This window comes from Enhydra lutris, unplaced genomic scaffold (genome assembly GCF_002288905.1).
Source record: "Enhydra lutris kenyoni isolate GAN:26980312 unplaced genomic scaffold, ASM228890v2 scaffoldscaffold12, whole genome shotgun sequence".
Taxonomy (NCBI): Eukaryota; Metazoa; Chordata; class Mammalia; order Carnivora; family Mustelidae; genus Enhydra; species Enhydra lutris.
This window is the reverse complement of record NW_019154096.1, coordinates 71,290,355-71,543,833: the sequence shown is the minus strand read 5'-3', so window position 1 is coordinate 71,543,833 and position 253,479 is coordinate 71,290,355. Positions and strand designations below refer to the sequence as shown.

Below are 253,479 nucleotides of genomic sequence, written 5' to 3'. Positions count from 1 at the left end.
TGACCTACCGTGTGTCAGGGACTGCTCTAGAGGAGGCAAGGAGAGATGAGTGAGACCATCGAGACACATGAGACTGCCCAGTACTCACCTCTCAACTTCACCCCTAGACGCGATCTACTTAACATCTCCACTTGGCTCTTCTTCCGAAGTGTTTCCTTCTTTTTCCCCCTTCTCAGTCCTGTCCCTACTAACTTCAAAATGTCCCCACCCTAGGGTAGCAGCCTAACTAGCTTCCCTGAATTCACGCTTCTCTCTCTCTCTGCCTCCCAGCCCCATCAGACCATGGACACAGCAACTGAGCGGGTCTTTGTATCACAGAAACCTGAGCATGTCCCTTCCCTACATTGAAACCTTAGAATAGTGTCCTGTTGCTTTTAGGAGAAAATCCCAAATCCCAGTATGGCTTTCATAATTTGGCTTCTGACTACCTCTCAGCTGGACTGCTTGCCCACTCTGCTGTGGCCACCCCAACTCTTCTGTTCCTCGAAAACCATATTCTCTTTGCCATCTGAGTATTTTCACATGTTTTTTCTTCATATACTCCCAAACACACAACACAGCAACTCTACAGTACTTACGTACATAATCTTTAGGTTTTAGCTTAAATGTTACTTCCTCAGACCGTCCATGTATTCATGCAAAAAAAAAAAATTCCCATCTTTCATGACCCTTATCACAATTTGTTTAGTGTCCGTGTCCCTCACCTGCGCCGGCCCTGTGGGGATACAAGCGATGTTTGTCTTATCCAGTGTTGTCCAGCTGGAGCCAAGCCTAACAGACAAAGCACTCTGGCTTGAAACACTCAGGCCCTTTCTACCTTGGGGATAAACTTTTTATGATGGTATTACTCGCTCCAAAGTTCACGGTAAATATATTTCCTCACCTTAATCTTCTTTTCTAGTGGGGACTGGGAACCCACTGCAATCCGAGGGTCCTGAGTGTTTTTGGCCCAGGCCAATCTGGAAGATTAAAGAGAGAAATTGCACTAGGATTTGGAGAAAAGTTTCAGGAAACATGGCCCTCATGTGAAATGAGGGAGGGAGTTGATTTGGGGACTCACTGTTCACCCGCTTGTCATATGCTTTTTAATAGCAAGAGGCATTTCTCTGTGCTGATGGGCAGGACTATGGTTAACTTGTAGCTTTCCTTGAAACAAGGAAGGACTGCTCTCTGATAAAAGTATGAACAAAGAATCATATTGAGTTTCAGGTTGAGACCTACAGAAATACTTTTGACACTGGAGAGGGGAGGCTGAGTTACTGATTCAAATTCCACAAACCACAGTTTGTATAATTGTTGGTAGAACAAAGAACCATACCTTTGATGAGAGAATAAGTTCTCAAAGCTGGTAAGTCCCTTTTAAGTTCAGTTATGCATAAAATTATAAATAGTATAAGCTATCATTAATTTCTAACAACAGCTAACTGTAACATTTCATAATTCTTGTCAAACATTTATATTTTAGATAGCCAATAAAACAATTTGATGGCAGGAAAGTTTTGATTTTTTTTTTTAATTTAATGCAGAAAAATACAGCAGAGAAATTTGCTGTCACATTTAGGTATCCCGGAGAACTCTTATTTCTCAACGGGTTTAGTTAGTAAATAGGTTCTGTGTTTAACAACCTAGGTTGTAAATATTCTGTTTCTCTTGACTTATTTTTTTTTAAAGATTTTATTTATTTGAGAGAGTGAGAGCACGAGAGCAGGGCGAGGGGCCAAGGGAGAAGCAGACTCCCTGCTGAGCAGGGAGCCTAATGCGGATTCGACCCTGGGACCCCGGGATCATAACCTGAGCCCACGGCAGCCATTTAACCGACTGGCCACCCAGGCGCCCCTCCCTGACTTCTCTCTGCAGCGAAAGAGGATTTTATATTATCCACTGGTTAAAAAACACAACTATAATGACCGTGTAAGTACAGCTAATTTCTTAAACAGATTCCTCCTCCTGCTTTCATGTTTTCTTTTCATTGAGGTTCTTGCATTATCTCCATGACAACGTTTACCGAGCTTACTATACGCTGGGAGACTTGCTGGGGCCTTAAGTGGGTCCCTTCACCGGGTCCCCGAGCCGTCAGCGGGGCACTCATCAGGCCTCCCTGCGAGGGCCGCGGAGGCCGGAGAGGCCCGGGACCGGCCGTTTCGGGGGCAGGAGTGCGCCTGCGCGACTCATCCCTGCGCTTCGCTCCTGCAGGGATAAACGAACTTTCTCCGGCCTTTAACCCAGGATGGAAGGAAATAATACCCACTGTTCTTCCGCACTCAGATCCAGCCATTCGGAGTCTGTCACCAGGGGGCCCCGTGAGGGTGGGGTCCGCGCTGCCAGTGGGTCACCGTCCCGGCCCGGCGTCCCCCGGCGCCCTCCCAGCTCGGCGCCCGAGGCCATCCCTCGAGGAGCCTCGTGCTGCGGCTCTTCCGCGTCCTTTTCTTCTGCCGGTGCCCTGTCGGTCGCCGGCTTGGAGGATGACACGCTTGCCTCCTCGCTCTCTGCGTCACGGCGTCGGCTTTCCCCGCGCGGGGCTCCGTCTCGTTCTCGCTCCTGCAAAGGCTCGGTTCTCCGACGGGCGCCTCCCGCGCTCTCCCGGGCTCCGGCTCTGCACCGCCGAGCCTTCCGCGGGCCTCGGCTTGATTTCTAGGGCAACCACAGACAGTCACAAGCTTTTGTGTGTGTCATCACCGTCCCAGATTGACACTACTGTGAGGTGGGAGTGAAGACATCGTGGGGCCGGCGCGGAACGCACCGGTGTGAGCCGCGCTGAGTGGCGGTGGACAGTAGGTCCCGGGGGCCGAGGGTCACAGCACAGCCCCTCTGGTGCAGCAGGAGAAAGCGTCTTCCGAGGCAGTGGGAGCGTCTTTGTCATTTTTGGATTTTTTTTTCGGGGGTAGATATATATTATGTATCTTCCGTAGAAATATAATCTACGGAGCCTGGGGGGAGGGGCGGGCCCTGCATGCACAGTCCCAGTGGCAGAGGGTGGGTGAGCGTGCCCGTGGCCTGGTCCCGTGTTCGCATCATCACTCAGCTGAGTGCTGCTGCTGTGGAGGTATTGAGCTCCGCCCCCTTCAGCCTACTTTCAGCCACGTGTTTAATTATGTCCTAACTGGTCATTACTCAAGGACGAGGAAGCAGACGGTACTCCAGTGTCAAAATACACATTAATGAAATGATTCTGCATATTCAAGACACTTGTCACCATATATTTGAGCTGTGGATGTCCAAATAAAGTCCTCATCGTTTCTCCTTTTTTTCTTTAAAAGATTTTATTTATTTGACAGAGAGAGAGGGAGCGAGAGAGGGAGCACAAGTGAACACAAGCAGGGGGAGTGGGTGAGGGAGAAGCAGGCTTCCCATTGTGCTGAAACCCCCATGCCGTGCTCCATCCCAGAGCCCTGGGATCAGGGCCCCAGCCGAAGGCAGACATCCAAGGACTGAGCCACCCCAGCACCCCAGTCCCATTTTTACTTCTTGAAATGTCTCTACTTCTTACAATGTGAAAGGAGAAAATACAGTGATTAATTAGAACCTGGCTTCATCCTTATTAAGAATAAAATCTATCCCTCCCCAAATATGCTGTATGCAGAGATGTGTTTGACACCACAGCCCTGAACTCATTTAGAAAAGAAGACATGAAACAGTTATGAAGTAAATATGGGTATTTTTATCAAAAATCAAAAGAATTTCAAATATTGTCATAACAGTGATTTCTGTTTTCATACCAAAACTTTGAATTACAACCTACATTTTAGTATTCACAAGATACCATTTAACATTGATAAAATGTCATGTTACTCAAATATCAAACTTACTTGCTATTAATTCAGCCAAAATTTGCATTTGCGTGTGACATGACAGCATCATACTACCCCAAGTTCCTAGTAGTCATGGACTATGAGGCAGGCACTGTGTAAAGTGCTAAAAGGAAGGGGTGACTGGGTGGCTCAGTCAGTTAAGTGTCTACCTTCAGCTCAGGTCGTGATCCTGGGGTCTTGTAATTGAGCCCTGCACTGGGCTCCCTGCTTAGTGTGAAGCCTGCTTCTCTTTCTTCTTCTGCTATTCCTCCTGCTTGTGTGCTCTCTCTCAAATAAATAAATAAAATCCTCTAAAAAAAAAATGCCAAAAGGTAATCTCTTATTTTACCCTCCTGAAAACTGAATTTAGCCTTTTTTTTTTTTTTTTTTTTTTTTTTTGCGAGAGAGTGAGCATGAGCAGGGTCTGGGTGTGGGGTGCAGAGGGAGAGAGAGAAATTTTAAGCAGACTTTACGCCCAGCATGGAGCCCAATACAGGGCTCAGTCTCACAACCCTGAGATCATGACCTGAGCCAAAATCAAGAGTCAGGCAGATGCTTAACCAACTAAGCCACTCAAGTGTCCCTAGCCTCCTTTTTGACAGAGAAAAATATGCAATTCCTAATATGAGCCTCTTTATAAGTAAGGAATCAGCTTAATTAAAATAAAAGAGACCATCATGTGGACCTAACAGTACTTTTTTCATTTAAGTATCATGCTTTGAATTGTTCCTTTTTCCTGATAAGAGAAACAAGGGATGAAGACTTTAAGTCAGGGAGATAAATAAGCTTTTTGATAGCAAATCAGGTTGAAACAAACTATTGGCAAGACTAGACTTTGCCCTAACATAAACAAAAGGTGGCCTGAGCTGTGTCTTTCTGTGAGAAATATAAAAAGAACACTTTGCTAACAAATATTTTATCATATACCTAAATTCTCATCGTTTGTCAAAAGTCATGAAATGTGTTTGAGTAACCATGAGAAATCATCACTGGGGAAGGACAGGATAGAGGTTCCTGAGCTGAAAGTGTCATTAACCACTTCTCATGACATGGAACTTGAAACAAACCAGAGTACCGTCACAGACTTACTGCTGGCTTTGGAAACCACACGCTGTCCGCTGGCCCCATTTTGCAGGAGTTTGAAAACAGACTTAAAAACTAAAAGTGCCTCTGATTGTATCTGAACATAAAACACTGACACTCCAACCATCCTATTCGGTAATGTTCTTATTCTTCTGCCCATTTTCCATGGGAGGAAACGTGGCTAAGAGAGTTACATGATTTGTTCAAGGCCACACAGTTGCCAAACTGAAACTTGAACACGGATGTCTAAAAGCCAAGCTTGTAATCTTACACATGCTATCCTATCTGACCTTGGGAAACGGGAGGGGTGGAAACACAGACCACTTTTGTGGAGCTCACAACGCAGTGAGGGAGGCAAGAAATTGACACAAGTGCACATATATGATGTAGCCATACAAAGGCGTTGCACAAGTATGGAGTGAAAACAAAGGGCAGGAGTCATCAGCATGAGGTGGGACTAAACATGGAGGACTTGCTGGGATCACATCCTGAGTAGAGTGGCAGAAACGTGGGAGATGCTCCTGAGACCAAAGAAGCAAGAGGTGACTCTGTCAGTGGTTGCCAGAGGAAGTTTCACAGGCAGGGTACCCCATGTGGGGAGCAAAGACTGGAGCCAGAATATGATGTAGAGGAATTATGATGACTTCCCCAAACAAACGGAGAACTATGAAATGTTAATACGAAAATGATTAAAAAGAACTGGCATGAGAGAAAAGATCCTGAAACCATAGAGCCTAGAAGCACAGATTAAGTGGAAAACTGGGTTCGTCCATTGGTGCTGTGAGAACCTGGTTCTAGACCAGCATTGTTCAATGAAAATAGAATGTAACTCAGATGTAATTTAACTTTTTCTGGGAGCTACGTTAAAAAAAAGTAAACAGAAACAGGTGAGATTAATTTTAGTGACATATTTTAACCCGTGATATATACAAAATATTGTCATCTCAACATGGAATCAATTTCAATTTTTTACATTGCTGTTCTGTTTTCATTAATAAATTTAATTTTTTAAAATAAATTTAATTTTTTAAGAGCACCTATAGATTTACAGGAATACTAATTAAAAAGTAATCTCTCTCCCTCTAAGTTCCTCCTATTATTTGTATCTTGTATTAGTATGGTATACTTGTTGGCACTGACAAATCAATATTGCCACATTATTAACTAAAGTCCATAGCTTACACTGCGTTTTACTCTTTGTCTGGTACATTCCATGGGTTTTAACAAATGTACAGTGACAGGTGTCCATCGTTACTACATCATACAGAATTGTATCACTGCCCTAAAAATCCCATGTTCCAACTCTTTGTCACTCCCCCACCCCACATCCTAAGCCCCAGCGACCACTGATCTTTTTACTGTCTCATAGTTTTGCCATTTCCAGAATGTCATATACTTGGCATCATACAGTGTGATTTTTTTCATGCTGAAAAGGCTTTTTCAGATTGGGTTGTTTCACTAAATAATATGCTTTTCATGTTTCTACTTGACTTCTCATGACTTCATACATAGTTCATTTCTTCTTATGGCTGAACAACGTTCCATCGTTGTTTTATCCATTCACCTAGTGAAGGACGTCTTGCTGGCTTCCAGTTTTGAAAATTATGAATAAAGCTACTATTAACATTTGTGTGCAGGTTTTTGTGTGGATATAAGCTTTTGATTATTGGGTTATATACTGAGGACTATTGGATCATATGGTTAAGAGTATGTCTACTATTATAAGGAACTGCCAAAGTATCTTGCAAAGTAGCTGTGCATTGTGCCTCCCCACCAGCAATGAATGAGAGTTCCTGTTGGTCTAGTAGTGTTGTCGGTGTTGTGAATTTTAGCCCCTGGAGGAGGTGTGAATGCTAGTTTGTTATTTTAATTTGCAATTTGCTAATAACATATGATGCTGAGCTTCTTATTATAACCTTATTTGCTAACTATTTGTCTTTGGTTGGTATTTGTTCATATCTTTTGCCCATTTTTAATTGGGTTATTTTCTTCCTGAGAATTTTAAGATTTTTTTTTTGTATGTGTATGTTTTAGATACCAGTCCTTTAGCAGGAATATGTTTTGCTAAGACTTTCTCCTGGTCTATGGCTTGTTTTTTCATTCTCTTGCAGTGTCTTTTGCCAAGCAGAAGTTTTTAATTTTAATAAAGTACAACTTAATTTTTTCTTTCATGGGCCATGTTTGAGCATTCTATCTAAAAAGTCATCGCTAAAACCAAAGTCACCTAGATTTTCTCCTATGTTATCTTCTAGGGGTTTGTTTTGTGCTTTACGTTTAGGCTTATGATCCGTTTTGAGTTAATTTTTATTAAAAGTATAAGGTCTGTGTCTAGATTTATTTGTTTGTTTTTTCCATGTGGATGCCCAGTTCCAACACCATTGTTGAAAAGATTATCCTTTCTTCATTGACTTGTCTTTGCTCCCTTGTCAAAGATCAGTTAGCTATATGTGTGTGGGTCTATTTCTGGCTTTCTGTCCTGTTCTGTTGATCCATTTGTCTGTTCTCTCGCCAATCCCACACTGTCTTTGATTACTGTAGCTTTGCAAAAGTCTTCAATTATGGTAGAGTCCGTCCTCTGGTCTTGTTTTCTCCTCTGACACTGTTTTGGTTATTCTGAGTCTTTTGCCTCTTCATATGAATTTTGGAGTCAGTTGGTCGATATGTACAAAATAACTTCCTGGGACTTTTATTGGGATTACATTGAATCTAAAGATCCAGTTGGGACAAAATGACATCTTAAAAGTATACATATTCCTATCAATGAACATGGGTCATCTCCATATATTTAGACCTTTGATTTGTTCCATCTGAGGTCTTTTGTTTTCCTTTTATAGATCTTATACATATTTTGTTAGATTTATACCTAAGTATTTCATTTTCTTTCTGGTGCTAATATGCCGCCTCCTGATGGTGCACGGGAGAAGAATGAGGCACGAACAAGTCAGCTGCAAGAGAAAGGGAGCAGGGGATGACAGTAGGAAAGACTCTCCCCAAACAACTCCTCAGTCTCATATTTATTAGAAAGTGCCTAACGACCAGCAAAGAAGCAGTTGTAGATTACACATTGATCATGAGTCTTGTAGATATGGAAGAAAAAAGGCAAAACATGTCTGGGTACGTAGTACATGATCTATATGAGCAAGCCCAAATGAAAGGATTGCCTAACTGCTGGTGCTCTCCGGGTAAGGAGAGATAATGGAAAAATGAAGCAGGTGGCCTTCCGCCCTGAGTGGGCCGAGCATTCCCAGCTGCTTGACTTCAAGGATGTGTATCGTCCTCTCCCCATACATGTTTTTCTTAAGGCTACATCTAAGCATGCTTGGTAACTAATATAATTTCTCATAGGTCATATTTTAAGCAGTACATTGTTCTGAGGGGTGGTTACACTAATATAAATGGTATTGTGTTTTTAATTTCAAATTTCGATTGTTCATTTCTGATATATAGGAAAGAGATTAGTTCTTGCTATATAAAGCTTGTATCCTGCAACTTTGCTATTATTTGTTATTAGTTCCAGATTTTATTTTTTAAAGATTTTATTTATTTATTTGACAGACAGAGATCACAAGTAGGCAGAGAGGCAGGCAGAGAGAGAGGAGAAAGCAGGCTCCCCGCCGAGCAGGGAGCCTGATGCGGGGCTCGATTCCAGGACCCTGGGATCATGACCCGAGCTGAAGGCAGAGGCTTTAACCCACTGAGCCACCCAGGCGCCCCAGTTCCAGATTTTTATTGTTGTTGATTCTTTGGAATTTTCCATTTGGACAATCATGTCATCTGTGGACAAAAATAGTTTTATTCTTTTCTTCCCAAACTATAAATCTTTTATTCCTTTTCTTGTTTATTGCATTAGATGGGACTTCCAGCATGATGTTGAATAGCTGTGGTGAGAGGGGGACATCCTTGCCTTGTTTGTGATCTAATTGAGAAAGCAACTAGTTTTTCATAATAGTGAGTTTTTTTGTAGATGTTCTTTACTCAGTCAAATTGAGGAAGTTCCTCTTTATTCCTAGTTTGCTGAGAGTGCGCCCCACTGAGAGCTTTTATCATGAGTAAGTGTTGGACTTTGTCAAACACTTTTTCTGTATCTACTGATATGATCATATGATTTTTCTTCTTTAGGGCATTGATGACATGGATTACATTGTTTTGAAAGGTATAATAGTATATAATTCCTTTTATATATAGTTGAGTTCCATTTATTAATACACTTTTTTAGGATTTTCACATCTATGTTTATTGGAGATACTGGTCTGTGGTTTTCTTGTAATGTCTTTGGTTTTGGTATTAGGTAATGTTGGCCTCATAGAATGGGTTAGAAAGGGGCACCTGGGTGGCTCAGTGGGTTAAGGCCTCTGCCTTCGGCTCAGGTCATGGTCTCAGGGTCCTGGGATCGAGCCCCTCATCGGGCTCTCTGCTCAGCAGGGAGCCTGCTTCCTCCTCTCTCTCTCTCTGCCTGCCTCTCTGACTACTTGTGATCTGTCAAATAAATAAATAAAATCTTTAAATAAAAAAAAATAAAAGAATGGATTAGAAAATTCCCTTTGCTTCTATTTTCTGGAAGAGACTACAGAGAGTTGGTATAATTTCTTCCTTAAATATTTGGTAGAATTCACCAATGAACCCATCTGGCCCCAGGGCTGTTTTCAAAGGTTATTGATTATTAATTCCATTTCTTTACATATAGGTGTAATCATGTTATATACTTCTTGTATGAGTTTTGGTAGATTGCATCTTTCAAAGAATGAATTCATTTTCTGTAGGTTATCATATGTATGGACATAGAGTTGCTCGTAATATTCATTTGTTATACTTTTAATGTCCATGGTCTTTCTTTCATTTCTGACTGTGGCAATTTGTCTTCTCATTTTGTTTTAATTTGCCTCACTGGAAATTTATCAATCTTATTGATCTTTTCAAAGAATTAACTTGGTTTTGTTGAATTTCTCTATTGATTTCTTGTATTGTTTCATTTAGTTTTAATTTTTGTTTTCTTTTTAAAAAATATTTTATTCATTTATCAGAGGCAGAGAGAGAGAGAGAGAGAGAGAGAGTAAGGCAGAGGCAGAGGGAGAAGCAGTCTTCCCACAGAACCGGGAGCCCGATGTGGGACTCGATCCCAGAACTCTGGGATCATGACCTGAGCTGAAGGCAGATGCTTAACTGACAGCCACTCAGGTGCCCCTTGCTTATTTTGGATTTGATTTGCTCTTCTTCTTCTAATATCCTGAGGTAGAAGCTTAGATTATTGATTTTAGATCTTTTTTCTAATATATGCTTTGAATGCTATAAATATCCTCTAAGCACTGCTTTTGCTGCAACTCACAAATTGGGTAAGTTGTACAGTTGACCGTTGAATGCTTATGCAGAAGTCCACTTATTTGTGGATTTTGAGAAATATGCACTGTAAATATATTTTCTCTTCCTTGTAACTTTCTTAATAACATCTTTCTCTAGATTACCATAAGAATATAGTATAAAATACTTATAACACAAAATATATATATTAAGACTGTGTTATTGATAAGGCTTCTTGTCAACAGTAGGGTATTAGTAATTGTTTTGGGGGAGTCAATATTTATATGTGGATTTTTGACTGTGTTGGGGGGGCTGGCACCCCAACCCCAGTATTGTTCAAGGGTCAGCTGTATTTTCCTTTAGTTCAAAATATTTCTGAACTGCTTTGATCAAAGCATTTAGAAGTGTGTTATTTAATCTCTAATTATTGGGGCGCCTGGGTGGCTCAGTGGGTTAAAGCCTCTGCCTTCAGCTCAGGTCGTGATCCCAGGGTCCTGGGATCGAGCCCCGCATCGGGCTCTCTGCTCAGTGGGGAGCCTGCTTCCTCCTCTCTCTCTCTCTCTGCCTGCCTCTCTGCCTACTTGTGATCTCTCTCTGTGTGTCAAATTAAAAAAAAAAAAATCTAATCTCTAATTATTTTGGATTTCTCCTACCACCTTTCTGTTGCTGATATCTAGTTTAATTCCATTTTGGTATGCATACTTTGCATGGTTTCTACTTAAAAAACTTGTTTTTTTATGGCACAGAAAGTGGTCTATTTTGGTAAATGTCCCATGTGAGCTTGAGAAGAGTGTGTATTCTGCCACTATTGGATTAAGTGTCCTAAAGATGTCAGTTAGAACCAGCTAATTGATGGTGTTGCTGGGTTCAATCACGTCCTTACAAATTTTCTGCCCGTTGGATCTGTCAACTACCAATATACGGGTATAGTAATCTCTAAATATCATAGTGGATTCATCTATTTCTCCTTGCAGTTCTCAGTTTTCACCTCACATATTTTGCCACTCTGTAGCTAGATGCATATACATTTAAAATTGTTGTTTTCTTGGAGAACTGACCACTTATTATCATGTAATGCCCCACTTTATTCACTTACCCATAAACTTATAAAATTGCCCTATGCAAATTGCCATGATTATTTTGAACCACCTGTTATCCATTAGAGCAATTACATTTTTAAAAATGAAAAATTTGATTTTATCTCCATTTATCCCTTCTCTAATAATGCTTTTCCTTTCTTTATGTGGATTAATTTCTGACCTATATTATTTTCCTTCTTTCTGAAGAATTTAACATTTCTTGCAAATCAGGTCTACTGGCAACAAATTCCCTCCATTTTTGTTTGCTGAGAAAGTCTTTACAGGAATACCTTGTTTCATTGTACTTCACCTCACTTTGCTTTGCAGATATTGTTTTTTATAAATTGAAAGTTTGTGGCAACCCTGCACTGAGCAAGTTTCTTGGCAATATTTTTCCAACAGTATTTGCTCACTTCATGTCTCTGTGTCACCTTTTGGTAATTCTTGTGATGTTTTAAATTTTTTTGTTATATTTGTTATAGTGATCTGTCATCAGTGATGATGATGGGCTGAGAGTTCAGATAGTGGTTAACATTTTTCAGTGACAAAGCATTTTAAATTAATGAATGTACTTTTTAAAAAGACATAATGCCATTTGCACATTTACTTTTATGCACATTGGAGAACCAAAAACCTCCAGTTGATTTGCTTTATCACAATATTTGCTTTACTGCAGTGGTCTGCAACTGAACCACAATATCTCCGAGGTATGGCTATACTTCTTTCATTTTTGCAGGATAATTTTGCTGGGTATGGAATTGTAGGTTAGTGGGATTCCCCCCCCCCCCAACACTTAAAATATTTCACTTCCTTCTCTTCTTGCTTGCATATTTTCCAAGGAAATGTCCAATGTAATTCTTATTCCTGCTCCTCTATTAGCAAGGGTTTTCTTTCCTCTGCTTTTTCAAGAGTTTTGCTTATCTTTGATTGTGAGCATTTTGAATATGATAATGCTTACATGTAGATTTTTCGCATTTATCCTGCCAGGTGGTTTACACTGCTATAATTTAAAAATTCAAATACATTTAAATAAAGTAAAATAAGAAGCTCAGTACCCCTGCTGCACTAGCCACATTTTAGGTGCTCAATACCCACAAGTGACTAGTGGCTACTGTTAAAAAATAAAACTGGCAGTTATTTTCCTAGCAAAAATGGGTTTATTTGAGGATAGCAGAGGACTACAATCTGGGATAAGCAAGTCACAGCAAAACCACAGCCTGGTCCAGAAAACAAAGGAGAGGAACACTCTTTTATAGAGTATAGGAGGAAGTTAGGAGGGTGGAAATAAAAAGTCCATTGTAATTTTGAAGTAGAGTGGCTTTTCATTGGTTGGGTTGTTGCCAGGGGAAGAGGAGGAACTTTCTTCGTCCTCCTGGATAGTAAAGTGTATCCACCCTGCAAGATGTTTCTTCCTGTTGGGTCTGCAATTAATGTTAAGTAGTAGGGCTTGAGAGCTGCCCCACCCCCATTCTAAATGAGGTTGTTGTTAATTTTTGCACTACTAATTTGGAGAGTGCATATTTACATGGTGGAGAGAGAAGTCCTCCAAGAGCCTCTTGGCAGTGAATGGCCCACAAGGAAAGCATCTTCTAGGACTCTACCATCACCAGCACCTGAGACCCCTGGTGTTCCTATCCACCTCCCTGTCTCTGTTCATGCCACACCTCCTTCCTAGATTTCATTTATTTTGATGACTGCATAGTATTCCATTGTATATATAGACCACATCTTCTTGATCCATTCAACTGTTGATGGATATCTAGGTTCTTTCCATAGTTTGGCTGTTGTGGATATTGCTCTATAAACATTCGGGTGCACATGCCCCTTCAGATCACTACATTTGTATCTTTAGGGTAAATACCCAGTAGTGTGATTGCTGGGTCATAGGGTAGCTCTTTTTTCAACTTTTTGAGGAACCTCCATACTGTTTTCCAGAGTGGCTGCACCAGCTTGCACTCCCACCAACAGTGTAGGAAGCTTCCCCTTTCTCCGCATCCTCACCAGCATCTGTCATTTCCTGACTTGTTAATTTTAGCCATTCTGACTAGTGTGAGGTGGGATCTCATTGTGGTTTTGATTTGTATTTCCCTGATGCCGAGTGATATAGAGCACTTTTTCATGTATCTGTTGGCCATCTGGATGTCTTCTCTGCAGAAATGTCTGTTCATGTCCTATGCCCATTTCTTGATTGGATTATTTGTTCATTGGGTGTTGAATCTGATAAGTTCTTTATAGATTTTGGATACTAGCCCTTTATCTGATATGTCATTTGCGAGTATCTTCTCCCATTCTGTTGGTTATCTTTTGGTTTTGTTGCTTGTTTCTTTTGCTGTGCAAAAGCTTTTGATCTTGATAAAGTCCCAATAGTTCATTTTTGCCCTTGCTTCCTTTGCCTTTGGTGATGTTTCTGGAAAGCAGAAACTGGAAGCAGTTGCTGTGGCTGAGGTTGAAGAGGTTGCTGCCTGTGTTCTCCTCAAGGATTTCGATGGATTCCTGTCTCACATTGAGGCCGTTCATCCATTTTGAGTCTATTTTCTTGTGTGGTGTAAGGAAATGGTCCAGTTTCATTCTTCTGCATGTGGCTGTCCAATTTTCCCAACACCATTTGTTGAAGAGACTGTCTTTTTTCCATTGGACATTCTTTCCTGCTTTGTCGAAGATTAGTTGACCGTAGAGTTGAGGGTCCATTTCTGGGCTCGCTGTTCTGTTCCATTGATCTATGTGTCTGTTTTTGTGCCAGGACCATACTGTCTTGATGATGACAGCTTTGTAATAGAGCTTGAAGTCTGGAATTGTGTATTGCCATCAGCTTTGACTATCTTTTTCGACATTCCTCTGGCTATTCAAGGTCTTTTCTTGTTCCACATAAATTATAGGATTATTTGTTCCATTTCTTTGAAAAAAATTGATGGTATTTTAATAGGGACTGTGTTAAATGTGTAAATTGCTTTAGGTAGCATAGATATTTTCACAATATTTGCTCTTTGAATCCAGGAGCATGGAACGTTTTTCCATTCTGTCTTCCTCAAATTCCTTCATGAGTACTTTATAGTTTCTGAGTACAGAGTCTTTGCCTCTTTGGTTAGGTTTATTCCTAGGTATCTTATGGTTTTGGGTGCACTTATAAGTGGGATTGACTCCTTAATTTTGGTTTCTTTTGTCTTGCTGTTGGGTATATAGAAATGCAACTGATTTCTGTGCATTGATTTTATAACCTGACACTTTACTGAATTCCTGTATGAGTTCCAGCAGTTTTGGAGTGGAGTTTTTTGGGTTTTCCAAATAAGGTATCATAACATCTGCAAAGAGTGAGAGTTTGACTTCTTCTTTGCTGATACTAACACCTTTAATTTCTTTTCGTTGTCTGATTGCTGAGGCTAGGACTTCTAGTACTATGTTGAATAGGAGCGGTGATAATGGACATCCCTGCTGTGTTCCTGATCTTAGCGGAGAAGCTCTGTTTTTCCCCATTGAGAATGATATTCGCTGTGGGTTTTTCATAGATGGCTTTGATGATATTGAGGTATGTACCCTCTATCCCTACACTTTGAATAGTTTTGATCAAGAAAGGATGCTTTGTCAAATGCTTTTTCAGCATCTATTGAGAGTATCATATGGTTCTTGTTCTTTCTATAAAAGAACATTCTAATAATGTCCTTTTCCCATGTCTGTCTGCAAAAGAGGGAACTAAAGCTTTGCTTTATTTTTCTCATTTAGGCCTGCAAGATGAAAACTTGTCTCTAACTTTCAGCAAAATAAAGACATCTAGAAACCACTGCCCTATAGTCCTTGTTGATCTCTTTTTCATAATTTTATTTTTATCACCTTTATTTTTCCACCTCTCTTGTGGAAGGTCATTGAAAAGACATGACCACCAGTTAACCCATGAATGAGCTGGACCCAGGTGATCAGAGGCTCCTTGCCTCCTCCTTTGTCCTTAGAATGTGGGTCCCACTTGCTTTTTGCTCTCCCAGAGGTTGCTGCAAGGATATTGCTTTGAGATAATGATGTGATGGTGAGAACACCTGCACAGGGCACATGACTGAACCCAGTTAAGGCCTCTCTCTATGCAAACTTTTAAAGATTTATTTGAGAGAGAGGGAGACAGAGATAGTGAGAGAGAACAGGAGCAGGAAGGAGTGGGAGAAGTAGGCTCCCCACTGATCAGGGAGCCTGATGCAGGGCTCCATCCCAGGACCCCAGCATCATGACCTGAGCCAAAAGCAGACACCCAAACAACTGAGCCACCCAGGAGTCCCTCTATACAAACTTTTAAGATTTAAGTGCTCAATAGCCATGGTTAGTGTGGTGGTGTGGGGATCCATTCATCTTGCTGCTGCCCAGTGCAAGCCTCATACGCAGGTTCCCTTTGCTTATTGACTTCCACCTGTGGCGGTACCTGGATGGCTCAGTTGGTTAAGCATCGTACTCTTGCCTTTGGCTCAGGTCCTGATTTTATGGCTTATAAGATGGAGCCCCACATTGGGCTCCACACTCAGTGGGAATCTGCTTGGATATTCTCTCCCTCTGCCCCTTCCCCTTTCCCACTTGTGTTCACAACATGCGCACTCTCTCTAAAATAAATAAATAAATCTTAAAAACAAACAAACAAAAAACCTGCCACCTGCCAACCTGGAGTGACCTGCCTCTATCTTTGGTCTCTTCCTGCCCTCCACACACAACTGTCTTACGTCTCTTACTAGCTGTGTGGTCTTGATCAGGTTATTTAGCCTCTCTAGTCTTCATTTCCTATGTTGTGAAGTTACTGTAAGGATTAAATGAGTTAACACGTATGCCTAGGGCATTGGCATTATAGCTCTCGATTGGCATTCCCTGGCAGAGGTTGGTCTAAGGCTTGGGATAAGGTTGGGACAACGGGACATAAATGAATCGGTAAAGGACTACACTAAGAAAAAGCAAAAAGTCTCCTGGCTTCCTACTTTCTGAGGATGGCATCTGCTGTCTTTGTTTCATTCCACAAGCCTTTACTTTCTTCCAGAACAAGAGTCTGCCTGGGAAAGGACCAGGAATACTCAAATCTGCCATACTGGACAAAATGAATGAAGTCTGTCTTAATGGGTACTGATATGTACCAAAACTTCAAGTTTCAGGAGGTACTGGAGAAACCTAGAGGGGCCCTGAGAGCCTCCTACATGCTACAGCTGTCCCTGAGGTTCTTCCCGTTGTGTGAGGCACAAGTGATCCTTAGTAATATAACAGGTCATGCGGCTACCAAGAAACCCCTTCAACTTAAGAATGCATATATCCAACATAGTGCACCTTGCGGTCAAGAATGATAAAACTGACCTCAAAGTTTACTTGTTTCTCCAAGGTTCATGATTTCACTTTTCAAAACACTACAAAAAGATAATCAGCTTGTTGACAAAAAATATAAAGACAACCTTAAATTATCTATGCACTAAGATTAAGGAATATTACCTTGTTGGCAGTACTCATTTTTATACTTTGCTCCAGACTATTACTTTCTTAAAAAAAAAAAAAAAATCTTTAAGGGGTGCCTGGGTGGCTCAGTGGGTTAAAGCCTCTGCCTCCAGCTCAGGTCATGATCCCAGGGTCCTGGGATGGAGCCCCACATCCAGCTCTCTTCTCAGCAGGGAGCCTGCTTCCTCCTCTCTCAGCCTACTTGTAATCTCTCTCTGTCAAATAAATACCTTTTTAAAATAGGGAAGTCCACAGGCTGAATTCAACCTACATGTTTTGTTTTGCTTGCATTAAAATTTAAAAAAAAAATAACATTTACAAATATTGGAACATTAAAGAATCGAGATCTTCTCTTTCAAAGCCGTAAGATGTGGCGGCAATAGGCTTATAGCGTCAGAAGGCGGCTACTGGCTCCAAAAGTTGTTTGCTTTAAAACCATCAAGTGTGGGCGCCTGGGTGGCTCAGTGGGTTGAGCCGCTGCCTTCGGCTCAGGTCATGATCCCAGGTCCTGGGTTCAAGCCCCGCATCGGGCTTTCTGCTCAGCAGGGAGCCTGCTTCCTTCTCTCTCTCTGCCTGCCTCTCTGCCTACTTGTGATTTCTCTCTGTCAAATAAATAAATAAAATCTTTAAAAAAAAAAAAAATAAAAAATAAAAAAATAAAAAAAAAAATAAAACCATCAAGTGTTCAATTCATCTACGCCGGCCACTCACAGAACACCTGCACATGTACCTGCACATGGCACGTAAGAGTGGACGTGCTGGTTTGGAAGAAATCCGAGCTGGCCCCCCACATGGTTGTCAGGGACCGCCCGAGATAGTAACTTTTATACTGAGCCCTGCGGGTAATGACTGACTCACAACCTCCGTGCCTCAGTTTCCTCATCTGTAAAACGGCGCTGACAATGAGTGATGCTTGGCGACTGCTTGACGAGGAATTATGCAAAGGGCTGGCCCTAATTCGGGGCCCGGGGGGCACGAATACCACCCTCGCTAAGGTCTCCGCAAGCCCCGGCACCCGCAGAGACTGGAGCCCCGAGGAGGCGGTAGAAGCTCGGGTCGGGGCGCTGGGACGCACCCCCCAGGCTTCAGTTCTCCTCCCCTCCCCGCCGCGGGCCCCCGCGCTCCGCCGAGGTCGGCCCCAGGGCGCGGAGAGGCGTGGCCGGCCCTGGCGGACCCTGGAGGCGGCCATGGCCTCGGTGGTGGAATACAAAGGGCTCAAGGCCAGCTACCACTGCGGCTACTGCGGCTCCGAGGAGGGCAAGGTGTCCTGCGGTGAGTGTCCCAAGGGGCAGGGCTGGCGCGGCCGCCGACGTCCGACTCTAGCACCGCCCGTCGCGCCCCGCGCAAGCCCCTCGCTTGGGAGCGCACAGGGCCGGCTCCCCAAACTCGCACTCCCCTCTCCCAGACGTTTCTTCTCAGACTATTTCCCTTCACAGTCCTCTCTCTTCACCCTCACCGAAGATGGCGGTCCCGGTTAGAGAAGGAACGGAAATAGCGGAAGGCTGCCCTCGGCCAAGATGGCGCGGGCGGCGTCAACGTGCGGGACTCCTGGCGAACCCGGCCTGCGGGCCCCCGAGCAGCTTCGCGCGCGCCTCGGGGACTCCCGGGCGGCGCGGAGCATTGTGGGGTGGCGGCGGCGGCAGCGGGGCTGGGCTGGGCTGGGTCGCGTCGCGTTTGGAGTGCTGGGGCCATGGCTTCCTGGGCCGCTTTTTCGCCCAGCATCGTGGAGTATTTCGAGGGCGAAGACTCCTACCGCTGCGGCTATTGCAAGAATGAGTCGGGCAGTCGCTCCAATGGTGAGAGTGCCGGCGGGCGGCTGAGGGCGTCGGGGCCTCGGGGGCTCCGCGGCCGGCGGGCGTCCTCGGGGGTCGGGGCGCCCTGACCCGGGCCGACCGGCTCGAGGGACGCGCGGATCCTCCGGCCGGATCCTGTCCTGGGCGGGTGTACGGAACGCGGCTCGCAGGTTTGGGCCGTGGCTGCCAATTAAAAATGAACTTCAGCTCTGATTCATCAGGGAAGCCTCGAGGTGCTTATCCTTCACGCAGGTGCTCGGACGGGCTAGATAATGATTGTCTCGCCGTGGCCCAAAGTGTGGAAACAGGTGTCCGTCATCAGTCCTTAGGAGACGGTTAAATGTGTGACAGCATGCCGTGCCAGGGAGCACGACAGTGCGGTCAGTTCCGCTGGGGCGGACCCCCAAGTGCTGATGCCGAAGTGGGATCTTCCCAGATTTTCATTGCAGAATGCGGCGTGTCGGGTGGGCTGTTTGTGCAGGAAGAGGTGTGTGTGCATACGTGGGCATGGGCATCGGGATAAAATGTCTGGAAGCGTGTGCAAGATGCTGGTGACCCACCAAGGCGCTGCTGGCGAGGGAGCGTTTGTACTGTTTGTACTAAGGTGTCTGAAAATTTTACCAGGTGCTCCTATGCCTTGTCATTCCTCCACCCACCTCCAGAACGACAACAAAGCCAGCTTACACGTTGTTTTGTTTTTCTCCCCCCCCCGCCCCCGCCCCCGTCACAGTTCAAGTGTCTTTCGGAAGACTTGTTGTTTGTAAACGAAACATTGTATTTATTTCCTGCCCTGTCACGTATTGGCAGATAAAAAAATTTTTGTTTTAAGGAATAGCCCATCATTGTGGAAAATGGGATAACCACGAAGATACAAATTTAGGTAGTTTCCATTTAAAAAAAAAATATATATATATATATATTTATATATATGATTTGGACGAGTATAGTATGTCCACTTACTCATTAACTGAAATTGTTAGATGTTTGTAGGTAAGAGGGACCAGAACTTAATATAATGCAGTTATTAGGAGTGATGGTTATGAAGATGAGCTAAGCAGAAAAATGTTTAGAGTGTGCGGTTAAAGGGAGAAAAACAGGATGCAAATGACGTGTGTGACATGATCACAGTTCTGGGAGGATAAAAACCCAGGAGAAACACACCAGCTGGTGGCAGTGGTTGCCTTAGGGTATTAGAGATTGCTCCCGTTTTCAGAATTTTAGTATTATGACTACAGTATGTGTGTGATAAGCACTTTGTATTAAAGGTGTCTAAAATGAATATTTTCTTAGATCCTTAATTATTTTGCCAGTAATTTTGTAAGAGGAAATTGGTTAATATAGATGTCCTTTGTTTAAAGTCCTGTGGAAGAAACCTTTCACCCTTTTCATCTAAAGAGAGAACTGTAAATTTCCATTATGTTTGTTTTAATTCTGATTATCTTTACTGTAGGGCACCCCACCTATTAGGTAGGTAGGTTTTATTATTCCTATTTTATAGATGATGAATTTGAGGCTCATAAAGTAACTCAGTGAGTGCCTGCCAAGCTCCTTTCTGTTTCTGAATATATTTTGTATTATCAAGCCTACCTTTATCTACATATCTCTGATGCAGTTTGCTGTTTACAAGAGAAAAATTTACTTTTCCTTTAACATCAATTCAAATATATCTTTTAATGTTTTCTCATTGTCTTCATTTTTTTAATGGTTGCATAATTATCCCGTCATATGGATAATATAGTCCCTGTAATCATTTTTCTGTTCCTGGGCATTTCAATTACTTTCAGTTTTTATATTTAAAAGGAATATTGCTCTATATTTTTGTTCTATTTTCAATATCCAAAGCTATGCTAAAAACATAAAAATGAGGAAAATTTATATGCTTAAGAAAACATTTCCTCTTCACTTCTTCTGAAGTGACCAGCTTACTAAATTATTGGGGATGTTATTATGGTTTAAAAGTGTGATATAATCTGATTGCAGTAAGGACCTTAAATATATGAAGTCATAGAGACTATTGGCTAATCCTGTATTAAATATAATCACTTTGATAAGTTTGATTTTTAAAATTAAGATAAATAGGGTGCCTGGGTGGCTCAGTGGGTTAAAGCCTCTGCCTTGTCTCAGGTCACGATCCCAGGGTTCTGGGATTGAGTCCCACGTTAGGCTCCCTGCTCGGGGAGGAAGGGGGAAGCCTGCCTCTCCTTCTCCCAACTCCCCCTGCTTGTGTTTCCTCTCTTGCTTTCTCTCTCTGTGTCAAATTAATGAATAAAATCTTTAAAAATAAATAAATAAATGAATAAAATTAAGATAAATATCTTTTCCATTTGTGTTGTATGTCAAACTTAAGTATGAAGTATGTGTAGACTTTCATTTCTCCAGTGTGAGCTAGATTTTTTCTTTTGCTTCAGTATTCACATTTTGAAATAAAGATTTTGAATTTAAAAAATTTTTAAAAAGTTGAACTTGCTGTAATTAACACGGCACATGGCACTTATTTTTTCAGGCATGTGGGCGCATTCCATGACCGTACAGGATTATCAGGATCTTATAGATCGAGGATGGCGAAGGTAAAGCTCTTTAATACAAAGATACTTCTCTTGTTACTCAGGTTCTTCTTGTAATTGCAAACTATTGTTTGCCTTTAAAATGTTTTCCTGTTTTTGGAAAGAGGTTTAAGAAATTTTTTGGTTATATTTCTTTGTGTAGTGATTCTTTTCTCTCTCCTTTTAAAGATGTTTATTAGGAGAATTTCAAATACACATAAATGTAGAGAGTACAGTATAGTGAACCTCATGTCCTATCCGCAGGCTTCACCAGTTGTTGACATTTTGCCAGTCTTGTTTCATCAATTGTCCTTGCTCCCTGTGTGGAGTGAATGTGAGTGCCATTCTCACCGCCTTCTCCAAGTACATGGGCTCAGTCCTAACCCCCAATTTGATAGTATTTGGAGGTGGGCCAAGTGATTAAGTCAGAGGGTGGAGTCCTTGCAAATGGGATTAGTGCCCTTGTAAAAGAGACCCAGAGGCTCCCTTGCCCCTTCTGCCATGTGAGCTTACAACAAAAATATGAACCAGGAAGCTTATCTTTACCAGACATAGAATATGATAGCACCTTGGTCTTGAACTTCCCAACCAAACTACAAGGAATACATTTATGTTGTTTATGAGCACTCAGCCTGTGGCATATTGTTACATCAGCTTGAACAGACTAAGATGTTCCTTCCTCCCCACAAAATAATTTAAAGCAATTTTGTGTATCCTATTAGTATACCTGTAATAAAGACATGTTCCTAAGAAAGGTTTCTTTTTTCCTTTTTAACGCATCTATGATGCCATTATCATACTTTACACAGTAATTCTTTGATGTCATCTGTTACTTGGTTTGAGTAGATTTTCCTTTGATTGCCTTTATGGTTGAGGATTGATGGTGGGTTGAGGGAAGGATTGCAGGTGCTGCTGAGAGGGTAATTGAGGTAAAGAAGTTTGGAGTCCATATATCAAGGTTTAGGAAAAGGCTGTACTCTGTCTTTGGTATGTCTATATTGCAAGATTATTTAGGTTATGAAGAGTAAATCTAAATGTTTTTATGTTGTTGGTTAGATTTTTACTCAAATTAATTTTGTGCTCCTATACTAGTCTTCTTTGGTACAAGTGAGAAATGTGTAAGACATTAACAAAACTACTTTTTAATTTTAGAAGTGGGAAATATGTGTACAAGCCTGTCATGAATCAAACATGTTGTCCTCAGTACACAATAAGGTAAGAAAGAGGATCTATATATAATTTTTTTTTTTTAAGATTTTATTTATTTATTTGACAGAGAGAGATCACAAGTAGGCAGAGAGGCAGGCGGCGGGGGTTGGGGTGGGGGAAGGAAGCAGTCTCCGTGCTGAGCAGAGAGCCCAATGCGTGACTCAATTCCAGGACCCTGGGATCATGACCTGAACTGAAGGCAGAGGCTTTAACGCACTGAGCCACGCAGGCGCCCCAGATCTGTATATAATTTGAAGAGTATGTATAATTCTTTAGTGACATCTTGCTTTTTTTACATGTTAATTTTCATTCCAGCTAGACTCTTTATAAAGAAAAACAAATGAGTTGTATCTTTTCTACATACTGATGCTACATTTTTACTTCATCAGTAGCTTTTAATAATACTGTTTAATAGTTTGGGTGTAAATAGGATATGAAAAAATATACTACTTAGCAATCTAGTCAATGATTTCAGACATATTGTGAGAATATTAGAAAATACTCAAATTACTTTTAGGTATCAGGTGTTTTATAGAACTTAGCTTGGGGCTTTCCACGTTCTGGTGTATGACTGAACACAGCCGTCACACTCCAAGAGTACTGTGGGATCTGCCGGAAGGGGAGGGGGAGGGGCCGATGTCGAATCTGCTGCACACATTTAGAGTCCAGGTTTCTTCATTGTAAAACTTAAACTAAAATGTCTATTTTCCTCCAAAGTGATGGCTTAACCCGCAAACCCCAGTCTGACATGGAAGGATTTTCCATTCTTCTCAAGTTACAAAGATCCTCCTCTTCTCCCTTGTGCTCCTTGCCTTCCTCTTCTTCTGGTACAAACTAGGGAAAGTATGTTGCATTGTTAAGCATTGTCTACAGTTTCAGTGTGAATAATCTCCAGATAAAAAAGCAAACACGGTTGTATCCATCATGTTTTGGCTGGTCCTCATACCTCTTTCCTTTAGTTGCTCTTAATTTGCTTTGGGATTAAAGATTTGACAATCTGATGAAAAGTTACAGACCCTCTCTGCAGCAAAACAAACAAAAGGGAGGAGGTGTATAGATAAAAATAGGTAATAACATCTTGCATACTAATTTTAGGATGATCTTGGGCTCCCAGTGGGCTCACAAAGTTCCACTAATTCCTGGTTAAGAATCCTTTCTTTTATTTAACTGGTCATAGGACTGGAGCAATAAAGAGAAAAGGTGGGTGTCTGGTTTACTGACATCATCTCACTTACTATCCCAGGACAGCTGTGGTGTCCTCTTGCAGGTTTTTTGTTTGTTTGTTTGTTTGTTTTTTAGATTTCATTTATTTATTTGACAGAGAGAGAGAGAGAGATCACAGGTAGGCAGAGAGAGATGGGGGAAGCAGGCTCCCCGCCAAGCAGAGAGCCAATGTGGGGCTCGATCCCAGGACCCTGAGATAATGACCTGAGCCAAAGGCAGAGGCTTAGCCCACTGAGCCGCCCAGGCACCCCAAATGTCCTCTTGCAGTTTTAATGTTTATGAAGCAGTGACATCGTCAAAGACAGAAGTCCTCTTCCTTCAAATAACAATTTGTTATTGGATTATGGCCAGGGTTCTGTTTAAATCAGTCTGGAGTTGATTTGCTAGGACCCTGAGAATCCTAATCAGAAAAGGTTAAAAAAAAAAAAAAAGTCCATTTCAGTGGGTTAAAGAAAAAGACCAAGATTCTATAATTTATTGGGTGTCTCTCAATGCAAAGCACTGCTCCAGGTATATTGTTTTTATGAAAAGGAATTCAATTAACATTGCAAAACAAAAATAATTATAAAACGTGATTTTTTTTTTTTTTTGCATGAAATCACAAACATTTTCTGAATTGCTATCCTTTACACAACTTCATTTTATGTGTTGATATTATGGAGTCATTTACTGTTCTGTTTTTTCTTTCTTTTTTTTTTTAACTTTGTTTACGACAGTAGATCTAATGAGGCCTAATGCGAAGGCAAGGCAATTCTAACCTACAGCGTAGCTTCTTGTTAGATGTCAGGGGCTGTGAGTGTAAGTGAGGATGAGCTTCCTTGGCTATGAATTTTTTTTTTTAATTTTTACATAGAATTATATATGCTGGTAATTTAAAAATCAAACAATTCCATAAACTTATTTTGCAAAATTGCAGTCCCCTGAACCTCCCTATTTCCTGTTTCCCAGTGTACTCTCAAATTTTTAACTGATTTTCTTTTTCTTCTTTCTACCTTTAAGTGATGTGCTTATATAATTACAGAAACCTTATCTCATTACCTTTGGGTTTTTCTCATATCTCTGGGTTTCTCTTTTTAAAAGGTAAGGATTCAACTCTATTTTTTCTCATTATCTCTGAATTTCTCTCTTTGGAAGATAAAGATTTAATTTTATTTCCTCCCTGTTGCCCCTGTCATATTCAAGCTCCTTTTTGTCCTCGTTGCTAACTTCCCAGCTCAGAAGATCATAATATTGAATGGTATAGTTGCTGTATTACGGCCTGTAAATGTGCCGTATGGTCGAACCATGCAGTGTACTATGATTACATTTTCTTTCCTTCACAAGTTTTTGCTTTCCATAGTCTTTTTTTGTTTGCATAGTCTTCTGTACCTACCCATCACCAGTCGATTTTAAAAACCTTCCCACAGTTGTGGTATGTTTAGATGCTTCCGGTCCTCTAGCACTTGTGTCCTCTTGATGATACCTCTGTGCTGTCTTCTGACCTGCTATGATCTGGACAGGTTGTCTTTCCAACTGATGCATCACTGTCACCCTGGGATCTCTTTTTACTGCCATCTTGGGGATTCTCTTTGGATCTCATGTTTTCTGTCTCCTCTGACCGCTTGGATTATTTCCTTGTTTTAGTGCCGCTCATCTTCCAATAGCTTTCTTGAGAAGTACCTTTTTTAGACTTTGTATGTTTGGAAAAAAATCTTTTTTAAGAGAGAAAGAGCTAGTGAGCGAGTGGGGGTGGAGGCAGAGGGAGAGGGAGAGAGAGAATCCCAAGTAGGCTCCATGCTCAGCACAGAGAGTCCGACTTAGGGCCCCATCTCATGACCCTGAGATCATAACCTGAACCCAGACCAAGAGTCAGATGCTCAACCAACTGAGCCACCCGGGTGCCCCTGTTTGAAATGTTTTAATTCACCACTCAGACTTCTAGTTTGGCCAGGCATAGAAGTGTAGATTGGAAATAATTTTGCTTTAGAATTTTGAAGGCTTTGCTTCTGATTCTTGTTCCTTTGTCCAAAATGTTCTTTCTTTTTGGAAGGTTTTTTTGTCCCTAGTGTTCTGATATTTCACATCTAATGATGTGTCTGTTTGCATCTATTGCATACAGACTTAAGGGGCCCTTCTTACTTACTTACCCTCATATCATATCCTTCACTTCACAGAAATTTTCTTTTACTATTTTGTTGAACTTCTTCCCACCCGCCCCCCACCGTTTTTTCTTCTCTTCTTTTATAATGTCTTCATTCAGATATTAAATTTTTATTTATTTACTTGTCAGAGAGAGCATACAAGTAGGGGGAGAAGCAGGCAGAGGGAGAAGCAGACTCCTTGCTGAGTGAGGAGCCCAATGCAGGACTCGATCCCAGGATCCTGGGATCCTGACCTGAGCGGAAGGCAGATGCTTAACCAATTGAGCCACCCAGGTGCCCGAGATATTGAACTTTTAGCGTGAGCCCCTAATTTTTTTTTTCTCTTCAGTTTTCCATCCCCTTTGTTGTATCTTTTGGAAAATTTCCTTGCTGTTTAATTGTTTATTTCCTCTATTATATTTTTACTTCTGAGAGATTTTTGGTTTTGGATTCTCTCTCTCTCTTTCTCTCTCTCTCTCTCTCTTTTTTTTTTTTTTTAATAACCTCCCATTGTTGTGTGGCTGTAATAGCTAAAGAGAAATAAGAGCTTGTTCTTCTTAGGATGTTTGTATTTTTAGGCTCTCTTCTCCCTGGGTGTCCTCCAAGTTACCTTCTCCAGTGTTGCTGTTACTTGTCTTTGGAGAGGTTCTTCTTGAGTGACGATTCTGACTTTCCAGGGGTGGGGATCCTTGGATCTCGAGGGATCTCGAGGTCTGGTCACATTCTGGAGAGAAAGTGCCCGCGTTTGTGGCTGAGTTGGGGAATGGGGTGGAGGTCTCAGCATTCAGTAGGCACACTTTCATTTAAGCTTCCTGTTGCTAGTACATTTCCATTGCTTTCCACTGTGCCTGCATCCTCATGTGGGAGGCCCTATATTTTCCTCAATGTGCCGCTTTCTCCTGGGTTGTGTGGGGAGACATCTGTGTGGAGTGGTGGAGGGCATCAGACATCTAACTGCTTCCAAAATAGACTTTCAAGAGATCTATTTTCAGACCCCCTTCATGCTTATCTCCTGGGGTATCAGGTGTCAGCCAGTCCCTAAAGTTTGTAAGGGTAAGGCGAGAAAATTAGTTACCATTCTGGCTTTTCTCACTGTTGGCTTAGGATTCAACCTTCTTTGGCCGCTAAGTCAGTTACCACTTGTGCATGCTCTGTGCAGCTGCCAGCATTTCTCCTCTTCTCTTTCTTTCAGTAATTTATGTCTTTTTCTTTTTTTCTAATTCCTTAAGGTAGTTTTAGTGAGATTTGGGGTGGAACTAGAGGCTGTGTCAAGCCCTGCCTTTACCCAGAAATCCCAGGCATGAGTTTTGCCTTACTGTCCAGAACTCATTTTATTTCTCCTAGTTTGAGTTCACTTTTTAAATATTTATTTTGCTTTCCTAGGTGCCGACCTTTACAGTTTCAGCCATCAAAATCTCACAAGAAGGTTTTGAAAAAAATGTTGAAATTTCTGGCTAAAGGGGAAATTTCCAAAGGAAATTGTGAGGGTAAGATGAGTTGGGGCTTTAAAACCTCTTTACCTGCAGTTGATGTAGATTTCCAAGGTGTTCCCTTTCTGTTATTTCTTAAGTAGGGGAATGGGTCCTTACTGCGGTCAGGTAGTGCTGTTCCTCTGATGGGGGGGATTGCTGTTAGTGTTGCTTTGCTGTCACTGTTACCACTGGCCCGAAAGTCAAGGACATGAGGAATGTCTGTCAGGGAAAGTTTAGCCTCGGAAGAAGGTGGAGGACAGTTTTGATGATACTGTGATGTCTTGGAGTTTATTGGAACTTTAGTTTTCACAGTACTACGACAACTCTTACCTTACTTGATCCTGATAGCACCTTGTGAAGTAAGTGGAAGGTGGTGTTACATCTGAGAAACAGGTGCTTGGGTGCACCTGACACAAGATTGCACAGTCACTTTGAATGATGCGTAAAGCTCAGGTTTTCTGTGTTGGAGGAAGCCCTTACTTCAGTAAATCATAGTATCTGAAATTTTCTTATTTGTGTGATGAATTTTGAATTGCGAGTTAATTTCCTTCAAGATAATTAGAAACATTTAGTGAACTTTCATTACAGATACTTTGCTTTTTCAGTTTTTTCAGTGTCTTGTCTTTTCCTTTTTAAAGTTTTCATGCAGGCAGTGCCTAATACATGAGTGTAATAATTGGGAATGCCGCCTATCCTTAGAGCTCTTTCTCACTTCTGCCATAGAAAATACCTAATCCTGGGAGCCTCCCATCCCAGTTTTAACTTGTTAATATGGCCCAAGCGTCTTTTCAGTGCCCACAGTGTGCCACTCTCTGTTTTAAGCACTGGTGATACAGTGGCCAGCAGGACAGGTAAGTTCTTTGTCCTCCTATACTGTCCTTAACAGACCAAGATTCAGGACAGTCTGGAGCAGACTTGGCAGAACTATGAGCAGTAAAGAGGTGGGAAGGCTCGGGTCTAGAGGTTCAGGGGCAAACGGGCATTGGAAACATCAGAATTTTGGTGCAACTCTGGTTAGTACTGACTGTACGTAATCGTGAAGACTAAATAAGTTTTGTTAGTCAAACATTTTTCTCAGTGGCTAGGAATCATGTTCTGAGTTTCAAAATTAATATTCAGATAAGCTTCGAGGTGCCTTCCATTTATAAATTGATGGTTGCTTGTCTTTACACATAGCTTGTACATTTGGATCTTTATTTGACTTGTTACAGGCTTCTAAATTATTTATGTCTGCAGCTTAATTCATAAGAGTGATGTAGAATGGAAGGGTAAACAGCCGTAACAGAAAGACACCACAATGCAGTGACTAAAAAATAATCGAAGTCTGTTTGTTTCCTCATATAACCGTCCAGCACGGGTGTTCCATGTTAGCCTGCAGTTCTGTCCCCTCCCTCCCCCCATCCGTTGTGGGACTCCCTTCAGTGTGTGATTTCCAAGGTCACTCTGGTTTTCACTAATCCAGCCAGTGGGTAGGATAAAGAGTGAAAGTTCAGGATTATAAAATTCCTTTAAAAGCAAGTGAGGCCAAATTGAGCATATCAGTTTGGTTATGTTCCATTGGTGGGAGCTTGGTCACAACTTGCAGAGGGACTGGAGTGCATACCCTTGTTTGGGTGCCACAGTCTTAACTACAGTTCTGTTACTTTGGAAGCCAAGAGAATGGGTTTTATGCACACACAGTAATTTCTTTCACATGGGAAAGAAGGGGTATTGTTTTTTTTCCTGTGTGTATCTTAACTGTGTCAGATTGCCTAGCTGATGGACTTTGGCTTCTGATTTGTAGATGAGCCCATGGAGCCCAGCATGGACGAGAGCGTTGCAGGTGACTTTGCATTAATAAATAAATTGGATATACAGTGTGACCATAAAACACTCAGTGATGACCTCAAAGAGACCTTTGAGAGTGGGGAGAAGAAGAAAGGAAAAAGCCCAAAGAAAGAAGAACCTAAGGAATTAATTCAATCACAACATATAGAGGAGAAGTTGGGCTCTGGTGAGCCATCCCATCCAGTTAAAGTACACATGGCTCCTAAGCCAGGTAAGGCAAGTTTGCTCTGTGGCCATTTTAAAATCCTAGTAAGTGATTTTCTTTGTGCTTGAGACTTTGTAGCTTTTGGGCTCTCCCATCAGCTATACACACGAATTATGTGAAATCTGCCAAATAGATCCGTATATTGTACAATTTAGTTTTACCTGGATTTAGATGGACAGATCATATCTTTAAAAAATGCTATGTTTAAAAAGCCTGCAATAATAGTTACATTATCCCCAAATACAGATATTTTAAAAGAGTTCCATTTCTTCTTACTACGTTAGGATCCTAGAGGTTTGAGAATCAGATTTTATCTGTGAAAAGATATGCTGCTAAACGTTTTTATTTTTGGTGTGAAGTGAGACAGTGTAAATTTTAGGTATTACGTTGAAAAGTACAGACATTAAAGTTCTTTAGTTTATCATTAGATTTCTTTATGAATCATGATGAATTTTAGTTTAAAAATTTCCAAATTTTGATATTTAACTTCACCTTTAATAAGGTCAACAATTTTTTTCTATATTTTCACTTGTAAAAGAATTAGGTTTTAAAAATATATCCAACATTGAGGCACCTGGGTGGCTCAGTTGTTTACGTGTCTGACTCTTGGTTTCGGTTCGGGTCATGATCTCTTAGTCCTGGGATCAAGCCCCATGTCTGGCTCTGGGTTCAGCGCAGAGTCTGTTGGAGAGTCTTTCTATCCCTCCGTCCCTTTCTCTCTCTCTCAAATAAATCTTTATAAAAATAATGTATCCAGCATTAAATGGGTTTGTTATATATATGTGTGCATGCATGTGTTTGTATGATTTTTATTTATTTATTTTTAAATGATTTTATTTATTTTTTTGGCAGAGAGATCACAAGTAGGCAGAGAGGCATGCAGAGAGAGAAGGGGAAGCAGGCTCCCCGCTGAGCAGAGAGCCCATTGCGGGTCTCGATCTCAGGACCCTGAGATCATGACCTGAGCTGAAGGCAGAGGCTTAACCCACTGAGTGACCCAGGTGCCCCTCATTTTTAAAAAAAATTATTTCACAAAATGTCAGTCTGGATGGTTATACTTCAGTTCCTGAGTTTTTTCTTATATTTATTTATATAAAATGACCCAAAGGAGACATTTTTATTACTATTTTAGTTTTCCTTATCTAAATCATGTTACTATACAGAAAAGTGTGTGTTTGCGTTTTTCATATATAGTTTTTCTTAATGTAGGCTTTCATGACGTTTAAAGGGATGCCAGCTGAGATTTCATCTTAATTAGTAAGAACAGTCCAATAAAATGTTCTGAATGATTTAGATAATTTCTTTCAACTCTTATTCTCTTGGGTGATAGGGTCAGTTCTTTTATTATTTTAATTGTTTATTTTAAAGACTACTTACAGTTTCTTAAATTTTAAAAACCTTCATTTTGGAAATGTAGACTATTTTTTTTTTTTTTTTAAGATTTTATTTATTTATTTGACAGACAGAGATCACAAGTGGGCAGAGAGGCAGGCATAGAGAGAGGAGGAAGCAGGTTCCCTTCCGAGCAGAGAGCCTGATGCGGGGCTCGATCCCAGGACACTGGGATCATGACCTGAGCCAAAGGCAGAGGCTTTAAGCCACTGAGCCACCCAGGCGCCCCCGTAGACTGAATATTATAATGAACTTCCACATACCCTGTTCTCGTGTGACACTGTTACTGACTCAGGATGGGCACTCTTGTGTCATCTGTACTCCCATCCAGTTGCCCTCTCCAGTACTGTATTGAAGCAAATTCCAGACATTATGTCATCCCATATGTCAGAATGCACCCCTAAAAGATAAGAACTTTTGGGGCACCCATGTAGCTCAGTCGGTTAAGCATCCCCCTCACGATTTCAGGTCAGGTCATAATCTCATGGGTTATGAGATCAAGCCTTGACTCCAGCTCCATGTGCCGTGGGGAGTCTGCTTGAGATTCTCTTCCTCTGCCCTTCTCCCCACTCACATCTGTGAGCGCTCTCTCTCTCTCTCTCAAATAAATACATCTTTAGGGGCGCCTGGGTGGCTCAGTGGGTTAAAGCCTCTGCCTTCAGCCCAGGTCATGATCCCAGGGTCCTGGGATCGAGCCCCGCATTGGGCTCTCTGCTCAGTGGGGAGCCTGCTTCCCCATCTCTCTCTCTGCCTCTCTGCCTACCTGTGATCTCTGTCAAATAAATAAATAAAAATCTTAAAAAAAAAAAGAAATCTTAAATACATCTTTTTAAAAAATAATTTTCAAATACACAAGTACCACCATTACACCTGAGTAAGATTCCTTACTGTTATTGAATAGTCCGTGTTCGAGTTCTTAATTTTTATGTATTTGTTTGCGTCAGGATCCAAACACAGCCACATACTGCAGTTGACTGACACAGTTAGAAAACCCCTGTAGATCTGTAGGTTCCTTCCATCACTCCCACTTTTTTATTTGCACTTTGTTTTTTGAAGAAACTAGGTTGGCTGTTCCGGGTTGTCTGATTACATCCACAGTACAGTTTAACATACTCCTTTACCTGCCTGTAAATTGATGGTTGGATCTAGAGAGTCAAGATTAAATCAGTTCAGAGTTAAGATTAAATTGTTTTTGTTGTTGTTGTTGTTTTTTCTTTGGTGTTTCAGTTTTGTTTTGCTTTTCAGGGAGAGAGAGAAGTCTTAATCAGATTCTAGTTCAAATTATTTATTTGAGGGGGGTAAGGTTACTTCATGGGTGGTGGGAGGTTCTTTCAGGAGACACATAATGTCTGGGTACCTCTCTTTGTTAATGCGAATAGCCATGGGTCAGTGCTCAATGCCTAAATCCATCGATCCATTAGATATTCTGTCTGTCATTCATTTTTCATTTACTGGCTAGATCCTTCCATAAACAGAACCTCTTCTCATCTCTTTCTCATGGAACTCAGAAAGGCAAGAGGAATGCTTGATTCTTGCATTTTATTGTCCATCCTACAAAATAACTCTTCTAACAAGGACTAGTTAATCAATCTTTTTTTTCTTTTCTTTCTTTCTTTGTTTATTTCTGGTATCATTGTGAACTCATGGATCTAAACACATTGGCTGTGTCTTAATTCTTTGCTCCTGTGGGAATTTCTCTAAGTTGTCTAATAGTTTTTCGGGGGATGAAATGGTAGTAGTCATGGCAGCTTCCTCTGACCTGAGGCTCCTGGATCATCTTGTACAGCCATTTCTCCAAGGAGTGTGTACCATATTGATACTTGCAGTTCAAATTCAGGACTATCATATTTTTACATGTTTGTTTGACATTTAGATCTTCTTTTCTTCCACACTGAGAAACCTGGTTCTCAAGGACACAGAGAATGGTAGAATTAGAATTAGAATATTGCAGTTACCTACATGCTTTACTCTATCGAACACAAACTTTTAGAATAACAATTCCAGCCTGATCTTCAGCATGTGATTATTAAAACAGTAAAAAAAAAGTTTGCCGTTATTTTCCCTTTATGATATTTCTCATTAAAAATGTGAGATGATTTTAAAATGTAGGAATCTCTGGATTTTCTCCTGAAGCATACATTTCCTTTTTATTTTAAAAATGTTAAAGGTATATTTCCTGAAATGTAATTAGAAATTATGCAGGTCTATTGAATTCTATTCAAAACTCTTGGGACTAATCTAGGATCCTTGAGTGGTGTGAGCCTCTGTGGTGTGGGGTTGGTATGGTGTATTGATTTTATATTGATCTGTTCCCATTTTGTTGAAGGATTTTACTGATCTGGGGAAATCTTTATTCCCTAAATAAGCTGAAATCCTAATTTGCTGTCTATTGCAGTTGGTAATGCGATAGTACATATGTGTAGAGTAAAGCAACCACAGTAAGTATTGTTTGCTTAGTCCAATGAATTAATTAGTGTGGAGCTGACATAGGTGGTATTTCTGGGAAAAAAACAAAACAAAACAAAACTGGAAACTTGTTTCTCACTTCATTCCAGTTTTATAATTTGTTCATAGTTTTGAAACTTTGGTAGGGAATGTAGTTTTAAATAACTTTTAGAAAATGCAGGGATTTTGTTTGTGTGTTTGTTGGTTTTTGCCTTATTACAATTTATGGGACACCTGTATAGGTAAAACATTGTAGGAATTGGTGGTGCATATGATAGCTAATAATAGATAATCTTAATTAAATAGTGGGGTTTTTAAAAAAGATTTTATTTATTTATTTGTGTGAGAGAGAGAGAGAGGGAGAAAGAGCATGCACAAGTGGGGAGGAAGGGCAGAGGGAGAAGCAGAGTCCCCGCTGAGTGGGGAGCCTGATGCGAGGCTCAGTCGCAGGATTCTGGGATCATGCCCAAGTCGAAGGCAGCCCTAACTGAGCCACCCAGATACCCAGTAGTAGGTATTGTTTTATGAGCTACATATGTGTTAACTGATTTAATCCTCACAGAATTCCATAGGTAGGACTGGTTATTATCTTACTAGTATAGATGAGGAAACTTGCCCAAGGTCATCTAGCCAGTGACAGAGATGACCTCAGGCAGCCCATGTCAGGGAGTGTGCTCTTAACCAAATGCTCTTGTGCCTCTCAGAACAAATTTGAGGAAGACAGATTCCTGGGCCAAAGAAAATTCATTCTCTAAGGCAATAGAGTAATGGTTAATCATAGAATCAGTCCTTTGTTGCCTGGTTATTAGACTTATTCAAAGTCTGTTTTTATATGTAAAGTTTGTTTTTAATTGGAAAACATGATAGTGAAGTAAAATGATTTTACTATTAGTGAAGTCACTATTTTCTCATCAAATTTGTTTTTTAAATAAGATTATTATGTATTTGAGAGAGCAAACGTGCGTGAGCGGGGAAAGGGACTGAAGGAGAGGGAGAATCCCAAGTCGACTCCATGCTGAGCATGAAGCCAGATCCGGGACTCCATATCATGACCCTGAGATCATGACCTGAGCCGAAATTAAGTTCCAGACGCTCAACCAACTGGGCCACCCAGGCAGCCAGTATCAGATTCGTTTCTTTTGACCAGCTCTTGGTCTCTGGAAGTCCCTTAACACCCTGGGTCTTGAATTTCTCTTCTATAAAATTGAACTTGCTAATCTTGTAGAACTTCATATTGCGAACTTTCATATGATTTGTAAATACTGTTTTAGGATCTTAAAATAGCATTTTTATTTTGTCAATGACCTTAAAAAAATTACAAAAGTATGTTCATTGTAGAGAATTTGGAGAAAAGAGGACACTGCAAGAAAAAAAACAAGAACAGTCCTTTCCCTGATTCTAAATCCATGTAAAATGACTGTTATGTTTCTTTCTAGGCTTTTTAAAAAGTATTTTTCATGTATCTGTTTATACATAAGTGGAATTGTTTTTTAACCTTGTGTAATGACAAATCCCTGAAAATTTCTAAGCATTTCTAATGACTGGTATTCTGTGTTTTAGCTGTTTTAAAAATTGTAGAATTATTCTGGTATTGGGCATTTAAATTATTTTGAAGTTTTCATTTGTGTTAGTTATTTGCCTCTACCTCTTAATGATCTTCTCAACATCAAGTCCTTGAAGACTCTGCTAGATGAAAGGGCACTTACTAAAATTTGTGGTTTATTTTATCTAAAATGTTTATATCTTAAAGGCCTTTTAATTTGGTATTTGCTCTTTTAATTCAAACAACACTCATTAGCTGGAGCTGAACAAATGAGACCCCATCCATTTGTTAGATGGAGAGACACAAGTACTTTCAAGTAATTTCAAGGATATTTTTTCATCAAAAAACCTGCCGGAGTGTTTTCTTACACCCAGGTCCTAAGCATGTATTTATGTCACCAGTGCTTTGAGAGGAATGTCCCTCAGGAATGGGCTGGAAATATCCATGTCCTAGAGTAGAAGATATTCGATTATGTTTTTTTCAACTTAAAAAGGCAGAAAAGTGGATGAATATTAAATTTTTTTTAATTTTATTTTCATGGAGGTGTGTGAAAAGTTTCTGTGACTATTTACTTTCTTTGACAGTTCCTACATCTAAGGTAGAATTTTAAGATCAACTTAAGGCTCTACATCAGAATCTTCTGAGATACCTACCTGCAAAGCTAACCTAACTGTTGGAACTCTTTAGATTTAATTCTGTAGAATCTTTGAGACTTTGGGTAAAAACAAAAAAATTCTAGAGTCAGATGTGATTGGTCTAATATTTTGCAATTGTTTTTAGGCAAAGGGGCAGATTTGAGTAAGCCTCCATGTCGGAAAGCAAAGGAAATCCGAAAAGAAAGGAAAAGGTTAAAACTCATGCAGCAGAACCCAGCTGGAGAACTTGAGGGTTTCCAGGCTCAAGGTGAACCACCATCTTTGTTCCCACCAAAGGCTAATAAATCCAACCAGCCCAAATCACTTGAAGATTTAATTTTTGAATCTTTACCAGAGAATGCATCACACAAGTTAGAGGTACTTTGAAGGGTGTTTTATTTTATATTTTTGTGGTTGTTGATACCTTGTTTATTTTCATTTGAGGTTATACTACTCAGTTGATATTTTACTATTTAAATAATGGGAAATTACAGTGAATTGGGATGAAGTAGCATTTGTATTTACTAAGTTAACTGCTATTTGAGAAAACACTTTTTTTTTTTAAGATTTAAAATAAATACTTTAGGCAGTTTGGCTACTAAAGTTGTGAAAATAATTCCAGTTTTAGCATGTTACTATGTAAGGGACTCTGGCTTATTGTATCCCTTAATTGATATCTAGTAGTTAAAGGGACAAAATATGCCATTTAAAATTTCATTTTTAGCAGTTTGGTTCGATCGTGAAGGAGAATAGATCACATCAGGGGATCACTGTTTTACCCATTCTAGTGGGTAAACAGATGTAGTACATGTGCCAGCCAGCAGTTAGGAATTGACTAAATAGTACTCGGTGGCACTACTTTAATCTTCTCTCAGTAATTCTCTCAAACCTCTGTAGGCGTAGTATGATTACTTCTAGAGTATTCCTACTATTTTTATTTACATTGCAGATTAAATCTACATTCTTCAGTATTTGGTATTTATACATTTTTCCCCAAAATATTAATTGTAATGATTTTATTATATTTTCATATCTCATTAATAACGGGGTCAGCCTTTGAATTTGTAGCTTAATACTATCTGAGAGCTTTGCTAAGGACCTGATATTGAAAATTAACTTTAACGGAATCTAAACCTTAGGATCATGTATATTATCAGACAGAAATCTTAACAACTTTGAGATTATAATCTCTTAGCTGCTCTGATTTTGGTATTGACTTTCTCCTTCTCAGATCGTAAAGAGAATTGGACGCGCTACTTAGAGTGTAGAACAGCAGCTCTACAATAGGCAGGTTTTACTTTTTTAATGTAATGATACCTTGGATGGGCAGAGGTTTTTTGTCCACCGGGTGTTTATATTACTTTTTGTTTGCAGAAGAATTACTTCTTACGGCACACGTGAAAATTTTCCAGTTAGCTCTTTTGTTATATTGCATTTGATTTCCTGTTTGACTATTCTGTTTTGCTAACGTATTTTAACTGGTTAGTAAATAATCACTATTAAAGTAAGTGTTCACCATTACTGTGCTGTTACTGTTGTAAACTCATCCTCATTTTGTGTGTGAGGAAACCAAGGCACAGAGAGGTAAATTTGTCTGCTTGACCAAGATGGTGACATGAAAATTTGAGTAAGAGAAATCTAACTTTAGGGTCTTAGTTCTTAACTACACCACGAAATAGGAATACTTTTTGAGAATTGTCTTTCACACTTACAAAAAAAATTTCAAGTTTAGAGTTAGCAGTGATGCATAAAGAATGTCTAAAAATATATATTCACATTTTTAGTTTTTCTGAATGATTTACTGAGTGGGGTTCCATAGTGTAATGGTTAGCACTCTGGACTCTGATTTACTGAAGGTGCGTTCCGTACAACTAGAATTCAAGAGTATTTATTTGTGTTTGTGTCTTGAGTGCCAGAAGTGTTCTGCCATTTTCCAGTAGAGTCAATCTTCCATAATTCGGTCGTAGATCTTAGTCTTCAGAACTGTACCCCTGAGACAAATAATACATTATATGTTAAAAAAGAAAAAAAAAATCTTAAAGAGTTTAGATAGGATCCTTTGCCTTTTTAATAAGTCTGGAAGTTGGAGAAATAACTTTTTAAAGAAAAATTTACTATCTTGTTCATTTGTAATGTTAAAATATTATATGTGCATGCTTTAATATTTGTATGGAAACTTTTGGTTCTTTTTGGGTGGGAGTAACTGTTAATGCGTATTCTGTGGAATAAATGATTAATGAACATTGTTTTTTAACTCCTTCTGAAGGTGAGGGTGGTGAGATCATCTCCACCAAGTTCTCAGTTCAAAGCCACATTTCAGGAGTCTTACCAGGTCTATAAACGTTACCAGATGGTTATTCACCAGGACCCACCTGATAAACCAACTGTGAGCCAGGTCAGCAGGCCAAGTGTAATTTTTCTGTGCAAATGGAACTTTCCCCTCCATTTGATACCATTGTATTATAACTTGATTTATTTGTGGTACATTTTATTTATATTCAATTTGCAGCATATCTGCAAAAGGATAGGAGTGTGGAGTAACGAACATTCTGAAAGTGCAGATTTTACCTAGGACATGTTAAGTGCCAGTCACACGTAATTGCAAAGTGGAAAGTAGCACATAAAATGAATTATCTTTAGCATTGCTATGTCTGGATGTATTTATCTGGAAATTAGTAATAAGTAGAGCTCTAAGATAAAATATTTATGAGAAAAAACAAAAAGTCTTTATATTTTTATGATAGGCATATTTGCACAACATGGTTAATAGGCCTTATCTCCTTTTAAAAGTCATGTGTAGACAGAGTTCATGACAGCTAAATTATACTTTGTTGATGTCATCCCCATACACAACTGAGTGGGACTAGAAAAGTAAGATAGTAGAATTTTTTTTTGAGATAATATTTTGATAGAAGTTCTCATATGCTTGTAATTTTATAAATCAGAATACGCAAGAAAATGTGGAAGGGGAAAAATGTTAATACACTTAATACTAGCAGAGGGACAAAAGTAGTGGCCACTACCATGAGCAACACTGTTGACTCTGCAGAGAATCACGATATGTGGAAAGAGTAAAAAACAAAAGAAAAATGAATTGTCCTGGCCCTTAGAAGTTAAAAATTTTCCTAAGTGTTAGGATAAAGTTGGCGCTTTAGGCTCTGGGCCAGTCAGCACATTCCGGGGTTAATTCATTTCATGAAAAACTCCATCGCTGAGCTTTGGAAGTGGATTTGCGGAGATCTTACTCTAGCCTCACCTTCAGAAGCACGTCAGTGGGTAGAGATGTTTCAATAGCATTTGCTTGTATTTTCCTTGCTCTGAAGGTGAGGTTAGTACCTGTCTCCTTTGAGGACCCAGAGTTCAAGTCGTCCTTCAGCCAGTCATTTTCTTTATATGTCAAGTATCAAATGGCCATACACCAGGATCCACCTGATGAATGTGGGAAGACGGAGGTACCTTTTGTGAAACGTTTTTTCCTATCTTGATGAGGTTGTCTATGAAGAAGCATAATACAGAAATTTCTTTTGCTATTTTCTTATTTGTTAAGTAGAGCTGATGATCCTTTTCGGTGTATGTTAACTAAACTTTTGTGAAAACAAGTCCTACATGTGAGCATTTAAGTCCCTCGGGAAAAAGGAGAGGTTGGTATTCAGGGCTCTTTCCAAGAACCTGGCGTAGCGTGTTTATGTGTTCGTCATCAGGCTGGTTCGCAAACCCCGCTGATGCTGCTTACGTGCCGGACCTGACCCTGCGCGCGAGGGGCAGAGTCTCTGCCTTCGGGGGGTTGATAAACACATGGGAAAGATGGACCAGTGAACAAACCTATCTTAACAAGAAGCCGGTGGGAAAGAATTAAATACGTTGAGATTATATAGACTATGACATAACAAGCATTTACTGAGGGCCTGTATTTTCCAGGCTGGAACGATGTAGATGGAGGAGAGATGGCAGAGTTGTCACGGGGGGATATATTAGAAGAAAGATGCCAACAGGTGCAGAAGAATTAAAGTTTGGATTTGTTTATCTGTTTTAATGACACAGACTGTGTTAGATTTAAAGAGATGATTAGTAAGACAGGAGTTAATGCTGGATGTTCCCAGAGAGAGGGCTGACTTTCAGGTCTCCCAGAACCTTACTGGAGGAAGTGTAGTCTGCAGACCAACAGCATCCACCTGGGGTGCAGAATCTGGGGCCTCACTTCAGCCCTGCTGAATCCAAATCTGCATTTTGAATTAGGTTTCTGGGCAATTTGAATGCCCATTCCGGTTTGGGATGTGGGAAGCGCTTCCGTAAGTTCCCCATTGAGACGTGCAGCTGTGGGAGACAGTGTTTACAAATAGTAAGGAGTCTGCCAGGTGCAAAAACTCCCTTTGATATTCTTACGGGTCTTACCCCTTCGGGACATTAGTACTTCCTGTATTACCTGGAGATTCTGGCCCTGCGCTGCCTGCTTACCAGGTATGAATGGTTGGGCCATGACACCAGGCAATGATCTGATGTGTGTACTGGGTATAGATTACTTTCTGGAACTTCGCCGTGGAGTCCGGTCCTGCACACTAGTCCTTTGCTAACGGCGTTCACGGCCTGACTGGGGCAACGGGGTAGGCAGTTCCAGTGCCATTAGGTTTAGCTATTGAATTAGGAAGTAGGGGACGCCAGCTTAGTATGGGCCTGGAGGTTACGGAGGTTTTCTGAAGGAACGTGTTCTTTAAAGTCTTTAAAGAGTAAGTAAATGTTTGTCAGGCCGAAAAGGAGAATGGGATCCTTGGCAACAGGGCTATATGTAAGAAGTATAAAATGCCACCTATGGAATATTCTTGCTGAAGAAATCGAACCTGAATTATAAGCTTCTAGACGGAATAATCAGTTCACAAAAAATACGAGAGATAAAGGATTATTTAAAATGATACCTGGGCACTTCTGTGAGACAAATACATAATAAACAGTGTTTTGTTTTATTGTTTTTTTGTTTTGTTTTGTTTTTAAGATTTTATTTATTTATTTGACAGAGATCACAAGTAGGCAGAGAGGCAGGCAGAGAGAGAGAGGGGGAAGCAGGGTCCCTGCTGAGCAGAGAGCCTGATGCGGGACTCCATCCCAGGACCCTGAGATCATGACCTGAGCCAAAGGCAGAGGCTTAACCCACTGAGCCACCCAGGCGCCCTGTTTTTTTTTTTTTTTTTTAAAGGGAAATCTCTAGATTAAAAGTTATAAACTTTAAAAAAATATATATAACTGCAGTACCATAATCATGCCCAGCAAGCTTAACAATAAATTATGCCATCTAATGCCCAGTACATACTCAATTTTCTTTAGTTATCTCAGTTTTTTTTTTTTTTTTTAGTGTCTTTTTATAGTTGGTTTTTTTGGATGGGGATTCATGTAAGATCTATACATCCCATTTGGTTGAACATCTTTAATTTAAAGTAAATTTCCCTCTTGTTTTTAATAGCATTTTTAAAAGAAACTAGGTCGTTTATCTTAGAATTAATTTTGCTTCTATTGATACTTTTTGAAAATGTAAGCACATACAGGCGGTATCTGTGTGTGTGCTTGTGTGTGATCTTTCTGAGTATATAGTGTGTGCGTGTAAGTGTATCTCTGTGTATGTGTGTTTTTACAACATACCAGTATGTATACATATACTGAGATACGTTTCCCCCTGTTTATTATATGGACGTAGTATACTTGGAGGTCACATAAAAACAATGTATAGGAAAAAAAAAGAACAATATATAGAGATCTTCATTTTCTAGCTGCTGAGTACTGGAATGGTTTCTTCATTCTGACTTTACTGGTGGCCATTTGGCAATTTCTAGTCTTTTACCCTTGCATAGTGTTGCAGTGAGTACCCTGATAACATGGAATTGTTTGTCTTTTTGTCACTGTGTCTTTGTTATAAGCTTCCGGATTGCTGGGTCATTTAGTCTCCAGAGGGATTCCTCTTCCCAGGGGTTGTACCCTTTTGTAGCCAGCAATCTATGTAAATGCCTGCCCGTTCTTCCATGGTCTTGGTCATTGAGATTTTGTAAGGATTAGAGTTTTTGCCGTATATATGCAAATGAAGTTTGTGTGATTTTAATTTCATTCCTTTTATCATAAATGAAATTGAGCATGTTTTCTTATGTTTAAAATCCATTTGAGTTTTATATTCTGTGAACCACATGGTCATTGTTTTGCTTGTTTTTCTAGGAGTACTTTTTTTCTTTCCATTTCTTAGAAACTTTATATATTAAAAACCTAAGCCCTTGGGGCAAAAGTTGCAGATACTCCTCTGTAGTTTGTCATTTATTTTTTTTTTTCTTTGCTTATGGTGTTTGCAATGCCAGAGTTGATTATTATGCCATCAAATAATCAAGGGGCCAGAATTTGTAGACCTTAAGGTCTTGGACTTTAACCTTAGTAGTAATAAAGAATGAAAGATTTTAGTTAGTGGAGCTAGAGAATTCCATTTCGTTGTTAAGAAATGTGTTAGGACTTGATAGGCAACAGAAACCAAAGTGGAATTGATTTTAAGAAAGGATTTACTTGCATACGTAACAAAGAAGTTTTGGCTTCGTTAGATCTCAGGAAAATACCACTAGCGTCTCTTGCTCGTGGTCTCCCAGCTTGCTTTCTTTGTGAGGTTTGGACTCTGAAGCAGGCTTGGGGCGGCAGAGACGAATACTGCCAGTTTAAGGTACGTTGTTCTCACAGCCAGTGATCTCTGCGAAAAATAATGTGCGCTTTTTTTTGGTAAGAAGTCCCGAGGAAGGTACTGATTGGCCCAGGCTGAGATACATTCTTATCCCTGGTGGATCCAGATGTGGATCCAGACTCTGATCATGTCTGGATCACATGTCCCACCTAGGCGCTTAGGTGGAGGAAGGTGCTTATTTGAAACACATGTTTTCAGAAGAGTAGAGGAGTGGTTCCCACAATAGTGTTAGCCAGGCGGAGGTGTCTGCGGGGGGTCTTGTTTCAGAGTGGTGAGACTTGAGGTAGAGCCAATGAGGCATGATGGACTTGAAGTCATACTGGTAGGAAGAGGATGGAGAGGGTACAACAAATACTTTTTAGGTAGAGTTGATGAGGATTTGGTATTTGACTTGAAGGATGTTTGGGAGTTGGAAATGGAGGAGAGGGACAAGTCCAGATTGATTTTTTTTTTTTTTTTTTTTTCTGGCTTGTATGACTGGGTAGATCATGATGACCTTATCTGAGATAAGAAATACAACAAGAAGAAGAATTTGTGTGTTTTGGGACAGAAAATGAGTTCTGTGTTGGCCAGTTGGAGTTTGAGAAGCCTGTGGAACAACTGACTGTGGGAAGATACCAGAAACGAGCCTCTGGAACTAGGCATCTGGAGAGGCTCCAGGGTGGTGGTTGGTATTTAGACAAGGTATGATAGAGACTCTCCTCCACCTGCTGCCGTGGGGTTTGAACTTACAACCCTGATATCAAGATCTCAACTGAGGTCAAGAGTTGGATGCTTAACCAGCTGAGCCACCCAGGTACCCTGATTGACACTATTTAAAAAAGGCTTTGTATTCTTCTGTCTGTGAGCTAGGTTATGTTTTCTCAATTTTATTATATATTATGGGACAACTCTAATGGCACCCCTGGGACCCCTTTATTCTCTAAGAGGAACCCCCAAAAGGAAATGGTACTCTTTTACTAAAAAGGAACCATTTGGTTCCTCATAGAGTTTTCAGAGACAGAGGAAATTATATTGTTTTTCTTATAAGCTGATTTGTCTGTCATCTCTCTGAATATAGTTTTTAAGAAATAAATGCAAAATAATATCGTGCAGGTCAAGACTCTGCACTGTGCTTTTTTTTTTAAATAGCTTTATTGAGATATAATTCACCCATTTAAAGTCTATGATTCAGTGGTTTTTAGTACGTTTACAGTTATGCAACCATCATCACTAACGCCAGAAGCTTTCATCATCCCCAAAAGAAACCCCATACCCATCAGTAGTCCCTCATTTTTTCCTGAATGCCCCAGCTCTAGGCAACGACTCTTCCATTCTGTCTCTGGATTTACCTAATCTGGATATTTCATGCAAGCGGAATCACACAGTATGTGTTCTCTTGTTCCCTGGCTTCTTTCACACAGCATAGGGTTTTCAAGGTTCATTGACATTTTAGCATATACCAGTAATTTTTTTATGAATGAATAAAAGTTCTTCATACCACATTTTGTTTCTCCATCAGTGGGGATTTGGGTGGCTTTCATTTTTTTCCTTTGAAAAATACTGTGTACATTTGTGTACAGGTGTTATGTGGACATACTCATTTCTCTTTGGAATATATCTAGGACTGGATTTGAGTTACCATCCGGTGTAATTTCCCTATTGTGTTATAGCTTTGTTCCCATCCACCCTCTTTAGGATGATGTTATCAGATATATTTCTTGTGTGTATGTCATTGTTCCAACAGCACAATTACGCTCTTTTATACGATTGGTTTTAAAATCAGTAAGGAAGAGAGGAGAGTATCCATTTATGTAAAGTGTGAGAGGTCTCTGCTGTCATTCGCTAGGTCTCAGCCTTGAGCACTGCAGCTACCTTGGGATGGTAGTGGCCTCCCCAGTGTTCTGCTTTCTCTTCCCCTGATCTGTTTGTTAGGGTGTTCGTCCCTTATGCTGTCAGACCCAGCTCTTAGGCTGCACCAATTGCTGGCCGGTTGCTCTGTGGTTTTCAACAGTGTCCTGGGGCATAAACTGCTTTTATAGTCTGGTTTAATTAAATCTGTGCCCCTTTGCAGGGACAGGTTTTGTTGTTGTTGTTGTTGTTGTTTTAAAATTTATTTATTTGACAGATAGAGATCACAAGTAGGCAGAGAGGCAGGCAGAGATAGAGAGAGGAGGAAGCAGACTCCCTGCTGAGCAGAGAGCCTGATGCGGGGCTCGATCCCAGGACCCTGAGATCATGACCTGAGCCGAAGGCAGAGGCTTTAACCCACTGAACCACCCAGGTGCCCCAACACGGACAGTTTTTGAGGCCATTCTTTGTAGTTTGTTCTGACCCCAAAAGGGCTCTTCCTAGCTGCCTCTTCTATTTCTGTCTGATATATTAGCTGGGTCTGTGCTTTAGCATGTCATCTCATGAAACTGCTGGTCTCCTCTTCTTTGCTTATCACCAAAATCTCAATTTTTAAGAACGCCCTTAGACTTGAACTTGCCCTTGTACTGTTCCAAATACAGTTACTTCCTTTGGGAATTGGTGAGCCATTCTCTATTTTTGTGGCCTGCCCTCTTGTGCCTCATTGTGCCAACACTCTGGAGTTAGGAGTGAACACGGTCATTTCTCTCTGAGTGATAGATACCCCTGCTTTAGAAGCAGGGAGGTGGTCAGGAGCACTACCTCAGGTTTTCTCTCGGTAACATAATTAAATTTGGGGCTAATTAATAGGGAATTCAAGCCTGTGAGCTGCCTTGGAGATGGTTCCATGTAAGGAGAGGGTCACTGCTGTAAACGAGGTCCTTCACCTAGTGTGTTTCATCCTAGAAATTCTTATTTCATTTGGCAAAACCCTTGCTTACAGGTAGAGAGTAGGCATACTCTATCTGCAAGGTTGGCTGCCTTGAGAAACTGATCTGAACATAGTATTTTGCTTCCCAGTCTTGAAGTGTGGTGTTTTGTTTTGAAGGAACCATTTCATTCATTACCGAGTGCAGAGGTAATTTCGCCTTGTATATCAGTACAGTTTTCTGCATGATTAAATGGCCAGTGTTCCTGTGCTCGGATTCAGGAAAAGAAGCCAAAAAAGTTCTCCTCTGAAAAGTTCAAGTGTTCTTCTGACTTGCTTTAAGGGCTCTGTGCAGCAGCTCACTCTGGTGTGGTTTTGTTAATGTAATGGGTGAAACTAATTCACTTGTGTTGAAGAAAATACATTTTTTGTTCTCACAGTTGTAAAGCATTTAAAGTAAATGCAAGTCAGCATAGTAACTTTGGAGACTTCAAGCAATCACGTCAGTGCATAAAATCCATTTTAACTCTATTGGTAACCATAAAATAATCATTTCAGCATCCCAAAAAGTAGATAATTTTTTTAAAGATTTGATGAGAAGATAAATAAATATAGATTGCTTTGATATATAAAATAGCAAGTCAGTTCTTTTTAGTAACATCCTTAGAGGAGTAGCACATAATCGTTAAGTAGTAAGATTGTAAGATAAATTACCTCTAGCATGTTTGCTTCCATTCCTGTTTTCAATCATTCAGATAGATACCAGATTTTCAGAAAATAATATAATATAAATAAAATCAGATGGGTGTAATTTGTGACCTATCTTTTGTATAATACAATATAAAACCAGCATATATGAATCTTCGTTTTTTAAAATACCATGAATTTTGTATATAAACGTGGGGTCTTAGCTGGAATTTTATTGATACTGTATACAGAAAACGCCATTATCTAATGTTTATTAAGTGCCATTGGTCCCTTAGAATAATTAAAAATGACCTCAACTTTTCTAAACTCACTGAAAAACAGACTGTACTCACAGCTATAATGGTCTCTTCATGTTTTTGAGGCACTGACAGAATTGTTTTTTATGGACTTTCAAACAAAAAGGAAATAGAATAGTATCCTGACCACCTATATACTCATCACCTAGATTCAATAATAGTTGCTTTTCCATGTTTGCCTCATCTTTTTTGTGGGTGAGTCATTTTAATTTACATTGTACACGTGACATTTTACTCCTAAGTTCTTTAGCATGCATCTCTGAAAAATAAGATGTATTTACTCAAAATGCAATGTCATTATCACATATAAGAAAATTAACAGTGATTTACAAATGTCATCTAATATCTAATTCTATATTTATTTACATTTTCCCATTTTTAAAAAGGAGTATACAATCTAGGTTTCTTGGTTTTTTTTTTTTTTTTTTTAAGAAAGAGAGCATGTGCTTATTTGAGTAGGGAGGAGGGGCGGAGGGAGAGGGAGAGAGGATCCCAAGCAGGCTTCATGCTCAGCACACAGCCCTGAGATCATGACCTGAGCTAAAATCGAGAGTTGGGTGCTTGACTGAGCCACCCAGGTGCCCCCAACCTTGGTTTTTATATTCTATTTCATTATTATATTTTTTATTCTAGAAAGGCTATCTTTTAAATGCTTTTTTGTGATATTACCATTTTTTGCCCAACTTTTTACTGTAAAACTTTGAAATTTACAAACAGAAAAGTTGAAAGATAACAGTGAACACCTACATACTGTTCACCAGGGCTCACTAGTTGTTAACAACTTTGTCAGATTTGCTTTATCTTTCTTCCTCTCTTTTTTTATCTGAACCGTTTGAGAGTAAGTTGTGGATATTACATTTCACCTGAAAATACTGAGCATGCGCCTCCTGAGAATAAGTATATCCTCCTACATAATCACAGTATTTATCATTCCTAAAAAATTAACAGAAATCTGTAACATCACAATCCATGTTCAGATACTCCCAGTTATACCAAAAATACTTTTCATTTTTGCTTGTTTTTTAAATACGGGATCTGTGCATTTCCTGAACTGTTGTATTTATCCTGTGTTTATAATATGGCTGTTGTTTCTTTAGTCTTTCTTATGACTGACATTTTTAGAGAGCTTAGGCTGATTGTCTGTAGGATGTCCTGTATTCAGTATTTGAGTGTTTTCTAGTGATTAGATTCAGTTTAAATGTTTTTAGGTGTGGGTGATGTGTACTTTAAAAAAACTTTCTATTGGAGTATAACGTTGATACAGAAAAATACATGTAAGTGTTCAGATGGGTGAATTTTTATGAATTGAACTCATTTGCATATCAGTTCTCAGATCAAGCAATTGACTACTCCCAGCCCCTTAGAAGTCCCCTTCCGTCCTTTTCCAGTCACTGGCAGTACCCTCTTGACTTGTAAGCCTGCAGATTAGTTTTGCCCCTATCGTGCTTTATGTAAATAGAGTCCTGCATGTGTCCTCCTTTGCTTTCAGTCTTTTGTTCAACATTATGTTAGTGTGATTCATCTGTGTTTGTGTCGTAGTGTGTCCAGTCTCATTGCCGTGTGGTGTACTACTTGTGAATGTACCGTAATTCACCACATCTGCTGTTGATGGGAATTGGAGTAGTTCCGACTTCGGGGCTACCGTGCGGAGTGCGGCGCCTGTCCGTCCTTGTACGCGTCTTCTAGTGAACGTGGGTGTTTCTGTGGGGCGTGTGCCTGCCGTGGAGCTGCTGTGTCACGGGACATGCTGGCATCCAGCTTCCAGAGAGCACCGGTTTGCTCTTGCCGTTGTGCCAGTGTTTTGGCTCCGCAGCGCTATCTCGGGCAGCACACGGCATCAGGTTTTCCCTTGTTCGTGATGCTAGGTCTGCTCACTTGATTGGATGGAAGCCACAGGATCCCTTTATTTATTTATTTTTAGGATTTATTTATTTGGGAGAGAGTGAGCGAGTGAGTGAGTGGGGTTAGGGGAGGAGCAGGGGACGCAGAAGAGAATCTCAGGCAGGCTCCCCACTGAGTGCGGAGCCCTGCATGGGGCTCAGTCTCCAGACCCTGAGAGCATGACCTGAGCCAAACGCAAGAGTCAGATGCTCAATTGACTGAGCCACCCAGGTGCCCCCAGATCTCTTCATTGTTGAGTGACATTTTCACCTTTCTAAGTAGATCCTTCTGTTGTAAAACACAAGGTACCATCAAGTAATCTGTGAGATGATGTTTTTGAGACATTTTGAATAACTCTTTCCCCACAGTGTATCGGCCAGTTTTTTTAATGTCCTTTGGTGATCCAGGCCCGAATCAGTTGTGGGAAGGTGGGAGAGGCGCAGATTGGTGATTTATCAAATTGAATTACATTCTCTTATGACCTCGTTTATTTTGATATTATTTTATTTATTTATTTGACAGAGTGAGATAGAGCACAAACTGGCGGGGGGTGGGGGGAGCAGCAGGGAAAGGGAGAAGCAGGCTCCCCACTGAGCCAGGGTCTTGACGTAGGGCTCAGTCTCGGGACCCTGGGATCATGACCTGAGCCGCAGGCAGACGCTTAACCCACTGAGCCACCCAGGCGTCCCTATGACCTCGTTTATGATCTGAAATTGCATATTTGCTGTAAAAAAGATCATTAGCTCTCCATTCACTCCCCCCACCATCTTTTTTCCTTTTGGTGTGTCTGTGGGCTTATGGATTTTAAAGAAACCTTTAAGTTATTATAATCCATTGCCATAATTTTTTAAATGCTTAAATTATCCCAAATTTGGCCACTAGGATTCCCCTTATGACCTTGTGCTATGACCCCCATTAGTCAAGAATTTCCTTTTTATCTGGTACGAGACAAGGACGTTCTAGACTCATGTTGTAGCTTTTCCTTCCATATTTGGAATCTGCCTTTTCTTCGAGGAGTTCCAGTTCCTTTTAGTGTAGAGTCATATTTTTATGCCTTAATTAGGGTGCTGGCTTTATTTCTTACTATGGCAGTACATGGCATTGGGTTTTGAAAGTCCAGGCCAGTTGTCTTATAGGATGTCCCAAATTCTGTGTTTGTCTGAATCTTTCCTCCTGGTCTAATTTAACTTATTTCTTTGTGGCTCCAATCTCCTACAGACTAAAAATTAAGTCTAAATCTTGATTAGATTCAGGTAAAATAATTTTGGCATGTTTAATTCATTAGGTAATTTTATGTACATCATATTATGTCAGAAGACAAGGAATGATGGGATGTCTCGGTACTGATGGTGCTAATTTTGAACAGCTCGTTAAGGTGGTGACCTCTAGATCTCTTCATTTTAAGGATAAGATGTCCCCTTTGTGATTAGCAAGTAATCTGTAGAGAGGTATTACAGCACAGGTGAATGCCCTTTCTTCAACAGCCTTTTAGGTAATGGTGTTAGTGTCTGTTGGTGATCTTTGGGTCCATCATTCCACTGTTGGTTTTTGAACAGATATTTGCTTAGCTTTCCCTTTTCTCTTGTAATACATGCAGTAATAGCCATTCTTGGTTAAAAAGGCTGGAGAAGATTTTCCTAACCAATCGAAGATAACCTGTAGTTTCTTCTAAGAAGGCGAGGTAAATGCTGAATTCTTTCACCTTAATTATAAATTTTGGAGAAAGGAGCTGGTGACAAATTAGTTTCCTTCCCTCTCTTTTTTTTTTACCCCATTACAAAACTTCTGGATATATACTTTTTTCAGTACTTTGTAGTCACAGTCATTATTCTTTTTGCTGCTCGAACCGTCCCAAGTTTGCTCCATGCACATTCCATCAAGACAACCCCTCTGTCCTCTGATCGGCTCCTTTAGTATTGAGAGCCTTCATGCTTTCTAGAACAGAACGATGCCCCAGCCTCATCTTACGCATTTCCCAGCGCAGTCTTGGAATCTGCCAGTCAGTTTTCCAAGAAGCCTATGTTCCTCGTAATGAAGATTGAATTTAGAGACCAAGAAGAATTAGGTAGTATGAATTTATGTTGATATTTCCAATTCAAATTTAACACATGGTATTATCTTTTCTGATTTTATGTTTGTTTCTCTTTTTTGTGTTTCTTGATTACATTAGCATATTTATGAACTTGGTTTGTATTATGATATACATAAAGTAGATTCAATATTGCAGTATCAATAACAGTACTAATGATAGCTGATAAATGCAGTTTATGATTCTTTTGTGATTCTTTTTTGTCCTTAGGACATAATCCCATTCAGATGTTCCATCAGAATACTGTGTTCAGAAGTTGCATGGAATAATTTTATTCTCTTATGTGGTTGTGATACTAGACTGACTTATGGTCATTTATTCAATTTGTTTTGAATTTGAGGTTTACTTCTTAATTTTAGTGTTTTAATAGGTGATGCATTTATGTGGTTCCAGAGTCACCCAAAAAGATCCAGTCAGAGATGTCTTCTTTCCACGTCTCTTCCAGCCTGTTCCCTGTCCTCCAGTAATAACCATTTTTTTTTAAAGATTTTATTTATTTATTTGACAGAGAGAGATCACAAGCAGGCAGAGAGGCAGGCAGAGAGAGAGGAGGAAGCAGGCTCCCCGCTGAGCAGAGAGCCCGATGCGGGGCTCGATCCCAGGACCCTGAGATCATGACCTGAGCCGAAGGCAGCGGCCTAACCCACTGAGCCACCCAGGCGCCCCAATAACCATTTTTTTTAAAAGATTTCATTTATTTATTTGACAGAGCGAGAGATCACAAGTAAGCAGAGAGGCAGGCAGAGAGAGAAGGGGAAGCAGGCTCCCTGCTGAGCAGAGAGCCCGATGCGGGGCTCGATCCCAGGACCCTGAGATCATGACCTGAGCTGAAGGCAGTGGCTTAACCCACTGAGCCACCCAGGTGCCCCCAGTAATAACCATTTTGATGAGTTTCTGGTTTATCCTTCTGGTGTTTTGTTTGGTTTTGCAAAAATAAACAAATACATATGAATAATCCTATTTTTCTCATTTTCACCAAGAAAAACTTCCTGTGTACACTTTTTGGCACCTTTCTTTTTTCCCTAAAAACATACCCAAGGTCACAGTCCTAGCATCTCAGAGAGAACCCTAATTCTTCGTTATTTCAGCTACATGCTGTTTTGTGAAAGGATGTGCTGTAGTTTACTGAAGTGGTCTCTTGCTAATGGACATTTAAGTTATTTCTTTTTTCTTTCTTTTCTTTCTTTCTTTCTTTCCTTCCTTCCTTCCTTCCTTCCTTCCTTCCTTTCTTCCTTTCTTTCTTTCTTTCTTCCTTTCTTCCTCTCTTCCTCTTTCTTTTCTTTTCTTTTCTTTTCTTTTCTTTTCTTTTCTTTTCTTTTCTTTTCTTTTCTTTTCTTTTCTTTTCTTTTCTTTTCTTTTCTTCGGGAGAGCGTTTGAGTGGGGAAAGGGGCAGAGAGAGAATCCCAAGCAGACTCCCCTGCTGAGTGCGGAGCCCAACATGGGGCTCAGTCCCAGGACCCAGGAGATCATGACTCGAGCCAAAATCACGAGTCAGACGCTCAACTGACTGAGCCACCAGGTGCCCCTAGGTTATTTCTAATTTTGTGCTGCTATAGGCAGTATAATTTTGTCATGTGTGTGTAGAGGTGTGCTTTTATGGTTGATTTCATAGAGTGCATCAATGGGCAGAAATTCATACAGTGTTGCTAGATTTTGCCAAATTCCCTTCCCAGATGTTGTCCCCTTCTGCACTACAGCTTACAGGAGGGCCTTACTCCACAGCATACCCTACAGAGTATGGTACCGGACTTTTGGTTTTTTGATGACAGGTGAGAAATATACCCCTGCTTAATTTTTAAATTATTGGGAAGATGTTAGAGGAAGTGTCTTATTTTACAATCATAGGCTGAAATGTTTAGAGAGAATTGTGTTTTGCATTTCTACTTTATACAGTTTTGGGGAACAGTTGCAGACGGATGCTCATGGCAACAGGAAAATGAACAGAAGAGAGCAGTCAAGTGGATATGACAGAAATGACATCACAGATTGTCATGAGTAACTAGGAAGGTTCTTAGGAGTGTAAACTGTGAGGTTTCAAGGTTATCTTTCTAACAAACAGCCTCTTGAATGACCCATAACTTTTTTCTCAGTAAGAATATGAATCTGCTCTGATAGATTTAGTGACTGAACCAAGGTTCTTACCTTAATAAAATATTTAAGCAGCAGGAAATAAGATCTGGTCTAACTGGTCTGTATGAAGTGTTCCATTTGCACTAAAGAAGTAGACTTATACTTGCCCTTTCCCCTTCCATTGTGGAATAAACGTGTGACTTGGTGTGTATATATATTTGTATGTATGTGTACGTAATCTCGTAGTCACATTGTTATAGAATTAAAAGAATTTTTACTTAAATTTTAAGAGAAATACATATTTCTACTTTTCCATTTACTTATTTATTTTTTTTTTAAAGATTTTATTTATTTATTTGACAGAGACAGAGATCACAAGGAGTCAGAGAAGCAGGCAGAGAGAGAGGGGGAAGCTGAGCAGAGAGCCCGATGTGGGGCTTGATCCCAGGACCCTGAGATCATGACCCGAGCTGAAGGCAGAGGCTTTAACCCACTGAGCCACCCAGGTGCCCCTCCATTTACTTATTGATTGATTGATTATGAGGTCGAGTCTTTTACCTGAGGCAGAGTTAGGGAGGATAGAAGGTAAGCCTGGCTTGTGTGATTTGCCTATAAGTCATTGTGTGGTCACATACTGAAGCACACCCAGTGTCAAGAAGGGGCCTTCTGGTGACATCATTACTGTGTAGCCCTCTTCATTGCCTGCTGTCCCTGGGGCTAGAGTAAGGGATTGGGGAGCTGCTGCCCATGGATATGATCTCTCTGACTTTATTTTCCTTCCATGGCATTGACTAGAACCCTTCTTAAACTGCTTGTTCCTGGCTTTGTCGTTGGTAGTTTAACACCTGCCTCCTTTTAATAAGTTCCTGTCAAAGATCACGAAAGTGTTTCCTTTTGTGAGCATGCCGTTCTCTATCTGATTTAACAAAGTTCTCAGGCTTCATGATCACCCCTGTTCTGTGTTTTCATTATTCCTTTTTTTTTTAAACGATGTATTTATTTTTAGAGAGAGAATGAGAGAGCGACAGTGCGTGTACAGAGAGAGGAACAAAGGGAGAGGAAGAGAGAGTCTTAAGCAGACGACACGTTGAGCATAAAGCCCAATGCAGGGCTTGAGCTCACGAGATCATGACCTCAGCCGAATCAGGAGTCAATGGCTTAGTCATCTGCACCACCAAGGCACCCCTTCGTTCTTCCCTCTATGTCAAACATTCACAAGTTAGTAACGAGAAAGTATAGTGGAAGATGAAAATAGTTTCTCACCTGCTCGGTGTCTTCGTCAGCACTAGAGACATTCTTTGCCTGAATTACGCAGCACATCGTCTTTGCTTTTGTTCAGATTGTTTAACACAGCACACTGTGTGGATGAAACAAGTGGAAATGTTACGTGAGGCCGTAAGTACCCAAGTGAATAACATCAGGGGAGTTTTTCTCTGTTTGATTGTAGGTAATCAGGACATTCACAGTATTACCATTTATTGTTTTTTAAGGAAATCTTTAAAAAAACTTTTAAAAAAGATGACTTTTTTTTTTTTTGGAGTTTTAGGTTAAGAGGCTTTATTATTTTTTTTTTTTGAAAGAAGCTCACATATTACTTGAAAGGCATAGCCCTAAGATTAATAAGTAAATCTGAATGATTTATTTTTAAAACACTTTAAAGTTGAAAATTTCAAGCATTCATAGGATAAAGACAGTATGGTGAACCCCTGTGTGCCCACCGCTGGGCTACAACGTTGTCCCCACAGCCTTGATCCCGCCCCTTACCACTTGTTGTTTGTTGGGTTTTCCAAAAACAGGCTTCAGAAATTATGCCCTTTTACCCACAAATACCTTTTTTTGTTTGCTGATTCCATCAGGGGGTCTTGTATTAATTTAAAACTTAGGGCTGAGGTTAGTTCAAACTACTGTGCTTTCCCGGAAAGCCGTTTTCTAAATTAGTTCAGAGAACTTCCTATGAAAGTCTCAAATATAAGGAGACCTCCTCTTCTGAAGAATACTTATTTTGGGGAAGGTTATCTTCATTCAGGCATATATGTTTCGACAGTGTGATAAAGAAAAGGGGAGATGGTTGTGATGGGTCCATGCTGACCCCATGGAGCAGTGAAAGGTTACAACACTGGATTGTTTTCTCACTGCCGCCACGAGGTGGCGGTCTAGGTCCACACCCTAGCTCCGCTCTGTTCCTGAGCCCGCTGCGCAAGTTGTGTGCTCGCTGCCTGGTGGTTCGGTTAAATGCTTAACTTTTGCCGTTTGTTGGAAGTAATTTGCATTGAGGCATTGAATATGGTCATTATAAATGAGTCTTTGCTTCTTAGAGAGTTAAATATTTCCTGGAACTTAACGCAATGAAGCCACTAACCCTTTTTTAAAAAAAATCTTATTTATTTGAGAGAGAGCGCCCGAGGAGGGGGAGTGGCGGAGGGAGGAGACGCAGACTCCCGACTGAGCTGGGAGCTTAATGTGGGACTTGATCCGGGGACCCTGGGATCATAATCTGAGCTGAAGGCTGACCCTTAGCTGACTGAACCACCCAGGTGTCCTTGACCGTTTTTCTCTTAATAGTTTTTCTCTATGTATATGAAAATAATGACTTATGTTTAGAAAAGTACTCACTGTATCAGACTGATACTTTTCTTCAATAATGTAGAGAAATCAGACACTCATGTATAGGCTTGTACTGTTTTATAAAGAACTGTTACATAATTTGAATGCAGAATTTGAATGATGGCAAGTTCTCAGCATTTTGAAATATTTGTTATTTATTTTTAAGGCCGGGGAGAACTTGAGTGAATAAAGGAGAAGGCTTAGATGGTTATTTGTACAATCAATTAAAAAAAGTCACTTTTTACGAACAGCCCCTAAATAAAGAGACTTGAGTATTGTAGTGTCTTAAGTTTAAGACATTTTTCACTAGTAGTAGTTAAATTACTAAAGCTTTTGAATCACTTACCTAAATATATTAGAACAGAGGCACGATTATATCCCCAGGATATTATTAATTTGGGGGGAGATGCAAAGGGGTGGAGTTAGAGCTATCACTAAGAATGTTTTCCCTTAAGGAGTGCCTGGGAGGCTCAGTCAATTAAGTGTCCGACTCTTGGTTTTGGCTCAGGTCCTGGTCTCAGGGTCCTAGAATTGAGCCCTGTATCAGGCTCTGTGCTCAGTGGGGGATCTGCTTGATACCCTCTCTCTCTCTCTCCCTCTCCCTTTGCCCCTCTCCCCTGCACTCTGTCTCTCTTGGCTTTCTCTCCCTAAAATAAATGATCTTAAATAAAAACATTTCTTCCTTAAATTTTATTTTGTCAATAATATCTACAACTTTTCTCAGATTATAAAATCATAGTATTATACAACATTAGAAATGAAAGGACCTTAGTGATTGTGTAAATTCTCTTATTTAGAGAATTAAAGTAGGTTGTCTAAGATAGCATAGCGGTTAGTGGCAGAGCAGTGTCTGCAAGTTTCCGTGTTTTTTATGCTAGACCATGGTGCTCATTTATGAAAAAGTGAAAATGGGCCTAAGTATTCAATTATTAGAGAATAACTGACATCAGTGAATGAAACGTTCAGCATAAGCAGATTTTCCAATAATTAGAACATTTTTGTTGCTAAGCTTTTATGTGCTCTAATCAGTTAAAATGATCTCCTTTCCCAAATGTGTGGTGTTCTTACCGGCCTTCTCACACAGGATACTGGGCAGGACTTGCCTGTTGTTAGTGGTTCTTATAGTCCCTCCGAAACGTTCTGTGCTTGCCGTATTTGCTGTGACATGCCCTCAATGACTCCTTTTTTCTCTCAAGTGTTCTCTGTTTTAATCTTTCTTCCTTTTTTTTTTTTTTTTTTTTTTGCTGTCAGTAGTTAACTGTATTAGTTTGTCTAGTTTGATCATTCTTTTTCTTTCGAATTTGTGGTTTCTTGATTTTTTAAAAATTTTTAAAATTAAAAAAAAATTTTTTTTCTTGATGTTTTGTTAAAATGTTTATTGAGCACTTCTGTGTGCCACATGCTCTTCCAGAAGCACTTGGTACAGTTAGCAAATGAGTGAGTTAGTCACAGGAAGATCCCTTGCTTTTGTGGGGCCCACATCCAGAGGTGGGAGTAGGTGGTCGGAGACAGTCCTTTAAACTATAAGCGTAATAAATTGGTAAATTATATAGTAGGTTAGCAGGGGATAAATATTAAGGAAAAGTAGAGCAGGTATAAGGGAGGAATGGAAATATTAATTATTGGCTTGGAAACTAGATCGCTAAGTTTATTGTTAGTGAAGTAGTAGTCAGGAGGAAAATGGGAAAAGGAACTTAGAATTCTGAGAGTTGGGGACGTAAACATTCTGTTTTGCATCCTCATTTTGACCTTATTGTTCTCTTCTGGGGTTTTGTCTTTAGTTTAAGTATCTGATATTTCGGAGCAGTTTGATAACTAACTGCTAGTTATGTAAGTGTAACAGGAACTCTCACAGTTACATATACATGCTTACATTGTTTTCTGAAACCTGAGGGTTAGGGCAGTGACATGGAATGCTAGGCTGTCAAGGGGAGTGTTTGGCATGAATGGATGTTGTTGTTGTTGTTGTTTTTTAACAGTTGCTTATTTGAGAGAGAGAGAGAGAGAGAGAGGATGTGTGTACGTGGGCAGAGGGGCAGAGGGAGAGATTCTTCGAGCAAACTCCTTGCTGAGCTGGGAGCCCCCAGCAGGGCTCGATCCCATGACTCCTGAGATCACCATCTGAACTGAAACCAGGAGTCGGAGGCCTAACAAGCTGAGCCACCCAGGCGCCCTGGATGTGGACTCTTGGTTAACCTGACTCTGCATTCCTGCTTTATTCGCCCTTGACCTCAGTATTCTCTGAGGATTCCTGACGGTTTATGGTCACCTGCATTCTAGCAACCAAAGTTTAGTCAATGATTATTTAACCAAGCACCTTTACCTTTATTTAATCCTCATGGCAAACCCCACTGTACTATTTTTGTCTACTGTTTGTTTTCTGTACTGCTACACTTATATAACTAGCAGTCACTTGTCAAGCTACTCCAGAATTTCAGACATTAAAACCCCAGAAGAGAGCAATAAAGAAAAAAAAGAAAAAAAAAAAAGCTTGCCCACTTACTACCTGTATCTGTGTGGCTTTGAGCAAGTTTCTGATTCCTCTGCTTTATTCTTTTCAAGTTCGTCATTTGTAAACACGGGGGAGTAGTACAGTGGGGTTTGCCATGAGGATAGTCATTGACTAAACTTTGGTCGTTGGGATGCAGTGATCGTAAACCATTAGGAACCGTCAGTGAATGCTGAGGTCAAGGGCAAGTAAGGGATACTTCTGGCCCATCCTACCAGCATTTGCAAATGAAATTTTCTTTTTCTTTTTTGTTTTGTTTTTCCATTGTAATTCCAATATTTGTTTGAATTAAAAGATCACACATTTGAAATTTTTTTTTTTTTAAAGATTTTATTTATTTATTTGACAGAGAGCGATCACAAGCAGGCAGAGAGGCAGGTAGAGAGAGAGGAGGAAGCAGGCTCCCTGCTGAGCAGAGAGCCCGATGCGGGGCTCGATCCTAGGACCCTGAGATCATGACTTGAGCCGAAGGCAGCGGCTTAACCCACTGAGCCACCCAGGCGCCCCAAAAGATCACACATTTGAAATTTTAATACTAAATTTGAATTAGTTCTTTCAAAGGAAAAAAGTTCAAAGCCAGTTTGGTTCATTGATATGTAATTTGAGTCTTTAACAATCTCATAATACCACATAAAACTTATAAAAGGGATTAGTTGGTGGAGATTTGTACATGTATTTCTTACCTGCTTTGCTTATAGTGGGAAAGGAACTGAATGCTTCTGCCATTTTTTTTTTCTTCTTTTACTCTTGTGATAGAGATTCTTGCTTATTCTTTAGGGTATATCTCTACTTTTGAAAAAATTAGCTCATTAGCCTACCATAATCTATGGCATACTTCATGCTGTTTTACCTACCTATAAAAATATGGTTCCAGAATCAGAAGAAATACATGATGCCCAGCAGAGTGTCTGGAACGGAGTAGTTGCCCAGTGACTGCGCACTGCGTGAACGAGCAGCCGGGTTGCCTGTTCTTGAGAAACAGCTGGAAAGAGAGCTCACTTGTGGCCAACGAAAACTACTCAGAAAATAATGTTCGTGAAACTCGGCTCCTGAAGCGAAAGGAGAATTCAAATGATGTCAAAAGCTCCTGACAATTGTCCTTCTCTAATAAGTAAAAGCTGTTTTGAATTTACTGAAGGAGAGTGTTGAGAAATTTACCTACAATGAGTTAAGCACATTTTAGTGAGTGCAAAGCTCAGGTGATAGGAATAATCTTGTCGTGAGCACCATTCGTCTTCAGCTCTTGTGTGCTAGGTCTGCTTTTGCCATTAAATCTGCGGAGCCTCAAGTTTTATGACCTCCTGGTAGTGACTTGACAAGTGAACAGTACTGCCTATTGATAACTAGTCTAAACCAGGAAAGTTTGTTTTTGCTCTGGTAATTCATTCGCTATGCCAAATAATTTTAGGTAACTACTTGCATGATTAAAAAGTAGTTGATTTTATTCTAGTTAGTAGTTAGTTGTAAAGGTTAAAAAAATATACATGCCTGATTATTTATCCAGAGCATAATTCTGCCTTTAAGGGAAATGGGGGATATATTTGTGTGGGTCTGTAAATACTGATGTGTGTGTTACATGTTTTTCTGTGACAGTCATTCTAGAAATAGTGCAAAATTTTATATTTAGAATGGTTCCATGTTCCTTTCTTCTGAGCCATGGAAGAGGGTGATTTTTCTATTCAACTAATCATATAAACATTGAATTCTTAGCATGTTTCAGTCACTGTGGTAGGTCCTAAGGATACTTACATGAGTACAACATGGTCCTTTGCTCATTTTATTTAACAAATAAAATGGATTTTATAATACTTTAATAGGAGTGCCTGGGTGGCTCAGATGATGAAGTGTCTGCCTTGGGCTTAGATCATGATCCCAGCACCCTGGGATTGAGCCCCACATCGGGCTCCCTGCTCAGCAGGGAGTCTGCTTCTCTCTCTTTGTCTGCCTCTCCCCTTGTTCGTGCTTTCCCTCTCTCTGTATCTCTCTGTCTCAAATTAATAAATAAAATTCTTTAAAAAATTGCTTAAAAAATACTTTAATAAACATCCTGACATAGGTTTGCATTAATGTTAAAAATGTTAAAATACCAATATTAAAAATTATTGGAAATAATTTTTATATTAATAGTACCTGAGCCTGGGTGGCTAAGTCAGTTGAGCATCCCGGTCTTGATTTCAACCCCAGGTCATGGGATCGATCCCCATTTTGGGCTCCTCACTCAGCAGGGTGTCTGCTTCTCTCCCTTTCCCTCTGTCCCTCCCCCAACTCTCTCGCCCCCTGCCCCCTCTCAAATAAATAAAAATTTAAAAAAATTACTGGGTATATATGTACCTGGTATGATGTGGAGATATGTGATCTTGCTTGGAATCAGTTGATTTGATAAGTGTATAAGAAGTACCTATAGCCATTATTAATATTTGTTAATAAAATCAACTAATAGTTTTTAATAATGATTAAATTACTGATAATATATTTGTTTCTTAGTATTTTGACCAGAGGGCTTTTACAATTTTATCTCAGTTGTGGTTTCCTGCTAATTTTTATTTCTAGGCTTTGTATTTTCTACTTATCCTTAATTCAGGTCATTCAGATTTTGAAAGACAACCAGTTTTTCAAGGTCAGTTTGAATCCTTTTGCCCGACTTAGTGTCATTTAATGATACCTGGTTTTGTCCTCAGTCTCTTGAGTAGCTGTTCCTCAGAAGTACTTACTGGAAGTTTCTTTGCAGGAAATTAAAGGTGTTTCTGGACTCCTGGGAAGATCAAATGAGCAGGGCACAGGTGGTTTCTTCAGTGATAGCAGTTCTTGGTTACTGGTGACTGCTTCTCTCTGGTTATGGCATTTTACCTTGACCTGGTGTGACCCAGTTCTACAAAGTAGCCAGGGGCCATGAAGAGACATAGGGAAAAAGGGAAGACTATGAATATTCATGTATTCATTCACGATTAATTCAAGTCATGCATGAATTCATGTAGGCACCTAAGCAGCAAATATTGAGTTCCTGCTGTGCGCCAGGCATTATTTTAGACTCCAGGGGTGCAACACAGTGAACAAGACAGAAAATTTCTTACCCTCAGATTACATACTGGTGAGGAAGATAAAAAGTATGTGCAGTATTGTTATCAGAGTAATAGGTGCGAACAGTTGATGAAGAAAAGGGGAGGGTTAGAGAGTGGTGGTGGTGATGGTTAAGGAAGGACGTCGGGAAGAGGCCCTGAGGGGAGGGGCCCCTTGGCAGACCCCTGGATGAAGAGCACAGGCCTGTGTGTGTTGTCGGAAGGTACGTTTCAGGGCCACGGGAGAGGCCTGAGCGGCTCACGTAAGGACTGGCACTGGCGAGGCCGGGAAACGGGACACAGGATGTCTTCCTCATTTATGTTGCTTGTGAACATATTTTTAAAACCCTGCCTTTTTGCCATTTGTTAGCTGAATTTGTCATTATCATAAACATGATGCGTTCTGCTATAGACTTATTGGCTGCTTTGTTTCCTTGTTACGTGAGCATCTGTTTATCACCGTATCTTAGTTTTGTTTTATAACATGGAGATTTGGTATCTCTGGGTGTTACTGCTTTTGTGTGAGTTTGATTAATGGTGGTGATGAATCCTTGGTTTAATGGAAGAGGAGCAAGAACCTAGAAAGGCTTTTAGTTTTGCTGCTAACAGACTACTGGGTGTAACACGTGTGGGCCTCAGTTTATCCGGATGCAAGCTAGAGGAGCGGGGCTAGATTATTACCAAATTCCTTTTAACCGTAAAATTCTATGGCTTAAATAATTTTTAGGAAAAATCCACAGGAGGAGCTCACTCGTAGTTTTTTCTTTTTATTTTCTTTTTTGAATTTAATTTTTATATTTATATACAGCAAAGCTCACAAATTTTAAGTGTGCAACTTATTGAAATGTTACATTTGTATATGCCCCTTAATCACCACTCAGATTAAAAAAGAACATTTTCAGCATTCCAGAAGGTTCCTTTTGTAGTCAGTACGCTCTCACCCAGAGGCAGCTCCTCTTCGGACCCTAAGATGTTCTTGAGCTTCATATACATGTAATCGTGCGATATATACTCTTCTGTGTCGCCTTCTTGCTCAGCATCTGTTGTGAGAGTCACGTGTGCTGCATACGGGAGCAGTTTTCTCTCAGTCCTGTGTAGTCTTCCGTGGTGTGGGTAGCGGACAGTAAGTCGTTTGTCCTGCTGATGGGCATGCGGATGGCTTCCAGTTTGGGGCTATAATGAAAACAGTTGCTCTGAACATTCTTCTGCCTGTCTTTTGATGAACATGACACTCTTTTCTCTTGGGTATATACTTAGGAATTAAATCCCTCAATCGTAGCATAAAGATATCTTAGCTTTTGTGAATATGGCCCATTTTTCGTAGTGGTTGGACCTTATGCGAATTCTTATTGCCGCACATTCTCACCAACGCCTGGTAGTGTACGACATTTTAATCAGCCTCTCTGGTGGGTATCTTTAGTGGTATTATATTGAAGTTTAACTTTGCCTTTTGCCAAGCACCTTTTCATGAATGTATGAGCTGTTTGAATATCCTCATTTTTGGAAAGTGCCTGTTTAAGAGTCTGCCTCACCTTTAAAAAAATTAGGCTCTCATGTCTTTTCTCCTTATTGATTGCTAAGAGTTTTCTGTATTCTCTGGCTAGGGGTCCTTTCACATATACGTGTCTTTTAAATATTTTTTCCCAATCTGGAAATAACCTGTATGTAATACTTAAGAAAATGTTACAGTGAGAAGAATGCAGTTTTAAGACTTCAGTTTTGATGCCTCCCCACTCAGTTTACAGATTAAGAGAACAACAGGTTTAAAGATTTTTCTTATTATACAGTTTCCCAATGTTCATTTAAAAAAAAATCCCAAGATATTTTTCCTCATAAACACACTTAAATTATTTCCACATTTCTTATTATCTATTTTAATATTTTGTCCTAGTCCTTAATGTAAGTGTTGTAAACTTAAGTTAGGTCTTGTGGCGAAATGATTTTTTTAAAAAATATATTTATTTATTTATTTATCTGATAGAGAGCACACAGGCACACGCACAAGCCCAATGTAGGCTCGATCCCAGGGCCCCAAGATCAGGATCTGAGCTGAAGGCAGACCCTTAACCGTTTGAACCACCCAGGTGCCCCCAAAAGATTCCTCCATTATAGAAGCCCATGATTCTGGACTCAGCACATGATGTTACCAACACATGAGTCTTTTTTTTAGTGGGTGTTCATTTTGGTGACTTTGCCAAGAACTTTTCTTTGCCCTTTGATATGACCTCTGTTTATGGTGATTTTGTTTGATGCTGATAGTTTTGTAAAACAATGAAATTCTTTTAAATTCCATTCTCTTTGAGCTCTTCAAGCTGCAGAATTTTTTATATATATATATATATATATATATATATATATATATATATATATTTTTTTTTTTTTTTTTTTTTAGTTCATGTCTTTTATTATTAACCCATATACAATTGTTTGTCTTCTGGTTTGTTGAAGCAATAGTTCAGACAACATTTGCCACAATAATGTCTGTCCAAGTGGCTGGCCATAAAAACTCCAGCACCATACTCAGTCTGAAGGGCACTCCGACGAAGGCGACGGATTTTTCCATTCTCATCCACATTATAGTATTTCAGGATGGCCAGTTTAACCTTCTTTCTCTTATTCTTGGGAGTGGTATAAGACTTCCTCTTCCTTTTCTTAGCACCAACACAAAATGAAGAGGGGACTCCTTTTGAGCGTTGTAACCAGGCAGAGTACGTCCATCTTCCAATAGCTTGCCAGCAAAGATCAGTCTCTGCTGATCAGGAGGAATTCCTTCCTTACCTGAATCTTGGCCTTCACGTTTTCTATTTTATCTAAGGGTTCAACCTTGAGAGTGATGGTCTTCCCTGTAAGGGTTTTCATGAAAATCTGCCTCTTGGCGATGGTTCCACTGCAGATCGTAGATTGGATACATTTGAACGTATTAAAAATTTACTTATTATTTAATACGTTCAAATATATGTTATTTGTTTTAATAGATACTAAGTCACTGTAAGACGTACAACTGTCATTATAGTGAATACGTGCAGTGAGGTAGGTGGTAGTGAATGACTTAGTTATTGCCCAAATCTCTACTGCTCTTAGAAATTGGCAAGTAGTAAAAGAGTATGCATCAAAGTAGCTCACTACTTAGGGCATGCGTTAGCCAACTGGACTCAACACAGCGAAAGCTGTGAAGCTCTTTGTAGGAGTGTTATGGACTTTTGTGATTCTGGGAAGATATTACAATCTTTCAAGAGGCATTTTATTATAGTTCCTCCCATGGTGTTGGCCTGAGCATTAAGCCGTTCAGCAATCTAAAGTGCAAAATCTTATACTAGAAGGGGTAATTTTGTAAAGGAACCGTACCTCTTAAAAGGAGGGAAAAGGGGGCCAGTAATTCACTGATAGTTTGTATTAGATTTTTCATACTATAAACAGGCATATGGAATATTTTCAGTGAGCATTTTTTATTAAATACAGTTTGGGGAAACTGAATCGGAGCTGGTAGTGTTTCCCAGGATTTGTAGAATATTCTATAGAATGTTACTAAATGTTACGTGAAATTAAAAACAAACCAAAAAACAAAACTTTCTGGCCATGTAGCTTTGGAAAGCACTAGATTAAATAAAGTTGAAGAGTTTTTGTTTTTCTAACTTTGTTGAGATGTAGTTGACAATAGAGTATTGTGTGAGGTCTACAACATGCTGATTTGAAACCCATATACTGCAGCGTGATTACCACCATAGTGCCAGCTAATACCTTGATTATATCACATAGTGACCGTTTCTCTTTTGTCATGAAAACACTTAAGATCGATCTACTTGGGTTTTTTCTTTTAAAGCAACTTGGCTATATTGTACAGTGTTGTTACATACGATCACAATGCTGTGCTTTCAATCCTCAGAACTTACTCCTCTTGTAGGGTTTTTTTGTTTTAATGGCAGGAATTCTTAAAGCCTTTAATTTGTCAGTGTACCTTATAATTCTCTAGGATGAGGAAGGGGAGGCGAGGCGGCAATAATACGCAGCATTTCTTGAACCTCTGTGGCCATGGAGTCATGTTTTAGAGAGTGTCTCAGGAACTTGGTGTGCCCCAGTACCTTTTGGTGAAACTGGTTTGGCTGAAATCATTTTACAGATGGAAAACTAAGGCCCCAATAATTGAAGGTACTCACTCAAGTAGATGAATCTAGTGAGATTGCAGATCGACTCTTAGATCATTGTTCTTCCTTTCTGTTGACAAAAGAAGGGCATTTAGTGGCTTAGGGGGCATAGATTTAAATACAATAGGATGTAAGTATGATTTTCTTTGTCATCTTTTAAGATTTATTGAAGCTTAATGGCTAGTCCAAGGGCTCCAGGTCTAACCAAATAAGCCAGTGCAAGTGTTAGTCCCTTCAGCCACCTTGCCGGCAGGTGGATTAGAGAGCAACTCTAGAAAGGAAGTTAAGGATTGCTTGAATCTGTTCTGTTGTCTCCCCCACTAAAGTCAGGGAAAACAGGATCTTTGTCCTCAGACTTTAGCTGTCGTTGCCTGCGAAGTACAGACTTAATTCCATTCTCTGGATGACTTGTTAAATGGGTGTGAGCTGTGTAGGCTGCTTTTGAAGGTTTTGTTTTTCTGCAGTGAAATGAAATAATAAAACTGTTTTCTTCCTTAGAATCAGATTAATGTCTAAGAGTTGGAGATTCACGAGAAACACATTCTTAGCAAAACTTAGTTCCTGCACTGCCTTAAAACAGTCAATTTCCAAATATAGTACCAATATGTACCAGCAGTTGTGGGAGAATGGAAAGGGAGCCTCAATTAACTTAATTTAGACTCTTAACTGAATCAAAACTGCCAAATTCCTGGTAGGAAAACTTAGCATCTTACATGGAGGTATGATACAGGTTTTAAGTAAAGATTTTGTTAGGTTATAGCCTAAAGTCGTTAGACTTGTCCCCTGACAGTTTGTAAGTACCATGTGCCCGGGTGAAAGATCAAGGAAGCAGGAGCAGCGGCGGCATTTGGTTAATGCGGGGACACTTTGGGTAATCGTGTGAACAGTTACGTGAAAGACTTGAACTGCACTTTGACGAGTAGGCATAACTCACTTACGTTCTTTGATTTAGAAAAAAAAAAAGTTATGCCTTATAAAAAAAAATTGCTGTTTAATGTTTCTTTTTTTGTTAAAATATAGGATTTAACATGGTTCCTTATTAAAAAGAAAAGGCATTTCAGGAATATAGTAGCTTATATTACTTACATGTTGAATGTTTTCTATTGCAAAGATAAATGGTTGATCATAGTTTTGCCAGGCTATTTTGACAAAACCAGTGGTATGCATTCTTCTCTCCTTCTTGCCTCCTTCCCCCTCCCCTTCTCTCCCCCATCCAGTCCCCCACTCCCCCCGCCGCCCCAGCATAACTGGCATGGTTAATAACAAGTCTTGGAAAAAGAAAGAACTTCCTGATCATAACTGACAAGAAGTTTAGCTACAATTTTGTGCTTGAAAAACTGTTGAGAAAATTTTGGTAAGCACTAAGTGCTTTTCTGGAAGGAATGAGAGGATGTTATGACGTAGGCTACGGATGGAGCTAGAGGTGGTAAGAATACTTAAGAGAAGGAAGGTCAGTAAGTAGTGTGGAACATGAGAACTGATCTGGGTCTATCCTTTTGCCCTTTTTAGAGGCCTGAAAAGTTTTTTAAAATAGTACTGATACCTTTTATGCCTGAATGCTAAATACGGAACGTACTTCTTCTTATTTAAAAAAAAATTCAGGGGCACCTGTGTGGCTCAGTTGGTGAAGCGTCTGCCTTCCTCAGGTCATGATCCCAGGGTCCTGGGATCCAGCTCAGGAGGGAGCCTACTTCTCCCTCTCTCTGCTGCTCCCCCTGCTTATGCTCTCTTGCTTTCTATCAAATAAATAAAATCTTTTTAAAAAATTCAAGAGTAGATGAGATAATTGACAACATTTTTATGAATTTTAGCAAGTGAGTCCAGGTAGTAATGTTACTGATGTTGTAACGAGAAACCTGTTTGCATTTGAAAAGCCAGATGTTGGGGCACCTGGGTGGCTCAGTGGGTTGAAGCCTCTGCTTTCGGCTCAGGTCATGATCCCAGCGTCCTGGGATCGAGCCCCGCATCGGGCTCTCTGCTTAGCGGGGAGCCTGCTTCCTCCTCTCTCTCTGCCTGTCTCTCTGCCTACTTGTGATCTCTGTCAAATAAATAAATAAAATCTTAAAAAAAAAAAGAAAGAAAAGCCAGATGTCAGGGAGGTTGTTCCTATTTTCAACTGTATTAAATCAACATGTCTTAGAAGTAGTCTTTAAAATAGATAAAATAGATAAAACCTGTGGCTATATTTATTTCCAGTTGTTTCTAGAATGATGAAGTATATTCCTGTCTGTAAAATCAGTAAGATGTTTTGTAAACATATTAAGTTCTTTATTTCTCAACATTTTGCCTAAATATCTAAAATAGGACCTTTCCCTTAAACTTACTAACTTAACTATGCCCATAACATAATATTTTTTAAGTAGCCATATTAGTATAACTATGTTAGAAAAGTGGTGTTAATGTGGACTATAGACTGTGGCCATACTCTTTTTTGTTGTTGTAACAGCATCATTGAGCCATTTTTATACTGATCAGACATTCTGATGGTATCTGTTAAAAGGCATCAGAGTGTATGTACAAATATATTTTGTAATTAATTTGCTTTTTTATAGTTCTTTTTCAAAGTATTACCATTTGTGTTGAATATAATATGTGTCATTTCACAATGAAAATTTACTAACTATTTAACTGAAGGAAACTAGCTGTGGGTTTTCTGGTGTACTAATCGAGAAATAGCATTTTTGGACTTTTTCATGTCCTTGGAGTAGGAGAGTGAATGTGCACCTTGTGATTTATTATTCTGTTTTTACTGGTTTGGGAATTGAGAACTTCTACTTATGTACTTCATGTTCTGGCAGCTTCAAGCAGCATAGGAATTTTTAGGTCTATTTTGAAAAAGCTGTGACAGGAATGTTACATACACATGTGACAAAGGTGTGTGTCAGTTACTGGATCCACAGGGAGACCCTCATTTTCTTGGAGCGTAATCATGTGTTTCTCTTGATTGTTATTTAAAGTCAAGTGATTTCCATCCTAACTGACACATCAGTTACTACTGAACCAGACTACTTCTAAGTCCTAAAGTATAATGTGTACCGCGTCATTAATATGCACCTAGTGGCCAGAAACCGGGCAAGAGCCTATTTCTCATTTTGAGATAAAAATTCTCCATACCTCATTTTTCTCCACTGTTAAAACTGGCTAGTCTTTCAGTTCTTTCTTTTTAGTCCTGGGAGGAAGGGTAGGGATAGTCTTGTGTTGGGCTACTGTGAAAATAATCCAGGATCACAAGGTTGCCCTTTAAATTTCAACAGAATTAATTTGTTACATATCAGCATTATGAAAACTTAAAATTTTGGTGTATCTTGCACTTTCAGAAAGTTCTCTTAACAGTTAATATAATCAAATTGTATATTGATATTTAAATTAAGAAAAAGTGTCCTTAAGTAACGGGACCTGAATGATAGTAGTTAATTATTTAATTACATGGCTTTGGTGTGCACTAGTAACATTTTACAAGTATATTTGCTTTAGCTTTGTGGGGAGGAAGTGTCTGATATAGTTTTTAAACTTTATTATAGAAAACTAGATGGGGCGCCTGGGTGGCTCAGTGGGTTAGGCCACTGCCTTCGGCTCGGGTCATGATCTCAGAGTCCTGGGATCAAGCCCCGCATCGGGCTCTCTGCTCTCTAGGGGAGCCTGCTTCCTCCTCTCTCTCTGCCTGCCTCTCTGCCTGCTTGTGATCTCTCTGTCAAATAAATAAATAAAATCTTTAAAAAAAAAAAAAAAGAAAGAAAAGAAAACTAGAAATATTCACAAAGTAGAAAGAGAAGTATAATGAATCTGCATATATTCGTCTCCTGTCCTCACCAGTTTAATATAATGGCCAGTCTTGTTTGAGCTACACACTATCCTACAATAGTTCCCTCCTGACAGCCCCCAGTGATTTTGAAGGAAATCCCAGACATCATGTAATTTCATTGAGAAATATTTCAATGTGTATCTCTAAAAGAGAATCAAATTATTTGTATCCCCTGTGAATACTCGCTAGCTTTGTTGTGGAGAGGAAGTTCAAGAGTGCTTGGAAACAAGCCTGTTACTGCATTTTATTGTAGTTATTTTGCATTTAGAAAGATCAAGAGTTTATACTACTTGGGTATTTTACTACTCCAGTAACTCTCAAAGGATTTGAAATGCTGATTTTATAAATAACAGCTAAAAAACATTGTGAATTTTCATCACGAATGTATGTGGCGTTATGTGGCAGTCCTCACCCCAGGGCTGACCTGCGGTTTGCTTTGTCATTTGTTCCTGGCTCCTCCTTACCCTGCCGAGATGTATGTTTCTTTATTTAAATGCTGAGCAATGGCATGTATAACACTTAGTTTCAGATGAAATTCTGTAAGCCTTGGCATGTGTCAGAGAAGGAGATAGTAGAGAGAGCGAGGAGGCATGTGTGCTGACAGAGAACAGGGTGAACGCTGTGGCCAGGCCCCAGAGTGGGCGGGACTCTCCTCCTTTCACTCTTGCTCCCCAGCCTCCTTGCCTTGTCTTGACTTTTTATTTCTTTTCTTGGTTCCCCTTTGGTTTCTATCTTTGCCTTCTCTTGGCCTTTACTTAATTTTGCCTGTGGCATTCATTGTCAGGAAGATTGCTGTGGAGGATGTGATATTATGTAGGGGTTGTAAGATGAAACCTTAAAAAAGGAAAGCTTTTAAGACTAATTTGTTGGGCTTTAATTCATTTTTATACAGATTTTATTTAATTCAAATAGCTGGATACCAACTGTGTTTTCTCTACTCTGTGGATGAACTACACAATAGATCAAAAATGTTAATTTTGCAGACTTTGAAGTTTACTTTAGATGCTGTTATTGAAAAGATATGTAATAATAATTTTTCCTTTTTTGTTGTCTTTTGTTGCGCATTTCTTGGATGAAACTGATCCTGATATTCAAACGTGACTCTGCAGTTTACAAGGTTCCTTTGCAGCTCCCCTCTGGAGGTAAGAGTTTACTCCCTGATGTTAATACTAGGATCACTAATGGGACATCATTATTGGCATGTTTTGTTAGGCCCTTATTGGTAATTTAGAGGTGATCATTTTGTTGTAGCGCATACTCTTCAATAAGGGTAATGAGATGAATACGGACTTTTTTTAGAATAAGAATTCCTGTAAGAAATCAGTCCTGCGTTGTAAAGAGCCTTACTGTATCTGTTTCATTCGCAACTGTTGACACTAGCGGAGTTGTCTTAACTGCCCTGGCATTAACTGAGAGCTGGAGGAGTTGTGGGGGGCGTTGGGGAGGGGTGCTATTGTCAGGCAAGTTTCTGTTGGTTTGAGAGCACTTTTTCAAACCCCGGAATTGATAAGCGAAGAACAAAGGACTTACCTGTTACTGAGCCTTTCTTAAACACAGACATGCTCCCTTCCTCTGTCTCCCTCCCCAACTTCTCTCCTCTCCTTTCCCTTCCCCCTCTCCCAGTGCACTGCCACCTTGAGTCCTCATACTCATTCTGCAGTGTAGAGCTGAGTTTCCAGTGATAACACTGTGGTATAAAGATATTTAGGAAAAGCACCTGACTTGTGAGTAGACACAAGATGGCTAAGGCTTGGAGGATGGAGGAGGCAGCAGAGTGTGTGGCGAGATGCTCGCTCTCAGAAGCAAAGTTGGGTTTCAGAGCATTCCTTCCCTTACTGCCACACCGGGCAAATAGCAACTTCCCTGCACCTGGATTTTCTTATCTTTAAAACGCAGGTGATAATTCCTACCTGTCCAATGAAGCAGTGGACATAGCAGCATTTTTTTTTAAAAGATTTTATTTATTTATTTGACAGAGAGAGAGATCACAAGCAGGCAGAGAGGCAGGCAGAGAAGGGGGGGGGGAAGCAGGCTCCCCGCCGAGCAGAGAGCCCGATGCGGGGCTCGATCCCAGGACCCTGGGATCATGACCTGAGCCGAAGGCAGAGGCTTTAACCCACTGAGCCACCCAGGCGCCCCCATAGCAGCATTTTTAAAGTGCTACTCAGGGACACCTGGGTAGCTGAGGCTCAGGTCTTGATCCCAGGGTCATGAGTTCAAGTGAGTTTAGTAAATAAAGTGCTACTCAAACCTTAGTAATATTTCGTATTTTCCTCTTGGGCTGTACTGCAGCCCCACACAGTAAGACGCTGTTCTCTGCCTTTCCTTTGTTCTTTCTTCTGCTTCTGTTTATATTGCCTTTATGTTCCCTTCCCCTGTTCCCAACTTGTCCAAATCCTGTCCATCTTCAGGTTGAGCCTTCACACTTTGTCCACTGCCCGGCCCTTCTGTACCTCTGCACACAGAGGCAGTTGTTCCCTTTTCTGCTTCTGTGACACTGTGTTCACGAAATTACTGAAGCATTGTGAGTATATGGTGTAGCCCACTCTGGCACACTGAATACTCTTAGAGACCAGTTTGATGATCGCCAGAGGAAACTGATGAGGCCAGAGAGTACCATCCAGGTTTGGTTACATTTTCTAAATAATCCAGCATCAAGGGGGAAACAAAGCTCTGTTTGGACAGACTATGGGCTTTGAAATGATGGCCCATGAGCAAGTCATTTCATCTTTTAGTTAATCTAAAAATGGAAATGGTGATATGTTATTAAAACAAAATGAAATAGTGTGTGACAAACACTGAGCACAATGCCTGTCACATAGAATTCTAAATAAAGTTTATTGCAAGAACAATCAAAAACCAAACCATAAGAAATTTGAAGACAGTATAAATTATATAATTTACTCTTTAGTTGATGAAGCATTTTATAAGTACAGTAGGATGGGAAGTATCACAAAGGAAAGGATTGAAAAATGAGATTTGCTTCTGTTAAAAATCCTTAATTTTGGGGGTGCCTGGGTGGCTTGGTTGTTAAGTGTCTGCCTTCAGCTCGGGTCATGATCCCGGAGTCCTGGGATTGAGCCCCACGTCTGGCTCCCTGCTCAGCTGGAAGCCTGCTTCTCCCTCTCCCACTGCCTGTGATCCCTCTCTCCCTGTGTCTTTCTCTGTCAAATAAATAAATAAACAAAATCTTAAAAAAAAATCCTTAATTTTGTTCATTGAAATGTATATAGATAGAAGGCAGTTTGGGGAAGGTGTGATAAGGTTATTATACTTAATGATCTCCTGGAATCAATTTTAAAATGTACTATTTTCTTTCCCATAACTTTTGGTTGTATTTTATGAGATAGTGTGGTGAAATACCAATGGTAATAAATGTTTTAAGAGTTTAACCTTGTAGGGGCACCTGGGTGGCTCAGTGGGTTGTAGCCTCTGCCTTCGGCTCAGGTCATGATCCTGGGGTCCTGGGATCGAGCCCCGCATCGGGCTCTCTGCTCAGCAGGGATCCTGCTTCCTCCTCTCTCTCTCTGCCTGCCTCTCTACCTACTTGTAATCTCTGTCTGTCAAATAAAATAAATAAAATCTTTAAAATAAAAAAAAAAGTTTAACCTTGTAAGTAATCAAAGAAGTATAGTTTAAAAGAACAGTGATAAATGCTTGCTTACCTATTTAGATATCTTTTTTTTTAATGAATACTTGGGAAGATCTGATAGGATGGAATGTTTTTAAACTTTGTCTTTTAGAGAAATCACTTTGGTCATCTATATAAATTCATATCTGTGGGTTGTATGCCCAAGTAGTTCTAGTCTAAGGATCACTGCCAGAGAAATAATCAGAAGTGAGGACAAAACTTGCATAAGTGTTTATTACAGCATGACTTGTAATGGCAAAAAAATTATAAACAGTCTAAATGTCCAGCAGTAGGAGAAGGTCAAGTAAATAATGGCACAGACAGCCATATTACAGACAGAACGCTTGACAGCGATTAAAGTGGGAATTATGCATATACATATTCATGAATGAACAAAACAGGGATAGAAGTAGGATGTAAAGTTATACATGTAAACCTCATTTTAAGAATAATTTAAGCATACAGAAATTAGTTACAAAGAAGATACACAAGATGTTAAATTGTTTGACCCTTTGCTTTTTCATGAAGGAGCCACAATGGGGAGAAGAGAAACCTTGGTAGGTTTTTAGCGGTGGCTTTTGTCATCAGTGTTTGGAAAGTACATCAGGCGAGTTTGATTGATGTGCAAACAGGGTCTAGTTTTGTAGGAAGAAGGTGGGTGGGGAGAAATTGCAGGAGCTTAGGTGAACAGAATGCCGCTTACGGTCTCAGGTTGGACTCTGATTTCAGCAAGAGCTCTGACGGGTAACCAGGAAGAATGGGTTTGAGCAGAAGACATTTAGGCCTGATTGGCTTACCTGGACGTGGCGTGAGTGAGGAGGCTGGCTGGAGCTTGCTGTCCGCAGCACTACTGGGGCAAAGATCCTTCTAAACCTCACCGATAAGACTTTTCTCAAATGTAAGCCCAGTGAGAGAGGACCCTGTTTTTCTTGTTTCGTCTGTGTGTCTGGTTTTGATATAGTAAATAGTACAGTGGAGGCTGTGGGTAAATATTGTTGAATGAATGGATGGATGAATGAATGAATGAGCTAGGTGGGGCTGAGGCTGCAAGGAACAGGGTTTTACCCATAATTTGGCAGCGGTCAGCTAAAAACACACAAGGCCTGATATTTGTGTTCCAATATGGTTAACAGTCTTTCTAGCAAGATTGTAGCTACTTAAGATCAGGATCTTTGTCTTTTTTCATCTTTGGACGCTCTCAGGTATAGATAGGGCTTGGAGTTTACCAACTGTACAGCTAGAGTTATACCAAACAAATTTTTTTTTTATTTTATCTGGCTAAATATTGAGAATCTATGTGCAAAAGCTTTACTCCTTGGTGAAAAGTAGAGGGAAAGTATGATCAAATTTTAGTGATAGCTTCTGTTGTTTTCTGTCTGATCTGCTTTCTCCACTTACTGATCTGGAGTTGTGTTTTACCTTGTTTAAATATCTCTTTTCTTACTGAGCTTATGGACTTGGGAAAGGAAAAAAAAGTCAAAATTACAGATAACCAATGTGCTTTTCTTTGCTTGAAGTATTTGGGATATACTTTGAGGGCTTTCTGTTGGAATTTTGCAGGGGCTTCCTGATGACCCAGTTAGTGGCTGCTACCCCAAATTTTCAACAGCACTGAGCTCAGGATTCTGTTCCTTTGCCACCTCACAGAGCCTGCGAGCCAAAGCAAAGCCAAGGCAGGAGAGTGTTAGGAGTCCCAAATGCTTAATTTTGCCATTGAGCTCATGTTTTAGCTGGAGAAGGAAAGTTACACATATGGTAAATACCCAAACACCTTCCTTAATTTTGATTAAAAGAAAAATCTGGTAGAGACCATAAAATGCATGAGTCTTGCAGTAGAAAATGAAGGATACTTTAAACTTCACTTTGTCCACAAAACTAGTATGAATGAGCCATGTCCCTTTGTTGTAAGTCCTAAACAGTTAACTGCCACATGAATCTAACGAAATTGTCAGGTTATAGTAATTACATCAGTAACTTGATCTGCTGTCATTTGAATGGAGCCATGTGTGGAGAGTCAGTTACTTCCCTCTGTGGGGCTGACCCTTTTACATTCCTGTAAGCTGAAGACTAATAGAGCTCATTAAGCTTTATGGGAAAAGAGCTTTTATCACCTCGTCAAGTCAGGCAACATATTTCCATTATATTCCTAATTTCATGTGGCTCTGTGGTTGCTGATGTGCACTCCCCTACTAGGTTCACATCGGCCCTCTTCCTTACAGACATTTTTATTGACATTTCTAAGTCTGAATTACATTTTGTGTGGCACCACCTACAGATGTCTTCAATTAAATGTAGGTAAATAAAGGGGATTATATATCAGAGGCGAAAAGATTCTTGAAATTCTCTTCCGAATCAGACTTTGCCAGCCAGTCCAGTAGGGTGCAGTCTTGTCGGCATTTCGGAGGGAGAGAGCGACAGGAGAGGTGTTTGTAAGACATTTCACCATGTGTGAATGTAGGTGGCTTAGGTTCTGTTAAGGTGTGTCCTTCCGATTTCATTTCAAATCAATTACAGTCTTCATTTAGTAGGTATCATAGTAACTTACCGAGATGTTAGCACCTGTAGTGGATGGGTGCTATGCTACGCTCTTTGCTTATGTTGTTTTAATTCTCATAGAGCGTCTGTGAGGTAGATATTCCCAGGTTTGTTCTAAGGAAAATTGAGCCTGGAGAGGTACATTGGTTGAGCACAACATCGCAGCTATCGGTATGTGGCAATAATAACAAGGTAGAAAGGAGAAAATGAAATAATCTATAAGATTTTTTTAAGTTTTAATTTTACTTCTAATCAGTTAACACATAGTGTCATATTAGTTTCAGGTGTACAGTATAGTGGTTCAGCAGTTCCATACATCACCTGGTGCTCATGATGACAGGTGCCCTTCTTAGTCCCCATCACCTGTTTCACCCTCTCCCCCCCCCACCTCTGGTAATGCTGTAAGATTCTTGCACTATGTGAAGTGATAAGTTCGGGATGTATTTTGTAAACCCAAGGGCAAGATTTCTCAAGCTTGGCACTACTGACGTTTTGGATCCATTAAATCTTTCTTGTGGGCACTCTCCTGTGCCTTGTGTGATGCTTTGCAACATCTCTAGCTCCTACCTAATAGATGCCAGGAGCACCCTCAGCTTGAGTCGGAACAAAATGTCTCTAGACTGCCAGATGTCCCAGAGGGGCAAATTGACGCCCTCTTGAAAACCACTGCCCTAGAGCAGTCTTAGAAACAAAGAGATACAGTTGATAAGCCAATCGTGAAGGTAATGGCCAGGATAGCATGAGAGGCAGGAAAAGAAGGAGAGGTGAACAAAGAACAAGTGAGCCGGGCAGCAAATAGCAAGAATTCCAGCCCTGCTGATTGCATTCAGTGTAAATGATTGGAACCAGGACTCTGCTGTATCGACATGTTCCGTATCTACACTGTCCCAAGCACATATATAGCTAGTGGTCGTACGTAGATACTGAGCTTTTTAGTATCTGAATTTAAAATTTTAAGATTTTAGTGAACTTACGAAGCCACATATGGCCAGTGGCTCTCCTGTTGGACAGTACCTACCCAAACACTCTAATTAAAAGTTAGAGATTGTCGGGCGCCTGGGTGGCTCAGTGGGTTAAGCCGCTGCCTTCGGCTCAGGTCATGATCTCAGGGTCCTGGGATCGAGTCCCGCATTGGGCTCTCTGCTCAGCAGGGAGCCTGCTTCCCTTCCTCTCTCTCTGCCTGCCTCTCTGCCTACTTGTGATCTGTCTGTCAAATAAATAAATAAAATCTTTAAAAAAAAAAAAAAGTTAGAGATTGTCAGATTAGATTTAAAAAAAAAAAAAAAAAGGCAAGATCTACCTTAACCATGCTGACATGGATCATTTAAAAGCAAAAGGCCAGAGTAAGGCAAACCAAGCAAAGGCTAATCGTGAACAAGTTGGAGTGGCTGTATTGTTATCTGACAAAGCAAACTTCAGGGCACAGGCCGGTGGCTGAAAGGAAAAGAGACATTTCATAGAGCTAAAAGGTCAGTTCATCATACAAAGACGCATAATCCAAAGTGTGAGATAGTAATAGAGCCCAGGAACACCTGGAGCAAAAGCCAGCGGAACTGGAAGGAGAAGGAGTCCAATCCACAGTCATAGTTGGAGACTTTAGGACAACTTCCTCTATAGTTGGCAGAAGAATTAGAAACTAGAAGGACTACAGAAGATGTGAACAACACTATCACACAATTTTACTTCATTGACCTCTGCTGAACACTGTACCCAACAGTGACAAATGACATATTTTTTCAGGTACACAGGGAACATTCACTAAGATCAGATGCTGTACCATTATACAGAGCTCAGTAACGGAAAGGATCAAAATCATCCCTGATCAAAACAGAATTGTTAGACTCGATAATAGAAAGAACTCATAACTCAGTAGTAATAAGACAATGTAGTTAAAAAATGGGCAAAAGACTTGATTATGTATTTCACCAGAGAAAACATACAGTTGGTTAATAAGCTCATGAAAAGATGCTCACCGTCCATTAGGGAAATGCAGATTAAAACCACAATGAGATACCACCACAAACCCCTTAGAATGGCTGTAATCAAAAGACAGTAACAGGTGTTGGCAAGATGTGGAGAAATTGGCAACCTTATTCACTGCGGGGACGGTTAAAATGGTATAGCCATGGTTTTGCATTTCTTCAAAATATTAAAGATAGGGGGGCACCTGGGTGGCTCAGTGAGTTAAAGCCTCTGCCTTTGGCTCAGGTCATGATCCCAGGGTCCTGGGATCCAGCCCCACATCGGGCTCTCTGCCTGGCGGGGAGCCTGCTTCCTCCTCTCTCTCTGTCTGCCTCTCTGCCTACTTGTGATCTCTGTCTATCAAATAAATAAATAAAATCTTAAAAAAATATATATATATATATACATATATATATATATATATTAAAGATAGGGTTACTGTTTCACCCCAGAATACAGGAATATCCAAGCAAAATGAAAAATAGACGTCCAAAGACTTGGATGTGAATGTTCATAGTAGCATTATTCATAATGACCAGAAGTTGGGAATAATTGAAGTGTCTGTCAGCTGGTGAGTGGATAACGTCTGTGTGTACAGTGGAGTACTATTCAGCTGTAACGGGCACCAGTTGTGATATAGGTTACAACGTGGGTGAACCTTGAAAACATTAGGCGAAAGAAGCCAGACACAGGGGGCTACATACTGTGTTTCAGTTTTAATGAATTACTCAAAAAAGGGAAATTTAGAGAGGCGGAAAGCAGATGAGTGTAATTAGAGGTAGGAGTGAAGGATTAAGTACATAGGGGGCTCATAGGAGTTTTGGAGATGATAGAGATAATCCCAAATTTGATTGTGGTGATGATTCCACAGTTCTATAAATTTGCTAAAAATCACACCATTTATGCTTAAAATGGGTGAGTTTTTATCATGTGTAACTAAAGCTGGGGGGAAAAAGGCATATATCATTTCTTCATCCTTTAATTTTCTAAAATGTTGTAGAAAAGATCTGACTCAACTTGGTATCTTACTTCCTTACTATACCCCTAGTTGTGGTGTAGTGTTTGCAGATTTAGTATTCCCCAAGACAGTGTTATATATTGAAATAGATATGTTTGAAGGAATATTAGCTATTTAGTTAATATGCTTAATTTTAAGTGTTGGCCATTAGTGTATTTTGATAGTTTGTAAAACCATCTTTCCAAACTTTTTTTTTTGAAGTTGAGAGCGACTTCTCACTTGGAGCTCTGCGATAGACTGGAATAATGTGGACATTTGGGTGCCTCTGTGTACACTAATTGCAACCTGCATGTAGTAGCAGGAAAAAAAGGACCATTAAAAACCTAACCATCTCTTTAATCTGCAAGCAAATGAAATATCCTTGCTTGGGGTGGCTCTGGTAGATGTCAGGATCTCTCCAGTGGCCAGAATTTGGAAGAGGGAATGGCTGTTACCAAACTGGGTTCTATAGAGTTGAAGGGAGCTCGCAGAGGTAGTAGTCAAGGGGTGACATGGAGAAGATTGAGCTGTTAAACTTGGAAAGGGAGTTAAAACCGTTTTACCAAACAAGGAGGATGCTGAGCATCTGATAGCCCGGGAGCTGGCCTGAAGTGGAGAGCCGTGAGAGAAGGCTGGGAAGAGGGTTCAGCTGGGGGACTAAGAGGAGCTTTCACCTGCCGTCTGGTCGGGGGCCTAGGGGCACCAGCTGTGCCTAGAGAGTCAGGACCAGGGCAGACAGAGTGATCTGACCGAGGGCTAGATCTCAGAGAATGGTTGTCAGGCTGCTGTTGGTATTGAATAATTTAAAAAGGAAAGCAAGGCTGTGCCTACTGGATAAAAGGGAGTTAAAGTGAGAGGTGCTGTTTTTTCTCGCTAACGTGGGTTGGGGAAGAGTCCTGTAGTTTTCAGGCTGGGTCCCGTGTGCTGTAGAATCAGGCGGAGTAGTGTTGGGCCGAGGCACCAGTTTAGAATTCTAGAGATAAGATAATCATTGGGATTATCACTTGATTGCTCTCCCATTCCCTTAGGTCTCAAGGGTGTTGGGCGCTTGTGGCTGGGGCTGCTGACAAAGAATCGTTTGAACTAAAGACATTTCCTATTTGCCCTCTATTTACTTCGGTAAGCAGGGTGTAAGCATCTTTTATATGGGAGTGGGAAGAGTATTCCCTGGGCTCACACCCAGCAAGTGCTGGTGGAATTCCAGCTGCTTCTGGGTATCGCGTGACAGTTGAACCAATGTTACTTGAAACTTTATGTTTTAGAATGAAATTGTGTAAACTGGAAGTCTTTTTCTGGAAACCAGTCTCCTGTGATAAAAATATCAAAATTCTGAGAATAAGAGAAAAAGTACTAGAATAAAAAACCCAGACCTTAAAGAGGAAAAATGCCATAAATATCCTTGTTGAAGATGTTTCTGGCATGGAGCTTAGATTCGCTTAGGCTTCTTAAAAATCCAAGTCCTTTCCAGGTACCTTTTTTGCAGATCAATCTTCCTTTAGCAAGCAGTTACGGTTTTCATCATTACTCCAAGGATCTTTCAACTGTGTTCAAAATTAAGGTCATCTGCCTTGACAGTTTTCATTACCCATTACATGTGCTTGAATGCTTCCGAAAATGTTTGAATGGTAAATCCTGGGGTGGATTAGTTTCCATGGGGGTGTCAGTCTTGTTTGATGTTTGCAGTCATTCAGTTTTAAATAAAAATATCGGGCTGGGTTGTCACTGGGGGGATGCTTTTCCCCTCTATAAGAAAGACTGGAAAAACAGGTCACAAATTGAACTGATGTTAAATAAGTTTCATTAAGGTAGTTACTCTTGATTCTAAGGTGTTTGTCGTAATCTTCAATAAATTTTTTAAAAAGATTTTATCTATTTATTATTTGAGAGAGAGAGAATGAATGAGAGAGAGCATTAGAGGAGAGAGGTCAGTGGGAGAAGCAGACTCCCTGTCAAGCAGGGAGCCTGATGTGGGACTCGATCCTGAGACTTCAGGATCATGACCTGAACTGAAGGCAGTCACTTAACCAACTGAGCCATCCAGGCTCCCATCTTCAATAAATATTGACTAATCTGTAGAATTGTGAGGTTTGAGGTTCTGTTACTTTTCCTTGTAAGGTTTTGTGGTGCCTCAGTAGAAGTCTTTTTATTGGATAGTTAGGTTTGAAAAATATAAGGAAATGTCAAAGTAAACAGTTAACAGATTAACATCTTGATTTTTTTGTATTCTGCAATAGAAATGCAAAATTAAGTTCCTTGCTTATTTCTGTCACACTTGTTAAACACATTTACTGTAAATCGTTCTTCAGTGATTTAAGCTCTGTAAAGTTCAAATTTTTGTCATCACAGTGCTTCTAGTTTAAGTTATGAGTATTTGGGTGGACTATTTTCCTTGCTTTGAAGCATTTCATTTCAATGACATAAGAATTATGTCATTGAGAAATACATTTCTTGATTCATCCTCTGGCTTAGTAAGTTGCTGAAGCATCTTAATTCATTACATTAAATAGAACATGTTACTGTATTGTGATTGTGTTCTGACATGGGCCACCACAGAAGCAGTGTCCAGTGAGAAAAACACCAATAGTTGAGAATTCCAAGTTTGGGTCCTTCTCGTTCATCTAAATGGGTCTTGTGACCTTGGACAGGCCCCTTTATCATCCCAACCCTCACTTTTTCATTTTTAAAGTGATTAGGGGTATCTCAAATGAAGAGCTCCCTCAAACTGAGTGATCTTAGCTAACATTTTAACATATTTTGTACAGTTGACTCTTGAACAACGTGGGTTGAACTGTGGATCCACTAATACGTGGATTTTTGTAATAGAACAGTATTGTAAATATATTTGCTCTTATGATTTTATTAATATTTTCTCCAGCTTACTTTATTGTAAGAATACTGTATATAATACATATAACCCAAAATAATTTGACTATTTCTTTTATCAGTTATGTTTCCTGTCAATACTAGGCTATTAGTAGTTAAGTTTCAGGGAATCAAAGGTTATTTGTGTCTAAGATACCATCTTCACACCCATCAGGTTGGCTGTTAAAAAAAATAAGCAAACAATAAATGTTGGCATGGATGTGGAAAAATTGGAACCCTTGTGCATTGGTTGTAGGCATGTAAAATGGTGCAGCCTCTATGGGAAATGAGTGGCAGTTCCTTAAAAAATTAAAAATTGATTTACCATATGATCCAGCAATTTCTCCTTTAGGTATATACTCAAAAAAATTGAAAATTGGGGCTCAAACAGATACTGTGAACCAGTGTTCGTAGAGGCATTGTTCCCAAGAGCCAAAAGGTAGAAGCAACTCAAGTGTTTATGAACAGATGAAGAGATAAACAAAATGTGGTCTGGGCATCCTGTGGAATATTCCTCAGCCCTAAGAAGAAGGGAGACTTGGACACAGGCTATGACATGGATGGACCTTGAGGACATCATGCTAAGTGAAATAAGCCAGTCACAAAAAGACACATACTATGTGATTCCACCTACTTGAAGTAGTTAGAGTAGGCAAATTCACAGAGACCGAAAGTAGAACAGAAGTTCCAGGGCCTGGGGAAGGTGGAGGGAGGGAGTTACTGTTTAGTGGATACAGAAATACTTGGCAAACTCAAACTCGTAATTTAAAAAAAATCTATTCATATATTATATATAATACTAATAAATCTGAGAAAGACATGCTTTTTTATTTATTTTTTCTCTTTTAAGATTTATTAGAGAGGACATGACTGGGGGGAAGAGGGAAGGAGAAGAAGAAGCAGACTCCCCATTGAGCAGGGAGCCCCACTTGGGGGCTCCATCCCAGGACCCCGGAATCATAACCTGAGCCAAAGGGAGAAATTTAACCAACTAAGCCACCCAGCCCCCCCTTTTTCTTTTTAAACCAAAATTATTAAGCCAGTTTGATTTATTTTAAAAATGTTTCTGAGGTAGTACTTTCTGTAAGGAGTTTATTTTCTGTGTATTTGGAGAATATTTGATTTATATAATATCTATAAGTCAATTTTACAAAGCTCCTCTAATAAGGAAATGTGATGTTATCCATTAATACCCTCTGAAGGTAGGAAAATATTTCACATATAATAAGAAATAAAGACTTTTCTGAATCACAAATTCACAGACATAGAGCTCTGAGCTCCGGTTCTGCAACTTGAGCTATAGGTCGCATGTAAACACAGAAACTCATGGGTTCAGATCTCAAAGAGCTGTTCTCCTTAATTGACTGAGCTCACAGATACACAGACAAAAAATACTCCTGGTGAACCAGAGTCTCTGCCTCCTCTCATTCAACAGAGAATGGATCTACGTCATTCATCCAACAGACCGTAAACCGAATCTAACTCCTGCTGCCACTGAGGGGCTAACTTACTGGTTATCAAACAGAAACAAAAAACAAAGGCACAAACTTAGTGGAGAGGGAGAAAAAGACAGAGAAACAGCACAGCTAGAGCAGTGGGAATGTCTTCGAGAGTCAAGAAAAGACAGGCTGGGTGTCACAGACCACTAGGGCCCTTGTGCGTTTCTTAGCTCCATTGCTCTATTGAGCTTCTCAGTAGGTCACCTCCAAAACTGCTCAGCTACATGGTCAGGTAGGAAAAGCCTGATAACCATACATGAACGCATTAATTAGTGCCAGTATCAGTAACAGTAAAGCTGGTGCAAGGAGCATTTGTGAAAATACAGATACTGAGTTACACACGTACACACAATTTAATAAGGGGTTGAGATGAGTTTGCTAAGTTGACTAGAATAATCAAGCCCAGAACTGCACTTAAACCGTAAGAGACTCTTAACTCTAGGAAACAAACTGAGGGTTGCTGGAGGGCCGGTGGGTGGGGGGAGGATGGGGTGACTGCAGGATGGGCATTAAGGAGGGCACGTGATGGAATGAGCAATGGGTATTATCTGCATGTGATGAATCACTAAATTCTATCCCTGAAACTAATGATACACTATATGGACTATATGTTAACTAAATTGTATCTAGAAATAAATGAGGGGCGCCTGGGTGGCTCAGTGGGTTAAAGCCTCTGCCTTCGGCTTAGGTCAGGATTGAGCCCCACATTAGGCTCTCTGCTCAGCAGGGAGCCTGCCTCCCCCTCTCTCTCTGCCTGCCTCTCTGCTACTTTTGATCTCTGTCTGTCAAATAAATTAAATAAATAAATAAATAAACGAAAAAAGAATACCCAGTCATTTTTTTTGGCCTTTATCAAATTTCAGGTATCACTGGTTCTTTTTAACACATACTAATAATTCTTCAACCTCAGTCTCTAAAACTCTTGATTATATATTAGTGCGTTTTTATTAAAAATAAAAGGAGAAAAGAGTATGTATCATCCACGAACCCTGTACTGATAGTACCCGATGTTTTTTCCCATCTTTATCAGTCTGTGTGTGTGCTGTGCCCATGTAGAGAGGGAAAATTTTCATCTGGTTGGGATCATACATGGCATTTTATATTGTCTTCACTTGACTTGGAGAAATGTTTATAATGTTACTAAAAATTCTTGGTAAAAATAGCTTTTATTTATTACATAATAGTTCCTCATATGAATGTACTGTAATTAGCTTATTTCATCTTACAATTTTGTTTAATTTGGTTCTTTCTCCCAATTTGGAAGTACATAGACGTTGTCATGGTACGGTGTCATGGACATAGTAGGAGCTGATTGAAATTGTTAAGTTAGATGCTAATGAGTTGTTTATTGAGATTATCAACAGAAATTGAGGCAGTTGGTATATAGTTTGTTCCTCTCCGATGACCAGCTAATCTTCATCAACTCAGGGATTCTGATAAAATCGAGGCATTTAGAAGTTTACCAAGTATAAAGTACTGTGTAGCAATTAGAGAGAATTGTGTGAATAGGAACATCATAGGAATTCTTCCTAATTCTAAGGCTATGAAAAATAAGTCATTTATGTTACTTAGCAAAATCAACTTTTATATGCTTTATGAGCAGAGGAAGTGTTGCTTAGAATAGAGCAAAAGAAAATATTGTAACTTTTACATGCACTTTCTTTTATTAACATCATTTAAATGTAGTTGTCTTTGAATTGGAATATAAGTGGTGATTGGAAATAATCATATCAGAATAAGCCTGAATAGACTAATAATTGTGGTACAGGCTTGTTACAGAATTAGCATTATTTAATTTGTAATACCTAACTAAGATAATTGAATATTTTGAAGGCTAAGATCAAAAAATTTGTCCCCTATAATGTAAGCTGGGTTGTAAAATATTGACATCCAGCATGATATCAAATCAGGGTACTCACAGTTTCTGTTATTGTCAGAATGAGCCCCCCAAAAAGTAACCTAGAAAGACAAAAATATTTCTTGGGGGTGGTGATTGCAATGCCTATTGGTAGCTAAACCCATCAGGTAATGTTCCCAACTAGTTCAAGGCTACAGTTGTCTTCTTGAGGCGGGGGATTGTCAGCGAGCAGGGACTCGAGCTACCTGAGTGTTGTGTTAGTGAATGGAAGTACACGGTTATGGAGTTTTCCTTTTCCTGGACATTTATAGGATTCTGATTAGAGGAAAGTGTAATGTTCTTTGGTGGATACTCCAATCACCATATATTTTCTCAGAATTGGTCCTTAAAGTATTTTAATTTCACATACTTTTGGACCTAACTAGAAACAGGGCTGGAGTCTTCCAGGTGGATTGTCATTATATCTACCTTATAATATAGCTCTGAGCCAGGAATTGTGTTAAATTGGGGGCCATCTATAGTGTACCGATTGCCAACAAATTAGATGCTAATTAGATGCTAAAAAATCAAATGCAACCAATTCCCAACAAATTAGGAATTGGTTGCATTTGATTTTTTATTAAAGATTTTATATATTTATTTGACAGATCACAAGTAGGCAGAGGGGCAGGCAGAGAGAGAGGGGGGAAGCAGGCTCCCCGCTGAGCAAAGAGCCCAATGTGGGGCTTGATTCCAGGACCCTGAGATCGTGACCTGAGTTGAAGGCAGAGGCTTAACCCACTGAGCCACCCAGGCACCCCACATTTGATTTTTAAATCACTTATACAAGACTACATGATAGGTAGTAACCATGAGTATTGCTATTTGTATTTTCCAACTTAAATTTATTTGTTGTCTTTACTTCTTAATTATAGACTGTATTTTTTCAAATTAGCTTTGAGTTTTCTTTTTTAAGAAATTAGGTAGATTTTGGTATCAGAGTGGTTTAGCACATCTTTGTGTTTTTATTTTTGAAATAAATCCCGATGCAGTGCCTGGGTGGCTCAGTCAGTTAAGTGTCCAATTAAGCATCTAACTCTTGGTTTCAGCTCAGGTAATGATCTTGGGGTCCTGAGAGCCAGCCCTGCCTCAGCTCCATGCCCAGCGAGGAGTTTGCTGGAGATTCTGTCTTGCCCTCTTTCCCCCCACCCCCCAGCTCATGCCTTCTCTCCCTTTCTCTCATATTAAGTAAATAAATCTTTTTAAACAAAATAAAATCAGTCCGAACTTCAGTTCAGTATTTCGTGAAACTTAACCAAAGAAAACAATTGCAGAAATAAGTTCTTTCAATACAATGCAGACTTTGAATCAGGTGCTTAAAATGATTTCCTTTGGGGGCCTCCATGAACTGCTGTTTAAAAAAAATGCAGGACACTAATTGTCTAATTGTAGATTTTTGTGTGCACAGGCGTGGTCTGGGAGAGGTACTTTTGGATGTCTTGGGAGGACAGTGCAGGTTCTGCTTTCTTGAAGGTCCTGAAGACCTTCCCTGTTCAAAGATAATACTATCTTGGGACCCATGGTTAAGTCTGCCCAACAAATAAATTCTGCCTCTGGTCCCGGGCACATGACTCCCCCTTTGTCTGTTCCTTTGAGTCTTAACAGTGTTTTTTTAGGCCTGAATGAGGTACGTGGAGGCAGGTGGGTCAGGAGACAGGTGTACTATCAGAGTACATATACACCCATTTGGGGAGCGGTTTAAGTAGAAGCCGAAATTGGCCTATTAATATTGATGCCATTTCTACAGAGCGCCTTTGGTGTCCTACTGCAGAGCTCACTCATCAATAAACCTCGCCATTCTTCCCCAGTCTTTAGGATGTTTTTTCTTTTTTCTAGCTAGTGGTGAGCTCTACTACATTTTTTCCTGTTATCAGCTAAATCCTTGCAGTGGAGGAACTTCTGAGAAATAACTTCACTTATTAATTCTTTCCCATAGCCAGAATGTGCAAAATGCAAGCATGAGGAAGGTAAACTATTAGATCTTATTGATCACATCACTGATTTATGGTGAAATTCAGATAGAGGCTATTAATTAGAATAGCTGCTGTTCCAGGAGCTACCGGTATAATCTCGCAGGTGTAATCTTTTAGGGTGTGCCATGCAGACCCCTTAAAACGAAAAGCTAAAACTGACCCAGATTTGCTCACAGTCTGCGAGATGCTTTTCTTTGTACATTATCATTTGTTCTTCACAATGACCTTTGAGGGTGAAGAATAGTAGGATTCCTGTTTTAAAAATGCTGAGATGGGGGACACCTGGCCGGCTCAGTTGGTAGAGCACGGGAATCTTGGTCTCAGAGTCGTTGAGTTCAAGCCCCATGTTGGGCATGGAGCCTACTTTTAAAAAATGCAGAAATGGATAGTTTAAAAGTAGTTATTGCCTTGGTAAGGTAAAATAGCCAGAAAGTGTACAGTGAAGTTAGGGCTCATCTCCAGCTACTTTAATTCCAAATCCCAGACTCAAGTCACTGTATGGTCCTCCCTTTCTTTTTATAGCTTACAGTTCATAGTCTCCTTCACTACCTGTATTTTTAAAAATTCATTTATGTGAGTGCTCTCCAAAGTGTCCTGCAATTCCTGATGGTCCCTGAAGCCTCAGCAAGGGATCCTTGAGGTCAAAATGATATTTTATTAGCCTTTTTCTCTCTCATTCTCTTATGGGTATAGGGGGTGTTTTTCAGAGGCTGCATGGTGACAGCAAATACAGAAGCACTTATGAGATCCAGCTATCCTCTGCCAAACCAGACATTAAAGAGATTCCAGAAATGGAAATCAGTGCCATTTTTCTCACTAAATTTTTGTTTTGTTTTGGAAAATATAGTAGTTATTTTTTTTTTTAAATCTTATTTATTTGACAGAGATCAGAAGTAGGCAGAGCAGCAGGCAGAGAGAGAAGGGGAAGCAGGCTCCCCGCTGAGCAGAGAGCCTGACGTGGGGCTCGATCCCAGGCCCCCTGAGATCATGACCTGAGCCGAAGGCAGAGGCGTAACCCATTGAGCCACCCAGGTGCCCCTAGTAGTTATTTTTTAACGAGTGTTATTCATTGTTATTTTTAAGCAAATAATAAATACATACTTTTTAAAAAATTTATTTTTTATTTTTTTATAAACATATAATCTATTATTAGCACCAGGGGTACAGGTCTGTGAATCGCCAGGTTTACACACTTCACAGTACTCACCATAGCACATACCCTCCCTAATGTCCATAACCCCACCACCCTCTCCTGGCCCTCCTACCCCCCAGCAACCTTCTGTTTTGTGAGATTAAGAGTCTCTTATGGTTTGTCTCCCTCCCAATCCCATCTTGTTTCATTTATCCTTTTCCTACCCCCTAACCTCCCACGTTGCATCTCCACCTCCTCATATCAGGGAGATCATATGATAGTTGTCTTTCTCCGATTGACTTATTTCGCTAAGCATAATACCCTCTAGTCCCATCCACATCGTTGCAAATGGCAAGATTTCATTTCTTTTGATGGCTGCATAGTATTCCATTGTATATATATACCACTCTTCTTTATCCAGTCATCTGTCGATGGACATCTAGGTTCTTTCCATAACCTTCACTACCTGTATTTTTAAAAATAGTTTGGCTATTGTGGACATTGCTGCTATAAACATTCGGGTGCACGTGCCCCTTCGGATCACTACGTTTGTATCTTTAGGGTAAATACCCAGTAGTGCATTTGCTGGGTCACAGGGTAGCTCTATTTTCAACTTTGTGAGGAACCTCCATGCTGTTTTCCAGAGTGGTTGCACCAGCTTGCATTCCCACCAACAGTGTAGGAGGGTTCCCCTTTCTCCACATCCTCACCAGGATCTGTCATTTCCTGACTTGTTCATTTTAGCCATTCTGATTGGTGTGAGGTGGTATCTCATTGTGGTTTTGATTTGTATTTCCTTGATGCTGAGTGATATGGAGCACTTTTTCATGTGTCTGTTGGCCATCTGGATATCTTCTTTGCAGAAATGTCTGTTCATGTCCTCAGCCCATTTCTTGATTGGATTATTTGTTCTTTGGGTGTTGAGTTTGTTAAGCTCTGTATAGATTTTGGATACTAGCCCTTTATCTGATACGTCGTTTGCTAATATCTTCTCCCATTCTGTCAGTTGTCTTTTGGTTTTGTTAAAATTTAAAAATACTAGTTTTAATATCTAGTACAATAAGTATCTCCTGAACTTATCTCCAATGAGCAAAATCTCCTTGCCATGCTCAGTAAGTTCTGCAAGTGTAGAGAGATTTGGAGACCAAGAAGTGTGAGAGCTGCCAATTCACATCCTTCCCGCACCTCTGTTAACTCTCTTTCCCAAAGTGTCTCCTTTCCTGTAGAATCTGTAATTGTATCACCCTCTGTGTTTTTAAGTAACAGTTGAAGGATGTTAACAATTAATAGACTTTATTTCATTTCATTTCCTTTGGTTTTGTTAACAATTAATAGGCTTAAAGAAGTAAGAGGTTGAAGAAATGCGACAGTCCAAAGTATTGAAATAGGATTCTCCTGAGGCAGTCAGTAAAGAGAGACTAGTCATTGACTGGATGCGGAGGGACTGAGCCCCTTGGAGAATTAAGAGAAGGAACTGTTTTAAGATGTGGATCTTTCTGACCTAGTTGGGGTGAGGGTGACAAATCTATGTTAACTGAAGATACACACATTTGTAAAAAATGTGATCTCTAGTTGCTGCTCATAAAAACCAGCAGGTATCCTAATACTAGCATATTGAAGCATGTGGCATGAGAAAGTTCAGTGAGTCTGGATGTCAAGGGTGTTGTTCAGTTATGTCACTAGAGAGACATAACCAGGAGTTCTGCTGATTTCTGATTTCACAGACTGACTGACTTTTCTTTCTCTTTTTACCACCTTCGTTCTGTCTCTCAAATTTCTGTATTCTTCCCATGTTTTAATGTTAAATAATTTGACCTAAGGGATCTTATTTGAGGGAAAGCCTGTTATGGCAGTTTTATGTCAGGTGGAAGGATAATACTGATTAGACAGATGTGTGTGTGTTCACAAATATGAAGCATGTGGGTGAAATCAGTTCAGTGTATGATATTGGAAACATGGTAGGCACTGAATTTTTTCCGCATTTCCCAGCCAGAAGGGAGTGATCTGGGGGCTCTGGCTGCTCCATCTCTTCACGGAGGGCCAAGGCGATCAGTAATTCAGCTTCACCTTCAACCCGTTTCCCACAGCTGCCCCGTACCTGTTGAAAAACTTGGAAGTATTAATTGATTTACCAAACTGAGAACCGCAAATCATTATTAGTCAGTAGTGCTGAAGCAACCAGATGTGCTTTTTGGAAAATAGCTTCTTCTCTGCCTTCGCTTAGATTGTTTTCCACTTTTTAAATCTGATTTTTAAAATTGGGTCAGTGAAGCTCGCACAAGAGAGTAAAGGAAATCATTCATTTTTTAATTATCAGAAAACACGTTGGAAAGAAAAGGAATACAGCAAAACAAGTTTTAAGAAAGTTGTTGGACGGGGCGCCTGGGTGGCTCAGAGGGTTAAGCCTCTGCCTTCGGCTCAGGTCATGGTCCCAGGGTCCTGGGATCGAGCCCCACATCGGGCTCTCTGCTCAGCGGGGGCCTGCTTCTTTCTCTCCCTCGGCCTGTTACTTCTTCTGTTTGTGCTCTCTCTCTGGCAAATAAGTAAATAAAATCTCTAAAAAAAGAGTTAAAAAAAAACAACAAAGTTGTTGGAAACCATGCATTGAAAAAACTTTGTTTTTCATGTTGCCTTACTTGCTGACTTAGATATCCTAGGGGTATTTGTGAAGTGAAGATGTTTAAATGTGTTTGATTGGCGGATCTTCTTAGGATCACATAAAACTAGCATTGACTAGGGGCTGGGAGGCTAGTTTGTATGTCAGTTTACAACTTCATGATTTCATAATCATTGATTGTATTGCTGAACTGACTCCTGGGTTTCTTGTTTCCTCATGTGATGTCGTGGGGGTCGGAATACATAGTTGAAGGACTCATTCTTTCCTCAGTAATTATAAGGCCAAATAGAGTTCTGCAGAGGGAGAAGACCCTTGACTTCCACATGCGTCGAGAGCTGGGAGTAGTGGTGGGAGGACACATTGGTTGTGACTGGACTCACAGGAGGACAAACAAGTAAAGTAAGTGAAAGAAGGTTTTTAAATGGGAGGTCCAGGGAATGAATGAAATTATTAAAATTGGAAACCAAGAAGGTAGTTGCAATTTGGAAAAAAAAGTTTTCAAGCTTGTTCAACAAATAGGGCGGAGTCATATTTAGGGTTAACATAAACTTTCGGTCATTTACCTATTGAGATAATGCTCATGAAGTCATACTGTGTGTTTCATAAGTACATTTCTAGTGAATGAATGCACGCATTAGATTTAATGAGTCCTAGAATGATGCTAAACTGAAATCATGCAAGAATTTCGATTCATTTCAAAGTCATCCAATTAGCTTTTACCTTGGAGGCTTCCTGACGTTGGCCGGCTCCCCGCCTTCTGTAGCATAAACTACAGCTTGTCTCTGGTTCCTCGTCACTGCCGGTTGCTCTCCTGCCTCATTCTTTTTAAAGACAGGAGCTTCATTCCTATGAGCCTCAGAGTTTGCTTATATCTAAAAGATGGTTTTCATAAAATTGAGTGATACATAGGAATTTGTGTAAATATTTGGAGTAGTCTGGCTTCTGAGACAGGTGATTCAACTTCAAGGCCATTGAGAATTTAGAGTATTGGTGTCAGTTCAGGTATTGTAGTTTTAATAGATGAATATCCTTTCCTTTTTTTTTTTTCTTTTTTTTTTTTGCTTCTGTTTGTTGCCAGTTCTACTCCTCAAGCTATATCCTTTTCTAGGGAGATAATCATGGCTTTTGAAAGAGCAAAGGGATATGTGACAGTGAATGCTAGAACTGGGGTTTGACAAATAATAATAATAACATTATTATTATTGGTGGATGTTCTTAAAAGTTTAAAGATCTATTTATTGCCCAAACAACATTTTAACTATAACAGTGGAAGTTTTAGAAATCACTGATACTGCTGGATGGAACCCATTTGCTGTTGTTCACCTTGGTCACCTGTGCAGTTGCTCTCCTAAACCTCTTCCCATACTTGTCCTCTTTGGAAGGGAATTCCTGTGTGCAGCCCATACTTAGTTACGCTCCCTTACCTTTAGGGCAGAGTATTTACATAAGCTCCTTGGAATTTTTCTGCATGGGAAATTTGTCTTTCTCCCTCATTCACTAATTTTTTCAGTCATATACATTAGTATAGACTCATGGATATTTATTTTATACTTTGGATTGTAATCTAATCCTACTTGATTTTGTTGCTCAAATCGTTCCAGCTTTGGCCATTGGGAGCTCTTTTAGTCATCCCCTTTGTCCCTTTCGTAGAACTCCATCAGTGTGTTCTTTTGGTTCTTCAAGTGCTTTTTTACTTTTTGACACTACAAGATGACCTAGGCTTAGGGTGCCTGGGTGGCTCAGTTGGTTGACTGTCCAGCTCTTGGTTTCAGCTTGTGTCGTGATCTCAGGGTCCTGGAATTGGGCCCTATGTCAGCCTCTGTGCTCAGTGTGGAGTCTGTTTGGGATTCTCTCTCTCCCCCCTGCCCCTCCTCCCACTTGCTTGCTTGCTCTGTCTCTGAAATAAAGAAATCTTTAAAAAGATGAGCTGGGCTTATATTATTTCCTGTCCCAGTCCTGGAATCAGCCATTTCCCAAAGAGGCTTGTTCTTTTACTACAGAATGGAGAAACCAAGATCTGGGTACTAGGCGTGCATGCTTGTTGCTACTAGGGTGTCATTTCCTTAGGCCTTCTCATCTGACAGAGTAAAGAAATAATATATGCGTACTATTATTGTATGAACATATCTTTGATATATACATGCCTATACGTATTTCTGTATGTAACCATCTCCTCTATATTAGGCTAAACAGTTTCTCTTAAGATTTTATTTATTTATTTGACACACAGAGAGAGAGAGCACAAGTAGAGCAGCAGGCAGAGTCAGAGGGAGAAGCAGGCTCCCCGCTGAGCAGAGAGCCTGATGTGGGACTCGATCCCATCCCCCTGGGATCCCAGGACCCTGGGATCATGACTGAAAGCAGACATTTAACCAGCCGAGGCACCCAGGCATCCCTAAACAGTTTACCTTAATATAGTGGGGACTCCAGTCCCGGATTCTAATCTATTACCCCATGGATTTTATCTTACTTATCTGTAAATTCCCACTCCCAATAGTGAGAAACCTCCATCCATTTACTGGAGATGTGTATCAATGTTATCAATGTATCAATTGTTAACCTGTAGTCTCATGTAAAACAGCTTTATCAGGCAGAATACAGTGCTTATGGCAGATTTACTTTCACCCTCATTCTTCTGGACCCAAAGGTTACTGAGGTCAACACCTTTCCCCTCCCAGCCACTTTCAGACATTTGTAATGAATCTGAATATGAATATGAATGTAATGAGTGTAAAGAGCCGCTTCTTACATTTGTGATACAGTTAGATTCTCTTGTCATATATCTGTTCCTTCCTGGGATCCCCTCACCTCCTAAATGATTTTCTTTTGGTTTGCATCCATCAAGGCTCACTCTTTGTGTCATACAGTTCTGAGTTTTGCTACGAGCATGATGTCACATGTCCACCAGGACAGAATCAGAGAGAATAGTGTCACCCTGTGAGTCCCTGTGCTTCAGCTGCTCACCCCGCGTACTCATGGCCACCACCGATCGTTTTGCTGTCTCTGTAGTTTTGCCTTTTACAGGATATATTTGGAATGTATGTGGGTAGCATTTGCAGACTGTCATCTTTCACTTAGCAGTATGTACTTAAGGTTTCTTCATTTTGTGTGTTTGTGACTTGATAGTTCATTTCTTTTGATCGATGAATAGTATTCCCTGTACCATGATTTGTCTATCACCTACTGAAGGATATCTTACTTGCTTCCAGCTTGGGTAATTATGAATAAAATTCTTATGAACATTTGCATGCAGGCTTGTGGGTTTTTGTGTGATCTGAGTTTTCAGACAAACTGGATAAATACCTATGAATGTGGTTATTGTTTTATATAGTAACACCATATCTAGTTTAGTCAGAAACTCCAAAACCATCCTCCGCAGTGTCCGTACCATTTTACATTCCATTATCAGGGAGGGAGGGTTCCTTTTGTCCCGCATCCTGGCCAGTATTTAATACTCAGGTTTTTGGATTTCAGCCAGTCCAATAGTTGGGTCATACTATCTCATTGTTTTTCTTTTCCATTCCCTAACAAATGATGTCGAGCGTCTTTTCAAATGCTTATTTGCCACCTGTACCTCTCCTTTGGAGAGGTGTTTGCTCAGGTCCTTTGTTCAGTTTTTAATCGGGCTGTTGGTTTTTTTTTAAAGGGTTTTTTTTTTTTAAGATTTTATTTATTTATTTTACAGACAGAGATCAAGAGTTGGCAGAGAGGCAGGCAGAGAGAGAGAGAGAGGAAGAAGCAGGCTCCCTGCTAAGCAGAGAGCCCCATGCGGGGCTCGATCCCAGGACTCGGGGATCATGACCTGAGCTGAAGGCAGAGTAACTCACTGAGCCACCCAGGCGCCCCTGGGCTGTTGGTTTTTTTACTGTTGAATTTTAGTCTTTCTTTTCTCGAATACCAGTCCTTTATCCAATACATGTGTCGCAGCTTTCTCCAGTCAGTAGCTTCACTTTTTATTCTTCTAATAGTGTGTTTTCCAAAGCAGTTTTTAATTTTAATGAAGGCCATCTTGCCAGTTATATATTTCATGGATTGTGCTTCCGGCATCATCTCTGAAAACTCACTGCAAAACCCAAGGTCACCTAGATTTTCTCCTGTGTTATCATCTAGAAGTTTTATAGTTTTGCATTTTACATTCAGGCTTATGGTGCATTTTGAGCTAATATTTTTGAAAGATGTAAGGTCTGTGTCTAGATTTAGATTTTTTTGCATTTGGGTATCAGTTGTTACAGCATCATTTGTTGTAAAGACTGTCCTTTCTCTGTTGAACTGTCTTTGCTTCTTTGTCAGAGGTCAGTCACCCATACCTATGTGGGTCTATTTCTGTGCTCTCTGTTCTGTTACACCGTTCTACTTACCTGTTTTTTCACCAGGATCACCCTGACTTGACTATTGTAGCTTCATTGCTTTACTGGTGAGTCTTTTTTTTTTTTTTTTTTTAAAGATTAATTTATTTTAGAGAGAGAAAGAGTATACAAGAAGGAGGGGCAGGGAGAAGAAAAAGGAGAGAGAATCTCAAACAGACTCTGCACTGACTGCAGAGCCCAGCCTGGACAGGGCTCTGTCTCATGACCCTGAGATCATGACCTGAGCAGACACCAAAAGTTGGACTGTTAACCGACTGTGCCACTCTGGCGCCCCAACTTTATTTTAAGTCTTGATATCAGGTAGTATCAGACCTTCAACTTGGTTCTTCTGTATTATGTTGGCTATTCTAGGTCTTCTGCCTTATTATATAAATGTTAGATAAATTTGTTGATATCCACAAAATAGTGTGCGACATTTGGATTGGGATATTAAATCTGTGAACCAGCTTGGGAAGAATGAGTCTTCCAATCTAGGCGCATATAATATTTTTCAATTTAGCTAACCTCTTCTTTGATTCCTTCTGTCAGAATTTTCTGCATATATAGTCTACACATATTTTGTTGGATTTGTACTTAGCCATGTAATTTTTTTGGTTTTATAAATGGTATTGGGTTAAGTTCAAATTCTAGTTATAGCTAGTAAATAGTAAATAGTAAGTATAAATATAAGTACAAGTGTAATATAGCTAGTAAATAGTAAAGCAAATTTCTTTAGATTGTTGACTCGGTATCCTGTGACCTTGCTATAATTGCTTATTATTTCCATTTTTTATTATTGATTCTTTGGATTTTCTACATAGTAAATCATGTCATTTGTGAATAAGGACAGTTTTATTTTTTTTCTTTCCCAATTTTTATACCTTTTATTTCCTTTTTATTACACTAGCTAGGGTTTCCATTATGATGTTGAATAGGAGTGATAAGAGAGGTATCATAGCCTTGTTCCTGATTTTATTGGGAAAGCATCCATTTTCTCACCATTAAGTATAATGTCAGCTGTAGATTTGGTGTATATGTTCTTTACCAAGTTGATGAAATTCCTTTCCCTTCCTAGTTTGTTTCTAGTCATGAATGGATGTTAGATTTTGTCAGAGGTGTTTTCTGTGTCAATTGATATATCATAGGATTTTTTCTTTAGCCTCTTTTCATGATAGAATACATTAATTGCCTTTTTTAAAAAATTACTTTTCTAATGTTGAACCAGCCTTCTGTACCTGGAATAAATCCCACTTTGTCACTTACATATATAATTCTTTTTATACATTTTTGGATTTGATTTACTGATACTTTGGTGAGAGTTTTTTATACCTGTGTTTTGAGAGATACTGATCAGTAGATTTCCTATCTTGTAGTGTTTTTCTTTTTCTTCTGGTTTTAATATTAGTAGGCCAACTTATTTCATTTTTCTTCATTCTCATCTGCTTTTGTCCATACGTACTATCTGTGATTTTAGCTGTATGAAAATGATATACATATTCTGTTGTATTTGTTCACTTAAATTGTTAATCTCTAATATGCCTATTTAGTCTCTAGCAAAGCATTTTTTTATGATGTGTCATAATTTTTGTTTTATGATTTTCATTTAGGAACAGTTATATTTAAAATCAGATTGAATTTTAGGGGCACTTGGGTGAGTCAGTCAGGTTGAGCATCGTACTCTTGGTTTTGGCTCAGGTCACAGTGTCTCAGGGTTGTGAGATTGAGCTCCCCCATCAGGCTCCATGGTCAGCAGGGAGTCGCCTTGAGATTCTCTCCCTCTCCCTCTGCTCCTCTCCTACTCCCCCACCTGCTCTTTCTCTCTCTCTCTCTAGAAGTAAATAAATACATCTTTTAAAAAATCTTATTGAATTTTAAAATGAAAAATGTCACTGGGATTATAGTTACATTAAGATAATGGTAAGGAAATAACTTTATTTTCTTTAGGCCAGAAAGGGAAAGTCTTATAGCCCTTTTGTATTTATGCAGGAACTCTTACCTAGAAAAAATAATGGGATCCTATGCCTTATCAGTGTGGGCTCGTCACAGATCAGGCCTGGCTGGCAGTATGGGGGCAGCTCTGTTCTCACCCATCCCTCTCCTTTTATATTCTCCATCTTCACTTGTACACCATTTCTTTCCCAACTTTTATGTGGAACAGAAAAATATAGTTTAATATTTATTTATCCTGTGAAATTTATATTTCCTACTGTTATATTTTTTAAACAAGTTAAAAAAAAATCTTAAGTTTATTTCTTTTTCTCATGCTTTTGTTCGGTCAGTGTTTATACAAGTAAAAAGTTTTATAGGGTGTGACTGCAGAGGATGATGGCAACATGGGAAATTTTAGTAGTCACGAAGGAAAATAAAAGTATATTAGGTAATTATTAAGATTTTTAATATAAAGATAAAAACAAAATGTTCATATGTATATCTGTTTTCTCAACAGGCTGAGAACCCCCCTCATGGACCAGATTGTGGTTATGGCTCCTTTCACCAGCAGTACTGGCTTGATGGAAGAATCATTGCTGTGGGAGTGATTGACATCCTTCCATACTGTGTATCTTCTGTCTATTTGTACTATGATCCTGATTATTCATTCCTGTCTTTGGGTGTCTACTCCGCACTACGGTAAGATTACTTTTGACAGCGGTAATGGGTCATGTGGAGCTTCAGATAATTCCTCATTTGATTAGAGTTCATCATGTAATGGCAGAAATCCTATATGACAGTGCATATTTGTTGCTATAGTAATCTGTTATATATTGGTGTTTAGAATACCGCTTTTAGAACTGAGGCCAATGTCTGATGCTAATTCCCTAGATTTTTCAGTTATCATCTCATCTAGGGTAGGACAAGTCACTGTATTTGTGGGGTGCTTTTTTGTTTGTGCCTTTATTTAAGCTCCTCTATCAAGAACAACTTAATGTTCCTTAAATATTATAGTATTTACATATTTTTGTCATTGTTGTATATATTTTTTTCATAATTAAAGGTTAAATGAATCCCGTGTAAGTAATGTGAGTCTTTTGGAAAGATATATAATGATAGAAAGTATATAGAACAGGACTAGAAGGCCCTACCTGTGCACTTAATTCTGTGGCTCTCACCAAAAGATTATTTCTCTTTTATGTCCACGGCTGCAAATGTACACAGCATAGCGCAGATACTTTGCATTATCCTCATGGTAAAAAGATTAGGGCCTTATTCTTTGAAAAATACTTGTTCTATTTTTATTCCTTCTTGTCTGCATATATATGTGGTAGAGAAGGGAAGGAGGATTGAAAATTATTTTTCTGTTGCTTGTCTGGGACCTTGAGACTCTTTCTTTCTCATGGTGTCATTGTTTTCTCATTTCTCAGTCTCTGTGCAGTGGTCACATTCTCACATCTTGGGAAGATGTATTTTGAGATTATTTATTTGCTGTGTATGTGCTTTTTTCTGAATTATAAAAGTGGAAGAGTTGGTATTTTTCTTTACTCGCCATTTGATTTTTGTAAAAAATCTGGCCCATGATTGCTTTTGTGTGTTTCAGTGGTCTGTAATATAAAGAAAAATTCCCCACCTAGGTATTTTCAACCTGACATGTCTCCTAATGCCAAGTGAGAGCAGATTCACAATTATACAGTGTTTGTAACTGAACTCTGTAATAATTTTTCTTTTTCTTATGTATTTAATTGCATTTGTGTGTCCACTAATTAAGAATATTCTTGACACTTATGACGTCAATGATATTGGAACTGATACTTTGAAGCATTTACATTTTGTAACTTTAGAAGTGTATATTTATTTCAGAAAAACTACTTTTTTCTTTGAACAAAAATCAGCGAACACTTTGAAAGTATTGCCATTTTCCTTCTTGTTTTGTTTTTATATCTGTCACTTTACAGTGTGTATCCTTGGATTTGTTTAGACTTCTCAGGTAAATATCGAGAATATTTATATAACCACATAGTGAATCCCAACCTGTATATGACATATCATTTCATATCTCAATAAACCAAGGGATATTGAAATCCTACTGCATTCGAGATAGTAAATATACAATTCCCAGCAAAATTAATAAGAGTTTTGTTTATTGCTTTGGTATGTCTCTTGAAATTCTAGAGCTGAAGAGCTTTGAGGAAGCAGCAGAGGAGCCTGGGAGCCTGAAAGCTATTGCCTCTGCATTATAGTCTTGTCATTTCCTTTTAGTGTCTTGAGAATATGAGTTGCTGAGTTTTCTAGAAGAGGAAAGGCAACCAGGAGATTGATATTTCCAAGCAAGAATGAGGAGAATAGGCTATAAATTGCCAGTTCTGTTATTGATTATAGTGTATTTCAGTGAAATCTGTTTAGCTAGTTTCCCTCCATTTCTTTAATTTCTTAAGCAATTGTACAGTGAATATGGTTTTTATATTTTAATCTATAATTAATACAGATTTTTATATAACCTAGTCTGTAGGTTTAAAAAAAATGTTTGAATTAGGGATCATGAGTGTGGCATTTATTTATGTTTTGTTAGCAAGATAAATTTTAGAAATGAATTAATTTGTTTAACAGATGTTTATTTGATAAGAACCTGTGTATCCTGGACACATTTCATAGAAATGAGTAAGGGTTTCCAGCTTTGTCAAAGCAGACAGTAAATTAGAAGCCAACATAATACTCCATTAAATACTCCATTATACTGTGACAAAAATAAAATCACGGTGGTAGGCATGAGGTCCTTGTATAGGGTGGTCAGGGAAGACCTCTCTGGACAGGTGACATTTGAGGAGCCAAGAAAAAATAAAGCATTCAAGTGTGTGAATAAAAATCTAAGGGTATAAGTATGGGTAGTACAGCATCTGAGGTGGTCAGGCTGGGATGGGGGTAGGAAATAGACAGGAGCTGAGCAGGGAGGGCAGAGATGCAGGAGGCACTGGTGAGGAGAGGCTGAGGGAGCTGCGCTTAATAGGTCATGGTAGGGAGGTTCGATTTTATCTACGTGTGATACCATCCCACTTCGAAGGCCAAGGGTTTGGGGAGGTTACCTGATCTGATGCATACTGTAAAAAATGACTTAGACCACTCCGTGGGATTTATAGAGGGGCAAGAGTGGAAACTGGAAAGCCAGTCAGGAAGCTGTTACAGTCATCCAGGGGAATCATTATGCCGGCTTAGACCAGAATAGCTGAGATGGAGGTAGTGAGAAGTGGTCAGATTCAGAGTGTATTTTGGAGATGGGGCCAGCTGGACCTGTTGACGGATTGGACATGAGAGTGAGAGGAGAAGAACAGTTAAGAATGGTTCTAGGTTTGGGCTGGATAACTGAGGAGCAGAGGGGCAATGCAAGACCAAGGGAAGGAGTGTGGTGGTCAGCCATGGGTGGTCCCTCATTGGTCCTATCAGTGCTTTCTTCCTCCCTTTGAACCTTGAAAGTGGATTTGTTCTAGGAATAGTGGGAGTTATTCTATTACAGGCTAATAATGTTCAGTCTGCTTGGATTTAGAAATACTGTTATTTTCCAGATGAATTTGTAGGATCACAGGCCTTCAGTGATTTAAATTTGAACTTGCAAAATGCACAGACTATTCACTTAAAAAATTTCTCCTTGAATTTCAAGCATTCATTGGAAAGAAAGAAGGAAAGAAAGAAAAAGCCTTCAAGAAACATAAAAACGAAACAAGCAACTTTTCTCCTACTTTAGAAATGTACTAAAGTTCCCTTAAAACTCTCAAATACAAGTAGTCATTCATGTGGGCGAGTGAGATGAAGTTCTGTGCCCAGATTTATCCGGATGCAAATTAAAACCACTTCAAGCATGGGCATTGCTGACAGTGTCTTTGTTCAGTTAATCCTTGCCTATGCCAACAAAAAGAGAAAAAGTGGTGAGATAGCATAGTTTTTTCCACTCTTTAGTTTTAGGGAGAATAAATATTAGAGTAGCATCTAGATGTAGGAAGGAGTTATACATCATATGCGGTTGCAGGTGTTTGCATGTTAATGGTCATAATAGTCATTCTTCCTGAAACATGTTGGTTTTTCAGTTTTATAAAACTTGCTGCACTGTTTTTCACTTGATAAACACAGCCTTTTGCAAACTCAAGGGGATAATGAGTAACATATTAAATAGATCTATTTTTATGCTGTTTGAATTTCAGATCAACTAATATGCTCAATAAAGTATAAAATGTGAACTTAGATGCATTTGCTCAAATAATTTAGAGTTGTTTATGTCTTTTTAGTAAAAGCTATCTTAAAGTATTTTCTAAAGTTTTTCTGTTTCAACTCTTGAAGTTCCTTAATAGCTTAGCAATTGGTTTTTAGGATTTTATCAGATATTTGACATCAAATTACATATACTTTGAGTATTGGACCTAGATTTAACTGTACCTTCATCTTTATTCTTCTTTTGGCAGAGAAATTGGTTTTACTAGGCAACTTCATCAGAAAACATCTCAACTCAGCTATTATTATATGGGTTTCTACATTCATTCATGTCCCAAGATGAAATATAAGGTAAAGCTGATTTTCATGTGTGTCTGCTCGAGATGCAGTTCGTTGACATGAGTGCTTTCGTGGTTTCTCATTGTATTAACTCGCTTATATATTTACAATGTATATAATGAATTATTTTTAAATGTGTCTTAAACTTTTCATGGAATCTGGCTTGTTCATTGCCTGAAACAGTGCTGGCCACATAGACACTTAATATTTGTTTACTACAGGTTGATGTGTGGAAACAAACCAAATATACAGAGATCCAGGCTCTTCTAGAATATTCAGTAGGGCCCTGCTTACATGGGGTAGCACAGTACACCCACTAGGAGTCTTCCTTGTCTGGGTGCATCCTAAGTCTTCCGCCACCCTCCATTTTTCCTCCCTCCCTTCCAATTTAGGTTTGTTTCCTTTAGACCCAGTCACAGTCCAGAAAAACTGGAGCTCAATGTAAGCAGTGAGGTATTTTCAATAATAAAAATAGTAATAATAATGCGAATATTTGTAAGATTTTTATCAAAGAAAAATGAATCCTTAATATGATTTTTGTCTCGGGGCATGTAGGACTTGGGCTTTGAAGGCATGACGAATGGGTTAATTAAGGAAATCACTTTGCTGCCTCAGAAATGAAGCTTTCTATAGTGAGAACCACAGCCTTTACTGCTCTGACTTTGTAATGTATTGTATTATTGTGAGATTTAACTGTACGTCAGAATTTCCCTTTTAAAAAAGTTTTACCTTTTATGACTGTCTTTAATTAAACTCTTTGATGTTCTCTAAGGATTAGCAGCCTACTGTATGTAAAAACTACAGAGCAGTGTAAAGGTGCAGGTTCCCCACATCCTGCCCACCTTAAAAATAGGAACAGAACACCTTTTGCTCAACTTAGAACGCTGCTTTCAGTTCTGAAGAGGCAAAAAGATGTAAACATGAATCTTCTTCTTAAAACTTGTTATCTTGTGAGGATTGGGAGTATTCTATATGAGAACAGACCAGGATAATGGTTTGGGTAAGTGGCCTGATGTCCAGTAGGCAGATGGGGAAGCACAGGTCAAAGAGAAGGAGCAGACAAGTAAGGATTTGCCGGTGACCTTGCCTGTGACATAGTCATATAAAAAAGGGGGAAACTGGGGCACCTGGGTGGCCCAGTGGGTTAAAGCCTTTGCCTTCGGCTCGGGTCATGATCTCAGGGTCCTGGGATCGAGCCCCGCATCGGGCTCTCTGCTCAGCGGGAGCCTGCTTCCTCCTCTCTCTCTCTGCCTGCCTCTCTGCCTACTTGTGATCTCTGTCAAATAAATAAATAAAATCTTTAAAAAAAAGGGGGGGGTACTGAAGGACTCCGAAGGACTTGAAAGCTATTCTGAGGTATTTATGCCATTGGGAGTCATTGAAGGTTTCAGAGCCAAGAGCATGGCATGTGGAACTCAAAGAACATATTCATATGTATAAATTACCATTTTTAAAAAAAGTTATGGGTATTTTAAAAGCATAAACCAGATTGAAAAGTGTAATCAAACCCCTTTGTACCCATGACCCAGCTGCAGTGGTTTGCGGTCGTCCTCGTGTCTCATCTGTCCTTTCAGCCCTGTTCCTACCTCCATCATCTTTTGAATTATTTTGGAACAAACCCAGAATACCATTTTGTCTGTACATCTTTTAACGGGTATTTCTAAAAGATAAGAGCATTTGGAAAACATAATATAGTCTTAGCATCACACCTCAAAAGCATTAGCAGTATTTCTAAATATCCTCCTCTATCTCCAGTCAGTGCTTATATTTTCTGATTGTCTCATAATATTTTTCTACAGTTTGTTTGACTTACAACCCACACAGGGTCTGTACATTTGATTGGTATGTTTTGTAAATCTTTTTAATCCATAAATTTCCCCTCTCTCTTTTTTTTCCCCCTGTGCAAATGAATAAACCACAAAACTTGTTGATTAACTAAATGTGGGAATGAACAAAAGTGGTTCTAGAGCTTTGAGGTCAGGTGCTGAATGTCTGGGGAAGGGACACTTCCACTGTTAGAACTATAGGTCCTAGAAGCAAAGTTGGCTCTGAAAGAAGAGTGATATACACTGTCTTGCTGGTTTTATGCTGACACGGCCCAAGTCTTCTGGGCAAGGTGTCCTGCTGGCATTTAATCCCATATTTAAGTGTACATTGTACGTAACTTGTGAATTTAATCCTTCAAATAGTTCCTTTATGCCTGAATTATTAATTTAGTTGATAGATCTAAACATTTATACTCTGTGGAAAGAAAAGCATGACTATATTTCTCTTTTCTCAAAAATATTTACTTGGTACTGTTTTTACTAGTGTTTTCTCCTCCGAGCTCATTTTTGTGGTACCAGATCTAAACAAATTCAGGATAGGAAACTCAAATGCTCTAGGTATTGTAGTACAATAATAACACTCAGAAGAAAAGTCTAGCCACCCTGTATATTTGTGTACTTGTGCATGACCCCTTCTGAACAGAAGTATTTTTATCCCAATCTTAGGAACTTGGAGAAATTTCACTTTTTCTTCCCATCTGTAATGGTCACGTTAGTGTTACAGGCTTTTTCCCTTAGTTTTTCCTTATGCCTAAGCTAAAATCTTAATTGCTCTGTATTTTAACCTGTTTCTTTTTTGTTGTTGTTGTTATTCATAGAAATGTTGACCATATTTTCATTACTCCTTTCTCCATATGAAGACTTTTTATTCCACCTCGTTGACTCCAGTCCAGACCAAATGCCCTGTGTTCTTTAGTCTCCCTCCTAGGTTGAGCTCTGCTTGGAAATAGAAGTCTGGCTCATAGCTAGTTGTTACGTAAGAATTAAAAAGTGTTCTCCATACTGTTTAGTCCGTTTGGCTTAATCATACCAACTGAAATTTGTCAGAATTATAGCTTTAGGGTATTATTTTTTAAAATTCCATTTGCATAAGAGATACCCCTGTGCCCACCTGTCGTTTTTTTCCTTCATTCACATAATACTGACTGCATTCCTACTGGAAGTGCAGCAGTGAGCAACACAGGCCAGATCCCTAGACTCCAGGACCTACGACAAGCTAATAAAGAAGACAGATAATCAGACAGGAATAAGCCCTGTGTGATGTGGTAAATACTTAGGAGGTGTGGCTCCTTCAGAGTCAGTCAGGGGGCGCCTTTCAGAGGCATAATGTTTAGACTAAGGTTTGATTGACAGGAAGTCAGCCAGTGGGAAGCTGAGGGGTCATTTCAGGATGAGACCAGAGGACAGCTGGTGTTCTTTTCCTTTTCAGTTGGTGCTGTTAGCCATTTTGGCCGTACTTTAGGATGACCTAAGGAGCTTCTTTTTTTTTTTTTTTTTTTAAAGATGTTATTTATTTATTTGACAGAGAGATCAAAAGTAGGCAGAAAGAGAAGGGGAAGCAGGCTCCCTGCTGAGCAGAGAGCCTGATGCGGGACTCGATCCCAGGACCCTGAGATCATGACCTGAGCCGAAGGCAGTGGTTTAATCCGCTGAGCCACCCAGGCACCCCAATGCTTAGAAGATTCTTTTTTTTTTTTTTTTTTTTTTTTTAATTTATTTGACAGACAGAGACCACAAGTAGGCAGAGAGGCAGGCAGAGAGAGAGGAAGAAGCAGGCTCCCCGCTGAGCAGAGAGCCCGATGCGGGGCTCAATCCCCGGACACTGAGATCATGACCTGAGCCGAAGGCAGAGGCTTTAAACCACTGAGCCACCCAGGCGCCCTGCTTAGAAGATTCTAATGTGAAGTCAAGCTTGAGAACCACGGGACTAGATTAATTTTTTCACTTCCGAGAGCATAATAATGAACTGGAAGGATGATTATTTCTCATTTTAAAGTTGGCTATTTTCTGTTCATCAAATTCAGAATCACTCATATTGAAGAAGCTCCCATCTACACTTGTTATCTGGGTTCTGGAACATTAAAGGCTGGCCGACCGGAGTCTTTCAGCTGGGTCTCCCACCCAGGGGCCTTTACCCTTAACTGATGTCTTGTTTTCCTCTCTCCCGCTGCACGTTCCCCTCCATCATTTCTTAGCCGAGCGGTCACTTGGTCTAGTGATCTATACTGGACACGAAGACTAGATTCGACCACCCACCCACCATCCCCAGCCCCCACCGTCCCCAGCTCCCTGAGCATTCTGTGTTTCTTCTCAAAGTTCAAGTCTGTCTCCTCTGTATACGTTTGTGAGACTCTTGATGTTTATCTTCAACATGTACGCAAGTACCTAGAAGTGGGCCTGCCACACAGTAGGTGTTTAATCTGTAATACACGTTTGTGGAATTAATTAGAAGAAATACTAGTGCTGAGGGTCAAGGAATTCCCTCTTGTTTAACAAGTATTTATTGAGTGTGACTAGGATAGCTTCTGCTTTGCAAATAGGTTAGAGCTTAGTAAGACACACAGGTGGTTCTAAGGGAATACACTGGATATCGTGGGATACTGATAAGTACTCTGATATCAAAGGAGGGTTGTGGTATAGGAGTGTGTAATGATAGTTTGGACAAGTTGCTTAACTACAGCTGGTCATAGTTTTTTTTTTTTTTTTTTTTTAAAGATTTTATTTATTTATTTGTCAGAGCGAGAGAGGGAGAGAGAACGAGCACAGGCAGACAGAATGGCAGGCAGAGGCAGAGGGAGAAGCAGGCTCCCTGCCGAGCAAGGAGTCTGTTGTGGGACTTGATCCCAGGACCCTGGGATCATGACCTGGGCCGAAGGCAGCTGCTCAACCAACTGAGCCACCCAGGCGTCCCTACAGCTGGTCATGGTTTTGAACTGTAAAATGGGAATGATGTAGAAAATGAGATATAGTGTGGTTTTGTTTGTTTGTTTGTTTTTTAAAGTAAGCTCTGTGCCAGTGTGGGGCTTGAACTCACAACCCTGAGAACAAGAGTTGTATGTTCTACCAACAGCCAGCCAGATATATTGTGTTTTGTTTTTGTTTTTTTTTTAATCCCAGTTTGAGAATAGAATCTTCTTGTGCTGACTAGTAAGGTAGATCCTACCTAGCTGGGTGGCATGTACAAAATCATTACTTTTGCTTTTGCTGAGACCTGTCGAAGTTCTGTGTTTCTCTACTGATAAATGGCAGCCAGATTGTTAAGCGGCCTGCTTGTGCTGCTAACCACACTTCTTAGTTTAGTTCAGATGCTGGGGAAAAGCAGAGGCTTCTGCTAATCTGTGCCAATACTGCTTCCCTTTATGAAAATTTCAGGATTGTGGACACTTCCATCTTTTGTTCGGAGGAAAGTGGCACTGAACTCTGCTGGGGTCAGTGCAGCAGAAAGGTGAAGCTCTCCAGAATAATTCGTGTGCTATGCCGCAGGGTGTCTGTTGGTTTTGGCCTTGACCATTGAGGGCAGAAAAAGTCTGAGCTCAGATGTTTGTGGGCAGAATAAAATGACTATTTTGTTCCATTTATAAATGTTTTCATTTCTTCTAAGGATATTTTATTATATTTTCAGCAAATGAGAGCCCTCAGTTATGAAGGAACAGCACAACTGCTTTTAAAATGGGAATTTTTTTTTTAATATTTTATTTTTTATTTATTTGACAGACAGAGATCACAAGTAGGCAGAGAGGCAGGCAGAGAGAGAGAGAGAGGAGGAAGCAGGCTCCCTGCTGAGCAGAGAGCCCGATGCGGGGCTCGATCCCAGGACCCTGGGATCATGACCTGAGCCGAAGGCAGAGGCTTTAACCCACTGAGCCACCCAGGCGCCCCTAAAATGGGAATTCTTAATCAGAAATGTGCTGTTCAAAATTTGTAGGTAGATGTTGGTTCAAGCATGAATATTTCTCATTGCAATTTGAAGGTCCAGAGCTAGACACTAACAAAAGGTAACTCACAGAAAATGAATTGCACACCATCGTAAAATCTCTCATTTTCAAGATTCAGTGAGGGTAAATTTAGCATATAACTGCAGGAATCATTAAAAGTATGTCTTCTTTCTTGCAGCATAACTAAGTGTTTAAAGCATTAGTAAAGGTGTATTTTTGCCACACGGTAAAATACACGTGGAAGAATCTGTATTTCTAGCTGGTATTAAGGAGAAAAGGAATATATCTTAAAATAGGAATATTTTTAATAATTGGGAAGCAGCAGTGTCTTAGGTACCTGGTACCCTCTAGACACTGGGAGTACAGCTGTGAACAGTGCAGATGTGGGCTTTGCTGGTGGGCGCTGGTGGAGGTTCCAGCTGAGGGGGCATGTCGGTAATAATCGCCGAGTGGCACCCAGCGATACAAACTATACCTGAAACTAGAGTAATGTTTCGTTTGGATTTTCTTGTGTAGATTTAGACATGTTAAGTTACAGCCTTCGCCATATCACACACTTACGTAAAGTAGAGCAAATGGCAGTATTTAACAGCAGGTCTGAGACACACAGAAGAGCTGGTTATACCTGCTCTCTTTTTACAGAATCATGAGTTTTGCTGAGGGCGTGCTGGAATGACGGGTCTATCTTGATGGGTAGGGAGGACCATGGCGTGCTAGATGATTTCCAAGGTGTGGGTCCCTCTTCTGTGCCTCTCCCCTTGTATGTGCTCACTGCTCTGTCCGCCAGAAGTAGATTCTGGTTTCCCTGCCCTGACTGGGCTGGCCTTCTGACTTGCACTCACTAGCAGGATACCACGGAGAGAACTCTGGGGGTCGTAAGGCCCAGGCCTTCAGAGGACTGGCAGCTTCCCCTTCCTCTTCGGAGCCAGCCGTCATCCTGTAAAAGGACAGACTGCAGCTGGTGAGAGACGCCACCTGGGAGGCCCAACACCATCTTGGACGTTTCACTCCAGCTGAGCTTGCTGGCTGGGTCCAGCTGCCTGATTGAACCCAGGAGATACCGTCAGAGGAGCCACCTACCTGAGCCGTAGCCAACTCACAGGATCATGAAAAATAATAAATGATTGTGGTTTACAGCCGCTGCAATTTGGAGTGGTTTGTTCCTCTGCAACAGAAGATGAGAACACATGGTATGGGATGGAGATCACTAGATAGAGATGTAGACGTCCCCGTAGAGAGAAGTCGTTCTCTGAGGAGCTGTGCAGACTCAGAATTGACCCTGAAGTGACCCGAACTGATCTGAGAAGTTTCTGATGGCTCAGTGTGAGAGAGTTTTGACACAGTCACCTAATGTCCATATGCAGTCATTACCTAGAGACGTGCCCAACTGACTTATGGGAAGTCATCTTTGTAAGGCATTTCATTTAGTAGACTTGAGCCTACAAAGCATTTCTTAACATGAGGAATTTCGATTTTGCTTCTCCGCTAATGATAATGATGAGCACTGCGAGATGAAAATCAGCATGTGGTCATTCTTCATGGTTTTGTAGATGACACTTGCTGCCGTAAATTTTCTGTGGTTTGCTAGTTTCCCGCAGTTATATTTTTGTGCATGATATCCCCTAAAATGCCTTTTTTATTGAATTCTTTTGATTTAGGTGGTGTTTGTATATGTCGAGGTTGATTGACATAAACATGCCTTAGTGAGATGTGTTTGGTCTGTGCCTGTGCTCTTAGACGTAAGACACAGGATAGTTAGAGAAGAATCAGTGAGAGCTGGAAAATAGTCATTAATGAAAGGAAATGGGCTTGATTATGTCACGTTATCATTGTTCACATTAACTGTTTTAATAATTGTGGTCATGTTAATGGGATTTGGTAACAGTTTTAGCATAACTCAGTGCCAGCTTGGGGGCTTAGGAGCTGGCTGACATGAAGAGAAATTGTATTTTCAGCCTAGAGGTGTTTCTTCCTGGAGGTGTTGCCCTACTAAAGCAGGAGGGGACAGTTCAGCTTTCTGCCATGCTCAGTGATGCCCATCTTCTAGGTCTGCTTCTCTCATAGTTCCAAGGTGGTTGCCACCCATCTGGGCATCGTAGACCATTAGCAGTAGCTAGAATAAGAAAAGAGTAATGTCTTCTCCTGTGTCTTTCACACATACACACACACGCGCACACACACACACTCTCTCTCTCTCTCTCTCCCCCCCTCCCTTTTTTTTTCTTTTTAAGTAGGCTCCACGCCCAGTATGAAGTCCAACATGGGGCTTGGACTCAGGACCCTGAGTTTAAGACCTGAGCTGGTATCAAGAGTCAGATGCTTAACTGACTGAGCCACTCAGGTGCCGCTCTCTTTCTTTTTTTTAACAAATATTTTTAATTGTGGTAAAATACACAGAACAAAATTTACCATCTTAACCATTTGAAGTGTACAAGTTAGAGGTATGAAGTATGTCCACGGGGCTGTGCAGCCATCACCACCATCCATTTCCAGAACTCTTTTCATCTTGCAGAACTGGCACTCTGTGTCCATTAAACAGTAGCCCCCCAAGCTCCATCCCACCAGCCCCTGGCAACCACTGTTCTACTGGTGACTCTGAATTTGACTCTGATAGGCCCATCATATAACTGGAATCATGTAGTATCTTCTTGTGACTGGCTTATTTAACTTAGCATAATGTCCTCAAGGTTCATCCATGTTGTAGCAAGTGTACGAATTTCATTCCTTTTTATGGCAAATAATATTCCAAATTATGTCTATTTCCCATTTGGTTTATGCATTCGTCCATTGACGGACACTTGGGTTGCTTCCACCTTTCAGCTATTGTGAATAATGCTGCTACGAACATGGGTGTACAAATATTTGTTCAAGTTTCCTTTTTCACTTCTTTTATGTATATTCCCAGAAGTGGAATTGCTGGATAGTATGGTAATTTTATGTTTAATTTTTTAAAGACCCACCCTACTGTTTTCCATAGTGGCTCTGCACGCAGATTCTCATTTCTCCACATTCTTGCCAACACTTGTTATTTTCTGGGTTTGTTTGATAGTAGTTATCCCGATGTGTGTGAGGTTGTCCGTTTCTTTTTTTAAGATTAAGGGAAACCTTAACAAGAAGCCTCCCAGCCCAGTTCACTCATTTTACCTGTCAGAGTTGTGCCTCTCGTGTGTTCTTGAGCCAGTCCCTGGCAAGGTGGATGGGACTGACCTTGTGCAGCAGGAGGAGTTGCTTCCTGGAGCACGTGGCGCTACAGATGGTGAACACCTGAACAGGTTTTCTCTTCATTTGGCCTAACCACCAGTATGTCTTGGAAACTGAGCTGTGGCTTAGTACTTATTTATTTTATATATGGATTATATCATTTATATGTTATATAGTTTGTACGTATGTATGCACACAGTATTATTATATGTGCTTTTAAAAATCAGGTTGTTGGTTTCAATCTATTTGGCTTATTTTCTGAATATTTTTAAAATGGATTTTCCTGTGTTTCCAGAATGTTTAATATTTACATGCAAAGCTTAGTTCATATTCTCTATTTTGACCCCTTTCCATACAATTCAAAACTGCTTGCCTTTGAAAGTAAAAATCGGAGCATATAGAAACGATGATAGGTATAATTTTTAAAATCTCTTCTCCGTGCTGTCTTGCAGAGTGCTGCTGTAAGGCTCTTCTGTGATCTGAAAGAGGTGTTTTGACTAAATCCTTATCCAGACTTGTATGCAGGCCAAGGTAAACAGTGATTTCAGGCAGTCTGCTTTGGTAGCATGACATGGCCAGACATCAGATAGTTGAAACACCAGAATGGGTTCGGAAATGTCAGGAAAGAAACAAAAAGCTAATTCATCTGTGATTAATCATTCTTCAAGTCAGTGCCTCAGCTTAATTGTGGTCATACAGCACCTCTGAAATTCTGCAGGAGTTTGCCTAAAAGAAGGCAGTTGGCATCACTGTTACAAAAGTACCTACAGGAAAAAATTGGGGTTTATTTACAAAGCTACATCTGCCAAATCATGAGCCGTTGAAACCCCCAAGCTCCCACGCTTTCAAAGTTTCCTGACCAGACAAATTAGCAAATGTTCTTTTACTATGGCACTGCAGCCCCGGGTGATGCATTTGGGTACATGTAGTAGTGACTTTGCTGCCGTTGGTCGGAAAGAAATACAAGTGATCTCATCGCTTACCCACAGCAGAGGACACAGCTCTGGAGTTTGTGATTCAGCATCTGTTGTTTGGGATGTTAAATGTGTGATGAATTAGACATAGTCAGTAGAAAAAATGACCACAGAATAATTTTAGTAAGGGATTTTGATGCCTCCTACAGGCAGTGGGAGGTAAAAGAATTCACATGCTCATCACAAATTCTTGTTTCTAAAATTGCCCCATGTGGAAATTTGCTGCATCAGAGTCAAAAGGCAATTCCTTAAGAGCCAAGTGTTTTAAGCTACTTATTACAGATGAGAAAATTGAAGCTCGAAGTGCTTAACTTGCCCAGAGTTTGAATTAACTCACATTTTTAAAAGTATTTTATTTATCTATTTAAATAAACTCTGCACCCAATGTGGGGCTCAGATTTATGACCCCGAGACCAAGAGTCACATGCTCTACTGACTGAGCCTGCTAGGCACTCCTCACATTTTCATTTTAGTAACATAAGGGAGAGTTTGGAATTTAAATTCATATAAAAGGCTTTATTTTTTAGATTTATGATGAGTTGCTTGTAACTTTTAATTTTGGATAATTCTGTAATACTTTGCATAGTAGTTAAAGGTAAATGTTAATGGGGGATAAAAGCATATTTAATCATGTGCCTTTCCCCATCCTTTTCCTCATTTGTGCATCCACAGTAAAATAGAAAGCCTGGTATAATGCATGATTCCTTTTTTTTTTTTTAAGATTTTATTTATTTATTTATTTATTTGACAGAAAGACAGAGCAAAAGCAGGCAGAGCAACAGAGAGAGGGAGAGGGAGAAGCAGGCTCTCCGCTAAGCGGAGAGCCCGATGCAGGGCTTGATCCCAGGACCTTGAGATCGTGCCCTGAGCCCAGGCGCCCCTAGTGCACGATTCCTAACCTTTGAAAAACAGCAGCCATCTTTGGAGCTTTTGGAAAGATACTACTACCCGAGCTGTGCCCTGACCTACTGAAAAAGCAAGTCTGCTGTCCTCCTTCCCATAGCCCCCGTTCCCCCACCGTCAGGCGCTACTCTCCTCCGTGCTCTGGAGCTTCCCTTCCTCCTACCTCTGAAAGGTCTTGCGCTTAGCTCTGTGCGTGCCGGCTGGGGCTTCCTGTCCAGACCACGCTCCGGCTCTTTCGTGAAGCCATTCACTGTATTCGCCCACTGCCGCCGCCACCAACCCCACGCCCCGTGTGCCGAGTGAAGCTGGAGGCTGTCTTTCTGATCCTGTGAATTCTGTGTTCTCTGTAGCTGGGCTTGTACCCCAGTTGTTTGTAGGTATACATGACCAGTCCGTGTTTCCGGAGGGCCTCCTCCGTATAAAAACATCCTGCTAGATGCCGAGGCAAGAGGAATATGATCAGACATGCTTCCTGCTTGTCAGGTCCCTGAGCAAACCATGGCTGATCTGTCGCTGTCCTCGGTGCCCAGCACATTAATTGGCACGTAGAAGGTGCTCAGTGACTTTATTGACATGCATTGCCTGTGGAAGGCAGGCAGCTGTCTGATGAGGGAAGCAAAGGGAGGCGGTACGTACATGAGAAGCATGCAGGCATCTGGCTCCTTCACAGGCCTCTAATTGGAACACCGGGCTTAGAAGAAATGTAGTCAGGCCTGCCTCAGTGGTCCAGTTTGTATCTTCCAAGAATTGTCTCTGCTACCTAGCTGCAGTGTTTAAAAAAAAAACAAAAACTTTATTGAAACATGGTAAGCGTACAGAAAAGTGCACGTTCTTAATTGTACAGCTTGATAAGTTTTCAGTGACTCCACCTGTGCAACCAGCACCAAGATCCAGAGCCAGAATATTCCAGCCCCGCTTAAACCTCTTTCATGCTCCCATTGATTATGAGCAAACCCCGAAGATAATCACAGTAGTCTCTTCTTGCCTGTTTTTATACGTTACATAACTAGAATCACTCAGTGTATTTTATTTTGTGACTGACGTGTTCCATTCAACAATCTGTTTGTGAGACTTATTTATGTGTTGTGTGGAGTGATAGGCGGTTTATTCTCATCGCTTGTATTCGAGTTCTCCTGGGGTGAACTCTTTCTAGGTTTTAGCTAGTGTAAGTGCATCTGTGAGTTTGTTTACATGTCTTTGGGTGAGCATATGTATTTCTGATGGGCATAGAGCTAGGCATGGAATTGCTAGATCGTGGGTTTAGTTCATACTGCCCATAACTTAAGTGAATGTACCAATTTACTCTGTTGCCTACAGCATGGTGGTAGTCCCAGGTGCCTCCCATCCTCCTAGTGTCATGTGGGAGGAGCATTGTGGTTTTAATTTGCATTTTGATGTTGAATGCCTTGTCATAGGTCTGCTGGCCATTTGTAAAGTGTCTGTCCCAAGTCTTTTGCCCATTTATCTGTTGGGTTGTCTGGCTTTTATTTGTGGAAGTCCTCCCAGCAGTCTGGGTGGGAATCCTTTGCTGCGTGCGTGTTTTACAGGTAACTTCCTCCACTTGGCTGCTGGCCGTTTTATTCTCTTAATGGTATCTTATGATGAGAAATTCTTAATTTTAATGTAGTCCAATTTATCTTTAGGGCCTTTGTGTCTTGTTCAAGAAAATTTTGCCTATCCTATGTCCATGGAAATATTTTCTTCTGCGATTTTTATAGTTTTACCTTTCACACTTAAGTAATTGATGGGAAATGTTTGGTATATATATAGTTGTGCTAAGGGTCAAGACTGAATTTTTTCCCAGATGGATCATTACTTTTAGTTTCTTAAGGGCACTGCTTGCACATAACCAGTTTAATTAGTATCTCAATCAGGTGAACTCTGCATTGTTACATTTGTACTGTAACAAACTGTCTCCGCTTTCCCTTTTTCAGACAGCCTTGATTCCATTAAATTAGAATACCTCATTTAACTTTAGATTTCTCCCTGAAGAATGATACTGGCCAGCCTGTTCTTAATTTCAGTACTGAAGGGTATGCAAACGAGTCACCTGCTCTTGGACATTTCTTCCAAATAACTTAAAAAATAAAAGATGTGGAGATGCAGAGCATCTCTTCACTGAAACAGGATGATGTTTTGTGAAAATTCAGTTACAAGAATGATTAAAACACAATGTATTTAGTATTAATATTACTAATACTTGTAATATCAAACATTTACCATTTGTTGGTCACATCCCATTTTCTCATTTACCTTATATCATTATTTATTGTATGTACATTTATTTAGTTATACAGAAGTTAAAATTTTTTTGTGTCACCCGGTTTATTAATCCTTTTCCTCTTGGGGTGCCAAGGTGGTTCAGTCACTTGAGCATCCAACTCCTGATTGGGCTTAGGTACTCTCTGTCTCTGTGTCTTTCTCTGTCTCTCAAATAAATAAGCAAATCTTAAAAAAATAAATAAAAGACCTTCTCTATGCCAACATATTAAAACAGTGATATCCTCCCTTTACTCCTCTTCACCTTGCAAAATTCAGCTCCTGTTTGCTCCCACTCTGAAACCTTGCCTAACGGCATTGTATGGTAAATACATGTTTTCCCATCTGTTTGTTTCTTTAGACTCTAAGCTTCTCAAGAAGTAGAGTTTGAGTTCATTTTTCATTTAATTTTAACAGCAGTCCCTGACTTATAGTAATTGTTCTGTAAATCTTTGGATGAACAGATGGATGGTAATATGAGAATAATGACTGATTTGATTATTGGTTAGAGGGAAAGTGCATATCCTTAAGTGGTATCATTTGGTATTTCTACAGGATAGATCTTTTTATGATTTCAGCAATATTAAAGGTAACTTTATTAAAAGATTGTTTAAGGGACTGAGAAAGTTATGTTTGAATTGTCACATAAATAGTGAAGATACTTTTGTGTTGCATATTTCTACAAATTGAAAAAGCATTGATTGCCAATAATTCATAACATTTGTAATTCTGAAATAACCCTGTATAAAGATACACATGGTTTATATTTGAATTAAAAGGTTTGTTTTTAAAAAGATTGATTTAGAAATGTATCCAATTGAAAAAAAGTTCATTATATGTAAATCCCTTGAAACAACAGTATAGTCTTTTCTAGTCTTGATAGTTGTGTTATGTAAATTTACAGTCTAAACACTATTTTTAACTAACATGGATTTATTTGTTTCATGACCTAACCTTAGCTATGATGGGGCAATGAAAGGCTTCCCACTCTGAGTTCCTGTTCCCACTTGCTCTTAAACAGTGGTTCTCTATTGAGCAATTTTGCCCCGACCCCTGCCCCATATCTAGAGACCCTTTTGATTGTCCCAGTGGGACAGTGGGGGAGGGGTGTGCATGCTACTGGCATCTAGTGGGCAGACGCCCACGATGCCACTAAACATTCTACACTATACACAAGAACTCCTAGCATCAAAGAAGTCTCTGGCCCAAAATGTCCCTAGTGCCAAGGTTTGGAAACCCTGTTTTAACGTTACTTACTTGCCATTGAAGTCTGTAGGGCTTCACAGTTGCTGAGTTACCATGGGTAATTTGACCACTGCTGTCAAAAAGGAATTGCCAGAAAGATTAATTTGGGGTTCACCATAATGGTCTCAAAACAAACTATCCTGTATGACACACCAGAGAGAAGTTTCTTGTGTCTAATTCCTAACCCTGAGCCAGCCATATACTCATTGATGACCCCAGGATTGTCTTAAGTTTTCTTTAAGGGGTTTATGGGTGGCCTTCCTGTCAACTTAAAGATAATTTAATGTTTCTGTACAAGGAGATACATCTAGCAAATCCGACATCTCTCGGAAGGAGCAGCATTAACAACAAATAAGGTTAAAAAATTCCAAACTGTGGTGCTTTCTTTTTCTAGTTCCAACATGCATGGTAGGGTCTGTCTTTGGTGTTTATAAATCATTCTGTTTTCCTTGCTTTTATTTTATTTTATTTTTATTTTTTTTAAAGATTTTATTTATTTATTTGACGGAGAGACAGAGAGAGAGCATGAGAGGGGAGAAGGTCAGATGGAGAAGCAGACTCCCTGCTGAGCAGGGAGCCTGATGTGGGACTCCATCCCGGAACTCTGGGATCATGACCTGAGCCGAAGGCAGTTGCTTAACCCACTGAGCCGCCCAGGCGCCCTTGCTTTTAGAAATAAAAAGAATGTTGACAGCTTAATAATAGCCAAGTGAACTTACCCTAGCAGCTAAATTTGTTCATTTTTTTTAGTACAGACAACACAGTGTTGGCATATACGTTGTAAGATGGGACGTTATACTCACTGTCAGCTTTACTGGGATAGAGGCTTGGCACATTCTCTGTTCATGTGCTTCAACCTAGCGTGTTCACAACTAAGCTGTTTCAGAGAAGCACTGATGTAGTATGTGTTTAGCGACTGTTTATGGTTGAGTATTCTGCCGAGGTGTCGGTGCTAGAATGAAACCAATTCCCACCCCTCCCCCCGTGTCTCTATCACGGCACAGATCTTCTTTCCTTCTTACTATAGCTGTAGATGTTCTCTTGGTTCTTAGGTCTTCCTGTGTAAAAATCAGGCAACTGTAAGATTTTTTTATGGAACACTTTCAAAAGCTTTATTGTCTGAGTTTGTGTATTAGCTAAATTGAAGCAACCTCGAGTAGTATAATTATCTTGGCTGTAGAGCACTAAGTTGAAAATGACCACGCTGGGAAGCAGAGGAAGCCCTGTATCCATTGCTGGTGGTGGACTGCCTCACTCCCTTCCGTCCTATGTCTAACTCCAACCACAGAACTGTTTAAGGATGATTTATACTGTGCACAAAACAGTTTTGCTGGAAAATCTGTAATTACCTTCTCACAGCTCTCTTAAATCCAGATTCCTTTGCTTGGTCTTCAAGGGTTCCCTTTTCTTCCAATTGTTCACCATTGGCCTTCAGACACACCTTTGTCCACCAGGATATGCTTCATTCATTCTTTCTTCATTCTCCATTCATTCATTCATTCATTTTTCTTCTTTCTTGTAAAATGCAATATAAATGTAAAACTCCAATAGTCTATCCTATGCTACCTTTACTGTTCTTTTTTTGGCATCCCTTCAAAAAAAAAAAAAATATATATATGTATGTATGTACATGTACATACATATATATATAACTTAATCTGTGGCCCATGTGAGGGTTTGTACTTATCTTCCATTTTTTTCTATTATGTTTGTTTTGCCTAGTGAAGTCCATTGCCCTCAGATGTACACCATGCCCATACCCCTTTTCTGAGGGCACTTGTTGTAGACTCTACCAAAAGAAATGCATCCTTTGAATTTAGGTCACCATTCTTAGTGACTGTTAAAACTGCCATCATAATCACTATTAATTGGACTAGGCATGGGTGCCTGACTGAAAGGGAGTCAGTCTTGGGTGGATTAGGGTCATGTGGGGCTCAGCATTAAAGCTTTGCCCACTGAATAGTGGGGCACCAAATTGATGAGATCCTCTTTTAGAAGGAAGTTTGGATTGAGACTGTAGGGAGGATCAGTGCTTAGTAGGGATAGTCCTACAGAGTGCCACCCAGAGACACAGTGACCGAAGCTCAGAGTGAGTTTAAGGCTTCCTAAACACAGGTCCATAAAGTTTGAATTGTAGGCAGACTTTTGTCTATATGCACATTTATCTTGAGGAGAGAGTCCTTGGGTTTCTTTCATCTGGTTTTCAAAGGGGTCTGTAAATCAACAGATATCAAGATGAGAGGGCAGTGAGATTAGGGGGAGCAGAAGCAGAGTCAATGAGTAGCAGATAAAAAAACAGATTAGGGCCTCCTGCTGCTGAGGTGACATGATAACCTCTTTTTAGACCTGCTTGCCAGGTCTTGAGTTATGACCTGTTATCCGTGAGGCCTTCATCTGGCCTGGATCTCCTCCTCTGCCTGGACAGCCTGGCGTTCTCTGGAGCCTGACCCCACATGGGTAATATTTCTACCCTCAGTTTCTGATGTGTCTCCCTAACGTGTTGTGTTCCCCTACACCACTTACTGGATCACCTGAGTCAATTTCTTTGTTTCTTCAGGGCCAAGAGCCAAACTAATAAACGTGTCTGCCAGCAGCATGGGTGCTGTAGGGAGGCCAACAGCTGTGCTGTTTCCTTGGGTGCTCAGGATTGTGGTCAGTACCTGCTAGGCGTGTCCACATGAATAAAGCACTTGCCCACCCAAGTTTGAGATGGAGAATAAGAAGGGAAAGAGCTGGTAAATTATTCTGTATAAATAGAATTAGATAAAACCCATTTCAGGAATAGTTTTTAATCTTTCCCATCAGTGAAACATTTTATCCTTTTTCCAAGATGGTGTCCTTAGGATTGTGATGGGGAGTTCAGATGAATAGTTATTAAGCATTTTTGTGCGTGGACTCAGTGTAGTATTTAGTGAGATAAATTCTACTTTTTAAAAAATTGACTTAAAAATTAATGTGAGCAGGGATGCATCTGCCATCTGCTCGGGTCATGATCCCAGGGTTCTGGGATTGAGTCCCGCATCAGGCTCCTTGCTCAGCGGGGAGTCTGCTGCTCTCTCTGCCTGCTACTCCCCCTACTTGAGTGCACGCTCTCTCTCTCTCTCTCTCTGACAAATAAAATCTTTATAAAAAATTAATATGAGCAGATGGTAGAGAATATTCTGTTATCTGAAGTTTTAAAATACTGAAACAGATTACTAAGGTTGAGAATTTTTTCCCAAGGATCTTGAAAAACAAAATGATGACAAACAGATCTTCATTGTCACCAAAGATATAGGACCTTGATCCCTTAGAGACAGGGACATCTGGACTCTTCCTCCTGACTCTTGGAAACTGAGACCAAGGTGGCGCTAATGAGTTTATAGTCTTTCCTGGGATATGTAATAGTTGCTTTTCTCACCTGGAGCTACCAAGTTTGACTTATTTTTCTGGGGTGTGTTGCTGCTTACTGTATGTGTGGCTAAGCACAGAGTTTTGAACTTGCTTTTCAAACTCTATTATGGTGAAGGATTGAAGCCTGGGGAGGGAGCAGGTGAGGAAGTGCATTGGTGTAGGAAATCAAACAGTAGCCAATGTGCATTTTTTTAATTTTTTCACAATAATATTCTTAGGGAACAAAATAGTAAGTTGAAATAATGAAAATTAGAAATGCATAACTTATTTACAAACTAATCAGCTGCATTTCTTTGAATTTTGAGGTGGGAAAGGCTTTAAAGTGCTACAAGACTGCCTTGGTGAGCCAGGAAATCAGAAGTACTAGGGGGAGTCAGGAAAGTAAGGGCCTTCTTTTGGAGGATCCATTTTTCCCTTCTTTGTTACCATATGTTGATTTTCTCTTACCTTTCCATTTTCTTCCCATTGGTTTTGGGTGAACTGAGGAAAACATACTGGGGGTGCTTGTGTCCCTTTGATATGTTCGTGGAGTCACATTGACTGTAGGCACATATTTTAGTTAAGAATTTGGAATTAGGCTCATAGAAGGGGAATTTCTGCCTTCTCCGTATTTTAGGTTCCATATTCTAGATTAGGCCCAAGTAGTTGCATGGCTCTTGGCTCACAAGGAAAAAACTTGAGGATGATAAAAGTTTTTCATAGTTTTGGATATAAAATCCTAGAAAGAAAGATCTAGGGAGATGCTAAGTATTTTTATTGCTTTAATTCAGATTAAATCTAATAAACTCACTCCTAAAGGATTTATTAAATTCTTGGTTGGGGTCAGCTTTGTAGAATTGATGAGTCTTAGATGAGGGTCTGGCAAGCAGTTTTCCTTGGATTTTTTTTTGCGCATGCCGCGAATGCCGTTTTCTTAGTTCAGCTCTGCTTTGGACACCTTGCCCCTTCCAACTGTGGCCCAGGGCCCTCAGGCAGTATTTTAACGGAGACAGTAAGACCAGAGGGCTCAGTTCCATATTATTACAACTAATAGTCAAAGAGCAGAATTTGTTTTTATTTAGCTATTTATTTGGAAATATTTTCTAACTTTGAGAAAAGGTACAAAAATAAAAATGATACAGAGAGAGACACCTGGATGGCTTAGTCAGCTGAGCGTCCAGCTCATGATTTCCACTCAGGTCATGATCTCAGGGTCGTAAGATCGAGCCCCACGTCAGGCTCCACACTCAGCAGGGAGTTTGCTTAAGATTCTTTCTCTCTCTGCCCCTCCTCTCACTTTGGTGCACACCACAGGCACAGACAGCTCTCTTGCGCTCTCTCTCATAAATAAACAAAATCTTAAAAAAAATCTTAAAAAAAAAATGCAGTGAATACCTGTATGCCCTTCTCTCGGGTTCACTTATTGGTAACATTTTACCCATCTGCTCTCTTGTCGCTCCAGCCCATTACACATAGATGTATGAGTGCGTGTGGTTGTATGCTTACACATACATACTAATGCATCTTATTTTTTTTTTATTTTTGTTTATTTATTTATTTGTTAGAGAGAGAGAGAGAGAGTACACAGGCAGGCAGAGTGGAGGCAGAGGCAGAGGGAGAAGCAGGCTCCCTGCTGAGCAAGGAGCCTGATGGGGGACTCGATCCCAGGACGCTGGGACCACGACCCGAGCCAAAGGCAGGTGCCCCACCAACTGAGCCTCCCAGGCGTCCCGCATGTTATCTTTTTAACTTTTTTTTTTTTTTTTTTTACTTGAAAGCAAGTTGACTATATTGTCTGGTTCTTTAAAATAACCTTGCTGACTATGTGCCAAGTGCATTTGACAAGTAAGTTGTATAATTACACAGATAATTCTCACAGCAGTCCCAGACACAGGTGTTACCATTTTCACCATTTTATAGATGAGAAGCTTGGGACACACAGAGCACATGGGCAGACAGCTGGTTAATGCCGGAGAATTTAGACACAGGCTAAAGCCATCCCTGGCTCTGTGGTGCTGCACTGCTTCCCTCGTAGCAAACTTCCAATGTGAAGACTTGTGTAGGTTTCAAAAGCCCTCTGAGTCATCACTGGCCATATAAGTCTATATCTCAGCTCCTCTGGGACATGCCCTTTTTTCTCATTTTTATTTTAAAATCTCAGGTGTGTGTCTTACAGAGTGGATGGTGACGTAGTTGTCATTATGTACTTGTGTGTGCAAACTTGGTGGCTATTTTTGGTGGTGTGCTTGGACACGGTTTCAGTGGTGGCCACTGGCGTGTGTGTGTGTGTGTGTGTGTGTGTGTGTGTGTGTGTGTGTCTCTTGTCTGTGTCTTCCACTTCCCACCTGAAAGGGAAAATGATACTGGGATTAGCGGCTCCAAGGGGTGGAGGGGCTCTTGCATTTTATTTAATATTGTAGACTTGTGTGAAGTCCAGACATGCTAAACTTTCACTAGTAAAATATATAAATATTTCTGAAAAGACATCTCAGATCCCTTTCCTGTTGGAATTTGTTCTGACTTCTGGGGTTGTGAGAATTAGAAAGGTGACCGAGTGGAGTAGCTTGTGCAGTTCAGGAGTTACCTTCCTTGAAATGATTATTTCTGGATTCCTTCTATTTGCTCTTCCCCCATTCTATTCTTATTCTTCTCTTTCTTTCTTTTTTTTTTTAATTTTAAAAATAATTCCTCTTGTGGAAAAGGGAAGAAAGGGAGTATTAAAAATAAAAATTGCCTGCAGTTCTCTCACCCGGAGCTAATCACTGTTGACATTTTACGGTATTTCCTTAGGCTTTAGTAAATATGCATGTGGTTCTTTTTCCCCTCACAGTTAGTAGATGATATATACAATTTTCTTTTCCACCTTTTTCCCACTAGTATTTTCCTATTCTCCTTAAATCTTTTGTTTACCCCTGATTTTAAGTGACTATAAATGTTATAATAATGTGCCATAACTTACAGAGCTACTCACTGTACATTTAAGTTTATTCCACTTTTTTGTTCCAGTAGTACATGGCAAACATCTTTTTGCATATTTCCTTTTGAGATATTATCACAGAATTAGTTCTTCCGTACAGTCATGCTACATGGAAGGAACCTGTCCATATTGTGTGTCTATTCATTTGGGGAATGTTCTTTCATGGAGAGTAGAAGAATGTCATATACCAGAAGCTGCTTAAAGTTAGACTCAGATACATGCACAGGAATATAATAAAAATTACTTTCTGTTTCAGGAAAAATAAGCCAGCTGATTTTCTATAAGCCAGCTGATTTTCTATTCCAATTTTTCTGTTTCTCTCGAACTTTTACATTAAAAATTCACTTGACTTGATTGCCTTTAGTTCTTTTTATAAGTTGATAAAATGTTAAGTTAATCCCCCCATTCCCACCGTTCCGTGGATCTCTTTAGGTGCTGGTGTGTTTTGTACTACCTTTTAGGATCTCTTGTGGCTAATCTGATTTCAAGTTGAAGTGCTACAGGTGACATTATCGTTCCTTCAGTACTTCCCAGCCTTAGTTTGCAAGTCCTCAGGAGGATAATAAGAAAAATGGAATAGCTCAGGGATGTCAGCCCTCTTTGTAATAAGGTAAATAAAAGCTATTTTTTAAAATGTACTTCTCTGAAGGGGACAATCTGCCAGAACAAATGAGGAATACATCAAACAATATGAAACTAAGGTCATTGTCTTTTGCCATTTTGTTCTATTTTCTCCCTTCTTTAGCTTTATTCCCTCTCAGACCATTGACAGGGCAACAGGGGCTCCGTCCTGACTACTCCAGTTTTCCCTTACAGCCCCTGAGTAGGGTCACTAATCTTCTGCAGATGCCCCTTTTCAGCTGTGTCATCCTCAGCCCACGGAACCTAAGAACACTGTAACTGTGTGCGTAGGTCCGCGTTGTGCCCTGCTGTCAGAGCCCCGGCTCTGGCATGCTTCTCCCTGCCCAGTGCCTTGAATCTGTTATTTATGTGTTCTTTTTATCTGTTGATGCCGTCCATTCCCTCCATAAAACTTAGCAGTGTGAAGCCCATGGCAGTCTCACGTTCATGGCTGGAGGACTACACTTTAGTACACACGCATGTCTACTTTTATCCATAATGCCAATTTTACTTGTTATTGAAATGATAAAATTTAATTGCATATTAAGTGAACTGACGAATGATGTTGTAAAGTAGTATTTGCATCAAACTTAATTTAAATGCCTCAGGTAGACTCGACGATGCGCCATAAGTCACTGCCAAATTCATTGTAAATGAGAGAACTAGAAGAGTTTGAGGTAAAAAAAAAAAAAATCCATAAAAATCTGGAAAGATTCTACACTTCCATAAGTATCTTAAGTTCTCACTGTATTTTTTTTTGAAGATTTTATTAATTTTAGAGAGCATGCATGAGCAAAGGGAGAGGGACAAGCAGACAGCGGGCTGAGCCTGACACAGGGCTCAATCTCATGACCCTGAGATCATGACCTGAGCCAAAATTAAGAGTCGGGTGCTCAACCTACTGATCCAGTCACCCCAGTTCTGACTGTATTTTAAAGAACCAGTAACTGAAAGTCAAAATGATACATCCCCAAAGAAAGAAATTGGTCCTAAATCAAAGAACGAGTGAAGTAAACGGTAAAACATTAAGGGTGCACACGTTTGTGTGCATTTTCCCATATACGCGCTGTAAGGGCGTTTTCAGTGAATTCACCACTAGTTCTGGGTCACTGGGGATAAGGTGGCTTTTGCTATAAATTATTCTATGATATTTATAGTTGAAGATACTCAAGCCAAGTGTAATTAAATAGGTCTAACCAGTAAGCATTGCTGTAGAGTTCACAAGCCTTCAGTCTTGGCGTCTGAGTAAGATTGGAGAGTAGTTGGATATGGCTTCGCACTCAGATACTTCCATAGTTGCCATTTAAATGTTAGATCAAAACCATATTAATTCTCCTCACTCTTCCCGTCCTCCTAGATCCCGGAGTCTCACTGTTAAACCCCAAACTACATCAGTGTGTCTGTTACTTGAGTAGGGTCCTGCTGTTATTGTCTGTTTGCCTGGGCTGCTTTTAGTTTCTCGAAAGTCTTTAACTGACTTGCTCTGGTTAATCTCTGTAGTTGCTGTTATCTGGCCATCATAATCTGGACTCTTTGTCACAGGGCAAACCTTGGTTCTGACAGCACCTTTCGAAAGTCACTATTTTATATCTTTAATTTTGAAACGTGGGAATGTTATCTCTTTCATATACTCATACCATTCATTATATTAGGGTTTTTTTTTTTTTAAGATACCTTTTTATTGAGACATACTATACATGTAGAAAAGTCCACAGTGGGGCGCCTGGGTGGCTCAGTGGGTTAAAGCCTCTGCCTTCGGCTCAGGTCATGATCTCAGGGTCCTGGGATCGAGCCCCATGTCAGGCTCTCTGCTCATCAGGGAGCCTGCTTCCCCCACTTCTCCCCTGCGCCTGCCTCTCTGCCTACTTGTGATCTCTGTCAAATAAATAAATAAAATCTTTAAAAAAAAAAAAAAAGTCCACAAAAGTGTAGCACACCATTATCATCACAAGATAAATATACCCATGGGTCCTCATTGTCTACTGGATATTGAAATTTCTTTCTCTGGTATTTATAAAGGGCCAGATAGTAAATATTTTAGGTTTACAGAACATATGGTCTGCCTTTGTAGCAAAAGCAGCCATAGAAAACACATAAACAAACAGGCATGGCTGGCTGTGCTCTAGTAAAACCGTATTTAAGGACATTGAAAGTCGGATGTCATATAATTTTCATCTGTCATAAAGTATTATTTTTCTTTTGATTTATTTTCAACCATTAAAAATGTAAAAAACCATTCTTAGATTGTGGGCCTAAGAAGGTACATGAGCAGCAAGCCAGTTTGGGCCCATGGCCATGGTTTGCTGACCGCTACTCTACAGTATGCAGTAACTGCTTCTGTTTTACGGTCCTGCTCATCCAGTGTACACGCATCTGAATTAACACCACTATCATCTTCATCATCTGGCCCATAATAGCCATTCTCTTGCAATGACAGAACCCAGTTATTAGCACCATTTGGAATGTGAAATTCAATGATAAAATGACCCTGCTGTCTCTAGAATACATATTACCAACTTGGGATATAAATTTTAAAATGGATTCTTACCTCCATAAATGTAAACTTACACTCTATGGTAATACCATGAGTTACTCCATAGTGTTTTTTAGACTAAACTTCTGTAATGGTGATTCTTTGATTTTTTGGTTACGCTTTTTTTTTTTTAATTTAGCTTTTCAGATATTTAATAGTTTTTAAATGATTTTAAGTTTAAGGGATTATATAGTATAGTTTATCAGCCATGAAATACTTCTGTTGTGAGTCCTTTTCAGTATTGTTTAAAACCTCTTATTGTCCCCCACGTGGTAGAATATCAGAAGGAATAAGTATTTAATTCCGCCCGCATTCCCTAGACCCACTTTGAATGAGGCACATGGAGGGTCTTCAGTGAGTGAGTCACTCTACTGGTCCTGATGAGGTAGCTCCTGTCTGCAAGGGGGTTTTCGACAAAACAAACACTTATAAAATTATCCTGCCAGATCAAATGTGGCATGTTCTAGAAGAAAGAGACAGAGCACTGTGAGAGTGTGCACAGAGGCTTGGTGGAGAGAAGTATGTATTTATTGAATCTGATTCCCCCCTGCCAAATTTTGAAAATTTCCGACCTACCAAAAAGTTGAAAGAATACGTTTTTACTTAGAGCAACCAGTTATCAACATCTTGCCATATTAATCTCATTATATGTATACATACATAACTTCGTGTGTATTTTTTCTGCTAAATGATTTTAAAGTTAGTTTCAAAGATCATGATATTTTATCCTCAGCATTTCAGCATGGGTCTGCTAAGAACAAGGATACTCTTGTACTTAACTATATACTGTGATCGTGCTCAAGAAATTTAATAATCTTGCAATAATACATTCAAATAATATATTCAAATGTGAATATATTCATATTCAAATATGGAATTGATATTCAGATTTCCCAGTTGTTCCAATCATACCCTTTATTTTTTTGCCTCAATCTTATCAAAGGTTTTAGATTTCATTTAGTTTTATGGATTTTTTTAAAGAGTCATTTAATCTAGGACTATAACTGCTTTTTTATCCCCTTTCACGCCATTGGCATTTTGGAAGAGTTCAGTGTCTCATAATTTGAATTGGTGATTATTTCTTCATAATTTTCTTCAGGTAAAACTTTATAGTCAGGCTACTACCAAGGTGATGGATGCTGTGTCAGTCATCACAAGGCCATGGAGCCGCATTTTCCCCTTTGCAGTTTGTGAGTGATCTGTGGGGTCATAGAGACTGTGAATATACTTTTCTCCCAACCTTTTACCCAGGGATAGAATCTTTTTCTTTTTCATAATTTCTTATGAACAGTAGGATTTTAAAAAACATATTCCAAAATTCCAGTTTTTTACAAACATTTAAAATTTATTTATGCATTTTCTTAATGAAATACTGTTGAAAGTTGAACTAAAAATATATTTCCTTATAGAATTTAAACATTAATTACCATTTCATCAGGAGAAAGCAGAGTTAAGATCAAGTCTCCACAGACATCTTGGTTTCATGCCTTGTTATAAGTACAGACTAAGCCTCAGTGTGTCTCTCTGTAAAATGGGAATACTAATCACTATTCCTTATGGGTTGGTTGTGAGGATTAATGAGGTAGTACGTGTAGGGTAGTTGGTGTAGTGCCCAGCTCATAGTACTAGGTTATTATTACGATTTTCAGTAGTAGGAACATTAATTATATATGTAGGTACAATCTTTACAAAAAATTAGTGACTTGTGGTTATAGAAAGAAAAAATTATACATTTATTTGTTTAGTTCTTTTAGTCAAATTTGGTCTGAAAATATAATTAGTTTCCTTTTTGTTCCCAGTGCATTTATTTTAGCTTTTAGAAAACTTTACTATGAATTTCAGTTAAGGATATTTTATTAAAATTGCTTTGGAAAACTTACATTTAATTCTGTCTTGTGTGGTTCTTTGCAGTCATCTTGTAAATGCTTCATACTGTTACTACGGGAAGGAGGCTCAGAGGCTTAGAGACTGTACTGTACCCCAAGACTGAAGTTAAATAATTGGATGAAAGCTTAATTTTTTCAGGGATAGCTTTTCAAATCTGTAGCTCAAAAACACAAAGTGAAGTGTGGGGATCATAAAAACTCCTTTAGTGAACGGTCTGTGTGAGGATGAAATGAAGTTAGCAAATGTCATTGTTAACCACGAAGATTATGTCAGAAGCTCTCAGGGGCCACTGATATTGACTCCCACTGGCCAAAATATGGACAATTTGAGCAACAGAAAGGATAACTGCAGCGTATTGAAACACATTAAATATCTTTAGACCTGGGAGCTCGTAAAGATACAGAAGAATCACTGCTAGAGTCTGTGCTGTGTCCCACGTTGTATTACCCAGATACCGCATCACCAGAAGCTGACAGCCCGTCTGTAGATTCATAGCGTCCAAACATCCTCAGTGCTCCACACTTGCAGGCTCAAAACCATACAGATAGCATAATTTCAGGCTCTGCCTAATAGTAACTTGTCAAAACTATACTTTCCCACATCTGGAAGTTGTAGATTTCAGGTTTAATTTTATTTATACTATTTCCAGAGAGTTCTGACATGGTAAACTGACAAGATAATTATGCTGTTTTGATTTCACCAAACTGTTATTGATAGAAAGGTGATGATTAGCTCCTTAAAATTTTAAGATAATCTATTTTTTGTATAAAGTGAGAGATGTCATTGAAGAAGAATTTTAATGGTTTAACTATTGAACACTTTTCACTTTATATGCATATATTTAAAAATTGAGTTCTAAATAACACTTCAGAAGATACGTAAAAATGTGAAAAATTCTTATCACATCATCAAGATTTTTTGTGTTTGGTGCATATATGGTTTTGTAATGGGCTAAAATATGGATAAAAGTGTAACATTCGCAGGAACATCGATGATTACTATGCTCCCAGAGAGCTCTATCATTCTAAATTTTATTCTAACAATATGGTTAGTTTGGACCAAAATGATATTTTAGGCTGAAAGTCTTAGAAGAATTGAAGAACTTAGGGTTCTCAGGTCGCGGCCAGAGATTATTTGGTGTTTGTAACAGAAGAAATTATTCACAGTAATTTATCTAAAATTCTGTGACTAGACTTCATTTGCTCACCCTGTGAAAAACTGGTTAAGTTAAAAGTGGCTGTGTTCATCATAATTACAGAGCTGACCATTTAGAAAAGGAAGACATACCGACCAGATATGTTTTGAGCTAGCTGAAGTGTGGGCACTTCACATAGCAGTGATGTGAACCTTCCACCAAGTACTGCCTTGGAGAGCCGCAGAATACTGATGACTTCCAAGGGGATAGGATGTAAATTCTACCAGGACTCCTACTGCTACAGTTGAGAGGGGAAAGGTTATCCTTAAACTAGAAGCATTTAAGTCATTTGTGATGTATTTTCCATCAGGCAGAAAAAAAGGAATGATTACCAAAGATCACACCCTTGGGATAAATATGAGGTTATAGCTAACTTCTTATTTCCCTCAGGGGTGTAATTAAACAGACTTTTACGATTAAGGTTTTCAGGCATTGAAAAATGTTTACTGGAAAAAAATAATAGCTTCAGTCAGAGACATGATCAATCAGATACAGTTTACTGACTTTATTAAAGCTATGTCTTTGTCATGAACTGCTTTTAGCGTCTGTTTGACTCAGCATATTAACTTAATGTTGAAAAGTAAAGCCAGTTATATATTTCTAATGGGTCCAGATGCTAAATAATTCTGATTACGCACATTTTCATAAATGGTAACAGAGGATGTTGCTGACACCCTTTAGGTGTTCATACTTAGGTCTGCTTTTAGCTTGGAAATTTTAACAGAAAATACGGAGATTGAGCTTCTGATCTTGGCTTTACCAGTAATTGGCCTTAAGTCACTTAGCTTTTCTGTCCCCCTTCCCTTTTTAAATATTAAAATGAATCTAGATACTAACTAGGGAGGTCTACAGCCCTTCTAGTTTTAAAATTATCTGATTGGGGCGCCTCGGTGGCTCAGTCGCTTGTGTCTGACTTCGGCTCAGGTCCTGATCCCTGGGTCCTGGGATCAAGCCCTGAGTCAGTCTCCCTGCTCATCAGGGAGTCTGCTTCTCCCTTTCCTTCTCCCTCTGCCCCTCCCCCTGCTTGTGTTCTCCCTCTCTCTCTTTCTCAAATAAATAATATCTTTAAAAAATAATAAAATTATCTATTTTTAAGAAATACAATTTGACACATTCAATTTAATTGGATAAATATTCAGTGAGTATTTATTGAAAACTCATTTCATATTAGGAATTCTGTCTAGGCACAAGGAATGCAAAGAAATGTACTCCCAGCTGTCTGGAAATTCCCAAGTTGAGATTGGGGAAGGAGGTATGGGGGATTGCAGTAGTAAGAGAGAAACAGCCTGTCAACAGACAACTCTAATAGATTGTATTAACTTCTAAAAAAGACTTCTGTAGAAACCCAGATATCCACTAAAGATACCAACCCTGAATCTCCCAATCTAAATTAGGCCTCCCGGGGCCCCTGGATGGTTCAGTGGGTTAAGCCTCTGCCTTTCGGCTCAGGTCATGATCTCAGGGTCCTGAGATAGAGCCCCAAATTGGGCTCTCTGCTCCACAGGGAGCCTGCTTCCCTCTCTCTTTCTGCCTTCTGCTCTGCTTACTTGTGATCTCTCTCTCTGTCAAATAAAGTCTTTAAAAAAAAAATGGTAAAAAAAAATAAATTAGGCCTCCCTTTATACTGTCTGATGTTTTTTTCTTCATAGTATTTGCCACATTTTGTAATGATATATAAATTCTGTATGATTATTTTCTTAAAGCCACCTCCCTTTCTAGACTGGAAGGTCCCTGAGAACTGAGAACTGAAACTGAAAAGTTATTGTCACCATGGTGTTCCCAGGACTTTAGCATAGAGCCTTGCAGACAGTAGGCATTTAATAATTACCCACTGACTTATGGGAAAGAAAGTGCGGGGGATGATTCTGCCTGAGGATGAGAGTAGCTGGTGATGAGGGAAACAGAGTCTGAGGAGACCTTGGGAGACAAAGAGGCAGCATTTAGGGCCACAGGAGGCATTTAGACCAAGGGAGTCCTCAGCCTGGTGCCTAGATGTGAGTGCGCCTGGGGGAGAGAGGAGGCTGATAGTAGGCCTTGGGCCCTGAACTCAGGGTGCATGATCTGTCCACACCAGGGAGCAAGCAGACTGAGTCTATACGCATAGTGCACACAGACTAATAAACACATGAGTACAGTATGGTGAGTGTGCAAACACATAGCTTCTGTTGTCTTTAGTAAAATCCAAACTCATTTAAAAGCATTTATGAATTTGTACTGCTTTTGATCTTATGTAATTTCTCATCAGCTCTAACTAAACTCACAGGAGTATCTTATAAAGGTCTGTTTTGTTTTGTTTTGTTTTACTTTAAGAAGGGATTATCCTGCTTTACTATAGATATTGGAGAGCCAGTAAGGGGTTTTAAGTGGAGCATTGACACAGTCGGTTCTTACTCTGTTGGCACTAGGAGGATGGATAGAGTCAGTGCAGAAGTTGGAGTCCCCCATTGCCCCCAAGTGAGGATGGCTCCATCTTGGGCAGGAGCAGAGCCAGTGATGGTCCCTACCGCTTCTCCCACAAGAGCCTTAAGCCTGACAAAGCAAACACCTAGAAGTGATACTTCTTCCTAGTATGGGGAAGGCCAGATTTAATATACACACACACATAAATATTGATATGAATATCTAATCTTTAACAGAAATTAAAGCAGCTTTTGGTTTTACTTTTTCATTTCTGTCTTATTTTCTTTGTCTTCGTCTTTCATTCTCTTTTTTCCTTCATCCTTTTCAACTTATGACCCTTCAGTTTGAAATTAAATTTGGGCTGTAAGTTGACTCCCTGAATCTTTTCTTCACAAGCTTTCTTTGTATTTTCTAGAAGAAAAAAGATTAACCCAGGGTTTCCAAAATAAAAGCAAAGATTGTGATTAAAACTGAATTAGAATCTTTATTCTCTATTATTTGCTAATAGTAAAATAAATAGCCCAGACTTAAGGAAGCTTTAGAGTAAGTCCCAGAGCCTTTGCAAACCCTTGGAACCCTTGGATTTTAATTAAAGAAACACAGAATACCATCACTTTCTGTTTGTCAGTGGAAAAAATATGTATTTTTAAATTTTCAAAGCTTAGCCTAGCAGCACATGGAGTACATCTGTTGGCTTTCAGAATTTGGGGAACACAAATGGATTCAGATGTTTAGGCCCTTTGTCTTCCCTGGTCTCTGCTCACCTCGCCAACTGAGTGTGGCACAATCCAAACACAGTTTCTGAAAACAGAGCAGCTAGAGTTACCTCTCAAGCACTCTCTTGGGGACTGATAAAGTCAATCTCTGTTTATGTAATGAAATCAGGGAGCAAGGGGTCTGCTGTAGTACTTTGTGGACGGGATTGCATTGGTGTTGTCTTTCAGGGAAAAGACTGGATTTAATAAGCCCTTGTTCTTTTTTGCTTTCTCTGGAGGTACAGCCCACTCTAATGGATTATTTCGAACTATTTTTGTTTATGTAGTATTAGAACTTCTCTTTAAGCAATTGGTTTTAGTAAAATCAGTAGATTTATCATAGAAAAGTAGGATACTGATATCAACTTTGCCTGATAAAAAGATTTAAATGTCTGGTGAATCTTAGTTCAGTGCTGCTGGGGCTTAGTCTGTGTGTGTGTTTGCATGTGTGTATTTAAATAATATTGCCTTTTTAGTGTTCTTACATTTTAATTTAACTTGAACTTTAAAAATAAACTCTGCTGGTTTATCCTCTCCTCAAATACGCGCAAAATCCATCATATTTTTCAAAATATTTATAAAGTATTCTTAGAGTGAAATCTCACAGAGATCTTTGCTTCAGGACCAGAGTTCAAAGGAAAGTCCGTTTGGTTTTAATTTGAAAACTGTAAAAACAAAATACCCTCAAAATGGCAGGGTGTGAATTGGTAACTTCAATTTTATTGCAATCGGCCAAGCCCATCCCCAGATGTTTCCAATTAAAAGCCAAGAATGCTAACTTGGGTGAATATCATATGAAAGCATTTCTTTACTTTTCTCTGATTTTTTTTTTTCTGAGAAAAGTAAGTCTTAAATCCTTTAACGTTAATTAAAGAAATAACTTCTTACTTGCATGTTGTTTAAACTCATACAAAGACAAATGCAATACTCAAAAGGAATTCTTATATGTCAGATTTGTAAACATTTGTAGTCCTGAATGCATATGAGTTCATATATGTCGTCTTATAAAGGCCAAAAAAAAAAAAAAAGGCTTTTAAATGATGTTGGAGCTCTTTAGTAAAATCGCGTACTCCTGGATTTGCTATAATCAAAGAATAGACTTTTTAATACTGTGCATTTATTTAGAAAGGGGTGGCTAGTAATAAGCTTTTATTTTTGATCAGTTGTATATTCAGTTGTAAGAAATGCTTCTGTAGGAATCTAAGAAGATGTAATAACATGAAAGAAACCCAGAATGTAATTTTGAAATTGTCAGTTTCATAATATTTCTCCAGATAATACCAAGTTACAGTGGGGTCCATTCATGAACTTGAAAGTTACTTTGAATATGTCATTCTAAATTAAGAAGAAAGATAAATGCTGGTAATAAATTTGAATTTATGGAAATTGGCATTTGTTTGGAGAAAAGACAGAGTTGGTCTTTAACCTAACCTTTTGAATATAAAGCTGAAGAGACATTTATTTTTGAAGTGTCACAAACCACAGACGTAGGACCACATGCTAATCCGTGGAGCTGAAACGGTCATTTTCCATTTCATTTCCTATTTGGTAAAATAATGATGGACGTGTATTTGGGAGCTCAGGAGGGAGTCGGCCATATAGGTCTTGGATCTGTTTGTGCTTTTGGTAACTGCCTAACTTTTTCTCCAAACGTGGAAACGTGCTCCTCAGACTTGGACACGCCGTGGAAGGGACCTCTTCTGAGCTGGTTGTCTCTTCCTTGTGTTTGACCAGCAGCTTGTTCCTCCGGATATCACATCCATGTTAGAGCCCTTTTGTGCTTCCACAGGACCTTGTGCCTGTGTCCCTGCATTGACCCTGGCTATGAAAGTTACTGGCGTACGCGGCCTCCCTTTCCCCAACATATCACGAAGGTACCACGAGCCTCTTCCCATCCTTTCATCCTTGATGATGAGCAGAGTCTGTGCATGTTGAACTGAGTTGTGATTTTTAAGGTTTTTAGAACTTATTTTGAAAATCCTTTTAAAAATTACAAATATTCTAAAACCTAGGTATAGGAAGAGAATGGGAATCAGGTGTCTACGTTTAATGCATTTCAAGAAACATTACATTAGATCACTACCATTACATGATCTTACTCTTTCATCCACACGGTAGAGAGAGTGACTGTTTTCATTACTTTTGTCATTTATTCTGAGACTGAGCTCCTATGAGGTAGCGAATCATCATGAAGACTATGGTTTGTCTGTTTTTTTTAAGATTTATTTATTTACTTGAGAGAAAGCACAGCACGGGGAGGGCGAAGAGGCAGAGGGACAAGCAGCTCTCTGTTGAGTAGGGAGCCCGAGGTAGGACTTGATCCCAGGGACTTCAGGATCATGACCTGAGCCACAGTGAGATGCTTAACCAACTGAGCCACCGAAGTACCCCATGAAGACCGTTCTTAAATGCCTGGGGAGCTTGTTGTCCTTATTCTTATCCTCACCAGAGTGACACTGCCTTTTCTCAAGTCATGTTTCCCTCTCCTTTCCTAAAATGAAACTTAATGTGAAGAACTGTGCATTTCTTTAAAAGAAAGTATACTCCAGTGAAATAAGGAAAGAAAAATTTTCAGCTTTGAGGGGAAAAAACTGTTGACATGAACTAGTAGTTTCTAACCTTGCGTATGAGAACCTCCTTTTTAATTGCAGTAAGTCCTTCGGATCCTGGCACGATCACATACTGCGAGTCTTCAGTGATAATTCCCAGCATTCCTGAAGGTCGGGCACGGTCTCTATGCAGAAAAAATGTGGTGGGCCTGCATCATAAGTATGAGTTCGGCAAACACTGGTCGCTCCCCGAGTGCCGTGTTAACGTGCCGGACGAGTGTATGAAAGTGACCTCCGCTGTGTCTAGACAGGGAGGTGGCAGAGGCGTGGGCCCGGTGTCCTGCATTCACATTTCCTCCAGCAGGTGGTTACTGAGCAGGTTTGGGATATGTCAGTGAACACATCAGACTAAAACTCCTGACCCTGTGCTCTAGCAAGGAGTTTCCTATAGATCTCATATATAAGTAAATTAACAGAAGGGTTAGAAGGTGGCACGTCCTGTGGAAGAAAAATAGTAGAGGGGATAGGGGGGCTTCATTGAGGTGACATTTGCACGAAAACTTAGAGTCCCAGGAATATCTGTAAGGCCAGAAGAGAAGACAGAGCCCTGAGGCAGGAGCAGGCTTGATGTGTTGTTCTAGGAGCAATCGTGCAGCCAGCGTGGCCAGGGTGGAAGGAGGGAGGAGGGAAAAAGTCCTGGAGGACAAGCCAGAAAAGTAACATGGGCCACATCACTAGGGCCTTGCAGGCTGTGTTGTGGTTTTGGGTTTTACTCGGCCTCTAATAGGAAGTGTGGCAATGTAAACAAATACTCCATTTTAAAGTGGATTGCCGGGAGATGTAATGGTTGCCAGGGGGTTGGGGGAGAGGGCATGGGAAGTGACTGCTAATGGGTACAGGGCTTTTTTTTTTTTTTTTTTTTTTTTTTTTTTTAGAGTGATAAAAATGTTATGGACTTTAGGTAGTCGTGTTGATTGAGTAACCTTACAAAATATACTAAACACAATGGAAATGTACACTTTAAAAAGATGAATTTTATGGTGTGTCATTTGTGTCACAAAAAAAAATTCACAAAAAAAGATAGATTTGGGGGGCCTTGCTAGAACCATTTTTTGCCCTTCCTCCATCTACTTAATGTTGCTTTTGCCTTCAAAGATCCAGATTTCTAAATAGTTACACCTTAAGGGAAAGATTTTTAGTATTGTTGGCTGTGTTTTCATTGAAAGTAAAGAATGTTGATCTATTTCAAAGTATCTTTTCTGAAATTGTTAATGATTGTGAAATCAAGGATTTCCAGATGCTCACCCCTGTTTATATGCATTTTATATACCTGTGTCACTTTTATTTGGTAAGAAAGGAAAGCACAGTATTTTTAACCTCTGGTTATCAAGAGGAATGTAATTTTTAGGTTGAAGTTTGATTAATATATTTTGCTAAACTAAGCTAATCTCCATCTAGTTTATTTTGTGATTCTTTTATAGGGTAGAAAAGTAGATCAGTATGATAATGTTCTTCAGATTATGGTCTAAAGCATGCAAGTGAAAGGAATTCCTCTTCATTCCATTGACCAAAAGCCAAAATTGTATGATCTCCTCTTCTGGAAGAAGCAGTTATTTTTAATAGAAATAGAGCAGGAAATGTATTTAGCTAGTTGTTTTCCCTTCCTGTTTTAGATTTAACTTTGGAATTTCCTTGAATTTCAGCCTGTGACAACCTAGTAAAGTTGACAGAAATATGACTATTTTTTAATTTCTTCTCCCTTTTTTTGTGGGGAGTGTAAGTATAATTTGGGTTTTACAAGTAGTCTAAGTGGTTTTCCTCAAACAAAATGAAATCAAGGAATAAAATCATCGAACTGAGCACTCTGAACAGAACCTCCCTCTTCCTTGACGACTGAAAACATGGAGGCACTTCGTTTTTGGTTTTTGCTCTTGTTTTCCAGTCCAAAACAGTTTGTAAACAGCTACAGAACCTACCACAGAGGTGGCTGAACTTATCTCCCTTTCATGACTTTGAATGGAATGGTTATCCCTCCCCAGAAACATGTAATTAATAATGAGGAATAGTTATTCCCTCTTCTAATTTTAAGCTTTTTACAAGATCGCTTTTACCTTTCCCAGCCGTCTTAATCTTGAACTGCGTCATCCTCTGCCAGAGCCCCCCTCTTGAAACTGGTGCCTTTGCTTAGTAACATTTCATGGGGTGCTGTCCTTGTTGGGTGGTGGTTTTGAGATGGTGTGTGGAGACCTGGATCTCATCTAAAATTGTACATCCAGTTGCAAGAAAGCTCAAAAAAATTGTGAGATAAGCCCTGTCAGACCAATTACATTTTCAGAATTTTGAGTACTTGAGAAATTTGTGGTAACTCTGATTTTCTTATTTACAAAGAGTCAGCACCCTAGGAAAGAAATAATCTGCTTTTACCTCATTGTTCCAGTATGAATGAATGTACTTAGAAGTTGATTAAATATTTTTTTCTTCTGGCTATGGGAAAGTATGTCCAAATCCTTAAGTAATTACATTCTTAACACAGACATTTCTCATTTTCTTACATTGGCTGCAAAGGCAGGGTAGATTTCAAGCCCCTGTGTTTTTCATTTGTGTGGTGGCAACTTTAAATTGAGCTGTAAGCACTTTGGTCTCTTAACACTCAACCAGCTAATGTTAACGTTAGGATGTTAGAAAACATAACATTTCAGAGTGATTTATTTCATAAAACCCTTTGTTTTCTTTGGTGGCATGAGGGAATATTTGATACGAAGCACTGAGATAAGCCTGTAGTTTGGTGAAAAATAATGTTTTTTTGGTTTTGTTTTATTCATTTGAGAGAGAGATAAGAGACAGAGCACTAGCTGGGGGAGAGATGAGGGAGACTCCTCACTGACCTGGGAGCCCAATGTGGGACTCGATCCCAGGACCCTGAGATCATGACCTGAGCAGAAGGCTTAACCATCTGAGCCACCCAGGCACCCCAAGAGAAAAATAACGTTTTAAGCTGGTCTTTGGAACTTGATTTTAGATGATGAGCAGAGGTTAAAGTGTATACATTTGTGACTTCTCAGTGAAATAAATGAAGTGTACTTAAGGAGTTATAAAGAAAATCTCTGGGGGCGCCTGAGTGGCTCAGTGGGTTAAAGCCTCTGTCTTCGGCTCGGGTCATGATCTCGGGGTCCGGGGATCGAGCCCCGCATCGGGCTCTCTGCTCGGCCGTGAGCCTGCCTCCCCCTCTCTCTCTGCCTGCCTCTCTGCCTACTTGTGGTCTCTCTCTGTCAAACAAATAAATAAAATCTTTGGGGGAAAAAAAAAGAAAGAAAGAAAAAAAATCTCGGGCCCACTATGAACAAGTATGACCTAAAAAGAATGTGAAAATTTAGGAACTTCGAACCACTGTATACAATTACACTTGCTGTATTCTTTTTTTTTAAAGAGAGGTATTGAGGGTAAGGGAGGGAAGAGGTGGGTTGAAGGGAGAGAGAATCTCAAGCAGGCTCCACGCCCCGTGCATGAGCCCAGTGTGGGGGTTAATGTCATGACCCTGAGATCATGACCTGAGCTGAAATAAGGAGTCAGATGCTTACCTGACTGAGCCATCCAGGTGTCCCCTTTCTACGTTCTTATGTTCATTTCATCTTTGTCCATGTCTGTCACTGCCGGTAGATGGTGAGTTATCTAGAGGTGTGCACTCATTTGTTCATCGTTTTATTCCAAGCATCTAGTGTCTGTCACATAGTGAGGATTCTTTTCCTGTTCAGTGACTGAATATTTTTTAATGTCAATGTCATTGTTAAATCCAGGCACTGGGTTCAGGCGTCTGTGGATGAATTTGCATAGCTGCAGGGAATTTGTCTGTTTTAATCTTTAAAGACGTCTAAGATGATGCCTGACCGCCTCGCCCTGCCCTGCCCCCCAATAACTGACCTGTGCATCTTAGCCAGTCATCACTCAGTTCTACCTTCAGTTAGAAAATGGTGTCATTTGTATGTTTTGGGTTGTTTTTTTTTTTTTTTAACTTAAGATGATGCATATATTTTCTTTTTACTAACATTCTTGGGATTCTCTGCTTTTATGTCCTGCCATCACAGTAGACAAAACACACCATAACATTTTTATTACTGTTTCATTGTTCATAATGGTAACATTTTTATATTAAGTACTGAATTTTATTTATTTATTTATTTTTAAAGATTTTATGTAAGTTATGTCTACACCCATCATGGGGCTCAAACTCAGAACCCTGCGATCAAGAGTTGCACACTGACTGAGCCAGCCAGGTACCCCCTAAGTACAGAATTTTAGAAAAATTAAGCAGGAAGAGCCAGAAAATACTGTAGATGAAGAGCATTGGGGGGGGGTTAGATCTGCTAGATATTAAAATAGAATATCAAGCTTCAACGGTTAAAACCGTGTGGCACTGGCACGTGAGTAGACAGGTGAGTATATCAAAATAAATGGGAGGCGCTGAAAGAGATCTAAATGTATATGGAAATTTAGTAAGTTATCAGAAAGACATTTAAATCAGTGGGGGAAACCACAGTCCCCAAACCAATATGTGGGGAAACCACATATTGAAGCCACTTGGTAAACATCTGAAAGAAATTAGGTTAGATCCTTTTCTTATACCTTATTCCAAAATAAATTCCAGATGGAGCATAAATGTAAATGTAAAATTATGAAACCATAAAAGTACTAGGAAAAAAGTGAATGTTTTTATAATATTTGAGTGATAGTGACTTTTTAAAATTATATTGGAAAACTCAGACACCATTTTTAAAGATGATGAATTTGACCACTTACCAGATTTCCACCTGGTGAAAGGAAATGGCATAGTCAAAAGACCTATAAACCAGGGAAGTAAAACATATTTTGCAAACTAAGGATGAATTTCCTTAATATATAAAGAGTTTTTCAAATAATAAGACCAGAAATCTAACAACAGTGGGCCAACATTATGGGAAAGGAAATACAAATTGCTTTAAACGTATGGAAAGCTTTGTGATGCAAATTAAAACCACAGTGAATTGCCATTTCTCGGATTGGCAGAGATTGAAAGTTTCAATTGTATGCTTTGTTGCTAATGAAGTAAGTGGGGTAATGAACACTTGTGTCCATATGTTGCTAATGGGAATGTAAAATGGCACAACTTCTATGGAAAATAGTTTTGTGCTGTAAAACATAAAAACCCTTACACGCATCAATTCCAATTCAAGGAATTTATCCTAAACATATTCACAAATGATAAATGTCCAAGAATGTATTTTCCCAAGTGGTTATACCATTGTAAACCCGCTGTATCCGTGTCGTACATAGTCCAATTCCTTGCCAGAACTTGTTATTCAGTCTTTTTAATGTTAGCCGTTCTGGTGGGTGTGCAGTGATGTGTTATGGTTTTAATTGGCATTTCTGATAACTGATGTTGAATTTATTTTCAGATGCTTATTAGGCATTCATCTGTATTTGGTGCCTTTTTTTAAGAAATGTATTTTTTTTATTCTTGAGTTGTTAAGTTTTTTTAATGTGTTTTGGATACACATCTGTTTTCCAATATATGTTTTGTTAATATTCTCTCGTAGTCTTTGGCTTACCTGTTTATTTTTTTTGACATTTTTTATTTATTTGAGAGAAAATGAGAGAGAGAGAGAGAGAGAGAGCATGAGAAGGGGAGGGCCAGAGGGAGAAGCAGACTTCCTGCTGAGCAGAGAGCCTAATGTGGGACTCGATCCCAGGACTCCAGGATCATGACCTGAGCCGAAGGGAGTCTCTTAACCAGCTGAGCCACCCAGACACCCGCCTATTTATTCTCTTAATAATTTTTTGAATACAGTATATAATTTTCATGAAATCAGCTCATCAGTTGTTTTTATTGTTTTGTTGTTGTTGTTGTTATGGTTAATGTGTTTTTGTGCACTAAGAAATCTTTGTGTACTCCAAGGTGAAGAAAATTTACTCCTTTTTTTCTTGTAGAAGTTTTATATCTTTAGCTTTTATGTTCAGCCTTTTTCCCTCAGCAGATTTCAAAATGGTCTCTGACCCAAAATGAAAATAAAGAAGATTTAGACCCATTGCTTGAGACTGCTAGTTTTTCAACTTTGTTAACAAGGTCAGCATCACATCATGCTGCTGCTTTCCATCAATAAAACAATTTCTGAATTAATGGAGAGAATGACATTGCTTTTGGTAAAATAGATGTCATTGACTATCAGGCTTTATTGCACCTACGTAGTTATTAGCTCATCTCTAAAGAATCCTGTTAGTATTTTTCATGTTGGATGAGTATGTGGACCCCCTGGAGCTTCCCCTTACGGATGGCCTATCCTGCTCAGGGCCTCGAGGCATCAGCAATGCCTTGAACAGTGTGGGAAGGTCAGGGTCAGGCACCTGAGTTCTAGTCTCCTCCCTCTTGTCACGCTTTCTCTCTTAGCCAGCAAGCATTCCCATTTCATCTAGAATATAGACCGAAACACGAATGTTGTGGCCTCACAGAATCTGTCCCAACCTGCCTTTCCATTTCTGCAGTGCCCTGCTATTTCCTGTTCCTTGGGGTGATCTCATACCAGGCCCCACTGTGCGTCCTCCTTTACCCTGTTCCCTTCATCTAGATTGTTCTCATTCCTTTTCATCCTGCCCTAGACTTAATTCCAGTCATCTGTTAAATCCCCAGTAAAACTCCGCATCCCCCTTGACCTCTCTCCCAGCCTCTCCAGCAGGAGCTGATTCGCATATACTTTCTTTTTTTTTTTTTTTTTAAAGATTTTATTTATTTATTTGACAGACAGAGAACACAAGTAGGCAGAGAGGCAGGCAGAGAGAGAGAGAGAGAAGCAGGCTCTGCACTGAGCAGAGAGCCCGATGTGGGGCTCGATCCCAGGACCCTGGGATCATGACCTGAGCTGAAGGCAGAGGCTTTAACCCACTGAGCCACCCAGGTGCCCCTCGCATATACTTTCTTCATGTATGCTCTTCCCCGTTCACTTGTGAACTTCTGGATGCTTCGAGAGCTTGGGAGGGTGTATCTGAGTGAGTGAGGCTTCCTATAGTGTGACGTGCACATAGCAGGCAGGTGACAGAGTACCTGTCTGATAAAAAGGTCTGTAACAGTAGTGGGTCTGTAACGGCCGTATTCTTTGTAAAGGGCTTGTGCCACATCATGTTTTTCAAACTCTGAGGCTGTGACCCACTAGCTGTTTGTAAAAGCAGTATTTATGGTTCAAGAGCATCATTAAAAAAGGAGGTAGAGTAGGATAGGAAATAAAAGATTACATAAGATGGGTAAACATTTTATAGTAAAAGGTTTGTTTCTAGTTCTGTATTTGCATATGTGTTTGCTGGGTTGTCATGTAAGTGTATTTCTTACTACAGGTTATACGAAACAGAGTTTAAAACACTACTGGATTTTTAACCTCTGTAACAAATTTTGAATTTCAGAATTTTAGAGAAGAGATATTTGGAATTTTAATTAACTTTGATACTTTTAAAATTTTCACTGAGTGATTTCACATAATTTGTACCATCCCCTGTTGATTATCTACTACATTACCTATAGGCAAATGATTTTTTTTCTTCAGCATCTAGTGTATAGTCTTTGTTTTAGATTTGGGGTATATAATTGGGTTATAAATGTATAAGTCATTTCTGCTAAAATGGTGTTTTGGAAGAAACTTGAGAGGATTATTATGATAGAAGTTTCCCTAAAATTTCTGTAGTGTTTTTTAAACTTCTCTTTGTTTACATTTAATAGTTTAGATTGTTCATGTAAGTTTCTCGACAAAACAGTACTTTTAAATACATTAACATGGAATGAGTATTATCAACTGAGTCTACAAATGAAAACATCCTGAAATTCCATTTCAGAAAAGAGTTTGCTCCAGATGTAAATTGTAATGCTGTCATATGTGAAAAGACATTTCACTTTGATTTCAAAACTGGGTATTCTCTGCAGTCAGCTAAGCAAGAATCATATATTAAAATTTCTTGAAAAAGAAAGTAGAAACTTGAATCTTCCAGATCAATATAGGCGTCACAAATAGTGATGCATTACTTTTGGAGAGCTTTTGAATCCAGTCTGCATTCTTGAGTCGGGAAAGCAGTTCGGAGAGTCACTTAGTATTTACAAGAAAGCTGTTTCTGGTTGACTTTGTTTAAACTGGTGATTAAAACCTTTCCTGGAACTGTGGAGTCTTGTAACCAGGAAGTTACTGTGTTTGTAATGCCTGTGGGTTTTTTTTCCTTCACTTTCCTTTAGGGTCAGTATAGACCTTCTGATTTGTTGTGTCCTGAGACGTATGTTTGGGTGCCCATTGAGCAGTGCCTGTCGTTGCTTGAGAATTCCAAGTACTGCCGTTTCAACCAGGACCCAGAAGCAGGTACGTTCAGAGCAGAGCTCGCCAGAAATTGTTGGCAATGTTTTTAGGTTCCATGTGTATGGCTTTGGCTCTTCATAGGGTCCGGGTAGCTTTTTATCTATTGTAGAATGTGCATGAGTGTGTACATGTGCGTGCGTGCGTGCGTGTGTGTGTGTGTATGTGTATGACGGGGAGCTAACACATGTGCACACATACAACACTCTCGCTTTTGGAGATAAATGTGGAAACCTGTGCGTCTGCTCCTCACTACCTGTCTTCTTCTGTTACTAGTTGTTATATGCTTTGAGGGCTGACCCCACTTTCCATTTATTTCTCTTTACAGCTATCACAGTGCATAGAAATTAGTCACTAGATTGTTTAGCTAGGGCAAAGAACGTAGAAATACTGACCAGTTGGATTGCATAAAGTTGGGGAAGGGTTTCCTGAGGGCCGACAGGCTGGGATGGGTTTTGTGAAAATGCTTTCTTACTCTTCGTGTGTGTGTGTGTGTGTGTGTGTGTGTGTGTGTAATACTTTGTTGACTTTCTTCATACATCTCTGGTGCTTCTCCTTTCCTGTCCCTTCTCCCACTTCCAGTGCGGTAGAGCCCTAGCCATGTTTGATCTCCTTGGTATTCCGCATTTGGACGCTCTGTGCACTGGTAGTAGACACAGACACTGGAAGTATAGCCCCGGAGTCAGATTGCCTGCATTTGCTTCCTGGTTCATCAGCAGCCTGTAAATTGTGTGCCCTTAGGCAATTTCATTACCTTCAATATTAAGATAATAATAGAACCTACCTTACTGAGCTGTAATGAGGATTAAAGTAAGACAAACATGCTGAGAATAGCCCCATATTATTGCTGAGTTGGTGGTTGCTGGGCAAATTAGCACTCTGTGTCCCCTACACTGTACCATAGACTTTCGTCTGCATCTGCCTTTATTTAGTCCATTTCCTGTCTCCAAGAAAATGTGCAGTTCTGCTCACCTCCCTTTTGTCCAAACCCCCCTCAGTTGGCAGCAGTCCCCCTCTACACGGCCCTCCTCACCCTCCCTGTGTTCCATTACAACTTTGTTCCTCACGGGAGAGCTGTGATGCTCTCGTTGTGGGTTGCATCAAGTCCCCATGCATGTTTTTCCTCAGGCTGAAGTGCCTGGGTGCTCCCCTGTGTGCTTCCTGGGTTCTGACTCCTCCCAACCCACCAGAGGAGATTGCCTGATGCACAATGAAGAATAAAATATTTTTTATCTAGTCATTTATGGCCTCAACTTGGGGAAAAAAATCAGAAAAGAGAAGTGAAAAAGCCAGAGGGGGGAAGGGAATAAATGGGAAAATCAAATAGGAAGACAAAAGGGACAAGAAAAGAAATGCAGTAATTTCTTCTGTTCTAGGGTGTGCATTTCCTCCTGACAAATCAGGTTTCTTCTTATTAAAAAAAAATTGGTTCATGTCCCATTGTATTTTGGTCTCTCCTTGAAAAGCTGTTACAAAATCAAGAGGGGGCACTTCTTACCCATGGTGATAGCTTAGAATCTGATGAAGATGTCTGACTCATAGGCCAGACCCCTAGGATCACCCCCAGGTTCCCTAGGTATTTAGGATCAAAGAACAACCATGGCTTTACAGTTCTTATACCTTCAGTTGTTAATCAGAATTTTATCCTTTTTTCTAAGTAAAATTACACCAGACTCATCAAACAGATGTATTGCTTAAAAACAGACCTATTGCATTTGTCAATTAGTATTTGAGTCAAGCTCAAAGGGAAAAGCAGTAATAATAAGTAGTTTAGAGGAAAGCGTATACTTAATTCACTGTCCCTTCAAAAAAGATTTTTTTTCCTTTTTAACAAATTTTCTCAAGGGTGGCTCAGAGCCGTTCCCTTATGGTGAAAACTGCTAACCATCTTCATTGCTTTATTTCACGTTCACATACAAAAATGTGTAAGTTCCTTCCAACTAAGTAATATGATCATGAACTGGTTTCCGACTTCCAAACTTAAGACAGAGTTTCACCTTCCTCTTTTTCTTTCCTTTTTCATCTGTTATAAAGTTTCCTTCTTTTATATAATGCCTGGAAATTAAGGCCATCACAGGCTGTCCCTGCTCTGTAAAGTTGAAAAGGTAGCTGAATACTTTCCACGCACTGAATGGACATTCAAGTAAAGATTAATTTGTGTTAATAGGTTCTAAGTTCATTTTCCAAAGTTAGCACAAATGAGCATTTCACGGCAAAATTTGAAGTCTGTTCCAATGGTGTGAGCCCGTGGGGAGTGGAGAGTATGTAGGATGCCCTCCTCCTGTAGTCTGTTAAATTACCTTTCTTAAGGCACAAGCTTTAGCTCTTAATAGTCATTGTTTAGAATTCATTTACAAAAGTCAGAGGAGGAAATTTCTCCAAGAATAGTGCTTCAAACAAAAGGAAGATCCTTTTCCATATGCTGAATCTTTGCACCTTTCCAGAGAACACCATACAGTTCTGTCAGTATTGAATATCACAGTCCAGACACTATTTGAAATCAGACTTCTGTCCTGTGGTTTTAGGAAATTAAAATGCAGTTACACGCTGGAGTGTATTGGGCATGCTGTGAAACACAGTCATTTGAGATTTAAACGCCAATCTGTGAGAAACTGTTCTCTTCTCTCGGGCCAGTTTTACTCTTATGTGACCCAAACTCTGACTCAGACAAAATACAGAGCTTAATATGGACACCATTGAGGGTCGGTATGGTGCTCCCCCCGCCCCCGTCCGGCCCCCTAAATCTTGTTTCTTCTCCCAGCTGTTCAGTAGTTAAATTGCTCTGCAGAAGGCACAGCCGATCACCGCGGGTCCCTGTAAAACAAAGCTTGGCTACAAGGTGCATTGGGGCCACATGTAAGAAAAATTACATTTCCCTCTCTCCCGAATTGTTAGCCTCTGGATATGCTATTCCTCCTTGCCCTCAACCTCCCCCTCCCCCACCCACCACATTTTGGAGGTTTGGGTTATATGGTTATTTTCTTAACTAGGAAGTCTGCAGAATGGTAAAAACCTGTTGTATTTACTGCTTTAATGTATTGGGTGGAAGCTGACAAACAGAAGCCACTTGAAAAACTCTAAAGAAATCCCTTTGTTCATGAATCGGTCTTTTGTTTTTGAATTCAGGACCTCTGCTGGCTCTAAAGAAAGGATTTTAGAAGTTTCTCACCTGATTTTTGAGTAAAAATCTGTTAGATTGCTTATCAAATTAGTAGTTGGATATGTATAGAATTTTAAAAACTTTTCATCACACATTTTGCTTTTCTTGTTTTAAATTATCTTTTAAACATGTTTACTGCGAACAGCAGTAGTAGATTTATCCAAGTGCATAAAACCACTGGTAAGAAGAAATTGAAATGACCCTATCGTCTCTCTGTACGGCAGTAATCACGTCAGTGTTTTTATGCTTTCCATCTGATCTTTTTTTTTCCTCTATGCATTGGTGTACATTTTTTAAAAAACAGCAGGAATCCTCCTTCACACTTTTCTTGTTTTTACTGAATGCTGTGTGTTGCTTCCTCCTTTTAGGAAGGTAGAAAACTCCCTGACCACAGATTTGGGGTTCAGCAGACAAATGCCAGGGGTTGGGTGGTAGGCTGTGTCCAACATGGATATCTATAAGCATTGTTGACAGAGTAAACCAGATGTTTTGGAGTTCGTTTTAGAACCGTGATAAATTATGATTTGATTTGACTCTTAATGTTGTACAGGTGTTGTGTTATTTATTGTTGGTAGTAAAATCCTTTTGCTTCCAAATTTCTAACCAGGGACAACGTCACCGAGTGCATGTTACTTCCCAAGTGCCATCCCGTGGTGCCTCCTGGGTGACCTCAGTTGATCCTTAGGACACGAGGGAATATTTTGTCACTGACCCCCTCAGATATCATTTATTGGGAAAAATACCAGCGAATACTTGTTTATAATCAGAGATTTAAAATAATCTTGACCCAAATATTGCTCTCTCTTTTTTATAAGTACTGATTTTAGTATTGATTTTAAGGAGCTAATTAGAATGGTCTTTATTTCTGTCTCTACTGATAATTGCAGTGGTAGAGTCATTTTACCACAGATTAGTCTAGATTTCTCTCCCTCTTTTCTGTACATAATATGAAATGTTTGCAAGAAATTTCTTAATTTGTCTAAGTCACAATATTAGTAAGGGTATTGAATTTAAGTTTGCTGTAAAAATAATGGCACCTAATTTTGTCTTACTGCTTTATGCGTTTCCCCAGGTTAGAGAATTTCTAGGACACTTGACCACTTCCCAGCCAGTTAGTGAAAATCCAAGTGTAAGGAGCTTTCTTCTGGTTTGATCCCTGAAGTTCCAGGGCTCCAGTCTGTTATTTTATGTCATTTCATTTGTCTCTTTACTCCATTCTTCTTTCTTGCTGACATGGTTCCCTAGCACTTTTTTGTCCTTTGGGGTCTCTGTCACATAAGCTCATGGAGAAAGCAAGTCCCACTCTGACCGTGTGTGAAGTAATCAGGTTGAGAACGAGCTCTGACCTGTTTTTGCTTGCCTGGTTTTTCCGAGCCTGGTGTCACGTCCTGAACACTGGTCATGGTCCCTCCAAAGGGCCTGCCTTGGCCTCCATGTCCCCCGATCACTGGGAAATACTACGTAATGAGAAAGCAGAATCACCAGAACTCCTGAGGGGCCCTAAAAGTGTGCTGCAGCGCGAACTTATAACTGAATGGACAGTGACTTTAATTATTACAGGTATAGAACTAAGCTGGCTTTGGGGTTGACCTACATACTTTGATACTGATTGTTGGATACTTAGTAAACATATATTCTTTGTTGCTAGTAAATATGGTCCTGGGATGTGTAGCCAGGTAGAGTAAGAACCAATGTCTTTGGAAGTTTGGCTTTTATATTTGGTGAATCCGGAGAATGTGTTTTGATGTGGAAAGTATAAAAAGTTATAGTCTTTTGTTTTGTTTTTTAAGATTTTATTAATTTGTCAGAGAGAGAAAGAGAGCACAAGCAGGGGAAGTGACAGGCAGAGGGAGAAACAGGCTCCTGGCTGAGCAAAGAGCCTGATGTGGGACTTGATCCCAGGACCCCGGGATCATGACCTGAGCCAAAGGCAAGCACTTAATGGACTAAGCCACCCAGGACAGTCTTTACAACAAATGATGCTGTAACAACTGACAACCAAATTCAAAAAAATCTAAATCTAGACACAGACCTTACATCTTTCAAAAAAATTAGCTCAAAATGCACTCTATCCATGTGAAAATATTACTTCATTATGTTATTTCTGTCTTTTCCCACTTAACCTATTTTTCTTTTTTTTTTTAAGATTTTTTTTTTTATTTATTTATTTGACAGACAGAGATTACAAGTAGACAGAGAGGCAGGCAGAGGGAGAGAGAGGAGAAAGCAGGCTCCCTGCTGAGCAGAGAGCCCGATGCGGGGCTCGATCCCAGGACTCTGGGATCATGACCTGAGCCGAAGGCAGAGGCTTTAACCCACTGAGCCACCCAGGCGCCCCGCCACTTAACCTATTTTTCAAAGATACCCTTTCTTATCCAGATGTCAGTGTAACACTAATAAGACTCCTGTTTTAAAAATTAGAAACTAGGTTTCCCTAGTTGACATGGTTTTTTAATGAGGACGGTAGGAGCAAGAAAACAAGGCTTTCCTATGGTATTTGTGCATATCACTAAAGTATTGTAACATTTTAGTATTCGCATTTTCTACTGAAAATGTGCAACAGACTTATTACTAAAGTAAATTCAACAGTTGCAACCACTGTTCCCATTTTTTTTTTTTTTTGAGTGTCTTAAAGCCAGTCTTGCATGAGAGAAATTTTAAAAACAGTGCTTTACAAATTTTTACCAGCCAGTCTTTGCCCGAAAAGGCATGCATGAACAGTGAGCCAATGACTGAAAGTTGCCAGAGTCCTGGCCAGAGGCAGACTGAAGTAGTTCTGAAGAAGTTTGAAGTAGACTTGAGGTTTCCATTTAGTTATTCAAGAAATATTTCTCTGATCCCTTTCTCTTTTCTGATTGAATAGATAAAATTTTTAAGTAAATAATTCCCTTTTGTAATCACCCAGTTTTTAATTTAATTAATTCTATAATAAATAACAATCATTTTGAAATCATTCCATCTAGTAAGCTGGACACAATCATGATGCTTGAGAGCATGTCTATAAAATGCTCATTTAGCCTCGCTCTACTGTGTGGTGTCTTCCAGTGCTGTTCTGTTTGTTTGTTTGAGTAAAAACTGACATTTTTTATATAGTGAAGAGGTTGTCCAACGTGTCAGTTAAAGAATAAAATTAAAGCCCGTACTGTTGTCTAAGTGCTGGATGAACGATGATGTCCTGTTGAACAACGTGAGCTGTCATCAATTTCAGCCCTTTATTTGATGTACTACTAAGATAGGAGAAATGTTGCCAATTAGACTATGACTCCATCAGTTGTAAGATGCATCTGGGTTTCAGAAATATCAGAATATGTAAAAATGTGAATCTTAACACAGAGAAGGTGTGGGTCACCTGGCAATCTATAGAGTATTTAAGAGACTTGTTTTTAGGGACACCTGGGTGGCTGGCTCAGTCTTTAAGTGTCTGCCTTCAACTCAGGTCATGATCCCAGCATCCTGGGATCGAGCCCTGCGTCCGGCTCCCTGCTCAGTAGGAAGCTGCTTCTCCCTCTCCAGCTCCCCTGTGCTTGTGTTTCCTCTCTCGCTATCACTCTCCATCATACATAAATAAAATCTGTTTTTAAAAAAAGAGAGGGGGGCACCTGGGTGGCTCAGTTGGTTAAGCAACTGCCTTTGGCTCGGGTCATGATCCCAGAGTCCCGGGATAGAGTCCTACATCGGGCTCCCAGCTCTGTGGAGAGTCTGCTTCTCCCCCTGACCTTCTCCCCTCTCATTCTCTCTCTTACTTGTTCTCTCTCAAATAAATAAATCTTTTTTAAAAAGAGAGAGAGAGAGAGAAACTTGTTTTTATTTGTTAGGGAGCTTTGTGGCATCTTAATTCTAGGCATTACATATATTATAAATGGAGAATATACTTAACGTATCAGAGCTGGGAGGCATGGATTTCACATGCTTTTTTATAAAAATAATATTACTATCGCTGATGTATGATAATAGTAGAATTCTTTTAATACTCTGGCCCAGGTACCTTAGAAAATTTTGAGAAGACACATAACCCCTTCACAAGGATACTTTATTGTAATGAAAGTAAAAATTTATTACTACCCCAAAAGCACTGAAATTCCTTAAGCATTGATGATTTCTGTGCGTTCTGGTTTTAAACAAATTTTTAAAATTCAAAAACTTTGCTAAAAGAGAATTTATAAACTTTGCTTAGCCAATAAATGATCTCTGACAAATGATGGAATGATTAAAGATTAAATAAGTAAAGAAAGGGCAAAAGATCATATCTCAGGATGTCAGTCAAGCTTATCATCAGCCCCAAGTAATGTGCAATTAACTGAACATTTTTCAACCTTGCAAATTATCAGTAAGTATTCTTGGTTTAACTTGTGCCTCTGTAGTAACAGAGCATGAATCATTAGCTTAATTGAAAAAAATTATTGAAGGATACTCGGTGCTATATTTTGGTGATAAATTTCAGAACTTGCATCATTTGCTAGTCATAATACTGTGTCTACTAGCTGTTGGAGGAACTGACCCAAAGACAAACATAACAATCCAAAGTTTCTTATATCATTCACACCCAGCTTCAATAGAAGAATGAAGTCTCTGCCTTTGTCTGAAAGGTATTTTTAAACTGTTTAGATTCTCTTTTGTGTCTGTTAATATTCAGTCTCTGAGCAGAAAAATAAGCAAGCTATAAAGTGAAGGTATGAGAAAGTCTGTTTATTTTATAAGTGTTCTTTTATGTGATGCTAGCAAAATGTTTTTAATATAAACATGAAAACTGGGGTCGAATTCCTGTTCTTGTAAGAAATGTATTTTCCTAGCTGCCATTCATTTGAAATGGACATCATTTATGGGAGACTTAACTTGTTCGTGCTTCTGTGGAGTGTTCAATGATAACAAAGTGAAATTTGTCTGAAAATAGGAAGGACATGTTGACAACCGGGAAAGAAGTAAAGCTACCTGTTTTACCAACCCCTATCAAAATAAGAAAACAAGAGTAAAAATTGTGATGCTGAAGAGTTATTTAGCCTGCTTTCCCTCCAGAAGCAGATCCTGAAACATGGGCTTGCGTTCCGGGGAGCAGGAGTGGAGACCAGAGACAGTGAACTAGTGAAGGGAAGAGGGAGAGATAACAGAATGGTGGGTGCACACGTTGCGGACCAGCACTAACATGACTGCACTGCAGCCCCTTGAGTAACCCTCAGGGATGTCTCAGAATTGGCTGCCTAAAGGATCACAGGAAGACATATGTGTCCCCTGGCTTTCTCGGTCCCCTGGCTGATGATGGTCTCACTGGGTGTTAATGTCTCTGCGCTGTGCATTTGCACATGTCCGAGTGGAGATCAGGCTGCTACATCGGAAAGGCAGGAAGTAAGACAGACCTTGCCCAACTCCCCTTCACAGAACTGTGCACGTTAGTCATGGCATGAGTCAGAGACGAGGCCCGGAGGATGAGAGGCAATGCCCAGGCAGTGTCTGATGTAGAAGTATTGAGACGGCATATCCCTCGTGTCAGCTGACCATGTCCGTGGCATCGGGACACACAGAGTAAGGACCACAAACAGGAGAAAGTAGTGGATTTAAAAAAAAAAAAAAAAAAAAAAAAAAAAGTCTAGTCTAATTTGAAATAGTTGGAGGAGCCAGCCAAGAATTAGAATCAGAAGTGGGAAGAATTCATAAAATCATTCATTCAACACATGTTTATCCAGCCCAGTATTATGCTTCATGAGGAAGACGTAAATTAGTCATCCCAGCCGCCCGGGAGCTCAGCAGAGGACGCCGACAGGTCCCCGGCAGGTTCAGTGGAGTGTGTAAGTGGCATATTGGGGGAGATAAAAGCAGTTAGTTCCCATCAGGGGGTCCTCAGTCCAGTTTTGGACACGGGAGGGCAGGGAGTGTTTCTTGGATGAAGTGATCTGTTGGAATTTTTAAAGGGCAGGGACACAAGAGCTTCAGGAAGAGAGAATATTTAGAAGGCCTGGGTCGGGGAGGGGGCGCTGCGGTGCCGGGAGCACAGCTAGAGTTTGGCAGGGGGTGCTGGGCTTGGTGGGAGAGAGGCAGCTGGCTGGTGAAGAACTTTGCTCTATCATTATAAGGACTTCAAGATTTCTCTTGAACATACTAGAAGGCCAGGGAAGGTTTTTAAGCACCAGAGTAACATCAGCAGTTCTGTCATTTCTATTCTACATGCGGAGAATGACCAGGACTCAATTAAGACTGGAGGTGGGGAGATTGATCTGGAGGGTTTGCGTGGGGTGCTCTAAGCAAAGGATGATGGTGGCCTGGACCAGGGTGGTGACAACTGGGACTGGGACAGGAGTGAACACATGCTAAGGATATTCAGGAGGTGGGGCACACAGAACTGGCCAGTTAATTGTATATGGTGAGGTGAGAGAAGAGAGTGGTCAAGCCTGACAGGAACAGAATTAATACTGACTCTTCATTTCTGACATGAGGAACATGGAAGGAGCAGCAGATCCGGGGGAGGAGAGGGACGGTGAGTTCAGCTTGGACACGTTGAGTTGAGGGTGTTTGGAGACATGAATAGAGGTGTCGGGGAGACAGTTGGACTTACAGACCTGACACTGATGAAGGGCCTGGGAAGGTGGCATTAGAACGTGCAAAGGAGCCTGATGAGTGAGTGTGGTTGTTTGCAGTGAAGAGCAGTGGTCTGAGGCGAGAACCCCGAGGCAGCCCACCATGGAGTGACCGAATAGATGAGGATCCCCACTAGAGACCAGAGACGTCAGGAGAAGCCAAGAGAGTGTAGAGTCATGGAAGTCACAAGAAGCATGTTCAAGAAGAGGGAGCAGTAGCAGCGTCTGATTCTGCTGACAGGGCTTGAGAAGCACCTTTGGAGTTTCTCAGCAAGAACTGTCTCAGCTCAGGGGGAAGAAGCAGTGTCAGGGCTTAAAAACTGAGAGGGGGCAACTGCTTAGGCATCTGCCTTCGGCTCAGGTCATGAGATCAGGCCCCACATTGCGCTCCCTGCTTCTCCCTCTGCCTCTCCCCCTCCTCCTGCTCCTACCACCCCCGCTCAAGTAAAATCTTGAAAAAAAAAACAACGAAGTTCAAGTGAAGAAGGTGACATAATCTGAATTTTGAAGACGCTCGTCAGAAAGGTAAATCTGAAGACCGAAGGCCTTCAGAACTGAGAGAGACTTGAGCATTTTCAAAAGCTGAAGGAGTTCGGGCAGAGAAAGTGTAACAGTAACAGAAGGAGCTGGAAACCAGTATATCCAGGTCTCTGGCGTGAAGCACAAGAAGAGCCAAGCGCACAGACGGGAAGATGAGCCTTAGAGAGTAAGGACCCTTCGTCTGTTGTAGGAGAGAGTGAGGAAAGGCTCAGTGCAGTGAGGGTGATTGGATCGGTGTGGTGGCAGCAGGTTGAAAGCTTTCTCTTCTGATGCCTTTTGTTTTCCATTCAAAATAGGTACTAGTGACAGGGGTGGTGGCAGGACAAGAAGAACAGGAGACAGAGTGAGTTGCCAGTCCTTGTCCAAGTCAGCGAGGGTGAGGGGGGCCGGGCTGGCTCTGTCAGAAGAGCATGTGCCTCTTGATCTCAGGGTCATGAGTTCGAGTCCTGTATTGGTGGGTAGAGATTACTTAAATAAAACTTAAAAAATCAGCGAGGGTGATTGTGTAGATGGAGAATCTCCAGCCTGGAGAAGGCAGACAGTCGTCTGGTCAGGCTGTTCGTTGCCGTGAAAGGGCAAGAATTTAAAGCTGTTGACAGGGAAGTGGTTGAAATATGGTAATAGCATCTGAAGTCAGTTAGAAAGGAACCAAAGCTAGGACAAATGGAGCAAAACGTCATAGAAGGGGTCACAGGACTGGTCGTCTCTGAAAACTGGGTGACGGGCTCACTGAACCCATCAAGGATACGAAATGGCATCCAGAGAAGTAGGAGTGTCTGGTTTTATAGTTCCAGAGGCATGTCAGGCTGTGGCTTGGGGTTTGGGGAGCTAAAGTAGAATGAAGGTAGGCTTACTGAGGAAGACTGACACAACCAGGACGACAGCCGCGGCCAGTACCACATGGTGCAGCAGAGACGGACCTGCCAGAGATTTCCATTCCTTGGTGCCATTAGATATAGGAGCGGTGATGTCCCTGAATGAAGCCCCTTTTCATTTACCAGATAATTCTCGGGCTGCGAGCCCCCAGTAATGTAAACACGGGGCCGCGGGGAGTGCCTCCCGGGCATCAGTAAGTGACAGAGAATAGAGAGAGTACCGCTTTTTAGAAAAATCTCATTTTGTGTAGATAGTGATGTTGAGGACATCTGTCTTTGTTTTTTTCACAGTTTTAACTACAACCCATAGGAAAAATACAATTTGTATCTCCACCTAGCGCACAGCCCTTGTACACATGCCTGCGTGCAAGTGTCGTGTCAGTCCGTATAGATATGCAGTTGAAACCAAAGTTTCATGAAATAAGGTTTATCCTCATTAGATGTGATATACTCCATTTGCTTTGCTATTTTATCAAAAAAAAAAAAAAAAAAAAAAGGCTGTCCTGACCCACTACATTGATTCATAACCCACTAATAAATGACCACTTGGAATTTTTGAAGACTGGTTTATCTCAGCTTTTAAAGATTTATGTATTAGGTTTTCATATTTGTGGGTATAATGGTATCAGCTGTTGAACAGTAAGTTTTAGGTGCCCGTGAGCATGATTTTTGTTTGCAAGAAAAACAATGCCAAGGTTCACTTTAATTTCAGAACTTACTGTTCATTACAGTGATAGTTTATTAAAATAACATGTGTTCCTTCTTTAGACATTTAAACTCAGATTATAAATCTTGTTTTCAGTGTGCAAGTTTTATACATTTTAGCAATCATTTTTTAAGGGGCTTTTGAATAATGTTTGATTGTATTTATAAAATGATAATTAAATCTCTTTCAACATTTTAAAACTTCTTTTATAAATGTAATGTAATCTGTTTCCCTATAATTCAGTTGTCTGTTAAAATACTCATATAAATGGGGGTGCCTGGGTGGCTCAGCCATTAAGCATCTGCCTTCAGCTTAGGTCATGATCCCAGGGTCCTGAGGTCAAGTCCCACATCGGGCTCCATGCTCAGTGGGGAGCCTGCTTTTCCCTCTCCCTCTGTCCCTCCCCACTACTCATACTGTCTCTCATTCTCTCAAATAAATAAAATCTTTTTTTTTTTAAGATTTTATTTATTTATTTGACAGAGATCACAAGTAGGCAGAGAAGCAGGCAGAGAAAGAAGAGGAAGCAGACTCCTTGCTGAGCAGAGAGCCCAAAGAGGGGCTTGATCCCAGGACTCTGGGATCATGACCTGAGCCAAAGGCAGAGGCTTTAACCCACTGAGCCACCCAGGTGCCCCTCAAATAAATAAAATCTTAAAAAAAAAAAAAAAAAAAGACTAAAATAAAATTCTGATAAAAATGTAATAAATTTATAGAGGTGATGAACCTAAATTTTTACTTAGTTTGGAAGTAACAAGTCTTAATCAGTTATTTAACTATGCATTTCCTGTTGGAGACAAAAAGTATTGTTTACGTCGAAAATTTTCAGAAGTATGCTAATCAACTACTAGAACTAGTAAGTAAATTTTAGCAAGGTAGCAGGATGTGAGGCTAATATACAAAAATCAATTGAATTTTTAACCTACTAGCAGCAAACAATTAGAAAATGAATTTTTTTTTTTAAAAAATCTACTTACAGTAGCATAAAAGATCTTCATTACTTAGATATATATATATTTATCAAGACTCCTGCAAGTCTGGGAACTACAAAACATTCTTCAGAGACCTAAATAATGGAGAGATTTGCCACATTCATGGACTGAAGATTGAATGTTTGTTAAGGTGACAGATGAGATCATGAGCGCAATCTGTTTATTATTCTAATGGACCCAGGTCAATCAAATATTATAAGTACCAAAAAATAGCAAATATACTCAGATTCCTCAACACCATTATTAGTACCATAGTATTTATTCTCAAACATTTTCCTTCTTAATTCAGTTTTTCAAGGTTGTAAGACACACCAGAGCTATATAGTGCCATTTCAGGGACCCGTATCCCAAAGAAATGGACACATAGCTCATGACCAAGTGTTTCCTCAGCAAATTTCTTGTCTGCTCATTGCAGTTTGCATTGCTTAAGCCCCAAAGATTATATCTTGATTGTCATGTGCATTGCATTTAGGTCTTAAGATATGTCATTGATTTGGGGGCGCCTGGGTGGCTTAGTTGGTTAAGCAACTGCCTTTGGCTCAGGTCATGATCCTGGAGTCCCAGGATCGAGTCCCGCATTGGGCTCCCTGCTCAGCAGGGAATCTGCTTCACCCTCTGACCCTCCCCCCTCTCATGCTCTCTCTCTGTCTCTCTCTTTCAAATAAATAAAATCTTTTTTAAAAAAATATGTCATTGATTCCTAACTAGCTCTAAAGATCTTTGAACCAATGGTATTGTCATATTGACCAACAAACTGACTACATTGTCGTGTTCTTAGGATCATTCAAATTAAGAGTTGAGTAATATTCAGTTGAATTTTTAGTATATTTGATAGCATTTTCTGATTTTTCATGAACAACTTCCAAAATCAGTCTGTTAACTTTATACTTAATACTTAACCGTTACTACCATAGAATAGCAGGCAACTGGAGTGTGAATGCCAAGTAACATATTTAAAGTAGAGATATAAAGACAAACGTTCTGGTTTTGTCACACATTAGCTTTGTGACTTCAGGCAGGTCACAGGTTCTCAGCCTCAGTTTCATATCTGTGAAGTGGGAAATTCACACTACATAAAGTTAAGAATCCTAGTATGGGTTTTTTATTTATTTTTTTAAGTTTTTATTTAAATTCCCAATGTTAACATACAGTGTTATATTAGTTTCAGGTACACAGTGTGATTCAGCACTTCCCATCACCCAGTGCCCATCACAAGTGCCCTCTTTAATCACCTGTTTTCACCCATCTCCCCCCACCCACCACCCCTCTGGTAACCATCAGTTGTTCTCTATAGTTAAGAGTCTTTTTCTTCGTTTGCCTCTCTTTTTTTTTTCCCCTTTACTTGTTTATTTTGTTTCTAAAATTCCACATACGAGTGAAGTCGTATAGTATTTGTCTTCCTCTGACTTATTTGGTTAGCATGATACCCTCTAACTCCATCCGTGTCTTTGCAAATAACAAGATTGCGTTCTTTTTTATGGCTGAGTAAAACACGCGTGCTCGCTTCGGCAGCACATATACTAAAAATGGCTGAGTAAAACACACACACACACACACAGAGTTTTCTTTATCCACTCATCAGTTGATGGACACTTGGGCTGTTTCCACAGTTCAGCTATTGTAGATCATACTGCTATAAACATCTGGGTGCATGTATCCCTTTGAATTAGTATTTTTGTGTTCTTTGGATAAATACGGAGTAGTGCAATTGCTGGATAATAGAGTAGTAGTTCTATTTTTAAGGAACCATTTTTAGTTCTGTTTTTGAGGAGCCTCTATACTGTTTTCCAGAGTGGCTACACTAGTTTGCATTCCCACCAACATACACAAAGATAATTTCAAAATGGATTAAAGACCTAAATGTGAGACCTGAAACCGTAAAAATCCTAGAAGAGAACAGAGGCAATAACTTCTTTGACATTGGCCATAGCAGCTTCTTTCTAGATGCCTCCCAAGGCAAGGAAGACAAAAGCAAATATAAAGTATCTATTTTATCAAAATAAGAAGCTTCTGTAAGCAAGGGAAACAATCAGCAAAACTCACAGGCAATCTACAGAATGGGAGAAGATATTTGCAAATGACATATCCAATAAAGGCTTAGTGTCCAATATATATAAAGATCTTCTAAAACTCAACACTCAGAGAAGGTATGTTTTGTGACCTCCAAATGTTTTAAGATTTGTTGTGAGGATCACACTGCTTAAAAACTAGAACGCAGGGGCGCCTGGGTGGCTCAGTGGGTTAAAGCCTCTGCCTTCGGCTCAGGTCATGATCCCAGGGTCCTGGGATCGAGCCCCGCGTCGGGCTCTCTGCTCCGCAGGGAGCCTGCTTCCTCCCCTCTTTCTCTCTGCCTGCCTCTCTGCCTACTTGTGATCTCTCTCTCTGTCAAGTAAATGAAAATCTTAAAAAAAAAGACAACAACAACTAGAACTCATTCCACAAATGTAAGCTATGTGGTTCTGAAGCACCAACTACTATGCACCGTATTGACATTATAGCATTTGCCGTATTGATGTTGTAGCATTTGCTGTAATCCTCTGGATTGCACTACACGGCTACACTGTGTTCTTTCACCCACCTTCCCTGTTCCCACTCTTGACACCAGAAGATTCAAACTGTAGTTTCGGGTGAGGCCAAGTAGTTTAGGGAAGTGTTTTCCGAACTCTTGGATGTGGTCCACCATAAGAAATGGATTTTCCTCCGTGACCATACCCATTTGCACATTTCTCACAAACACAGAGCTGAAACAAAAGTGCTGAACAGTGCTCCTCTTTGCTCACGTGATACACTCCAGTATTTTTTTATTTGTTCTACAACCGAGAGACGAGGAGGGAGGGGAGAAGCCCTGGATTCTTGCTCCAGCTGTGCTCCTCTCCTGATCTGGGAGACGGAGCCACGGTAGCAGCGAGTGCTGTGATGAGTGTTTGTTGGTCCGTGCGTTGTGCTAAATGCTTATTTCAGCCCCGCACTGACCCTATTGCTCTAAATCCATATTCATGAGGCAAACAACTGATGAGTAATAGAAAGGGGCTGGGATGGGCAGGCATCTCAGAGTATATCTGTCGTTGGGAAGACTTCTTTAAATTACTCTGTAGACATCACACTGTTGAGGTTATCGAGAGTCCTTTGCGACCGTGACCAGTGGGTGTTATCGGTGTGTGATGGGTCCCTGAACGCTGAGGTCAGACCAGGGAACATGCCCGCCACAGCCACATTACTGCCCTGAATGACCAGTTACTACCCTAGACAGCTTCGGGTGGGGGGTCTAGATGGATATTTTGAGCCTGTCTGATGAAACTTGCCTGATTGTAATAATGGGCGCACTCATCAAAAGCCTGAGGAAAGTATAGGTGAGAACTAGGCTACAGGCAGGAAAAACTAGTACAAGTTTGAACTGGTCTGTGGCTGACAGGCCTCTCTCTGTTTCTTAATTCCAGTGATACTGATAACCAAGACAGCAGTTTTGCACACGGTTTTCATTTTGTGTTTTATTCTGTGTATCCACGCGTATATATGGGCCCTGCGTAAGAGAAGTCACTCGCTTGTTGGCAAAGTGACAAGCTGGTTCTTTTTCTCTCTTCTGCTGCGCAGATGCAGACAGAGTTAGCACAGATCTTTCTGTTCTTATAAGTGGTCTACTGTCTTGGTCAAGATTCTGACCTTTTTATATTTTATACAGCCTAAATTTGTAATTTTACTGGTCAGGTATGCCAAAGATTATCTTCCTAGCTAGATAATTAACTGAAAACTGTCCAAAATGAAACCAAATTGTATTATGTGGTGTCATACAATAATCTCATTGTTTATAATATATTTTAGCAAACTATACAATAATTGCATGCCTAATTTTTAAAATAACTCCTCACTTTTGTTTTGTTTGTAATGTAACTATCTTTGTCTGCCAAGCATCTGGATTCTCCAGATGTGTCTGCCTTTGGAGAAAGAAGTGACCATATAGGCTTATGTCCCTTGACAAACCCTGGACTGAAATACTATGTCCATTGATTTTATTATGCAAAAATGCCATGTATTTACTTACTTATTTATGTATTTATGATTTATTTTTTTGAGAGAGAGAGCATACATATGGGGAGGAGGGGGAGAGGGAGAGACAGTATCTCAAGCAGACTCCCCCTGAGCATGGAGTTCAGTGTGGGGCTCGATCTCGTGACCCTGAGATCATGACCTGAGCCAAAATCAGGAGTTGGACACTTAACCGACCAAACCACCCATGTGCCCCCTCAAAGATGCCTTTTAAAAATATATATATTTTTATAGGCACCTGGGTGGCTTAGTGGGTTAAGCCTCTGCCTTCGGGCTCAGGTCATGATCTCAGGGTCCTGGGATCAAGCCCTGCATCAGGCTCTCTTGTCAGTGGGGAGCCTGCTTTCCCCCCAACTCTGCCTGCCTCTCTGCCTACTTGTGATCTCTCTCTTTATCTCTCAAATAAATAAAATCTTTAAAAACACACACACACATAAAATCTTTAAAAACATATATGTAGAGGCACCTGGGTGGCTCTGTGGGTTAAGCCTCTGCCTTCAGCTCAGGTCATGATCTCAGGGTCCTGGGATCGAGCCCCGTATCGGGTTCTCTGCTCTGCGGGGAGCCTGCTTCTCCCTCTCTCTCTGCCTGCCTCTCTGCCTACTGATCTCTGTTGAATAAATAAATAAAATCTTAAAAAAAAAAATATATATATATATATACATATATATATAAAACACACATATATATGTGTTTTTAAACACATATTTTATATATGTGTGTTTTTAAAGATTTATTTCATGTGTGTATGTTTTTTAAGATTTTATTTATTTGAGAGAGAGAGTAAGTGTGAGTGTGGGAAGGGGCAGAGGGAGAGAATATCCAAGCGGACTCCCACTGAGCTCAGAGCCCGACATGAGGCTTGATCTCACAACCCATGAGATCAGGACCTGAGCAAAAACCAAGAGTCGGTTGTTTAACTGACTGAGCCACCCAGGCATCCCTAAAAAGTATTTTACTTTAAGTAAACATGAGTTGAGTGTGCTAGAGAAAACTTAAATAAATGCCATTTGTGTTTTCCTCTTTTAATTTCTTTGTTGCTTACTTAATGTTAAATCGCATCGATCGTTTCTTTGAGCAGACAACAGCAGTTACTGCGGTGGTCTAAGCCTTGGCGTCAGGATCTCTGCTCTCATTTCACATTCAGATCTGAGTTAAGTCCCTTCATAAAGAAGATCTGTCTCTTCCGAAGAGTCAGTTATAAGTGTAGCAGCTGTTGATGGATGCCCGCTCTGCAGGCGCCTGGGAGGGCTCGGGGACGACACTAGTACGATTTGAACTTCTCTTCGGCATTTTTTCCACCTGCTGTCTGTATAGGCCTTAGCAGCCTGAAGCGAATTATTGTCCACGTGGGAGCTTTGATACGCATCTTAAAGTGATGCCAGGTAGTGCCTCAAAACTGGGAATTAAACCAGAAAACCTTCCTTTCAAGTTGACGAAATTAGAGGGTACGGGGAACAGGAGGGATTAGGTGCTGTGATTAGGTGACTCAGTGTAAATAGTGGATTTGAGCTAGTTCATGAAATTTGCGTGATCCTTGTTCTATAAAATACAATACTGTTTTCAGAAAAGTGATTATAAATTGAACTCTATTTCTTAATGTCTTTTGAAAAACACCCTGTTGTTAAATCCATCCCTGCGAATCTTGACAAAACCAAGGCTCTTCCGCAATGCGGCTAATCAGTTATTGTGTTACATTGTCATTTTAAAAATGAGGAGTTTTGAATAGGAGACCTTTTTCTTCCTTCCTCTGTCCCTTCCTTCCTTCCTTCCTTCCTTTTAGAAAGAGAGAGAAAGGCAAGGGATAGGGAGAGGGAAAATCACAAGCAGGCTCTGTGCCCAGTGCAGAGCCCAATATAGGGCTCGATCTCATAACCCTGAGATCATGAGCTAAGCCGAAATCAGGAGTCAGACGCTTAACCACCTGAGCCACCCACACCCTCCCGGCGTTTCGAACTTGTTCTTGAAGCACTCAAACTGCATTGAAGAAAGCAAGGAAAATCAGAAGGGACCTTTCAGTTTATGAGCACTTTCTGATTTGCCAGTGGTGCTAGAGGTAATTTTAGAACCATAGACCTGGCTTTCACTACAAACTAGCCATTCTTTTCTTAACTGCACACTTCTGAACCCTCAAACAACAGGAATTATGAGTACCTACTCCCCCCATGCAGTTGAAAATCAGCGTTAACTTCAGACTCCCCCAAAACTTAACTAGTAAGAGCCTACCGTTGGCCATACCAATAACATAAACAGCACATAATTGTTCTGTTATATATGTATTGTATAGTCTATTCTTACAACAAAGTCAGCTAGAAAAAATATTAAGAAAATCATAAGGAATAGAAAATACATTCACAGTTGTGTACTGTATTTATCAAAAAGAAAAAATCTGTGTATATGTGGACCCATGCAGTTCAAACTTATTTAAGGATCAGCTTGTATTTTTTTTTTTTTTTTAAAGATTTTATTTATTTATTTGACAGATCGCAAGTAGGCAGAGAGGCAGGCAGAGAGAGAGAGGAGGAAGCAGGCTCTCCGCAGAGCAGAGAGCCCGATGCGGGGCTTGATCCCAGGACCCTGGGATCATGACCTGAGCTGAAGGCAGAGGCTTAACCCACTGAGCCACCCAGGCACCCCCAGCTTGTATTTTTTAAAACAAATTTGTTCTCAAGAGAAGGAGTGTGTATGGACTAAAAATACAGTGCTTTGTAACACTGCTTTATTCATTTTTAGTCACCATACTTATTTATTTTGTTTTTCAAAATACATTAAAGGAATAGTTGAGATTTTTAAAAAATATGTAACAGAAACATGTTTGGATTCAAAGGACCGAGCAACACTGTTCTATAAAAGGCCTCTGATTCTGTCGTCTTGTGTTGTTGCCCTCAAAAGTTCTATAACAAGTTCAGGTCTTAGAAAAAAAGTAGTTGGGGGTGCCTGGGTAGCTCAGTTGTTGAGTATCTGCCTTCTGCTCGGGTCATGATCCCGGGGTCCTGGGATCGAGCTCTCTGCTCGTCGGAAAGCCTGCTTCTCCCTCTCCCCCTGCTTGTGTTCCCTCTCTTGCTGTCTCTCTCTGTGTGTCAAATAAATAAATAAAAATCTAAAAAAATTTTCAAAAAAAAAAGGAAGAGGAGAAGAGAAAAAGAAGTAGTGGGGATACAGGAAGAGTTCTTAGAGATTTATTTTAAACTTTAAAAAAACTGAAATTTAGAAAGTCTCAAGTTTGGGGGCTTGTGAATAAATCTTGTGGCTGAGCAACAGGAAGACAAAAACTCAGTTTCTGTGTCAGACCCGTCAGAGCTGATGAAGAACACAGGAGAGTCTGAAATGTGGCCTGAACAAAAGAGAATTTTTCTGTTGTTCAGAGGTTCTATGTATCGATGGTGAAATTTTGCCTTAACTCATTTGGTTGCTGGTTAATTTATTTAATAACAAGAAAGGAGTTTTAATGTTGTTATTATAGTGCACACGTTTCATTCTTAAAACATTTTACTTCAAAGTAGAGCTTTTCAATGCACTGTGAAGAACATGAAAACCAAGAGCATTAAGTCACCTGGGGAGATCTGAGTCAGCAAGTAACAAATGGATGTCATCATAAGCAAATGTGACACAGTGAGAGCACAGCAGAAGCTCTGGAAGTGCACGGAGGAGTCCACCAGCCCGCTAGCACAAGAGGGGTGGAAGGATCTAGTAAGATTAAAGCAAAAACAGCGAACCTGCGTGGCTCTCCGAGGGTCAAAGAAAACATTTCTTCCTCTGAGCAACAGACAGCAAAACTGATTTGGTTTCATGCTTTCGTTGATCACCTCGGGAAAGGGAGTTTGCTTTCCGAAAGTGGATTGCGGGTTCTGATCTAGTATCCAAAGACAGTAGAATCAAACACTCAGATATAGGTTATGCTCACTGGATTAAGGACCAGTGAGCATCGGGGCCTTTGAGCAGTAGCAAAGCAACTCGTAGCTCGTGGCTGACTCAGAAGTATCCTTAAATGCTGCTTACGCCATTCACTTTGGCTGTGGCTCACTGTCGGGTTCGGGCCCAGACTCCTCTCTCTCTACAAATCATCAGTTCAGTTCTGCCAGTTCATAAAAGGTCTGGAGCATGGGTACTCCCCACACAGTTTCTTTGTTTCTAGAATTCTTAGTCTCTCTGGAGAAGCAGACATAGACTAGACTAGGATGTGAAGCATGAGACACAGCGTTTCATTCCAGAAAACCTAGGACATGTTTGACGGGTTGTTTGCAGTTAACATCATTTCCGTACAGTTTACTGTGGTTAATTAATGGGAATTTTATGAAGATGCCAGATACCATTCTTGTCCTAAAAATGGATTAGCACAGAACACAATTTAAAGCTTTTGTGACCTGATTAATTTCAATATTTATTACACATTCAGAAATAAAACAATCCAAGAATGATTTAATTGGAGAATTCAGACACTGAGTAATAAACATGAGGTACTAATTAACAAGAAAGCGGATGAAAGCGGGGTAGTTGCTCTGAAGATCTGTCTTCTGTTGCTTGTCTATTAATTAGAGTGGGAGAAAGATGAGCCCCAGGAACCGCAGACACTAATGGGATGCCCGCTCCGCACTGCGCCGCGTGGGTCTCCCCATCCCCAGCATCTCGGGAATGTGGTGCCTGGGCCCCCAGCCGAGAAGTACAAGACTTGCTTCCCACCCTCGGGGAGTTTACCATCAGGCTGGTTAGGCTACCCACAGAGAAAATGGCAGAACGCAACCAGAATGCTCTTCCTATAAAAGGCTTTTTCTGCATGAAAAATCACTTTTTTTTTTTTTAAGATTTTATTTATTTATTTGACAGAGAGAGATCACAAGTAGACAGAGAGGCAGGCAGAGAGAGGGAGGGAAGCAGGCTCCCTGCCAAGCAGAGAGCCCGATGCAGGACTCGATCCCAGGACCCTGAGATCATGACCTGAGCCGAAGGCAGCGGCTTAACCCACTGAGCCACCCAGGCGCCCCGAAAAATCACTTTTGATAGATGTGTTAATTAGCTTGACAGTGATACTCATTTCACAGTGTGTACGTGTATCCAGATACCACGTTGTACACACTACATGTGCTCGATCCTAATACTTGTCAGGTTTACCTCGGTGAAGCTGGGTGGAGGAAAGCTCCATTTTTAAGTGGTTATAATAAAAGGAAAAACTCAGTTGACAGTAAGATGGCTTACAGGGACAAAATTGCTGAGGTTTTAAATTGTATTTTTCCAGGCAAAGTTGGCCAAAGTAGAAAAAAATGCTGCATGCATTTTCCTCATTGCTAATTTTTCTTAAGTATTGAATTTATTGCTCATTCCATTTTAGTCTCTGAATTGTGAGAACATTTTAAAAAATTATTAGAAACGGATATGCAGTATCCACAGAAATGCAAATCTTTGCTTTTTTTTTTATAATTTTTTTTTTTTAATTTTTATTTATTTGTCAGAGAGAGAGAGGGAGAGTGAGCGAGCACAGGCAGACAGAATGGCAGGCAGAGGCAGAGGGAGAAGCAGGCTCCCCGCCGAGCAAGGAGCCCGATGCGGGACTCGATCCCAGGACGCTGGGATCATGACCCGAGCCAAAGGCAGCTGCTCAACCAACTGAGCCACCCAGGCGTCCCAAATCTTTGCATTTTTAAAAAAGGATGTAAGAGTTTCACTTTCTTCTCACCACTTTGGCTTCCATCAGACCCTGCAGGCTTAGATCCCAGGGATGGATGGGGTGAGGATTCAAAAAAAAAAAAAGGACATGGGGAGTTAGGAGAAGGCAGTTAGGGGAAATTGGAAGGGGAGGTGAACAATGAGAGACTATGGACTCTGAAAAACAATCTGAAGGGTTTGAAGAGGTGGGGGGGTGGGAGGTTGGGGGAACCAGGTGGTGGGTATTAGAGAGGTCACAGACTGCATGGAGCACTGGGTGTGATACAAAAACAATAAATACTGTTATGCCGGAAAAAAAAAAATTTAAAAAGAAGTAGATTTTCTCTAATTTGCATAAGAGATCTTGGAAACTTTGATTATGGCCATTAACTCCGTTCACTGGCCTTTGCATTCCCACCATTGTTTGGGATTAAAAATAAAATCTAGGGGCGCCTGGGTGGCTCAGTGGGTTAAAGCCTCTCCCTTTGGCTCAGGTCATGGTCCCAGGGTCCTGGGATCGAGCCCCACATTAGGCTCTCTGCTTGGCAGGGAGCCTGCTTCCTCCTCTCTCCCTGCCTGCCTCTCTGCCTACTTGTGATCTTTGTCTGTCAAATAAATAAATAAAATCTTAAAAAAAAAAATCTAAAGTGTGTTTTGAGTATGAAAAAGCTTTAGGATTGTAGGATAGCTGGATTGTTCATGGCTGGTGAATCTGGGGCCAGAAGCGGAGCTTCTTCTGGCCTTTCTTCCTAGGTAAACAGTGCCTCTGTTTGCATTAAGCATGGTTCGAGACCCGCACATTGTCTTTATCTTGATATTCAGAAAAATCAGGGGCATCTGGGTGGCTCAGTCAGTTAAGCGTCTGCCTTCCGCTTAGGTCCTCAGGTTGTGATCCCAGGACCCTGGGATTGAGCCCTGCGTCGAGCTCCCTGCTCAGTGGGTAGCCTGCTTCCTCCCTTTGCCTCTGCCCCTCCCCACAATTTGTGCGCACTCTCTCTCAAATAAATAAATAAAATTAAAAATAATAATCACTACTTACAGTGGAGAGAGATGGCCTTCACTTATCTGAGCCCTTTATGAGGATTTTTGAGGGACCTAATTTGACGTTTTGTTCTGGTTGCTTTATTTTTCTCTGACAGCCTCGGTTTCATTTGCTAGTATCATATGTTTCTTTATTTAAATTTTTTTGCGAGCTTCAGTGAGGCAAGTGTCATTCTTATAGATATCCTGGTTAGCTCTGAGACTTGAGTTTTGTTTGTTTGTTGTAAGATTGATTGATTTATTTATTTAGAGAGAGCGTAAGTAGGAGGGACAGAGGGAGCCAGAGAGAGAATCTCAAGCAGATGCCACCCTGAGCACAAAGCCAACACGGGGCTCAATCCCACCACCATGACGTCATGACCTGAGCCTGAACCAGGAGCCAGATGCTTAACTGACTGTGCCACCCAGGCGCCTAGACTTGAGTTTTTTATGGTTAAGAAGTTTTAGACATCTGTTCATTCATTCAAGTTTCTTTAAAACAGTGAATATGTAAAGTCTCATTTTGAGATTGCTCTTAATTGCAGTATGTAATGAAAGGTTCTGATACGGTCATTTTTTTCAGTTAAGGAAATAATCATATAAATCCCCTACTCATCTTGAATAATAAATTATTAAAAGTCAACACAATGAGTTATTGCTTTATTAAGTCAGATCAGACTTATTGAACTTTGGCTTTATTGATCAATGTATTTGGTTTATAGCATTGTGTGAACTTTGAACCAGAAGTAAAAGAAAGTAATTGAGCTTAAGGTTCAAAAGCAGATAGATAATTTTAAAGAACACAATATATAATAAAATCTGAAAATATTTTAAATTTGTACATAAAATGCTATAGTTTGTTTTTGCTTATGAAAATAAGTAAAATCCTGAAATATACTGCCTTTGACCACTAATCTCAGATTACTAGGGATTTTTATGCTAAAATAACTAAATTTCAAAGACATGGTCCAATAAGATGTTCTAGATGTTTTACTAAATTTCCTTTGTGAGTTCCCTCTTTCCTTCTTTATATGTGTGAGGGGTTGGTGTTGGCGGGTGGAGTATACGTGTGTGTCTCTCTCTCTCTTTCTTCATGTATTAATAATCCGTTCCTTCTTACTGCTGAGAAGTAGTCCATGGTATGGACCATGGTTGTACCATAGCTTGTTTAATTATTTACCTGTTGAAGGACATCTGGTTTGTTTCCATTTTAGGACTCTCACTCAAAAAACCTGCTGTAAACATCTGTTACACAGGTTTTCATGTAAACTTATTTTTTTGTTTCTCTGGGATAAATGACCAAGAGTATAATTGCTAGGTTTAGGGTTAAATATATGTTTAATTTCTTACGAAGATGCCAACCTGTTTTCCAGAATGGCTGTATTATTTTCTGTTACCACCAACATGTATTTAAGACGATATTTCTTCACATTCTTGCCAGCATTGGTTTTGTTACTGTTTTTGTTTTAGCTGTTCTGATAGGCGGATAGCAGTATCCCACTATGGTCTTAATTTGTGTTTCCCCAGTAGCTGTTGATCATCCTTTCATGTGCTTACTTGCCATCCGCATATTCCCTTCAGTGAAATGCACCCCATGTCTTGTTTGTTTTTATATGGCTGAGTTACGAGAGTTGTTTATATACTTTTTTATTTTTGTAAAGTTTTTAAAATTTATTTGAGGAATTTCTACACCTAATGTGGGGCTCAGATTCACTCAAGATCAGGAGTCGCATGCACGGGGCGCCTGGGTGGCTCAGTGGGTTAAAGCCTCTGCCTTCAGCTCAGGTCATGATTCCGGGGTCCTGGCATCGAGCCCTGCCTCTGGCTTTCTGTTCAGCGGGGAGCCTGCTTCCCACCCCACCCCACCCCCGCTTCTCTGCCTACTTGTGATCTGTCGAATAAATAAATAAAATCTTTTAAAAAAAAAGAGTTACATCTCTTCCAACTGAGACCGCCAGGTGCCCACCTTTATGTATTTTAAATACAGGTCCTCAGTAGCTTGTCTTTTTGTCCTTTGTTGGTTTTCACAAAGCAAAAGTTTTTAATTTTGATGCTGTCCAGTTTATCATTTTTTTCTTTTTCTTTTATGAATCGTGCTTTTGGTGTCATAAGAACTCTTCAGTAAGCCCTAGGTATCAGAGACATTCCATTAGTTTTATACTTTTACATGTAATATATGATTCATGAGCTAACCTTTGTTTAAGATGGAAAGTTTAGTTCAAGATTTAGTTTTTTGCCTATGAATATCCAATTGCTCCCAAACTGCTGGTTACAAAGGCTCTTCCCCACCGAATTGCTTTGGCATTTTTTTTTAAATATTTATTTATTTATTTGACAGACAGAGATCACAAGGAGGCAGAGAGGCAGGCAGAGAGAGAGGAGGAAGCAGGCTCCCTGCTGAGCAGAGAGCCCGATTCGGGGCTTGATCCCAGGACCCTGGGATCATGACCTGAGCCGAAGGCAGAGGCTTTAACCCACTGAGCCACCCAGGTGCCCCTGCTTTGGCATTTTTGTCAAAATCAGTTGGCTGGACTTGTGCGGTGCTGTTTCCGGATCCTCTGTCCTGTTCCACAGATCTGTGTGTCCACCCTTGTAAATACTACACAGTCTTGATTGCTGGAACTATGAAGCAAGCCTTGAAGTTGGGCAGAATGATTCTTCTCCAACTTCATTCTTTTTCAGAGTTGTTTCAGCTCTCCCAGTCTTTCTGTATAAATTTTAGAATAATCTTGCCTATATCCGTAAAAGTACTTACGAAGATTTTGTTAGGAGCTGTGTTAAATCTATATGTCAGCTTGGAGAGAATTAATATTTTTCTCAAAAGTCTTCCAATCCATGAACTTAAAAAGTGTGTGATTCAGTGCATTAAGGACATTCACATTTTTGTGCGACCATCACCACCATCCGTCTTCAGAACTTTTTTCATGGCCCCATAACTAAACTCTGTATCTATTAAACAATAGCTCCCATTCCTTTCTCAGCTCACAAGTCTAATTGCCGTCTTTATGAATTTGATGATTAAGTCCTTCATAGAGGAGTAGCATCATACATTATTTGTCCTTTTGGGTTCATTCATGCCTTCAGGGTTCATTCATGTTGTAGCGTTAGAACTTCATTTCTTTTTAAGGTTGAATGATATCCATTGTACAGGGAGACCATATTTTGTTTACCCATTCAACCATTCATGGACACCTGGGTTGTTTCCACCTTGTGGCTGTTTAAATAATGCTGCAATGAACATGGGTAGCCTCCAGATATCTCTTTGAAACCCTGCTTTCTATTTTTTGGGGTCTATGTCCAGAAATGGAGTTCTGGATTATATAATAATTCTAACTTTTTTGAGAAACGACTGATACTGTTTTTCCCAGAGGGCGCACTTTTACATCCCCAACAGCAGTGGTGCAAGCATTCCAGTTTCTCCACATCCTTGCCGACACTTGCTGTTTTCTGGGTTTTTGACAATGACCATCTTAATGCGTGGGACATGGTATTTTATTGTGGTTTCAATTTGCATTTCCCTAATGACGCGTGATGTTGAGCATCTTTTCGTATGATCATTGGCCACGTGTATGTCATCTTTGGAGAAATGTCTATTCATGTCTTTTGCCTGGTTTTGAATCAACTTATTTGGGTTCTTTTGTTGTTGAGTTTTAGGAGTTCTTTATATCTGGGATATTGGTCCCTTACAAGGTGTGTGACTTACAGTTCATTTGATTGTTGTATGTTGATCTTTTATCCTGTGATTTTGCTGGGCTCATTTACAGTTCTAGGAGGATTGTTTTATAGCACCCTTGAGATTCTCTACAGACACTGTTATGTCGTATGCAAATAGGGACAGTTTTATTTCCTCTTTTCCTATCCACATGCATTTCAGTTCCTGTTTTCAATTCTGTTCCTATTGCATTAGCTAGGACTTCCAGCACTATTTTGAGTAAAACTGGTGATGGTACGAGTTCTTGCCTTCTCTTTCTTTCTTTCTTTTAAAGAATTTATTTATTTATTTGACAGAGAGAGATAATAAGTAGGCAGAAAGGCAGGCAGAGAGAGGGGGAAGCAGGCTTCCCGCTGAGCAAAGAGCCTGATGCGGGGCTTGATCCCAGGACCCTGAGATCATGACCTGAGCCAAAGGCAGAGGCTTAACCCACTGAGCCACCCAGGCGCACCACCTTATTTCTAACCTTAGGGGGAAAGCGTTCATTCTTTATCAAGTTAAGGAAATCCCTGTGCAGTCCTAGTTTTCTGGGAGTTTTTATCATGCCTGGTTGGGTGTTGAACCCTTGAGGTGTATTTTCGCATCAATTGATGTGAGTATGTAGATGTTTTCTCTAAACTGTTAAAATGGGAGGTATATTGATTGGCTTTCAAATACTGACTCAGCCTTGCATCCTGGGAGTACGTGCAGCCGCTGGATCTGTGTTTGCCAACACCTTGTCAAGGATTTCTGCATCTATATTCCTAACGGGCACTGCTTTGCAGTTTTCTTTTGCTCTGATTTAGGTTCCTTCTCTTTATTTTCTGAAAGATTTTGTGTAGAATTGGTGCTCATTCTTATTTAAATGTTTGGTAGAATTCTCCAGTGAAACCATTGGGGCCTAGAGATTTCTTTTTCAAAATTAATTACAAACTCAATTTCTTCACTAGCTTTAGAGCTATTTACATTATCTTTCATATTGCATGAGTTGTGGCAGTTTGTTTTTTTGAGATTATTGGCAGAAAGTTTCCTTTCTTGCTAGGCTGCCACTTTCCTGGACCTCTGGTTAAAGGGAGGTTTTTCTTACTACTTTTTGTTTGTTTGTTTTGTCTCAGTGCACTGGCTTTTCGGGGTTGCCGGCTTTCCAGTATCCCCTCTGGAAAACCTGAGGCAAAAGGAAAGCCCAGGATGCTCGCCACCTTATCGTGCCTCAGATCTCAGCGTCCCCACTGGGCTGCCTCTTCTTTCGTTTCACTGTCTTCTTACGTTTGTTGTATAATGTGCAGGGTTTTCTGTCCTATGGGACAGGAGGGAGAAGTAGGCAGAGATTATCTTCTGGAAGTGGAAGCTCTCCTGTCTTAATTTAAAAGAAAAAAAAAGTCCCAGAACTATTTTTTGCTAGTTAGGAATGTGTAAACTATCACTGTTATTTTAGCTGTGCGTTTCCAGCTGTACTGGGAAGAATATTAAACACACCGCTGCTAGTTAATGTAGCAGACGAGTAATTGAGAAAATCTGAAGTTAATTTACTACCTGGTAAAATCAGACCTGATAAAATCTCATCCAAGTTTTGTAAAAGGCTTATTTGTATCACTAATGTTAACTTGCCGTTATGAACTTTCAGAGAGATTATAGCAACCAGTTTTAGGTTTAAAAATCCAGAAAAGAAAACTTTCAAAAGCATAAAACTGAACAGTAACAAAGCACTTACAGAGACGATACCACTGACCCTTACTCCTCACGTGTTTTGTTTGTTTGTTTTCTTTTTTTTAAAAGATTTTATTTATTTATTTGACAGAGATCACAAGTAGACAGAGAGGCAGGCAGAGGGAGAGGGAGAAGCAGGCTCCCCGCTGAGCAGAGAGCCCGATGCGGGGCTCAATCCTAGGACCCTGGGATCATGACCTGAGCCGAAGGCAGAGGCTTAACCCACTGAGCCACCCAGGCGCCCCTCCTCACGTTTTGACGGTCTGTAAACTGATTCTTAAGGAATTATCAATGTCTCTTTTTCTCTCATCTATGTTAATATATTGGGTTTTTTAGTCTTCACTGAGTCACTTTATCAAGTTACAAATAAAATTAAATGGAAGTCTGCTGACTTCTAACACAAAACTAGTGGATCAAAACATTATTCTATCAGATATAAGAAGACAAGCGGGGTTATCTTGTAGGTTCTTATTTGCACCATTCAGGCACCCCTGAGGTCCACCCTCTCCACTCTGAAGCTTTAATGGGAGCAGAAATGAAAAATGGCCACATGAAGATGGTAACATAGGAATTCCCCGCTGTAGCCTTGGTTTTTGGTTTGGGGGTTGGATTTCTTTAGGGGGGGAGGTTGCCAATTCTCTGTCCTAGAGCACTATTTTTAAAGCCAATTGCAAGAAATTGTTAACATATCCTTAGATTCACGCACTGGTGTGTTTTAAAGATCTCCTCTTTGTCTGACTGCATGATGGGGTATTTCTGTTCTCTTATCTCTGGGCGCCACAGTGTATGCTGAGCATCAGAGTTCCCTAAAACCTCACACAGGATTCTAAGATGCCATCAAGATGGAGAGCCAGCGCAGTAGAATTTAGCTCACTGTCTGTAATACCTGGTTTCTTTGGAAGACTGGCAGCGCTTTCTTCTGCCTCTGGGGCCATTCATTCACACGGAAGTTTAGATGAGCCCCCAGGGGCGACTTCGCATGGAGGCAGGTCCCGGCCTGGGACCAGCACTGCCGTGGGGGGACCCTGCCCCATGTGCAGCCCCAGTCAGCTGACTCAGAAGCTCCCTCCCGTTTCCAGGAGCTCTGCAGGCAGGTGTTCCCCACACCCAGCTCTGGCCCCCAGCTTCACACGATAAAGGCCGCGCAGACATGAGCACTCTCTTTAAACAGAGGCTTCGTGACCGAAGTGGGCATTCTCGGTGCTGAGAAGAGCGGCACTGCCTTTACTGAGATCAGCGGTGGCAGTCGTGCTGCTGCTCTGAGCACCCATCCTGGGCTGGATGCTTCGTATTTATTTATTCACCAGCACTTGAGCTCTGGGTGGCTTCTTTTGGTTTAAGAATTTTTTTTTTACCAGAAACATGATTGGGTGATACGCTTGTGATTATTAAACATATGATGTGGAAAGTGAAAATCCCACAACGCATCCCAGCGCAAGGGAGCTTGCTCACACACGCCCACATGCCTGGCTCTGCGGAGGTAAGCGCTGCTGAAGTTTGGTGGGAAGGCCTCGGGTTCTTTCTGTGCATATGTTTTTTAATTCTAATTTTTAATTATATCATTTGTTTAACATACAATTTATATATACAAATTAAATCATTCTAAAAATATCCTGTGGCTTGTTTTTTACATTAACATTAGGTTATCTTGAAAAATCTTTATTATTGTATAATAGACTTCTTCATTCTTTTTAAAAATAAACTTTTTGGGCGCCTGGGGGGCGCAGTGGGTTGGGCCTCTGCCTTCGGCTCAGGTCATGATCTCAGGGTCCTGGGATCGAGCCCCACATCAGTCCTCTGCTCAGCGGGGAGCCTGCTTCCCCCTCCCTCTCTCTGCCTGTCTCTATGTCTACTTGTGATCTCTGTCAAATAAATAAATAAAATCTTTGAAAAAAAATAAAAAACTTTTTTAGAAGAGTTGTAGCTTTACAGAAAAATTGCAAAGATAATGTAGAGCCTTCTCCCATACCCAGTTTCCCCTCTTGTCAGTATCTTATATTTTTCTCATTCTTCTTTTTTTAAATAGACTTTTTTGGAGCAGTTTTTGGTATACAGAAAAATTGAGCAGAAAGTACAAAGAATTTCCATCTGCCCTCCAACTCCCACCTCCCATTTGCCATATTATTAACATCTTGCATTATAGGATACTTTGGATACAATTGATAAGCCAGTAATTGATCCATTATGATCAACCGAAGTCCACAGTTTACATTAGGGTTTACTCTTTGTGTTGTACGTTGTATGAGTTTTGACAAACATATAGTGACATGTGTCCTATAGAGTGGTCTCGTTGCCCTAAATACCCTGTGTTCCGTTCATTCATCCCCCTTCCCTGCCATAAACCCCGGCAACCACTCCTCTGTTTATCCTGCCTCCGCAGTTTTGCCCTTTCCAGAATGTCATAGACTTGGAACCCTATGGTAGCACATAGCTTTGTCAGATTGGCTTCTTAGACTGAGTCACATGCATTTTAAGGTCCTCCATGTCTTTTCACGGCCTGAAAATTCATTTCTTTTCATCACTGAATGATAGTACTACTGTTTGTTTATTCGTTCACCCATTGCAGAACATTTCTCTTGCTTCTATATTTTGGCAGTTACAAGTAAAGCTGCTTTAAACATCTGCTTGCAGGTTTTTGTGTGGACATAAGTTTTCAGCTCCTTGGGGCTCCAGGCAGGCTCAGGTGATAGACCATGGGACTCTTGATCTTGGCATTGTAAGTTTGAGCCCCACATTGGGTGCAGAAATTATTTAAAAAAAAAAAATCTTTAAAAAAAAAAAACTGAAGGGGTGCCTGGGTGGCTCAGTGGGTTAAGCCTCTGCCTTCGGCTCAGGTCATGATCCCAGAGTCCTGGGATCGAGCCCCGCATCGGGCTTTCTGCTCGGCAGAGAGCCTGCTTCCCTTCCTCTCTCTCTGCCTGCCTCTCTGCCTACTTGTGATCTCTGTCTGTCAAATAAATAAATAAAAAATCTTAAAAAAACCCCCCAAAACTGAAGAAAAAAAAGTTTTCAGCTCCTTTGGGGAAATACTGAGAAGCATATTTATTGGACCATATGGTATAAGTGATTACCTGTACTTTCTTAAAGGCTATATACAGTGATATGTATTATTGGTAATCATTACCCTCATTGATGGACATTTAAGTTTTACGTATTTTGCTACTACAAATAATGCCACAACGTACTCTTAAATATGCATCTTTTTGCACACTTACTAATATTTCTGCAGGACATAGTCCTAAAAGAATTGCTCTAAGACCATGTGAGTTTGCCTGGCAAAAGACAAGTCATAGACCACAGCCTCCTAACCTCAGCTGCACATGGTGTTACCGTGTCTTCCTGAGGCTCAAGAGCAGGATTTCAGCTCTAACCTGAGGACTTGGAGGTCGGATTAATGATGGTAACTGAATCCATGCACGTGGGTGAAGTTTCCTAGGAAGAAAGTGTAGCGGGGAAGAGGGGATGACCTAGAACAGAACACTGTCTATCTCCCAGCGTCTGAAGGTCTGGTGAAGAACTGGCCTGGTGGAAAGAGAAGACCTGGAGCGAGTGTTGTCAGAAAGGCTGGAGTGGATTTCAGGGAAGAGGACGTGCTCCTCTGAGTTTACACTCTGCTGAGGGAGATGAAAGCTGAAATGTGTTCATTATATTCAAGAGCAGTGAGACCTTTGACCTTAGTGAGCAGAGTGGACTTGACGGAGCAAGACACACATGGCAATAGATTGTTCGGTGAGTGGGAGGCGAGGAAGTGGCCATTAAGTAAATATCCTTTAAAGAAGGAGAGAAAAGTGGAATGAACTAGCTGGAGGGTAAACAGAGACTACAGAGTTTTGTTTGTTTCTGTCCGAAGGCAATCTTAAGCTTTTGTGAAAGGGAGTAGAAAGGAAATAGTGAAAAAAAAAAAAAAAATGGATTGCAGGAGATGTTGTAATTTACAGCGATTGTATGCAGATCGGGTTGAGGCCAAGAATGGGGAAGAGGACACATTTCCAGATCGAGACCTTTGGCAAAGAAAAGTGAATTTGTATTTGCTCTAAAGGCACTGGGACAGGGCCCTGCAGGAAGAGGTGCATGTTTGCTGTAGGAAGCTGCTGGTTACTTGCTTAGTGCTCAAGGCGGGGAGGGGGGCTGTGCAGGGAGTATGAGATTATAAATCCCCATGAATTTCTACTCATAAAACTACTTCTGCAGCGTTTCTCCAGTGCTTATCATTCAGCTGGATGTTAACTATCGGTGAGATGTACAGGCAGTCATGAGACCCTTTAAGAATGTAGTGACCTGCACGTATTCGATCCTTATCGGAGCTATGCAGGCTGGAGGTCAGCCTTCGGGGCTAAAGGGGAACATTTTTCTGCTGCTGTCGCTCAGCAGACATACTTTAAAATTCCAATTTAAAAAATTCAAAGGCTTTAGATTTAGAAGATATTGTACAGTTTTGCCAGTGTTCTTGCTCCTTGACTGCTCTCAGTGACCTTTACCAGTTTTCTATTTGTATGAGGCTCTAAGTGTACTCGAGCCTACCTTTTTTCTGCTGTATTTATACCCAGGTGATGGAGTTAGTTGTTTGTGTTGCAGTATATGGACATAAAAATTCCCAGAGCTGACATCAGGAACCAGGCCATTGCCCTTTTCCTTTGTCACTTATCCTAATAAGGGGTGTGGAAACCTAGCAAACGCAAAGTATTTCATTGTGTTAAAGTATGTGGGTTTCCTGCTTCAGCTGGACCAAGTAATTTGTTGAACACACAAATTTTGAAGTCGGTACATTCAACCCGAGCACCAAGACCACTTCCGGTACTTACAACAGTGAACATTTAATGCAGGGAATGGGTGATAACAGAGAGTGGTGCTGCTGAGAGCTGGGCAAGGCACAGAGTGACCCAGAGATGAGCGACAGCTGGAAGCCACTGCCTCTTCTGGGCCACCCCTGCGCCACCCCAGGGCTACCACTAGAAGCTGGAACCTTAACCACTTCAAGTGTAGCTGGAGCTGCTGCCGAAAAGCAGAGCCAAGGGGCGCCTGGGTGGCTCAGTGGGTTAAGCCGCTGCCTTCGGCTCAGGTCAGGATCCCATGGTCCTGGGATCGAGTCCCGCATCGGGCTCTCTGCTCAGCAGGGAGCCTGCTTCCCTTCCTCTCTCTCTGCCTGCCTCTCTGCCTACTTGTGATCTCTGTCTGTCAAAAAAAAAAAAAAAAACTTTTAAAAAAAAAAAAAAAAAAAAAAAAGAAAAGCAGAGCCAAGAAAGAAAGAAAGAAAAGCCAGGTTTGGGGGAGAAACCTTGGCTCCGTCTACCCGCACCCCCAGGTCCAGCCTCCTGCAGCGCAGAGCCAAGCAGTAGAAGCGGGGAGGGCAGACAGGCCCAGGCATGGCACTGGAGATAAATCAAGTAGTGAAAGGTTGGATCCCTGCCTCTCCAGATTCTGTCCCCCTTCACCTTGATCTCCCCCGAATGTGTCCTGGGTAACGTGAAAATCTAAAACTATATCGGCACTTGGTTCTGAGGACATGAAGACCCTCTGGCCGGCATCCTTGGTGTCCCCTTTCCTTCATACCTGTGCGCCTTCCCACGTAGGGTTCTCAGTGGACCCATGTGGTGTTCTCTGACAATGGAGAACTTCTTTTGGGATAATAGTACATGATGAACTTGCATCTCCCTCTAACAAATTTCTGAACAGTTGTAGAGTATAATTTTAGAATGCCCTAACTCGTTTTATCACTTTCTGAAGATTGAGATCAGCTGGCCTATGCCATGAGTCCAGAAATGTGATGTCTCTTTGTCTTTTAGATATCGGAAGCGTTGTTTGACTTCTGTCTCTTCTGAAACTGATGTTGGATGATTAATCCAGACTAATTAATGAATACCCAGTAGAAGAAACAGCTTCAGTTGAGGAAGAATAAACATTTAACTGTTGCTTCAATTTCACAATAAAAAGGAATGTAATTCAGTTCAAATGTTTAAAAACATAGAGCCTTCTGTGAGATGCCCAATAAAATGTTGAATTTATAGCAACTCTATTGTGAAACTATGATGACTTTTATTTGACTTGAAGTTTATAGCTGAAAGATCCTGAGAAATCTTCTAAAAGAATCCTTTTGTTGAAAAGGAAACTAGCATTTCCACTTTTCAGTTTCAGAAGACCCAAATTAATTTTTTTAAAGATTTTATTTATTTAATTGATAGAAGACGCAGGGAGAGGGAACACAAGCAGGGGGAGTGGGAAATGGAGAAGCAGGCTTTCCGCCATGCAGGGAGCCCCATGCAGGACTCAATCCCAAGACCCTGGGATCATGACCCGAGCCGAAGGCAGATGCCCAACAACTGAGCCACCCAAGTGCCCCAACCCCAATTAATTTTTTTTAAATGCCTAAATCAACCTTAAAAACAACTGTTTAAAATTATAAAAGCCTTATGCCAATTATAGAAAATCCAAGAAATGATGAGAGTATGTGTATGCGTGTGTGTTTCCCACAGTGTGAAAGTCTCCTGTCATGCTCCTGCCTCCCGAGGTAGACTCGTTCATTCGTCCAGCGAGTGTGTATGGAGCACCTGCCATCAGGCATTGTACTGGACACCGAGGAAATATTAGTGGGCAAAACAGTCACAATGTTTCATTTAATTTGTATTCACATAGGACTTTCTAGTGGAAAAGGAAACAGGCAATAACTACGTATGTCACGTGGTAGTCAGTGCAATGAAGGCAGTTAAGGAGCGCAAGGGGAGCCGGGGCGCTGGTTTATAGAGAGTCCGGGAAGACCCTCTGAGGAGCCAACCTCTGACGTCATCTGAGGAAGCAGGAGGGTGAGCCGGGTTTTTTCTGGGGGAAAGAAAGGGTCTTTCTAGGCAAAGGGAATGGAGAGAAGTAACTGTAAAAAGGCTGATGCGTATTCGCTCTGATTTGTTGTGTGCACATACTAGGCTTATAAAGAACAGTAATTTACCTTGTGCCTCCGTTTTTTTTTTTTTCCACTTAACAATCTGCCTTCCTTTGTCTTTTTGATAGCTGTGTAGCATTTTATCACATGCCTGTACCTTAAGACATCTGGCCAGTTCTCCGTTGGTGAACCCGTGCGTTGTTTCCAGGTCCTCGGTACCGCTGAGTGTGGCTCTAAACCCGCTTATGCTCGCATATAAATACTGACGTGTGTGTTTCTCTGTTCTCAACCCACCTTATTTTTTAAATTATTTTCTTAAGATTTTATCTATTCATTTGTTTTAGAGAGAGAGAGAGCACGCGCGTGAGTCGGGGGAGGAGCAGAGGGGGAGGGACAGGGAGGTGGAAAAAAATCTCAAGAAGACCCGTGTCGAGGCTCGATTTCATGACCCTGAGATTTCAAAACCAAGAGCTGGGAGCTCAACCGACTGAGCCACCCAGGCGTCCCAACTCAACCCACTTTAAAAGGCTTAAGAAAATACCGATGCTCAGGTTTTATTCAGACCAGTTTCTAAATCAGGATAGCCTGGAGGAGGGATCCAGGACTTTTTTGGTATTTTTTAAAGGTTCCTTGGATGATTCCAGTATGTGGTCAGGGTTGAGAACCGCAGCTATAGGATGATTCTTACAAGTGACCTGGCTGAGTCAGTGATAAAAGACATGGTACATTTTAGTTGATAGTAAAGTTGTTCCCTGTATTAGTTAGAATTAGGAGCAGCTGCCAGTAGTAGAAATCTAAAGTCAGAGGTGCCTGGGTGGCTCAGTGGGTTAAAGTCTCTAATTCGGCTCAGGTCATGATCCCAGAGTCCTGGAATCAAGCCCCTGCATCGGTCTCTCTGCTCAGCGGGGAGCCTGCTTCCTCCTCTCCCTGCCTGCTTCTCTGCCTACTTGTGATCTCTGTCTGTCAAATAAAATCTTTTAAAAAAAAAGAAATCTAAAGTCAGTTGGCTTAAACAAGATCGTTTCATTTTTCTATGAAATTCTTTACATAGGCAGACCAGGACTAGAGTTGTGTTACACGGAGTCCTCAGGTACCCGGGTTCCTTCTGGCTTTTGTTTTTGCTGACCTAAGGGAAATCTTCTAATCTCAAGCTCGAGAGAGACAGAGAGAGACAGAAGAGGGGTCAGGGCTTCTGCCATGACTTCCATGATACAGGCCGCACAATGAGGGAAGAAGGGTTGAAGGGCACAGACCAGCTGTTCTCTTAAAAGATGCCTGGAAACTTCCACAGAACACTTCCACTTGTGTCCCATGGGCCAGAGCTTGGTCACAGGGCCGGACCCAACTGTAGGGGAAGCTGGACACAGGCTTTCCTCCAGGTAACCGGTGTGTCCTGTAGAAGCCAGGGCTTTGCTTATCTGAAAAAGGAGAAGAACCGGGAGCCACAGCCACCAGCAGCCCCTGCCCTGTCCCCCTCCCCAGGGCTGTGAGCTCTGCCCTCCGCCCCCAGACCCTTCATGCCCCAGGGCCAGGACCTGCCCCGCTGGAGTTCGCCCAGGCCTCCGAGTCACAGAAAGCTTGGTTGCGGCGCGGGAACCTCAGGACATCGGCCTGGGAGAGACGCAGAGTCCGTGCAGTTCGGACCCAGGAAGGACGGTGGCAAACCTGACCGTCAGAGACAACAACGGGTCGAAGGCCCGGGTTTTAACTGCGCACAGCTCTCCTCTGACGTTCCCGCTCCCCCGGGGGAGGGCCTCTTCCTGCCAGCGGGTGTCAGTCCCCAACGTCCCCGCCCGGACATCCTGAAGGACGCGTCTTCCTCCTCATTCGTATCGCGGGAATTATCGTTCCTTTCGGGGGCGACAGTAGCGCGACCATGACTTGGTTTAATGCGTCTTCTTTGTCCTTGCAGTGGACGAAGGTCGCAGCAAGGAGCCCGACCGGCTGCAGGTGTTCCACAAGAAAGCCATCCTGCCCTACGGCGTCTACAAGAGGCAGCGCGAGGCGGCGGCCGAGGAGGCGGCGGTGCTGCAGTACGCGCGGCTGGTGGGGCAGGCGTGCGCCGAGCGGATGCTGCTGCTGCGGAACTGACGGCGGCGCGCCCCCCGCGCCTCCCCCTGCGCCCCGCACCCCCTACGCACCCCTGCGCACCCCCGCGCCCCGGGAACGCGCCCGCCTGCCCACAGATGAGATATTTTTTATTTTGACTCTTCTATGGCTTTTCTAAACCATTTTGTGGCGGCGTTTGCGTGAGAATCCCCGGCCCCTGTAAAGATTTGGAAAACGGGTCGTGACCTGGCCTCCTCGTGGGGGTCTCTCGTTCCGGAAGTTTGTTTTATGAACAAGATACGGTATTGATGTCTCATGTTAATATTTTGGAAAGTAAAATGAGTAGGTGGATCTTAAGTCGTTTAAACACCGTCGTGCTTTTTTGGTCCAAGAAATCACAGCCGACTTTGCTCAGAGCCGTTTGACATTGGCTGATGCCAGGAGACCTAGGGCTGCGGAAGAAGGTGGGGAGTCGGCCTACCTCTTCGCAGACTCTCCGCAAGAGCACTCCGTGTTTCGTATCCCTGCCGAAGGTTGTGTAGTTGATAGAGCAGAAGATACAAACCTTGAAGGCGGTCCTGTGAACCTCAGAGGATCATTTACCCACGACAGCCCCCGTGCTGTCATGTCTGTTGTCTTCACATGATTGTTTTTTCCTAGAATAATTATTACTCTCAAATAATTTTACACTCAAAAGTATCCCAGTTTGACAACGAAGTAATATGATTACCCTAGTTGCACGTATTATTCGTTCTATTTCTAAAAATCGAAGAAATGGAGGTTTGGGGGGGGTTGTTGGTTTTTTGTTTGGGGGGCTTTTTTTTGCCCGTTTTAGGAAAATGTTAGCTCCTGCCTTGACCTAAGACCCATTAGAAGTAACTATATGCTAAATTTTTCACTCCTTAGAACTCAGGACACTTGTCTTCGGTTATTGATTAAAAACGAGTTAATATCTGACTCCTTTTATAGCTGTGCTACAAACCACGTTTAATGAAGCATAGGAATCATCTTGACTTCTGTTCCAGGGCAGAGGTGGAGCAATCCATTTTTTGCCCTTTGATTTGGGAGTCAGCACATGCTCGCTCCGTGTCCTCTCACTTTCTTTTGGCCCCTCACGCAGTCAGCAAATGTCCCTTGTCCACCCCGGTCAAGGTTGCAGGCCCTGTGCCGGGGGGAAGGAGACTCAGCCGCATCAGTTCACAGAACAGAATTGTGTTGGAGATGATGAATGACAGAGGAGGGTTAGTTTCCTGTGCTCTCTCTCAGGTGACCCCTGGCCTTCTGTCAGCTGCTTGGCCACTGAGTTCATTCCATTCCCCATTTTGCCCGTTTTCTATCAATATTTTTAAAAAACCATATTATAAAACATAGTACTTTGAAATCTACTACTGGTTTTAATCTTTTCTTCTAAATACACTGAATTTAGATAAGACATTAGAAAATAATTTCGTTTAGCTAAAAGAAGGATCATTAAACAATGATTTTAAAAATCACATGTCTAGAAATTCAGCATCCAAATAAACTGTGTATTTATTCATTCAGTTTGTGTGTGTGTGTGTGTGTGTGTGTGTGTGTGTGTGTGTGTGTAAAACACCTGCCACATGCAGGTACTTTGCCACCTGAGGTGAGAGTAGTGAGGAAAGCCATTTTCTCTGATCGCATGGGTTTTGCATTCTTCTGAGATTTTGTTCTTCAGAGTCATCTCCCAAGAGTATTTGATCGACTCTTGTTTGGAAATGCCTTCAGAATCTGTAGATTTTTTTCTTTTTCCTCCAAAAAGAAGATAGCTTGATGTTTTTAGAATCACAAAATGGTACTCACTGTAAGCAGTTCAAATATTAATAAAACTATAAATAAGAAGGTAAAATATAATCTGAAATTCCATCATACTAGAAAAAGAGAGAATTGTTACATATCTACACACATATGTACATAATTTGAATATACGTGGAATTATGCTCTATATACTGTGCTGTGGACATAGCTGAATTTTGAAAGAAATTTCAAAGTAGGACTTCAGAAGTGTCGTGAGTAATATGAGTACCAGGAAAGTCAGCGGGGTGGGGCCACATCTTGGTACCCTTGGCGTCAGAATGTTTTTGATGCTACCAACTGCATCACACCCTCTTTATCTCTGTGACTGGCATGTGGAATAGCAGCCCTAGAGATCACAACTCTTGAGTAGCCCGTGAAGAGAAAACCGGACTCTTACATCTTACCACGACTCTGGTTTCCTCCTGTAGAATTCAGTTCGGGTTCCTTCAGAGCAAAGTGATCGATCACATCCCTGTCTGGGAATCAGGGTCCTGCCCCTGCGGGCGGCATTCAAGGCTGGCTACAGTGAACCTCCAGAGAGAGCTGGCCACCAGGATGCTTTTGCTCAGTTGCTGTATTCATGCGCTGTTCTTTGGGGAAGAGAGTGTATTGATCCTAATGAGTTAATTATTTGTTCTTTGGCATCCTGGCTGAGTACTGATAGCGTGCTGGAAAAGGACAGCAAGGCAAGTGACCCGGCTTGGCTGGGTGATGTGCGGTCTAGCTGAGAAATCTCGTTTTATGTTCATGGCTTTCATCCAAAGAAAGACACTCAAGAACCTTTCAAAGATAGTTTCTATCTTTTCAAGGCTTTAAGCTATGCATTCACGCTCTTAGAGTTGGAGTTGGAGTTCCTTTCCGGATGCACGTAAATGCTTACCTGCTTCCTTGTTTCCGGAGCAGAAATGTCATCAAGGTTTTCCAGGCCACCATCTTTATTTACATTCTTCCAGTTCTGTGAGATTTTTGTTATTTTTTAAAAATGTAATCTGAGCACTTTTTTTAAAGTATTCTATAAAAGAGGCTATTACCAAATGAATATATTATTCATTTGATTAAAATTATTTAGATAAGAAATCATTACTGTTTAGCTTTGCTTTCAGACAATGTATCCTATTTTTTATCCATTTTGCAAAATATCACTTGTGTGTGGTTTCTTAACATAGCAGAATCTATTATGTAAATGAAACTTTTCAGATATCTGAGCAGTCTATGGTTTGATTGTATAGGCTTTGTAATATTTAAGTGTGAATAAAAATGAGGAAGAATATAATGACGAGTTATCTAGAAGGTTTTGGTGGTTGCTAACTTTAAAGAAAAGAAGGAAATGAAATGGAAACATAATGTTTGAATTAGAAGTTATTCAAATGTGTGTTCTTTTCCAAAAGAAAACCAGTGATGAAAGCAAAACAAGTTTGATTGCATGTGATTTTTTTTTTTGCTCTTGTGTATGCCTTTTGAACAGTCCATTTGATAAATCTTGAATGAAAAAAATAAAGCTGTTTCTATCTGCAGTGGGTTGTGCTGATCAATACTTAAAAGACATGTGTTTCCATACTTTTCAATTTTTTACTACATTTTACCTGTAATGAATATGCAGAAAACAGAGGTAGAACATTGGCTGTATGAATCATAATATCTCATTTACAGTAACTCTGGGAATTCCAGATCATTTGGTTACCTAAATCAAAGCATGATGGATTCCTTTCTCAGGAGTAAACAAAAATAAAGTAAATCTCACTTTAAGAAAAACATCCAGGGGCACCTGGGTGGCTTAGTGGGTTGAGCCCCTATCTTCGGCTCGGGTCATGATCTCAGGGTCCTGGGATCGAGCCCCACATGGGGCTCTCTGCTGAGCAGGGAGCCTGTTTCCCCAACTTTCTCTGCCTGCCTCTCTGCCTACTTGTGATCTCTGTCTGTCGAATAAATAAATAAAATCTTTAAAAAAAAAAAAAGAAAAACATCCAGATTTCACATGATAAATTAGGAAATAGACATAGGATTTAGGTAGCAAACTCAAATATAATTTCTCTCAAAAAGCTTAGTTTACAGAGAAATTCTCTTAAAGTACCCCATAAAGCAAGTGTGCCTTAATCATTCATAATAGTACACAGTATATTTATGGAACACATTTACAAGAGTTTTGTCTTTTTTACAGTAAAGAGGTCGCTGGTAGGTTTAGGATAAAATGAATCCTATTTTCCAAGTGATTTAAATGTTGGTTATAATTCCCACTGACATATTACCGAAGAAAATACAAAATCACTTACCATGCCATCAGTAATCACCACCCCTGCCATTCATGTTTTGATGTTGTACGCTCTCAAACGTCTTTCTACCTACATGTCTTTTTTCTTTTTTTAAGATTTTGTTTATTTTTATTTGAGAGACAGGTAGCTAGAGATAGCACACAAGTAGTGCGGAGAGGGAGAAGCAGATTCCCCACTGAGCAGGAAACCCGATGCGGGACTTGATCTCAGGACCCTAGCCGAAGGCAGACGCTTAACTGAGCCACCCGGGCGACCCTGTCTTATTTTTAAATAAAAATGGAATCATGTCATGTATATTGTTTCATAATTTTGAACATTTTAATCCATTTGTGAACATGAAAATAAATGAAGAATATAACTTTTTAAAAGATTTTATTTATTTGACAGAGATCACAAGTCGGCAGAGAGGCAGGCAGAGATAGAGAGGAGGAAGCAGGCTCCCTGCTGAGCAGAGAGCCCCAGGCGGGGCTTGATCCCAGCACCCTGGGATCATGACCTGAGCTGAAGGCAGAGGCTTTAACCCACTGAGCCACCCAGGCACCCCAAGAATATAATTATTTTCATGGCAGTTCAGTAATAGCTGTGTCTAGTATCTTTTGAGAAAGGGGGCTTACGTGGTTCTTACCGCTCCTTTTCCTCGATCCAATGCCTTTCCCCGACAGTAGGGATTTCCGCCGAACTTGAACGTTCAGGTACAGCTTTTAAAAGTTAGTGCCGCCTCCTCTCATTGTCCCTCAACTAAATATTTCCTGGGAGACTGTCCTACCGTTTTTACAGTTTGAACACCTCTAAAATTCCCAATTAGAAAATAGCTTATTTAAAAGCTTAAGGTTATTTAAAACAAATTAAGGTTCTGATTCATGGATTCTTTATACAACAGAGGCCCTTAAAATGGGTACCTGGAAAGGGTGGGCTATTACTGTTAGCTCAGCCAAGTTTTTTAGTTTGAAAAACGTGTTGGCTTTTTAAGATTTAATTCTAAGCAAAACGGCACTTCTGTATCCAGTTAATTGTCATAGTTGGTATCTTCAGTCCAGCCCTGTCCAGGAAATAGTTTCCTATTGATGGTCTAATTCTCAATTAGACCAAGAACTGAAGTTGCTAAATATATTTGGTATGCCAAATTTTTATTCACGGAGAGCTCCAAAATAGCTTACAGATTTTTATCGCTGGGGTTTCTCACTGTATCTCTCCACTTGCAATATGAAGAAGAAATTTCAAATGGATGTGCTGTTAAAAAAACAAAACAAAACAAAACAAAACTGGGGGCACCCGGGTGGCTCAGTCAGTTAAGCGTCCGACTCTTGATTTCAGTTCAGGTCATGATCTCAGGGTCTTGGGATCAAGCCCTACATTGGGCTCTGAACTCAGTGGGAGTCTGCTTGGGATTCTCTCCCTTTCTCTCCCTCCCCTTCAACCCCTCTCCTTGCATGTGCTCTCTCTCTCTCAAATAAATAAAATCTTTAAAAAAAAAAAATGAAAGCTAGCAGAGCAAATCTTAAAAGCTATGTGGCATTTGTGATTTTTAAGAATTACCCTTTAATATGGAATTCCATAATACATGTTTCAGCCACCTCGGAGGAGAGAAAGACATCCTTCACTTGTCTGGTATGCGTTAAGCAGACCATGAGTGACCAGCATGAGTATCTGTTTCTTTGATCATCACAGTTTGATTAAAACCAATAGACAGAAAGTGGTTTCTATAACCAGTTATAGGTTGCATGCTAAAGCCATCATACCAAAAAGGTATAAATGTTGTGCTCCCTGCTTGCCCAATTCAACTCTGTGGTTTTTGGATCATGTTTTTCCCCTGCCCCTTAATTTTTCGTGCTTTTGTCAGTCTGTGCCAGGGTCTTAAAATCATTTAACACTGGCCTTTTATAAAATGTTATTTAATTAGTGTTAAATGAAGACTCATGAATACTTCACGCAGTCCTATTCATCACACTTTGTTAATTCAGTATTCATTGAGTCTGAATAGCATCTCTCAACTCACGGAGCTTTTTGATCATGAAATAAGAAAAACAGCATTTGGGGGTTTGTGAATTCAGAGCTTAAGGATCTCAGCTCGGTTGTATGTGGAGCCTTCTATACACTATCCGCACGTCTGAGAATGTTCAGAAATGGCCAGACTGGAAGCTAACCGTTGCTGATGTTGTTTAATTGACCATTAAAGCAAAGATTATATGTATCTACACATACAGTGGGAGAGAGCGTGTGCTTCATGAAAGCTCACTTGTACGGGTATGATTATTCTCAGTTTTAAATCAAACAATCAGCTCAATACAGTTGCCTCTTGAACAACACGGGCTCACATGGCTCCGCTTCTACACAGATTTTTTGCGATAAGTACAGTACTGTGCGGTCAATGTATTTTCCTTGATTTTCTTAAGAACATTGTGTTTTCTCTAGGAGCGCTGACTTGATGGTAGGAATACAGTGTATGACACATATGATACAGGAAATATGTGTTAATCGACTGTGCATGTTATCAGCAAGGCTTCTGGGCAACAGTAGGCGATGAGTGAAGTTTTGGGGGAGTCAGATTTTTGACCACGCGGGGGGTCGGTGTCCCTAACCCCTGTGCTGTTCACGGGTCAACTAAAAGGGTTTGGATGTATAGGACTAGTGTAGAAGTCCGACAAACTGATAAAGCTGCCCCATCCACAAGAGCCACGGCTGTCTATTTCACTTAATTACAATTAAAATTCAGTTCTCAGCCTCACTAGCTACATTTCAGGGGCTCACAGCTGGCCCTGTGGGGCCCCTGGGCTGCTGTAATAGCTTATCACGACTGAAAACAACACGCGTTGATTCTCACAGTTCTGGAGGCTGGAAGTCCAAACCCAAGGAATTGACAGGGCCGTGCTCGCTCTGATGGATCCAGGAGGAGTCTTTCTGGAGCCTTCTAGCTGTGGCTGGTTTCCAGCAATGCTCAGTGTTCCTTGGCTGGCAGCTGCCTCATTCCCAGTTTCTGCCTCCCTGTTCTCAAGGCCACCTTGTCTCTGTGTGTTTCCCTGGGTGGACTCCTCATGAGGATTACCAGTCATACAGGATTTGGAGCTCATTGTAATCTGGTATATGACCTTATCTTAATACGTCAGCAAGGCACCAAGGGTTAGAACTTCAACGTATCTTTTTGCCAGGGGCTGGGGGTGGAGAGGGACACAATTCCTTTTTCTTCAGTAGGCTCCAAGCCTAACAGGGGCCTTGAACTCATGACCCCGAGACCAAGAGTTGCATGCTCCACCCACGGAGCCAGCCCCGTGCCCCCGTGGGGGACACAGTCGCACCCACCAGAGCGGCCCCATTGGACAGTACAGATACAGAACGATTCCACTGTTGTAAGTTCTAGTGGACGGTGCTGCAGAAAGGCCATCTTACAAGATGAAAATGTCATGGTTTGATATGTTTTATACGTTTCTACATGGCCAACCAAACATGGCGCAGCGAATCCAGTGGGACATTAGGGCAACTTACTTTGACAGTGTCTGGTTTCTCACGTAACTCACATTGAGCGATCTCGTCTCATCTGAAAGTGCTGTTGCCCATACGTATGAATCTGCAGATTCTCAGTATCTCATGACCGTGAGGCTGCCTCAGTTTCTTGATGTAACTGCCACGTCACTGTGATTTAAAGTTAAACTATGGGGGCGCCTGGGTGGCTCTGTTGGTTAAGCATCTGACTCTTGATTTCGGCTCTAGTCATGATCTCAGGGTTGTGAGATCGATCCCCAAGTCAGACTCTTTGCTGAGCGAGTCAGATTCTCTCCCACCCTCTCCCCCAACGCCGAGTAAATAAATAAAATCTTTAAAGTTAAAATATGTGTAATGTTTAATGAATAATTTGAATGACTGAGAGATTAATCCAGAAGTATTTCTGAAGTATTTGTGCTCTTCTATTATTTCCTTTTTTAAAAAAATTTTTTATTTATTTACTTGAGAGAGAGAGAAAGAGCACAGGCCGTGGGGAGGTGCAGAAGGAGAGGGAGAAGCAGACTCCTCACTGAGCAGGGAGCCTGACACGGGGCTCAGTCCCAGGACCCTGAAATCATGACCTGAGCCCAAGGCAGACGCTTAACCAACCGAGCCACCCAGGTGCCCCTTTTATTTCCATTTTTATATTTCCATTTTATATTTCCATTTTTATATATTTTATATATATTTTCTTTTAGGTTTCTAGTTCTAGTTACATGGTTATTTTGATCAAGTAGAAAAAAAATTTTATAAATGTATCAATAAAAATCTTTGAATCTGTACCAATAAAAGGATTTATATGCATCTCTCACAAAACTATGCAGTGAACCTGTGTGCAAAAGAAAATGGGAAAAATAAGGGCGCCTGGGTGGCTCAGTGGGTTAAGCCGCTGCCTTCGGCTCAGGTCATGATCTCAGGGTCCTGGGATCGAGTCCCGCATCGGGCTCTCTGCTCAGCAGGGAGCCTGCTTCCCTTCCTCTCTCTCTGCCTGCCTCTCTGCCTCCTTGTGATCTCTCTCTGTCAAATAAATAAATAAAATCTTTAAAAAAAAATGGGAAAAATAAATCCTCATTACACATCTCTCTCGTCTTGTTGGATTCACAGCTGGTGGTCACCTCACATGAGTGAGTCCAGAAGATTAGATTGATTTACAGGTCTGCCTCAAAGATTTTTTATGCCTTTACTATTGTATTTTATTTTAAAAAGATCTTATTTATTTATTTGACAGAGACAGAGCGAGAGAGGGAGCACAAGCAGGGGGAGCGGGAGAGGGAGAAGCAGGCTTCCGGCGGAGCAAGGAGCCCGACGCGTGGCTCGATCCCAGAACCCTGGGATCATGACCTGAGCCGAAGGCAGACGCTTAATGACTGAGCCACCCAGGCGTCCCTACTATTGTATTTTTAAGGGTGATTTTGAATACTGGCTTTTTTTCCCCTAGTACAGCCTACTTCGGACCCAAACTGCCTGTCGTTGTTCTCAACGTGGAGATCTTCATGGAATTTCACCAGAGGCGTGGGATTTAGATACAGAGACATCTGTTTGGATTCACTTCCCCAGACTGTTTGCGGCCACCCCTGAACAGAGCCGGCGGGGGGTGCGGAAGGTCCGCAGGAGCCCCTGAGGTTGGTCAGCGGCTTCCAGGGGCTCTGCACGGGGTGAGGGCAAGGCCTGCAGGAATTAAGGGTCACGGTCTCCAGTCTCCCGGGTCTCTGCCTCTTCTCCAGAGCCACACTGTGATTTACGTAATTCTATTCCATATGCTTTTTTATAAGTCAGCCAGAGAAGCATCCGTGTGTAGCCAACTGTGTGTAATTACGAGCTCTCCGTCTACAGCCGCTGGTGGTTCACGCTTGCGGTAATTAATATTTCTGATCATATCACCAAAGATGCTGTCGAGAACGTTTGGAAATAAAGGATCCACGTTGGGAGGAGAAAGTCTGGAGACCACTTTGAGCTTACGATAATGAATGCATTATTCATTTCTATTACTCCTTTATTGCCTTTGTTAAGATATGGAAACTGTCCTGTGCCAGCATTCCTTGTGAGTCACGATGGTCTCCGACTGTCCTTATCTGCTGGTTGCTTATCCAGGCTCTTCACCATCTGGAACATGAACAGAGTGTCCAAAAGTAAGGTGAAAAAAAAAAAAAGAAAGAAAGAAACTTGCCTCTTACAAGCAAAATGGGGCTTGAATCGAGGCTCTAGAGCTCATGCCCTATTAATGGGACAGCCACTTGGGCCGCGTGGCATAAGGAGAAGAAACTTTTGGTGCCGAAGGAAAAGGATAAAATGTGGAAATGGCATGTTAGTGGAAGGGTGTACATCACCTCCTGGACAGCTCTTACTGTGTGCCCGCTGGCATTCAACGCTGCCCCGTGGACAGTGGTGCTGGGAGCCTGTTCTGGAGGAAGACGGACTGTAGCAGGGAGGGCCGACACAGACCTAGAGTGACCTTCTGACCGTGTTCCACGAACAACCAGTTCCTTCCATTAACCTCAGTAAGTTAACAGAATATGAAGGGAACCTGGACCCTGGGGACAAGCTGGACCAGGTTCAAGTCCTGGGATCGCTTAACTAATTGTGGCACCTTAGGCCAGGACCAGAAGGCAAGCACACCTCAGCTTCCTCATCAGGAGAGGTGACCTGGGCAGGTGGGGGGCCAGCTGGTAGGGGTCAAGGACAGTTGTCTTGCAGAAGTAGCCTCGCCCGGCCCCTGCTCTGCAGCCCATTACACCTTGCCCAAAGCAGATGTTGACAAAAAGAAAGGTAATGAAGAAATATTTGAACAAAATATTAAAAAAGAAAGAAAGAGTAGACCCTACCAATCCAAGGCCTAGAAGCCTGAACATGTCAACAGCCCCCGAGCACACAACGTGGTCAGGGCAACCAGAGTTGACATTGGTAATGGCAATACTGAATGGTCAAGGGAACAATTCGAGTACATTCGAGTATATTTCGATTCAAAATTGTGATCGTAACCAAAAGATTCCATTAACTGGATAAGCTCCGGTTATCTGCAAAATTCACCATACTGAAACAGGTCTTCACGACTACAGAATTAGAATCCATTTGGAATGGCCCATTCACAAAGGATGCTCTAGTGTTAGAGAGGCAGAAACTTTGTACCGGCTGGCCTCTGTCTAACAGAGTGTGGACAAACAGTTATTCAGAGGAACCCACGGAGGGCCTCGCTCTCCAGTGGCGCCACCATTCAGAACTTCCTTGGTATACTGGGAGAATAAAATGGGTTTTGAGGCCTGGTACAATTATGCGCATTTTTGTTTGTTTTGTTTGGGACAAAACTAAACAACAGGATATCTGGAAAACCAGCAGCATTTTGTAGGCCGGGCCAAACGCCCCGCACAGCGGGCTGCCATATCCACTTACCGTTTCAGTGATAATGAGTGGACTGTTTTCAGCCAACCCCCAACTGCTCCTGCTTTTCTTCATCCTTCTGCATTATTCCCCTGCATGAAGGCAAATTCTGGAAGAGACAGTACCTCTTAAAATCGGCTTTTCACAGGGCCACACGTTAGCCAAAGAGCATTATCAAAAAGGTCAGGAAATCAAAAGCACATTTTTTCGAGTGGACCGCAGAATGCCGCCCTCGTGGGGGACAGAGGCGAGCCTGAAGACGAAAGTGGGAAATAGACTGGTCTCTTTTACTGCCTCCCCAAAACACCCCCTCAAACCAGAAAACCCCAGCCTAATTAAAAGTGCATTCTGCTGTGTGCAGAGCTGTGTGCCCAGCGCCTGGGCCAGTGCGATTCGACACGGAGGCCAGTGGTGCTGTTTCCTGAGCATTGTCAGAGATGCTCTGCTCCCAGGTCACGTTCTAGCAAGTACTCAGTGCAAGCGGAGTTAGGCTCTCTGGGGCCAACTCCACTGTCCAGCCGGGCGGGGGGCAGAGCCACAGGCTCACACTCAGCAGACCACACTGGCGGGGGCCTGACCTCTGCTCGCCGACCTCAGGCAGAAGATCTGAGATGTCAGGACGTCTGAAATGTCTTCGTTGTGTTTGCTGGGTGTTTGCTGCGTTGATCTGGGCGCAAGGTGGAGAAACGGGTCCCCTTTCTCCGTTCTGCCCTCCCTAGTCAATTCTCCCGGAAGCCACCAGGGGGCAGAAAGAATCTTTCTTGCCTTCCCCCCACCTCCAGACTAAACTCTGCATGGGAAGGTAAACATTTCCTTTGGTCCATTTGGGCCAATGTTCTTGATATAAATTGCATTTCTTATTTCCCAAATCCTTGATTTTTTTCAGATTTGGGTTGTCTCTAAATTAAGTCTTCTTTCTGCAAGGAAAGCCATGAAGGCATTTTATATTGATGGATGACTTAGCTCTGAGATCTCCAGGACTGACACAGCAGCCCAGGCTCTCCCGCATTTTCCTCCCTGTCTCCAGCCTCACTGGGCCAGTGCAGGCCCCCAGGCCCCCAGGCCCTTTTACCAGGATCATTGCAATAGCCTGCCAACCTTCCCAGCCAGTTCTCACGCCCGGCACACATCTGACTCTCATCTGTCTCTCCTGGTCCCGCCTCAGACCATGCATTACCTACTGCATAAAGCCTCAACCGCCCCCTTGGCATGTCCCACTCCTTTTCCAACCCTTCGCTGCATCTTCCTTCCATAAACCCTACTCTCAGCCGTTTCTTGCCTGTTTCTTGACCTCCAACCTCCTCCGTCTGCAGACGCTCTAATCTGCAAGGTCTACACCAGGGGCCACCTCCCTGTGAGCCCCTGGTCTACCATATCCGAGGCTTTTCTTCAAGTCACAATTCTCTCTTAAGGCTCGAGACAAGCAACACAAGTCGGGCCACGGGAATGATGCGCGTTGCTCTCAGAGAGGCGGCCAGAGCCCAGATTCATCAGAGAAACCTCCCTCAAGAAAGTGTGTTTGTGTCCGGTGGGTGGATGCTGAGACCCGGCTCCCAGGTGCCCGGGATGAGTCTGGTCCTCGGACTCAGCTTCACAGCACGGGGTGGAAATGCCGAGAAAGCCTTCCTGAGCAGTGGGTCCGTCGTGGGATCGGTTGAACGTGGCAGGTTCTTAACACATTAAGAACATCAGAAATGCCCATAAAGGAGAGCTGTAAATTTGATGCACCTAAGTGAAGAGTTTCTCTTTAGAACCTTAGAGAAGCCACAGTCTGTTTGCCTTGGAACGGGCGGTGACTAAGGCGATCGCCAGGGAATGCGTCCGTGGTTCCACCTGGCGGCATGTTCACACGGGGGCGGGGCGAACGGGGACGAGCTGTCCCAGAGGGGAAGATTTTGCTTGTGGGGGTACCTGTGCCTCGACAGCTCCCTTCATGGCCGCCGGCTACCAAATGAACAGTGAGAGAGAAGAAAGGACCCCATGTGTGTGCCGGGGGGCAGGCGGGTCTTGGCAGACAGGGGAGACTTCGGGGACGAGTTGTCGGGGGACATCTGGCTGTTTTGTCTAAGAATTCCTGGCCTAATGGGTCTGTGGACCCAGTACTTGAGGGCAGGCCTGTTCTGGTTTAGAGCTCTTCCACACACACACAGCACTGATATGAATTGAAAATTCTTAAAGGGGATCAGTGTAATCCCTATTTAATTTGGACTTCTCCTCTTAATTCATTTTGCATATGGCGAGACATTCTTGCAATGGACACAAAGGGCCTCTCACCCATCCTGACGCGCTCTGCACCAGGGGAGAAGCACCCCCCCCCGCCCCTAACTGAGATCCTGAAAGCAGGAGAAAACCCTTGCAAAATTCCCCCAACTTCCCCCTGTGCAGAAGAGAGCCCTGGCACCACCTGAGAGCCTTGGGGAGCCAGTCCCCCGCCCTGGGGACCTCAGGCACTGGGGGCTTCCGTAAGAGCGGGCCAGTGCAGGTGCTGAAGTGAGGCCCCGCATTCATCTCGAAGATTCCCTTGCTGGTCCTTTCACTTGGTCTTAAATTCTGTTAACCCTTCCTAAAATTTACGAGGCCACCGCTTCTCCTGGAAGCTCACAGGGCGCCCAAGAACAGGCCCACCTGGGTGACACGGGTTGCTTGGTTCATATGGATTGTGACCGGCTAGAGGGACGAGGACACAGCGGCAGTTGTAGGGAATCGCCACCTGGCCCAACGGCAGAACAGCTGGCAGGCGGGCAGGGGCGGTTCCGGGGCGAGCGGCCCTCACCTGCCTGGCACGTCTCGGGGCTGCAGCCTGACATCGCCAGAGGCCGGGGCTGTCCTCATGCTCGCTCTCAGAAAGCTCTTCCACAAAATCCCAGCCCCACACATAGGCTTCGTTCGTGCATTTTTTTGGATGGATCCATCTGTTCACCCAGCAGCGATCTGAGCCCCTGTCCTGCACCCAGCGTTGCGCGTGGCACAGACAGGAACAAGTCTGAGTCCCTGTCTTGGAATTTCACTCCAGCGAGAGAGACAGACGGTTTGCAGCCAACAGAGGAGTCAGAGGGCTGGACTGTGTTTGGTCACACGAAAGGCCACTTTGGACAGGGTGTCAGGGCCGGCTTTGGAAGCGGGGACGATCTGGGGGCGTTGAGTGAAGGGAACGTGGACATCCTAAAGACTCAGAGGTGGAGTGGTTGTGTTCTTGGCTCTTTGGAGACCACAGTCTTGGAGGGTTGACCCAAACGCATGGACTGAAACAAGAACTGCTCCGAGAGGGTAGACGAAATCCCAGGGACACTCAGGAAGGAAAGCTCGCATCTAATGGAAACGATCAGAGCCGTTTCTGGAGGGAGTTGATTTGACGTACAGTCGATTTTGAGAAAGGAGGGTCAGGGCGTTCCAGGCAGAAGGGATGGAATAAGACCCCTTGTGGAGGCAGAAAGACAGGGCTTGAGAGAGCAGGGTGCCCTCTCATTTGGCTGAGTTATAAAGAATTTGGAAGTCATGGGCGCTGGGGTAGATGGCAGAGCGAAGTTCCTCGGGAGGGGCAGGCTTCTACACTGGCAGGCCATGGTGTGCAAAATCGTCCCCCCCGCCCCCGGCAGCTCCCCTGGGAGCCACTTTGGATGGCAGTGGGGAGCAGCCATGGCTGGAGAGGAGAAGCCAGGATAGAAACCAAGAACATCCACCACAAATGCACAAACCAGATTACGGCTTACACCAGCTAACCTGGTTTGCTGTTTTCACCAGGAGACCTAGGACGGAATATGCGAGCGTCCTAAGCCTCTCCCAGAGGGAGCCCCCCAGGGGGAGGCCACAAGGAAAGGCAGGGCCCCCACGAGAAAAGCCCCAGAAGGATGCAACAAAGTGCGCGGCCAACGTGGCTGGTGAACCAAGAAATTCCTGTTCCAAAACAAGTCCGTTAGAAAGGTATGAACAGTCCTTGATGGGGGCTTCGGCAGCTTTCCCAGAGCACCTGCGGCCCATCACCTGGATAAGCGCGTGGGCTTCCCGGGCCCGCCCTCCCCGCCCTCCCCGCCCCCGAGCCCGCTGCTGCTCCCTGAGGTCAGCAGGAGGCCGCCCTTGCTCCTCGGCAAACTGCCGTTTCCTTCTTGGAATGTTAAGCGTAAAAACCAAAATTCATGTGCAACCAGTGCGGGAAGGAAATGTCCTAATCGATCCCGAGAACAGGGGCGCTAGCATCAAAGCAAAGAGCAGAAGGGGGCGTCCCTGGAAGGGGAGGTGGACGGGGAGGAGCAGGTGTGCGGGATATGGAAGTAATGATGTCTGTGCGAGAGGAGCAGGCGGGTGTCGGGTCAGATTTCCCAGACGCAGGGCCCTGCCGGGCTCCTTGGACAGGGGGTGTGGTTGGATAGAGGGAGCTCGCTGAGGAAAGGGGAAGGAGGAAGCAGACGGCACAAGGCCAGGGACTGAGCAGGGCTGGGCTCAGTGGACCCGCGCCCCAGCCAGGTGAGGGCAATGACCTTGCAGGTAGGATGGTTTCTGCTCAGCTGCACCCCTGCAGCGCGGTAGGAGGAGCTGCTGAGGGCCCACACGCACACACGGCCTCGGGGTCTGGGCGCCTGGCAATGTCCACAGCAAGGCTCAGAAGTCTTTGCTGCTGGGGCGTGTGAACAGAGAGCTCTGAGCCCACGGAGAAAAACCTGTCGGCCTGGGGGAACAAGAGAGGGGGCAGGAGAGGCAGAAAACCTGGCAGCCGCAGCCCGGCCCCACACCAGCTCCTCTTGCCGTCCTGCTGGAGTCACCGTCCCTGTAGCCCTCCTCCTCCAGGGGTGAGTAGACACCGTGATTGCAGCCAGGCTCTGGGGTCATCAGCCCCTTGTCCTGTAACTGGGTGTGTTCCTGGGGAAGAGTCCACAAGAGAGCGGCCCATTGATCGTGAAGACCTAGAAAGACATGTTGACAGAAGTAGGACGAGTGATCTGGAAAGACTGAAATTAGGCCTTGAAGGAAGGTGTGAGGGCATCACAGGGGGTAAGAGGAGGCAAGGCTAAGAAAATGCACTTGATAGTAAAAAGAAAACGTGCGCGTGTGGACACACACACACACACACACAAGGGAAGGGACGAAGGCAGCAAGCCACCTGGGGCCGATGAGGAGAACAGGGGACTAGGGGACGATCTAGTTCTCACCCTGGATCTGACACCGGAGAGCTGGGGACTTGGACAGGTGTCCTACCCTCACGTGGCCTGAGGAAGAACAAGGTACCCACCCGCCCACTGTACGGGGGCCCCACTCTCTGTCCCAGCCAAGAATGCCGTTCTCCCTGCTCTGGCTCTGCTGGCTTCCCCTCGGGAAGGCCTCTGTTCCCCTATTTAAATCCGCACCCAACCATTGGCTTTCGACATGACAAATAGAATGTTGCGCTCTTGTGTGGGGCCTGCCCTCTACAGACCGTGTTTCCTGTTCGTGCTGCTGTCTGTCTGTCTGTCTGTCTCATCAGTGGACTGGTAGCTCTGGGGGCAGAGGTCTGCTCTGGCCTGCCAGCAGCTCTATCACAAGACTCCAAACAGCCCCTAGTGGGCTCTCAGTGAACACTTTGTGAATGACTGAATGGGACTCACCAGAGGAAAAAAGAAGATAAAAATGAGAAAGGATCAAGGAAAATTTGAAATTCTTTCTCTTTCAAAGTTATCTCTATACCCAGTGTGGGGCTCAAACCCAAAACTCTGAGATCAAGAGTCACATGTTCCACCAACGAAGCCAGCCAGGCACCCGTGAAATTCCCTATACGCCTGGCATTAATATTCTAGGCGTTCTCGGCGAAGGTCACTCCGTGCTTTTCTTTGAGAATATATATGGATATATGGATATCCACTGAAGATCCTTTTTTCTTTCTTTCTTTAGAAATACGGAAACATGATACTCAAGGTGACCGGGACATATTTCCAATGATAAGGAAGAAGCAAATATTCCTTTTATTTAAATTGTGGCTTTGTAAGAACAAAACCGGAAAATCTCCACCTTCGTCTCTCTTAAGTGTAAGGTGACTTTCGTCTCTGCTGGAGCCCTGATTGTCGCTGAGGCCGTTTGCATGAGGCTGGTGTTGGGGTTCCAAGCCTTTCCCTGGTCTGCCCGCCAGCAGGGCCCATCTGCCCCAGGGCACGTGCTCGCCCCAGTCCTCAGCCCGCCTTTTTGGCGTGACCGTGAGATGCATAATCGATAGGCGAGGTCCTGCTCCCCGGGGGTGCTGGGGATCTAGTCCGTCCCTGACATCAGGACCACAGAGACCCAGTCTGGAATGAGCACCTTACTATGTGTTGCTCTGGCTACCAACTCTGGTCCTAGTGCCCCCTTTCCTCAGCGAGCGCTGGGGCCCATGCGTTCCCTGACCCCCACACAGCTCCCACAGACTCTAATGAGGGACATGTGACAGAAACCACGTGCTGGGCTTGGAGAATGCATGGGCTGACCCACACTTTCTCTCCAGGAAGGAGAGCGCTTTTACTCCTCCAGTCAGTCAAGGACAATGAAAACCAAATGTGTCTGCCGTGGCCTGCAAACCCGCATGGACACACGCACACAGACACACACACAGACACGCACACACGCTGCAAATATTCATTACGTGTGATAGGCCAAGGGTTGTTGCTGCTGTTGAAATGGAAGCTTGTTGCTGCTTCTCTAGAAGACAGAACACTGGGATTCAAACAGTTCCTGCGCGCCACGTCCTCCCCTCGCTGCTGCGGCTGAATCACCGCCTTGATCACCAGACTCTGTTCTGTGGGAAAACAGCTGATTCCGTATTCTTTTTTTTTTTTTTTCCTTAAGATTTATTTATTTATTTATTTGACAGACAGAGATCACAAGTAGGCAGAGAGAGAGGAAGAAGCAGGCTTCTGGCTGAGCAGAGAGCCCGATGCGGGGCTCGATCCCAGGACCCTGAGATCATGACCTGAGCCGAAGGCAGAGGCTCAACCCACTGAGCCACCCAGGCGCCCCTGATTCCGTATTCTGTCGACAACGTGTTGTTTGTGTCTAAGGTAGTGCGCCTTTCCAACTCGGAGAAGGTGCCTCAAGTCTTCTGATGTTTCCCCTGCCAACCTGTCCTCACTGCTGGAGGAGGGGCAGGGCCTGCCCCGTATCCCCAGAAAAAGGGACCCCCACGCCCCGCAACTGCTGGAGCAGTAGCCAGACCCTGGCTTGGCTTTCCCAAGAAGGGCTCGGCCTGCAGCCCACACCCCCCGCCACCCCCGGTGGATTCCATTTTGCAGAAGGAAGAGCTGAGTGTCCCCATGTGGGCTGCAGCCAGCGGGGCGAGGGCGGCTCCCCGGTGTGCCCAGCACTCAGCCGGCGCTTGCCGGTGCCTTTGCTGGAACACTTTGGCCAAAGCTGGGGAGGGTCCCTGGCTCTGCTCCCGGGGACATAGTTGGCCGGACAAGCCCACGTGTGACAGTGCATCAAAATTCCTTTATTCTCGCCGAGTCCCCCGATCTCTTTTTACCTCCTTTGGCGGTGTCATCAGGGGTCGCCTGCCGCTGTCTCCTCCCTGGTCCCACTTCTACCTGCCGACACCTTCATTCTTGAGCTGATTCACCGCAGCTCGGTGCGGGGGATCGTGAAGTCTGATCTCTCGTGTCCGACACAGAGTCACTTGGAAAGCCCTCTCCATTTCATCTCCGGTGTAGTTCGCGCGTCTTGGTGGTTTCGTTCCCCGATGCTAGTAACGTCTGTGCACCGCATTTGTCCTCAGCTCAGCCAGCGCAAGAGGCTCCCCGCGGGCCTGCGAGCTTCAGTCTGCTCTCCAGGGCGGCGCGGTCTGGCTGAGTAATTGGCAAAGGCCATTCCTTCCTAAAATAAGGTAAGCTAGAGATGCCTGGGCTGGCTTCGCTGGGGGAGCGTGCGACTCTTGATCTTGGGGTTGTAAGTTCGAGCCCCACGTTCGGTAAAGAGATTACTTTAAACTCTTAGAAAAAGGTAAGAGAATGCCTTCCATGCCTTTTCACCGATTCCTGATATTTCTTTGAGCTAGCCTTTCGTCGCACTGTGAAACGCTCAACGTAAAAATCGAACCACTTCCTCAGAGCATGGCTACTATTAAAAAAAAGTCAGAACAGAGCAAGTGTTGGTGAACATGTGCAGAAATTGGAACCCTTGTGCACTGTAGGTAGGAATGAACAACGACAGTGCTTCTATAAGGGGGTGTCTCCAATTAAAAATACGGTTACCGTATATCCAGCAATTCCCCTTGTGGGTATATATACAGAAGAACTGCAAGCCGGATGTGAGTGATACATTTGTAGGCCGAGTTCTAATCACAGTTGTCAGGGGTTGAGGGCAGCTGGAGTGTCCCCACGTGGATGAACGGATGGACGAAATGTGACTACACATAATGGGATACTGGCCAGCCTTGAAAGGGAAGTGTGTTCTGACACACACTGCAACACGGATGAATCTTGCTCATGATCAATGAACTTGAGGGCATTATGTGAAATGGAACAAGCCAGTTGCAAGGAGCCAAATATACCATGTGATTCCATGGATATGTCTAGAAGAGTTAAGCGAATGGGGGAGCTGTTGTTCTGTGAGTACTGAGTTTCAGTTTGGCAAGATGAAGAAGTCCTGGGTATTTGGTTGCGCAACGGTGTGAATATATGCGACACTACAACATTGTCCAATGTCAGTGGTTAAGATGGTAGGTTTCCTTATGTGTATTGTAACAGTTAAATATTTAAAATAATTTTTAAATTAAGCTTACATTACGATAGAGCAACCTGGGTGTCTGTTGCCCTATTTCATGAAGTTGAATTTCAGTATTTGGCAGAAGAAGTTAACTTCGTAAACTGTATGGAACTTGTAGAATAACAAAATATAAACTCCATCTCTCTTCTAAGAAGGATGAATTAGATCCCCTGCAGTAAATTTATAATATTTATAAGATTCTTTGACATGAAACTTTCCAGGTGAAACTTTGTCCTGTTGTTGACATGACCAATGATCCATGTGCTCCACTTGGCACAGGATTTTTAGCAAGTTTAGGTAGCTGAGAACTTAGAATCTTAAGAAAGTAAATTGCAGGGGTACATTTTGGTACTGGAGCACAAAGGGCTATGAGACTAGTTAGTTACCCAAATCTGGACCATGCGCTGCCCATTTATCAGGAGACTTTCCATTCCCACTTCAAAGGAAGAGAAAGAATAATACGAGCCAGTGTCCAGACCATTTTAATAAATACAGAGTTCCCCAAAAGACCCACCATTCCAGACCTTACGGCTCCTGCCAAATCCTGTAAAAATAAAGATTAAACCATACGGAATATTTGTTTTGTTCTGATTGCCGTTATTTTGTTTTGGTAATAAATGTCTCCAGGCTTCTGGCCTAAGAGAGTGCTGACGGCTCTAACTTTTGATTTGGCTCATCTCTGGCCCTTGAAAAGAAATCACTTCTTCCTTGGCTGCCTGATACCCTCTACTCCTAGAATAACATACCGCCTTGCTCATAGGGAGTGGGAGCACGCAATGCTGCCCTGGGCAAGGGCTAGGTTCTAGCATCGGTGGGCCTGGCTCTCAGATTCCTCATCATGTCCTGAAATTTTGTATTTTTAAATAATTTCAAGCTTATGGAAAATTTACAGGAACAGTACAAAGAACTACTGCAAATCTTTTACCCCGTTTCGTCCATTGTCAATAGTTTGCCTTTCTCTTCCTCTTTCTGTGTCTCATATTGTCACAGTACAATGATCAAAATCAGGCAATGAAACATTAGCACAATAGTTATCCACAGTATGTCTAATGTAGTCAATTTTCCCAATAACGTCTTCTATAGTTTTTTGGTTTTTGTTTTCCAGTCTAGGATTATTCACTGAATGTGTTTAGGCAGTAGGGATTCAGCCACTTTTTTTTTTTTTTTTTTTTTTTTTGGTCAGAGAGAGAGAAAGAGAACACAAGTGTGGGGAGAGGCAGCGGGAGAAGCAGGCTCTGACCTGAGCAAAGAGCCCGGTGTGGGACTTGGTCCTGGGATCATGACCTGAGCAGAAGGCAGACGCTTAACTGCCTGGACCACCCAGGATTCATTTACTCTTGACTACCAGTAAAGCAAGTCAGCCCTCCCTGCTCTTTCCCATTTTCCAGCAGAGAAAGAAGTTGGTGATTACAAGGAATTGGGGAACAGTTAACTTGTTTCCAGCCTATATGAGTTAATCATAATTTAACCTTTCAGATAAGATGAATGTATATGGCTTTATATTATTGATCTATTACCCTATAATAACTGAAAAGAGCCTACAATGAAAAAGAATGTTCTTTTGACTCTTACGATGCACATTATTTAAATGATACAGCTTCCCAGGCTACAGCCATGAAGAAGGTATCCCTCTGCAGAACAGGACAGTGATGATGCAAACATGGTTGCACCGTCCCTTGCCATAGGGCTAATCACACCGTTCATAAGTAACCCAACAGTAATAAGAGGGAGTAGAGAAATGGTCAGAGGGAAAGTCCCCAGGTTGAGGGTGGGAGTTCTCTGATGCTGATGGCACCTGTCGCCCCACCTTATCCACACATCCCAGTTAAAGGCTGGATTGAACCTCTTAAAAATATAGCCCCCGTGCTGTGACTCTATGAAACATACACTCATTTCTCTGGGAATGAGGACTCCCAAAGGAGGAAAGGTTGAGCTTTCAGAGGTTGGTGATGGAAAGGAGGGGCTGGACTTCCAGAATGGAAGTCTGGACTTCTTCCTCAACCCCGTCTTAGGGGTGTATGTGTGTATGTGTGTGTAGCTCCTTTCCGGGGGTATCTTTGATCAGGGTGCATTTTTTTTTAAAGATTTAATTATTTATTTTAGAGAGCATTGTGAGTGGGGGGAGGGGCAGAGACAGGGGGGAACAAGCAGACTCCCTGCTGAGTGTGTAGCCCGACACAAGGCTCAACCCTAGGACCCTGAGATCATGATCTGAGCTGAAACCAAGAGTCAGACCTTCACTGACTGAGCCGCCCAGGTGCCTCAGGGTGTATTTCTTTAGGTCAAAGAGGCTCTTGCTTAAGAGAGAATGGCAATAGTCCATCCCATGGACCTATGAGCAACACTGACCTCTTGAGAGTTGTGACCAGAGGTTTCTGATGTTATTAATTTACTGTGGTGTTTGAAAGGGGCCACCGGGCTCATTCAGGGTGCTCAGTGTTGGATCTGAAATTAGAGACTAGTATCCTTAGGATTGTAGTAATTCCACTTTAAAAAAGATAAATTTTTCATTATGGAAGATTTCAAACACAAATTAGAGTAGTATAATGAGCCCCCAAATACCTATCACACAGCCTCAACAAAATCATCTCATGCATTTTATCTGTTACCTCTTACCTTGACTCCCCTAGATTCTTCCTTATCTTGACTCCCCTTGATGATCCTGAATTATTTCGAATAAACCCTGATGTCATATCATTCCATCAATAAATATTTCAGCATGTATCTTTAGAAGATATATGTTCTTTTTTTTTTTTTTAAGATTTATTTATTTATTTATTTGACAGAGATCACAAGTAGGCAGAGAGGCAGGCAGAGAGAGAGGAAGGGAAGCAGGCTTCCTGCTGAGCAGAGAGCCCTATGTGAGGCTCAATCCCAGGACCCTGAGATCATGACCTGAGCCAAAGGCAGAGGCTCAACCCACTGAGCCACCCAGACACCCCAAAGATACATGTTCTTAAAACAGCCATAAGCCCCAGCATTCCTTGTCACAGCTCCATTTTGGTGGTCGTCAGTAATTTCTCCATATCACTAACTGTTCGGTTGTAGCATTTCCTCTATTATCTTATAAATTGTTTCACTAATTGTTCAAATTAGGATCCAAATTAGGTCCACTCATTGCAATTAGTTAACATGTCTCTTAAGTTTATTTTCATCTGTAAGTCTGTCGGCACATTCTACCCGCCTTGGAAATTAATAGTTGAAGAAACCCAGTCATTTGTCTTGCAGAGTTTCTCAAGGTCCAGATGTTGTTGGTTATGTCCCCCTGGTGTCACTGAACATGTTCCTCTTTCCCCTGTACTTTTTGTCAATTGCTGCTTCCATCTGAAGGCTTAATGAAATCCAGGTTTGAGATTTTTAATAAGACTCCTTCACAGGGAATGGTGTGTTCTCCCAATCAAAGTGGAAAGCAAATGTCTGTTTTTTCCTCCTTTTTGATACTAGCAGCCATTAGTGATTATTGCCTTGATCTATTATTTAGTTAAGGGCTGAAAATTGTGATAGTCTAATTTTATCATTTCATCTTTGCTTGTTATCTGTAAAGATACCTTACCTCGTCCACTATTTGACCCCAAAGCACAGTTCTTGTAGAAAAGCTAGGCTAAGTGCTTCATTCTTGCTTTTTAGCAACTTTTGAAACAAGGAATTGGTTTCCTAGCATATTCCAAATGTAACCGACAAGTTTGTTTTAAAATATCACATGAACTCATGGATTGGGGCGCCTGGGTGGCTCAGTGGGTTAGGCCGCTGCCTTCGGCTCGGGTCGTGATCTCAGAGTCCTGGGATCGAGCCCCGCATTGGGCTCTCTGCTCAGCAGGGAGCCTGCTTCCTCCTCTCTCTGCCTGCCTCTCTGCCTGCTTGTGATCTCTCTGTCAAATAAATAAATAAAATCTTTAAAAAAAAAATAAAATAAAATATCACATGAACTCATGGATTTAAACAGAATTGGTAGGTTGTTTTGTTTTAGGATTATATTTATTTATTTGACAGGAGGAGAAAGAGACAGAGAAAAAGCACAAGTTTGGAGGGGGGGGTTGCAGAGGGAGAAGAAAGCTCCCCACTGAGCAGGGAGCCCAATGTGGGGCTCAGTCCTAGGACCCTAAGATCATGACCTAAACTGAAGGCAGATGCTTAATAAACTGAGCCACTGAGGTGCCCCCAGAATTGGTGGGTTTTAGTCCATTATATTTATTATTCTTAAATGATCGCTCAATTATCCTATTTTTGGGCAACGGATGTCTTTTCAGATTTGTTGCTGTGGCCTTTTGACAGAATCCCAGAAGTCTCTGATGTTTTTTGATAGAAGTCTTTCTAAATTTTTTTTTTTATTTTTTAAAGATTTTATTTTTATTATTTATTTGACAGAGATCACAAGTAGACAGAGAGGCAGGCAGAGAGAGAGAGAGAGAGGGCAGCAGGCTCCCTGCTGAGCAGAGAGCCCGATGCGGGACTCGATCCCAGGACCCTGAGATCATGACCTGAGCCGAAGGCAGCGGCTTAACCCACTGAGCCACCCAGGCGCCCGCTTTCTAAATTTTTTGGTATGACAAGTTGTTCCAAGCTTATCTTGCAAATTTCTGCCCAATTCTGGAGGAAGCCACTTCTCTAAGGGGTCTTGGAGCTTTTTAGCAGGAAATGGTATTTAGAGACCACAAACTAGGTACTAAGGACATTTACTGTTCCTGGGCTGGGGGTCATTTTACGCCCTTTCAAGGAACAAGCCTAAGAAATACATAAAACAAAACAAGACAAAACAAAGAAACCTATAGCATAAGTTCATAATAATATTTCTGATCCAAATTTAGGGATCTATATATTTTACTTACTCTGACCAATCTCCTATCTACCTTCATCCCTTTTCTCCATGTTGAAAAGTCCCAGTACCCAGTGATACCAACATAATTACTCATTTACTTTATGAGCAACACACACATTCCAGTCTCAGAATAATAAGGCTAACACTCTCACCAGCAATACACTTATTGAAATGGACTTTCGTTAAAAAACACACTATGGGGGCACCTGGGTGGCTCAGTGGGTTAAAGCCTCTGCCTTCGGCTCAGGTCATGATCCCAGAGTCCTGGGATCGAGCCCCACATTGGGCTCTCTGTTCGGCAGGGAGCCTGCTTCCTCCTCTCTCTCTCTGCCTGCCTCTCTGCCTACTTGTGATCTCTGTCTGTCAAATAAATAAAATCTTTAAAAAAAAAAAAAACCCACACTATGTAGGGATTTGCTTGAGTGTCTTAGTTTCTCAATTTGTATTTGGGACAATTAATTGCATGTGCGCAGGGAATTAGGATCTCACGGAGGATTCAGTCAACAAAGGAATGCCTCAGTGGATTTTGACTGGTCTCATTACTAGTTGCAAAGAAACTTATGGAAACTGTGAAGTCGAGATGGGGTGAGTGTGCAAGTCCCAGGGCCATAAGACTAGTTAAAGGAAACTTGGGTCACATGTTGTCAGATTTTCATATTAGACATTACTTTCCTTCCACACAGCCTGGCCTCCTTTCAGGCCTAAATTAATTCTTTGAGATCCTGGTTTGTAGGCACAGCTTCACAGGATGTTGGATCTAAAGAGAACTGCAAGCTCAGGGAACATCTAGTTCAACTCTCTTCTATTACAGATAGGGAAATTGGGTCTTAGAGAAGCCCTGTGTGCTTATGATAACGTTTTTTTAATTGAATGTGCAAGGTAGTAAGGAGTGTTCATGTGATGACCTTTTACTGGTTGTGGGAAGGGGGAAGATTAAATCCAAATAATTTGCATAATGACAAAATTATTTTATTAGGAATTAGGTTAAACTTTATCATGGCTAAAAAGATGTCAGAAACTATAACGAAAATGGCAGGGAAATATAATGACTGGTTCTTTTTTACATTACCTGACCACACTAATGGTAAACATTTCAGAGTGACCAAATTTGAAAAGAGGGAAGCTAATGGTATGCCCTGTGTAGTTAATCCTCTTGGTAATAATAAGAAAGCATCTCGGTCAGAATTCTAGGTTTCTGATCCCTTTAAGATAAGAAAAAAAAAAGCAGAGAGGCACCTGGGTGGCTCAGTGGGTTAAAGCCTCTGCCTTCGGCTCAGGTCATGGTCCCAGGGTCCTGGAATCAAGCCCCGCATGGGGCTCTCTGCTCAGCAGGAAGCCTGCTTCCTCCTCTCTCTCTGCCTGCCTCTCTGTGTACTTGTGATCTTTCTCTGTCAAGTAAATAAATAAAATCTTAAAAAAAAAAAAAAGGCAGAAAGGATTTAAACATGTAATTCTCAGAAAAAAAGGAAGGTTACCAATAAGCACGTGATATAAGCAAGTTCACTTACAATCAAAGAAATGCAAGTCAAACCATAAGTGATGTATAATTCTTCACTTACTCGGTTGTGAAACTGTTAAGTGTGTAGTGAGTCCGCACTGTGAATGATGTGGAGAAGTAGATAAGGAAGCACATTGTTGTAGGGAGTGTAAAACTTTGTGAAAGTGGACAGGGTGTTTTGACAATATCTCTCACAATCCAAAAAGTACGCATCCTTTGACTTAGCAATTTTGTTGCTAAGAAATCCACCCTATGGACATTCTTGAAAATTACATAACAATGTCTGTCCCAGGATGTTCATTTCAGCATGTCTGTGATAGCCCCAAATTCCAAGAATTAAATGGGCACCAGTAAAAGTTAAATAAATTATGAAACAGATTTATAATAAAATATGATGCAACCATTAAAAAGCATGAAGTACGACTTTATGTGCTAAAATAGGAATCTTCCCCAAATACATTATTAAGTGAAAAATGCAAGATAAAGACCAATCTGTATATAATATCTAATTCATGTAAAAATAATTCTAAAGACTACACATATCTACTTATGGATATACTACTACATATACATTTGCATAAATTATTTTCTGGAAGTGCACACGTGAAGTAGCAATAGTTCCGGTTTGGGGATGGAGAAACTGAAAATAGCCTTTAAACTGGGTTTTCTATCTTTTTACTTATTTAGTGTTTGTTTTTTGCTGTTTGGATTTTTCACTAATTCATTTTACTTCAATTCTTTTTAAAAGGAGGTTAGGTCCTTATCCTTAAATAGCAGTAGTCAGTAAAGGTAAATAAATATTATCTTAAATGAATATTGAATCAGATTATTTAATCATGGAAAGTGTCCTGGTAGAATTGTCCAGACTTTCGAACTAAGTGAAGAAGGAAGCAGGAAAATCGCTTGGATTTTAATATTTTAACCCTCATGGTATGATAGTTAGTATGTCCATGCATGATAGGCAACAAAGAGAAGAGAGCATGGGTGGGATAGGAAATACAGGATATGGATACAGTGTGATTTAATAGTTCTGAGCTCCCTTTCTGGAAGGGAGTGCTCCCATCTGTAAAATGATGGAAGTGGCCTAGATCTAACCAGGTCCTAAGCTTTCTTCTTGATTCTGGGCTGAGACTGGTTAAGGGGACACGGTCAATTTGGTGTCCTTTCCATAGGTAGCACAGCCTCGGAGTGACAATCAGGGCACCTCAGCCTGATCCCCATGTACAGGAACTCACTTACAAGTGCATCTTTAAAGGATGCCTGGGTGGCTCAGTCAGTTAAGCGGCTGCCTTCGGGTCGGGTCATGATCCCAGGGTCCTGGGATCAAGTCCCGCATCGGGATCCTTGCTCAGCACGGAGCCTGCTTCTCTTTCTGCCTCTACCTGGTTTTGTTCTCTCTCTCTCTCTCTCTGACAAATAAGTAAATAAAATCTTAAAAAAAAACAACACACCAAAAAAAAAACAAAAAAAGGTGCATCTTTAAAAAATTGCTTAATGAACTATAATAAAGCAAACACCCCCATAAATAGCATGCAGGTCATAACTTGGAACTTTACCAGTACCCTAGAATCCCTTCCTTTACTGTCTCAGTGATATAGATATATAATTTTACATATTAAACATGCACATTTAAACAGATTTAACATATTTGAACATATTCTGTGAGTGTTAATCCATTGTGATTATTAACCTTATTGAAACTCCTGGAGCACCATCTTTGGCCAGTGGGAAATTAACAAGTGCTTCTTGATAATAAATCACTCATAGATTCATTAGTTCATTTGCTCTGTCATTCAACTGAGAGTTTCATGTACCTATCATAGGCAAGATGTACAACTAGACAATGTCAAGGGTATAAAAAGAAATAAGATTTGGTTCTTGTCCATAAAAAGCTTGCAGTCTGTAATGAGAAAGAACATATATACAGGCCACCACTAGAAGGTAGTATCATAAGAGGCAGAGAAATAAAGACAGGTTGTAGTGATCTGGAGGTGAAGTTGGTGTGAACCGTGTCCTTGTCACTTACCAGCCTCTTCGCTCCGCCATCCTTAGCGCGAGGATTCCCTTTTAGGATCTACGATGGCTGCTCCATCCTCTGCCAGCAAAAAAAGCGGAGAGGAAGGGAAAGGCAAGCTTCTACCTTTTAAGGTCAGCACCTGGAAGCTGTACAGATGACTTCTGCTCATCTACCAATGGCCAGGTTCTGGCCGCATGGCCACACCTCACTGCAAGGGAGGCTGGGATATGTAGTCTCTGGTCAACCCCTGTACCTTTTCTCCCTGCTATGTGTAAACCCTGGGTAGGTAGACCTTCTACTCCCTGAATTTAATATGCATATGAATCACCTGGGGATCTTGTTAAAATGGAGATTCTGAGTCAGTAGGCATGGGTAGGGAGTGAGGATGTTGGAGTTTTGCATTTCCAGGAGCTCCCAGGTAGAGCAGAGAAGGTTGACTCTTGGACCACATGTAGGCACCACACTTCAAGGGGGTGCGGGTGACCGCATAGACGGGTCTGCTTTGTGGTGGCTATCAGGGCACTATCAGTCCTAGAGACCACTGTGGTCTTCATGAATCTGTAACTGATCCTCCTGGAGCTGTTTGGGTAAATACCTTTGGGGAATGTTGAGTGTGTTGAGTTCCTATCAAATATCCACATAACGGGCCATGTACAAAGTGTAATGAGAAGGCTCTTTGCTCAAGCTAAATTGTATATTAGCTTTTGTTTAGAATTTGAAGTTTTCCCGTAGGATTAGAAAGCTGGGGTCATAATAATTTTTTTTTTAAAGATTTTATTTATTTATTTGTCAGAAAGAGAGAGAGAGAAAGCACACAAGCAGGCAGAGAGGCAGGCAGAGGCAGAGAGAGGCAGGCTCCCTACTGAGCAAGGAGCCCGATGTGGGACTCAATCCCAGTACCCTGGGATCACGACCTGAGCCGAAGGCAGCGGCTTAACCCACTGAGCCACCCAGTCGTCCCCATAATAATTTTTAAAATGAGTTATTTTCTAAGTCAAAACCAAATCACGGCAGCGCACAGATTTCTTGGTGTTCTAGATATTTGGGTTTGTGGCCCTCCTCCAGTTCTCTCCAAACACTTTTGAAAGTGTGAATAATTATACTTTATGCCAATATAAACAGCATTTTAATTTCCTACAGAAGTCTAAACACTTGAAGGCCCTTCAAGTAGGTTATCTGCAAGATTTTTTAATAAAAATAGAGTTGCCAAGACTTCCTTGCTTCCCTGGGCCTGGGTCCACTGCCTGGGATCTCCCTTCCCACTGCACCCTCCAGGTCTCCCGCGAGGCCCTCCGGAACTGTCCACCCCAGGTTGGCAGGACTGTCCTGCCCTTGCTCACTCCTGGATCCCACAGCCTAGAATACTTCCAGTTCCCAGGGGTAGATTCTGAAGTTTGGATTTCTGGGTTTGTTTTGTCCCCAGCAACCGGCCTTTTCTGCTTGAGCTGGCAATGCCTGGAACGGGGCTTTGATCTCACTCCAGCCAGGCACAACCAGGGCTTATCGGAACAGCCCAGGGTTGTTAGGAAGATTGTAAGAGGGAAGATAAGTAGAAGCACTTTGTGATTCAGAGAGTGCCTACAAATGTAATAGAGCCTTACTTTGCATAATAAAAATTATTATTTTTATTATAATTTTTGGGCCATTGCTGCAAGCCAGGAAGTCAGTGTTCTACAAAATTGTCTCCTTTAATTCTCATCTCTAGTTCTCCAACGGAGAAACCTGAGGTTTCAGGAATTTAGCTGAGCTCAGGCAGCTGAGCCGGTGGAGCCAGGAATCTCCCCCAGGCCTGGGACTCCAGAGCCCACGCTCTTAAATTGGATACTTTTAAATCTGATCCCATTATAAGTTGAGAACATATTCTGGGATATGTTCAGACTTGAGTCTGGGTTTTTAAATCACGATCATATTTCGTTTCTTTTCGTATTGCAAACTGTGCTTTACCTACCGGGAGCGCCTCCCGGCAAGTTTTAGCTCCATCTCTGAAGGGGGGCCTCTACCGACCCTCCCTCTGTGCGCATCAGAGGAGCGGTCTGGGTATGTGCTGTGTCCCAGCAGTCGCCTGTCGTCTTTCTGGTTTATCCACGAGAGGACACCCCAGAATCCGGGTGCAAAAGAAGCAGGAGAGAGCAGCGCAGGAAGGATGCCTCCCACTGGCCCGTTTGGGAGTCTCCAATCAATTAGGACCATTATCTTAGCCTGTTCTGTGTGTTTTGTTGCGCATGATGTTAATCCCCCCTCCCTCCAACTTGGAAAATCACTTACCCTACAGTGTATAAAGTAGGAAAGCCCGATGCTTTAGAAAGGTGCATGAAATGGAAAGGGAATTTACCTGACCCGCTCTGGGCACCTCGGTGAGCACTTTGAACGATGCTTAATGAAGCATGGGGCTTTAGAGTGGACGTACATTCAAGCCGCAAGCTTTGGGTTTTTCTCCTTCATCCTCTGATCACGAATGAGAGCAGGTCTCATGTCTCTCTCTCTCCCAGCCCTAGCTCCAAACAGCCCCCATTTACCACCACCCCCCCCCCCCCGCCCCCCCCCCCCCCCCTGCCCACACCCCCCTTCCCCAGCCAGGCGGCAAATATCCTGTGGCTCCCTCCCCCAAGTCAGCCTGAAAATAGCGCTCAGAGGGAGAGAAAGCGGCTTTGGGAAGTGTGACCTGAGCAGTCAGCTTAGGCGAAATGTACACAATAAACTTCTATCTGGACTGAATTGTTCTGTAAAGTGGCAATCACTTCCCAGACAGACGGGCCCTGAAGGACCCGCCATTCTGCATCTTTTAATCACCGTTGCTATGGAGAAAGCCACTATTTCATTAGAGAAAGCGCCTTAACGCAATTAACACATAGTTCAGTTGTTCCCCATCCCTTTGGGGCCCCAAGATGGAGGGGGCTGGGGGTATGGCTTTCCCCGGGGCCCACGAGAGACAGCAGGGCAAGTAGGCAGGGAGGGTTCCCAGGAAGGAAACTGTCAGCAATAAGGACTAGGTTGCGTATTTGTCCTCCTCCCAAAGAGGAGCGAGCTTAAAATTAACGAAAACTCAGGGTGTGGGTTGACTCAGTGTTTCAGAGCAGAGCAACATAAACTAAAACAGAGGAAAAAGCCTCTGGCTCCTTTTTGAGTTGGAAATACACTGATCTCTATACACCCTCTGGTGAAACTGATTTTCCTCCTATTTCTTGTTTCAATTTGCCTTTTTTTTTTTTTTTTCCCCAGAACTGGGACAAACTCTAGCTGGCCATAGAGGCGACCACTGTCCCCACAGTCGGCTACAGATTTTTTCCCTGGCCGCTGTTTCAAACTCCCTTTCACAAGCTCATTTGCAAAACAGGGAAGATAATATTTTCTACTTAACTGGGCCATCCTAAGAAGAAGCTTTCCCCAGGGTGCCTGCCGGGCCAGAAAAAGGAAATGCTCATACAAAAAAGATGAGTTTTGATGTTTATGAAATGAGGGCTTGGAGGGAGTTTTGTGAAGTTACCAAATTCTGGGCATTTCCCAAGAGCGGGGCCATAGATGGGTGCCCCTGTCCTAGGCTTTTCTCTAGCTGCCTAGAACAAAAGACTCCGGCCATCACTGAATTCTCAATTAGCAGTATTAAAAAGAAGTAGAAGGAATACTCATGCATCCTGGGTTCTGAGAAATCTGTCCGGTAGGAGAAGGGCGGCAGAAAAGGCGGGCGGCAAGTGAGTGCTGGCATATAGGACTTGTATAGAGATGTTTGCATCGTCACTAATTAGCTAATGTATTTCTTTCCGCCTGCCCTCTTGGAGGAATTCTCAAGCATGTCCCCTGTCGCTCCTGGAGACCGCAGAAAAGCAAATGACACCGAATTTTCCCTTCTTAATTAAAATGTTAAACAGGGTTAAGATGCCAAGTTTCATCAGAGATATTTGTTCCCCCGGTGAACTCTTTTAAGTCCTGCTGGGGTTCAGTTCAATGGGAGTTATTTGAATCAACACATGTTATTAAGTTTCCAAATGTAATCAGCCCAGATATTTTAATGGAAACTTTCTCCTTTCTTTTAATAAGCATGTGGTTTGGTTAAAAAAGCACTTGGGTGAGGTGCCCTGCGTTGCCCTTCCGTAACCAAATCGCCATAGCAACCGGCAGCTGGTCTCTACAAAGGCGGCGGCGCTGCGAGGGGGCCGCCGGCGGGAGCCCAGCCCCCAGCGGCAGTGTTTGGCCGGGCACAAGGATCCTCAATGGGATTAGAATGTTTAAGGGGCTAAAGGCTGTGGGAAAACTTTTGTCTGCCATATTTATCTCTTCTGCTGTTGTGTGTTAACATTTCCACTCGGGGTACAATGGGGTTAAAAGTAAGAGCAAATGTTTTGATGGGTTCATTTTGAATTATGAATTCATGGTCGGCGTAACCGGCTGTCAGCATCAGCCTGGTCTGACTGTGCCCGAGATTGGGGGGTGGGAGTAGAGCGGGGAGAAGGCGGTGGGAATTTACACCGGGGAAGAGTGTCAGCATGGAGAATTAATTACATGGGTGAGGGGAGCCGCTTTTCCCCCTGGGTGGACACTCCGTATCTTAGAGACAGGTTTTGGGCTCCCAGCGCGGCTCCCCGGGTGAGGTCTTTGCAAAGAGCAGGTCTTCTTCTTGGACCGGTTTGTTGTTCCGGGGCAAGAAGGAATCGGCAGGCGGGTGTTTCTGTCTCCTGGTCCTCACGCGCTCTACAAGTGGGGTAGGATGCGGGGTTCAGTACGGCCGTAAGGAGTGTTCTCCAGTGACGGGCCGAGTTGTGTCCTCCTGTGAACTCCTATGTTGACCTTATAACCCCAAGCCCCTTCGTGTGTGACTGCATTTGGAGATGGGATCTTTGAGGCGGGGTGTGAAAAGAGGGCCGTTAGGGTGAGGCTAGTCCGCTCTGACTGGTGTCCTTGTGAGAGATGTTGGGTTGAGAAGGGACACCAGAAGTAAGAGGGCGTAGGAGAAAGTCCACGTGAAGACCCAGCAAGAAGGTGGCCATGTCCAAGCCAAGGAGAGAAGCCACAGAAGAAACCAAACCAACCAGCATGTCAATGTTGGATTTCTAACCCCTGAAGCTGTGAAAAAATGAATTTCTATTGTCTGAGTCACCCAATCTGTGGCATTTTGTTATGAGAACCCTGGCAAATAAAGACACCCCCCCAAACAATTTTCTAACTCCTTTGGACATGTGGGTGACGTGTGACAGGAAAAGCATGTGTGAAGGCCCTGTGAGGACAGCTGAGGTCATAGCCCAACCCTCTCCCTTTTCCCCTCTTCCTGGGGAAAAGCACATGTCCCATTGCTAAACCAGAGAGCCCGCCATTAAAGCCGGGTTAGCACACACCGTTGTCTATCCCTTCCGAGCGGCCCACCTTTTTCTTTTGTACTCATATCTGGCTTCGATGTTATGTGTAATTGGCACATTTAATGAAGCAGAAGTTGAACTATTACATTATTTCGTAAAACTTCTGTGCTAATCATGATCAGGATGACATGCCCATGTTTATTATGCCTCCCAGGAACCCAGCGTTTGAGGGCCCAGGCCCTCCCCACACGGATCCTTCCCTACGTTCCACTGAGCCAGTCCTGCCATGCCAAGGGAGCAAGGGAAGTCCCTGTTCCAACTGCCCTGGGAGCTGAGCCAAGTGTGAGATGGAAGAGGGTAGGCATGCCCCAATTTTAAGCGACCTGCTGTATCAAACTTGGATTTGAAAACAGAAAATTTAAGGTTGTTGATGTGCGTTTCCATAAGATGCCCTTTGCAAAATGAGATGTGAGGGAAACATTAAACAATAGACTCCTTCAGTACATTTAGAATCGGATTCAGTGTAGAAAATTCTGATTTGCAAGGAATTTCTTGCAGAATACTTGCACAAAGCAAGGCCTTCCTCTTTAGTAGAATAGGACACTGATGAATAAGCAAGATCTCTTTGTTAAGCTCTTTAGGTCAGGAAGGAGGGTAGTGCAGCTGGATGAGGGACAGGTACAACTTATTGGATGAATATACACACACAGAAATATATATACACATGTACATATATCCGTAGATAGAAAATCATATACAGATTCGCACATATACGCATACCTGTGGTCACCCACGCGCGTGCGCGCACACACACACACACACACACACACACACACAATTTCTTGCGGCTGATGCCTCATTCAAGGACCATTTATCAAGGGCTCGCTCTGTTTGCTGTGGTGCTAGCCGCTTAGAATACAGACGATACACAGTTTGTGCCTGAGAAATTCACCACTAGAGGAGTGAGATATGGAAACAAATACTTGTAGCTCCACTGGCGTGAAGCACATGGGGATGTTTGCAGTCACTTCCCCAGGTGCACAGTCCTGCCTACTTTCACAGCCCCGACTTGTGAAGTCAGCCTCTGTGTGGCGGGGTCACCTGCCCGGCTTCAGGGAGAAAGTAGAGAATTCTGTGGCAATATGCGGTCACGTACACTCCCCCCCACCTCCACCCCGTGCATTAGAAGTGATCAAAAGGGGCAAAACTAATGAAGTAGAACGCAAATTTGCCTTAGGATGGTAACGGAGTTTTTTTTTCTTACCTGAAAATGATCTCTAAGGCGAATCTAAAAACCAAACAGGAAACAGTTTGGGTTTCTTTTCAGCCCTTATAACCTGAAGCTTTTGCTGGTCTCCTGTTTCCGGAGTTTGCGGTCACAAAATTTGCACAGCTCCACGGAGAATGTCCACGTTTCACTCCTCCATCTGCTCCTTTCTTCATATTCTGCACCTGCCTTCCTTCCGATTGCCCTTCCCTCCCCTGGTGGACGGGGTGAGAGGAATCCTATGTGCCGTATATCACCCCACCTCATGCTGCTGTCTGAGTAACAGACCTGGGGCACAAGTACAATCGTATTTCCCCTCAGCATCTCCCCCTCCAAGTGTATTTAAACTTTCAGAGCAGCCATCCATGTGCTAAAGAGTATGCATGTGTGTGTCTTACGGAACAGAGTCCCACCCTGAAACCAAGAATCGGGGAGCCTCTGGTTGGAGCCCATTTGGCTCTCAGAAGCTTCTGCCAAGCTCTGTGGCATGCTGGACGCCCCTTGACCTGTCTTTGCTACGTCCACTACCCCACACACCTTTCCACTCATCTCTCACTCACCTGTTGTGCTCTCCCCACCTAGAACGGCTTGTGATAAATTAAAAAAGAAAGTCATGAAGGGTGCCTGGGTGGCTCAGTTGGTTCAAGTGTCTGACTCTTGATTTGGATTCAGGTCATGATTTCAGGGTCCTGATATGGAGCCCCTTCTCGGGCTCTGCACCGGGCCTGGAGCCTGCCTAAGGTTCCTCTCCCTCTGTCCCTCCCACCCTCAATCATACACGCTTGCTCTCTCTCAAAAAAAGTCATGAGCACATTCATGTAAAAGAACAACACTTATATAATAAACAATAAACAAAAGCTCCCATTCAGGGAAAAAAAAAAACAACTCTGAGGAAAAGACACTAAAATATTCAGACTGGTTGTTTCTGGGTACTGGAGTCGTGCGTGTGGTTTTTCTTTCTACTTTTTGTGTTTCCTGAATTTTTAAAAAAGATTGATTTATTTAGAGGGAGAGCATAAGCAGGAGGGACAGAGGGAGAGGGAGAAAAACAATCGCAAGCAGGCTCTGCGCCCAGAAGGGAGCCCAGTGTGGGACTCGATCCCACGACCCTGAGATCATGACCTGAGCTGAAACTAAGAGTCGGACGTTTAACCGACTGCCCCGTCCAGGTGCCCCGTGGGTTTCCTGAATTTTTGATATTAAATATATTTTGCCCTAAGAAAGGAAGGAAAAACAAAAAAAGGATTTCAAAAATAAAACCTACTTATTCTTCAAGACCTAGCCTGGGATGGCGGATAATTCTTCAGATGATAGAAAAGAGAATGAGCTTTTGATTAGTCAAACTGAAGTTCAGAGCCAGCTTCTAACTTAGAGGCGAGGATTAGCTGTGCACGCACATCTTTAACACGGGATAATGTCTTTTGTATAAAACGTGAGGGATAAAATGTAATGTCCGTAAGCTACTTAGCACATTGCTGTGCAGTAGAGGTTAATAGTGAGTGTCAATTTTGATCCCTTCCCCTTCCTCGCCCTCTGTGCGGTCAAAAGCGTTATCAGGAAGCCCTCTCTTCCTACCCTTACTGTGTCGTGATGAAAATCGAGAACACAAAAGCTATTTAGCTACCTCTGTCTGTCCTGGAGCTCCTCTTCCCATAACAGACACTTAAATCTTTTTCGGACGGAAGTAAATAATCAATCTCTGATGAAACAAAGAATCTTCCAGAAAAGTTCTGAGAAACCGAGATACAATGAAAAGCAGATTCAGCCAGAAAGCAAGAAAAACCAAGGGAAAAAGAGTAGCCGTTTTACACTCACTTGAAAGTCATAACTATCAGAAAATTCAGAATTACGACTCCCTCTCCTGCTATAACCTCCTCACATCACACATATATAATAGAGACCGTAAAAGTGAACGCGGCGTTCGGTAGTGCACGTTACAAACAGATTGCATGATGTGTGTGAGTTACTGTGGCGCTGGGATTCATAACTTGGAATTTCCTCGCTTTTATGTGTTCATAATAGCGTCCGCCATAGCTGGGCCTTGACACCCCACACCCGAACTGTATTTATGACTGGAACAAAGAAGGGGAGAAGGTACCCTTCACGAGACCCCGAGACTGCCCTGCCTCTCTTGGGGTTCACTTGCACATGTTCCAAGCACCCGTTTTCAGAGACCTACTGGAATAAATGGAGTATGTTCCTGCAATACAGCACTTCTGCTTGAATTTAGCTCACAGGTTATTTTCCATTAAAATCAATATTTTCCGGTGAGGGCCGTGTCACCGAGGCCGTCGGTGTCGACAGAGGCCCCTGGCTCGCAGTAGGACGCTCTGGGTGTGGGTGACACTGGGACCTCACAGACCATCCGTAGCCAGGGGAGCTCATTCAACGCTTGCCCCTTGTGCTTCCAGGGACATCATGAATGTGACCTCCAGAAGAAGCTGCCCCCCCGCCACCCCGAGGAGAGGTGGGACATGAAATCTTGGGCTGGGAGGTGACCTGGGTTTGCTCTGTCACACTACAAACAGAGATGTCCCACGCGACCCTCCAGCTCTGCGCCCAGGTGAGTGGCTCTGTCCTTTAAAAGATGTGCAGAGTGAGGGCTGCCTTTCCCAGTGGCCTGTCCCTTGACTAATGGTTCTGCTGGCTAGGAAATTAGGCCTTTGTCGTACCTTCATCTTTCATTCCTCGCTCCAAGTCTTTTATTGAGAAAGTCTTCTCCCAAGATGGAGAACAGACAAGGGCTCTGTTCCTAGGAGGCTTTGACCCCGCTGGTTGTTATGAAGGTTTCCTTCACTCTGTCTTCTGCCATCCCGATCAATCCGGCGTGCCTTAGGCCTTTCTCTCCGGGCCTTGTTTTCTTACCCTTCATTGGTTTTGTCATTGTTAGGCTTCCAAGATTCCACTCTCTGGGGCAGAGTCACAGTCCCCAGATGAGTAATTGTGAGCTTAAGGACTGAAGTCTAAACTAATTTTGAGTCTAAGGTAGGACTTGTAACACCCAGGGAAGATTTTCCTTAAAGCACTTGTTCAAATTTATATCAGTAGAACAAAACAGCATCAGATGTGCACCCACACACACACACCCGCACACCCACACACCCACACACACACACGCCCGGATGTTTGAAGTAGTGGAGAGACCGTAGGAGCGAATTATGTGCTTGTTTTCTTCCGAGGAGAGTCAGTTCATGACAGATGGTCATGGCCTTTGGAATATTTTAATATTCCCATAATTTTAAACTCCTGCATTTTATTTTTTATTTACTTTACTTTGCTGAATGTCTTTTGGTAATTCCTGTCAGGGTTGCATTTTGGAAAATGGCAAACACCTCCTTGGCAATACCTAAGAGGAAAAATCTAGGCATACGTTGGGGTGAGGGCCAAGCGGCCTGTCCCTGTGAATGAGCCAGTGAGGTCAGTGTGGGTTTTGTTTATTTTGGTGGGTTGGGGGGGGGATAGGAGGAGGGGTAAGACGGTTTGCTGAAATAAAAATGCCCTCTATGTTTGTGTGAACTTTCAGAAGGACAGAAAATCTTTCAGTAATCCAAAAACAAAGGGGAAATTCTGATAGTTTCAAGCCTTTTGCAGGTGTATTTGGATACATGGTTGTTTTTCGAGAGGTCTCAGAAAGGGTGAGACTGGGAGGAAGTTGGGGGTTTTGATCCTATCAGTAAAATCTCCTTCTCAAGTGGTAGCAAAAAATGGGTGTTTTCTGCAAGGTCTATAAAAGTTAGATGGAAGTTTAAAATTGTTCTAAGAAATTTGACAAATATCAAGGTTTCCCATTCAACTCATCAAGGGTCTTTAAAGCACAAACATGGATCCATTAAGTGCCTAAACTTCTTGGCTAAGGTGATTGGGTTCTGGTTGGGGACATAGTAGTTATTCTAAATGGGATCCACTCTATCCACTCATTCTGGAGAGACCAGGGAGACCTCTGTGCTAAGAAGGCTTGAGTTCTTGAACCCAAGAGTCATAGTAAATGGACTCCACTTTCCTGCTCATTTACTATTTCCAGTGCTACTTTCAGTTAGAGCCACAAAAATCCCTGATAGCGTTTTCTGTGGTGCACTCAGGATAAGTGATTGTACTACAACTGTGTATTTACTGGTTTTTATATACCATTTCCAAAGTTTGACATCTTGAAATAAAGGCATGTAATCAATGAGAGAGATTTTAAAAATAAAGTCAGAAAGAGAGATCACCAACTGTGTTGGGGGAAAGGGGTCATAAGTGGTTGGAGATGGTTCTATGGGGAATATATGGGAAGATGGGTGGGATTAGATTTGGCTGTGACAGAAAACCCAGAGTAATATGGCTTATATGAGAGAGTTTATTTTTCTTTCCTATAAAGGTCCATGGATAGGCAATCTATGTTGAGATGGTAGCCCCATGATCTTGGCTTCTTCTATCTTGCTTATTTATCAGCTTTAGCTTGAACCTCATGGTCCAAAATAGTTGCATAAGCTCCAGCCATCCCATTAACCTACCAATCAGCAGAAAAGGGGGAAAAACTGCACACTACAGTTCCTCTAACATCCTACTTGCCAGAAGTTAACTTATAGCTTCACTATGTCTGATTGGGAAGCAAATCAGAGAGCTCTGGTTTCTATTCTGAGTAACCATATGCCCAGCTAAAAATCACAAGTTCTATGTATATATATTTTAAAGATTTTATTTATTTGACAGAGAAATGCAGCAAAAGAGGGAATACAAACAGGGGGAGTGGGAGAGGGAGAAGCAGGCTTCCCTCTGAGCAGGGAACCCAATGCAGGGCTCGATCCCAGGACCCTGGGATCATGACCTGAGCCGAAGGCAGATGCTTAACCAACTGAGCCACCCAGGCACCCCCAAAAGCTCTATTAAAAAAAAAAAAAAAGGGACAAGAGGTAGTCTGGATACCTATTCTAAAGGAGAGAAAAACACTTAAAAAATTAAATTTAAGGGGCGCCTTAATTTAAGGGGATCATCGGGCTCTCTGCTCAGCGGGGAGCCTGCTTCCTCCTCTCTCTCTCTGCCTGCCTCTCTGCCTACTGTGATCTTTCTCTGTCAAATAAATAAATAAAATCTTTAAAAATAATTAAACTTAAAAAAAGAAGAGAGAAATACTGTCCTAAAATTTGTAATTTATAGCCATATTAGTGTTCATTCCATTAAAATTTGAAAATAATAACAATATTATCTTTATTTAACCATTTACCCAATATTTACCCATTTTTACTTACGAAGAATGGCTTGGAGGATTGGAAATACATCCTTGAGGTGGCTGCCCTCTGCGGCCCCAACCCTGTCACTCCTCCGTGGCAGATCCACTCCAACAGGGACACTGTCTTGTGGGCTAGCAATCAGAAGGCATTGATTTCTCACACCCTCAAAGCCCCTCCCTTGCACTGTGGCCTTGGGCTGCCCCTCCATGCTCTTTGAACCTCAGTTTCCTCTTGAATAAAAAATTCACAGTCATGCCAACCTCAAAGGTGACATTTTAAGTGCACTCCAGGGAACTTAGTGAATGTGACTGTCCTTTGCTATGAGCCTCTTGTCGTCCTCCACCTAATACATTCGGAGCTGATAATGTACCAACAAAGGCTGGGGGCGATCTCCACGCGGGCTCTGGGGGAAGCCATCCATATCACCCGCAGGAGTGTCCGCGTGATGGGAAAGCAGCCTGATGGCCGAGAAGTGTGCCTGGGTCACCCGGCTGGGCAGCAACAGCGGGGACCTCAGCCCAGTTCCCGTGACTTCTGGAGCCCAAGGATGGAAGCTCTGCTGAGCTGAAAATAACAAGTTTGGGTTGAGAGCCCCCTCTCACTTTTCAAACCAGTAAAAACTTTCAAAACTTTCACAACTTTCTAAGCCTAAGCTAGAGGCAATCAAGAAGGCTGCTGGCTTCCGGAGCTTGTGACAGAACCTGTCAATGGTTCAGAATGGTGTGTTTATAAAGTCCACGAGGGGAATAAAAAAGGACCGTTACTGTTTCCTTTTGTTTGTGCTTGAAAACACTGAGGAGAGGGAAGCTTTAAAAAAAAATTTTATTTTTCTAATAATCTTGTTTTTATAATTTATAATTTTTTATAATTTTATTTAAATTTATAATCTAATTTTTTATAATAAATCTTTTAAAAGATTTATCTATTTACTTGTGAGAAAGAGAGATAGAGGAAGCATGATTGGGGCAAAAGGGCAGAGGGAGAGGGAAAAGCAGGCTCCCTGCTCAGCAGGGAGCCCCAGGGATGCAGGGCTCGATCCCAGGATCCCAGGATCACGAACTGAGGCGAAGATACATACTTAACCAACTGAGTTCATCCAGGCCCCACCGAACCATTTTAAAAGAGTCTGGTGCGCCCACTGTTCTCAGCTCCACTGGTGTCTACTCATATTCATGTGCGGGGGGGACAGGTGTTCTCAGGACCCACAGAAAACCTTCTGAATGGGCCATCGTCCCGGGACAGCAGGGGACAGTCCGGTCTGTGGAGCCTGTTCTCCTGCCCTCTGCCCCGTGCGGCGGGCACCGGAGTGGATTCCTCCTTGGCACGGGCTATTTCTCCAGCTCAGACCGTATCAAGGCGTCTGCCTTCCCTTTGATCACCGGTATCTTGCTCTGACCTGAAGCCCCGGGGAAAGCATTTCTCCCCATACCCATTCTCCATCCAGGCATGTAATTCCCACCAACCCCAGGAAGCTGGCTGCAGAGACAGAATGTGGGCTCGTGGGCAGTGGCTGGGGTGGGAGATAAAAGGCGCCAGGGTTGGCACAACTGAGCCTCTGAAACAGAAACTCCGTCTATGGTAGACTAGGCGCCTGTGTGTTTCACCTGTTGGAAGATGTTAAGCCCCAAAAGCCGTGGGGCTCCTACGGAGGGGCATCTTAGCCAGTGCCCTGGGAGTGGGTTTTCTGCCTAAATACACAACTATAAGACCAAAAAAAAAAAAGAAAAAAAAAGTTTTTCTTCACTTCTGAGTATGGGACCCCATGGCTTTTTAAGATGCCCTTTAGAAATAAAGTCAGCCAGGCTCCCATGGAACTTCAGGGCCCTTGCCTCTGGTCACTGCCCACTCCTGCGCTCTACTTTTCCGACAATGTGTGGGAAGGTCTTCCTCAGCGCGGTGCTCAGGTCATGCTGGCCGCGTGCTGGCCATGTGCCACAAGGAACTGACATGGTTGACAGTAGGCTGTGCCCCCTGGAGGAAAGCCGGACCAGTCTCATGGGGCTGGACCGCCACCTCAGATTTCCTGAGTTTCTCTGCGTGGGATTGGAGATCTCTCCCCTCCGCCCAGATACCAGCTTCTGCCCAAAGGCAACCATGCCTTAATAGTCGGGCTGGGTTTCTGCTGGAAGCTTTTGGCTTCAGAAGAAGACGAGGAAGGGGCGCCTAGGTAGCTCATGGGTTAAGCATCCAACTCTTAATTTCACCTCAGGTCATGATCTCAGGGTCATGAGATCGAGCTCCACATCGGGCTCCGTGCTCAGTCAGTGGAGAGTCTACTTCTTTCCCTCTGTCCCTCTCCCTCTGCCCGAGCTTCCTCTCTCTAAAATAAATAAATAAACAAATAAATCTTAAAAAAAAAAAAAAAGAGAGAGAGAGAGAGCGGAAGATGAACTCTTTTCTCTGTTACCTTCCCAGCCTTTGATAAGAGGCTGTCCCCCTTCTAGGAGAACCACCACAACAACATCTCCCAGCCAGAGCCCAAGGCTTTAAGGAGCAAGACCAGGGAGAGATGAGTACATGCTCAGTGCTGGTAAAACCAGCAGAGGGCCTGCTCAGTCTCCAAGGCAGAAGGAAGGATCCTTTTCCCATTCTCTGCTGGGCACACTGGTCTCCCCCACCCCCCAGCTTTACCAATCACTTCGCTGAGTGACCTTGGGCAAGTTACAGACTCTCCCCATCTCTGTGTCTTGGTCTGTAAAAGTAACGGTCCCCGTCTCATAGGGGAGTGGAAAGGATTAAAGGCATCGATGCATAGAGAGGGCTGCATGCGGTGCTTGACCCGTAGATGTGTTCAACAGATGTCCCCTAGGATCACTGTAGTGTCTGTAGGGACTCAGTCTCTGAACAGTGAGCGGGAGACATGGTTAGCCTCGAGCATGTTTCCTTAGGCATTAAAGATATGCACTTGAGTAAATCAGGCAGACTCTAGGGCTCAAATCCCCACTAAAGACCAAAGGGGATGATATATGAGAGAAAAATTCACATAATGGGGGTGTCTGGGAGTAAAGGAACAGGAGGAAGATTAAGAACAGGATGCTGGGTTTTGAGGCTTGACTAGTCAAAACTTGTATCACTTCTCTCATTCATTCATTCATGCAGTGAATAGTTACTGAGTGTATATTGGGGGCCAGGCACCATACTGAGTGCTGGAGATCCCGGGATGACTATGGATAAGTTCATGGAACTTATGTCCTGTTGGCTGGATGGTGGGGAAAGGGAAGGAAGGTCATGGAAAGTTAACAAGTGTGTGAACGAGATTATTTCAGATAGTGGTTGGTTATCCATAGCTGTGCGGCAAACTACCTGAAACAAAGGGACTGGAAACCACCATTTGTTTGCCCAGGATTGCGCAGCTGAGACTGGAGTTGGTGGGGTCAGCCTGTCTTGGCTCCATGTGGCATCGGCTGCCTCACTCCCTGGGCGGGCACACTGTTGCTGGCTATTGGTTCTCAGCTGTTGGCCAGGGCCCAGCTATTCCCAGAGCTGCGACAGGTCTGTCACAGAGGGGCCTAGGTCAATGAGAAAGCATTCCATGATGAGTGGCAAGAGAGCGGGGAAACCACCACGGGGGCCAGCTGGGGCAGGGATGTGATCTGAGAAGGCAAGAGCAGGACCTCTTCTTCATTCATTAAAACGGGAGACCTGCCTGAGCGACTTCGAAGGTTCCTTCCAGCTAATTTTTCCAGAAGAGTGCCACTTCTTTGGTGGCTGTCTTTCTGGATTGGGGTCTTTTCTGCTGCACTTTCTCACCTGGAGAGCAATGAAGAACCAGAAGGCTTCCTGGATGCTTAATGAGAGAAGACACTCACTAGTGAAAGGGTCCTCAGCATGTTCTCCAGGCTGCTTGTGGGCCGGGTCATCAGGTCCCTATGCATGCACAGCATGAGAAAGGCAGGTGCCCAAGCAAAGGCTCTTTGGAGCAAAAAGAAGGAATTCCAGTTATCAGAGAATTTCAGAAGATACAATTCCTCCAGGCCAGACAAGACCGACGTGTAAACCAAATCCCGCCGAGCTGGTGTCACCCCAGGGCAACTCTGTGGTCTGGGAGGCCATTGGAATTGACGTTTTCTTTGCAATTTAATTAGATCAAGATGGTTGATATGCTCCTTAAGGAGGGAGCTGAGCATTGAAAATGATCCCAAAGAAATTTTTCCCCGGGTATCTGATCTGTAAGGGAAACGGTGAACCTATCAAAACGAGTGACAAGGAAGCTACATGTGTCATTTTAAACTAGTTCAAACCAGCCAGGCTGCTCCCTGCTCTGAGCTCCTGGCTATTAGCTGTCATCCAGCCTGGATGTGAGACAGGCAGGTGGATAAGGAAGACATCATCTCGTTAGGACTTGCAGGAACAGGCCAGCAGGGTGCCTATCGCCGTCCACATCTCCGAGGCAGGCTCAGGCTCCAGCATGAGCCACTCTGCTCGACGGCCCTTTTCATTTCAATGACATTTTTTTGGAAAGGTTAGAATTTAATCCTCTCTCAGGATGGAGTTATTTCGGTTTCCACTGATCCTTCTGATAAATGAGACAGGGTTTCATTTTTTTTCATTCTCTTGCTACCGTGGTATCTAATTTTATAAAAGCCTCCAACAATGTCATAATTTATTGTAACAACAGGACGGCTGCGTGTAATGACTCGTCCACTTTCTATTAATTTTCTAAACGAACCTCTTCCCCTTACCACCGAGAAGCTGTGCATGCCTTTCTCTGTGGGTTTCATTAAGACTGTTTGAAGTCATGATGGCAAGATCATTACGATGTTTTTGAAAGATAGTGGGTTTCAAAGAGTTGTACTTACAAGCCTTAAAAAGCTTCATCATCTTAATTCCTATCCTCAGCTACTTTTTCGGAGCTGTGATCTGGATGTGTGGTAATTGGGATCATTTTCCTTACAAGCTCTCCCGTAGCTTTTTTTGTTCTTATCACTGCTATTCCTCTTCTGAAGTGACACGTGTAGTAGGAAATTAAAAAAATAAGTCAGGGTCTAGCATCTTCTAAGGAATTCAAAACCAATGTAGAAATGGCAGCATCCAGTATCCAGAATCAGGGTCATTGTATGTGTCCTTAAGAGGGGGGAAACAGAGGCAGACGATCTTTGATAAGCAGTCTAGCTTAGATAACCACCTCTTACAGTCATGCCATGGCCATGCCCTGGGTAGGGCCCGTGTGGGCATAAAGTAGATACCAGCAGAGGAGCGCGTGAAAACATTTGCAAAATCATCCCCAGGAGATGGGGATGAAGCGGATGAAGGAAAAAAAAGGATCCATTCTGAGCCTCAGAGGCCAGCCTGGGGCTTTCTGCTAAGACAGAGAACTGGAGCTAAGATGGAGACAAGTTGGGGCTGGGCAGTTTGGGGGACAAGCCAATAATTCTCACAGATTCCTAAATTTGACCTTGATTTACAAAGAAGTGTTGTATCTGAATTACAATCATTTCATCTTGTGACTGAAACCCCTAAAGCCTCCGTTTTGCAGAGACGTTAACTCAGGAAGCAAGATGTCAACGAACCTATCCAAGCTCATAAAGAAAGATCACAAATTCAGAGGCAAGTTGTGATATCGCTAGTGTGTGATTTAACCGGCAGAAGCCTCCCGCCTATCCTGGTTAGTGCTAGGAGAGAAAAGGTGGTTGGTGTGATTGTACAAACCAAGGGGCCCCTTCTGCCCCAATGGGCAATGTGTCCATAGTATCCAGGTTTTCTACAGAAAACACTTTGCTGGTTGAGCTGCATTTCAAACCCATTCAGGACATATTACTTTGTAGGCTTAAACTAGATTTGGGACTTTTGATAATGGAACAGATACGCTCCCTTAGCCAAGCATGTCTTACTGATTTCTTAGAGATGGGGGTGTGATCCTATTGGGGGTGGGGGGAAGACAGCGTACAGGAGATCAGCCTTTTGTAGAAAAACAATATTTTTGACAAAGAGCAAACGGATCAAAGCTATCACAGGGAAATTTCCCTTTTTGCTGCTCAAGAAATGTCTCTAAAAATCCAAAGAGTGGGAACACTGCAGTAAAATATAATTGAGGAAAAACGTCTCTGTCCCTTGCCGCGTTCTTTAAAATGGTCTTGTGCCCTTTCCGACACATACACCATGGATGTTGCTGAATGCGCTCTTCCCAGCCTCACCCACTGTCCCTTTACCGAAACTGCCTTCCAAGGAGAGTAACGCTCGGAGGAATGCTGTGCCATCCGCTGTGGCGACCCACATCTCATGGAGCTGCTTTCCTAACTGTGTTTTTGCAATCTGCTTTGAGAGTTTGCCCTCCTTAATCCAAAGTCAGCGTTCGGTGCTGTGGTCTGGGATCGTCCCCTTCAAAGTTGATAGTCACGTGCCTTTCCGTTTGGAGCCCTGGGAAGTTTCTGCGTCGGTGGCTCCCTTACTCAAGATGATAAGATCTGGAAAGAATTTTTTGAAGGAGAGACAGAGAGGTAAAAGGCACTCTGTTATGCAGTGTTATTTTCACTTTTGAAAACACACACTCTTAGATGCACATGCCGGACTGCTCTGGAAACACAGGAGCTCGAGTCCCAGCCAAGGTCTCTGCTGGTTGGCGTCCTTCTTACCCGAAAGGGACCGTTGTAATAGCTGTATTCATAGAAGTTAAAATTAAATTTCTGTGTGTTGATGTAAAGCCAGCTTTCCCCTCAGGGCTATTTATTTTAAAAATCAAAAATAGTAAGGGGTCCACAGGACATGCCGCAACGTAAGCGAATTGGGGGTCTGTGCTCTGAGCAAAGCCTTCTTTGTGCTTGTCCCTGCGATATAATGCCCCGCAGGAGAAGCCTGGCAACATGCTGGCTTCCCCTTCCCCTTCAACATGTGGCAAGCTCAGGCAGTTTGCAGATTCGCCTACAAGAGCCTTTGTTCAAGATTTTTATACCTGGAGGCAAACGCTGTCATCAACAGAGCTGTCCCCGGTGTGCCACCCCCGGGTGTGGGTCAGGGGGTGGGGTGGGCACAGAGGGCTCAGCGCGAGTGGGCGATGACTTCTTTCATGGTCCGAGGCTGGGACTGATGGTGTGTTTAAACATATCTTTTTCAAATAAGAAAATTTTTTTTAATTAAAAGTAAACACTAAAAAGCCAAAGGGAAGGAAGCCATCTCCAATAAATGCCAGTAAATAAAGCCAAGAAATGGCACATGCACTTATAAAGGCAAAGGCTTCCAATGTAGCTGTTTAACAAGGAGAAGAGGAAGAAGAAGTTGAAGGCAGTGGTCACCGTAAGTTGGGGTGCGAAGTAACAGAAACAGAAGGCGTTCGTCTTCTCGGCTCCTTGGTTGGAGTAAAGGAAAAAGCAAGACTTCTTTAAAACGCCTTTGAAAAAATCCCAAAGCCCTTCTAGTTAAGCAAGGAACAGCCAAGGTAGTGGTGGGAAGGCTGATGGGTCAGCGCGGACCTTCCCTTTGCAACCCCCAGCCAGTAGCCCCCCCAGCCCGCAAAGCTGCAGGAAGCCTTTCAGGCTGGATTCGCCTTTGATTTCCACACTTGCAATTTTTATTTTCACCCAGAAGAAGTCTGTCCAGCTCATGAGAGGACTTGCTCATCTTCCTTCTCAGAAGTGAGTCGCGCTGATTTCTCCCTTTGTGTCAGAGAAGCAATTTAACAGATGAAGTACCGGCTGTCGGACAGGAGGAAAAGGAAATATTGATGAGCGAGGCGCCGGGACTTCTCCGGTTGGTGGGAGGCCTGTTTTGGCTGTTCTCGAAAGACTGGGATTGAACGGGAACTGTCCTAGTAACAAGGAAATGCTGCCCGCCTGTCGTTGGCGTGACTCAGTTGCCCTAGAGTGGGGGATTCTGTAATATCGCCCGTGGTTTCTTGTCCATGTGTTATCCAGGACCCCCGACCTGGAAGGGAGCGCAGCAGCCCCCCTTGGCAGCTGGGATTCCGCTTCCTTTGTGCCTCCCTTGGGATCCGTGAGTCATCTGTGCGTTGTACAGGGGAGCGACCTCCGCTTCTCTGGGCGAATTGAACAGAGTTGGAGCTGTAAAAGCAGAACCATAAATCAGTTCCATTACAATGGCAAAGTTCTTGAAAGCACCTAAAAGCCCCACAGGCATTCCTCCTAGTTAATAAGCAACAAGGTAGAGCCTATGTCACTGGCTGGGTGGAGGCCAAGTTAGAACCAGAAGATGGATGTGCAAAACTCAGTCACCCAGGAAAATCTAAGCCACCCAAAGAAACCCAGCCAACTTCAAAGGCCCCTTCTTCCTTCTCCCATACAATGACTTGCTGGCTGAATACTTTGTTAAAAAAAACAAAAAAACCCCAAAAAAACCCGCAGCTGGGTCTTCCATGAACACAGCTGTTGGAACCCATTTGGAGCAAACTATCGAAGGGGACTCAAAACCTTCTTTAAACTTTCCTTGAGGTATTGCCTGGATCCCCCGGGACATGCTAGAAAGCTGGTGGCAGTCTCCTCTTCTCTGGGCTTGGAGGCCCTCATGTTCTCTTACTTGCTGGATTTCTCTGACCCCCAAGTGTGTCGATAGCAACTTGCTCCCTTCGTCAGCTGCCCAGGAGGCGTGCAGCCCCGCAGGCTCACAGTACATGAAACTAAGACAGATTCCTGCTGATGGGGCTTTGCTTTCCCTGTGAGAGGAGGTGTCCCAGGCCTCTGCAGCAGAAGAAAGGAAAATTGAATTCCAAAGCATGTACATAATCCATTTAACCTCTGGTGTGTGTGTGTGTGTGTGTGTGTGTTTCTAGTTTATTGGTCTTCTCTTATCATATTTGCTGTAGATTTACATACGAATCACAGAACTTTAACTTCCTTCCCTCTCCCTTTTAGAATTGGTCCTTATGCACTGGGTAAGTCTTGGCCCACCACACACCCTACAAGCCCCTCCCCCCCAAGGCCATCCCTGTCATGGGGGTACACATTCAACAATAACCAAAGATCCACATGGATTTTTTTGGCTTTCCAGAGAAGCAAAACTCTCCCCCTCCCCATTCCCAATGTAGGTGTCATGTTTGAGAAAAAGCATTTTCCTAGAGGGGTCCTGATTTAATAACAAAAAGGAAATGTGTGCAATAGTTTTACCTTTCAGATGCCTGCCTCATCATGTCCTTTTCACTGGAGTGATGAGCCTTCATTGGGCTCCCCACAAAGTGCATCTCAGTTCTGTGTTGGGGGCGACATGCATGGCCGTATGGCAAAGGTCCCGTAGTGTCTCCAGTGGCGACCCTGACATTTCCGCTTGTGCCATGCCCTGGCCAGCACTTACCGATGGTTTGGGCCATGGCCATGGCCACTGTGGGCTGTTCTCTGAGCTTCATGCTTAACCCTCAGAGCAAAGAGTCTGCTCCTCTTCCTTTAACCCTCACGTACGCATCACTTTCAAACCCCCCATAGAATCCAGCTTGGTTCACACAGTCCCTCAGGGAAGGCTAGTTTCCCTATCAGAGGCCATTTAACCTGTGGTCCCCGGACCCCAGAAAGTCCACGAATGGGTTTTGGGGTTGCAACCACCCCCTGAGAGCATACACAGTGTTGTATGTGCCAAGACTTGTTTTGGTGACAAGTGGGCTTGTCGTTTCATCCTCAGTGGAATCTAGGAGGACTCTGAGACCTGGCAGAAGTTCATTGCCGTCACTCTTGCTGGTTTCCTGATTTCATTCTCTCTCCAGTTCATCCTGTATGTGATATTAGCGTCCTCCGTCCAAAATCGACTCATGTCTTGTTCCACAAGCCACAGCCTGCCAAGACTCCCCTTGCCGGCAAGAAAACGCATACTCTTGTCCTCACAGCCTTCCTCGTTCCCTCTCCCACGGTTCTCTGCACCTCTCCCTCCAGACTGTCCTACTTACCTCCCCACATGCCCACTGTCATCCCTTCCCCACATGCTTACGCTTCAACTCCTTTCAAATCAGACTTCCCCATGATGACTTCCTCCCACTGACCAAGAGCCTCCCTCTCGCCCCCAAGCTTGAACCATCCACGCATGCTCTCACCCCGAATCTGACCCTCCCTCATAATGTTATTTATGTCATAGAACTAATTACCCTTTTTGTGTTTGTTTCGCCATCCAAACTGGATTGTGAATTTCCTGAAGGCCAAGTTTCATTCACTCATTCCTTTGTTCAGCAGATACACAATCAGTGTTTTCTACTTATGGGGTCCTGAGCCGGTGCCGGACTTGGGCCCCCACTGCCCCTGGACCAGTTCTGTGCACAGAGAACATACTCAACGAGCAATGAATGAATGAATGAATGAGTGGGTTTGGGTTAAAGCAAGCTATTTCAGGAGTGCTTACAAACCCAGGGCGCCTGGGTGGCTCAGTCGGTTAAGCGTCTGCCTTCTGCTCAGGTCATGATCCTGGGGTCCTGGGATTGAGCCCCATGCCAGGCTCCCTGAGCAGGGAGCCTGCTTCTCCCTTTCCCACTGCTGCATGCTCGCTCTCTCTCTCTCTCAAATAAATAAGTAAATAAAATATATATTAAAAATTCAATTAACAAAAAAAAAGAATGTACAGCCAGAGACTCCCTAGGTCTCTGGAGCCAAAGCAGAACATTGAGATGTGAGGATTCCTCAATGTAGCCTTCTGGAAGGGCTCAGAGACCCAATCAACAGTTTCTTTCCACATCAAGGGAGACAGTTTTCTGCTGACTCTGCACCGTTCGTGGCAGGTTCCTGGCTTTGCTGGCTCGCCTTGGCTCTCCCTTTCCTGGGGATGGCTGAGCAAGAGTGGGATCAAAGTCTACCCTTTCACTGGAGCTCGTAACCTACAGTGAGGAAAGAAAAAGAAAACACCAGTCCTTTATACCCACCAGAGCTTTCTAGCATTCTCGCCCCCTCAGGGCCAGCAGCTAAACTAATATCTCTGGCGGCGTTCTTTCCTGAAGAAACCCACCTGTGGAACCCGGGCGGGGGCAGCGGCATCCGTGCAGGTGGTGTGGAGTTCGCACACCTTCGGGTGGGCTCGGGACCTGGGTGCTAGGTGCACATGGCTTTTAGAGGCTGCTTTGAAAGCCCCTGAGTGTTTGTCTTGGCTGGGTCCACGGGCACTTGAATATCTGCCCTGAGAGCTGGCCAGGCTGGCAGCTCCGTTTGCAAGGCCTTTGAATCTTGGTTTGGGATGGATTCCGCCCCTCTGCTTCCATCAAAGAAGGGGGAATATAGCCCCCAAGACCAGGGAGCAGCAGTGAGCTCCCACTCTGGAAGCCACATCCCGGAGGCTGGGGGCTGGCCCCGGGGCTGCGGGACTCTGTCCTCGCTGCTGCAAACCAGAGCACCAGTTCTGCTCCTGGCCCGAGGCCCCCGCGTCTGCTGTTTCTCCTTTCTGCCTCCTGCTCTCTCCTGCCAGTAAAAATAAGAGCGTGAAACAGCTTTGATGGCGGACCTCCCTCCAGACGACCTGGTGCGCGCCGGCAGGGAGAGAGAGAGAGATTGTGCGTGTGCATTTCAGCGTATCTTTTACGCCTCAGGCTTTGTTTCTCTTGACTCTTTTTTTGCAGAAGTCCCCTGCAGAGGTCCTGAGCAGCTACCTTCAAAGCAATATAAGTAAAATACACTGCAACACTGTTTGGTTGGGACCATGGACAGGATGTTCTCGAATGGGAGAAAAGTCACCTTTTACTCTTTATAAAACGGACCCATGTGGGGCGCCTGGGTGGGCTCAGTCAGTTAAGCATCCCACTCTTGGTTTTGGCTCAAGTCAAAATCTCAGGGTGTGGGGTCCCCTCTCTCTCCCTCTGCCCCTCCCCGTGCTCGCATTTTCTCTCTAAAATAAATAAATAAACTTTTTAAAAAATGGGCCCATGTGAAAATATGCTCAGTTACCTTTTGATTTTATTGTGGTAAAATACATATACTATAAAATTTGCCATCTTAACAGCTTTAAATGGGACAGTTCAGTGGCATTTGGCGCATTCATGACTTTGTGCGGCCGTCATCACCATCTACTTCCAGAACATTTTTATCACCCCTACAAGAAGCCTTGCCCCATCAGAAGTCATCCCCACTCCTCTCCCCCAAACCCTGGCAACCACTACTCAGATTTCTGTCTCTACAGGTTTCCCTATTCTGCATATTTCATGTAAATGGAATCGGACGTGCCCTTCGTGTGTGGCTTCCTTCACTCAGTGTCAGGCTTCCACATTCATCCACAAGATGGCATATATCAGAACAACTGTCCTATGTCCTCTTTTCTCTCCTTTGAATTTCCATTCCCGCCCACACCTTCACTCTGGGTCTAGACCTTCAGAGGTCATGACTCATCTAAACTTGATTCCTCCTGACTTGCTCCCCTCCAATCTGGCCAGCAACCCCCAAACCATACCTGAGAACCACCTGCACCAGGGTCTCCTGAAGCACTGATTAAAACTTCAGCTTCCCAGCCCTGCTCCACAGCTCCACAACCCCTAAGCTGCTTCCTCTGGGGAAGGAGCCAGAAAATCTGCATTTCTTACACGATCCTTGGTCTGTGGTGCGCACATGTGTGACCACCAGGACTGTGCCACAGGGCTAGTGCACTCCTCCCGAACACCACGGTCAAATCTCAATGGCTCGACTTCAACCCCATCCATGCCCACCGGAAGCCCAGCTCGAATGCCACATCACCTCTGATCTGTAAGACTTTCCTCAACTCTGGGCTAGAAATCATCTCTCTTAGACTATGAGCAACCTGGAAGCAGGGTCCAGGCTTCTCTTAGTATCCCTTGAATAAAATTCATTCCCAGAACTCACTTACATGCAGGTGTTATCCTATGTGCTTCTTATCAGTCACCACATTTAATCTTCACGGGACACATATGTCATATCCCCAAACACCTGCAACAGCTACCTTTCCAGGAAGCGCCAGGGTCTTTCTGCTTGTGACAGATGGGGACTGAGCCTTCAGCCTGTCAGGAAGCCATGCACGAATAAATTAAAAAAAAAAAAAAAAAAAAAAGGCTATCCTAAACTCACTGCTTAAAAAAAAAAAAAGCTGTCCTAAACTCAATGGTAATAAAAAAGTCTCATGGTGCTGGCAGGATAATACTCAATTTAAAACAAATATTAGTGGCTTCTAAGGAAGAGATGTGCCACGCTCAGCTGGGCTTTCAACCCCACAGAGGGCTTCCTTCTGTCCCCCCGCTTTGTGCTTCCTCTTGGGTACCTGGCCAGCTCTTCTGCACCTGAGGCTTCCTATGTGGAAGGTGTTCATCTTCCTTCTCTTTTGCTTTGGGTCTCACTTGGTTCACTTTTCTCAATCCTGGCCAAAGCAGAAGGTATGAGCCGTTTACCGTAAGAAAGGCACACATTAACTCATGACTGGGCTCCAGCAGCAAGACCTGTGGGACACGTGGCCCCGGCGGCTCCTGTCTGGTAGTCTAGGGCAAGCCTTAGCCAAGAAAGTAAAGCTCTGAAGCAAAATCGAGACTTTCCTTACCACGTAACCTAGCAATTCCACTCCTAGGCATACTTTCAAAATACTTGAAAACAGGGACTTCAGATGCTTATGTATCCGTGTTCGTAGCAGCGCCATTATTCATAATGGCCGAGAGGTGGGAACAACCCAGTGTCCATCGACAGATGAATGGATAGACAGAACGGGAGACGTACGCACTGTAGAATGAGCTTCAGCCCTATAAAGAAGTAGTGACACATGCTGTGACATGGATTAACCTGGAAGCATTACGCTAGGTGAAATAAGGACAAAAGGACAAATCATTTTATAATCTCACTTACGTGAAATAGCTAGAGTAGGCAGATTCATAGAGACAGAGAGTGGACTGGAGTTTACCCGGGGTCATGGGAGGGAGGTACGGAGAGTTATTGCTTAATGGGGACAGAGTTTCTGTTTAAGGTGTTGAAAAACATTTGGAAAATAAGCAGTGGCGATATTTGCATAACATTGTGAATGTAATTAATGCCACTGAGCGGTACATTTAAAAATGTTTAAAATGGTAAATTTGATGTTACTTATAGTTTACCAAAGGGAAAAAAAAAAAAAACACAGCTTTTCTTTTTAACCACTATAATGAAATAAAGAACTGGGGGTTTGCCAGATTCTGTTGCAGAATTCTTGGATCTTAGGTCCCCTTTGAATAGGGTCTATTAGGAGCTCCCTGCTGTTGAGCACATAATCTGTTTAACCTCCTACTTCCCAGGCCCAGCTGCTGTGGTCTGGGCTGAAAAGGATTTCTGGCTTTCTCTGAACGGCCCCTGGAAGAGTATGTCCCAGCTGAGAGTCAACCCCTGGCCTGCAGGCCCTCCCAGCAAGTCTCAACCAGCAGATGTGCCCCAGGGCACGTTCTGTTCTGGGATCAGAGTCCGGGCCGGTTATCTTGCAGTGGCCGCTAACTGCGGTGTTCTTTCATTGTTCGGAATTCCAGGCTAACATGCTGCCTGTGTCCTTTCAGGGCTGATAGACTTTCCAACAATGAGCCAAGCATTGGATAAATGTCCAGATTCACCCCCAGCAGTGTGGATATACCTACAGAGACTCTGCAGACCAGGTGGAGGTAGTCCTGCGAATCCCACAAGACAGGAGGGCAGCGACCAGAACTAGGGACAAAAACATGACTGACTGGTGGCAAGGCTCACAGTGGGGTTGATGGATGCTGTCAAATACCCCCATATTCAGAGCACATGGTTAATAATCTTCAATCATCTCCAGTTTATGTGCATGTCATATTGATTCTATAAGCAAAAAAGTCTCCATATCAATTAAATGCTCTATCAAAGACCTCCATGCCTCCCCAAAGCCTCATGTGCTCCAGGCTATTTGGAAAAACAGTGGCTTAGCTCTTCTGGGAAGTCACTTATGGATATTTTATTTTATTTTAATTTTTATTATTAGTTTATTAAGCTTGTATGTAGATTTATTATATGCCCAATATATTCCGAGCTCTCTACAAATATCACCTCGTTGAATCTTCCTAATGGTCCTAGGAGGTAGTTCTTACCCGTTATTAGGTTCATTTTACAGACAAGAAGACTGAGGCACAGACTGCCAGGACATTTCCTAAGGGGGACACACAAGAGACCAAACAACCCAGCACCCATATGTAGGGTCAGCACCCAGACCCACCTGCCCATGATGCTTCTAGAACCTGGCACGGTCCTCTAAATGGCAGGGCAAGAATAGGAAGCCTGGCCGCCTGCCTCTCTTTTTCCTCCCGTCCCTTGTCCACCTGCTCTCCTCGGCTGCTGTGAAACTGAGGGACCGAGGGAGGGGCCAGTGTCTTTTTCCACCTGCCTTGGAGGTTCTTGTCAGGAATCGATGGCGGAGGGGAGGCCGGGGTCTCCCGATCATCCCAGGCGTGGGCGCACCTGGAGCGTGGGAGCTGAGCCATTAAGAGCGGTGCTGCAACTCCCGGCAATGCAGCCTTTGTTGAAAGCCCTGCAAGAGGTGCCTAACATACCATTGTTTAAGGCTGAGTGAGGGCCCTGAGTCGGCCCAAAGGCGGTTTCCGGGTTTTGATGTGTGCCTTAGTGATGCGAGATGTTATCGTGGGGGGAGCTGGGTGAAAGGTACACAGGTCCCCTGTGCGCTACTTTTGCAGCTTCCTATGTATCTATAATTATTTCAGAATAGAAGAGTGTTTTAAAATGCCATTGTTGGCAACCAGGGAGCCGTGGCCCCTTCTTCAGCTGTGTTTCTCTGCGCTTCTAAGCTTCCTGCCGGCTGACTTCTGCCGTGGAACAATTGCCCCCCAGGGGCTGTGCTTGCCTCTGTCAGACGCTGACCCCCCGCTTGGCACCCACCCCCCCTTTGCCCTACGCTGGGGGTTCTCTTTTCCGCTCTGGAGCTGGGACATTCTCAGGTGCTCCCTTGGGTGCCACTAGGGCCCTGTGCTACTTGCCCATAAACCTCGGGCACCTTCAGCCCCGAGACTCCCAGCCTCGCGCCCCAGCTTTCTGGAGGGTCCGTCCCTCTCGTCCACTGTTGGGCACTTCACTGGGTTCTCCCAACAGCAGGGAAGGACTTTTTTTAAAGGATTTATTTATTTATTTATTTGTCAGAGAGAGAGAGAGAGAGAGAGAGAGAGAGAGAGCACAGGCAGGCAGAGCCGCAGGCAGAGGCAGAGGGAGAAGCAAGCTCCCCGCTGAGCAAGGAGCCCGATGTGGGACTTGATCCCAGGAGCTAGGATCACGGCCAGAGCCGAAGGCAGCCGCTTAACCAATTGAGCCACCCAGGTGGGCCTACAAGGAAGGATTTTTGACCCCGGAAGTGCAGGTGTCTGTGGGGCAGGGAGCCCCAGAAGCCAAGGTGTGGTGACAAGACTGTGTGGGCCACTGGGAACAGTGGAGGTGCCCTGGGGTCACACCATCACTTAGGGCCTGGGCGTCGTGGGAGTATTCTGAGGCCTGGAGTTAACGAGGCTCCTGGCAAATAGGGAAATGAGGTTCTCAGCCCCAGTAAAACAGTCTGGGCTTTCTTCGTGCTCCAGACATAAAGGGCTGTCATCTTGCCCAGGTTCTGAGAAGCGTGTGAAGTGTCTCCTACTTTTGTGGCCGGGCTGCAGGAGCCTACCCTTATGGTCCCGACTGCCCCAGACTCCAATCGCTCCGAACCCTGGCCTTTGGGGCTGGGGCCTCTTCAAGGGGAAACAAACCACGATGGAACATGGTGGCCGCAACGGTGAAGTCCCCAAGCCTGCAGGGCCTCGAATCCCTGTGTGTTGGATTGGGCTAGAACGCCTCGGGGGTTAGGGGTGCTTTAGGGAATCTGAACCCCGAGGCCCTGGATTAGGAGGTGCGGGGATCGCTTCTGGGCATCTTCTCTCTCCACCTCACTCAGCTTTGGCTTTGGAGTCCAGAAACAAGGCTGCCATCCCAGGCTCTAGGGCTGCACCCCTCCCGGCTCCCTGCCCCCTTGTCCCGAGGAGCCAGGACAATGGTCTCCCCAAAGGTCCGGGCATCAGATGAACAATGCTCAGGAGAACGATGTCATCAGGGGCGGTCCTCTCTCTATCCCCGTCTCTAGCCTAGCCTGCTTTTTTTGTGGTTCCTTCCCCCCAAGACGACCAAGCAGCTTTTCACAGGCTGTTTCTGAATTTTGGCCTCCAGTCTGAGTCAACTGATTCTCCCATGGGGGGCCACATTGGGTCCTAAAGGTTGGCACCTTAATTTTCTCCCTAAGAGGCTCCTGTCTTGGCCATAAGCCCCCCGAGTGGAACTGCAGGGTCTCTCAGTAGGAGGACCCCACCCTGCATCCCGGCTTCCCACCAGCAGGCACCATGGGCCTTGTTCTCACTAACAGGCCCCCTGAGGCCTGGCAGACACAGATTGCCAGGGTGGGGGGGCAGCTGGGGGGTCCCCGCTGGGACAGCAGCCTCCAGCTCCAGGAAGCTGAGTGGGAGGAAAAGCAGGTCACAACTTAACCTCACTTAAGCAGTGAAAGAAGGGGTGCCCTGTGGCTCAGTCGGTTGAGCGTCCAACTCTTGGTTTTGGCTCAGGTCATGATCTCTGGGTCCAGGGATGGAACCCCGCATTAGACTCCCCACTCAGCTGGGACTCTGCTCATCTCCTTCTTCCTCTGCTGCTTCTCCTGATCACTTGTGCACTCTCTAAAATAAATAAATAAATCTTAAAAAAAAAAAGGAAAGGAAAAAAGTGGTGAAGGAAAAGGAGGGCCCATACCATATTTTATGTGGTGATGGTAAAGGTGACCTCGCAGATGGACAGGGGCTCTGTGTGCTAAGACCCTGGCCTGACTTCACGTCCAGTAGTGTCCACTCCAGGCTTGGCAACACTAGCTAATACTTCCGTACCACCGCTATCTTGCGTGCTTGTTACCTAAAAGCTCAGCTAATCCTCCTCACAGCCCCATTTTATGGATGGAAACTGAGATTTAACCACTAGGAGACTTGAACTTATATGGTCTGGCTCCAGGGTCCTTGCTATTAACCACTAAGCAGCCGTTAATAATAATAATAATAATAATAATAAATTAGATCATAAATAATAAATATTAAAATATTTACTCTAGAAATTCATATTTATAGAATATTAATTTAATAATTGTTATAATATATTATACTAGTGTATATAATGATATAGATTAAATATGTAATATTATATAATACAATATATTTAATTTTCTATTAAGTAATATTAATTTTGATATTTAAATAATTTAATATTATTAACATGATAGTTTAATGCTAATAAAGTATTTGCTAAGCCCTTTTTAAATGTCAGGCACCATGCTTTGAAATGCATCACCCTCATTCCTCTGGAGAAGGTGTTTTATGCCCATTTTATGGGTACAGAAACTGAGGCTCAGTTCAGCACAAGATCTTGGCTCAGGCTTCTCTGCTTCAGGCTTCTCCTGGTCCTTATTTGGGGTGATCCAGGTGGAAGAGAGACTATCAAATGCTCCCTGGGAGGGAACCCCAGCAGCGGTGTAGCAGGTCTTTTCTGTACATGTACTTCCTAGGGGCTCAGACTTGCCTGTCACATGGCCTCTGATTCTTGCCAAGTACCTTCCCTTGATGTTCTGGCTCGCCCAGTACCTGAACCCAACATGGCTGGACTTGAATGCCACCCATGACCCATGTACCACCCACCCTGAATCTCTAGGAAACCAGCCCCTTGTTCAGCTGCACTTTCTGTCACCCACCCCCCTTGTCTTGAAACCTTGGGGTCATCTTTGACTCTTTTTTCCCACTTGTCCTTAAACCCAATAGTTACCAAGTCAGAAAAAAGCAGTGACCCCTGGGACACACTCATGACTTTCTAGTGGAGAAAACACTGGAGTGGCCAGATGAGATCCTGGATCTCTGGCTCTTTCTTCCGGGGTCCATGCTAGCATCTAATAAACATAAGCCCCCATGCGCTGAGCTACTATGTTCTATGCCAGCCTTGAGTCTCCCTCTCCAGCTTCATGGGCTTCAGGGGTTCTGCTGCTATGTATGCAATGTTTGTGTCCCCCTCAGAGTCCTCTGCTGAAGCCCTAACCCCCATTGGGATGGCATCTGGAGATGGGGTCTTTGGGAGGGGATTAGGGTTAGATGAGGGGACGACCAACCACCCAAAACAATAGGATAAAAGTTTCAAAGCAGAAAGTCAAGAGGTACCAAAGGGAAGCGGACCCCCCTGGACCTAGTTCCCTTCCCCAGAGGCAAACACTGCTCCCCCTTGATTTGATGGGAATATCCCAGAGATAGTTGATGCTTCCTCCATCACACAGCCAAACCCGCTCCGACCTTTTTACCTGCATGGTAGCATGTTATACTCACTGTCTGGTCCTCGATTTAAGCAAACCCCACAGATACTATTTCCCTCCTTCTGCTTCACGGTCTGTGTGACCCATAACGGACGGAACCAACTTCCTAATAACGGGCATGTAGGTTGTTTGCAGTCTTTTTGAGTCTTGGGAATCCGGACCGTGAAATATGGTCTGGAACAGGATGCAAATTGTGCCATATTTTTTTTTCACAATGAGGGTTGAGAGTCTCCTTTTATTTAAGTACAGTCATTTGGATGCGGTTTTCTGTGCATTTACTGGGTAAGGCTTTGCTCTCAGCAACTTGGGTCTCCGTGGTAAGAAACACCCTTAAGACCATTTCCATTCCTTAACACCAAAAACTGCCTGCTCAAGGCGTGCGGGAGTGACAGCTACAGGAGGGTTGGCAGAGTCCCCTCTGAGTTGAAAGATGGGATGAAAGGAGAGATGCCCCCTTGCAGGACTGTCAGCCTGGCAGCTTGTGTTCCAAGGAAGAAAATGATTTCTGTCAACCCAAGGCATCTCTCAAACGTCTGAACATACCTTTTTTTTTTTTTAAAGATTTTATTTATCTATTTGACAGAGATCACAAGGAGTCAGAGAAGCAGGCAGAGAGATAGGGGGAAGCAGGCTCCCTGCTGAGCAGAGAGCCCGATGCGGGGCTCGATCCCAGGACCCTGAGATCACGACCCGAGCCGAAGGCAGAGGCTTTAACCCACTGAGCCACCCAGGCGCCCCTGAACATACCTTTAACAAGAGTAGCAGCCAACGTTCTTTCTTGCAACTCCCCGAGGAGCCTCAAGAAAGACTGTGTGCTGGACAGCAATGGTTCAGCTCATCAGGTGCATTATTTCCTTTGATTCTCACCATCAGGTCAGTACCGTTGCACCTGTTTTACGGAAGAGAAGACCAAGGCACAGAGGGGTCAAGCAAGTTGTCTGGGATCACACACCAATGGGCAGGATTTGAACCCAGGTTATACCTTTCATGCTAGACATCCTCCCACATGAGTAGACAAGCGCGTCTCAGGCTGGTGGGCATAAGGGTAGCCCAGGGAAGTAGGTATTGTGAGGGACTCCACCAAGAACTTCCTGACTTCTTCAAGGTCACGGTCACCCTTGCCGGTGATGTTCATCAGAGGGGCCGTCATAACCTCCCTCACCAAAAGCAAAAACTATCCCATTAAGGTCGTAAGAAGCCCCTTTGCTCAGGGCTCAGCTTTGCCTTCCTTCTATTAGACTTGTTTCGGCAGGAGCAGCCAGGAGTTTGGCTGTCCTGTAAAAGAGAAACACCTACAAAGCGGGGAGGGTGTTTCCCTCTTCAGCCCCTCTGGCACCCTGGTGTCCTTCCAAAGCAGCATATGAATCCCTAGCTTCTGGAAGGGAAGCTCCTCTGACCCCTCCTGGGAGGGGAACCAACCACAGCAGCACTCAGGGAGGAGGGAGACAACCTTCTGCACCTGCTCGGCCTTTGGCTGAGGCCTGGAAGACTTTCCAGCTGCACCCAAGCTACATGATGATTCAAGGCTACACCCGGCTTAGGATGTAGGACCGAGGGGCTATTTCCACCAGCAGCTCCTGGCATGCTGGGACAACCTAGGAGCCTGAAGACAGGTGACCTCAGATATGGGCCTCAGATCTGTCAGTTTCTGGTGCCACTTCTCTCCCTTTCACAGGGAGGGTATATCTTACCTCACCTGCTCCCCCCGGGTGGGTATGTACCACGGGGAGATTGCCAGAAGCTTTCCTCTCTCTCTTTCCTGATGCCGCCCTGCTGAGCACCCACCTCGCTCTCACCCAGAGCTGACGGCAGTCTGTATGCCGGCCATCACATCCAGGCTGGTGGAGGCTCCCGTGGCCTCAAAGTTGTCCAAAGTGTGTGTGTGTGTGTGCGTGTGTGTGTGTGTGTGTGGAGAGAGAGGGAAGGGTGAAAGGTAATAAATGCAATAGAGAGATCACTTGCGTCAAAATTTTTCTCTCTCCCAAATATGCACCTTCAGGAGGAATTTTCTAGAAAACGAGGCCAGAGTTGTTTTCTACCCAGGATATACAGTGAATAGCTAAGAGAGTGAACAAGTTGTCAGGCTCAGCCATGCGGGAAAAGGTAGCTCCTCGGTCAAGCTGGCTCTGGCGCCACTTCTAGCCTTGGTGAATCAGGGTTATGGAAGCTCCAAGGCCTTCCCGCCTGGTCCCCACCTTCTCTTTCGCTACCCCGTATGGGAACCGTGCCGAACCGCTTACCAAGTACCCGCAGACCCATTCTTTCCCACTTCCATGCCTTTGCTCGTGCCTTTCGCTCCCCCGGGAGAGCCTTCCTTCTGTCTCCCAGGCTCCCACATTTTCTGTGCCTCGGGTCCCAGCTATAGGCCACCCCCTCCTCTGGGCCACCTCCCACATTGCTCAGGGAATGAGCAGATCTCAAAGGGAAAGGGACGGGGGCCAATCAGACGCCGCAGATGTGGAGAGCCATGGTCCACAGCGCTAAGTGCCTCTTGTTTGGTTCGGGAAGCAATGAGCCCGACTGAAAAAACTACCGTCCCAGCTCCCTTGCAGCTGGGGGACCGTGTGTCCCAGTTCTGACCAGGAAGATGTAAAGAGAAGCTTGAGTAGGCCTTCTGGGGACACGGCTTAAATGGGAACAGGATCACGAAGTGGCCCCCCCCCAAGGATCCAAGTCCCACACTAGGGTTGGCCATAGAGGGGCTGGAAGGAGCCTGGGTCCCTGCGGGCTCTGGGAGGAAGGCTTCCCGAGCCCGGAGAAGTTCCGTGCAACCGATCCAGGTTTTGTGAGGCCTGAGGCTTTTCCAATGTTAGGTGAGGGGGGCCTTCTTTGCGAAAAAGAATACAAAATAGGAAATATAACGGCTAAAACGTGGGAGGGGTCCCAAAGTTTCCTGGGACCTCTGGCAGGACGCCGATTTCTGTGCCTCTTTTAACAAAGAAAAAAGGAACTCTTCATTTGTCTAGGCCACAGTGCTCAGAATGCCATTACTCGGAGCAGAACAACATTCCTAACACCCCCATGTCCTCAGGAGCATTAGCAAGTGCGGGCCACCCCGTCCGTCCAGAACAAGGTCCTGAACCTGGCTGTTGGCTCGCCGCGCCTGAGACACGTCCATGGTCTTTGCTGGGTGTTGAGCTGTGCTCCAGAATTCAGTCCCTAGAATTTGTAAGCCGATGTGCCTGGTGTCCTTGTAAACAGGGCAAGTTGGACCGGAGCTGGGCACAGAGGAAAGACAATTAGAAGGCATGGGAAGAAGATGTCGTCTACACGCCAAGGAGCAAGGCTTCAGAAGTAACCAACCCAGCTGACAGCTTGGTCTGGGACTTCTAGCCTCCAGAACCGTGAAACACAGTCGATTTTGGTTGTTCAAGCTGCTGCCGTGGCCTGGCTTGTGAGACTCTGTTAGGGCAGCCCTGAGACCCAGGCCCCACCCGGAGAGTCTGATTCAATGGCCTGGGGTCAGTCAGAGCTGGTCCTGTGTTAAACCGGTCCTGGGGTGATCTAGTCTGCAGCCAGGATGTAGAATCCTGGCTACAGAGGATTGAAGGAAGATTCAGAGAGTAGATGAAGCTCCCGTGGGCCTTGAAGACTGACTGGCTGAACGGCTCAACGCAGGGAAGGTGCTCAGACAGGTAACCGGCCAGAGTCAGCAGCGCACAGCCCAGCCGTGTGGCCACGTCAGAGGGACCAGGCAGGGGGGCTGGAGGTGAGGGCAGAAGGGGGACCTAGGCCCCAGGTGAGTGGGGTCTCATGTGGCCTGTGCGGGGCATTTTCCCCAGCAGCAGGGAGTCGGTCACGTCTGCGGACTGAGGCCGGCCGGGTTCAGAGCTGTTCTTCAGAAAGGCAGCGTCTTTACTCTCCCCGGGTGTTGGTGGCCGGGTCTGAATCCCTCAGCTCGGGGGCAGCTCTGAACGCGCACGGGTCATAGCTGCGCGGCGCCGCAGTGGCTGTCCACAGGCTGGGCCCCTAGGACAGCGAGTGTGACACCCGTGGACACTCACAGGCTGAAATCAGTGGGCTTTCCTTTCACGGAACGCCCTTCCCCCTTGTCCTCTGGGCAAACTCCTACAGCACCTTCAACACCCAGAGCCCCCCACCTCTCCTGGACAGCCCGTCCTCTCTTCCTTCGGAGGCCGCCGCCATCCCCCATTCCAGAACCTTCCATGCTGCACTGCCCCCTCCTCACTGGTCTGTGGGTCCCTGAAGAATAATGACGCTGTCTCCTCTGTCATTTATTCAACAACGGTTACCACGCAGCGGCCACCTGCCGGACACCACCCTGCAGCGGGGAGCGCGGCTGATGCTCCGCAGGCCGGACTGATGGAGCAGGAAGAAGACTCTTAAGGATGCGGAAACCAAAGGAACAATTTTGCATTGCGGCAGCTTGAAGATGTGTGAGGGTGTGGATGGCTCCAGGGCCTGTATTGTGTGAATTCAGTTAACCCCTTAAAACTCTCCAGGCTGTTTGCCGGTCTATAAAGCAAGAGTCTGAATCAGCTATAGGTGCAAATCTCTTTGAGGCAAATTCACTAAATTGTATTCTGTCTGCGCTTACTTTCTTTCCCGGGGCTGGTGCCTGTATGAATTCTGAGCATTTGGTCAGTTTTCTGGTCATGTCTCCTGTGCGGGGAGAACCTCGCTGCCTCCTCCTACCCCCAGGCTTCGGTGTGGGTGGAATGCGGACAAGCCCATGGCCGGTCCCCCTGTCCCTGTCCTAGCCGCCTGTTCCCCTCTCGCCCACTGCAGGCTTTGCTCTGATGCAAGGCTTCCTGGGTGAAATTTTGGGTCCCCCTGCAGCCCCGAGCGTTGTCTGCCGAAGCAATGGCTGTATTAGAGAGATGAAGAAGACAGGAAAGCCCAGGGCGTGACTTGCTGAGACCCGAGAGGAAGGTGGTCTGAGCATCATCAGCAGCCTGTCTCCTCCTCCTCAGGCCACATCGTCTCAGCCACCAGGACTTCATTCCCTGAGCTGGTTTCTCCTCCGGCACCGGAGGCCCCCGGGAGGCAGATTCCAGTCCGCCTGGCAGAAAGGCCAGCTTCAGAGGGAAAGGCTCAGCTTCCTGCTGAAAGCAAACCAGGTGTTCCCAGGGGAATTCTGCCATTCAGGAATGATAAATGCCTCCTTGGCAGAAAGCCTGCTGCAGAGGGGAGTGGCTGTTGTAGCAAAAAAGTCACAATTAATGGATATTTCTTTGAACCCATCCCATGTGTTACAGGAACAAGCTTTTATTAAAGATCACACTGACCCTGGTATTTGGCATTTACTTCCTTGCGCTGGCCCAGAGCTGTCAGCTGCTGGACACCGAGGCAGCCCAAGCCACCCACTATCTATTTGGTGAGGGGCCTTCTTTGCCCCGAGGTGGACAGGCCCGGAAGATGCCATTCTAGGTGTTTCGACAACTCGAGACAGTGGATCATGCTTTGACTGCCTTAGAAGTTACGCCTGGATGGGGGCCCCTGGGTGGTTCAGTCGGTGAAGACCGTCTGACTCTTGATTTTGCCTCAGGTCATGGTCTCAGGGTCCTGAGATCGAGCCCCGCATTGGGCTCCGCACTGAGCAGGGGGTCTGCTTGAGAATTCTCTCTCTCCCTCTGCCCCTTGCCCCACTCATTCTCTCTCTCTCTCTCAAATAAATAAATCTTTAAAAAGAGAAGTCGTGCTTGGGTGAATGGGTTGTTTTTGGGAGGGATGAGATGTTGTTCCATGTCAGTAGCAAGGGCACACAGAGTTGAGGGACAGGGGGGTGAGGGGGCCCAGGTTTGCCACCTGTGGGGGCAAGGAGTCTTGAAATTGGACCCAATACAGGCTCCGGCCGGGTTTCTTCGGCAGCAAGTGAGGACCACAGCCTGGAGGGTACACCAGCGACAGGCCTGCTCCTTAGAACCGCTGTGGGCCCTTAGCTCACCCCCGAGGGTGCGAACACCGCTGCCTCGGAGGGCTGCTGCATGGGGGGAGAAGCTAGAAACTTTGGGCAAGCTGAAGGTAATGTTCTCACCTTTCCCTGCTCCTTCTAGCAGCCAGGTGGGAGCCCACTACTGGCAGTTTCTTTGAAACTCTGACCTTTTGGCTTATTTGACCAATGCTTGCCATGGGCTTACTTAGGAAGGGGCTAGGGGCGCCTGGGTGCCTCAGTGGGTTGGGCCTCTGCCTTCGGTTCAGGTCACGGTCTCAGGGTCCTGGGATTGGGCCCGTGTCGGGCTCTCTGGCGAGGGGCCTTCTTCCCCTTTCCCCTCTGCCTGCCTCTCTGCCTGGTTTTGATCTCTCTTTCACTCACTGTCAAATAAATAGATAAATAAAATATAAAAAGAAAGAAAGAAAGGGGCTAGGATATGGCCACCTCGAGGGGTAACCATCTCACCGGACACCCAGGCCCTGTGGCCCTTCAGCGGCAGGCTCTGCCTCTCTCATCTCTCTCCCCTTGTCCCCCCACCCCCATCAAATCTGCCACCTTCCAGGCTGTGCCCGACTCCCTCACTCAGCCTTTCTAGGGTTCCTCAATCCTGAATCCTGGATTTCAAAGACCAGTACGATCTGGCCCCACCGCCCTCCCAACTTTGATCCCTCTGGGAGAATTATCTCTTCCTGAAGTTCCAGATAACCCAGAAACACTTTGCCCTCCCAGCCATGCTCCCAGCCTGGGATCCTCTCTGCCTGGCAACTTGCCCACGTCCTCAGCCCACCACAACCTGGGAGCTCCCAACTCAAGGCCTTATCCAAATCCCTCTTTGCCCTGATTCCCAAATGGAGCCAGGCCTTCCTCCTGCGCTTTCCATGGCTCAAGCACCTCCCACACTGGCTAATATCCCCAGCCTGCTTCACGCAGTATATCTCAGATCCCTTTTTCACTTAATATGGAGCCTCATATGTTAAGGCTCTGGTTCTCAAACTTCCTGCACGTTGGAACCTTGTGGAGGGCTTTGCAGGAACACCAACGTCTGGGGTCGACGCCCAGAGATTCTGACATCATTAGTCTGTGTCAAGTTGGGAGGTTTAAGAACTCAACACGCGGTTCTAGTATCCAGTGATGTTTCGAGACCATCTTTACATCCTCAGTGCTATCCAATTTATTGAATTTGAAGGAATTATTGGAACTTGGAGGTAGAGTTAGGACATGAGGTTATTGACCAGCACTGACCAATGGAAATATAATGTGAGCCACAAATATGAGCAATGTATGTAATCTCCAATTTTCTAGTCACCACACTCAAGGAAGTAAAGGAAGTAAAAGGAAACAGTGAAGTTAATGGGTTTTTTTTGTTTTTTTGTTTTTTTTTTTTTTTTGGTACCAGCTCTTTGAAATCAGGAGTGTATTTTATACTTTCGGTACATCTCAGGTAGGAGGAGCTCCCTAGCCCTGCGTGGCTGGCGGCTGCCATCTTGGTAGGTAGTTGTGGTCCGGAGGCTGATGACGTCTCAAGGTTGCGGTGCTGAGCTCGCCTGGAGGGCACCTGCGTGCTCTGCCTGCAGAAGGCGAGGTGGCTTCCGCAGCTGTGATGAGAGAGATCTGACACTCCTGGCCCTGAGCACTGCCCTCTTTCTGGTTAAATCACTCTATCTTCTTATCTTGCTCCATTCCTCTCCCTTAGAGCCCCACCATCTGGATCGCACATCCAAAACAAATTTCCTCCCATCCTCAGCCTCCTGTGCGCCAGCTTTCCAGCCCCCAGCTGCAGACCTGCTGTTGTTTCCTGTTCCCCTTGCTCTTGGAGAGCTGGCGGCCAGTTGCGGCGGGAGAGAGGCGTGGGAGGGGGGGGGGGCACCTGGCCTGGCCATCTGGGAGAGGTCCTCGGGAGCGTGGGGAGTGTGTGCTCTCCCATTTGTAACCCTTCGCTTCCTCTTGCTTTCTCTTGGGGTCAGCTGCTACAGCCACTGACCGTTCCCCAACCCGCAGCCCCACCCTCGGGGCCTTGAGGAGCTCCGCAGCCTTTGAGAAGCCCCCAGAGCCGAGCAGTTCTCCAGGTGAGAATCATCTGGCTATTTGCCAACCTCTCCAGCGGCAACCCCTGGAGGGGACATTTGGATGCCAAAATGTGCAGAGCCAGCAAGAACAGGACTATTATTAGACCTCCCTCCCCCCCCCCCATCCCTGCCATCCCAGTTACCGGCCACATGACTTGGCCCTTTGATGTCACAGTAGGATCTTGGGTCCAGCTCTCACTCCGCGACACGAATATGGTATTTCTGCAAATGCTTTCCCACTGGCACATACTATTACCGTGCTCTCAATGATTATCTTTTATTTCCAAAGGCAATTAATCTTCTTTGTGGTCTTTTCTTTTTTTTTCCTGCATATGGCCAGTCCTGGTCTTTGTTGCTGTTTCAAATCTGTGAATTGTTTGGGAGCATGTGGTACATTGGCTTTTATGCTCTACGTTTTTGCTGAAAGCTGAGGTGGCAGGAATGGCTAATGAGAAATATATATTTTTAAAAGTGCTATAATTCTTAGTCATGTAGCAGGAGGTTTCACACGGAAACTTGGGAAGATTAATTGTCAATGACCCAATTTTATGGCAGTGTAGAGTGCTACAACCTCACCGGTCTTGCAGATCAAACATCGGAGATTGATGGGGCTGGCAACGGGACAGCTCCTGACAGGCTCCTGAGGAGGTGTGGTGGGGACAGACAATAAGCCTCGTCTAGTAAAAGGAGATAAGATGTCCTGTGCAGGTAGATAGAGGCCACAAGATCACATATGCTAAAAGGAAGTCTACAAAAGCAACACTACAGACCTAACTGGGGGCCAGACAAGGAGGGGTGATCTGGGAGGCTCCCCAGAGGAGGTGTGCTTGGGCAGAGCAAAAGGATAGGCTGGTCATAGCCACAGCAGCCAGGGAGGACATCCAGTAACTCCCACAGAAGGTTTCCATGAGCCTAGAGGGGGTGTCAGGCTTTGTGATGCTTGAAGTTTGGAAGATGTTCTATTTCATGGCAGAATTTGTGATTCCAAAAGTCAAGAACATTCAATTCTCCTTTTAGCTCTACTGCTAATAACCCTCTGGTGACTTTGGCGAGGCACATAACCACCTCTGGACCACTTCTAGGACTGAGGGTTCCTGTCATTGCCTTTCCCTTGATCTGCTGTTCAGAAAAGATCAGAAATTGACCATTCACCATCATTCACCATCTAAACATCTGTCCATCTATCTATCCAACCATCTATCCATAAATCCATCCATCCATCCAATCATAGACCTGTCTGTCCATCCATCTGCCCATCCACTACCCATTCACCCATCCAGACATCCGTGCATTCACCTGGCCACCCATCAAATCATCCATCCATCCGTAAATGGACCCATGCACCCATCCACTTGTCCTCCCATTTATCAGCAGTGTGTTCATTCATTTATTCATCCAGTCCTTGTTTTCTGAAGGCCTAGCCTGTTATGTACACTGTACTAAGTGCTAAGAAATGCAGAGCCAAAAAGCACAGTTCTCCAGTCAAGAAGAGTAAGGATGCATACGCAAATGACAGAGTTCCTGCCATAAGACGGGGTAAACAAAGGACTGCCAGGTTAGAGGAAGAAAAGGACCCTGAAGGAGTAGTAACAGTGTGAGTTCTCCTCTCCCTGAGCACTGACTTCATGGGATTGATTATCTGTGTGTCTTCTTTGTTGGATTCTAAGCTCTTGAACACAGAGACCATGGTTTCAGTACCACCCTCTGACTGAGGCAGAGGGATCTCTGTTCAATTTCAGGGCCTGGCTCTGATTCTCCGTCAATTCCCCCATCTCCCCAGGGACACACTCCCCTGGAGCCCATGCCTCCTCTTCTCTTTCGAGTCATGCCACAGATGGCCAAGGCCACCAAAAACCAAGGCCAGAATTCTTGGTCCACATGGACCTAAAGAGGCCTCTTCCCTGTCCCATATCACTGGTGTGTGCATCCCTAAGACCAAGTGGTGGTCCAAGGGCCGCCATTTGTGGGGTTCAGGTGAAACTTGGAAGTGCAGACTAGGTTGTCCATTTGTGTGCATGCAAGGCTCCTAATGATGTGGGACAGAGTCCAGATGGCCAGAGAAAGGGGGGCAGGCTACAGGCCAGGGACAGGAGGCTGCTCTTCCCAAGTCATGGATTCCAGCATAGAACCCCAAGGAGTCCAAGAATTCTACATTGGAAACTGGACTTTCCAGTTGTTTTGAAGCTGCATTTGTTGAGTAGGAGGACAGAACATATTTTAATGAATGGTTGAAAAAAATAGCCTTTAGATATTTAGATCTATGACCCACGTGCCTCCTCTAGTGCTCTTGCCTGGGTCACATAAATGTTAGGGATGGGACTCCATGCCTTTCTATGGCTAAATGGCAAATCCCCAAGTACAAGTGATGTAGTATGTAATTATGTATGTAGTATGTAGATGTAGTATGTAATTCTGGATGGGATTCTGGACTAGAGGAAAGAATTCTGTAAGAGACATGATTGGGACAATGGACAAAATTGGAATTTGGACTGTAGATTGAAGTATTATATCAATGTGAAATTCTAGTATTTGAGAGCTGTGTTGTGGTTGCCTGAAGGAAGGTCCTTATGTTTAGGGATCACAGCAGAAGTCTAAGGGGCGAAGGGGCGTGATGTCTGCGGTCCTTCTCAAATGATCCAGAGCAGGGGGAAATGACAGTGAGAAAACACACGGAGAAAACATTAGAAACTCATGAATGTGGGTACCGGGTATATAGAGGGCCTCTGTATCATTCCTTCAGCTTTTCTTTCAACTGTCAGCTTGAGATTATTTTAAAATAAGAAGTTTGAAAACAAAGCAGCAGAGTGCCTTGGGCAGAGAAAGCGGTGTTTGCTGGGGTAACAGCTCAGCCGGCCCTGGAGGAGGGCTCTGGCTTCAATAGTCGGAAATGGGGGGAGAAATAGGGGTTAACAGCCACGGCCAACAAGCATGTGGCATGGAAGTCGTGTCTACATCTTGCTGAGGGGCTTTGCTGTATCAACTCACTTAATCCCCGTGAAAGCCGTGTGCGGTGGGTTTGATCGTTTTCGCCGTTGCACAGAGGCGAGGCCGTAGCCCAGGGAGGTGAGCTGCACTGCCCAGGCCCTGCAGGGGTTCACAGCAGAGGCGGGGCCAGAAGCCAGGTGCAAGAGCTGAGAGCTCACCTCTCAGCCCTTACACTCCCCTGCGTCTGATAACATTAGCTGATACCCCGTGGGCACACAGTGCAGAGTGTCTTGGTGCCGGATCTTTACCATCTCTCGCCTCCATTACGCCCCATAGGATCCCTCTGCCATGCTGTCTAAATCACTTAAGTATTAGGCTTATTTTTATTTTATGCCCCCCCACGCCACCTTCAGCTAGAACGCAATTGCCGTTAAAGCCGAGATGTTTTATCTATTTTGTGCGCTGATGTGTCCCCAAAGCCCACAACCGTGTCTGCCTCATTGTAGCTACTCAGTAAATCCAATGGACTTCACGGAGTTGGGGGATCCGGAGGGACTGGTTGGGGCGGAGGTGTTTTGAGGCCAAAGAGAAGCGCTCTGGGACCTTCTAGAGGTCTAAAGCAGCCCCCTCCCCATTCCTCTCTCTATGGGGCTTCCCAGGACCCAGATGCTACATGCCGGCTCCTGGGGCCTTGGGCTGCCCCTGCCTGACCCCGAGAGACCTGAGCTAGTACGTCTGGGAGCAAGGGCTGTGAGAGCAGGAGAGTTTTAACGTTACTCTTTCCGGCAGGAGTCACTGGACTGAATCAGATCGGCAGGTGTAGCGTTGGATAGCATAACAGCACTTTTTCCCTGAAAAGACGTTTCTCGCGGACAGCGGGTGAAGGCGGACAAGCCGTGCTCCCCGTGCTCCCGACAAACGACGTCCCTCTGGAAGTCGTACAAAGGCGGCGTTGTTCTCAGGAGGGGAGCTGAGCCTCCATCTCCCCACGGAGCGAGCGGCTCAGCGCGTGGGCGGCGGATGCGGGCGCTGCCGCCCCCTCCGGAGGCCTGGGGCGCCCTTCCCGCGATCACCGCCACCCCTGCTGCTGCTGACCCGCGGCCAGAGCCCGGGGGCCCAGTGTTGATTCGGATGCTCCCCCGGGCTGCACCTGGCGCCCTGCTCCCTGGCTGCCCCAGCAGTTGGAAGACGCGCTCGGGGCCGCTTCCACACTTGGCTCTGCCCACGGAAACTCTGGGCCGGTTCATACCGCCGAGCAGCTGGCCGCCCGCCGGGCCTCCCAGCGCCGCTCCTTCCTGCCCGGAGACCCGTCCTTCCCGGGAGCAGGTCCTTTGCCTTTGCTTTCTCAGGGCCTGCGGTGGGGCTCGGCATCCACACGGTCCCCATCGAGGCTCTCAAGTCGAGCCTGAAGACAGGAGCTATCTGCAGATCGATGACACCCACTCCTGGAGGTCCGCCCAATAAACCGGCCACCCCCCGCTGGTGAACAGCCAGGGCCAGGATAACCAAATAAACCTTCTAGAGCTTTGGACAAGATCCTGTTTATAAAAACCGGGGACTTTTTCCATTTTACACAAAGACCTTCCCAAAACTGGCCCCCTTCCCTGTGCCATGTCTCCCAACACTCTGCCTGAGCGCCCTGTTAGGTCCTCCGTGCACAGTGCGCGGCCCTCGGTCGGCACCCACTGCACAGAGGCTGAGCGCATGCCTTCCTTCCCGCTGGGAGGGGTGCTTTCTACCTCACCGGAGCCGGAGCCCCTCTAGCACCCACAACCAGTCCTGCTCCCCTGTGAAGATTTCTCCAAGCTCTTTCCTAAGGAGCTTCCCCTGGACACAGAGGTCCAGCCTTTCCTTCAGCTCCGTCAGCATCCCCTTCCCTCCAAACAAATCCTTAAATCACGCGGCGCTGGTTTCTGTGGCTTGCATCAAAGAATCTCCTAAATTTTTCTTTGGGAACAGGGACGAGGATGTGGTGAGGGGGGGTCCTCACGTGGACTGAGTATTCCTCCAGGCCAGGCAAGGTGCCAAGCCTCACACATTCAAGTGCGCACGTTCCCCCGACACACATGCATTTTCATGTGAACAAACCAGCCTGGTTTTACCCCAGCGGCCAGCCACAGAGCCGACTGTCGGTGTACCTACCGGTGGGTGAAGGTCAAAATTTGCAGGGTCAGGGCCTCTGACAGAAATCCCGGAGACAATGAAGAGAACTCTCTTAAGAGAAGCTACATAATTCCAGAACGAGGTTTGGTTTGGATTTGTTTTTTTTTTTTTAGAAGTGCTATGTCTCCAGCAGTCACAGAGGACAGTATTTTGTGGGAAAACGTGGATGGTGACAAGTCTCGATTAAAAGGATAATTGTAGGGACGCCTGGCGGGCACATAGCTCTTGATCTTGGGGTTGTGAGTTCGAGCACCATGTTCGATGTAGAGATTACTTAAAAAAATAAGTACTTAAAAAAGATAATTGAGAAGAATAGGGCTCTAAATGACAAGAAGGTTTAGGAATGTTTTAGCCAATTTATTTTACTTTTCTTTTAAGATTTATTTATTTGAGAGAAAGAGAGAGGGAACATGAGTGGAGGGAGGGTTCAGGAGGGAGGGGCGGGGGGGTTCTTAAGCAGACTCCGCAATGAGCTGGGATGAGCAGGGAGCCGGACGTGGGGCTGGATGCCACAACCCTGAGATCACGACCTAAGCCAAAACCAAGAGTGGGACACTTAACCGACCTAGGATCCAGGCGTTCCTAAGCAATTTAAATCACTTAAATATCTCATTTCATCATGAATACCATAGAAGGATGTCTGATGAAAATACTGTGTAAAGAGGCACCTGGGTGGCTCAGTGGGTTAAAGCCTCTGCCTTCAGCTCAGGTCATGATCTCAGGGTCCTGGGATCGAGCCCCGCATCGGGCTCTCTGCTCAGCAGGGAGCCTGCTTCCTCCTCTCTCTCTCTCTCTGCCTGCCTCTCTGCTTGCTTGTGATCTTTGTCTGTCAAAAAATAAATAAATAAAATTAAAATACTATGTAAATAAATCTAAAACAGTTTGGTTGATAAGGATAGAATAAACATTCTAAACTAGGGATTGGCAACATTTTTCTATAAAGGCCAGTAAATGTTTCAGGCAGTGTGAGCCAGATAATCCCCATCACAACCAAGGAGCTCCGCTGTTGTAGCCTTATGGACTACAAGAGAGCAAATGGGCATGACTGTGCTCCTGTATGTGTATAAATATCCCATAATATTCATTTGTGGACACCAAAATTTGGATGTCATACAGCTTTTACGTGTCATGAAAAACTGTGTGTGTGTGTGTGTGTGTGTGTGTGTGTGTAACCATTTGCAAATATAAAAGCCATTCTTAGCTCGTGGGCCATACAAAAATAGAGGGTAGGCTGATAGCTTGCCAACCCCTGTGCTAAGTGATAAGAAAGCTCTGTATCACGGCCCAAGTGACAGCATCTTTTCTCCGAGTTCACTCACGCTTCAGTAATGATGGACCATAGGGTCCTTGCGGTCCGTTTCACAGCAGTCCTGTGAAGCAGGTAGATTCCCAGACGGAGCAACAACACATGCAGAGGTTTTGTTGCCCAAGATTGAGCTGTTGGCAAGTGGCAGAGTGCAGGTTCCACCCTAGTCTGGTTAATTCACTAAAAAGTCCCACAAGAAACAAAAACAGATGCTTTTTTAAAGGTAGCAAATCGGATGCTATAACGGACCTTATGTCCACAGGAAAAACCTGCAGTGGGTCTGGTGGCTTTCATTTGAATCTGCCCCATCCATACAGAAGAACGCAGGAATTTAGGTCTAGATTTGGGACAGTCACCGCATGACGGGCCAGGTAGGTCACTATTCTAACCAGGAGCCGATGGCCTGGTTCCCTGACCAGCACGTACTTTGAAGGCTCTAATTTTCATAAGGCTCATCAGGCTCACTGTCCTACTTACCTCTTACTGTTTCGAAATACATTTTTTTTAAAGATTTTATTTATTTATTTGACAGAGAGAAATCACAAGCAGGCAGAGAGGCAGGCAGAGAGAGAGGAGGAAGCAGGCTCCCCGCTGAGCAGAAAGCCCGATGCGGGGCTTGAACCCAGGACCTGGGATCATGACCTGAGCCGAAGGCAGCGGCTTAACCCACTGAGCCACCCAGGCGCCCCTCGAAATACATTTTTATTCAGAGGAAAATGCAGATAAAACAAATGGAATGAAGTGTTGCTTGTAATAGGTGCTCCTGGCCTCAGCTCCCTCCCTGGTCGGCTTCGGCTCGCACACTCCTGGTTTTCTGGAACCCAGGCAGGGCATTGGCTCCGTCACTCGGGTCCCCGGGAAGCCTGGCGGAGCAGAGGTGTGGAACGGCGAGCCTCGTGGTCGGTGGAGCAGGGGCTGGCCGGCCCGGTGGCCTCAGAGCCGCGGAAGGAATGAACAAGTGTTCTGCTCCATTGTTCCCAGGCCCCGCACTGGGGAAGGGCCTCCTGGACCAGCCTGAGATGAGTCCTGCAAATGAGCTTCCAAAATCAATAGGGTGCCAAGAGCTCTCTGGCCCGCAGACCTTGCCTTGGGCGGCTTCACCTGCATCGAGACTTTGCTCTCCCTGGCATGGCTCGGGGGCACACCGCGGCTTAGGTCACAGCTGCGACACGGGCCTGGGAAGCGATACCAGGAGTGAGTGGCAGTAAAGACCGAACAAATGCGTCTCGCTGGGGATCCTTCCTGGTGTGCTGTCCTCCCGGTGGCCCTCTCAGAGACCCTGCTTTCCCTTCTTCGGGTTGTGGCCCTGGAGGGTTGAATGTCTTCTGAGGACTGTTGGGGTCCTTCTTCATAAGATCAGCGGCTACCAGTTCCTGAGCAGCGGCTGTGTGCCAGGCATGGCTCTCTGAACTTCAGAACGGTTTTCTGTCTCTCCTTTTTTTTTTCTCCTTCACACCAACCGTTACAGTGTTATCCCTCCTTTACGGAGGAGGAAACTGAGCCTCAGAGAGGGGCTGAATGTGGCTTGCGGTCTAGGCTGGGGTGCAGCATCCATTCTGTCTTGGTGGAGGCCGGGGCTAATTTCACGGTACCGGAGCTGAGAATTAAAGAGCCCATCAGAACCGTGGCCTGAAATCAGACCTGTCCGCGGAATCATTCCTCGTGTCCAGGTTCTCCTGAATTCAGCCCTTTGCCCGGCTCAGCTAGAAGCTGGCAACCATCTGTACCTCACATGGGACGCGGAAGCAGGGGT

The 253,479-nt window shown here is 42.7% G+C and overlaps 1 protein-coding gene and 1 pseudogene across 7 annotated transcripts; one reads left to right on the top strand and one right to left on the bottom strand.

Annotated features, from left to right (window-relative positions):
• Positions 1 to 17,874: 17,874 nt before the first annotated feature.
• Positions 17,875 to 178,561, top strand: LOC111144676 (arginyltransferase 1). 7 transcript variants are annotated; one of them, XR_002640420.1, is made up of 13 exons: positions 18,323 to 18,483; positions 20,984 to 21,047; positions 22,176 to 22,238; positions 26,960 to 27,063; positions 28,832 to 29,086; positions 35,241 to 35,473; positions 37,362 to 37,490; positions 68,817 to 68,849; positions 95,605 to 95,786; positions 99,539 to 99,638; positions 140,498 to 140,618; positions 170,912 to 171,033; positions 178,337 to 178,366. XR_002640420.1 is itself a non-coding variant. In XM_022499078.1 (12 exons), exons 1-12 carry the CDS (start codon positions 17,875 to 17,877, stop codon positions 178,513 to 178,515), a joined length of 1,548 nt encoding a protein of 515 aa, XP_022354786.1. In that variant the 3' UTR covers positions 178,516 to 178,561. The 7 variants fall into 7 exon arrangements, 5 of the variants coding, with proteins under 5 accessions (XP_022354786.1, XP_022354784.1, XP_022354783.1 ...); XR_002640419.1 differs by lacking the exon at positions 178,337 to 178,366 and adding an exon at positions 176,184 to 176,720; XM_022499078.1 differs by lacking the exons at positions 18,323 to 18,483; positions 37,362 to 37,490; positions 170,912 to 171,033 and adding exons at positions 17,875 to 17,959; positions 38,419 to 38,547 and having other exon boundaries at positions 178,337 to 178,561.
• Positions 62,141 to 67,024, bottom strand: LOC111144736 (annotated as a pseudogene).
• Positions 178,562 to 253,479: the final 74,918 nt, after the last annotated feature.

What these genes read in the sequence shown, in the direction of transcription:
- LOC111144676 (XM_022499076.1), top strand. Translation starts at nt 18,378, where the DNA reads ATGGCTTCCTGGGCCGCTTTTTCGCCCAGCATCGTGGAGTATTTCGAG. An exon ending in GTCGGGCAGTCGCTCCAATG is followed by an intron (nt 18,484 to 20,983) that starts GTGAGAGTGCCG and finishes TTATTTTTTCAG; the next exon opens with GCATGTGGGCGCATTCCATG. An exon ending in ATAGATCGAGGATGGCGAAG is followed by an intron (nt 21,048 to 22,175) that starts GTAAAGCTCTTT and finishes TTTTAATTTTAG; the next exon opens with AAGTGGGAAATATGTGTACA.